At 42.8% G+C, this 288,358-nt stretch overlaps 4 protein-coding genes, 1 long non-coding RNA gene, 1 other non-coding gene and 1 pseudogene across 23 annotated transcripts; 3 read left to right on the forward strand and 4 right to left on the reverse strand.

The window, feature by feature from the left end:
* The first annotated feature begins 320 nt into the window (after window positions 1–320).
* LOC129649844 (uncharacterized) lies at window positions 321–23,050 on the forward strand. Its single transcript, XR_008713309.1, has 3 exons — window positions 321–384; window positions 19,931–20,109; window positions 22,917–23,050. It is a non-coding gene; the product is annotated as an uncharacterized LOC129649844 (long non-coding RNA).
* On the reverse strand, window positions 6,013–102,178 carry FZD3 (frizzled class receptor 3). 6 transcript variants are annotated; one of them, XM_055577758.1, is made up of 8 exons: window positions 101,046–101,249; window positions 100,315–100,428; window positions 92,118–92,646; window positions 69,272–69,468; window positions 54,731–55,748; window positions 27,120–27,268; window positions 22,995–23,228; window positions 6,013–16,814 (listed from the first exon to the last, which is right to left on the reverse strand). In XM_055577758.1, exons 3-8 carry the CDS (start codon window positions 92,304–92,306, stop codon window positions 16,601–16,603), a joined length of 2,001 nt encoding a protein of 666 aa, XP_055433733.1. In that variant the 5' UTR covers window positions 92,307–92,646; window positions 100,315–100,428; window positions 101,046–101,249; the 3' UTR covers window positions 6,013–16,600. The 6 variants fall into 6 exon arrangements, with proteins under 6 accessions (XP_055433733.1, XP_055433734.1, XP_055433732.1 ...); XM_055577759.1 differs by lacking the exons at window positions 100,315–100,428; window positions 101,046–101,249 and adding an exon at window positions 101,278–102,178; XM_055577757.1 differs by lacking the exon at window positions 100,315–100,428.
* A 3,592-nt stretch (window positions 102,179–105,770) lies between these two features.
* Window positions 105,771–146,641, forward strand: FBXO16 (F-box protein 16). Of its 2 annotated transcripts, XM_055580180.1 has the most exons (8): window positions 105,771–105,953; window positions 111,288–111,423; window positions 121,294–121,329; window positions 134,503–134,709; window positions 139,310–139,474; window positions 143,498–143,730; window positions 145,570–145,672; window positions 146,624–146,641. In XM_055580180.1, exons 2-8 carry the CDS (start codon window positions 111,325–111,327, stop codon window positions 146,639–146,641), a joined length of 861 nt encoding a protein of 286 aa, XP_055436155.1. In that variant the 5' UTR covers window positions 105,771–105,953; window positions 111,288–111,324. The 2 variants fall into 2 exon arrangements, 1 of the variants encoding a protein (XP_055436155.1); XR_008714166.1 differs by lacking the exons at window positions 105,771–105,953; window positions 134,503–134,709; window positions 139,310–139,474; ... (1 more) ...; window positions 145,570–145,672; window positions 146,624–146,641 and adding an exon at window positions 125,886–126,315 and having other exon boundaries at window positions 111,323–111,423.
* Window positions 146,642–152,022: 5,381 nt separating this feature from the next.
* On the reverse strand, window positions 152,023–152,129 carry LOC129651858 (U6 spliceosomal RNA). The gene has a single exon (XR_008714365.1). It is a non-coding gene; the product is annotated as a U6 spliceosomal RNA (small nuclear RNA).
* Window positions 152,130–201,390: 49,261 nt separating this feature from the next.
* ZNF395 (zinc finger protein 395) lies at window positions 201,391–249,127 on the forward strand. Of its 3 annotated transcripts, none has more exons than XM_055577765.1 (10): window positions 201,391–201,427; window positions 230,060–230,306; window positions 232,250–232,482; window positions 235,756–235,865; window positions 240,858–241,093; window positions 241,717–241,817; window positions 242,491–242,773; window positions 244,333–244,425; window positions 245,389–245,492; window positions 245,683–249,127. In XM_055577765.1, the coding sequence occupies exons 2-10, from the start codon at window positions 230,073–230,075 to the stop codon at window positions 245,792–245,794; spliced, it is 1,506 nt and encodes a 501-aa protein (XP_055433740.1). In that variant the 5' UTR covers window positions 201,391–201,427; window positions 230,060–230,072; the 3' UTR covers window positions 245,795–249,127. The 3 variants fall into 3 exon arrangements, with proteins under 3 accessions (XP_055433740.1, XP_055433741.1, XP_055433739.1); XM_055577766.1 differs by lacking the exon at window positions 201,391–201,427 and adding an exon at window positions 201,434–201,591; XM_055577764.1 differs by lacking the exon at window positions 201,391–201,427 and adding an exon at window positions 209,681–209,928.
* Window positions 249,128–250,650: 1,523 nt separating this feature from the next.
* PNOC (prepronociceptin) lies at window positions 250,651–266,538 on the reverse strand. Of its 10 annotated transcripts, none has more exons than XM_055577776.1 (3): window positions 266,384–266,538; window positions 255,571–256,022; window positions 250,651–251,074 (listed from the first exon to the last, which is right to left on the reverse strand). In XM_055577776.1, the coding sequence occupies exons 1-2, from the start codon at window positions 266,507–266,509 to the stop codon at window positions 255,618–255,620; spliced, it is 531 nt and encodes a 176-aa protein (XP_055433751.1). In that variant the 5' UTR covers window positions 266,510–266,538; the 3' UTR covers window positions 250,651–251,074; window positions 255,571–255,617. The 10 variants fall into 10 exon arrangements, with proteins under 10 accessions (XP_055433751.1, XP_055433748.1, XP_055433747.1 ...); XM_055577773.1 differs by lacking the exon at window positions 266,384–266,538 and adding an exon at window positions 260,258–261,539 and having other exon boundaries at window positions 255,629–256,022; XM_055577772.1 differs by lacking the exon at window positions 266,384–266,538 and adding an exon at window positions 259,247–259,810 and having other exon boundaries at window positions 255,629–256,022.
* A 17,225-nt stretch (window positions 266,539–283,763) lies between these two features.
* LOC129651474 (60S ribosomal protein L10a-like) lies at window positions 283,764–285,614 on the reverse strand (annotated as a pseudogene).
* Between the last annotated feature and the right edge of the window lie 2,744 nt (window positions 285,615–288,358).

Consider the following 288,358-nt stretch of genomic DNA (forward strand, 5'->3'; position numbering starts at 1 on the left):
ATGATTATTGTCTTTCAACAATTCTAAAGATTTCCTAGCAATTAATACTTCAAATATTTCTTTGTTTCCATTATTCTTTCTGGAATGTTGATTAATCTCATTTCATGTTTTCTATCGCTTTCTATCCCTGTGCTGCCTTTAGGCTAATTTCTTCAAATTAATCTTGTATTACTTATTTATTGCTGTATAATACACTACCCACAAACCTAGCTGCCGAAAGCAGCAAACATGTATTACTTCACACAGTTTCTGGGGGACAGGAATCCAGGAATGACTTAGTTGGGTGGTTTTGGCTCAGTGTCTTTCACAAGGTGAAGGTCAAGTGACCCTGGGGCTGTCATCAACGGAGGGCAGGACCAGGGCTGGAGAGAAAGTTGCTTCCAGGTTGGCTCACTTCCATTCCTCCCCACAGGGGCCTCTCCCAGGGCTGCCTGAATAGTCTCTGGACAGACCAGCTGGCTTCCCCAAGCTGAGGTATGAGAGAAGGAAGCAGCAGGAGGAAGCCACAGCATCCTTTATGACCCAGGCCCTGAATCACACACCTTCAGTTCCACATTATTCAGTTTGTTAGAAGCAAATGAAGAAGGCTGATCTATGCTTAAGGGAAGGAGAATGAAGCTCCACCTCCTGAAGAGGAGAATGTCAACGAATTCTAAACACTTAAAAACCACTACACAGGGCTTCCTTGGCAGTCCAGTGGTTAAGAATCCACACTTACACTGCAGGAGGCAGAGGTTCCACCCTTGGTTGGGGAACTAAGATCCCACATGCATAGCCAAAAAAATATGTTTTTAAAAATCACCACATAAATTTCTCCATGGACAGAGGAGCCTGGTGGGCTACAGTCCATAGCATTGCAAAGAGTCGGACTTGACTGAACAACTGAACATGCGTATTTCAGTTCAGTAGTCTCTCATCGGTTGTGTTTAATCTGTTGCTTATTTCAGTTACTAAAACATTCATATCTAGACATTCAGCTAGGCCTCTTTTTTTCAAACCTGGATAGTGATTTTTCACAGTATCGTGTTATACATCTAATACCTTCTTTGATTTCTTTAAACATGTTAAATTGTTATTTTATATTGTGTGCTAACTCTAAAAATCTTCAGTCTTTGGAGAATAGACTCTCACTCCTGATGTCTTGTTCTTTAGTGTGTATGTGGCTAGCTTTGACTATGATCTGCTCCTTTCCCTTGGAAATTTCTCTGTGGAAATTCTTTGGCACGTAAATTAACGTTGTTGTTACTCAGTCACTAAGTTATGTCCGACTCTTTTCAACCCCACAGACTGCAGCACGCCAGGCTTCCCTGTCCTTCACCATCTCTTGGAGTTTGCTCAAGTTCATGTCCATGCCCTCCAACCATCTCATCCTCTGTCGCTCCCTTCTCCTGCCCCCAGTCTTTCCCAACATTAGACTGCTTTCCTCCAAAGATGTGCATTTGCTTCTGACAGCTGCCTGGAGTAACAAGCAATTCAGGACACTTTGAGTTATATTCTTGGCTTAAGGTTCAGGTCACATTCAGCATATATTTGGACCAAAAAATGTATTGTCAGGGCCATTACACGTTCTCAGGGGGAAATTCCACCATACTTCTGCCAACCAGTGCTAAACTCGGATTCAGATTTCTTTGGTATCTCGTTCCGTGTGACTTCCTTTTTTTCCATCTCCTTTACATTGAAGGTATAACCCATTGAAGTCCCACCTTTCTAAAGAGATTTATCACAGTCTCCAATTGATATTGGAGCTTAATTTCTTAAGCTTAATTTCTTGACCCCCAAATATGGTACCGTCTCTAGGGTTTGGCAAAAAACTCAAGAGAAGCTGGTGTTGGTGCTACCTTATCACCAGTGTTTTTGCTTTCCCTGTTTTTGATCATGTCAGTTTAGCAATACAATCACAAAGATGATTTTTGACTGTTTACATTGGGAGGGTCATTGAAAATATCTAATCTTCCAACTGCTAAAAATGCAAGTTCCCAATTCTCTCTCCAGTCCACTCCAGGCTGCCTCCCCTCCCACTCCATTTGTTGTTGTTGGTGGTGGTGGTTTTTTGTTTTTGCCACACCACGTTAGTCCCTTGACCAGGAATTGAAACTGGGCCCCTGGCAGTGAAAACATGGAGCCCCAACCACTGGATGGCCTGGGAATTCCCCTTAAGTTGTTCTTTTCAGTATCCTCCACGTTGTCCAATCAAATGGTCCTCCTTAGTCATCATCTTATTTGACCTTTAAGCATCATTTGACTGGCTTTAAGGACTCCTTCCTTTATACAGCATTTCTTTCCTGCTTCTTCAACACATTCCCTGGATATTCCTGTATCACTGGTCTCTCCTTCTTAGTCTCCTTTCCTGACCTTTTGTCTTCTATACACCTTCTCTCTATCCAGTCTTCCCAAGGTGATCTCCTATAACCTGATGGCTTTATATCCTACCTACATCTCGATGATTCTCACATTTAGGTCTCAGGCCAAAATCTTGAACTGAGCTCTAGGCTTATATCCAGCTGCTTACTTGGCATCTTCACTTGGGTAACGGTCACTTTAAACCTGTCCAAAACAGAACTCTTGGTTTTCCCCTCCAGCGTCTATTCTTCCTCCAGTTTTCTCCACCACAGCAAATGGCCCTGACTCCACCTTGCCGCTCTAACCAAAGACCTAGGAGTCATCTTTCATTCACCCCCTTCCTGTCACTATCACATCCAGTATGTCAAGCTTACTGATTCTACTTTTATCTTGATTTATTTATAAAATTTTATTTATTCTTAACACCAAAAGCATTTTTTATTGGGATATAGACAATTAACAATGTTGTGATAGTTTCAAGTGAACAATGAAGGGACTCAGTCATACATATACATGTATCCATCCTCCCCCCAACCCCCTCCCATCCAGACCAGTACATAACATTGAGCAGAGTTCCATGCTGTATACAGTAGGTCCCTGTTGGTTATCCATTTAAAATATAGCAGTGTGTGCATGACATTCCCAAAGTCCTTAACTACCCCTTCCTTCTGGCAACCATGAGTTCATTTTCTAAGTGTGTGGTACTGACTCTACTTTTAAGGCATCCAGAATTTTCCCTTTCCTGTCCATCTCTACAACTGCCACCTGAGTCCTAGTCATTATTATCTCTCACCTGTACTAATGCAACTGCTTTTTTATTGGTTTCTCTGTGTGCATTCTTGATTTTCATAATCCATTTTCATAGAGCCAGCAGAATAATTTTTTAAAAAGGAAAATTAGTCATGTTAACCCCTTAATTAAAATGCTTCAATGGCACACCTTTGCACTTTGAATAAAATCTGTATTGTTTAACCAAGACCCTTAAGCCTTTCCCTACAGGATGCTTAGTTGTATCTCATAACTTATTACTATCTGAAACTAATCTGTTATTGTCTTTACTTATTGTCTGCTTCCTCTCTTTAGACTCAAAATTTCAACTATAGAACTACAACAGGACAACTGTCTATTTGTTCCCTACCATAACCCCAGCAATTATTAGGTGATTAATAAATTTCTATCGATTGGATCTTTCATATTCTAATAGTTCTCTGAACACCCAGTCTTCATGGCAGAAGTAACTACTTCCACATTTGTGCTCAAATAACACTCTGAACACACCACCATTATAGTACTCAGGTGTCTACAAGCTTATCTCCTTACTAGAGTGTGGATTTTGCAGGAATATAAATCATGACATTTTCTTCTTTGAATTTCTAGGGTCTTATTCACTACCTGATAAGGAGTAGGTAAACAAATGTATGATTGCTGAATAAATGAATGAATGCTAATGAACAGTCACAGAGACTTGAAAAATCATTTTCTAAAATTACTTTCATCAACAGACAAGAAAAACAATATGAACATAACCTTTGGTTCTGGAAAAACAACTAAAACTGTGACAACAAAAACAAGCCTCTAATTAAATATGTCATGCTTCTGCAAAAGTATTCCTAACAATGATTAGGACAGAAGAGAGGAAGAAAAGGACTTTCAGGTTAAATGACTTTGTTCTCCTCTGTATTTGCTCATCAATTTTAGTGCTGCTGCCATGGCTCTAGAAACAAGCCAATTTCTGACAGTCATATGGCCCACACAATTTTGGAATTTTCAGAAATGCTTATCATCACATTGGAAATGAAAGAGACTTCTCTCCTTGTCTTTGTGCTAAGGGTTCATTTGGAATCTATTGAATTGATGACTGAGGTAATACCTGTGCCCTTGGGATTATTACCAATAGTGCCCTTAAACTGGCTCCACCAAAGCCCAATCTGTTGCCAGAGAACAATGTCCTTTCTGCCCTTGTAGCCAGCAGGACATGTGGGCAATCAGAAGCTTGTACATAGATATTACTGCATGGATCTTAGTCATCATACTCAGCAAACACTTTCCTAAAAAATCTGGCACCAAACATTCTTAAAATAAAAATGTACATGCTTCATTGATTCACTTAAGTATGTAGATGCTTCTATTGTATTTACTATTGTTCAGCAGCTCATCTAATGTTACTTGAAGTTGATGAAAACCTTCCCTTGGCTCCTCAAGGCGGCCTTAATTTTGAGCTAACAGGTAGTGAAAAGGGCTCAACACAATTTTTCAGCAGCAAAATAGAAGACAGTCACTAATCAGTACCTTAGCAAAAATCTTTTATTCTTTTCAAAATACTTTTGAGTGCCTGCTTAGTTTTGATTTTTTTTCTAATAAATGGATTTGTATATAACCCTCATTTGTGAATTCATGTGCTGCACTGGAGTACTCAGAGACCAGGCAGTAAAGCTAAGTTCCTTACCTTTTTAAGTCTTGGCATGCTGGAAAATCTCAACCTTCTCTCAAGGCTCCTCTCATATTCTGCTCCTTATCTCCTTCCAACAAATTGGGTGGGTATGCTAGTGGGAGTGTGAGGTTGATAAAAACATACACTTGATAAGCAGAGAAAAATAAAGAGCATTGTTTTAAAAAGGAGGAAAGTACGATGGAGGAGAAGATAAAGAAGTGGGAATAAAAAGAAAACTAGACAATAATGGTGAAAAAAACCTGAAGGATAATATTGGAAGAAGGGCACCAGAGACTGATTGCTCTTATTAATCTCAGTACCTCCAACTTCTCCAAGCCACCTCAACAGTCTGTTTCATGGCAACAGGCCAGTTCTGTGCAATGTTTCTGGTCTTTAATGGATTCCTTGGCCCATTTTCCACTCCTCGCTTGTTCATTGCCCACGCTTTGCAGATGTGCAAGTGTGAGGCTGAATATTTTAGTTTTCTACTGCTGCTCTAATAAATTACCCTGAATTTATGGGCTTAAGCAACACTTAAGCAACTTATCACCTTCTGTAAGTTAGAAGTCTGACATGGGTCTCACGGGGCTGAAATGAAGATGCCAGCAGCTCCTTTATGAAGACTTTAGGAGAGTGTTAATTTCCTTGCTCACTTTGCTCATTTTGGTTGTCGGCTGACTTCAAAATGGAATGGAAGGCCTTAGAGTAGTAAGCTTCCTTTTACTGAAATCATTCAAGCAGAGGCTTATAAAAGCTGGTTTTGGAGGATGTTGGTACTGGGTTGGAAGTTGAACCTTATGATTTCTACGGTCCCTTCCAACTAAAGAATGCATGATCTCGGCAAAAAACACTCTAGTACCAGTTTAAGTCTTAATGGGCTGTCCTGTGTATGGAAAAAAAAAAAAAAAAAAAACTCATTTGCTTACATGGGTAGGACTTCCTATTGGGGAAATTGATATAGGTACTTGAATGCATTCACCTTTTTCTCCTGTTATGTACCTGGTAGTGGTATGCATGGGGATATAATAATGAATAGAGATAGGATAGCATTCAGAACGATGTATCTATATTCCAGAGATATGATACAGAATGATGTATCTATATTCCAGATTACTGTGGAGTCTATGCTATTGTGAATGAAAAAATTAGTAATTAGAAACACATAAAATATGAAACATAATTTAAAAATAGCAGTATAGATGATGTAGAAAATTACACTCAATCAGGTACTGATGACAAAATAGAGAACAAATCATTTAATTTTTATTACAAATTTCCAATTTATAACCAAAATATACAACCACTACATTTAAAATCAGTTTGTACACTCACAGTTAAAGTGCTAAGTAAAAAACATTTACAAAAACTTGAAATCAGTCTACTGTAAACAAAATAAATCTACAAGAGCAGAGTGCAAAGCACATCAGCTAATGTGAAAGTACAGTTCATGCTCTAATCAAGCACACTTGCCCTCTACATAGCTCAACAACGGTAAATTCTCCACTCGTTTGGAAATTAATAATCGATTTTAAATACATAAAAAAGAAACATGAAGAACCAATGCCACAAAATACAAATCTTCATCAGCACAGTTTCCAACCAGATGCTTATATGATAAAGCAAGATTAAAACTTTAGATCAATTTTAGGATCACCTCCATCAACTTAATTCAGATTCAGGTCTAAAAACTAAACTGCCAAGTGCCAGCAGTTCAAAAACAAAAGCTTTTAAAAATAACGGAAAAGGAATATCTCTTCTACCTTTATATTTCTTGAGAAAAGGAGAAGGTGGTGGTCATTTCTCATAACAGTAAAATGAGTAAAGACTTAAAAAAAAAAACAAACAAAAAAAACAAGAATGGAGAATGCCCACCTGTAAATTTAGTATGAGGGAGCAGAGCTGGAAGACAGGCTCAGCTGAAGGTAGGGTAGACTGAGCCTGAAATACAGACAGCCTTTGAACACTGTGGGTGAAGGAGATCTAAGATGTTCTGGACACAGTTTTTGAACTGAAAAGCATGAGATCAGCAAGGCCCCTACTTCTTACAACCCTTAAGAAGAAATGACTGGCTCCCTTCCTCAAGGTCACTGAAAACACACAGCACTTTCAGTCATCACATAGGCTCTTCGAAAGAGGAACAGATTCCCAACTTAAGTCACCTAAATGAAATCTCTTGTCTCAAAATAGTTTCAGCAACACTGATTGAACCATTTCCACTTTTGTTTAAAAGCTAAATATTTATTCTACTAATTGATAGTCATCTGTGCTAATAACAATGATTTGTTTTTTTAAAACAGGTGAAAGGGCTATAGTCACGAACACTTTATTCCAAACCAAGACCCCTAGGTTAATTTTGGAGAGTGTTAGGTCAGCTCTTTTTGGTTATCTGCTACCCTTATTATTTATAATATTATATATACGAGGAGATGTAGTCTGACTTTGGAACAACCCAATCCACAATCTTTCAAAACACAGTTCTATTTAAAATTGGGGATTTCCTATGTAGGAGCTTCTCATTTTTATATCCTTTTTTATACTCATACATTTTAATTCTTATAACTTGAAACACAGGTATAAAGAAAATCTTTAAAATGGCATGTTTAGGCAAATCTATTGGCTACATAACATAATATTATTATTTTAGAATGCATACTAAGAAGACAAAATTCTATAGCTGGCAAAATTGAGTCCATATTAGATATTGGCAGGGGGTAGTTATTTTGCCTTCAAATGATATTTACAGACTAATCCTTTGATATATGACAATATCTCAGTGAATGAAAGCTGAAAAACTATACACAGATTTAATGAAAAAACTTACTATAACTTAAGCATTCCCAAAAGATATTTGCTTCAATTACTGAAGTCATTTTGATTAAAAATACCTTTGAAAACTGGGCAATTTAACAGCAAAACAAAGCAGAATTTTCTTGATAGGCCTCTGGTTATCTGCAGTTTGAATCTTTATAAAGCCTCTGGTAGGTCGGTTAAAAGAGTTGAATTGGGAAGTTGAAATAGCTCTTCGAAAAGATCTTTTGTTTGGTTGTTTCTTGAATATGTATTATGAAACTGCTAACATTTGATCAACAAAACCAGCAACTTCACATAGCTCAGAATAATATTACCCAGCTATGGCCACGTAATATGAATCTCCTTGGGCTGATTCTCAAAAACAAACCATCTACTCAAGAGCTTTCTACTGAGATGACCATGATAACCTAACATATATAATAATGTACAACACTAAGAAAATAAAAGACAAAACAAAAAAAGGGGCTCAAAAAAAAACCCAACACCCACTCACATTAAATAAATGTGAGCTTCAGGTATCGTATATTACAGAAAGTGAAATAACTATTAACTATGATAAACTGTGGGATTCCCTGGTGGCTCAGACAGTAAAGCGTCTGCACGCAATGCAGGAGACCTGGGTTCGATCCCTGGGATGGGAAGATCCCCTGGAGAAGGAAATGGCAACCCACTCCAGAATTTTCTTGCCTAGAAAATTCCATGGATGGAGGAGCCTGGTGGGCTACCGTCCATGGGGTCGCAAAGAGTTGGACACGACTGAGAGACTTCACTTTTCACTTCACTATTATAAACTGCAGACATATATACTTATATAAATAATCCCAATTCACTATCAGATTAAAATACAGCAAAGTTGGCATTTTCTTAAAAAGTTTAAATGAGAAGAAACAGCTTCCATAGCTCCTTCAAATAAAAATAAGACAATTTAACAGCTTTTAAGTGTCAAACGAATTTTTCTTTCTGGTAATGGGAGAAAGCGATTATGGATGGTGTAGCTCTCTTTATCATGCCAAAGTAAATGTTTAAACTGCAGTCACTCCTTCACATATGTAATATGTTTAAACTTCAATGAAAAAATAAAACTTAAAAACAGAGTCTGGTGTTTGAAAATAAAAGCAGAAAAGTTGTTTGAAGTTGGTATTAAAGATTTGTGGAAAAAAAAATTTTTGTGAAATGGGATCATTCTAGAGGCATTAACTTTTTTAAAAAGATGAATGATAAAGAATTCAGATTTATTATGATAATTCACAGCTAAGGTAGAAATAGCACCTGATAACAAGAGAACTTCCAAACTAATGTTTTCAAATCAGAGAGTCCTTTTCATGATTAAAAAAATTAATTTTAAGTTCACATATAAAGAAACTGCAACAATTTCAAACACATGTTCACCTCAGCTCAATGTAAAGAACTACTGTGTTGATCTTGTCTTAGAAACACAGAATTATTTCATATTAAACCTTTCTGCCAACAAGAGTAGTTCAAAGAAAAATTATCTGAGGCAGGGCTAAAGGAGAGATGGAAGATATTTATAAACTTATTTTTCAAAACTGAGGAGGGGTCAGTTAGAAAAACAGAAAAATGGTGGATGGATAAATATAAATTAAACCACCCTAGGATTATCTGTTTTACCTTATAGAATATTCCATTATCAAAACCCAGAAAGTACTCAATGAAATGTTTAGACCTCAGACTCAAGGTTTAACAAATATAATAGCAAAACACACAGAGTCAGAGAACTGAAAAGAAAGTTGCGGTGGTAGTTCTTAACAGGTGGTTAATATAACACTGTAATATAGCAATGTGTGAATGAGAGACGCTGGGCATCTAATTGAACTTTGGGATGTCAGGAGAGCTGCCTGAACCAGTGAACTGACCAAAGACAAGGAATCAAGTACAGCCAAACAAATTACATCAGAAACCAGTGCACCTTCCTGTATCAATTTCCATTTTTCTTTTCTACCCACCAGACACCAAACCCAGTACCGAGATTGTAAATTTACAGACCAAGGGTTCAAGAGATTGATAGGAGTTAAGGAAGACAATTAGAACAAAGACAATGATCTTTAAGTGTAACAGGAACCTCTATGGCCTGGTTCTCAGACAATGTAATTATCAATAAATCTACAAGAGAACTCTGTGGAGAGACGGAAGTAATAGAATCTCTACATTTTATTACAGAAGGAGGCTTTACAGAAACATCTTCTGCAGAGCTGAAAAAAATAAACAAAGAAACCACATTTATCTCTAAGGATATTTTAAAGCAGGACATTCACTTGCTCGTGGCAATCTGGCAACTGTAGTTATGCAAAGAATCTAAGGTTTCAGCTTACGGGTAATTACTGAACAGACAAATTTCAATCCAGTCCTCAATTATTTTTATATTTTATAAATATTTTCATCTCAGCAAACCTAATAGCTTTTTAATTAGTTATATGGGCCATATAACTGTTATATGCTTTGTTTACTAATTTTACCTTAATACATTTTGTTTAAAAGTTTAGCCTAAGTAGCTATGCTCATATTTAAGAGAACAAAGACCACAAAATTTTAGATGTTATTTTTTCTGTACATCAGTTTTAAGGTGCTTATATTGGTTCCTTAGGAGATTTTTCCCTTGGGAGGAAAAGAGGTCATGTCGATTATTTGTAACCTTTTTTTTAACTTTTACAATCTGTAATATAATTTTTTCCTCCTTTAAAATTACCTAAAATCAAGAAAACAAAAACAAAATCAGCAACATAGCTGAATCCTATCAATTTAAGTGCAACTTGCATTAACATTGCAGGCTGATCTAGTATATAGAGTTCATGGGAGGAATAACAAGAATAAGATAATGATTATAAAATAGTCAAGGGATAACCAAACCAGAGACAGGTGGAATCTGAGACACGACCTGGTCTAATCCCCTTTTTCTTTCATTTACAGGTGGTTAAACTGAGGTCCCAAGAGATAAAATTGCAAAGTTCCACAGCTCATTGAAAACAGATGCAACACTACAAATCAGACCTCTGACACAAAGTTCTGTCAGATTTAAAAACTAACATAATGTATTTTTACTAAGCATTCAAAAATCTGCCAATTTAGAAAAAAAAACTATTAAGCTCCAAAGTTCTTTCTTTTATGTCAATAGCATGTCAACACAATTAAAGTAATATTTGCAAGTTAGCAATACAAACAAGCTGACTTATGTAACAAAAACCCCAGGGCTATAATAAAAATACAGCTCACCGTACTGCAGGAAATATGATAAAAAGCTTGAAAAAATCACTTATAAAAATTAATGTTATTAATGAACAATAATTATGAAAATAACAAAACACTGAATTTTCAAGATCTGAATTACTCTAAGGTAAATACTTGCTTCTCTTGATCAGGGAAAACTGCTGACAGTGACCAATGAAATGATAAAAAAGAATTATAAACAATGCTATCACACCAGTGAAAATGTCCAAGAAAGGACATAACAGATTTCCTGAGAAAAGTGATTATTAAAAACAAAAAAAATTCTGAAGGAAACCATTCTTAATACATTTAAGTAGACTAAACTACTCTCTTTTATAGGAGGTAATGTTGTACTGGCATGGGATTTGACTAAAATGTAAGTGAAAATTTACTTTTTTTTATCTTTATGGCAACAAAAATGTTACTTTCTAATTAGAGATCACAGAATAAGAAATATGCTTATTAACTTACTGTATTAAATCTTTATAAATCAACCAAATAGGAATGTCTACAAAAATGGCTGGTTCTGGATAAACCTTAATATTCTCTTTCCCAGAAGACTTCAGATCTTGAGAGAAATTATTATAATCCTATCAATTTGGCTATTAAGGAAGTATAGAATTTAAATTAGGAAAAAATCCAGGAGAGTAATTACAATAAGATGGCAGGTAAAGGTTGCTTAGTTTTCCCACTCCTTTCTCAAAAATCATACCATTGGAGCAAAACAGAATTGAAGTGAATTAAAGTATGAAGAGATGTCAACATAATTTTTTCATAAAAAACATAAAAATGACACAAGAATAATGTATAAAATCATACAGCTACTAAGAAACATAGCTGAATTAAACATGAACACCTTTCCCTACTCAGTTGTAAAAAGGCATAAAAATAGTTTAAAAGAATCGTGAGTTCCTTTGTACATCTAGGTTCTATGAAAATGCCCTTTTGTGTGTTTATGTGTGGAAAAGAATGGAAAAACCCTTACTTTATGCAGGTTAAAAAATTACATATACAAATATAATAGTATCACCTAAAATTTAAAGTTTTGCCATGATGAAAACCAAAAAGTTACAGTAATCACTAATAAAAAAGAAGTGTTCCTAATTGGAAGTAATTAGGCATATGAAAGACCTCAAAGGAAAAAAAGTAACAGGGCCTACACTTCTCTTTATATTTTTCTTGCCAAACTAATGTAGTTACATCATTCCATATCAAAGCAGACATATAATGGATATCCCCAAATTTCTGTTGAAAGTGACCTATAAATTCAACCATATAAATTTTCAGAGCATATTCTGGTATAACATTTAATAAAGGGCCAATACAATCTAAGGGCACAGTCGTTCTCGAAAAAGAATCTCATTTTTAAAGGGTCAATTGGACTGCTGATTTGAAGACTGTGTCAAATGAATACTGGCCTAACCGCCTGTTCTGTTTTTACTGCTCAATACCACTATGCTTGCTTTCTGTAACCCCCAAATTCTAACAAAAACAAATACTATCAGTGTTTTTTAAAGAGCACTATAATTCTTGTTAGCTCATTTGATCCTCACAATGTCCTGTAAAGCAGGTCTCAAAGCTCCAAATTACCTTATCCTCATTTTACATCAAAGAAATTGAGACAAAGAGAAATTAAATGACCTGTTCAGTTTACATCATTATTATGGGTCTTCTGAATTCCAAGCCCAGGGCAATTTTCATTACACTAGACTATGTTAGTCACCCAAGTATGATAATATATAAACATACCTTTGGCATGTCAAAAGCAATATAAATATCATCATAGTGAAAATTTGGTATGTTAACATTTTCTAAGCTCCAGCCAATGATCCACTATTTTATCAAACAGTTTTAAGTAGTTCCTTTTATTTCATGGGGATATAGTCTACACCAATAAAGTTACAACTTCAGTTATTTCCAGCTATTATCACAAAGAAACTAATGAGGTAGGTTAAAATGTAGTTAATTTTCCTCAATTGAAGAGATTCTTAGAATTTTCTTAAATCTGCTCCAAGAAACAGTTTTAGAAAAAGAAAATCATCATTAATAAAGGTTTACTTGAATATTCATTCACCCAACTAGTATACAAAGATCTAATTTCACATTAAACCAACAAGAACCTACTTACTTCTAAAAACTGCTGTTCATCTTCTAAAATTAATATAAAGTGTTAGCATAAGTTTGTATATATATTTAATTAACATAGTAATATGCACTGTTACTCTAGAAGAAATAAACTTTATTTGGTACAATTCATTGATTATTATATAGCCATGTCGCTCAGTCGTGTCGGACTTTTTGCAACCCCATGGACTGTTGCCTACCAGGCTACTCGGTCCATGGGATTTTCCAGGCAATAGTACTGGAGTGGATTGCCATTTCCTTCTCCAGGGGATCTTCCCAACCCAGGGATCGAACCCGGGTCTCCCGCATTGTAGACAGACACTTTACCATCTGAGCCACCAGGGAAATCCCTCATTGATTATTACTTGCCACATATTATTCCGGTAAAGCAGAGGCTCATTTCACTTAGCTCAAATTTAGACTCTTCAAATTTCTTTGAACTGAGACTATCATGACTAAAGTGAGTTGCATAACATTCATTTATTTAAATACTTTAATTGAAAACCTACCATGCCCTCTTCTAGTTGCTGAGTTATTAACTGTTCTTTGAAACTAATTATTGTTTCGAGCTTAATATTGTTTTGAATTGTTTGCTTTAATCACTGAAAAAATTCAATACAATATTGCTGATATCAGAGTACTTTTCGAAAACTTTTTGGTTATATGTTAACATTTTAGAGAGAACTATTATTTTATCAGTTGTCAACTGAACAAATAAAATACTAAACATTATCATCTGCCAATCACAACACAAATTAAACATATGGTAAGAAAGCTGTCCGGACTTGTTCAAGTTGTTTTAAGCTAGTTGAGACTTGAAACTGTTATTTTGCTATAGTTCTTCAATTGTCTCTTTAATGAAAAAAGTCTTAATTCGGAGCACTAGTTTGATAAATAACACAACCCAAACTAAATACTGTTATTTAAAATGACAGATTAACAATATTAAGTAAATTCTGTGAAGCAAAACTAAGATAGTGAAAGTAACTGAAAGGCCAATAAAGCATTTACAAATATATCAACAGTTTAATAGAGAAGATACAAATGAATATTTAAAAATCAGGAAGCACAGGGTTAAGCTTTTCATATTGATGTTCACTTAACTGTCTATACTTGGCCCACAAAGAAACCAATTAACATTTTGGCAATTGATGATATAATGCAGATGGCAATGAACGACAGCATCTTTGAGCTCAAACTGGTACCTTCTATGTTAACTTATTTTTGTGTCTGAATGTTTGTTTTGGTCTTTCATGCTGTTCTCAGGAGAAATTCTCAGACAAAAGCCTCATGAACTACTGATTTATTTATAAATGGGTTGTTACCAATTTGATCTTCAGAGTAAAGGTCTACTGTCAGATGTGAGGGAATTCAGACTCTGCTTGTCCTGAGTATTAACTCCAGTTTCAAGGAAAAAGACAATGAAGATGGAGGAAAAAGTAAAGCATTTGAGCCAAATATTCAAATATCTCATGAAGAATTAGTAATAAATATTAAGAAATGTGTACTTTGAAAGAAAAAAACATGACAGGCAAACAAATTATTATCAGAAAACTGACTTCTGTGCCTGATGAAAGCTTTTCCAACCCCAAATTTCTTGGTACATTTTGTTTTAAAGAAGGAGAGGAAAAAGTCCACATGAATTCAAACACATATCAAAGCCTGTACTATGGTAGCCCTCAAACAAATATCTTAAGTCCTCAGTAATCTTAATCCCTTCTAGTTCATACACTAAAGTTTTCAGAGCTTTCAGCTTTCATATGATTTTTCGTCTGATACCTATTGACAACTTTGTGAGGTAGGTATTTATTTTCTATCTTCATTCAAAAACAAGGGAACTGAGGCTCAGAGAAATTAACTTGTAAAAGGTCAAAAACTAGCACATGGCAAAGCCAGACCTCTCCGGAGTCTAGAATATTTTTTAAAGTCTGATTCTTGGATATCTGTATAAGAATCACCTATGATATTAATATTTTTATGATGACAGATTTTTAAAGTCCTACCATCACCTTTGACTTACTGAGTACTAATTTTTAGGAGTGGGGTCCATAATTCCAGTTGTAATCAATCGGGTAATAGATATAAAAGCCTAACATTGAGTGCAGCTAGGTTTCCACACGATATAATATGATGCCATCACATTATCAGCAGGAGCAAGTTAGTTTCAAACAGCCTGCAGTCAGGCCTGCAGCAGATTAGAATCACTGGGGAAGCTTTTTATAAAACTACCAGTCCTCATCTCAATGAGAGGAAGGTGTTGGGCATTGCCCGAGTGATTCTTATCTGTAGTCAGGGTTGAGGATGGCTTGTTTAAATATGCTTGTCTATATAACACATCCAGCACTTTCCAGAATTTTTCTTTCCCTTCCGATCATTATCATGCCTAATAAAGTTTAAAATTTTTACTATAAGTTATTTAAATATTACAAGACAAAATGTCAAAGATTTTTGAGTTGATATTTTTAAAATTAAAAGATACTTCACAGCAGGACTAATCATGCTTCATTAAGCTACAAATGAATTTCAAATATCCCAAATTAATCACCACTGTGGACTCGGGTTATATATATATTTCAGCTGTAAACAAGAATGACCCAGAACCTGAAGATAAAGGTGTGGGGCAAAAGCTGTAGCTTACTGGCTACTGGGCAATGCGAGTGCGAACAAGTCCACTGATAGGAGGGGCCTGGATACCAACATCTGGCGGCTTTGGCAAGATTACATTTCACTGCAAAAAACACAATAACAGATACAGAGGAAACACTTTGCTGTTTTGTAACTATGGTTACTACAAAAAGGTTTACAGTGTGTGATGCTTATCTTATTACATGCTCCCATAGAACATATCTGAACATGAAGTTCTCTACAAATCAATACTACTACATGGGGAAAAAATGGCTAAAAGTAAAAATTTTCCATCATGCATATGGATAAGTTATCAATATAAAAACACAGCCAGTAAAAGTAATATTTACAAAAGTAATAAAAACAGCACAATTACTGAGAAAAAAATGCCCATCTCCGCTTTTACTTTGTTGCTAATCCTACTCCTGTATTTCTCTGGATAAAGACTATTTTGACAGAATTTCAAAAGAGTCTTCAGTAGACTAATCAGATTCTTCAGTTGACTTTATATTCTATTAGCTAAAATTCCCTTGCTGATTTATCAAATTCTCCTATAGTTTAAAAACACAGTTCTTTTTCACTTAGTGGAAAGAAAACTACAAAGTCCTACTATTCATCTGAGAAATAAACCTTGCATAGAAAATTTCTTTAATTCTGAAATTTTGTTTTATTAATAGAACTACCAGAATGTTACATCACAACCAGTTGATATTATATGAAAGTTCACTATAAAGCAGTCATCATACATTTTAGGATTTTTCCAAATATAAAACAAGTGGGTTTATAAAAATGCTTACCAGACAAATAATTATTTCTTCATAACCTAGAAATAAGAATTATTTATGTGATGATATCATTCTTAGCATTTTGGATGCCTTGAGGTTCCAAGTTTGATGCAATATAAAAAGCAAAAATTTACTTTTCAATGGACACAATCTGCACCTGACTGAAAGCATCATAACTGAGTTATAGCAATCAGTCATGCAAAGGCAAAGAATAAAATCTGCTTTTTAAACAGCACAAAATTTCCACCTTAGACAGGACAATTTAAGCACTGGTTCCATCTTCTTCAATAACCCGATTCATGCTGGTACCATGTGTGATGTGAGTCATAGGATTATTACTGAGATCTCTGATGCTGCTATGTCGTGACTGTTCATTGAGCCGATGGGAACTACTGTGCCTGGAGTGATCTGTAAGTCGTGACATGCTGCCATGAGGTAGTCTCTCCTCCATTCCTCTGTAACTGCAGGGAGTGTACCTAATGTGGGAGGTAACAGAACACACTAGAAAATATCACTAAAGTTTTTCATGAAAATAACACTGATTTACAAAATAATTTCATGATTTACATTGTTGAATTATTCAAGTGGCCAAACAAAAGGGAGAAAAAATCTACTAATTAGGCTCAGAATTAAGAGCTGCCTTGCAAAAAGAGACAGAAGCTGAAGTTAAGCAGAGCCAACTGATCTAGAACTACGCTAAGTAAGGATACTTTTCTCATTCAAATAAGTTTTGGGTTGTGAGGTGGGTCCCAGGAGAGGAAGAACAAGAACAGAAGAAATATGGCATTGTCCAAGGCAATCTAGAAGAATGGTGATAGTCATGGTACAGCAAACTCCAATTTCACTACAACCCTGGGAGTGGAAAAGGGAGCATATGAAATTAGAGGAAATTAGTGGAACCTTAAAAAAGTGAGGGAGTTGGCAAGCAATGATGATGCTAAGTGTGGACAGCTTCCTTCCAGAGAGCCCAGTTAATAGCTCAATTAAATGTAAATGGTCTTACTTTTCATTAGGGCTTGAGGCTGTCAGGATGCTAGTTCATAAAAGCTACATCGACTTAAACACAATAACCTCCTAACACTTTGTAACCCATGTTCCCTCAGAAGCAAATTCTCTCCTTATCCCTTCCTCAAGATGCAGCTTTTGAGTGTGTCAACTGGGCTCCATTGCTCATCACAGACTGTCCTCTCCATCATTCTATTTATCTTGAAAGGCAGCAGGGAGACCTGTTAAAATTTTCTTTTGTTGCAATTCTGATTCACTGAGTCCCCATTAGAGCTAAGAAAACTCCCAGTCATATATACTATATGTGTGTGTGTGCTAGGTCACTCAGTCATGTCCAGCTCTTTGTGTGACCCTATGGACTGTAGCCCTCCAGGCTGCTCTGTCCATGGGATTCTCTAAGCAAGAATACTGGAGTGTTGCTATGCCCTCCTCCAGTGGATCTTCTTGACCCAGAGACTGAACCCGTGTTTCCCGTGGCACCTGCATTGCAGGTGGATTATTAACCACTGAGCCACTGGGAAAGCCCCCGTATAACTATACACAGTTTTGTAAAAAGTATTTAATTTAGAATAACAACAATCAAAGAAAACAACCAAATATAATTAATATTAAATTTTAGTAGTATTTCTAAAAATAAAAAGGAGGTAGCAGGTTTTTCCTTTCTTAAAGTCATCAAAAGAACTAGTCATGAACAGGTGAAGACCTACTGGATGTCAGAAAATACCAATTTATCATTCCCCTCAGTTAATGATTATAACAAATTTCATGACTCATTATGAATCATTTGTAAAATTTAAAGATTTTAAAGACTTATTCATATACTACTGAAGTGATCTAGTCTTATATAGCAGTGCTTATCAAACAATGTTTTCATTAGATCACAAAGTTTAAAAATTAAGTCCTTTTAAAATGAAAGCATGTCTTTCTTCTCCTGATTGAGTAAAGCAGAAAAGAAAATTTAAGAATGAAAAACTACCTTTAGAATATTTTTTAAATTCCTCAAGTTAATGGATAAAAGAGCATTTAATTTTTATTTATTAAAAGACTTCACATTCAGAACATAAAGGTTTTAAATTTGATTTTTAAGTTTTGATTAAATAATTACAATGTTGCAAATTAAAATAATGAAAATAGAATAAGCATGTTATTCTAGTTAATAATTATTTTACATAATGATTATTTCCCTAAACTGAAAATTTTTCTATGACTTGCTAGATAATTTGGAGAACTTTCACCTCTCGATGACTTCATAAGTATCTAATTCATGTAAATATGGCAAATAAAAAAAGCAAAATATGATGATATCAAAGTAATTAAAAATATGAATTACATTTTCTAAAACTGAAACCTAAATCTTTAAGCTTAATTTAGTGAATAACACTCAAAGAATACCTTTTTCATAGAAAAAATTCAGTTATGTCTATTTAAGTGAAATATATGGTTATTCACAAAATTCTAGTATATGAACCACCTGCCCATGGATAATCAAGACTCAACTACACAGTAAAATGTCACCCACTTACCAAACTAACCACTTATTCTCAAACTCCACCCAGCTACTCATCCATTTCCTTTTCTATATCTTCTCATCTAACTACCAATTATTCTTTGAAGTCGATATATATGTATGGTATATTTACCTAAGTCTATTTTATTTTACATAGCACTGAGATCAGTAATTATCCATCAAGGAATCTGGACTAGAGTGAGTACTGAGAAGCAGATACGTATGCATATGTGTAATCTCACAGCCAAGATAACATGAGATGATGAGAAAACCATGGCCAAAATATAGTGCTAACGTGTAAACTTAAAAACTGACTGATGCAGAAAGAAATATCCATGAGATGGCATGCCCAAATTATTTCTAAAGTTGTTTGACAGATTTATTTGTTTCCTCCCTTGTAGCTCAGTGATAAAAAATCTGCCTGCCAATGCAGGAGACATGGGTTCGATCCCCAGGTTGGGAAGATTCTCTGGAGAAGGAAATGGCAACCCACTCCAGTATTCTTGCCTGGGAAATCCCATAGACAGAGGAGCCTCTCAGGCTATACAGTCCATGGGGTCGCAAAGAGTTGGACATGACTTAGCAACTAAAGAACAACACAGGGCTAGATACTGTCAAGGGATATACAGATATCTGTCAGCAAGTTCACATTCTCCAGAAACTGCAAACTTAGCTGAGGAAAAAAAAACTGTACTGAAAATAGGTCATACTCAAAGAATGTTTAAAAAGCAATTAATTAGCTGCCATGGTATGGGAATTAAGCAGAACTTAAAGGATGAGAGTGATTTTAATTAAGCAGAGAGATAAGAAAGGCCATCACAGGAGGTTATACGCTATCCCCTAGTTTCCATGACACTAAACTTTCACAGAGACCTTCATGTGTTTAGAAGCGTTTTCTCTGAATCACATGCTAGGCTATTCTTTTCTTTTCTTTTTTTTTTTTTTTACAACGAAGAGTATTTTAATTCTTGTCCTCTCTGAATCGCGTGCAGTTGCTTGGTCGAGTAGGTCAGGACCCTGTCATGAGATAGGCTATTCTTATTGTGTTGTTTTCATTACTGTGTCATGTTCTTCTCCTAGAAGGGGACGAGAGAGGATGAGATGGTTGGATGGCATCACCTACTCAATGGACATGAGTTTGAGCAAGCTCTGGGAGTGGTGATGGACAGGGAAGCCTGGCATGCTACAGTCCATGGGGTCGTAAAAAGTCGGACACGATTGAGAGACTGAACTGACGATGACTGGTGATCTTGTTCTTGGTATGTCCTTTTTTATTAAGCTTCAAGGAATTCCATCTCAGAGCTTTTTAATTACCACTACCTTATATTAAAGATTATAAGCTTTCTTACCTAAACTTTAATTTCATTTAGATCACAGAAACTAAAATTCTCCTATATTTAACTCCCTTCAGAAATTCTCTGCTCAATATGAACTCATTACTTGTATTACCATTTGCTCCGCTGAGATACTTTCAGAGAGGCCAATGTGATCATTTGAAGTTCTATAACACTGACACTAACACTCTAACACTCACTGTTTTAATTATATGCTAGCTTGAACTATTTTTAATTGGTTATTATGTATATGTCCTACCTTTCCTGTAAGGTTCTATCCTCCTGGAAAGCAGAAATTATACTTAAGTTTTCTTCTATATATCTCTTAATACACAGAATGCCACATGCATAAGAGCTGTAGTATAACTGCTCATTCCTTATTGAAAAGGATGAGGCTAATAATGTCCAATATCAAATACTGCTGAAAGTCAGTTCATGGAGCCATGCTATCACGTCAGTCATGTCCAATTCTCTGCGACCCCATGACAGGCTCCTCTGTCCATGGGATTCTCCAGGCAAGAATGCATTGCCATTTCCTCTTCCAGGGAATCTTCTCAACCCAGGGATCAAACTCATGTCTCTTATGTCTCCTGCATTGGCAGGTGGGTTCTTTACCACTAGCGCCAACTGGAGCTAGCAGTTCATGGAGGCAGATATTCTTAAAAGATTCTCTGGTTTCCTCTCTTTCTATGAGTGTTTTAAGTTAAGAGCTCTAATTTTACTCTAGAAACTTCCCAACTGGGCTTACGTACAACCTCTTCTCCTATGCTGTTGTCAAAGTGATCTTCCTAAAACACAAATCTGATTTTATCACCCCAATGCTCAAAGTCTTTTAATAGTTTCTCATTGCTCTTGGGGAAAAACCCCCAAACTCCTCAGCATGTTTCATCTCCTACGGTGGCCCTGCTACCTAAATGCCTTTTCGTCCTCCTTGCCTCTGCACGTGCTGTTTCCTTGTCTGAGATTTCCAACTGCCTCCTCTGTACCCTAGTCAAACTACAGAACCACCTTGTTTGTGAACAAGACTTTCCACAGTGACTTAAAAGGCTTTCTTCTCTGGAATCCCAAAGCACACTGTGTATGATTTTATCATACCTACTACTCCTTTGTCTTCCATCTCTATGTTCCTAGCACCTAGAAGAATACTTTTCACTTAGGAGTGCTGAATGAAAGGAAAAGGCAGGAAAGAGAAAGGATCTTAGATGGTGGTTTAAAAACAGGTCATTGGTTATGTTAGACGTTGGGTAAGAAGGTGAAAAAGACCAGAAATACAAGGAATGAAGGATGGGATTGGTAGAAAGGAAATATTCAAAATATTTCAAAAATCTGGCAAGGAAAATAAAAAGAAGTGGATACAAGATACAAAACATGTCAAAGTTAAAGAAAGGCTGTTCCTTTTCAAAACCTAAGTAGCTGACCAAGTTAGACGGCAAAAGAAAGCAAGTTGAGAAGACAACAAGAAGGTCTAAAAAGAGAGTACGTCTAGCAATCACATCCTACGTGACAAGGACAGGGAAGACTGAAAGAAAGGCTGGAATGAGCCTGGAAGGATACAGGACAGCCACGGAGACACAGAACAGAGAATTTCAGGCATCATAATTTTCATTCTTTCAGTTTCCCAAGCTTAGAAATCTTAAAAAAAGTTTCTTTTGGCACATTCCTTCTCTCCAACTGCTTTCAATCCATCACCAACTCCTATCATTTCTCCTTTTTAAATATCTTTCAGATCAGCTATTACTCTCTTGGCACTGTCACTGTTCTTTCATAAATCTCCATCATCTCTTAACTGAATTACTGCAGAGCTCCTAAGAGGTTTCTAATTCTAGTGTCTCTACCATCCAATATAACAAGAAAGCACATCCTGCCCACTCTCAGACATTCTCTGTGAAGCTCTCTCCCACCTCCTCCCCACCAGATTTAATCACCCCCTTGTCCATGCTACCAAACAGGGGCTGCCAACTGTGGCCTGCTGGTCAAATCAGGCCCCTTCCTATTTTTGTAAACAGTTTTTCTGGAACACAGCCACTCCTATTTTGACTGCATACTGTCTATGGCTGCTTTCATGGTATTAACAGCAGAAATGAATGGTGGTAACAAAGACCATGTGACCCACAAAGCCTAAAGTTATTTATATGTTATTTCATTTATAATACAATATTTATTATATCAGTTATTTTTCTCCTCATAGAAAAATCTGACAACCTCTGGACTATACCATTATATTTGCATTTTACTTTAATTATTACCTTATCATATTGATAATAAAAGTTGATAACAGGCACTTACTGAGATGGGCACTGTTCTGAGCAATTAGGTATATTACCTCATTTATTTTTTACAACATTGCTAAAGGGACAGATATTATTACTATTTCCATTTTACAGATGAGGAAACTGAGGCTTATTATTCTAGACCCCATGCTTTCAACTACAACACAAATATTGACTACCCTATTTTTCTTGATCTTATTAAGAACAAAGATCATACCTAAATCAGTTTTGTATTCCCAGAGACTCACACAATGTCTGACATAGTAGGTATTCCATAATTGTTTGCTAAATTAATCTTACTAAAATAACCACTTTTACTCTGCCTTCTCTCTGATGAGCAATGACTCCACATTGCTCACTGCATCGCGTCTAAACTCCTCTGGCATTAAGTCTGACCATAATCTGGGACAACTAAACCTAGCAAAGTTCAGAAAGGTTAATCATGATCAACTTCTGTTTCAGAATTGGCTACTCTTCCTTCAGATGCCATGTGACTCTAACTCAGCACATGAAATAAACTAAGCTGCCGATAAAACTCACCTGCCATCCCGGGACCTGTGGAGGCTGCCGTGGTAGCTGCTCACTTTGCTGTGGACACTCCCTGCTTTGCTCCTCTGGTCATCCACCATGGCCAGCTGCGTTGAAGAAGCATGTGTGGATGTCCCTTGAGTGGAAGTTCCTCTTGATTTCCTTATGATAGGAGTATTTGGATCCCTCAGGAGGGACTGAGCAAAATCAGGTTCCTGGAGTACCTGTCGGCTCTCGTTCACTATCCTAGATAACAAAATACCAAGTGTAAGATAACCCTACAGACCAAAAACAATACTTTGACAGACTGCTGTTATTCTTCAGAAAAAAAGCTCTCCAAACAATGTCTTTAGGACATATGTAAGGCAACACTGTTGAGAGAAGAGAGACTAAAACAAAAATCTGTGTCAATCTGTCTCCTAAACTGGTATGATGGAAAGAGGTTCGTCTTAGAATAATGCAATCAGGATTTTAGTTCCAACTCTATCAATAAATATGTAATCTTGGGCAAGTCACTATCCCCTTTTCTTAATTTCCCTCATCTATAAAATGAAGGCATACAATTTCATCATTTTTAAAAAGTCCCTTTCGGCTAAAGAAATTTATCATTCTCGAGGTCACTGAAACATTGCAAAGGTACTACTATAAAGTAAAAATATTATTTTCTTGCATGGTTTATAGAAGTAGTGGAGGCCTCATCATGGCATAGACTCATTTTTTTAATTTGTAAGAGCAGTTGTTTTTAGGTTTCAAGTTGATTTTACGACAGAAGCTGTTGTCTAGTGCTTGAATAAAACATGAATGACCGTAACTAGAACAAAATGTATGAAAAATTAATTTGAGCAAACATACAATGAAGTCCCAGACATACTAAAGGCTTAGGAAAAAAATAATTAAGGGGATGAATTATGTCCAGAGCTAATGTTTTTAACTGCTATGAAAGGGCTAAAAGCAGATGGGTGTTTACGTTGATGAACAAAATGGTAATTAAAGAGCCAATTAAACAGGAGCAAAGGTTAGTGTATCAGTTTGCGTAAATAAGTGACTGTAAGAATCATAAAGTTAAAATTAGACAATATTATTTAAAAAAAAAGTTCCAACGTGAAGATTAGATCATAAATTGACAAAGTGCATATATTCTAAGTTTTCAAATTAGAAAAGAATCACTGCTGTTACTGCCATTGTTATTTTTAGTGCTGGGGTAGAAGGACGCAAAGAAGACTAGTATTTGTTGAATACCTGCATAGTGCCAGGCGTTTTACATATATTCTCTGCTAATCTTTTTTAATAATGTTTTTATTATGGAGATTAACTCCTAAACAGACACTTCTATGGGGGAGATATCCATCAAGAGTGAATACTGTGATCCCCATTTTATAGATGAAGAAACTGAGGTCACAAGGGATTAAAGAACTTTTCAAAAGTCGTACAGCAAAACAACAGTTGGGGATCAAACTTAAATGTTTCAAAGTGAATCATAAAGTAATGATAAAACATAATGTTTACATATATCCTGAGAGTTTCAAAAACTAGATAGAAGAAAGAACAACTCAAACATAGTTATTACAACATTTATTCTTCTGTCATCAATGGCCCTGTGCACATCCAAAGTTGCTCTGGACTGCTGAATTTATTTTCTAAACTTATTTTTAAAAATTGGTTCAAACTGACTTCTGGTCATTTCAAAAATTTAATCCACCTTCAAATGGTGAAGGTCTGTCTCCTCATTTTACAAATAAGAAACCAGGGGTCCAGAAAAATTAAGTGATGTGACCCAGATAACTCCAAAACAAGATTTCTAAAAATATTTCAACCAGTGTCAGAATTATTAGCATAAGCAATCTTAAATGTGACTTCACTGAGAGAAAGAACACTAATTTGACTGGCATAATTTTAGAAGCCAGTCTTTCGACAGCACAGTATAACAGAGGGGTTAACAGCAAAGACTAGAGGCTAGAATCAGACTGCTTGGGTTTGAATCTCAGTTCTGCCACTCACTAGCTATTGAACCTTGGTTCCGTGTTCTGATCTGTAAAATGACAATCTTCCTCACAAGGTTGTCTAGAGGATTAAATGATTTAATGCTTAGAACAGTGCTTGGAGTATTTAAGTGCTCAACTGATTGGAAACCATTATTATGGTTTCCATATATATGGTATATGTCATATCTCAAAGGCTCAACCAGACAAACGCTAGAAATGACTGTAGGCTGCTCACATTCTGGAGGAGTGATTCTAGCCCAGAGCACAGTCCCAGCTGGGAGGGTCGCAGTGACTTAGCTGAGTCAGGGAAGTGGGTGGTTCATGGTTCCAGAAAACCAAATGGAAGGGTTTTGGGGAGGTCTAACCAGTTTCAAAAGCATTCTGGCCCAGTCAGGATCCCCCAAATAACTGGATGAGTCCCCAGAAGGGCAGCGTTGGTTTAGCTTAGCCCCATCTGGAGTTTCTAACACAACAGAATTGCTGTGTGACAGAACGGCTTGTGTGTGGCTCAGAGGTGACCAAGAATGCTAACCCTCTCCTTAGAATTATGTTTTACTGTGATTCAAATACATTTAAAAATTTCAAAGAATACACAGATAAATATCCCAAGTAAGGCTGTTCCACAGAAATCAAGGACTTAGTCTGTTTTTTGGCTACTGAACCTGTGGCATCACCGAATAGTTCATGGCACATAGTAACTACTCATTAACGTCTTTCTCAAAGGATGAATTCCCAGAAAATACATTTTTGTCATTGTTGAATTAACCTTTCCCCTTCTTTCCTTCTCTACCCAATGAAATTGCATTTAAAGGAGAAATGCATTGTTTGATATCACTAGCAGTAGTCTCAGATATGGTAATAAGGAATGTATATTTTAAAATTGTGATTTTTATAAATTTCAAGTCGCTTCAGTCGTGTCCGACTCTGTGTGATCCCACAGACAGCAGCCCACTAGGCTCCTCTGTCCCTGGGATTCTCCAGGCAAGAACACTGGAGTGGGCTGCCATTTCCTTCTTCAATGCATGAAAGTGAAAAGTGAAAGTGAAGTCGCTCAGTCGTGCTGGACTCTTAGCGACCCCATGGACTGCAGCCTACCAGGCTCCTCCATCCGTGGGATTTTCCAGGCAAGAGTACCGGAGTGGGGTGCCATTGCCTTCTCTGAATCTGTATAACAGAAGCTGCTAATTACTGATAATTGAGAAAACACAAGATTCTGATAATGTGGTAATTTAAGATGTATTTTAAAAGTACATTAACCCATACAAAACACAATAACATTTTACATATAATCTTAAGACTTTTATAGAAATTCATTTTCCCAAAATTTATTTTCCATGTAACTTAGGTTAAATAAAATCATAAGAATATGGATTCCACTAACTTAGAGTTTGTGACAATCCAAATACAGTATAAATATTAACTTTATACTTAGTAAAAAGTTTGAAGTCATCTATTCCTTTGTGAATACTGCAGGGTCTTATTTTGTTCTATTAATTAAGGGGTCAAAAAATGAAAGAGTCCTCAAATATGCCCAAATCTTATATTTTACCATGACTCTCTAATATGCAATTTGGCCAACTATGAATTAAAATAACATATTTCACTTTATATGCTAATATAATTTTATTATTTTGGCTTTAATGTGTATAACTAAAATAACATGCTATCCTTTTAAATAATTTATGGTGTAACTTGGAAGAACAATGGACAATTGGAAATGGAAGTCTAATACTGTGTGACTTTAGCCAAGGCACTAGCCTCTCTGTGCATCAGTTTTCATATCTTTTACACAGAGATGATAACACTAGTCGTCACAGAAATGTCAAAAAGATCAAATAAGAATATACATATATAAGCATTCATTTGTTTTTAATTTTAAGAAGATTATAATTTGGAGCTTTTTTAAAAAAAAAAGATTGGCTTTCCCTCAAATATTCCGAATTAGTAAGGAACAGGCCTTAAGCCTGGTTCTACTTGGCTATCTTTTCTAAGTTTTTAGGTTTAAGATTTAATCATACCTGGTGGCAGCTGAGGTTATCATCTTATTGGAATATTTCCTCCAAATCCAAATTGTTTCAACACAGTAAACACACACACACACACAATTATGTAAATGTGAAGCCTGTAAACACCATGATAATTTACTTCAACTTACTCTTTTTTCCTACGACCGTGGAAAAAACTGGCCCATTCAAAGCAAGTCTTTTTGCTTCCAACCCAAAAAATGGAAGGAATACCAACTATAAGAGCCATCAGGTATTTCATTAGAAAGAGAATCAGATCTGGACGACTCATCTGAGTAACCTACAAGAAGGGAAAGAAGAATATCATAAATATATAAATAGAAATTTCTCTTAAAGACCACTGTAAAATCTTTTAAATAAATAGTAAAATTATACAAGTCTGATGTTTGCACTTACTCAGTCCTGTAATTTTCTCATTATATGGAAAAGATACACTGCTGAAAATTTGACAATGACTATATATTCTATAGCCTGAGTTCTATAATTTTCTTGCTAGCCCATATTAGTCTAAAGAAAAAGATTACTAATATAGAAAATAGACCATGAATAGGAATAGAGGCTCAAATAATACCTATATTCTTCTCAGCCAATTTTGCTCATCCTATCATTGGTAATCACAATATACAATTAGGGAAGTGTTAATCATTTTCCCCCATTTATTAGTTTCTGTTCTTTTATTTAATATGCTCCTCCTTTCATGTCTGCTTTGCTGGCTGTTTTCAAGCTTCCTCTTTAACCTATGAGTTATTTATTAAGTACATTTTTTAGTTTCTATTCAGGTGAATTTTTTTTAAGATTTCTTTTTATTGTTGATTTCAAGTTAAATTATTATAGTCACAGAATGTAGTCTATTTGATTCTGGTTATCTTATATTTTGGAAACTTCTTCTGTGATTTAGGACATAGTCCATTTTTTAAAGTACTCCTTGTGTGCTCAGAAATAACGCTTACTCTCTGTTAGGTACAAAATTTTCTTTATGTATTAGACCAACTTTATCAGTTGTGTTGTTCAAATCTTCTATATAGGAATTCTCAAAGATATTGTAAGTCTGGTTCCATACCACCACAATAATGTGAGTCATGGGGATTATTTTGTTTCCCAGTACATATAAAACTTATGTTTATATTACAATGTAGAATGTACTATCTACTCATAAGAGTCTAAATAACAATGCTCATATCTAAATTAAAAAATATTTTATTGCTAAAAAGTGCTAACCATCACTTGAGCCTTCAAGTGAGTCACACTCTTCTGTTGTGGAGGCTCTTGCCTCAATGTTGAAGGCTGCTGACTGACCGGGGTGGTTTCTGTAGGATAGGATGACTGTGGCAATTTCTTTAAATAAGATAATAATGAAGTTTGCCGCATCCATTGACTCTTCATGAAAAATGTCTCTGTAGCATGAATTACTGTTTGGTAACACTTTACCCAGAGTAGAACGTCTTTCAAAACTGAAGTCAATCCTCTCAAACCCTGCTTCTGCTTTATCAACTAAGTTTATGTAATATTCTAAACCCTCTGTTGTCATTTCATCAATCCTCACAGCATCTTCACCAGGAGTAGATTCCATGTCAAAAAATCATTTTCTTAATGCTCACCCATAAGAAGCAACTCCTCATCCATTAAAGTTCTATCATGGGATTGAAGCAATTTAGTCACATCTTCAGGTTCCACTTCTAATTCTAGTTCTCTTGCTATTCTTCTACCACACTGGGTGTTATTTCCTCCACCAAAGTCTTAAAGCCCCGCAAGGCACCATGAGGGTTGGAATTAACTTATTTCAAACTCCTGCTAATATTTATATTTTGACCTCTTCTTTTGAATCATGAATATTCTCAATGGTATCTAGAATGGTAAACCCTTTCCAGGTTTTCATTTAACCACCCAAATCCATCAGAGGAATCACTATGGTAGTTATAGCCTAAAAATGTATTTCTTATGGGACTGCTCTGGCAGTCCAGTGGATGAAATTTGGCACTTTCACTGTGGTGGCCTAGGTTCAATCCCTGATCAGGAAACTAAGATCCTGAAAGCTGTGAGGTATGCCACTCTCAAAATATATTTCTTAAATAACGAAGCCTTGAAAGTTGAAATTACTCCTTGATCTGTGGACTGCAGAATGGATGTTGAGAAGGTAGACATTAAACAACATTAACCTTGTACATCTCCATCAGAGCGCTTGGGTGACCAAATGCATTGTCAATGAGCAGTAATATTTTCAAAGGACTCTCTTTTTTCTGAGCAGTAGATCTCAATAGTGGGCTTCAAATATTTAGTAAACCATGTTGTAAGCAGATGTGCTGTCCCCCATGCTTTGCTGTTCCATTTACAGAGCACAGGAAGAGAAGATTTAGCATAATTCAGAATGGCAAATGAGCCTTCATTTTGTTGCTGTTCAGTCGCCAAGTCGTATCCTACTCTTTTGAAACCCCATGGACTATAGCCCACCAGGCTCGTCTGTCCATGGAATTTCCCAGCAAGAATACTGGAGTGGGTTGCCATTTCCTTCTCCAGGGGATTTTCCCGACTCAGGGATCAAACCCATATCTCCTGGATTGGCAGGTAGATTCTTTACCACTGAGCCACCAGACCAGCTGCATTAGCCCCTAACAAGAGAGTCATCCTGCCCTGTGAAGCTCTCAAGCCAGGCAGTGACCTCTCCTCTCTAGCTACGAAAGTCCTAATGACATCTTCTTCCAATAGAAGACTGTTCTGTCTCCAATGAAAATCTGTTGTTTAGAACAACCACCTTCATGAATGATCTTAGCTAGATCTTCTGGATAACTTGCTGCAGCTTCTATATCAGCATTTGCTGCTCTGCCATGAACTCTGATGCTACAGAGATGACTTCTTTCCTAAAACTTCAAGAAATCGACCCCTGGTAGCTTCAAACCTTTCTTCTGCAGCTTCTTCATCTCTCTCAGCCCTCACAGAATTAGAGTTAGGGCCTTGTCTTACATTAGGCTTGGACTTAAGGGAATGCCATGACTGGCTGATCTATGCAGATCCCAAAACCTTCTCCATATCAGTAATAAAGCTGTTTTGTTTTCTTATCATTCATGAATTCACTGGAGTATCATTTTCAATTTACTTTAAAAACCTTCCCTTTGGATTTGCAACTTGGCTGCTGGGCTCAAAAAGCCTAACTTTTGGCCTGTTTCAACTTTCAACATGCCTTTCTCACTAAGCTTAATCATTTCTAGCCTTTGATTTAAAGTGAGAGGTATGCAACTCCTTTCACTTGAACCCTTAGCAGCCACTGTGAGGTTAGTTGGCCTGATTTCAATACCGTTGTGTCTAAGTGAACAGGGAGGCCCATGGAGAGCCTTTTATACGTAAACCCACCCCCAAAAATTGTGTGACTTGCTTTATTGTGATGTTTGCTTTACTGTAGTGGTCTGGAACCAAACCTGCAACATCTCAGAGAAATGCCTGTTATGCAAGTGTTACCAAAATGTGACACAGGGATATGAAGTGAGCAAATGCTTTTGGGAAAAAAGGCACCAACAGATTTGCTCAACACAGTGTTGCCATGAACCTTCAATTTGTAAAAACTGTGGTGTCTGCAAAACAAGAGTCTGAAATGAAGTACATGGATGCAATCTCAAAAATGACAGAATGATCTGTTCGTTTCCAAGGCAACCCATTCAATATCACATTAATCCAAGTCTATGCCCCAACCAGTAATGCTGAAGAAGCTGAACAGTTCTAGGAAGACCTACAAGACCTTCTAGAACTAACACCCATAAAAGATGTCCTTTTCATTATAGAAGACTGGAATGCAGAATTAGGAAGTCAAGAAACACCTGGAATAACAGGCAAATTTGACCTTGGAGTCCAGAATGAAGCAGGGCAAAAGCTAATAGTTTTGCAAGAGAATGCACTGGTCATAGCAAACACCCTCCTCCAACGACACAAGAGAAGACTCTACACATGGACATCACCATATGGTCCATACCAAAATCAGATTGATTATATTCTTTGCAGCCTAAGATGGAGAACCTCTATACAGTCAGCAAAAACAAGACTGGGAGCTGACTGTGGCTCAGATCATGAATTCCTTATTGCCAAATTCAGACTTAAATTGAAGAAAGTAGGGAAAACCACTAGACCATTCAGGTATGACCTAAATCAAATCCCTTACGATTATACAGTGGAAGTGACAAATAGATTCAAGGGATTAGATCTGATAGAGTGCCTGATGCAATAAACTATCAATGGAGGTTCGTGACACTATACAGGAGACAGGGATCAAGACCATCCAAAAGAAAAAGAAATGCAAAAAAGCAAAATGGCTGTCTGAGGAGGCTTTACAAATAGTTGTGAAAAGAAGAGAAGCGAAAAGCAAAGGAGAAAAGGAAAGATATAAACATCTGAATGCAGAGTTCCAAAGAACAGCAAGAAGAGATAAGAAAGCCTTCCTCAGTGATCAGTGCAAAGAAATAGAGGAAAACAATAGGATAGAAAAGACTAGAGATCTCTTCAAGAAAATTAGAGATACCAAGGGAACTTTTCATGCAAAGATGGGCTCAATAAAGGACAGAAATGGTATGTCCTAACAGAAGCAGAAGATATTAAGAAGAGGTGGCAAGAATACACAGAAGAACTGTACAAAAAAGATCTTCATGACCCAGATAATCATGATGGTGTGATCACTCACCTAGAGCCAGACATCCTGAAATCTGAAGACAAGTGGGCCTTAGGAAGCATCACTATGAACAAAGCTGGTGGAGGTGATGGAACTCCAGTGGAGCAATTTCAAATTCTAAAAGATGATGTTGTGAAAGTGCTGCATTCAATATGCCAGCAAATTTGGAAAACTCAGCAGTGGCCCCAGGACTGGAAAAGGTCAGTTTTCATTCCAATCCCAAAGAAAGGCAATGCCAAAGAATGCTCAAACTACTGCACAGCTGCACTCATCTCACACACTAGTAAAGTAATGCTCAAAATTCTCCAAGCCAGGCTTCAACAGTACTTGAACTGAGAACTCCCATATTCTCAAGCTGGATTTAGAAAAGGTAGAGGAACCAGAGATCAAATTGCCAACATCTGTTGGATCACTGAAAAAGCAAGCGAGTTCCATAAAAACATCTATTCCTACTTTACTAATTATGCCAAAGCCTTTGTGTGGATCACCACAAACTGTGGAAAATTCTTAAAAGAGATAGGAATACCAGACCATCTGACCTGCCTGTTGAGAAACCTGTATGCAGTCAGGAAGCAACAGTTAAAACTGAACATGGAACAACAGACTGGTTCCAAATAGGAAAAGGAGTTCATCAAGGCTGTATATTGTCACCCTGCTTACTTAACTTATATGCAGAGTATATCATGAGAAACGCTGGGCTGGAAGAAACACAAGTTGGAATCAAGATTGCCGGGAGAAATATCAATAACTTCAGATATGCAGATGACACCAACTTTATGGCAGAAAGCAAAGAACTAAAGAGCCTCTTGATGAAAGTGAAACAGGAGAATGAAAAAGTTGGCTTAAAGTTCAACATTCAGAAAATTAAGATCACGACATCTGGTCCCATCACTTCACGGCAAATATAGATGGGGAAACAGTGGAAACAGTGACAGACTTTATTTTTTTGGACTCCAAAATCACTGCAGATGGTGACTGCAGCCATGAAATTAAAAATACTTACTCCTTGGAAGAAAAGTTATGACCAACCTAGACAGCATATTAAAAAGCAGAGACATTACTTTGCCAACAAAGGTCCATCTAGACAAGGGTATGGTTTTTCCAGTGGTCATGCGTGGATGTTAGAATTGGACTACAAAGAAAGCTAAGCATTGAAGAATTGATGCTTTTTAACTGTGGTGTTGGAGAAGACTCTTGAGAGTCCCTTGGAATGCAAGGAGATCAAATCAATCCATCCTAAAGGAAATCAGTCCTGAATATTCATTGGAAGGACTGATGCTGAAGCTGAAACTCCAATACTTTGGCCACCTGATGCAAAGAACTGACTCATTGGAAAAGACCCTGATGCTGGGAAATATTGAAGGCGGGAGGAGAAGGGGACGACAAAGGATGAATTGGTTGGATGGCATCACCAAGTCAATGGACATGAGTTTGAGTAAACTCCGGGAGTTGGTGATGGACAGGGAGGTGTGGTGTGCTGCAGTCCATGGGGTCACAGAGAGTCAGACACGACTGAGTGACTGAAGTGACTGAACTGTCATGTCTGCAAAGCACAATAAAGGGAAGTGCAATAAAACCAGGTATATGTGTTTTCCTGACTACTTTTCTGTTTGCCTATTTTTTTTTTTTTTTTAAGGATATGTATTTATTTGGCTCCATCGAGTCTTAGCTGTGGTGTGTGGACTTGGTTGCTCCGCGGCACGTGGAATCTTAGTGCCCTGACCAAGGATCAAACTCATGTCCTCTGCACTGCAAGGGGATTCCTAACCACTGGACCGCCAGGTAAGTCCCTACCTATCTGTTTTAATAGAGATACGCTAAACTGTGGGCTCATCAGTTTTCCTTCTAATCCTGTCATCTTTCACTTTTAAGTCTATGTTAGGTGTTATATAAATGCTCTAGCTGCCCAATATACTTTAGTGCTCACTTTAAACAGTATTTTATGACTTTAATATTGCCACACCAGTTTTTCTTCTTCATCATACCATCACCTTTTTCAAGTGTATCTTTTCCTATTTACCAATGTATTTCTTTCAAGCTTGTTTGTGCTATACTACTGTTTTTAAACAATATATAGTTTCCTCCTACCAAAGTATAAACTCAATGAGGAGTTTTGTCCCCCAGTGGTCTTATTCCCAGAGCCTAGATCAGTGTCTGGCACGTAGCAGGTGCTCAAAAAATACATGCATACATTTACAATATATACTTCTACTTGGCTTTATGAGAAAAAGTTATAGTTAAAAGTATTCAGCACTTCCATCTTCTTGAACAAGACTATGCTCCTAGCACACTTTAGCTACCTAATACTCCTTGTTATCATTTTCCAGAGACTCAGAATAACCTTTACAAAAGTAATTGGTCTTGTTATTATCATTGTTAAGTGACTTTGCCAAAAAGTACACCCTCATCCTATCTTGGGGTTCTCTTTTCTTTCTGCTAAAGGATGCTCTTTAGAAATTCTTATAGATAGGGTATGCTAAATTATTTTAGTCTGCCCCAAAATGTCTTTCTCTTGTCCTCAATCTTCAGTGGTATTTTAGATGGATAAAGTTATCATTACTCAGCATTTTAAAGACATTAGTTCATTATCTTCTAGCTGTCCCTGTTGCTGTTGAGAAGCCTGCACAGTTGATAATCTTTTGGAGATTTCTTCTCTATGGTAGCTTTTAAATGTCTCTAGCCTTCTGTCTTATAGTTGCAAAGAATGTTTCTCATTGTGATTGGTTTTTACTTGTCCTGCTTAGTATGCAGAGTGTAATTTTAATGTGCGGTTTCAAGTTTTCAGTTCTGAAAACTTCAGGATGTAGTTCTTTAGTTATCATTTCTTAGTCATTCTTACAGCTCCTTGTTCTAGAACTCTCATTAGATGTAAACTGAAGTTTTTCAACCTATTTTTAATATCTCTTAATGGCATAATTATATAATTCTGAGTATTTTAAGTCTCTATTATGCATTCTGGGTGATCTAAACAGTTAGAACAATTTTCCACTTTGCTAGTTCTCTCTTTAATCATGTCTACTTTAGAATCCATTCCATCTATCGACTTAATTCCTGTAACTACATTTCTAGGCAAATTGGCTTTTATGTTTGTCTATTCTTATTTCACGTCTGCTAATTTATCATAAGTTCTTATTCTTTTAAAGTGCTTTTTATTATTTATCTATTGAAGAATCCTAAACATACATATTTTTAAAATAAGTCTTTAGAAAATTATTACTTTCTATTTATTGCTTTTATTACATTTGGGAGTGAATCGGTCTCCTGTTGATTTTATTGAATGACTTTTTAGGTTTAGCTTTTTTTCTTTCATTATGCTTTGGAATTTCTGTTTACAGATCTTGAGTAAGAGAGTTTTCTCTCTCTCTTGTTCTCTCTCCTTCACTCCCCCTATTTATCCACCACGTTTCATTCATTTTTGTCTTTACCAATACCCATGGGGCCCTGGACTTTCCTGGTGGCTCAGATGGTAAAGTGACTACCTACAATGTGGGAGACCCAGGTTTGATCCCTGGGTCGGGAAGATACTCTGGAGAAGGAAATGGCAATCCACTCCAGTACCCTTGCCTGGAAAATCCCATGGAGGGAGGATCCTGGTGGGCTACAGTCCATAGGGTCGCAGAGTCGGACATGACTGAGCAAATTCACTTTACTTTATGGGGCCCTAGTTAAAAACCAGGTCTAATATTATGACTGCACACTCCAGCCATTATCAGCTACCATAGACTCAGCTACTGAGTCATTACAGTTTGGCCCTCTCACATCTTTAGACAAATATTTTAAGTATTTTTAATGCTAAATGCAGCTTCAGGAAAGAGTTGGTTGCACATTTTATATAAACTTTCTTTTAGGAGCAGTAGAGTCCCATTTCCAACTCCTACTTTTAACTGGTAAGTCTAGTTCTAGTCCTCTGACTCCCATGTAACACTTTTACTTCTGTATACCCAAAGAAACTGAATGTCCTAGCCACCCCAGCCACTTCAGACCTGGATTCTGGTAGTCCACGTTTTTATCTCCAATCATTTTGCATTTCTATTCTACAAATTAGCTTATTTTGTGTTTTAGGCTGACTTTGTTTAAAAATTCCCTTATTACACTTTAGCTCTAACTGGCACATGATTATAGCTGTATTGGTTCATACAGTCAAAGATATGGTCTTTCCAGTACTCGTGTACAGCTGTGAGAGCTGGACCATACAGAAGCCTGAGTGCTGAAGAAGTGATGCTTTAGTTCATTGTGGTGGTGAAGAAGACCAGAGTCCCTTGGACTACAAGGACATCAAACCAGTAAATCCTAAAGGAAATCAATCCTGAGTATTCATTGGAAGGACTGATGCTGAAGCTGAAGCTCCAATACTTTGGACACTTGATGTAAAGAACTGACTCACTGGAAAAGACGCTGATGCTGAAAAAGACTGAAGAGAAAAGGAGAAGCGGGTGGCAGAGGATGAGATGATTAGATAGCATCACTGACTTAATGGACATGAAGTTGAGCAAACTCTATGACATAGTGGAGGACGGGGAGCCTGGTGTGCTGCAGTCCATGGGGTTGCAAAGAGCCAGACATGACTTAGCAAATGAACAACAACTACTCACAGATGACAATACCATTTACTGAATGGAAAGAATTGGGGATGGAAAGCAGGAACAGGGTTTAAGAAGAAAAATTAAGAATTGTATTTTAGACATGTTAAGTTGGAAATGTCATATAAACAGATACATGTCTGGAGTTCAGAAGAAAAGTTGACCTATATAATCCAAAATATGGGACTGAATAAGTTAACCCAGAAAAGGAGGAGAGGAGAAAAAGGGAACCTGGGAGAGAAACCGCATCTGATGACTCCTACAGTACTTTAAACCGCATTGTATTATCTTTCATAAACTAGAAATACTGTCTGTATATCACAAATGCTTGAATTAAAGGAGTGCTAAAAATAAAATCAGTAATAACAGCAACAACCAAAACCTTCAATTAGGCAAGACAGTAAGAGGAGAATTGGAGGACAGAGGGTTGTAACATGGGACATTTTGTATTATAAGGCTCTGATTAAAGACAAATCCCCAGGGAAGACAAGTCAGTACCTGCCATGATAACGATACAGTGAGAAAGCAACTCAAGCTAAACAGAAACAGACTCATTGACTTTGAAAACACAGTTACAAAAGGGGAAAGGTGGAAAGGAGGGATAAATTGGGTTTGGGATTAACATATACACTTTACTATATATAAAACAGGTAATCAACAAGGACCTACTGTACAGGGAACTGTACTCAATATTCTGTAATAACCTATATGGAAAAAGAATATGAAAAAAAATGGATGTATGTATATGGATAACTGAATAGCCTTGCTGTACACCTGAAACTAACACAATATTATAAATCAACATTACTCCAATTTGTATAAAATAAAGTTAAATTTAAAAAAACACCACCTTATCAGTTGAAAAGCCTCATCTGATATATTTCTTTGGTCTTTTTACTGGGAACTGAAGGAGAATCCCCAGCAGAAAAGGCAGACAATCAGCCTCCACTGCTATCCTTATATCTTGGTCACTGTCCTTTTTCTACAACTGCCTGCCTCGCTGTGAATAGCCTACTTTTACTATCTTGTCAACAACCAATCTCCATTAACACCACTCTAATTTCAATCAACAAAATTTTGCAATGTGACTTTATTTGATCAAAATATGGAAAATATTTTCCCAATTTAGATCCATCATCTACCAAAGACCCTGGAGCTTAAATTCTTTTTAATTAAATAGAAAAAATTATTCATGCTAAAGGGGGGAAAATAGCCTCACAGAAGAAGAAAAACACCAAGGACATATGTATGGTTATTGTGGTGACCTAAATTCAAGTATTGTTTCTGAGACTTTGGCTTTGAATCAGGTAGGCAGAGCCTTTGGCATCCTTCCCAATCAAGTGGAATCTATTCTTTACTAATGAGACCTACACTGTATTAGATTTGCTTTCATTAAAAAAAATTCATTACAAAATGTTGGTTTATGGTCATCGAAAGCCCACATAAAAATAAACTTCTGACCAGGCTCATCCATGTTGATAACTGACTACAGTTCTGGAATTAAGTCTTCTGATTTCAAATTTTGTGCCCTACTACACTGCATAGCTTTGTCTGCCTTTGCTTTTATTCTGCCTTGAAAACTCACTTACTCGCCCTATCAGATATAAAGACCTATCAGAATTAGGACAATGGCAGAGGATCAAGACAAGGATAGAAAATGGACCGCAGAATAGAATAGCAAAATAAGTTGCACAAGTGAAAAGTAGATACTGTATGACACAGGTAGCATCACAAATCAGTGGAGAAAGGATGGACTAGTCATAACGGTGCTAGCTAGACATCTACGTAGTTTTAAAATGATACCACCTCCGCATTCCAGATCTAAAAATAAACTATAGATAAAAAAATCCAAATCTGAGAAGCAAAACTTTAAAACTGTCTAAAGAAAACAAAGGAGAATATTATTTGCAATCTTTGAGTAGAGATTTCTTAAACAACTTAAAAAAAAAAGAAAAATAATAATACATATTAAAATTTTAAACTTCTGCTCGTCATAGGACACCATTTAAACAATGAAAAACCAAAGTTAGACTTTATCTGTAATGCATAAAACTGATTAAGAAATTATACCAGAATATATTTACCAGAATATACTGTGTATATACACAAGTACTTCACAGAAGAGGATATCTAAATAATAAGTTATTTAGCTATTATAAGTTATATATGTAAGAAAAAGGAAGTTCAATTTCACTAGTAATCAGGGAAATACAAATTAAAATAGCAATGAGGATTGTCAATAAGATTGGGAAAACTTTAAATGTGATGGTGAGCTCGTAGAACAGTAAGAACTCTCTGCACTTCCATATGAGGTTCTAAATTGTACAGCAACTTTGGAAAACAATTTGGCAACATCTGGTAATGCTGAAGATTCACAAGATCTAACAGTTCCATTTTTAGTTATATATTCTAGACAAGTTCACATAGATGCACAATATTCATAGTAGCATTATTTATAACAGAGTAAAAACAATGTGTAACCTAAATATCCATTAACAGTAAAACACATAAACAAATTTGATATATTCATACAATAGAATGCTGAACAGCAAAGACAGCAAATAAACACACAATGTACATATTACCATAGATAAATATCATAAAAATGAATGACAAAAGCACACTGCAAAAATACATGCAGTTTTGACACTGCAAAGTTTTAAAAGACTTCAACTAATACAATATATTGTTTAGGTAAATACATATAAGTGTAAATACACAATAACACCAAGTTCTGGATAATGATAGTTTACAAAGGAGATTCAATCAGGGAGGGGGATCTGGTGTTTTGTGTTTCATTTATTAAATGAGTGATAAATCTATTGTTGTTCAATGTATTATTCTTTATAATATACATGTATATGTATATGACATATTGGGTTGGCCAAAAATTTGTTTAGATTTTTCAGTTCAGTTCAGTTGCTCAGTCGGGTCTGACTCTTTGCGACCTCATGGACTGCAGCACGCCAGGCCTCCCTGTCCATCACCAACTCCCAGAGTTTACTCAAACGCATGTCCATTGAGTTGGTGATGCCATCCAACCATCTCATCCTCTGTCATCCCCTTTTCCTCCTGCCTTCAATCTTTCCCAGCATCAGGGTCTTTTCCAATGAGTCAGTTCTTCGCATCAGGTGGCCGAAGTATTGGAGCTTCAGTTTCAGCATCAGTCCTTCCAATGAATATTCAGGACTGATTTCCTTTAGGATGGACTGGTTTGATCTCTTTGCTGTCCAAGGGACTCTCAAGTGTTTTCTCTAACACCACGGTTCAAAAGCATCAATTCTTCAATGCTTAGCATTCTTTCTAGTCCAACTCTCACATCCATACATGACTACTGGAAAAAACCATAGCTTTGACTAGATGGACCTTTGTTGGCAAAGTAATGTCTGCTTTCTAATACGCCATCTAGGATGGTCATAACTTTTCTTCCAAGGAGCAAGAGTGTTTTAATTTCATGGTTGCAGTCACCATCTGCAGTGATTCTGGAGCCCCCCAAAATAAAGTCTCCCACTGTTTTCTTTGTTTCTCCATCTATTTGCCATGAAGTGATGGGGCCAGATACCATGATCTTAGTTTTTTGAATGTTGAGCCTCAAGCCAACTTTTTCACTCTCCTGTTTCACTTTCATCAAGAGGCTCTTCAGTTTTTTGCTTTCTGCCATAAGGATGGCATCATCTACATATCTATCTGAGGTTATTGCTATTTCTCCTGGCAATCTTGATTCCAGCTTGTGCTTCATCCAGCCCAGCGTTTCTCATGATGTACTCTGCATATAAGTTAAACAAACAGGGTGACAATATACAGCCTGATGTACTCCTTTCCTGATTTGGAACTAGTCTGTTGTTTCATGTCCAGTTCTAACTGTTGCTTCTTGACCTGCATACAGATGTTTCAAGAGGCAGGTCAGGTGATCTGGTATTCCCATCTCTTTCAGAATTTTCCAGAGTTTGTTGTGATCTACATAGTCAAAGGCTTTGGCATAGTTAATAAAGCAAAAATGGATGTTTTTCTAGAACTCTCTTGCTTTTTTTGTGATCCAGCGAATATTGGCAATTTGATATCTGGTTCCTCTACATTTTCTAAATTCAGCTTGAACATCTGGAAGTTCATGGTTCATGTATTGTTGAAGCCTGGCTTGGAGAATTTTGAGCATTACTTTACGGGTGTGTGAGATGAGTGCAGCTGTGCAGTAGTTTGAGCATTCTTTGGCATTGCCTTTCTTTGGGATTGGAATGAAAACTGATCTTTTCCAGACCTGGGACCACCGCTGAGTTTTCCAAATTTGCTGGCATACTGAGTGGAGCACTTTCACAGCATCACCTTTTAGGATTTGAAATAGTTCAAATGGAATTCCATCACTTCTACTAGCTTTGTTCATAGTGATGCTTCCTAAGGCCCACTTGACTTCGCATTCCAGGATGTCTGGGTCTAGGCTGGTGATCACACCATCGTGATTATCTGGGTCAGATTTTTCAGTAACTTTTCAGGGAAAATTCAAATGAACTTTATGATCAACCCAATATATACATGCATATAAATGTGTATGTGTGTGTGTGTTTGTATAAATACCTGTATGTCAGAAACTGTTATAATTAAAAAAATATATATAGGACAAAAAGGCGGTCAAGGCTCCTATAATTTCAATATACCTTGCTACTTTCAGAGAGGCAGTAGTTTTGAAATTAAGCATCACTAGGTAAGGTAAATAGAGAACTAATTAGTAATTCACCTCTTTAACAAGATCTGTATCTATCAATCTATCTTCCTTTTATTCTAAGTTTACCTTCTCCCATTATTGGACCACCAATTTATTTTTAACCCAGTGAAAAATAGTAAGCTGGGATTTCAATTTTCAAGCTTTCTTTCGATCAATAGAGGAAATGACAAAATATAAACTCCACACTACAGATATTTTGCAAATAATCTCATTTTCTTTTCCAAGCGCTGAGACTACCTTAAAAGAATGTTGTCTTCTAAATTCAAGAATGGCTAATGGCAATGAGGAAAGTTAATTTAGATCCTTATTGACTTTACCAGTGACTGCTGTAAACTGTGGGTGATGTCAACTTTTAGATAAATAAAAGATAAAATTTAATGATTAAAGAATAAATTTTTATTCCCATTATCTAAGGAAGAGACAACTTTCCAAGTAAAAGACTAGCCAGGGAAAAAGATGAGAAAATGGTTTCAGTAAACCGGAAGGGGGAGAGCATGACTGATTAGGAAGGAACTGACTGGTACAGAGCATACATTCTCAGAGTCACCACAGAATAGTAACATTGCAAAGATTTATTATGACATCTGGATATACTATGCCTATTATTTAATGAACCTCATGGAAAACTCACAAATTAGGTAAGAAAAGGCTTAAAGCCAAAATTCACTCAAGAAGTTAAAATGAAAACAAAAATAATAATTACCTCAATTCTATTCCCTTGCTTTGATGACATTATGAGATAGAAAATATTACTTCTTCAGAAGTTACATTTGATTAAGCAAAGGACAACATCTTGAGCTTTCATCCTAATTACAGTGAGGGGAAAATGATCATCACTCTTATGTCACTTTAATCTTATGAACTAGAAATAACTAGAAAACAGAACAGTATTCTGTACATATATACTTTACAACAATGGATGCAATAACTGGGAAACAAATAATTAAAAACTGAAGAATTTACACTTAATCTTGATGTACATAAAGAACTATTAATCGGAATTCACAGTATAATAATGCTCATTCATCAAGTGAAAAGCATAACCTTTCTTTTTTGGATTAAAGTAATAACCTGTTATTTTCTCAAAACAAATCAAACTGAAGGTGAATAATTTTGAAAATTTCCATTCTCTTTTCTAAATATGAACTGAAAATTAACCAGGAAAAAATTTAAATTAGCTTGTTATTAAGTATAGAATAATGAAACAGAAAACATAGCTTAGACTTTCCTAAACATTACAATAATAGATCAACGTCCTCAGCCCTGAAAAAACTATGGAAAGATTATGTTAGAGGGAAGACTATGTTCAGAAATGAGTTCTTGGAAACTCCACAAAACTGTCCTACAATCTCATGATTTACAATAAGAAAATAAGGCATTAGTGGAAAAAAACTGAAGACAAATAAATGGAAAGATTTCCATTCTTAAAGACAGAAAAAAATCAATATTGTTAAAATATCTGTACTACCCAAACCAATCTACAAATTCTTTGCACTGCTATCAAAATTCCAACAGCATTTTTCACAGAAATAGGACAAATCCTAAAATTTATATGGAACAACAAAAGATCCAAATAACCAAAGCAATCTTGAGAAAAAAGAACAAAGCTGGCAGTATCATTCATGCTCCTTGATTTCAAACTGTATTACAAAGCTATAGTAATCAAACAACATGAGAGTCCAAAAATAAACACATGCATATATGTCAATTAATTTCTGATAAAAGAGCCAAGAATACACAATAAGGAAAGAACAGTCTTTTCAATAAATGATGTTGGAAAAGTTGGACACCACATGTCAAAGAATGAAACTGGACTACCATACACAAAAATTAATTCAAAATGGATTAAAGACTTGAACACCCAGAAGAAAACAAATAGCAAGCTCCTTGACATGAGTCCTGGTAATGATTTAAAAAAATTTTTTTGGATACAAAAAGTAAAGGTGACAAAAGTAAAAATAAACAAGTGGGACTATATCAAACCAAAAAGCTTCTGCACAGCAAAGGAAATCATCAACCCAATGAAAAGGCAACTAACTGATTGGGAGAAAATATCTGCAAATCATATATATGTTAAGGAGTTATTTTCAAAAGATATAAAGAACTCATACAATTTCAATGTAAAAAACCCAAACAATCCAACTTAAAAATGGGCATAAGTTCTGAATAGACATTTTTCCAAAGACGACACACAGATGGTCAACACATACCTGAAAAGGTGCTCAGTATCTCTAACCTTCAGGGAAACACAAATCAAAACCACAGTATCACCTCACAACTGACAGAATGGCTATTACCAAAAAGATAAGCCATAACAAGCATTGATGAGGATGTGGGAAAAAGTGAACCACTGTACACTGCTGGTGGGAATGAAGAGTGGTATAGCCACTATGGAAAAAGAGAATGGCGATTCCTCAAATAATAACAAATAGAACCACCATATGACCCAACAATTCCACTTTGGGGTATTCAAGAAAACAAAAACACAAACTTGAAAAGATATCCGCACCTCATGTTCACTGCAGCATTAGTCACAACAGCCAAGACATGGAATCAACCTAAGTGTCCACTGATGGCTGAACAGATAAAGAAAATGTGGTATACATATACAATGGAATACTATTCAGCTGTAAAAGATGTCATTTTGCCATTTTGTGACAATATGGATTGACCCTGAAGGTTTGTGCTAAGGGAAAATAAGCCAGAGAAAAGCACATACCTTATGATCTCATTTATATAATCTTAAAAAAGAAAAACCCACCCACCTCAAAAAACCCACCAAACTTACAAAGGGAACAGATTGGTGGTTGCCAGAGGCAAAGGGTAGGCAATGGACGAAATGGGTGAAGGTGGTCAAAAGGTACATATTTCAAGTCATAAGACAAATGAGGTATAAGAATGTAATGTACAGCTTGGTGTCTGTAGTTAATAATACTGTACTATAGTTTTGAAAGTTGCTAAGAGTAGATTTTAAAAGTTCTTATCACAAGAAAAAAAAGTTTTAACTATGTATGATGATGGATGTTAAGATTTATTACGGTGATCACTTGCAATATATACAAATATCAAATCATTATGCTGCATACCTGAAACTAGTAATATGTAAATTACACCTCAATCAAAAAAACAAAACTAATCTCCAGAGAGTGGGGCATAGTTCTTGGGGGATTAGCCTACTGTGTTCTCTCTTTGCCTGGCAAAGTAATAAAGCCACTCTTTCCTCTTCCTCCATAAAAAGAAAAAAATCTAATCTCACATTTTATAATACTTGAAATAATAAACAATTTGCATCTTGGAAAAAATAGGCACAACTAAACTTTCTAGTTTTATGATATCATATTGTGGAACACCAGAATCACTTTCCAGAAAACATGCAAGGTTCTATTAATCATATTCACATCTTTAAAACATACTTTGCCTTTTCAATTAGTTCTAGGCCAAGGCTAGGAAAGCTCCATGAACTTTTTAAGAATATGACATGCATGAAACATGGTTTTATGGTTCCAATTTATGTTATAAAGCAAAAAATACGATATTCAGTAGCAAAATTATGGAAAATTATTCTTTCTGGGTCTTAAGGTCCTAAGAAGGTTATGGAGAGAAGGGAACTAAATTTTGTGACCTCTTAGTGTGTGACAGGCTCTTATAATTATGACTTACTTTTCAAAACCACCATGTGGAAAAAGAAACTCTGGAAATACATTCAAGAAATTATTGATATATATGGTGGTTACTGGTAGAGATGGAGAGGGGGCAAAAATTGAGAACATGAGAAACAAGAGTAGGAACAATGCTTCTCAATATATGTTTACTATTTTTAATGTTATAAACATTACAAATCACCTATCCAAAAAATTAAAAAAAAACATCAAAAAATTTTAAAACCCTTAAGAACAAGAGGCCTATGAGAAGAGAAAAAAAAAAAAAGAGGATGGGGAGCAGGCATTTGTCAGGGGTCCTAGATCATCTGATACAGCTGATTACAGCATCAACCCAATTCTGGTCTATGTATGTATTTTTTTTTTTGGTGTATTTTTTTTCTCTATAGGTCTTTAGATGTTTTTTAAAACCCCAAAGTACACACTGTTGTTGGTATTTTATAGAAACATTTATTTAGCTTTACATATATGTTTACAACTTTACTTCATTTCTTCTTGCATCTCCTACTATCTATGAGATTATTTTCATTCTTCTTGAAATATAACCTTTAGTAGTTCATACAAATCTTTTGGAGATAAACTCAGAGTTTCTGTTTATATGTAAATGGCTTTATTTCATCTCTATTCTTGAGAACAAATCGGTGTTTTCCAGAACATGCAGAGATGAAGTTTGGGGTGTGAGATATTTATTCAGGAACAGTATCTACAATTGGACAGAAGTAAGTGACCTGCAATGCATTCTCAGAAAAGCCTCAGCCAAGCTGGTAGGGAGTTCCAGAGCAAATAAGGACCATCAGAGGGTCCTATGCTGGGCCAACGGCCAAGCCTTTTTAGCCCACCAAAGAATTGCTGGTTGCAGGCCCACCTCAGATAAGGCAGCTTTCCACCTGAAGGATGTCTACCGACCCCACTCCCTGCAGCTAAGAGGCTCGTCCTTCTGTGAAGGCGATCTGGCCACGCATCCCCACAAGAGTTTTACATGGTACAAAATTCTGGTCGAAAAGTTTTTTTTCTCTCAACATTTAGAAGATACCGTTTTCTGGCTTTTGTTATTGTTAAGGACTCTGCTGTCATTCTAACTGTTGGTCTTCTTTAGAAGATCCCTTTTCTGAGACTGTTTTTTATGACTCCTCTCTTTGGAGTTCTGCAGTTTCACTGAAGTGTGGATTTCTTTTTACTTATCCTGCTAGTGGTGTACAGTTCCTCCTTGGTCTGTGAATTCACGTGTTTAGCAGTTGTGGAAAATTTGTAGTCATTATCTCTTTAAACATTGTCTCTCCTAGACTCTCTCAATTCCCTCCCTCCTGGAAATCTAATTATTGGGTTGGCCAAAAAGTTCATTCACATACAGAAAGCCCATATCATCTTGTGGCCAACCTCATACACTCCTATTCGACCTTCTCATTCTGCCCTCCATTTCTCTTAACATCACTTTCACATTTTCCTTGTCTCTCTTACGGCTTTCTGGATAGTTTTATTTTCACCTACTACCAGTTCATTACATTTCTCTTCAAACAGCAGCCTAAATTGCTGTTTCATATTAAATATTTCAGGAATTCTATCAAATAAGTTTCCATTTCAAAATTTATGTTTTTAGATTTTTTAAAAATCTATTATTTCAAGTAATTTCTTGTAGATTGGTAACCTGTGACTGTATTTCCTATTTCTATAAACATTACATACTTACATATTCTATCATTCAGTAATTGACAATTTCAGTATCTGCAGTTCTATTGATTCTGTGACTCACAGTCATAGTGGCTTGTTTTCTCATGTGTTTGGTAGCTTTATATTTTGAGCTCTTTGGTGAATCAATCAGTAGGAATCCTGGAAAAAGTATTGTTCTAGCTGATTGATAGGAGGCACAACTAACCTGCCAACACTTCAGCCTATGGCCCTGGTGATTTAGGCTAGCAAGGGAGTTCTTGGCTCCCTTTCTCAACTTACCAACTGGCCCAAGGTTCACCTTTCACCAATAAATAGCAACCACACTTGTGTGACCTTTCCCATCTCATCTACCTAAGAGCCCCTGCTTGATGAGCCAGCCCTATAGCTCCTTATTGGGCTGGTCCCAATTCATAATAATTTTTGAAGTGGGGGACTCTTTGGAGATCTCTCCTCAATCAGGCTAGATCTATGATATCTCATATAGTGAGTTCTTTCCAGATTTAACTAGTTCAGACTTTGCTGATGTTCCTACTCAGACATATTGTCAGAAGTCATACTGTCTGAGGAAACCTGAGTATATTTAATTATTTTCCTAATGTTCTACTTTAAGACAAACTTCTTAGCTCTTTAACAAACTTAACAGTATTAATGAACTCAATGACCTTAACCAGTTACAGTGTGCATAGTCATGTCAAACTCTTTGCCACCCCACAGACTGTAGCCTGTCAGGCTCCTCTGTCCATGGAATTTTTCAGCAAAGAATACTGGAGTGAGTTGCCATTTCCTCCTCCAGGGAATCTTCCCGACCCAGGAAGATTAAACCCATATCTCTTGCATCTCCTGCACTGCAGGTGGATTCTTTACTACTAGTGCCACTTGGGAAGCCAAATTACCTTAACACATTTTATAAAATCACTGATAAAATATATGTGATTCGCTAGAGGGGTTACCCCAGTGGCTCAGCAGTAAAGAATCTGCCTGCAGTGAAGAAGATGCAGGAGACCCAGGTTCAATCCCTGGTTTGGGAAGATCCCCAACCCACTCCAGCTTTCTTGCCTGAAGACTCCCATGGACAGAGGAGCCTGGCGGGCTGCAGTTCATGGGGTTGCAAAGAGTCAGATGTAACTGAAGCGACTGAGCAGGCAGGCAGGCAGAGGAAATAAAATGGAAGACTTCATATTCGACATGATCAGGTAGGTGGTTAGTAGTCTGTGGAATCAGAAATACAATTCACACCTTAGCTTTATCACTTACTTTAAGAATCTAGATAAGTTGTATTTAATTATAAGACTCAGTTCCTCATTTGTAAAGCAGAATACAATCTTAGTGTGCTACTGTGAGAATTAAAGGAGATAATGTGTATAAATTCACTGAGTACAGAACCTGATGCACAGTACATACTTAGAAACTAGAAGCTTCTATGACCATTACATTATGTTGTTTCTATTTTACTATTCCCATAAACTACTCAAATTTTTCCTTGACTCAAATTTTTCTGGTGTGGTATGATTTCAAAGACAACTGGAAATAAGATTTATTGGCATATCTTTATTATAGTGATGTACTAGAATTTTATTGAGTATTTTTAATACCATTATGTAATAGAGTAAAATGATGATCCTCAAAAGCAGTAACGAGAATGAAACAGTTACAATTTCCATGGGACAGCAAAGTGCCATAGGTCACCAACCACTGTAATAAGAGAATTATCAAAGGTGATAGAGAATAATGCTTGCTGTAGTTCAGAAGCTGGCAAACTACAACCTACAGAGCAAATCTGCCCCAATTATGTCACTGTAAACAGAGTCTTACTGAAACACTTGCAGTTGTTCATGTATTGTCTATGGCTGCTTTTCTGTGATTGCGGTTTCCATTATGTCCAGCCTCTGACAGATAAGAGTAAGAGGCTTATGGAAGCTTCCTGATGGGAGAGACTGACTGTGGGGGAAACTGTGTCTTGTTCTTGATTGGTGGGGCTATACTCAGTAAATCTTTAATCCAATTTTCTGTCGATGGGTGGGGCTGTGTTCCTGCCGTGTTGTTTCACCTGAGACCAAACCATGTTGGAGGTAATGAAGATAATGGCGACCTCCTTCAAAAGGTCTCGTACATGCACTGGCACACTCAGTGCCCCCCCAATCCTGCAGCAGGCCACTGCCAACCCACACCTCCGCCAAAGACTCCTGGACAATCACAGGCAAGTCTGAGTCAACTCTCTTGTGGGGTCACTGCTCAAAGCTATGGTTTTCCCTGTAGTCATGTATGGGTGTGCAAGTTGGACTATACAGAAAGCTGAGCACCGAAGAATGCTTTTGAACTGTGGTGTTGGAGAAGACTCTTGAGAGTCCCTTGGACTGCAAGGAGATCAAACCAGTCAATCCTAAAGGAAATCAGTCCTGAATATTCATTGGAAGGACTGATGCTGAAGCTCCAATACTTTGGGCACCTGATGAGAAGACCTGACTCATTGGGAAAGACCCTGATGCTGGGCAAGATTGAAGGCGGGAGAAGGGGACGACAGAGGATGAGATGGCTGGATGGCATCACTGACGCGACAGACATAAGTTTGAGCAAGCTCTGGGGGTTGGTGACGGACAGGGAAGCCTGGTGTGCTGCAGTCCATGGGGTTGCAAAGAGTCGGACCCGACTGAGCGACTGAACTGACTGATAGCTGCCTTTGCACTACACCAACAGAGCTGAGTTGTTGCAACAAAAAGCAAATGGCTGGCAAAGCCTAAAATATCTACTATATGACCTTACAGAGAAAGTTTGCTGTGCCCTGCTGTAGACTGTGGCAAGAACACTGAATTTTTCCTAAACACATATAAATCATTTGTACACTAGATAGTATACATCGGAAGATAGTGAAGGACAGGGAAGCCTGGCATGCTGCAGTTTATTTGGGGTCACAAAGAGTCGGACACAACTTAACGAATGAACACGACCACCACCACCACCACCACCACCAGATATATCTGCAGTTAAGACTAAAATGGAACTCACGGCTTAGGCTATTTAGTCTGTTTAGCAGTGGCCAAAATAACTTGTATATTTTAAAGTGTTTATCCAAAAGTGCCCCTTGATAGCATTTTACAGCCTGTACATAACAGTATGACTACTTTAAAAATAAATTTAATATTCTATACTTCTAAAATATAATATTTCAAAATATTTTCCTATTAAGAGACTTAGAATATTTGTTCAGTAACTCTCCATCTTTCCCTCTATTACAGGCACTGAACAACTTTGAGGAAAAAGCAGTTTGGTGCTAGGAAGTTACAGGCAGTATACTCACCACTTTAAAGATTAGTAGCAGGAAAAAAGAAAAGATTAGTAGTACGTATTATGTATTTATTGAGAATTATTTGCTGTCACTAATGTTGGAAGGGCGAAACATACCCATTTCCTTATGGTCCTTTCATAAACAATGTTGATTATTTTTGGTATTGTCTGGTAAAGGGGAAACACTCTTATCAGAAAATGAAGCTAAAATCTTAAGTTAGATATTATGTTATCTTCTATTTTTGTATGTTTCTGAATCAAGATTAGATAAACAACAGACGGGCTGCCTTCTGTGGCTGAAAATAGAAATAATGGGTTTTTTGTTTGTTTTCTACACAAATAATTTTTTTTTAAATTCTACAAACGGCTCTAATGTGAACTTGACAGTCTTAGCTAAGCTGCTTCTATCACAGTAACACATTTCTATTATTGAAACACAGGTTCTAGTATCAAAATTCCTTGAGACTTACGTCATTGGATTAGATGGATGAAAGAGAAAAAAATGAAGGGAGAAACCTTAGGAAAGGAAAGTTTCTTTTGAAAATCAGTGTTTAAAAGACAAAATGATGATTCTAATACAGAATATAAGAACAATTCTTTTTTAAACTTCAGGAATTATGTACTTGCAACCACAGAATAATGAAATTTTTCTTTGTGCAAGGCATTCTAGTAAGAGGCTTAACTTTATTTTCTCATTTAATCTTCACAGCCACCTATGAGGTAGATGTTACTATATTTAACATATTATTCCTTGTATTTTACATGAGGAAACTGAGACTCAGTGTTACAGACAGGACTTTAAACCTCAAGTTTTTAATAAATATGTTACATGTGAATGGCTTTCTAGAAATATCAACAACTTTGAAATGTGTAACTCTTTCATAAAATGCTTTGAGCCTCTTAGAAGCCCCTAAATAAATACAAGGAAATACTTTAAAAGAAAAAAAACAACAACACTAAGTACCTGGAAAATTACTGTGCTGTTTAAATAATACATAAGATGAAACATATTCTAGGAATAAACTTTACTGATTTTAAACTGTAAAATATACATAATTCTGAAAACTCAAGCTATATTTCATGACCAACTCTTTTCAGGTATTACTTTTCCAAATTAGTTAATACGCATGTTTTAAAAAGTGTTCTTGCAAAAAACAGTTGGTGTAAAGTATTTTAAAAGCCAAGCAGTGAATTCCTGTTTTCAGCAAGGACGTTCATTTTAAATATTTTAAAATACTTTACACAAGCCCACTTTTCTTCAAATCATGGACTTAAATACATGCAATTTACTTTAAACCCAACTGGGTACTTTGAAACAATGTGATCAACTACCTCATATTCTGATTTTTCAAATGTTTGAAAGTTTCATTAATTTGAGAAATGACTACAAAGCAACCACACTGATATTCATGTGAACATATATTCAAATATTACGTTCTCCAAGACAAGTGCAGAGGCTACCTCAAGGATAACATCATTGCTTAATACATTTAAAAAACCTCTCACTAGGAATTATCATCAAAACTTAACAAGCATTCTTTTAGGCATGCTCAGTAATAGTAAATCTTATTCAATTATGTATGGATATTACTTCAAATAGGAATTCAATAGCTCTAGTGCTCAATTTACAAGTCTGTATAAAATTCCTCTGAAGTAAAATCCTGAATGAAAACTAATATTAAAATTCTAGTGTTTGAGTTTCATTAATACAAGGTGCCCAGAGCAGTCAAATTCATGGAGAAATAAAGTAGAACAATGGTTGCCAAAGGCCAGGAGACAGGGAGAAATGGGGAATTGCAGAATTTCAGTTTGGAAAGATGAAATTTCTCTCTCTTTACTTCAAAGATACCATGACAGGATTTTACAGGATGATATACTGACTCTTCCAAAGAGCAGGCAGTCCCTATTCATTGTAAAAACTGTTTCAAAGAACAGGAGGAAAAGACCTCACTTTATGAAGCTATTACATCCTTGACACCAAAAAGGAAAAATACATGGCAAGAAAAGAAAAACTATTAATATCACAGTCTGTATCTCTCATGAGTATAGACACAAAAATCTTAAATAAAACATAAGAACTGGAATGTGAGATATGAACTTGGCCTTACTTGCAGCAACAGGATTTCTACAAAGAATATATAAGAGAATTTACACACAATTAGAGCCAACAGAAGAGTTCAGCAGGGATGCTCAATATAAGGTCAATATATAAAAATCAGTGGCATTCTTGTAGACCAGCAATAACCAACTGAAAAATGTAACAGAGAAAAGATCTCATTCACAACTGAAACAAAAACTGTTAAGGTACCTAGGAACAAATTAATGAATACATACATAAAGAAACAAAACGATACTAAAACTCAGTATCACAAAGATAGCAATTTTCCCTGGATTCATTTAAAACCTGAAACAATTTCAACAAAATACAAACTGTTTCTCCTGAAGAAATTATTCTAAAATTCAAACACAAGAGTGCCAGGAACAGTTAAAATAATTTTGAAGAAGCATAAGGTAGAGGAAATGTGGGATTGAAACAAGGTTATTCAAACAGAGCAGTAAATGAGAGAACCTCAAAACGGAACTTGTGTATTACAGCAATGCATTACCATTCAGATGGGCTATTTGATAAATGGTGCAAGAAGCACCATTCATATGAAAAACTAAAATTGTTACTCATAACATAGATAAAAATGAATTTCAAAAGATTAGAGCTGTGAATTAAAAAATCAAATTTAAAAAATTGCTGGAAAAAAACAGCAGACCATTTTTATGATTTTTAGAGGTAGGGAGGGATTTCTTAAAACACAAGAGGCAAAGAAAACACAAAGTGAAAAGACTAGCTACAGAGCAGGATAAGATACCTGCAGTGTATCTGTAACTGACAAAGAATTATAACAAGAATAACAACAAAGGGCAAATAACCTGACAGAGCGGTGGACAGAGGCAACAAACAGGCGAATCACAGAAGAGAAACCCCAAACAGCCAATAAACATGAAAACACCGAGGCATAAGGGAAATAAAAACAAAAATCAAGACAGGCTTGAGATATTGTTTCAAAGGTTGACAAAAACCTAAAAGCCTGAGAACACCAAGACAGTGCGAAATGGGGAATTCCAACTCCATACTGTGAGTGTAAATTAAAATAACCACTTGAAATGCCATGACTACACTTTTGGGCACACACCCCATGAACATTCTTGGTCATGTACAAGGAAGATAGGTATTACAATAGTAAAACGCTTGGAAACTCTATGTCCATCAGCAAAATAATGAGTAAATGAATTAAAGTGTAATTGTACATTAAATCTCTCTACTGCAGTTAAAATGAACAAGTTAGTGGTACACATACTGTCATGTATATTCTCAATAACTTAAACATGGCATTTGCTAAAGTTTGGTACTGGACGGTTTAAAAAAAAAAGTTTATGTACGTAAGTGTGTGTGTAAATAACAGTAACAGCAGCAACAATAAATGAAAAAATGAATAAGAGAACTAACATTTGAGCACTTATTATACAGAAGATACACTTCTAACTGCATGTAGATGCCTAAAGACAGTCCTAGGAGACAGATTCTACTGTTTCTATCTAACACGATTACTCTTCTATTTCTATGAGATTCCATTACTCATTCTACAGATGAGGAATTGAAGTGGAAAGAGATGAAGTTGATCCAAAAGCTATAAAACTAGTAAATAATAAGAGTTAGATACGAAGCCAGGATTCCTGACCCAGACTTTATAGCTTAATAACTATGTTAGTTATTATACCATTTTCTATTCTTTTTAGGATGTTGGAAATCCAACATTATTTCTGTAAGTTGGAAATAAAAAACACTTATAGAACCTATGACTGTAAAGAAATGAACACACACACACATTTTTGTATAGCTCAAACTGGTTCTAAAGATGCTAAAAGATTCTTAGGAATGTCTTGAAAATAGTGGCGTCCCAACTACTCTAATTTATTAATTTACATGTTTGAGGGCTGGTATTTTTCAGATCACTATTTCAGAGCCAAACATTATTTCTTTTATAGTCCTAAGATAATATATATTTGGAATCCTAGAAACCTTACATAAAGAAGCATATGATGTAATTCAATCATCTCTTTCTCTCTCATTAGAGGCAAAATTTGATTACTTAGCTTCAGGCCTAAAAAATTAAATTAAGAGTTTTTAATAAGCAGTTCTATCAAGAAATGTAATAAAATTTCAATTATTCATTTTTTCTGGTCTCTCAATTATAGGTTGTTTTAAAAGCCAGTAGCTAATATTTATACAATAAAAATGTAATTTTGTGTAGAATTATTTATACTACAAAATAAAAAAGGAAATGGCATTTTCAGTCATCAAGTATTTATGAGAATTGACTATGTGCTAATCACACACTCCTTGTTTCCAGTAAAACTGGAACATTTCTTAAAAATGTCTTTTCTTCTCAATCTACACATTCCCATTCTCAATGCCATCATCCACTAACCTATAGAACGTGCTTTCAAAAAATATGAAAAAGATGTTCTTGCGTTTAAAGAGTTCACTGTCTATGAGGGGAAAAAGACAAGTAAACGGAAGTAATCTATAATGCATAAGTACTTTAATAAAGTGAGAAGTCATTTAACATTTCTAAGCCTCAAATGAGATAGATGTTTAAGAACTCTAAATTATAGAGGGAACTTGAATAAATCATCTCTAAGGTCCTTTCTAGATCTAAAATTCTATGATTATCCGATCTCTTTAAATTAAAAGGTAAATCACAAAATATTCAGTATGCAAAAAAGAAAAACTAGGACTAACTAAAAGAAACTGTTTGTACAAATGCATTCTAATTTTTTTCAAAACTGTTAAACTCCCATTCTAAGTATCAGAAAAATTTCCACAGACACTTTTAATCAACATCTTCCCCTCAAACCTGCAGACTTCTAAATAATCAACAAGCAACTATTTTGTGATAACAGAAGTAAAGTGCTTATAAGCCCATGGCCTGGACTCACGAAAGTGATCTTTTAAAAGGAAGATGTTAACAGAAATGTGTGTATGACATTCTTACTACAATAAATTTGTTCATTAACTTCACTTCAAAATTTTAATGTTCAGGTTTTTCATGAAGAGTTAAAAAAAAAAAAACCAACTAAGATTAGCTCTTTACACTGTTAAATATTCTGAAATTTAGAACAAGGTTTCCCTTACCTGATATGGACATGGAATGTGATATTCTCTGCAGCGTTCTTGTATCCACGTTGTTTCCCAGATGCTGCGGTAAGCTTGCTCATAAAAGTAGCATCCAATTACAACCAAGAGTGGTACGAGATACAGAATGCTGAAAACACCAATCCGGATCATAAACTTCACCAGTTTATCCTGGTTCTCCTTTTCTAATGGAATCTCAATTCGCACTCTGTTTAGGGATATAATGCCGGCTAAAAGGAGTGAAACCCCAACTACCACATACAGGCAGAGGGGTGCAAGAACAAAATACCTCAAGGCATCAACATCGTAGAGGCCAACAAAACACACGCCACTTATATTGTCACCTTCAATTTTATTCATCGCTAAAAGGATGATGGTCAGAGTTCCAGGGATGCCCCACGCACTGGCGTGAAACAGCAAGGCTTTCTTCTCAATAGCTTCACTACCCCACTTTGGCACAGCTGCCAAGAACCATGTGATGGTAAGAATCACCCACCAAACGCTGCCAGCCATAGTAAAAAAGTAGAGTACCATAAAAAGCATGGTACAGGCTTTGTTATGAGATCCTTGGGTCACTGTGGAAGCCTTATACTGTGCAGGGCTGGATGCATTGCAGGCAACTCGGTCCTCAAGCAAAAACCCAATAAAGAAAATTAATGACACCATCATGTAGCAGACGGCATAAAATATAATGGGTCTTTCAGGATAACGGAATCTTGTCACATCAATCAAAAAAGTTAAAAAAGTAAATAACGTGGCAGAGAGGCAAATGATTGAAATCAATCCTATGAAATACCGAGCAAATGAAAGCTCTTCTCTCCTAAAGTACATATTTGGACAAGGAGGTGAACAATCACGCACGTGCAAAAAGGAATAGCCAAGATCAGGATCAATTTTCAACTCTCGAGGACACCAAAAGCCATAGTCCCTCTGCACTGCCACTGAGGCTCCTTCAGTGGGATCGCCAGCTAAATTCAGGTCCACCAGCCGAGGATACGGCTCATCACAATCTGGGAACCTAAAAACACAAGACAAGAATCATTTACTTATTGGGAACCTAATGATTTGGATTTCCACATTTAGCAGTTGTGGCTTATTTATGCTTATGTCCTTGGAGAACATTACGATATGTCGAAGAAATAATGCAAATATCTTGCTTGTGGGTCATATACTGAGATATTCCACAGTTGGCAAAAAAATGAAAAATGTATACTTAATTTTGTTTTGGCTTCAAAAATATTACTCTTTATTAAAACAGGCATAGCCAATAATAAATAGTGTAATTAATACTATTTATTTAGGACACACAGTTTACAGTAAGATTTCAAACTATAAATAAGTATATATATAAAATAAACATACATAAATAAAAAGCACCAGAGGAATAGTAGCTAAAAGTTATTTTTTTTAATGTTTAATTACAAGATAGTCCTCAATTTACCCTAGACTCAAATAGAACTTTCTTAAAAATAAGAGGTAAAAATCTTCCCTAGGAGAACAAGATGGCGGAGGAGTCGGTGGACATGGAGTACATCTCTCTCCAAGGATACATCAGGAATACACCTTCAGACACAGAAGTTCATGTAGAACACCAGCTAACAGAGGGCAAGAGTACCTGACCAGTGGAAAAGAATATATAGAACCACGCAAAACTCGGTAGGATGAAGGAACTACAGGGAAAAACAGGAGTGTTAGTAGGACTGGACCTGCCCTTGCTGGTGGGGGAACTGAAGCAGGGGTCTGATCCTCACATGGGGGCAATTGTCTGAGTCAGAGGAGAAATATCTAAGGCCGAGAGTGAAACGGCTGATCTGTGGCAGCCTAAATGGAATGAGAATCAGACAGTCCTTGCAGCAGCTACACGTACCCTGGACAGGAACACTGGTCCCCTGGAAGGCGGAGCAGCTGGGAGCTGGAGTTTAGGGACTGTGGAGCAACCCCAGGGCGAAAGCTGCTGTTGACTGAGGAGAGATGGATTGAGGGGATGTGAGGGAGAAGAGACAGACTGAGGAGATATGAGGGAGGAGATCGTGGTGGGAAATGCCTGTGGGGAAAAGCTAGGCAGCCATGGAAGCAAGGCGATACTGCTGAGTCACGGGTAGGGGATGGACCCAGCACCACAGCCTCTCTCTCTCCCCACACGCCAGCATCAGCAGCTGAACAACAGAGAGGCTGGCCCATCAAACGCCTGCCACACTGAACTACAGAGTAGGACCCCACCCAGGGTGCCACTTTAAGTGCCAGAGGCGCCAACCTACAGACTAGGATCCCAGCCCAGGGGCCCCCTCTATGTGCCTGACACACCAAACAACAGAGAAGGACAAGGTAGCCCTCTAAGTGCCTGAACAGGAGGAGCTACAGAGATAGACTGGCCAAAGAGGCCTTTTGATCGCCAGCTACAAGAGGCTCGAAAAAAGACTCTGATAGGGACATAACTCCCGCAGGGAAGGCACTCCGTGTCCTTGCATACTTGGCGCTGCCAGGGTCCCTGTAAGCCAAGCAGCTGCGCCACCTTCACACTCAACTCGCACTAGAGCAGAGCTGCCACAGGCAAAAAAAGTCTTGCGTCTATGCACGCAGGGGCACTTCGGTTATGTCCAACTCTTTGCTGCCCTGTAGACTGTGGCCTGCCAGGCTTCTGTGTCAGGGAGGGGGCTCCCCAGGCAAGAATACTGGAGCGTATTGGCCAATACTGGTTGCCATGCCCTTCTAGAGCATTGTATTTCCTGCTGCCCTAGCCACCAACTCCCCTGAGTACCTGGTGCTGCCAGAACCCCTGCGACCCAAGCAGCTGAACCACCTCCACACCTGGCCCTCACGGGGGTAAACCCAAGCCCTCCAGGGCAGCCGCAGGAGCAAACCCCAGTGGTGGACCCACACATACAGGTGGAAATAAAACCACAGTTGAAACCCAGGGGCAGTGTGGCTAAGGAAGAAGACCTAAAACCTTCCCACCAGCTGTACAAGCTGTAGATTAAATCCACACGATCAACCAGGCAGACTCTGTGTCTATGGAATATATAAAAGGACACTGAGCACTCCCACAAAAGAAAATGCACTAGCTCTGATAGCTGTGGACACTGGAAGTAAGAACACACAGGAGTAGGACCAGATTAGAATCTGAGCTGCCCCCACAGCAGGTCCAGAGGCCAGCACAGTGTCGGAGGGCATCCTAGGAGGTGAGGGGGACTGAGACTCCCAGCGAGGGAAGGATGCTGACAGCAGTGACTCAAGAGAAACAGGTATTACTCTTATGTTTTGACTTGTTCTGTAGATTCTTTTGGATTTTTTTTCCTCCCCGCCCCACCTTTTTTTCCCCTCTGTTGTAGCTCTCGATTTAACTGGCACTATGAAATCCAAATAAGCTTCTGAGCTTTATTTTTTTCTTTAGTTACATTTTTTCTTGTTGTTATAAACCTCTGCCTTTGCATTGGGCTTTTGCAGTTCTATGGAGTTTTCCTCTTTTTTTAATTTTAATTTTTTAAATCTATTTTTATTTTTTCTACATTTATTCCTTTGTTTTTCCTACGGTTCTTTTCCCCTTGCAGTTAATCTTTAACATATATAAATCTTCTTTATCTACCTTTATCTAACTTTGCATATCTATTCTTTCTTTTGTTTCTTTCTCTCCTTTCCTCTCAACATATCTGTTAGCTTTATTTTCAATGCTTTATTCCCCAGTTGGCACCTTGCTTTAGTTTTGTCTTCCAGTTTATGCTTTGGCTAGTTTTGTTCTGGTAGATATAATTTTTGGTTTCTTTTGTTCACTGGATCAATCTATTGTACTTTATTTTTGTTGGACTTTTTTGATTTTGCCTATGGGTGTATATGTATATGTGTATATTCAGTCACACTTTTTAATGTTGTTATAAACCTCTGCCTCTACATTGGGCTTTTGCAGTTCTGTGTAGTTTTCCTTTTTTCTTTCTTCTTCTGTTTTCTTTTTTTTTCACTTTTTTATAATTTTAATTTTTTTAAACCTACTGTATTTTTTGTACATTTATCCCTTTCTTTGCCTTTCCTGATTTTTCCCCTTGCAGTTAATCTTTAATGTATATAAATCTTCATTTATCTCTATTTAAATTTGTATATCCATTATTTCCTTTCTTTCCTCTCAACATATTTATTATTGTTTTCATTTGTTTCAATTTGTTTTCATTGCTTTATTCCCCACTTGGCACCTTGCTTTAGTTTTGTTTTCCAGTTTGTGCTTTAGTTAGTTTTCTTCTTAACTGGTAAATATAATTTTTGATTTCCTTTGTTTGCCAGATAAATCTATTGTATTTTTGTTGGACTGTTTTGACTTTGCTCATGGGTGTATATGTATATGTGTATATTCCATTATTTTAATTATTATTTGCGTGATTTTGTAACTGCCATTTGTCTGGGGTTCATCTTTTGTTTCTCATTTTTGGATATCTGTTTTAATCTCACTTAATGCCATTAACAAACCACTTGTGGAATCTTTGTTTCTGACCAGAGATCAAGCAAGCCCTGAACCTTTGGAGTGGGAGCACTGACTCTAAGATCTTAGACTACCAGAGAACTAACTGTAGGGAGTATCAAATAGTGAGAACTCACACAAATGAAACCACTTGAACACAAGACCCAGCGTCACCCAACCACCAGGAGCACCCTGTGCAGGACACCTCATCTAAACAACAAACAAAACAAAAATAAAAAATCAATCATCAGCAGATAGGATTACCACCTCACTCAGCTTTACCCATCAGAGGAAAAACAAACAAACAAAAACTCAGCACAAATCACACTCTACCTGAAGCTTACACAAACCACTGGACCAGCCTTCAGTTCAGTTCAGTCCCTCAGTCATGTCCGACTCTTTGTGACCCCATGAATCGCAGCACACCCAGCCTCCCTGTCCATCACCAACTCCCGGAGTTCACTCAGATTCACATCCATCGAGTCAGTAATACCATCCAGTCATCTCATCCTCTGTCGTCCCCTTCTCCTCCTGCCCCCAATCCCTCCCAGCATCAGGGTCTTTTCCAATGAGTCAACTCTTCACATGAGGTGGCCAAAGTATTGGAGTTTCAGCTTTAGCATCAGTCCTTCAGAGGGCAGAAACCAAAAGAAAGAATTCAACCTTCTTCAAGGAAAGAATTCCAACTTTGCCTGAAGTCTGGGAAAAGGAGACTTCAAACACAACAAGTTAAAAAAAATTATAAAAAGGCAGAGAAATACTACACAAATGAAGAAGCAAACTAGAAACACAGAATTCCAAATAAATGATGAGGAAACAGACAAACTACCTGAAAAATAATTCAGAATAATGATAGTAAAGATGATCAAAAACCTTGAAAACAAAATGGAGAAAATGCAAGAATCAATTAACAGAGACCTAGAAGAATTAAAGGAGAAGGAAATGGCACCCCACTCTAGTACTCTTGCCTGGAAAACCCGATGGACAGAGGAGCCTGGTAGGCTGCAGTCCATGGGGTCACAAAGAGTCTGACACGACTGAGCGACTTCACTTTCACTTGTCACTTTCATGCATTGGAGGAGGAAATGGCAACCCACTCCAGTGTTCTTGCCTGGAGAATCCCAGGGACGGTGGGGCCTGGTGGGCTGCCGTCTATGGGGCTGCACAGAGTCGGACACGACTGAAGCGACTTAGCAGCAGCAGAAGAAGAATTAAAAGAATGAAAAAAACTGAGGATAGTCTCAGAGACCTCTGGGACAATAGCAAATGCACCAACATTCAAATTATAGGGGCCCCAGAAGAATAAGAGAAAAAGAAAGGGTATGAGAAAATTTTTGAAGAGATTATAGTTGAAAACTTCCCCAACATGGAAAAGGAAATAGTCAATCAAGTCCAAGAGGCTCAAAGAGTCCCATACAGGATAAACCCAAGGAAACACGCCAAGACACACACTAATCAAAGTAACAAAGACTAAACACAAAGAAAGAATATTAAAAGCAGCAAGGCAGAAGCAACGAGTAACACACAAGGGAAACCCCATACATTTAACAGCTGATCTTTCAGCAGAAACTTTGCAAGCCAGAAGGAAATGGCAGGATATATTTAAAGTACTGAAAGGGAAAAATCTGCAACCAAGATTACTGTATGCAAGGATCTCATTCAAAATTGATGGAGAAGTAAAAAGCTTTTCAGACAAGCAAAAGTTAAGAGAATTCAGTACCACCAAACCAGCTTTACAACAAATGTTAAAGGGACTTATACAGTCAAGAAATACAACAGAAGAAAAAAGATCTAAAAAATCAACCCCAAACAACTAAGAAAATGGCAATAGGAAAATATATATCAATAATTACTTTAAATGTAAATGGATTAAATGCTCCAACCAAAAGACACAGACTGGCTGAATGGATACAAAAGCAAGACCCATATATATGCTGTCTACAAGAAACCCACTTCAGACCTAAAGACACATAGAAAGTGAGAGGATGGAAAAATATATTGCATGAAAATGGGAAGCAAAAGAAAGCTGGAGTAGCAATCCTCATAACAAAGCAGATCTTAAAATAAAGAAAATTACAAGAGATAAGGAAGGACACTACATAATGATCAAGGGATTAGTCCAAGAGGAAGTTATAACAATTATAAATATCTATGCACCCAAAATAGAAGCACCTCAATACATAAGACAAACACTAACAGACATAAAAGGAGAAATTGACAGTAACACAAGAATAGTAGGAGACTTTAACTCCCCACTCACACCAATGGACAGATCATCAAAGCAGAAAATTAATAAGGAAACACAAGTCTTAAATGAAACATTAGATGAGATGGACCTCATTGATATCTTCAGGACATTCCATCCAAATGCAGGAGAATACACCTTCCTTTCAAGGGTACATGGAACATTCTCCAGGCAAGACCACATCTTAGGTCACAAATCAAACCTTAGTAAATTTAAGAAAATTGAAATCGTATCAAGCATCTTCTCCGACCACAATGCTATGAGACTAGGTATCAATTACAAGAAAAAAATTGTAAGAAACACAAACACCTGGAGATTAAACAACATGTTTCTAAATAACCAACAGGTTACTGAAGAAGTTAAAAGGGAAATTAAAAAATTCCTAGAAACAAATGACAATGAAAACACAACAACTCAAAACCTATGGGATGCAGCAAAAGCAGCTCTAAGAGGGAAGTTTATGAAAATACAACCTTACTTCAAGAAACAAGAAAAACATCGAATAGACAACCTAACTTTACACCTAAAACAACTGAAGAAAAAAGAACAAAAACCCCCAAAATTAGTAGAAGGAAAGAAATCATAAAGATCCAAGCAGAAATAAATGAAAAAGAAATGAAAGAAACAATAGTAAAGATTAATAGAACTAAAAGCTGGTTCTTTGAGAAGATAAACAAAATTGACAAACCTTTAGCCAGAGTCATCAAGAAAGAAAGAGAGAAGAATCAAATCAACAAAATTAGAAATGAAAAGGAGAGGTTAAAACAGACAATGCAGAAATACAAACAATTATGAGACTATTATGAACAACTATATGGTAATAAAATGGATAACCTGGAAGAAATTGACAGATTCTTAGAAAAGTTCAATCTTCCAAGACTGAACAAGGAAGAAATAGAAATTATGAACAACTCAATTGCAAGCACTGAAATTGAAGCTGTGATCAAAAATCTCCCAAAAAACAAAGCCCAGGACCATATGGCTTCAAAGGAGAATTCTATCAATCACTTCAGTCCAGTTCAGTTCAGTCGCTCAGTCGTGTCTGACTCTTTCGTGTCCGTGCTGGGAAGACTGGACAGCTACATGTAAAAGAATGAAATTAGAACATTTCCTAACACCATACACATAGATAAACTCAAAAAGGATTAAAGGCCTAAATGTAAGACCAGAAACTATAAAATTCTTAGAGGAAAACATAGGCAGAACACTCGGTGACATAAATCAAAGCAAGATCCTCTATGACCCACCTCCTAGAATAATGCAAAGAAAAACAAAAGTAAACAAGTGGGACCTGATTAAACATGAAAGCTTTTGCACAGCAAAGGAAACGATAAGCAAGGTGAAAAGACAGGCCTCAGAATGGGAGAAAATAATAGCAAATGAAACAACTGACAAAGGATTAATTTCCAAAATATTCAAGCAGGTCATACAACTCAATGCCAGAAAAACAAACAACCCAACCAAAAAGTGGGAAAAAGACCTAAACAGACATTTCTCCAAGGAAGACATACAGATGGCTAACAAACACATGAAAAGATGCTCAACACTGCTCATTATTAGAGAAATGCAAATCAAAACTACAATGAGATATCACCTCACACCAGTCAGAATGGCCATCATCAAAAAATCTACAAACAACAAATGCTGGAGAGGGTGTGGAGGAAAGGGAATGCTCTTGCACTGTGAGTGGGAATGTAAATTGATACAGCCACTACAGAAGATGGTATGGAGATTCCTTAAAAAACTAGGAATAAAACCACCATATGACCCAGCAATCCCACTCCTAGGCATATACCCTGAGGAAACCAAAGTTGAAAAAGACCCATGTATCCCATTGTTCACAGCAGCACTATTTACAATAGCTAGAACATGGAAGCAACCTAGATGTCCACTGACAGATGAATAGATAAAGAAGATGTGGTACATATACACAATGGAATATTACTCAGCCATCAAAAGAAAGGCATCTGAGTCAGCTCTGATGAGGTGGATGAACCTAGAACCAATTATACAGAGTGAAGTGAGTCAGAAAGAGAAAGATCAATATTGTATTCTAATGCATATGTGTGGAATCTAGAAAAACAGTACTGAAGAATTTATTTATAGGGCAACAATGGAGAAACAGACATAGAGAATAAACTTATGGACATGGGGCAAGGGTAGGAGAGGATGAGACATTCTTCACCACCTCAAATTCTATTTTATTATGCCTGTGTTAGGGCCCAAGAAATCTGCATTTTGACAATTTTCCAGACTTGAGAAAGTATCACAGGCACAGTACAGAAAAAAACAGGGATGTGCTGCAGACATTCTCACATGATTGGAAGTACTGTTCTCATGAACTTCCTGTGTTTTCAGTTTTCTTGGCAGCATCAGTTTCTAAGGCTTCAGACTCCCATCAACGAGATATTCAGTAGTTACATAGATCAAATAGTTTCCAAGAAACTGTCACTGATATTAAGTTTGCCAAATACCTGTATAAGCTTATACTGAAGCTGATTAATCTCAATAAACTATCACTGATATTAAGTTTGCCAAATACATGTATAATCTTATATTGAAGCTAATTAATACAAACCATTTTCCTTACAAGGCTTGGATTATAAAACCAAATGACAGAAACTTATTGCACAGAGGCATTTATTAGAATTCTGCAGTAAGCCAGGGCTTTAAGAGAAAAACACCTAAAAAACACTCTATCCTTGAGTCCAAAAGAAGGCACAAACTTGTAAACACAATACAAGATACAGCAGCATGACTTTATGAACCAATCAAAATTATGAAAGACTTCATGTCAATCCCTCAACACAGGATTTTTCAATCAGTATTTGCCAGTACTGGCAGTATGGCAATCAGTATTCTAACAAAAAATGAGAGCAAAGGCACAGAGGTTTGCACAGGGTGTGTTTAGTACTGCTGGGGCACGAAGAGTGCATGAACTGTAAGCACAAGAGGTAAGCACTTTCAGAAATATGTGTGTGCATGTGTGTGTATAAACACTGATATAAACATATGAATGGATATATCTGTACATCCAACTGCCAATTCACCATATACATCCTCCTTACTTTTTAATCCTTCCAAAACCAAACTCTTGATGTCCACTCGTTAGTTTCTCCATTTTCACAAATGGTAATCCCATTCTAGTTGCTCAGGCCAAAACCCTTGGGGTCCTCCTTGAAACTGCTTCTGTCATATCCACTTCACAACCTACCAGCACTTCCTGTCATTCGACTTCACAACATATCTAGCATCAGACCACTTTCCACGTCCTCCACAGCGTCCACCCAGTTTGAGCTATTAGTACCTCATCCTTGGATTTCTGGAGTGGCTTCTAGTTCATCTCCATTTGTACATAAGAACCAGAGTGATCCTTTAAAGACATGCTACCCCCGTGCTCATGATCATGTCTCTTCTGCTCAAAATCTTCTAACTCACTCAGAATCAAATCCAAATTCCATAAAGGAGCTCTAAAGACACCCCCCACCCCAGTGCTTTCTGATCGTATTTCCTTCCCTTCTCCCTTACTCACATGGCTGTGGTAAGGGTGGTGTCCCTGCTGTTCTGTGAATATAACCAGCATGCTTCCACTTCAGAGCCTCTGCACTTGTTGCTCTGCTTCTTCTGCCTGGACTCATCTTCCTTAGATATCTGTATCATTCGTTCTCTCATTTCATTCACGTCCCTGTTCCACTGTCTCCTTATTAAAAAGGACTTCCCTAATGTCTCCATATTGTATCACTATCACCTAGTTCTATTCTTTCTTATTGGCATTCACTGCTATCTGACATTATCTATTTATTTATATCCTACCATTACAACCATCACTAGAACTGCAGCTCCATAAGAACAGACCATGTTTTGTTCACTACTCAGCTTCACTATCTTGAATAGTGTCTAGCACATGGAAGACATCCAATTAATATTTGCTGAATGGATGACTGTTGACTAAATATTTACTGAATTGATGACTGCTGACTAAATATATTCATATAGCCCTTACCCAAGTTAACAGCTTCCCTGGTGGCTCAACTGGTTAAGAACCTGCCTGCTAATGCAGGAGATGCAAGAGACGTGAGTTTGATCCTGGGGTCGGAAAGATCCCCTAGAGAAGGAAATGGCAACCCACTCCAATATTCTTGCCTGGAAAGTTCCATGGACAGAGGAGCCTGGTGGGCTATATATATAGTCCATGCAGTCTCAATGAGTTGTACATGACTAAGCACTCACCACACATACAAGTTAATTAGAAAGATGACTAGAAGGAGTATGGAAGACATTTGAGCTGTACAAAATTGAGAGCAGAGATATCTGATGAGCCATAACTAAAACCAGATAAGGCAGTGAGAATGAGATAGCTATGAAATGAGCTAAATAAAAGCAACAGAATCTACAACTGACTGGATGTGGGAGCTTAGGTCAATGAAGGAGGATTATGCCTTCCAGGAATTTAAAAAAAAATGAGCAAGGAGTAAAATCAATTTTAGATATGTTGAAGTTGAGGTACTTGAGACAAATTCAGCTTAGGATATCCAATGGCTACTTGTTACGCAGATTTGGAACTTAACAGAAAGATGCCAAGGCTATAGATTTGGATTTAGGAGTCATCAGTATGTGAGTAACAGTTAAAATCAGTGAGATGAAATTATCCAGGGGAAGCATGTAGAATCAAAAAGAACAGAAACAGATTGCTAAGAAGCACCAGGAAGAAGATGCAAGAAAGGAAACTGAGAAGGACTGGTCTGAGATGTAGCAGACCACAATAGTTTGCACAAAATGCCAAAGTGATTTTCAGGAAAGGACAGACTGAGGTTGAGGGGAGTAAGGGTCAAATATGGAATAAAGGTGAAATGAAACATAGGTTTGAAGTGAGTGACATGGATTTGGCATAAGTGCTGAGGAGAATGAACAGAAACTTTCCTATTAACCACATTGGAAATTGACTAAAGACAAAGAGCAAATAGAGAGGCTATGGTTTAAAATGTCTATCAATAGGAGAATGGATAAGCAAAATACAGTAATCTATACCATAGAAAACAAGAAAAAGGAAAGAACTATTAATGAACACAAAAACATTGAGTCTTGAAAACAGAGCAAGAAAGAGCAATCTTAACTCAAGCAAAATAAGAGTTATACAACTTATGACTTTATTTGTATGAAGTTCTAGAATATACAAAGTAATTATCTAGGAAGGATGCTAAACAATAGTTGCTTCCAGAGGATGGTATAGACATGGACTGACTAGCAAGGAACATGAGAGCATGAGGTAATGGTAATGATCCTATTCTATATCCTTCTAACGATTTGGCTTTCTAACCTGCATGTTTTTGTTAAAATTCAGGTGCTATCTTTAGATTTGTGCATTTCCTTGTAAAGTTTTAAATAGAAAAAAACCCACAGAACTATAGACAAACGTTTGGTGAAGGACCTGATAAAATATTTGTGAGGACAGTAACTGCTGTCTCTAATTTATTTTGAAATACACTCAAGAATAATGTAGATTAGTGGATCAGCAGAGGGATGGACAGATATGATAAAGCAAAAATAATAAAACAATGATAGAATCTGGACTGTAGTGAAAAAAAAAAGGAGTTGCTATGGTTTAAATAATTAAATATGCAGCATAATTAATTTGTAAGAAATTAGTTGAATTGGTCCAGCTAGAGATCTGAACAAGTACAGTAGAAGGAATAAGTTGAAATTGTTAGCAAAAGTTACATACTATTTTATGTAATGGACAACAAGCTTAACCTAAGTAAGAAAAGAAATGAGATCAGGAAGGGACCTATTAGGAAAGGTGGGGGAAAACCCCAAAACTTTGGGGTATCCATGAAACTGAAGAACAGATACAGTATGAACAAGGATATGAGAGATGTGGAACAATGAAACGTTATTATGAAAGATCAGTTTGTCAGAATTTAAGTAAGAATTCAGAGTTAGGCAATTTCAGGCAAAATAGTGAGGACATAAAATAGATTTAATACTATCAAAACAGAGATCATAATGACATTTCTACAACTGTACATAATCTATTAAAATAAAAAGACCACTAAACAATAGGAGCTAGACACAAAACATAAAATAGGATTCCTACTGAGGTAATTCATAACTGTTGTTATAAATACCAAGAAATTTAGATTTCTAAAAGAGGAACTATAAATGTTGTAAGGTTTTGGGGAGACAGTGGATGGTTTGATGGGGCCAGATAAGATAGTATGTCAAATAGGTGGAAAACAGCGTGGACAAAAAAGAGAAAGCAAATTCTCAGTGAACTGACTACAAGTAACTAATACATGTTTTAAGTTTTTCCATCTATCAAATGACAATAAAAACATGGGCTTTTTACCTATCTTCAAGGGCTATTGATAGATGATAAATAAAATTAATTTTAAACATGAAGGAGAAAAAAAGTGTTCTGTGCAGCACTGCCCATAATAGTAAACCCTTGGAAATAAGTTAAATGACCATCAGTAGAAGATGGCTAAATAACTATAGATCATATTAACACAATTGGCCATTACACAGCAATTAAGAGGAATGAACCAGACTAACAAAGATAAACACAGATACAGATATAAACACAGATACATAAGCAACATTATATATTTTTTTATATATATATATAAAATGTAAAAAAATATATAATGTTGCTTATGGATATATATGTAATGTATAGTAAGAATATAAAAACAAACTTAAGAAGAATTAACAACAAATTCAACATAATGATTATCTCATCTCTGGGGAGAAAAGAGCAAATGAAATCAAGATGAATACTAACAAAGGAATTTTCAACTCTACCTGTACTGTTTTATTTCTTTAAAAAAGAAATCTGGGGCATTCCCTGGTTGCCCAATGGTTAGGACTCAGTATTCTCACTGTTAGGGCCCCAGGTTCCATCCTTAGTTGGGGGAACTAGGATCCTGCAAGCCATGTGGATCTTGGGTGTGGCCAAGAAAAAAAACTGAAGCAAACACTGCAAAATACTATTGGACAAAGCTAGACAGTGAAAGTTTTATAGGTATTCATTTATGCTTTATCCTTGAAATATGTAAGAACACAAAAAGGTACAACATTATAGTATAAAAAATTCAATATTACTACCATACACGTATGTTCTCTTATACAAATCTATAAGACTGTCAGGTAAATATCCTCAAACCTTTAGGAAATGCTTACAATCTATATATTGGAAGTGATCTGAAAAGTATGACATTTTCTGGGTCTGAGTATGTTAATACATGACAGTAAAACAGAACCGAGGGACTTTCCTGGCAGTCTAGTGGTTAAGACTCCATGCTTCCAGTGCAGACGGCATGGGTTCTATCTCTGATCAGGGAACTAAGATCCCACATGTTGCATAGTCAAAACAACAAAATTGAAAAAATAAAAAAGAAAGAAAGGAAGAAAAACAGAAATGACAGAACTACTATAGTCATTAACACTGAAATTATAAAGATATTCAAGTCCCATTAAATCATCATTAAAGATATTTAATAATGAGGCAACAAATGATTATATTCTCTATATCTTCTAATCTTTTATAAATGGCATTACTTTTATAATCAGAAAAAAAAAACTGTAAGGGAAAGATATCAACAATCTATATCTTGATTATATTTTTCTTAATTATCTAAAAATTTTCTTCATAGAAATGTTTTTCTTTTTCTACCTTTTTCATTTCATTCCAAATTCCTAAGGAAATGAACAGCTCTGAGGCATGAAACTTCTGTTCAAAATTATAAGTAATATACACACTTTGAAAAGTTCTTAAAAACTGATGAACTAGAAAACAATTTTAAATATGCTGCAAAAGAAGCAATGGTCCATGAAAAATCTATGATTTTCGCACCTACTGCATTCCATATCTTCAGGCCAAGGAACACCAAACATCTCCATGAGCTTCGAACACTCACTGTAAGCCCGCTGACAGAGCCTACGGCAGGGAAGTGTGACACGTCCGTATTCCATACAGATAGGAGCATAGAGCGCACAGAGAAACGGCCGGAAATCCCGAGAGCAATCCAAATTCACCATAGGGTGGAATGGCTAGGAAAAAGTTCAAATCAAATCATTAGATGAAGAGTTGTATACACGTTAAAGTTTTCTTCATAGGTAATATGGCGATATTCTTGCTTTTTCTGTTTTAGAAGACTTCTGAAGGCAATTAAAATTTTCTGAAGGGAAGCTTTTCTTTTTTTCAACAAAACCCTCTTCACCCAGAATCACCTAGAGATTCTGATTTGGTTAAGTATGAGGTGTACTGCAGAATCTATATGGATATTTTAATTATTACAGGTGATATTAATGAAAAGGCCTGGCTGAGAACGACAAATAACAATACAGTCCATTTTACAAAGAAAAATCCACAAAAGATGCGTGTCAAATGCTCAGAAACCTAATCACTGCTTGGTAATGGGATTATAAGAGATTTCAATTTTCTTTTTCTTATGTACTTCAATTTCTGTATTTTTGTCAACTAACATATATCAAAAGGAGAGGAGGACAAAAAATGAAAGGAAAGGGTAGGAGAGGAAGTTCAGTTCAGTTGCTCAGTCGTATCCAACTCTTTGCGACCCCATGAACCATAGCAGGCCAGGCCTCCCTGTCCATCACCAACTCCCACAGTTTACCCAAACTCACGTCGATTGAGTCGGTGATGCCATCTAACCATCTGTCCCCTTCTCCTCCTGCCTTCAATCCTTCCCAACAGGAGAGGAAGAGTAGTCGTTATTATAAACAGTAGTACATGTTTTGAGGTGGGAGGTAAAGGAAGAGATATCACTTTGGTCTCGTATTTTCCTGTTCTTTTTACATTAAAAGAAAATTTTAAAAACATACACTAGAGTTCTTTGAACTCTATATGATGTAAACACAGCTAACACTGTAAGCTGGTACTAAGGGAACAAAAAGAAAAAATAGTGGCCCCAAACATAAAACCATACTAAAATTATCATCTTAACCACAGGAATAGATCAATTATCCCAAGAAATGTACATCTGGACTTTTAACTAACAAATATTTTTTTCACATGTTTATATAACCAGTTTCAGAGTCATTGCTGATTTTTAACTAATAACATATTCTCACCACAAGGCCTTTCCACCAAGACGCAATCAATTTATTTCTACACTGATATAAAGCATTATCCAGAAGCCTTCTATACACAATGCAGTCACAAAACCAAGAGTCACTTAAAGAAACTGTGTTAAAAGAAGTTAACTGTATAAGAGATGTGATAACTGATACATAACTGTATGTGATGATCACTTTATCACTTAATATCACTATCACTATATATAATATATATATTAATATATATAACACTATATATAATATTATATATACTATATATAATAAATTTAACATATATTTATATATAACATAAAACAAACTATATGCAATCAGCACTTCCAAGCAAGAAGAAATAATTTTAAATTAATAACTTTAAATTAAATCAATGTTTCCATCAAGAACAACGTCAAAATATAGGAAAAGCTTTAAAGTATCTATTGAAGGCTACTAGAGAACTACTAAAGGAAAAGAACTAGACAAACCAGGAATCAGAGAGCAGGGAAGCATGCAGAGGTGGCCTGATAAGTGCAGCCACTTCTCCAAGGAGGTATCTGTTGAACCTGGGTGTAAGGCAAGAGAATGAGAAGCAAGTTTTGCCCAGGCTGATGCTAGAGAACCAAGAAACCAGCAGGGCTCTGGTAGTCGTGCAAGACCATAGGCAGTACATGTATATATATAACTGAATCACCTTGCTGTACCCCCTAAAACTAATACAATACTGTTAATCGATGATGCTCCAATATAAAATAAAAATTAGAAAAAAAAAAGACTACAGACAAAATTCAAAACAAAAGTGACAGATGGGTGAACAGGGAAGTTCCTAGGTTTGGGCCTGACACAGAGCTAATTTTCCCTTCAAGATATTTGAAAATTCTGGAGATGCACAGGGCAGGAGGTTAAAAAGCTAAGCATGAAGCCTCTGAAAAGCAGAGTGGAGATTTTGGCAGTGTCATCAGTGTGAGGAAACATAAATTAGAGGCTCAAGTCCAACCAGGGGACCTGAGCATAACTCACTCACAGCTGGAAGCTCCTCCCCTGAGTGACCACACTTCAGCAGTGGGGGCAAACGACAGGGAGGCAGAGACCGATCAAAACTGAAACCCAGCCTCAACTCAGCTCAGTCCCAAGACTGTACATGAGAAATATGTTTGAGAAAATAAAAGATGAAGTATTCCAGAAAATTGGTATCGATCATAAGAGGGACCAAATGGAAATTCTCTAAGTGAAATACATAAATGATGAAATTAAGAGCTCATTAGATATATTAGAAGAAAGAAAAGGCAAAATGGAAAACAAGGCAATAGAAAATATCCAAACCAGAAGCACACAGACCAAAAACTACTGAAAAATACAGAAAAAAGCATAATAGATGTGTAAAACACATGAAAATGTTTAGGATATACATAACCGGAACCTCAAAAGAGGGAAGAAAGAATGAACAGAGGCAATATATAACAAGATGAGGGTCAAGAATTTGTCAAAACTGATTAAAGACAACCCATAGATTCAAAAAGTTATGCAAATCCCCAGAAGAATACATACAAAAAATACACCTAAGCATATCGCATTTAAACTGTGGAAAACCAAAGAAAAATATCATAAAAACAACCAATGGGGAAAAAAAGACACCTTACCTTCAACAGAACAACTACTGCTGGACTTTGGAATACTAGAAAACAACAGAATGATTTATTTAAAGAGCTAAGAGAAAACAACTGCTCACCATAATACTATGGTCAACAGAAATACCCTTTAATAAGTGAAAGCAAAGTAAAGATATTTTCAGATAGACAAAAACAGAAAAATGTCTGGCCCAAACCTACACTAAAAGATAAAAGTAATCTAAGATGAAAATTCAAAATGAATTAAAATCCACAAAAGAGGTGAATATGTGGGAAAACAGAAATGAATATTCTCTGTAAAAATAAAAAATAATGCCTTAAAAGACATATAAAATACAAAATAATTATGTGTGATAATAAAATTATAAAGATAGGGGTCAGAGGAACACTAATGGGAGAGTGATCAAAGTTATTATTTTTATTAAAATACTGTAAGTCAAGAGTACATATCATAATTTCTGGGGTAAGCAATAAAAGAACGCACAACTAACTAGGTAATAAAGAGAGAAATCGAATAATACAAAAGAAACAAGATAGGAGAGAGAAAAAGGCAAACAGTTTGGAAAAATTGAAATCAAATAATAAGGTGGTAGATATTAACCCAAGTACATCACCAATTGCATTATATATAAATGAACTACCAACTACATAAGAAAGTAAGACTGCTAGACTAGGTATAAAAAAAATTTGCTGATAGTAATGTAAAACAAGGCAACCACTATGGAAAAAGTTTGGCAACTACTCAAGCAGTTAAACATAAAACTGCCACATGATCCAGCAATTCCACTCCTAGGAATATACCCCCAAATAATTTTAAATCATGTTTAAGCAAAAATAATCCTGCTTGTTTAACTTATATGTAGAGTACATCATGGGAAATGACAGGCTGGACAAAACACAAGCCGGAATAAAGATTGCCAGGAGAAATATCAATGACCTCAGATACGCAGATTACACGACCCTTACAGGAGAAAGCAAAGAAGAACCAAAGAGCATCTGGATGAAAGTGAAACAGGGGAGTGAAAAAGTTGGCTTACAACTCAACATTCAGAAAACTAAGATCACGGCATCCAGTCCCATCACTTCATGGCAAATAGATAGGGAAACAATGGAAATAGTGTCAGACTTTTATTTTTTGGGGCTCCAAAATCACTGCAGATGGTGACTGTGGCCATGAAATTAAAAGGTGCTTACTCCTTGGAAGAAAACTTATGACCATCCTGGATAGCATATTAAAAAGCAGAGACATTCCTTTGCCAACAAAGGTCCGTCTAGTCAAAGCTATGGTTTTTCCAGTAGTCATGTATAGATGTGAGAGATGGACTGTGAAGAAAGCTGAGCGCCGAAGAATTGATGCTTTTGAACTTTGGTGGTGGAGGAGACTCTTGAGAGTCCCTTGGACAGCAAGGAGATCCAACCAGTCCATTCTAAAGGAAATCAGTCCTGAATATTCATTGGAAGGACTGATGCTGAAGCTGAAACTCCAATACTTTCACCACCTGATGGGAAGAACTGACTCACTGGGAAAGACCCTGATGCTGGGAAAGGTTGAGGGCAGGAGGAAAAGGGGATGACAGAGGATGAGATGGTTGGATGGCATCACCGACTAAATGGACAGGAGTTTGAGCAAGCTCCAGGAGTTGGTGATAGACAGGGAGGCCTGGCATGCTGCAGTCCATGGGGTCGCAAAGAGTCGGACATGACTGAGCAACTGAACTGAAGCAAAAATGTGCATATGAATGTTTATAACAGAGTAGTGTTATTCATAATAACCAAAAAGAGCAAAATAAAGCAAAAGCAAGCAAAGGAAAGGAAATAATAAAGAAGAGAAATCAATAACACTGAAATCAGAAAATCAACTTTGAAAAAAAATCACTCAACCCAAGAGCTGGTTCTTTGAAAACTTCAGTAAAATTGACAGGCTTCTAGTAAGAATGATTTAAAAAGACAGAGAGAAAAACAATATCAAGAATGAAAAAAAGGGTATCACTAGATACTCTACCGACATTAAAAATATAATAAGGAAGGACTTCCCTAGTGGCCCAGTGGTTAAGAATCCGCCTGCCAATGCAGGGGACAAAGCTTCGATCCCTGGTCCAGGAAGATCCCTCATGCTTCAGAGTGACATGCCCATGTGCCACAACTACTGAAGCCTACACACTCTAAAGCCCAGGCTCTGCAACAAGAGAAGCCACCACAATGAAAAGCCTAAAAGAGTAGCTCCCACACTCTGCAGCTAAAGAAAGACTACACGCAGCAATGAAAACCCATCACAGCCAAAACTATCACTTTCCAAAAAAATGTTAAAAATATATAAACAATATTACAAACAACTCTATGCATATAAACCAGACAATTTAGATGAAGTAGACCAATTCCTCTGAAGTCAGACTACCAAAACTCACCCAAGATGAAACTGATAAGCTGAACAGTCCTATAACTATTCAACAAATTATAGTTTAAAATCTCCTGAAAAAAGATATTCAGGCCTAATGCTTTCATTGGTAAAATCTAACAATTTTAAAAGAATACCAATTCTACACAATCTCTTCCAGAAAACAGCAGAGAACTAACCTGACCAAATTCTATGAAGTCCAGATTACATAACAATCAGTTCAGTTCAGTTGCTTAGTCATGTCCAACTCTTTGAGACCCTGTGGACTGCAGCAAGCCAGGTATCCCTGTCCATCGCCAACTCCTGGAGTTTACTCAAACACATATCCATTGAGTCGGTGATGCCATCCAACCATCTCATCCTCTGTCGTCCCCTTCTCCTCCTGCCCTCAACCTTTCCCGGCATCAAGAGTCTTTTCCAATGAGTCAGTTCGCATCAGGTGGCTGAAGTATTGGAGTTGCAGCTTCAACATCAGTCCTTCCAGTGAATATTCAGGACTGATTTCCTTTAGAATGGACTGGTTGGATCTCCTTGCAGTCCAAGGGACTCTCAAGAGCCTTCTCCAACACCACAGTTCAAAAGCATCAATTCTTCGGCGCTCAGCTTTCTTCATAGTCCAATTCTCACATCTCTACATGACCACTGGAAAAACCATAGCTTTGACTAGACGGACCTTTGTTGGCAAAGTAATGTCTCTGCTTTTTAATATGCTGTCTAGGTTGGTCATACTTTTCTTCCAAGGAGTAAGCGTCTTTTAATTTCATGGCCACAGTCACCATCTGCAGTGATTTTGAAGCCCCAAAAAATAAAGTCTGTCACTGTTCCCCCATCTTTTTGCCATGAAGTGATCACAGAGAGCAACTGAGCGGCTAACACTTTCACTTTTCAGGGGTACTCAAGTCAACCCATAACAACACTGTTTATGGTTTGGAGATTCAACATCTGATCTCTAGATTTAATAACATTTCTGTCAAAATCCAGTAACAATTTTAGTAGTTAAAGATAAGCTTATTCTAAATTTTATATGAAAAAAAAAAGAAGAATAAATGAAATAATTTTGGGGAAAAGAAGGGGGGGAAATCATACTATCCAATTTTAAGATTTACTGTATAGCTAACAAAAATCAAGACACTGTGGTATTGGTGGTGAAATAGACACAAAGATCAACAGGACAGAATAGAGAACCCAAATATAAATCTACACAAGGACAGATAACTGATTTTTGAGGAAGAAGCAAAAGCAGTTCAAATGGTGCAAGGATAGACAGCCTTTCCAACAAATGGTGCTGAAGCTAGCAGATATTCACAGGCCAAAAAATGAAACTTACTTTATACAAATTAACTCAAAATTGATCATAGATTTAAATGTGAGACATAAAGCTAATAAAACTTCAGGGAATGTGCAGACCCACTGAAGAGTTCTTATAAATGACACCAAAAACACAGTCCCTAAAAGAAAGAAAACTTGGTAAACTGGATTTTGTTAAAATTTAAGACTTCTATTCTACACTTTGTTAAAAGGATGAAAAAGCAAGCTATAGACTAAACTATTTACAAACTACATTTCAAACAGAAGATTTGTATCTAGAATATATAAAGAACTCTCAAAGCTCAAAAGTAAAAACCAATTCAATTGAAAATGAACAACAGACATGAACAGACATTTTATCAAAGAATATATATGAATGGCACATGAAAAGATGTTCAATATTATTAGCCATAAGGGAAAGGCAAATTAAAATCATGTAAGATATCACATCATATGAGAAAAGCTGAATGAAAAATAGTGAAAATACCAAATGGTGGTAAGAATGCTGAGAACATGCATCTCTCATACACTGCTGGTAGAATGTAAAATGGTAGAACTTCTATGGAAAATAGTTGAGTAGTTTCTTAAAAATTCAAATACATGCTTATCATATAACCCAGCAATCACACTCCTGGGCATTTATTCCCCCGAAAGGAAAATTTATGTCTGCACAAAAATCTGTATATCAATGTTCACAGCAGCTTTATTTGTAATAGCAAAAAGCTGGAAACAACTCAGTATCCTTCAGTGGATGATTAAACAAATTGCAGAACATCTCTATAACAGAATACTACTCAGCAATTCAAAACAGTCACTACTGGTACATGCAGCAACTTGGGTGGATATCAAGGGTATTATGCTAAATGAAAAAAGTCAATCTCAAAAGATTATATACTGTATGATTCTATTTATATAACATTCTTGAAATGACAAAATTATAGGGACAGAGAACAAATTAGTGGTTGCCTGGAAATAGGAAGGGTGGCAGGGAGAAAGGAAGCACAAGGGGGATGTGATGATAAAAACAGTTCTGTATAGTTTTGGTGTTGTGTTTTCTTTTTGCCACGCTGCGGGTCTTGTGGGATCTCAGTTCCCCAACCAGGGATCTGAACTCGTGCCCCCTGCAGTGGAAGCACAGAATCCTAACCACTGGACTGCCAGGGAATTTCCACAGTATCTTAACCAAAGTGATGGCTACATGAACTTATACATGTGATAAAAATGCAATGTGATAAAAATGCAAAGACAATAAACATACATGTACATGTGCATATACAGACACAAAAATGAGTACATGTAAAAACTGGTGAAATATGATAAAGGGCTATAGATTATACCAATGATAACTTCCCCCTTTTTTTTTTTTTTTAGATCACCTGTGACTTTAAAAAAATTTTATTTATGAATTTGGCTGTGCTGGGTTGTTGTTGCTGAGTGCAGGCTTTCTCTAGCTGCAGTGAGTGGGGGCTACTCTCTAGTTGTGGTGTGCAGGCTTCTCATTGCAGCGGCTTCTCTTGTTGCAGAACACAGGCTCTAGGGCATAGAGGCTTCAGTAGTTGTGGTACATGGGCTTAGTTGTCCCAAGGCATGTGAGATCTTCCTGGATCAGGGATCAAACTGGTGTCCCCTGCACTGGCAGGAGGATTCTTATCCACTTGACCACTAGGGAAGTCCAGCGTCCCGGTTTTGACACTAATAGCTACATAAGATAGCAAGACCCCAGGTAAAACTAGCTACAGTATATAGAATCTCTACACTACTTTAACTTCCTGTGAGTCTATAATTATTTTAAAGTTTAGGGCTTCCCTGGTGATCCAGTGGTTAAGAATCCACCTTGCAATGCAAGGGACACCAGTGCAATCCCTGGTTGGGAAGATCCCACATGCCACAGGGCAACTGAGCCAGTGGGCCACAACTGAGCCCGGGCTCTGGAGCCTGCAAGTTGCAACTATTAAGCCCACGTTCCATGACTACTGAAGCCCATACACTTCAGAGCCTTTGCCCTGAAACAAGAGAAGCCACTGCAATGGGGAAGCTCTTAAACCGCAACTAGACAAAGCCTGTGCACAACAATGAAAACCCAGTGCAACCAAAAGAAAAAAATTTAAAGCTTAAAAATGCATTATATTCACATACCGATGTATGTATAGACATACATACAAGCATATGTACGCCTGAAGTAAGTCTCACACTTGCTTAGTCCTCAACTACACAATACCAATCTGATACCATGTTAGTAAAACCTCCATTTGTGAGCCCCACCATGAATTATAAAATTGACCTGAGTCACTATTTTGTGCTCTTGCACTGAGTATAAGGCTTTAAGTGTACGCTTCTGTCACTCACTAGCTGTAAGTGTCTTGTGCTGTGGCTCAGCTAGCATTGATGGACACTCACTACAGGCTGGGCAGCGCTGTAAGTGCTTCACACACCTAACAATCTTCTCAACAATCCCATAAGGCAGGCACTATAATTAGTCACACCATTTTATAATAAATGTGAAGAAAATAAGACACAGAAAGTTAAGTAGCTCGCCAAAGATCACATAGCTACAAAGACAGTCCCAAGAGTTAAACCTTGGCATTCTTATCCAGAGCCCTTGAGCTTATTAACCAGTTTGTTCTCTGTAACCTCTCTAAATTTCAGTGTTTCCTCTATAAAATGGTGTTAATACATATAGGTGTATTAAGGAGATCAAAGCAGTCCAGTCAATCCTAAAGGGAATCAACCCTGAATATTCATTGCAAAGACTGATGCTGAAGCTGAAGAAGCTCCAATACTCTGGCCACCTGATGTGAACAGCCGACTCACTGGAAAAGACCCTGATGCTAGGAAAGACTGAGGGTAGGAAGAGAAGGAGGTGACAGAGGATGAGATGAGTGGATGGCATCACACACTCAACGGAGATGAGTGTGAGCAAATTCCGGGAGATGGTGAAGGACAGGGAAGCCTGGTGTGCTGCAGTCCATGGGGTTGCAAAGAGTCAGACACAACTTAGCAACTGAACAACAATATATACAAGTAAGAATATATAAAATAGGATACAGCACCTAGCACATGACAGCCTAAAAAGAGATTAGGATTGGCACAAGGAACCCTGCTCAATTCTCTGTGCTCAACTACCAAGTGAAAAAGTCAACTGGAATGGTGTTTTTAAAACGCAAAATAAAACATGCATCAATCTCTTAATCACGATTCTGGGTGAAAGAAACCAGACATAAAAAAGTAGATACTATACGTCCATTCATATAAAACTCTAGAAAATGAACACTAATCCACAGTGACAGAAAGCAGATCAGTGGTTGCTTCAGCAGGGAGTCAACTCAGAGGGGAGGACTACAAAGGGCACAAGGAAGCTTTCGTAGTGGAGCAGTGTCAGTCACTCAGCCGTTTCGGACTCTTTGCGACCCACGGACTGTGACCCACCAGGCTCCTCTGTCCATGGGATTCTCCAGGCAAGAATACTAGTGGATTGCCATTCCCTGATCCAGGGATCGAACCTGGGTCTCCTGCATTGCAGGCAGATTCTTTACTGTCTGAGCCACAGGGAAGATCCCTAGGAAGCTTTTGAGGTGATGGAAATGTACGACATCTTGATAGAGATGATGGTTTCACAGGTATACACTTCTGTCAAAACTCAAGCTGAACACTGTTAAATGGGTGCAGTTAACTGTATACAAATCATACCTCAATAGTTATGTAAAAACAAAAAACATTAATATTTTTCAAATAATCAAGCTGCCCTGATTATAACTCTAACAATTTTTAACTTCAGCAAAGTAAAAATTAAATGAGTTAGCCAGCATACTGCCAAGTTGAGAATATATATAAGGAACACAGACTATCAAAGCTCTATAAAAGCGGAAAAAAGAATCTTCGGCTGATTGAATTTTTAAAAGATTCCTACTGAGTACTCCCCTAAGCAGTAGTACTTTTATTCACTAAATTAAGACCAGGGTATATGAAGTTTACAATCTGAAAAATAACTTTCTAAAATTAAATTTCTGGTTTCTTTAACAAAGGTGGAAGACAGGGAACCTTCTATTCTTTGTTCAAATTCAAATCAACCAAGCCTTTGTGCTCCTATTCTCTTTCTTCTTTGAAATTTCCATTCCTGTTACCATAGGAACCTGCTAGCTGACAGGCCTTCAAGCATAGCAACAGCCAAAGCTTAGCAAGGAGTGTGAAAGGGGGACAGAGTCAAAGGCCAAAATTTGACTCATGAGAATCAGAATTCCAATCTTTGTCACCCTACAAAGGGTCTGATAACCATAGAAACTGTATCCTACTGGGTTTGGGAATATTATGACTAAATTCACTAAATGTGAAACCAAATGTGGAGTGGCCTTGAAAATTCAAAAATGGTATTTATTCTACTTTAGATCCAAATTAGAGGAAGAAATTATTTTTTAAAAACTTTTTAGAATAATTTTAAATGATGTAAAATAAGACCTTTAAAAACTTTTTTGTAAGAATAAAATTCTAAAAAGGTCTAAAACTTTAAGAATTATTTTATATATATATAAAAAATTTTATGTTTGTAAAATACCTTTAGTCCCATAGATTTGTTTTTATTTTACAAATTTATTTTGTTAATGTCTTATGACAGCATATTAAATACTTTCCAATATTAGTTCAGTGAGCTAGTTTGCAGAAATATGACTTTATCACAGGAGTATATTTATCCTAAGTCAAAGGGAAGCTCCTGGAGCAGCCCATAAAATTTGACTTTTCTTCAGGAAGTAAACTTTTAACATTTCAAGTATCATGAATGGTTGTGAATTACAGTCTGTCTCAAAAGATAAAACTTTACAAACCAAAGTCATCACACTTAATACTTTAATTTAAAATAAGCATTTTAAGGCATTCTTTTAAAGTGATCTATCATGCAAGAAAATCAATTAAAATTTTAAAAGCTTATTTTTTCCTAAAGTCAGAAATAACTAAATGCAATCAATTCTCCACTACTTGTGTATTTTTCACATTTTTCAATTTAGAAGTTTCCTAATTCCTGGCTGGTTTCCCTATCACACGATAGGCTCTTCAATCCACTTCACCAGGCTGTTGTTTGCTTAGGGAAAACCACCTTATTTATACTAACCTAAATAGAAGATAATAAGTCAGTCTGCTGGTTAATGCATGTATCCTAAAAATATAAGCCATGAATTTAAAGAATAAATACAATCACAGAAATTTCGTTTCCTCAAATGCCTATCCACAAAATGTTAATCACTGGTACAAAGGGGTATTAAATTATAGTATCCTCTTAAAAACAAAACAAAACAAAACCCTTCCTTTCAAGGTCAATTCAAACATCATCTGCAACTGATCCTTTCCACACATGATCCTTTTCTCTTTTGAATCCTCTCAGCACTATATGCCTATTTATGGCATTTACCAAGTTCTTCCTTTTAAGTTTCAGTCATTCAAATAAAAACATATTTAATAAATACTAAGTCTTAGACACTGCAACTGGGAGCTAGACAAAAAAGGACAGCTGGGATTTTAAAAAATAAAGTTTCTGTACTAATTTTACTTTCTAAATACACAATGTGTTTCTCACAGAAAAATCAGAAAACACAAACGTTAAATGAAAAACATAGAAAACACAAATAAATTGTGCAATCACTGTGGGTCTTGACAAAAATCCTTCCAGATCACTTACTCTACATGAACATGAATATACTTCTTTTCTTCAACAAAAACAGGATGATACCACATATATTTTATTACCTATTCCTATTTTTGTCATATTAATTAATGTATCAAGTTTGGCTTCCCTGGTGGCTCAGTAGTAAAGAATCCACCTGCCAAGCAGGAGGCACTGATTCAATCCCTGGGTTGGGGAGATTCCCTGGAGGAAGAAATGGCAAATCCACTCCAGAATTCTTGCCTGGGAAATCCCATGGACAGAGAAGCCTGGAGGAATACATCAAGTACAACCATTAGAATTTGACAGGCAAAGATGGAAATGAGATTATTTAGGCAGAAAGAGAATGAGAGGTCTAGAGACAAGAAAGCTGGTTTCTTTTATTCCTTTACTTTATTATACCACTTACAAGTGTAAACACACAATGTTGAAAGCTTCAAGTCACTTTGACCTTCCCCCTCTCCCAAAAAAAAGAGCAAAGTAAAACACTAGTGTTTAGGTATCTTTGGTACTCCTGTCAGGACTACCATTACCAACCCCAACAAACCCACAACTATTTATAATTCTAGGAGATCATGTGCTTAGGTACAGCTCTATAACCACAACCATGACGACTATCACCTCTTCCAGAATTCACAGTTTATAAAGTTCATTAACTCACTCAAACAGCCATGAAATTAAAAGACGCTTACTTCTTGGAAGGAAAGTTATGTCCAACCTAGATAGCATATTCAAAAGCAGAGACATTACTTTGCCAACAAAGGTTCGTCTAGTCAAGGCTATGGTTTTTCCTGTGGTCATGTATGGATGTGAGAGTTGGACTGTGAAGAAAGCTGAGCGCCGAAGAATTGATGCTTTTGAACTATGGTGTTGGAGGAGACTCTTGACAGTCCCTTGGACTGCAAGGAGATCCAATCAGTCCATCCTAAAGGAGATCAGTCCTGGGATTTCTTTGGGAGGAATGATGCTAAAGCTGAAACTCCAGTACTTTGGCCACCTCATGCGAAGAGTTGACTCATTGGAAAAGACTCTGATGCTGGGAGGGATTGGGGGCAGGAGGAGAAGGGGACGACAGAGGATGAGATGGCTGGATGGCATCACTGACTCAATGGACATAAGTCTGAGTGAACAACGGGAGTTGGTGATGGATAGGGAGGCCTGGCGTGCTGCGATTCATGGGGTCGCAAAGAGTAGGACACGACTGAGCAACTGATCTGATCTGATCTGATGTGTTAGGTACTATGTTAGCTGCTGGCCCTACAAAAATGAATAAGGACCTCAATAGCAAGTTCTGCTTTCAAAAGCATATGTCCTTCAGTAGGACCTGAACTAAAAAATGAGGACAAGTTCATACCCATTACAATGGCTATTATTCCAAAACAAAAACCCAGAAAATAGTGTTGGTGAGGATACAGAGATACTGGAACCCTTGTGCATCGCTAGCAAAAATGTAAAATGGAGCAGTTCGGCAGTTCCTCAAAAAATTAAACAGAATTATCATGCTATCCTAAAATTTCACTTCTGGGAATACCCCCAAAAAATTTAAAGCAAAGACTGGAACAAATATTTATACATCTGTATTCACAGCAGCTATATTCATAATAGCCAAAAAGTGGAAGGAACTCAAGTGTCTGATGAATGAATGATTAAACTAAATACTGGGCATAAACATACATTGAAATATTATTCAGTCTTAAAAAGGAAGGAAATTCTGACATTTGTTACAACATGGATGAATCTTGAAGACATTGTGCTAAGTGAAATAAGCCAATCACAAAAGGACAAATATTTTATGATTTCACTTAAAAGAGGTACTGGAGTAGTCAAATTCAGAGAGAAAGAAAAAAAGTAGAATGGTGGTTGCCAAAGGTTGAAGGGAGGGGAGAACAGGGAATTATTGTTTAATAGGTATAGTGTTTCAGTTTCAGAAGCTGAAAAAGTAAAGGATAGTGGTAATGACATACCAAGGTAACTGCACTTAATGCCACTGAACTGCACACTTAAAAATGACTGGAATGGGGGAATTCCTTGGTGGGCTCATGGTTAGGACTCCGAACTTTCACTGCTGGGGACTGGGTTCAATCCCAGGTTGAGGAACTAAGATCCCCCAAGCTGCATGGTATGCAAAAAAACAAACAAGAAAAGGTTCAAATGGTAAATTTTATGTTATATATATTTTGCGTACATGCATGCTAAGTCACTTCAGTCATGTCCAACTCTTTGCAACACTATTGATTGTAGCCTGTCACACTCCTCTGTCCATTGGATTCTTCAGGCAAGAATACTTGATTGGGAAGCCATGTGCTCCTCCAGGGGATCTCCCTGACCCTAGGATCGAACCCACATCTCTTGCATTGGCAGGCGGTTTCTTTACCACTAGTGCAACATGTATATTTTGCCACAATTAAAAAAATAAATCTGAGGAATATTATCTATAAGTGATACTATGAAATAGCCAGGATATATTAAGTAAAAAAACAAGGTAGAGAAAACAAACAGTATGACACTATATCAAAAGAGCGTGAAAGAATATATAGCTATAGACAGATATTATATAGACATTTTCTATAATTACTATAATTTTTAATGGAAAGATAAACAAAAAGCTTTAAAAAAACAACTACCCTCAAGGGAAGAAAAGAATAAGGTTAGGATTCAGCTGGTAAAGAATCCACCTGCAATGCAGAAGACTCCAGTTCAATTCCTGGGTCGGGAAGATCCCCTGGAGAAGGGATAGGCTACCCACTCCAGTATTCATGGGCTTCCCTGGTGGCTCAGATGGTTAAATAATTTGCCTGAAATTCGGGAAACCTGAGTTCGATCCCTGGATTGCAAAGATCCCCTGAAAGAGGGCATGACTTCTCACTCCAGTACTCTTGCCTAGAGAATCCCTGTGGACAGAGGAGTCTAACAGGCTACAGTCCACTGGGTCTCAAAGAGTCAGACATGAATGAGTGACTAAGCACAAACACAGTCCAGAAACTAGACTCCTCTGAATGTACCTTGTCATATATATATCAAGTTTCTAAACACGATTATAAAATAAATTTAAACAAAAAAAAATTTAAGTCATTCCTCAAAATCAAAATGAAAGACAAACCTAAACTGTGTATTGAGTTAAACCAAATAGAGGAGTACTTAACTCTAAAACACAGTAATCTGACTGGACATCCTTGGTGAAATACATCCTACTGCTAAGTCGCTTCAGTCGTATCTGACTCTGTGAGAACCCCTAGACGGCAGCCCACCAGGCTCCCCCGTCCCTGGGATTCTCCAGGCAAGAACACTGGAGTGGGTTGTCATTTCCTTCTCCAATGCATGAAAATGAAAAGTGAAAGGGAAGTCGCTCAGTCGTGCCTGACTCTTCGCGACCCTGTGGACTGCAGCCTACCAGGCTCCTCCTGGGATTTTCCAGGCAAGAATACTGGAGTGGGGTGCCACTGCCTTCTCCGGAAATACATCCTAAGGACATAAGAAATACAAAGAAAAAAAAAAAAGAAATACAAAAAAATCTTACAGTGCTTTCAGTAATGTTACTGCTAGTAGTAATACTGATATTATTCAGGAATTATATAATGTCTGTATATCATAAGGTTTCAGTATGAGAAGAAACAAAAATTCAAAAATATTAAATAAAAACTCTCCAATATTGTTTAACTACAAGTTATCAGTATAAACTCATGCTGAACTTTCTTTTTTTAAAAAAGTTATTTCCTAGCTCCATCTTTGAAGAGACCTATAAATTACTAACCTAGTATCAATAAGCATAGCACCCAGAGAGCAGTCTGTGAAAACCAGTGAAAATTCTTTCCAACTAAAAGGAACCAGCGCTCCCTAAAGAAAGTGATAATTCAAGTTCTGAGGCAGAATTTTACGAAATGAGGTTGGATCATACTAGAAAGCAAGGAAGCTATCAGAAACCACTAGAGTAGTATCAAAAACACTTAGGAACTATCTTGAAGAGGCGCTCACTACTAAAGACAGAACAGACTGAGCCACAGCAAAATAGTAACTGCAATGGACTGGAACACATAAAGTATGGAAAAAATCCATGAGTTCATAATGATACTTGAAAGGAGAACAGTGATATTTAAAAGGAGAAAGATCTCATTAGTTACTTTTGAAAGATTCTTGTGAATCAATTTATTATCCTAAAAACTAACAAAGGAGAACAGTTGCATATTTTCTGTCTTTTTTATATAAACTGAACATAAGAGTAACTCAACAGTCCAGTAATCAAAATAAGGAAGTTTCTGTTTATAAAGTATTCTAGCTGAGAAATGAAGAATGACAGAATATCAACATTTTACAAACCCCTCATAAAATTCTTGACCTAGGGAATGATCGATGGCTGCTAAAATTATACAGAGTAACAAGCAGATGTTACAGTGCCTTGGAAGTATTCTTTCAAAACAAAAACAGAGGACCATGGTGAGTAACACCACAGGGATGCAAACAGCAAAATAAAATTTGAGAAAATCTGTAAGGCAAGTGTATTACAAGAAAAAAGGAAGAGGGGAAACAGAAGGAGAAACTATAAATTAAGAGACATATCAACTGAGTAATGCATGAACCCTGATTTGAAAAGCCAACTATTAAAAAACTGAAATTCTAAGCATAATTTGGGCTTCCCTGGTGGCTCAGATGGTAAAGAATCTGCCTGCAATTTGGGAGACCTGGGTTCAATCCCTGGGTTGGGAAGATCCCCTGGAGGAGGGCATAGCAATCCACTCCAGCGTTCCTGCCTAGAGAATCCCATGGACAGAAGAGCCTGGTGGGCTACAGTCCATGGAGTCGCAAAGAGTTGGACATGACTGAGAGACTAAGAATAGCACAAGGGTAATTTGAACATTAATATGAAACATATATTTGAAAATATATTTGAACATATATTTGAAAATATATTTGAGCATATATTTGAAAATACTGAGGAAGTGATATGTTTACATATTTTGAAAGAGTCCTTACTTTATAGAGATATATATGGAAATATTTATGGATGAAATTATGGTGTGTGGCATTTGCTTCAAAGTAACCCAGCTGGGTGTGCAGTCATAAATGAAACAAGACTAGTATGAGTTGATAATTTTTGCAGCTGGATGATGGGTATATGGTGTTCCATATATGTCCACATAATTGAAATCTTCCATAATAAAAAGTTGCAGGGAGAAAAGGCTAAAATTTGAGCTTGGATAACTGGGAAACTAGTTCAAACATGCTTTGTTCTTAATGAGCCATAAAGGATACCAAAAATGTTCAGGCTTTGAAGATCTCTGTTTCCACTAGGATCTATGCACCTGCCAGTTCCTCATGCTGTAAGAAAATCTTTAATGAGAATTACAAAAGAAAACAGGAAATGGAGGCAAGTAGGAACCTTTCCAGATGCTTTTTCCTCTGATTATCCTATACAGGTTTAGTTTAAAAAAAAAGCCATCAACCTCCCAAAGAAATTAAAGACTGCTTATTCCACAATCTAACTAAAATTAAACAGACTGACGGGCAGCAAAGAATGATGCTCTGTATTTGAAGAGCACTTTAACTTTCTAAAGTTCTTTAAAATACACATAAATTGTACCATTTGATCTTAACAAAAACTTTGTAAAAGGGACAGGGAAAATACTTCCTAGAAGAAACGGACACAAGGGAGTCACAAGACTAGGCAGTGGCAGAATACAAGCGTTCTATTCCTGTTTTAGTGCTTCTTCCAATAAACTGTACCCGTCCAATTCAACGGGGCTTAATTATTCAATATTCAATATAGAAAAAAAAACTGTTCAGATCTCTTTCATTACCAATAAAGTCATAAATACCTGGTAACATGTAGGTTTCTAAAAATAGTTACTGACAATTTGTTGTCCATGTTGAACAGCTCCTAAAAATTTACTTGGCAATTCAGACAGTTCAAAATGGTGTGGGAAACTCAGGAATGAGCAATCTTTTTTCTATCAAAAGCCACAATACTTGGGGAAAAGACAGACATCAAGTTAAGAACTTAAGAAAAATTTAATGTGTGTGTTTGTGTATAAACGCACCTTTTGTAAAGTAAGAGAAATAAACATACTAACGAGGATCTAGTAAATGGACATTCACCCCATTTATTTGAACATGTTCCAATTTCAATGGAAGTACTGAGGAGGAATTCTCTATACACAATGAAAGAACACCCAACTTGTTGACTGTGAACAATAATAAGCAAATTAGAAATACCCCAAATTCTGCAATTTCTCTCCTGGCATCCTTAGCTCAATATCATATATTATTTCATTCAAAGCACTCATTTTGATTTCACCAAACATCAGTACAGGAATGAACCCGAGGCAGGCTTGAAGCCTGGGTCTGCTGAAACATACCATACCTAGGAAATGTCTTTCAACTCATCCAGTCCCACAAAGAACCCTCAAGAATGTGCTAAGGTTCAGTTCAGTTTAGTTGCTCAGTCGTGTCCGACTCTTTGCGACCCCATGAATCGCAGCACGCCAGACCTCCCTGTCCATCACCAACTTCTGGAGTTCGCTCAAACTCATGTCCATCCAGTCAGTGATGCCATCCAGCCATCTCATCCTCTGTCGTCCCCTTCTCCTCCTGCCCCCAATCCCTTCCACCATCAGGGTCTTTTCCAATGAGTCAACTCTTCGCATGAGGTGGCCAAAGTATTGGAGTTTCAGCCTCAGCATCAGTCCTTCCAATGAACACCCAGGACTGATCTCCTTTAGGATGGACTGGTTGGATCTCCTTGCAATCCAAGGGACTCTCAAGAGTCTTCTCCAGCACCACAGTTCAAAAGCATCAATTCTTCGGCACTCAGCTTTCTTCACAGTCCAACTCTCACATCCATACATGACCACTGGAAAACCATAGCCTTGACTAGACGGACCTTTGTTGGCAAAGTAATGTCTCTGCTTTTGAATATGCTATCTAGGTTGGACATAACTTTCCTTCCAAGGAGTAAGTGTCTTTTAATTTCGTGGCTGCAGTCACCATCTGCAGTGATTTTGGAGCCCAGAAAAATAAATCTGACACTATTTCCACTGTTTCCCCATCTATTTCCCATGAAGTGATGGGACCGGATGCCATGATCTTCGTTTTCTGAATGTTGAGCTTTAAGCCAACTCTCTCACTCTCCTCTTTCACGTTCATCAAGAGGGTCTTCAGTTCCTCTTCACTTTCTGCCATAAGGGCGGTGTCATCTGCATATCTGAGGTTATTGATATTTCTCCTGGCAATCTTGATTGCAGCTTGTGCTTCTTCCAGCCCAGCGTTTCTCATCATGTATTCTGCATATAAGTTAAATAAGCAGGGTGACAATATACAGCCTTGATGTACTCCTTTTCCTCTTTGGAACCAGTCTGTTGTTCCATGTCCAGTTCTAACTGTTGCTTCCTGACCTGCATATAGGTTTCTCAAGAGGCAGGTCAGGTGGTCTGGTATTCCCATCTCTTTCAGAATTTTCCACAGTTTATTGTGATCCACACAAAGGCTTTGGTATAGTCAATAAAGTAGAAATAGATGTTTTTCTGGAACTCTTTGCTTTTTCCATGATCTAGCGCATGTTGGCCATTTGATCTCTGGTTCCTCTGCCTTTCCTAAAACCAGCTTGAGCATCTGGAAGTTCACGGTACACGTATTGCTGAAACCTGGCTTGGAGAATTTTGAGCATTACTTTACTAGCGTGTGAGATGAGTGCAATTGTGCGGTAGTTTGAGCATTCTTTGGCATTGCCTTTCTTTGGGACTGGAATGAAAACTGACCTTTTCCAGGCCTGTGGCCACTGCTGAGTTTTTCAAATTTGCTGGTATATTGAGTGCAACACTTTCATAGCATCATCTTTCAGGATTTGAAATAGCTCCACTGGAATTCCATCACCTCCACTAGCTTTGTTCATAGTGATGCTTTCTAAGGCCCACTTGACTTCACATTCCAGGATGTCTGGCTCTAGGTGAGTGATCACACCATCGTGATTATCTGGGTCATGAAGATCTTTTTTGTACAGTTCTTCTGTGTATTCTTGCCATCTCTTCTTAATATCTTCTGCTTCTGTTAGGTCCATACCATTTCTGTCCTTTATTGAGCCCATCTTTGGATGAAATGTGCTAGGGTTACCTGTTCCAATTATTTGCTCCTGCTAAAAGCTGGCAAGCTGATCCAAAGTTCCTGGATCAGAGACAGGAGGGTGTCATCAGCAGACAAGTCCTTGTAAGGATCTAAGAATCCTTACTTCTATTTGCAAGTGTGCAAGTGTGCTGTGTTGACTGCTGAATTTCCATATCCTTTGCTATTACAGAAACTTTACACTCTCAGACTATCAGGAGACTTTGTCAGTGACATCACTGTCCTGATATGACAACCAAGCCAACTATCCCCAACATCACTTCATATCACTAGAGCTTTCTCTTACTCATCTAGGTGCTCTCCCTAGAATGAGTGAAATTCAGAAAGATGCAGTCTCACTGCCAACAAAATGTCTAGCCTATATGGGCATGTTTGAAGAGAGGACAGAGGCAGCTCACCATGCCACCATTATGAAAGCCCCAGGAGCCCACAATGAGAGATGCAAGTTCACGTGAAACAAATACATCGTCTTTCTAGTACTTTCTCTAGGGTCACTTAGAAATGAAATCTGGAATAGCATTAACACTTGTGGATCATCTATTCTGCATCATGCATTGTACTAGCTATTTAAATCTGTCATTTAATCCTAATAGCCATTCAAAGTGTTTTTGTTATTAGTGCCATTTCACAAATGATTTTCACAGAGATGTTGAAGTGAAGTGAAGTCACTCAGTCATGTCCGACTTTTTGCGACCCCATAGACTGTACCCTACTGGGCTCCTCCATCCATGGGATTTTCCAGACAAGAATACTGGAGTGGGTTGTCATTTCCTTCTCCAGATCACAGAGATGTTAGGTGACTTAATTTCAAAGTCTGAAAGCTGCTACATGAAAGAGGCAAAAGTTAAACCCAAATCAGTACATAAATCTTTATGACTTATTTCTTACAACTCTATTTGCTTTCCAAAGGAGTTATACTGACTTAAAATAATAGCAGAACCAAAGATATTCCTACTTCTTCATTTTTTTGGTGAGAGAACTGGGTAGTTTTAATACCCAACAGGGACTACCATGCCTGGAATCAAGTTCCTATATTAAACCAATATCCATTTTCATATACCCAATTTAACAGTCTATACCAAATCTCTCCTTACTGGTTAGACTTTGTATAGTCAGTGGAAGAGCAGAAATATTTTATTCAACCTCTACAATATTTCCAAGTATTTGGACTATACAAGTTGCCCTCTACGTTTCAAAATCTATGAATAATAATCTTCTTACAAAATTTCCCAGACAGATTTATGTTAGTTTATTTGGAAGTACTAAACCTTTGAATTTTACTATAAAATGAAGATTCCAAAACACGTAGTATTCAATTTGCTGAAAGCACTGTAACAAAGGATTAAAGACTAAAATTAAAAAAAAAAACAAACTGTAAATTCTATGTACTATGTAGCTACATTAATATTAGAATATGGGAAAATGGTAAAAACTATCACTTTAAGAGAACTAATTCCAAAAGTACTGTGCCAAATACTTTATAAACAATTCATTTTGTACCTTCCAACATGTTAACTCTATTTTACAAGCAAAGTGACAATGGTAAGAAAGTTCAAATAACTTGCCCAAAGTAATACAGACAGAAAGTGGTAGCTGCTGCTGCAGTTTATACAACTCCAAAGCTTTTACCTCTTACTGTCAGTTTAGAAAGTAAAGTGAAGTCACTCAGTCGTGTCCGACTCTTTGCAACCCCGTGGACTGCAGCCCACCAGGCTCCTCCGTCCATGGGATTCTCCAGGCAAGAATACTGGAGTGCGTTGCCATTTCCTTCTCCAACTGCCTCCTAATTCCTATCTGGTAAACATATCTTTGTCCACAATTCTAAAACCATTATTAAAACACATACAAAATTATTTAAACCTATTACTAACTATAGCCATTAATTTGTCATAGCTTCTAAAGTAAAATAATCAAAAAGTGCCTAAAGAATTATCATTAGAAAAATTCAAGTAAGGCAACAGATTTTCATGAAGTCCTAAGAGGTCAAGAACAGATAATTCACACAACAAAACCTTTATCACTGCTTGGGAGTTACTGTTCTTAAATTGATGTGAAGATAGTAAGACCAGGATACCATCGTCAGTATTTAAGACAATGTAAATACTGTAAACCCATCAGCCTAAAGGCTGAACCAAAGAACCCATTTTCAAAATCATGTTACCTTCAATATTTACTAAGTGAATTATGAATATTATTATTATAGTCTGCTCTTCAAAGTCTTATTATCAAATAACAGAAAAGATGTAACCATAACATGGACAATTTAAACTTCTGAAAGGCTATTACTTCCCCAGTTCCAATGTTTCAAATTTCTTCATAAAAGAATAATTGAAAACTAAGATGAGTAACATTCCCCAGACATGAAATCTTTAATCTATCAGAGGCTGAACCTAAATACATAACTTCTTAATGTACAAGATGCAGTTAAAAATAACATATTAGTTTTTCCTATTGTTTATCAGAGACATTCATTAGACTGATTAAAAGGGCAATACAGAGTAATTTTCTATGACATGCCAAATAATAGATGAAGTCTTACCTCCATTGCCAATGCTGCCGTCTGTTGGTCATAATGATTCAGAAGATTGGGCATGAAGGTAGTGTTATAAGGCAAATCTTGACACATCCTCAAGGTAATAGGCTCACAAGAAAACAAACTGTGCCCACCTATATGGCCCACAAACATAGTCAAGGGCCACAGACAGAAGACGATCCTACTCATAGCCATGCTTTCTTGATTGAATGAGATTCAGATGATCAGGCCTACTCAATATGTATTTTAGATCTTTGTACACCTGCAGGTCTCAGCTTGAAAGTACTTCTTCTATCTTACTGTTAAGTTCTTCAAACAGAAATACTCTTTGCACCGTCAGAGGTTTGTTAGCTTGGTCTCACAAAAGGCATTTGTTTTTGGTTTCACAATATGGGAAAATGACATCATCTTGCCTCTTCTTTTCATTTTATTACATCGGGCACCATTTGGCCAACGTGTCAAGTTGATCAACCACATTCCCAAACAACAGATTCCATCTTAGGAGAAGAGCTATTTCTTCCTTTGATTGAAATATCTGAAAAATAATTTTTTAAAAAAATGGGAGAAATTAGCAATTTCCTCTTAAAATATTATAGGCTTGATATTAAAACTTTGATTAGCTCAGTAAAGCTGCAGAATACAAAATCAGTATACAAAAATCAGTTGCGCTTCTACACACTAACAATCAACTACTAGAAAGAGAAATTTTAAAATACTGCCTTTGGGACTTTCTGGTGGTCCAGTGATTAAAACTGCACACATCCACTGCTGGGGCACCAGGGCACTCCCTGGTGGAGAACTAAAATTCCAAATGCCGGGCATGTGGCTAACAACAATCACAAACTTTGATGAGAGATACAATACTGCCTTACAGATAAAATACATGGGTATTTCATAAAAAAATACTATAGCTTTTCTACCTTATCATTCTTGCTATAGATATACCAGAGAATCCATAAATAGCACTTACAGGCACTATTTCCTCCCTCAGTTGTTTATATAACATATAGTTTAATTTCCCATCTATAATGGTAGTTTTTCATTTGTCACAAGACATAATTAATTCATTTTGAAAAACTTGCAAGCTGTTGTCCTAAATTTTATTTAAATATCTGCCACACTTAATACCAAGTTATTTAAATTTTATTATATATGTTTTAATCACTACATGATTCAGCAGATGGTATCTGTGAAAGGTGTAAAATATAAAGAAATCAAAAGATATGGATTGAAGCCTCTTCCCAACTATGTGAATCACTTAACTTCTCTGAGCTCAGAATTTTCCTTTCTAAAAATTGCACCTCCCTATCAAAGATGTATGAGTGAATTATAAAATAATGTACTCTATAAAAGGTAAAGCAACATCAAACTTTAGGTAGTTTTATTACTGAATGACAGTGGATACAAAGACTTACTTCTATCAACCAATACCGAACTGGGCAACAGAAGATTCTAAAACTAGTATCAGGACATTTTGCCAACAGTGCTTCATCCTTTTAGATAGTACAAAAATTTAGCAAATAGATAGATAAAACGTTTGACCAACAAATGCTTCATTACACACAGTCAGGCTGCAAAGAAAAGTCAACCCTAGAAAGTTACAGTGTGGGATATCAATGATTTCCAGTTAAGAGTTTCTACCAAGTTTCAGAGTCTGATTTGACACTGCCTTTCCTGGGGGCTTTCCTGGTGTCTCAGAGGGTAAAGAATCTGCCTGCAATGCTGGAAACATGGGTTCGATCCCTGGGTTGGGAAGATTCCCTGGAGGAGGAAATGGCAACCCACTCCAGTATACTTTGCCTGGAGAATTCCAGGGACAGAGGAGCCTGGCAGGCTCCAGTCCATGAGGTTGCAGAGAGTTGGATGCACTTCCACTTTCCCTTTTTTTCTAGGGACAAAACTATGCATCTCTTTTGGGGCTGGAAGGGTAGGTAGAGTGGAAGCTAGGTTTGGTAGGAAAAAAGTATATTCTAAAAATATCATACTTCCATTTGGTTTTGTAATCAAGTTAAGTCTGCTTTTACTTTGTTTTCATTTCACAGATGTCAAATATTTCTGTTTGAAGTACACCACCTCGGCTGGGAAAACATGAGAAAGTCAGGTTCAGAAATTCTCAGAGACCCAGGTTAACAGGACAACTCAAATAGATATTAGAGCCCATGACAGCTTAGACCTTGAGATCCTGAACCGGCTTGGCTAAAGCAGAGAAAGAAACTGTCCTTTGCGCACTACCAATGACAGGGACCTCTGCACCCCAAGCTTTCATTACTGGGCAGAAAAAACTATTTGGAGAAAGTAAAGCCATGGCTGAATCTTCCCAATTTCTTCCCCAATCATATGGTCTTGAGTAGGAGAAGGGAAAAGGAAAGTCTACAACCTTAGGAATTAGGAACACCAAAGTTACAAGCAACCTGTAGCACTGAAATCTTTAAATCAGAAATATTTGTTAAAGCTTCTTGGCCTGCCATATTTTTTCCTCCTTCAAGCTGGGCCCAGAAATGTGATGTTTGGCTATGGAAAAGTGATATTAAACACAGTCATGTATATTTAAGCTTAATTACCATACAGCACGGTAACAATTATGCATATCATTAAATGTGTCAAATAAGCCCTGAAAGCTTTATTTGGCTACAGAATCAAAACATTCATATAAGTTCCATTTTTTGTAGTTTGCTGCTTATGCAGCATGTTCATCTGCTTGCAACTTAAAAAAAAATTAAAGGGAACATTGCTCCCTACTGAATATGTATCTAACAATAAAAATTTCATTTAGACTATTTTTCCGGCAGTACTGGTTCCAAATTTATGGTTCAAAGAAGATTACCATACAAAACTTGAGGAAGAAACAAAGTAACATTGAGTTTTTTAAACCAGATAAGAAACCCGCTTATACTTCTGTCTACCCTATTTTACTTGTTTTTCTCTCAGTTATTCCGTTTGCCTCATTTACAAACAACGCTTCTCACAAACTTACAAAAGTGCTTTCTTTTATGTACTTTGACATTCCAATTTCCATACATCAAAACATTTTTGTAAAATTATTATGTTAGGCTGGGGTAGGATAAAACCTTAATACATTAAGACTGTAGTTTATGATTATTAAGATAAATAAGAAAAAACAGTAGAATGCCATGAGACAAGAAGAAAAATAGGAACAGCAAAAATATTAAGGAATTTATATTTCTTCCAAATCAGAGGTTCTCTAATTTTAATGTGCAGCACATTCATAGAATCTTAGACCCATAGGTCTAAGAAATCTGAACCTCTGGAAAATGAATGATATACATGTATTCTAATGATTATCTCAGTACTGTTACAAGTGATCTATAAGTCATATTTTGAGAAATGCTATCCTAAAATAGAATAATTTAAAACAGTATAGGATATTTGCACATAATTACGTGCTTAGCAAAAGTAATATATAAAATGAATTTTTTAAAAAGCAGATAAAGAATACTACTTTAATAGAAAAATGGAAAAAAGACATAAATTTACAAAAGAAATACAAATGGTCAACAAACATGAAAAGATATTCAACTTTACTAATAAAAACATACAAACATGATATATAACATTTTTGCCAATCAGATGAGCAAAGTAACAATAACAGAACACAGTATAGAAGAGGGTGCAGAAAAAAGAATATATTTAACATTCCAACACTTGGAAATACTTTTTTTTTTTTGGCTGTTCCACACCACTTGCAGAATCTTAGTTCCCCAAACAAGGACTGAACCTGGGCCAGGGCAGTGAAGTGTCTAACCACTAGACTGCCAGGAAATTCTCCATTTTCAAATACTACTGGAGGAAAAGCAAACTAGTTGGCATCTCAAAAAAATAGCTATGGACATCAAAAGCCCTTAAAATGTATATAATTTGATTCAGCAAACCTATTCTACAATTTATTCTAAGAAAGTAAACACAAGTACACATGATGTATAACTGAAATGTTAGTACAATATTGTTTATAAAATAAAAACCCAGAGACAATCTAAAAGTCTACGGATAAGGAATTGGTTAAACCAGGGTACAACCAACACATAACACACTCACTAAAAATGATGAGCAGGATCTGTATATACTGACTTGAAAATAGAGTAACAATACAATAAGTGAAAAATAAAATTTTAAATGGTTTACAAAACAGCATACAGTCTCCCACTTTTGTCAAAAATACACATACATGGAACAGAATAAAACTACCTGAATTGTTTAAAAATACAATAGGGACTTCCCTGGCAATCCAGTGACTAGGGCTCCACTTCTACTTCAGGGAGCTAGAGTTTGATCCCTGGTCAAAGAATTAAGGTCCCACAAGCTGCACAGCGTGGTCAAAAAACAAAAACAAAAAAAAAATAAAAATAGTAAAGTATTATAAATGCTGAAATGTTATTTTAAAATCTATTGTATGTTATTTGTGTATGGGAAAATTAAGTCTGCTAAATCTATAAATGTGTGCTGACAATAATACTAGTTGAATGAATGATTTACGGCTGTTGAAAGTAACAAGCCAAGGGACACAAAAATGCCCTACTACAGGTAGCAAGAAAAGCAAAAAAATGATGATAAACTTAGAATGGGTCAAAAATTGATTTTCAATACTGAAAAAAAAATCAGATCACCTCTCAGCTGAATCAAATATTATGCACAGTTAAAAAAAAAACTTTTGGTATATATTCTAAATTGCTCTTCAATAACATGATGAAATAAATGCTTCTAATCAGGATCATGTGAGTATGGATAGCAACAGTCCTTTCTCCTAAGAGAACCATCCTTGAAGAAGCTGTAAGTTTCAGACAACAGGACACAGAAGATTGAGGAAACCAGGAAATACTGAAAAAATACAGCAACTGACTACATAAAGGTTAAAAGTTTTTTTTGCATTCTTTTTGATATTACATCTTTTACTATAGGAATCTGCAGAATCTCAGCTGAATAAAGGGAACTGCTGGATTAACTGGAGGCAACAGTCTCGGGCGCCAAGGACCAGTAAAAAATGAGGGGTCTGGCAACAGTTTTTCATGCCCTAACCCTGAGAAAAGAGACATTCACTTCTTTACAGAGCAATATAAGATATGTGGGAAACTAATTTCAGATTAAGTGACCTGATGATTATTTCAGCAGAAAACAAAAAGGACTAGATACATTTAACCCTACACTTTAATTTTTATCAATGTGTAACATCAGGAATCTGATATTCCCCAATTTACCAGTTCTCTTTTGATGATAAAAAGTAAAAGCCCCTAAAACAAGCTGAGTATCTGTCTTAAAGAACAGCAATAAAGGGGATGCAATCTTGGAAGACTGTCTTCAGAGGCTGGCTACAAAGCCAGACCCAAAGAACTCAGGTGGGAAAAGCAGGAGAGGCAACTGTGAGGAGGAAAGCAAGCAGGCAGAATCCCAGAAGAGACAATGACAAAAGTGGGCCCTGGGGGCTTGTCAGCAGGGCCCTGCAACAAAAGATGTTAGCAGTTCTAGTCCAATTCACACCTACTGTACAGAAAGCTTCCTTTCAGCTTTCTCAGCTTAGATTTACTTATCTTGACACACTGTAAATGTACCTAACATTTTGCGTTTCCAATTCAGAAATTAAAGGTTGCCTCAAACACACTGGCTACGGTGGGAACAGGAGGATATTCTTTTGTCTTCTTTCAGAGTTTTCCAAGACTGCATTATAAGGATTAGCAATCACTACCTCTGAAGCTTCTTCTCTCAAGGAAATTATCATCTTGTTAGAGAGCAAAGTACACACTGAAAGCGTATCACTGCTCAAAGTGCTAGATTCCTTTTCCTAAAACTCATGTGGGTTTTGGCCTTTTGTTTTCCATATCTTATTTAAAAAATAAATTCATTCTCAGGATACTGTTTTCTGGTTGCTAAAGTTTATATAGCTCCATATTTAATTCATAGGGCCTAGATTCTTACTAATCTCAAGGTATCACTTTGCTACTTTATCTAATTTTTAAAGTCCGTCTAGTCATCTACTGATTACAAAAGATAATCTAATCTTCCAGTGTGCTGAGTGATGGGGCTTAAAAAAAAAATACAGGAAAAACAAATACATTAAAGTTCAAAATTAAAATGAATAGTAGGCATCAAAATCCAGTCCATCTTACAAATTATACATTACATTTAAGACTAGAGAAAGCAGAAGCAGAAGATCTTTTAAAACTAAAAACAAAACTGGAAATTTAAAAGATGGCCAGAGTCTGGACTTTAAAAAAAAAAAAAAAAATCAGGTTGAAATTCCAGCCTGGTTTCCCTTTTCCATTAAAATGTGTTCAGAAAATGCTCTAATATCAAGCTCCTGATTTTATTTTTCCCCTTTAGCATGGCTGCATGTTTTGACTACAAAATTAGTTTAATGAGATAAACTTCGGGGACCAGGATTTTTTTTAGGCCTACTAGCCTAGTTGTTTTTTCTTAAATTTCATTCACAGCCACTCCTTGGATCCACCAACACTGTTGCTAGTTCTCAGCATAACAAATTGTAACTCAAAGATAGATTCACCATTTCTGATGCAACCGTCAGTTAAAACTGCTTTCTTGTCAAAGAGGAGTTGTTACTTTTCAAATATTCATTCCTAACCTTCTGGAAGTGCCACTATTAAAAACCTTCACTTCTTTCCTCAAGACGCTGTGACCCTTCTCCCAAATCTATACCGAACAATTCCTCTCATGCATATTTCAAAGTCTTGCTTTTCATTTGCACTACTGATCTTTTTGTGGGCAGCTGCAGCTTTAAACGTCTCTAACTCTAGAAATTTAGGAGTTAAAAAACACTTGAGGCCAACACTGCTCTTCCCTGTGAAAGAAGGTAAAGATGCAGTAAGAACTGTTTCCTATCACATGTCTCCTAAGAAAATAAAGTCAACAGCAGTCTGACATCAACAAACTAACATTCTCTGAATAAGTTTTCAGTATGACATCTCATAGTTTTACTAACACACATGAAATTGAAGTTGGGGAGAGAGATTTTTTTCCTGTCAAGTCGGCAACAGAGGACTTACCATGACTTTAAAACCCCCTCTCTTTGCCCAATGAGGACACTCTCACAACACTGTGCTATACAAAGAAAGAATGTGCACTTTACTATTATCTTCACCTCAAGCCTCCCTATTTCAAATATCTCAATCATGGCTGGGGATCTCTCTAGAAAAATCCACCTAAATGTTCAAAGCACAAAATAATGCTCAGAGGAATACAGTACCTAAGATGAAAAAAGGGATGAAAGAACCTATAGTCCTTTCTTCTTCTATTAATAGGGCACTGGTAGATTTAGGAGAGATGTAGAGGCAGGGAATATTAGTGGATGAGGGAAAGAAAAAAAAAGGAGGAGGAGGAAAGAGAGGGTAGGACGGTAGGCTTTACTAATTACCTTATTTTCCTGACAGTTTCAGAGCACTTGGGGGGAGGAGGGTAGAGGAGGAACCTGTTATTTCACTAAATAAAAGGCAACACTGTAAGAAGAATTGCATCTCAATTATCTTTTATTTTCAGCTCTATCCTTGCAAGCCTGCCTACTTAAGCTTTTACATCACTTTCCTATCTTATTACCTCTATGTTGTGGTTTGGTACTTCTCTTTTTTTTTTTTTCTTCTTCTTCTTCTGGAGGAAAAAGAAAGTATTGATTTGCTTAAAAGTACGGATGGAAAGCATTATCTTGAGGAGAAAATGGTTCTTAATAACAGAACTACGGGTTTATCTAGCCCTTTGCCTGTCAGCACACCACTAAAGGCTAAAAGAAGGCTCAAGAGGGAGGGAGGTAGCATCCCCCTAGTCAACTCTTTGTTTCCTTGCCCCTGCGGTATTGGCTTTGCCAAGTAACCCAACTGCCGTAAATAAACATTACAAGTCTCTCCAAACTACTTCTATAAAATAAGATCTTGTTTGACCAATCTAGAGCAGTCATTTATTTCTATAGCTGCTGGTCTGCTCTGCTGCTCTGTCTGCCTACATTCAGAAGGGAACCAAAATTCAAATTTTCATTTATTCTGGGCCAAAAACCAGACCTTTTTTCCTCCTTCCTAGATATTTTGCAACTTCAAGTTGACTCCTCTGCCTAAATTAGTGGCATATGCTTTTGTTCTTTTAAAAAAGAAAGAAAGAAAGAACACCCTTTTTTCTCTTACTGAGGAAGGCACCTAACTCTGAAAACGGCCTCGAGGAAGATGCTAAAATGTCTTGAAACGTTTAACAGTACCTTATTTCAGAGGCTATGGATGAACCTCCCCGCGGTACCCCAGGGCAAACACACGGAGCGTCCAAGGGGGCAAGAGGGTGAAGCCTTGAGGAGGAATATGCAGACTTTGCAAAACTGACGGGAGGGAGGAGAGGGGACAACTTTCAGGAGTAGAAACAGGAGGCAGTCCAGATGCTGCGACGCCGCCCGGGACCCGGGAAGCCCCGAGGCGGGTCCCGGCGGCCCCCCGCACCCCCGCGCCCACAGCGCTCGGTGCATTGTCCTCCCCGCCAGCGGCCGCGTCCTCCACCCACAGCCCCCAGCGGCCCGGGAGCGCCACACGCCCCCGCGGCGCCGACCGAGCCCCAGGGCTGGGCCGGGGGCGGCGCGGAGGGAGCGCGGGCCACACTCGAACAGGTTGCTCGGCGCGGGCTCGGGACCGAGAGGGTTAATCCTGTCGGCGGGCATCGGTCCGCCTCAGCCCCCAGCCCGAAACTCGGGCTCCCCCGCGCCCCGCCGCCCACCCCGAGAAAGCCCCGAGACACCCCTCCACAGCGCGGCGCCCAAGGCTTTTGTTTTGGCGGCGACGAGAATAACGATCCCTGAGGAGGAGGTGCCGCGGCTGCTGGTGGCTCTTCGGCACAGGGTTAGACCGAGCAGCGGGCAGCCGCGGCGGCACCTCCTCAGTCCCCACTCCTGAGTCCTTTTCCCGCTGAGCCGGACGGGAAAGGGCCTGCACGACCCGCGCTCACCTCACACCTCGGGGACAGGCTCCCGGGGGGCTGCAGCGCCGGCCGGAGGCGGCCGCAGGTCCCTCAGGTAAACGGAGCCACCGAGGACCGCCGGCGCGCGCCTCTGAGCGACCGCGAGCTTTCGCGATCGCCGGGGCGCGCGGCCCGGCGGGGGCGGGAGGGGGGATGCGCGCGCACGTACGGCGCAGGCGCGCTGCGCACGCTCGGCCGAGCGCTCCCATTTTGAGCGCACCTTCTGGATACCCGTCCGCGGGTTTCGTTGTTCTTTACGTCGCGCCGAGGCTGATGCCTGGCCCTGTCCGGCCCTCGCGGAGCCGTTCCGCGCTCTGGAAGCTTTTCTTAAATGCCCTCAGTCCCCTTTGCAAAGCTCTCCCTCCCTTCCCTGCTGAGACAGTGCTGCGACTCTCATCCCTCAAGCCTGGAACGCTATTATTGCGAGACCACCAAAACCTGTTTCGAGAACCAGCGTGCCCCCTGGGGACCCGGGGATTGGAGATGGTTAAGAGGCGGGTGCTGAGGGTGGTACTGGGTGCAGATGGAGGTAGTCAGCTTTCATATTGCAGAGCTCCAGGCTGAAGCAGCAGAGCAGATACCCTCTTTATCAACACCCACTTTAGTGAGCAGGAGGGGCTTGAGGTTATTGGTGGCATTCCCCATCTTCTGTTCTTTGGGAAATGTTTCTTCTCTCTTTTTCTTCATATGTGATTTTATTTTATTTTTTCTACATAAGCTCTTTCAGAACTTAAAGATTCCTTAGAAATCATCTAAACCTAACCTCTAATTATTCAGACGCAGAAAAGAGCGGCCCCGAAAGGTTAAAAAGACTTACCCAAAGCCAGGCAGCCTTTTAAGGGCTGAGTCTGGATTCATTCATTCCAAGCCAAAGCTGTTACCTTTGCCTCCATCATTTTACCTACCTTCCTCCTTTTCCTCCCTTTTCAACCTAGACTTCACAGGCATCATTTTGTTCTCTGGTAGCACAAAGGACTTAAAGAAATACTTTGATCTTGTAGAATAGTATGACTGTACTTAACGTTATTCAACTATACACTTAGTTAAGATAGTATATTTGAATACAATTTTCTGTCTGAATCTTTGCCACCCCATGTTAGGAGACTGACCAAAAACAGCTATATAATCTGTGGTTTATCCAAACCCTTGGGACACATCTCTGTGGCATCTTTAATTATAGGCAACTATTTTATACAAAGAAAAGTGGAAGTGTTGGTCCCTCAGTCCTGTCTTTTTGTGATCCAATGGACTGTAGCCCACCAGGCTCCTCTGTCCATGGACTTCTCCAGGCAAGAATACTGGAGTGGATTGCCATTCCCTTCTCCAGAGGATCTTCCCGACCCAGGGATGGAACCCAGGTCTCCTGCATTGCAGGCAGATTCTTTACTGTTCGACCACCAGTGAAACAGTCTTTTTTAAAGGTGCTCCCTCAGTTCAGTTCAGTTCAGTTCAGTCGCTCAGTCCTGTCCGACTCTTTGCGACCCCATGAACCGCGGCACTCCAGGCCTCCCTGTCCATCACCAATTCCTGGAGTTTACCCAAACCCATGTCCATTGAGTCTGTGATGCCATCCAACCATCTCATCCTCTGTCGTCCCCTTCTCCTCTTGCCCTCAATCTTTGCCAGCATCAAGGTCTTTTCAAATGAGTCAGCTCTTCGCATCAGGTGGCCAAAGTATTGGAGTTTCAGCTTCATCATCAGTCCTTCCAATGAAAACCCAGGACTGATCTCCTTTAGGATGGACTGGTTGGATCTCCTTGCAGTCCAAGGGACTCTCAGGAGTCTTCTCCAACACCACAGTTCAAAAGCATCAATTCTTCGGCACTCAGCTTTCTTTATAGTCCAACTCGCACATTCATACATGACCACTGGAAAAACCATAGCCTTGACTAGATGGACCTTTGTTGGCAAAGTAATGTCTCTGACTTGTAATATGCTGTCTAGGTTGATCATAGCTTTCCTTCCAAGGAGTAAGCGTCTTTTCATTTCATGGCTGCAATCACCATCTGCAGTGATTTTGGAGCCCAGAAAATAAAGTAAGCCACTGTTTCCCCATCCATTTGCCATGAAGTCATGGGACCGGATGCCATAATCTTTGTTTTCTGAATGTTGAGCTTTAAGCCAACTTTTTCACTCTCCTCTTTCACTTTCATCAAGAGGCTCTTTAGTTAAATGATAATAAATACTGAGCTTAGTCATAAATATAGTTTAACATCAGAAGATGAGCTATGGGAAATGCATCGTAAAAGAGATATGAAATGATATTTTCAATATCATTAATAAATACTAATGAAGTAATACTTTTTTAAAAAAAAGTAATGTTGATCCTTAAGCTGATTCTTATCAAGTCATTGTGTCCTGTGGAGCCAACACTTGACTCTACTAAGAGTGAGTGAAGCATCTAAGCGTTAATGAAAATCATTAACCTGCTTCAGGTGCTTCTAGATCCCTTGTACCTTCAGATCCTCTAGAGATGTGCTGCTGTCACATTTTTATGCAATTTACACATGGTCTTGTGAAAACTGTCAGGCATAGAACATATCTTGGCTCCTAGTGGGAGGTGGGAATGATGTAGAAATTATCACTGAATGTATCAACATGATCACATCTCAGAAATAGACCACTGACTGAAAGAAGCAAACTACAAAGTATGTAAATTATGATAGCTCTTTAAAACAGTCACACTGTTTATGAGGCCAAACATGTATATATAATAAGGATAAAAAGTGGACAAGTGGGCAGCACACTAATTTCATGACAGTGGATGCCTCTAGGCAGGCAGGGTGGAAAATGACATCTGGGCAGCATGTAAAAGAGGCTTCAACTGTTAATCACACACAGGAAGCAAAATGTTAACATTTTTAAAAATCTCTGCAGGGAGAAAAGGGTGTTTCTTAGGCAAGTCTGTAAATGTTTCTTTATGATTGAAATGTTTCCTTTAAAAATAATGTTGAGGGACTTCCCTGGTGGTCCAGTAACTAAGATTCCACCCTCCCAATGCAGAGGGCCTAGGTTTAATCCCTGGTCTGGGAACTAGTGAAAGACAGGGAAGCCTGGCATGCTGCAGTTCATGGGGTTGCAGAGTCAAACACGACTTAGCAACTGAAGAATAACTGGGAATTAGATCCCATATACTGCAACTAAAGATCAAAGATCCTCTGTGCTGCAACTAAGATCCAGTGCAGCCAAATAGGTACATATTTTTTAAAGGAATTGTTTAAAATTTTAAATAAAAGCAATGTTAAATTTTCAAGTACACTGAGCCAATGTGCTCACTGTGAACACAATGTGAATGGTGTTGTTCAGATTTGGGGCATCAGCAGTCAGACTGATGAAGGGCTGAACAAGGCAAGGTCCAGAGGATGCTAGTTGAGAGGATCGATGAAAGGGACCTTATTTTCAGGGATAAAAATATTCAGATCTAACAGGGATAAAGTGTCAGGCTCTCTTTAATCCCATCTTTCTTTCATTCAATGTTATAACCACCAATAGAAAGTCTTTAATGAGCAGGAACTTTACTGAGACCCAACACTCTCCCAGCGAGTTGTTAAAACTGGTCTCTTTCTGGATGAACCCGTTTTGAAACCATCTATGTTAACTGGTAATACATGGTAATTTAATATTGCATCTACTTACCTCCCCCAGGCCTCCACCCCTGCAAAAGTCTTTGTTTATTCATCTTACATACAACCTGATCATAAAACATACAACCATACATAAAACCACTAGGCTGGAATTCAGACAACATAAGTTCTGATTTCAATTTGGCCACTTACTGATCCTTTGTCAACTCGAAAGAAAGCAGCAACCTCTGTGAGCTTTACTTTTCATTTTCTTTTTAAATGGGAGATATACGAATGCTGCCTATTTCAAACCAATGAAACAATATAAACATAGGGTTTACATTTATTTACCTTGGAAGAGAGTACATTTTTATTTATTTTAGGAAACATGAGATAATGAGAAAAGTCTTCTTTTTTTAAATTTGGTTAGCTGCTGCCCATAAGAAATGTTTTACACTTCCCAGAGGTCCCTTTCGAAATGTTGTTTTTCTCCAGCATTAGTTTATAGTTCTATCCCAGTAGTTATTTCTGCATTGCATTTTCAAATCCTCCTCATTAGATTTCTTTTTTTATTCTTGTATTCTCACTCTGCCTCTCATTACATGGTAGATGCTCCATAAATATAATTAATTAAATTAAACCAGATCGTAAAATTTCCCAAATTTGGAGTTATCCTTATTCAGGCATGCCATCTGCTGGTTCCCTGGTGTATCTGTTGGTCGGCCTGAATTCCTTAATCCAATAAATTAAAATTCATGTTGAAGCATTGCTGAGTTTGTGTGTTGGGCAGTTTTCCCACGTTCTTCCACTTCCTGCGTGCAGGTGCTATTCTTTCATTGAACCTCTCCAGAATTGTTTTTCCTGCAACCTTCTTTTACCTGTTGGCCACTCTAAAAACCCGGAGAAACGGAGTTGACGTTTCAGAACCCTGGAGTGACCAGAACGATATAACTGGGCATGCTCAGTAGGTTGGCCTGATTTGGAACACACTTATGGCTTGAATGGGGGCATTTAATGCTGTTTGTTTCAGGACTGGCTGCATCTTCGTCCTAGCATTATATTGAGAGATGACAGCCTTTCCCACCCTCTCGGCGCTCACACTTTTCCATTTTGTCCGTGTGCCCAATTTTGGAACCAGCCCTCTAGGATCTCCCGGCCAATCAAGAGACCACACATTGTTGCCTAAGAGACCCCGGATGCCCACGGAAAGATTTATAGGTAGTGATTGGCCTACTGGAAGGGGGGTGCTAGACGGAGTCACAGAAACAGGAGCTATGGCAACACCAGCGCTAGAGGCTTGAGGAGAAAGACTTGAAGAGAAAGACTTAAAGAGGTGAGAGCAGTGATCACTGCATGAAAAAGATGGAGACTTTTTTGAGAGCTCTTCTCTCAGGTCCTCCTGGGCTTCTCACGAGCCTTGGCAGTGACCCCGGGAATTACATTTTGCTCTGTGTTGTCAGTTAAATTACCAGATGCATCATATATATGAAATTAACAACCAACAAATAATTATTTCTATGCCTATCAGAGCACTAGCTCTTTGCATTGTCTTATAGTTTCTCTTTGTTTCCACCTAGTTGAATATAAGATGAATTCATATTTAAATCTAACCGTACCCTATTTCCTGATCATTTCCTGGTAATCTCTTATTTCCTCCTCTGATGATACTGCAGTGTACAATGGGTGAGCTGTGTGTTAGTGGAGAAACTCAACCCTGTTCTGCTCTGTAAACGCCAAATAAAAACCCAATTATCCTGAGTCTAACCCGAAAGCTCAGTTCCTAATGTTGAGTTTTACCTTCTTTGCCACTAGCTTTAATCCTTAAACCACCTCACCTCCACTATTGTGTTCATTGGTTCGGCTGATTTAGACAAGTATTTATTGAGCACCTACTGTGTACTACTGAGATTAGGATTCAGGTGAGCACATTCAGAAAACCACATTAGCAAAGACGCACCAATTTTTGTACCACATTCTCTGATCTGAAGTTCAGTGTGTCTGTACAGATAGAGCATGAAGGGAGAGAGAGGAAGATGAGCCGAAAAGGTAGGTGCGGGTAAACTCATGGTGTAACTAGATTAGCGTGCTAAGGATTCTGTAGCCATTATCGAGTCTCTGAAGGTTTTCGAGCTGAAAAATGACTAACGGACCTTTTAAAAAATACTTCCCTGAGTAGAGTAGTGGTTAGCCAAAGCTGGGGAGTAGGGAAATATGGAGATATTGATCAAAGGGTACAAACCTTCAGTTATAAAATGAGTAAGTTCTAGAGACCTCATGTACAGCAGAGTGACTATGTGGTGATGGTGGTGGTAGTTTAGCCGCTAAGTTGTGTCCCACTCTTGCAGGCCCATGGACTGTGGCCCACCAGGTTCCTCTGTCCAAGGGATTCTCCAGGCAAGAACACTGGAGTGGGTTGCCATTTCTTTCTCCAGGGGATCTTCCTGCCCAGGGATCATGGCGACTATAGTTAATAATAATATATTAAATACTTGAAATTTTCTAGAAGAGTAGATCTCAAGAGTAATCACACACACAGAAGCACACACATGCACACACACGCACACATACACACACACACAAGTAACTATGGGAGGTGATGGATATGTTACATAGTTTGATTGTGGTAAGCATTCCATGATGTGTACATATATTAAAACATCACCTTAAATATATACATTTTTATTTGTTTAAAAAAAAATCCTCTTGCAGTAGACTATAACCTCCATTATAGTCAAGACTTGTCTTTATAGCTCTAATACAGACCTAATAGGTCTTTAGTGAAGTTGTGCAATGGTGACGGTGTGAAGAATGGCTTTGAAGATGGGATTGGAGGTGTGTTACCACTGGAACTTTACCAGAGGACCTAGCCTTGCCTTTAAACATGACACTAGAAGCACACACTGGGGGTAAGGGCCACAAGCCCTTTTTCTTCCCCTTTATCCAAAGAAAAATTTAAGAGGAACATGCAAGGACATCCATTAAGGGGGAAAGAGGTCATGAAAAAACAACAGCAAGGTTTGTATGTAGAAGGAGGGAAGGCAACTTGCTTTGTTTGTTATTTTTTTGTATGTTGTATGAAAGCATCTGAGTGGTCTGTTCTGTGAACCAGTGTGGGCATGCAGATATGCACACTGCCCGTCTTCTACAATGGACAGAGGAAAAAACTGTAAAAGGATAATGACAAAACCCAGGGCAAGATACCTCCATTTGCCTGCTTCAGTAAGACTATTATCAAGAGGGCTCTTTTTCTCAGCCAGGCCCATCTCCTGAAAACCAAACTTTATTCAAGTTGATTTGAAAAAAGCCTATTTCAAATAATTTCTAGCTCTGAAGAACCAGGAAGAAAAAAAAAAACAATGCAAAACCTTAGGGAGGCCCTGGAAAAGCTATTTTGTCCTAATCAGAAATCGTGCTTAGAATCAGATTGTTTTCTACTCAAACTGGGAAGAGAGTTTCTCAGCTTACAGCTGGAGAAGGCAATGGCAACCCACTCCAGTACTCTTGCCTGGAAACTCCCGTGGATGGAGGAGCCTGATAGGCTGCAGTCCATGGGTTCTTGAAGAGTTACACACAACTGAGCGACTTCACTTTCTCTTTTCATTTTCACACATTGGAGAAGGAAATGACAACCCACTCAAGCGTTCTTGCCTGGAGAATCCCAGGGATGGAGGAGCCTGGTGGGTTGCTGTCTATGCGGTTGCACAGAGTCGGACACAACTGAAGCAACTTAGCAGCAGCAGCTTACAACAGAAGTTTTTAACCTGGTGTAAGCAAAATGTAATGTTAATATGCATTTTTCTAGGGAGAAGACTCATAGTTTTCATCATATCCTGAAAGAGGTTTATGGCCCTGAAAAAAAAATAAAAGATTAAAAACAATTGGTTTAAGGAATTCCCTGGCCGTCCAGGGGTTAGGACTCTAAGTTTCATTACCAAAGGCCAGGGTCAATCCCTGGTTGCGGAACTAAGATTCTGCAAGCCGAGTGGCTCAGCCTAAACAAATAAATAAAATTAAAAAAAATAAAAACACAAAACTTCAATCAGTTTAAATAGAAGAAAGATCAAACATGCATAAATAGCAATAAAAAAGGAAATATGTGATTTTTAACTGTGCAGATCAAGACTCAGTGATCGTGCTTTAGGTATTTGCCTGCTCATGTGTATTTTTATAGCAGCCAATTAATAATACTGTAATGAAATCATTTCTTATACCTTTGCAACTTAGCTGTTAGGAGCTAAGAATGTGAGGGCTCATCTGAACCTCCTTAATTCCCCCTTATTCCAGTGGAATGGTATCAGCAGGCAACTGCAGGAAGATATTATCTATGGTTTAAAACCCTGAGGTTTTAAAACATTGGCTTTATCTTCAGCTCTGATTTAAGCCTGAGAGGGAATATTACATGTTAAGTGAGAGTCACAGAATTTCAGATCTAGCATTTGGGGGAATTGTCTGTAAGTCAAAAACTAATGGTTTTTTAATTTAAAAAATATTTATTTTTATTTATTTATTTGGCTGTGCCAGGTTAGTTGTGGCATGTGGGATCAAAAAATTGTCCAAGTGAATTCTCTGGTGGTCCAGGGGACCTGGGTTCTATCCCTGGTCAGGGAACTAGATCCCGCATGCCCTAACGAAGACCTGGCTCAGCCAGATAAATAAATATTTTTTATTTAAAATATTTTATTTAAAATAAAAAAATAAATATTTTTAAAAAGTTGTCTTATATTTGCTGCTATAATTTTTGGAGCCCTGGGTGGGCAGGCAAATCCTGTGCAGTCCCCAACTCAGCACCACTGCTTTGGATATGAAACTTACCTTCAGAGAGGAAGAAGGCACAAAAAACAGAAACACTGAGGATATATAGTGAAAATGCCATCAATCTGCTTTCAATATTTTTCACCTTAAAATATTTTGTTGGGCCCCCTTCAAGGACAGGCTTTGAAGAACTCTGTAACAAGAAGTTCTAAGAAAGTCTATGGTAATGCTATTTATTTATTTATTTTTAACTTTTAATTTTGTATTGGAGTATAACCAATTAACAGTGTTGTGGTCGTTTCACATAAACAATGAAGGGTCTCACCCATACATATACATGTGTCCATTCTCCCCCAGACTCTGCTCTAGGCAGACTACCATTGAGCACGGTTCCCTGTGCTATATCGTGGATCCCTATAGGTTATCCATTTTAAATATAGCAGTGTGTACCTGTCCAAGTCAATCCTAAAGGAAATCAGTCCTGAATATTCATTGGAAGGACTGATACTGAAGCTCCAATACTTTGGCCACTTGCAGGAAGCCCCTACAAGAGGAGTCTAAGAACAGCTTAACAGTCTACTACTCAGAGCATCTATGGTACTTTGAATGATCACCTTGGCTGTAAAGCAAGGCTAAGCCAGCATCAGTTACCTGGCCTAGCTTAGTCTCATGACTGGGCAAGGGGAGGCCACCTTGATTAACCAACCCAGCAGACCCTGAACACTGAGGGAAAAGTAATCCCTCATGGAAATTAGAGTGCTTTAATCCAATGAAGGCAGACATAGGGACTTCCCTGGCTGTCCAGTGGTTAGAACTGGATCATAAAGAAGGTTGAGCATTGAAGAATTGATGCTTTTTAATTGTGGTACTGGAGACCTTTGAGACTCCCTTGGACAGCATGGAGATCAAATGAGTCAATCCTAAAGGAAATCAACCCTGAATATTTATTGGAAGGACTGATGCTGCAGCTGAAGCTCCAATACTTTGGCCACCTGATGTGAAGAGCCGACTCCTTGGAAAAGACCTTGATGCTGGGAAAGACTGAGGGCGAGAGGAGAAGGGAGGCAACAGAGGATGAGATGGTTGGATGGTATCACCAACTCAATGGACATGAGTTTGAGCAAACTCTGGGAGATAGTGAAAGACAGGGAAGCCTGGTGTACTTCAGTCCATGGAGTTGCAAAGAGCTGGACACAACTTAGTGACTGAACAGCAATAGTCATGACTCAATGTTTTCAATACAAGGGATGTGAGTTCCATCTCTGATTGGGGAACTAAGATCCCACATGCCGTGAGACCACAAAAATGAAGGCAAATATATACAGTACTGGGCATCGAAAACCAGTGTATTTTCCCCAATAAACCCAAATCTGTCCATATGTAAATTCTTGGCCTTGTCCATTGTACCATTCTACTTCTTAAATATGGTAGCAAGCTAGAGCCCTTGTTAGCTAGATGTCAGAAAGTTAAGAGAGGAAGAAGGAGGTCACAAGGGACAAAAGATGGAGTAGTTCAGATTGCACTGTGATTTTATAAATACTCCTCTCTGACAAATATGGTATGTTCTTAGCTAAGAGTGATTCTGATTTTTCCCCCTTGATCCAATGAAAATCAAACAGAGTTAAACAGACCTGGGTCTGATTCCGTGTTTCACCACCTACTGTCTGTATAACTCTGGGCAAAGCGTGTAACTTAAGTGAGCCTCATTTTCTTCATCTGTAAAATAATCTAAAACCCACCACTTTACCATATTGTTATGGGTTTTAATTGAGCAAACCTGTTAAGTGCCTGACATATAAGATGCTCCCAGTAAATGTTACTCTCCCCCTGGTCCCTGTCCCAGTGTACTAAAAAAGATTATATGGTATTAGTATTTTTAGTATTCTGAAGATCGTATGATTCATTTCTTCTGCAGGTGTAGTTTTTCTTACAGAAGAATATCCAGTTGTTTCATGATGGCATTTGCACCTCCTAAAAACACAGATGGTCCCAAAATGCAGACAAAGATGAGTACCTGGACACCCCTAAACCATCAGCTTTTGAATGACCGAGTAAGTAATAAGAACTGTTTTATTAGTTGAAATCATGCTTTAAAGGGAAAAAAAGCATTAAAAATTTGGTAATCAAAACATGAACAGGAATTGCTTAGGATTGTGTAGTGGATAAAAAAAAAATGAAGGATTTCTTCAAAATTTTAATTGAAATAAATTTAGAACAAAAAGAAAACTTTAATTGAGCCCCAGTTACATGGCCAGAGTTGGCAAGAGATACAGAGTTCCTGCTTAGAAAGAAAGATCTTACGGACTTCCCTGGTGGTCTAGGGGCTAAGACTCTGCTCCCAGGGCTGGGGCCCAGGTTCGCTCACTGGCCAGGGAATTCAGTCCCACATACTGCAACTAAAGACCTTGTGTGCTGCAACTAAGACCCAGGGCAGCCAAATAAATAAATAAATAGTTTTTAAAAGATTTAGGAGATGAGAAGGCCAGGAAGGAGTGTCTACCAGTTCCCCTTCACCTCCATATCCACTGGTTTTCAGGTTCTGAGTCTTCCTCCTAGGTCTCTTCATCCAGACCCCTCTTCTCCTTTGACTTGTGCACATCCAGTTCCATGTTCTCAGTTCACACACTTACCCTCCTTCGCCTGGCACATTGCAGTAACCCCTCAGCTGGTTTCACTGTCTCTAATCCATCCTCTATTCTGGTCCCAGAACGATCTTTCTAAAATACCAAACTAATCCTATGAAGCAAAACCGATAACAGACTGCTCCCAAGGATAAATTCCACCCTACCCCCCATGCACAGCACTGAGGACCCTTCATGTGTGTTAGTCACTGAGTCGTGTCCGACTCTTGGAGACCCCATGGACTATAGCTGGCCAGGCTCCTCTGTCTGTGAGATTCTCTGGGCAAGAATCCTGGAGTAGGTTGCCATGACCTCCTCCAAGGTATCTTCATGAACCCACAGATAGATCCTTGGGTCGATTTATATCGACCTTTATATGCAGGTCCTTTATATCACCTGCATTAGCAGGTGAGTTTTCTTTTTAAAATTTATTTGGCTGCAATTTTTGTTGAAGCATGTGAATCCTTAGTTGCAGCATGTGGGATCTAGTTCCCAGACCAGAAATCAAACCCAGGCCCCCTGCATTGGGAGCATGGAATGGAGTCTTAGCCCCTGGACCACCAGGAAGTCCCAGCAGGTGAGTTCCTTAACACTGGCACCACCTGGGAAGCCTGAACAGCTTTTGTCAAATTTTATGAGAATTTCTAGGGAATTCCCTGGTGGCCCAGTGGCTCAGGGTCTGTGCTCCCAGTGCAGGGGCCTGGGTTCCATCTGTGTTCAGGAAACTAGATCCCACATGCTGCAAGAGTTTGCATGCTGCAGCTAAAGAACCCACATGGCACAACTAAGACCCAGTACAGTCAAATAAATAAAAATGTTTAAAAATTTCATGATAATTTCTAGATGAGCAATGATAAGAGAAATAACCATTTCTATTAGAAATGATATTTATTTTGTGGTTCAGAACTCGCATATTATTCCCTCCCTCATTTTTATTTTGGTTTAGTTAGGTTCTAGTTTGGAGTAAAAGTATTTTCAAAAATCTTAGCCTGCCATATATAAAATAGATAGGCAATGGGAATTTGCTGTATGGCTCAGGAAACTCAAACAGGGGCTCTGTATCAACCTAGAGGGGTGGGATGGGGAGGGAGATGGGAGGGAGGTTCAAAAGAGAGTGGGTATATGTATACCTGTGGCTGATTCATGTTGAGATTTGACAGAAAACAACAAAATTCTGTAAAGCACAATCCTTCAATAAAAAAATAATTAAAATTTAAAAAACTGTCAGATCACTATGTTGTACACCTGAAACTACCATTATATTATATGTCAATTATAATTCAATAAAAATTAAATATAATATCCAAAAAAATCTTGGCCTGTGTATATACCCATAAGTATGTGAATGAATGTATCAATACTTAGACACACACATGGAATTTGCATATGTATACAGCAAACTGTTAATAGTGTGTGCACATGTGCTCAGTCTTGTCCGACTGTTTGCAACTCCATAGACTGTAGCCCTCCAGGCTCCTCTGTCCATGGAATTTTCCAGGCAAGAATATTTAGAGTGGGTTGCCATGCCCTCTTCCAGGGAATCTTCCCATCCTAGGGATTAAACCCATGTCTCTTTGTGTCTCCTGAATTGGCAGGTGGGTTCTTTATCAGTTGAGCCACCAGAGAAGCCCAACTATCAATAGTGGTTTCCCCTAAAAAATTGGACGACATGGAAGAGTAGGAGGGAAGTCTGCTAGAAGAGAGACTGTTTGTTTTTTACTGTATACAGTGCAATGATATTTAACAATTAAAAAAAATATATAAGTAAAAGCGAGCAAAGAACAATAATGTTGAGAATTAAAAAACACAGGTTCCAGATCAGCTGCGCTAAATAATCTCCTGCTTGACTTCAGCAAGTCTCTTATGCCTCTGTCTTTACTACCTACCTTTGGAAATTGAGTGGCTTGGATCAGTTCAGATCAGTTCAGTTCATTTCAGTTCAGTCATTCAGTCGTGTCCGACTCTTTGTGACCCCATGAATCGCAGCACGCCAGGCCTCCCTGTCCATCACCAACTCCCAGAATTCACTGAAACTCACATCCATCGAGTCGGTGATGCCATCCAGCCATCTCATCCTCTGTCGTCCCCTTCTCCTCCTGCCCCCAATCCCTCCCAGCATCAGAGTCTTTTCCAGTGAGTCAACTCTTCGCATGAGGTGGCCAAAGTACTGGAGTTTCAGCTTCAGCATCATTCCTTCCAAAGAACACCCAGGACTGATCTCCTTTAGGATGGACTGGTTGGCTCTCCTTGCAGTCCAAGGGACTCTCAAGAGTCTTCTCCAACACCACAGTTCAAAAGCATCAGTTCTTCGGCACTCAGCTTTCTTCACAGTCCAACTCTCACATCCATACATGACTTCTGGAAAAACCATAGCCTTGACTAGACGGACCTTTTTTGGCAAAGTAATATCTCTGCTTTTCAATATGCTATCTAGGTTGGTCATAACTTTCCTTCCAAGGAGGAAGTGTCTTTTAGTTTCATGGCTGCAATCACCATCTGCCGTGATTTTGGAGCCCCCAGAAATAAAGTCTGACACTGTTTCCACTGTTTCCCCATCTATTTCCCATGAAGTGATGGGACCAGATGCCATGATCTTCGTTTTCTGAATGTTGAGCTTTAAGCCAACTTCTTTCACTTTCATCAAGAGGCTTTTTAGTTCCTCTCCACTTTCTGCCATAAGGGTGCTGTCATCTGCATATCTGAGGTTATTGATATTTCTCCTGGCAATCTTGATTCCAGCTTGTGTTTCTTCCAGCCCAGCATTTCTCATGACGTATTCTGCATATAAGTTAAAATAGCAGGGTGACAATATACAGCCTTGATGTACTCCTTTTCCTATTTGGAACCAGTCTGTTGTTCCATGTCCAGTTCTAACTGTTGCTTCCTGACCTGCATATAGGTTTCTCAAGAGGCAGGTCAGGTGGTCTGGTATTCCCATCTCTTTCAGAATTTTCCACAGTTTATTGTGATCCACACAGTCAAAGGCTTTGGCATAGTCAATAAAGCAGAAATAGATGTTTTTCTGGAGCTCTCTTGCTTTTTCGATGATCCAGCGGATGTTGGCAATTTGATATCTGGTTCTTCTGCCTTTCCTAAAACCAGCTTGAACATCTGGAAGTTCATGGTTCACGTATTGCTGAAGCCTGGCTTGGAGAACTTTGAGCATTACTTTACTAGTGTGTGAGATGAGTGCAATTGTGCATTAGTTTGAGCATTCTTTGGCATTGCCTTTCTTTGGGATTGGAATGAAAACTGACCTTTTCCAGTCCTGTGGCCACTGCTGAGTTTTCCAAATTTGCTGGTATATTGAATGCAGCACTTTCACAGCATCATTTTTTTTTTTTTTAAACTTTACATAAGTGTATTAGTTTTGCAGTATTTGAAATAGCTCCACTGGAATTCCATCACCTCCTCTAGCTTTTTTCGTAGTGATGCTTTCTAAGGCCCACTTGACTTCACATTCCAGGATGTCTGGCCCTAGGTGAGTGATCACACCATCGTGATTATCTGGGTTGTGAAGATCTTTTTTGTACAGTTCTTCTGTGTATTCTTGCCACCTCTTCTTAATATCTTCTGCTTCTGTTAGGTCCATACCATTTCTGTCCTTTATCGAGCCCATCTTTGCATGAAATGTTCCCTTGGTATCTCTAATTTTCTTGAAGAGATCTCTAGTCTTTCCCATTCTGTTGTTTTCCACTATTTCTTTGCATTGATCACTGAGGAAGGCCTTCTTATCTCTTCTTGCTATTCTTTGGAACTCAGCATTCAGATGCTTATATCTTTCCTTTTCTCCTTTGCTTTTCGCTTCTCTTCTTTTCACAGCTATTTGTAAGGCCTCCCCAGACAGCCATTTTGCTTTTTTTGCTTTTTTGCTTCTTTTCCATAGGGATGGTCTTGATCCCTGTCTCCTGTACAATGTCACGAACCTTCGTCCATAGTTCATCAGGCACTCTATCTATCAGATCTAGTCCCTTAAATCTATTTCTCACTTCCATTGTATAATCATAAGGGATTTGATTTAGGTCATACCTGAGATGACCTCAGAGGTCCCTTCCAGGTCTCACATTCTGACTGTGTGAAAGGGGTTAAAAATAGATGCCCAAGTTCACAGTTGAGCAGACCGTGCCTATACGATAACTTCAAGGGCTTTTCTACACTTCTACAGCAGGGCATTGGCCAATGATCAGCGTAATTTTAAGGTCCTCTTTTTTTGTTTTGGCCACACTGCACAGCATATGGGATTTTAGTTTGCTGGTCAGGGATAGAACCCAGGCACCCTGCATTGCAAGCGCAGAGTCTTAAACACTGTAACACTAGGGAAGTCCCTGGTTTTTGTTTTAATTTTGCCTTTTTTCTATTCTGTAGTAAAATGAGAAATATGAAACTGTTTCAGTCTAAAATAAACCTCATAGGAGTTTAACTTCACAAGAGGCTTTAAGCAGAGAGATTGAATTCAAATGTAGATGCCAAAATGATAGCATCATCAGATTACAAGATAATTCAGGCCTTGTGAAAACTTTGAGAGGAGGAATGTTTTATAAGTATGTATTTCTTTGCTGTCTAGTGTAGGTTTTTTTTTCCATCTAGTGTTTTAATTGAAAGTGGTCAACATTTTTTTTTTTAATATGGTTCACACATGTAGTACAGTACACATGTAGTTAAAAGGGTGTTCTGAGAAAAAGCACCTAACCACCATCCATCAGTCATCATTTAGGAGCCCCAAAATGTCTTACTCCTCCATGGTAATGATGTCACATGGTGAAATATGCAACCGCAATGTCGACAGACTAAAATAACAACCATGGGATTTTGACTTAACAGCAGGCTCTGAGTAAACTGTGATGTAAACAAACTGCAGCATTCTGCAAGGAAAGACGATTCTCTCTAATGTTTTCCACTTGAAGTGATACTGTTTCCGGGCTCTTTTTTAATTTTAATCGAAGTATGGCTGATTTACAATGTTGTGTTAGTTTCAAGTGTACAGCAAAGGGATTCAGTTATACATATCTATTCTTTTTCAGATTCTTTCCCTTACGGGTGATTACACAATATTGAGTAGTGTATGTACTATAAGTAGGTCCTTGTTGGTTATTTATTTTATATATAGCAGTTTGTATATGTTAATCCCAAACTCCCAATTTATCCCTTCAACCCTCTTCCAACTTTGTAAGATCAAAAATCTGATTGCAAATCCTTGGAATGAAGACTTGCTCCCAACCAGAGACTAAAATTCTGAGTCTGCCTGAGGACCTGACAGTTAAATAATTTGTTCCAAATTATACTTCTTGTCAAGGGTAGAGTCAGAACCAGATCTGAGTTTGTCTAGTGTTTGTCTTTCTGCCCCTCATGCCTATCAGTTCCTGCTGCTGCTGCTGCTGCTGCTAAGTCGCTTCAGTCATGTCCAACTCTGTGCGACCCCATAGACGGCAGCCCACTAGGCTCCTCTGTCCCTGGGATTCTCCAGGCAAGAACACTTGAGTGGGTTGCCATTTCCTTCTCCAATGCATGAAAGTGAAAAGTGAAAGTGAAGTTGCCCAGTCCTGTCCGACTCTTAGCTACCCCATGGACTGCAGCCTACCAGGCTCCTCCATCCATGGGATTTTCCAGGCAAGAGTACTAGAGTCCGGTGCCATTGCCTTCTCCTACCTGACTCTAATCACCTTTTGGTGAAGAACTGGATTTGCTTGGACTTTGCTTAGACTTCGTCATTGGCCCTCTAAAGACCCTACCTCCCACCCTCTTTATTTTATTTTATTATCAATGACTGACTTTATTTATTATTTATTTATTTAAATATTCATTTTATTTATTTATTTGACTGCACTGGGTCTTCATTACGGCATGCAGGATCTCTAGATGTGGTGTGCGGAATCTTTTTAGTTGCAGCATGGGGAATCTAGTTCCCTGACCAGAGATGGAACTCGGGCCCCCTACATAGGGAGTTTGGAGTCTTAACCACTAGACCACCAGGGAAGTCCACCTGCTACATTCTTGCTGTCCCCACCCCTTCAAGTCAGTGCCCCTTTCTTTCTGATGCCTTCTGTTGTCATTGGACACCACGATGGTCCTCCCATCCTCCTTTGGAAAGGGGGTTGTCATCCTGGGACCTAATTGTTTTTTTTTTCCCACTCTCAGGTCAAACCCTGGGCAGCAATTCATTGAGAATGTAGGGCTTGAGGTCAGAATAGGGAAGATCAAGTTTGGGGTCAGAATGGAAAGACCGTGGTTCTAGCAGGGTTTCTTAGGTGTTAGTGATAAAGAATCTGCCTGTCAATGCAGGACATGAAAGAGACGTGGGTTTGATCCCTGGGTCAGGGAGAGTCCCCTAGAGTGGGAAATGGCAACCCAGTCCAGTATTCTTGCCTGGGAAATCCCATGGACAGAGGAGCCTGACAGGCTACAGTCCATGGGGTCTCCAAGAGTCAGACATGACTAAGCACGCTTGCACCACATGGCTTTCTAGTGAGGAGCCAAGTATATTATTCAGCTGAACATACAGTCTGGAACCAATGATTTTTTTTTTTAATCTATAAAGGTAACCCTTTGGGCCTCTGCTTATCCTCTCTAAAACAGAAAAATTGAACAAAAAGATCTTAAGATTCCTTTTAGCCCTAAAATTCTATGACATCTGAATCTCTTGTTGTTCCATCAGCAGGTGTTTTGTTGAGGGCCTCCCCTGGAACCTGTGGATCATATAAGGGAAAGTAGCTGTAATCTACCTGGGAAGGGAAAATGAACAGAATCACCTGGTGGGCAATAGCAAATCCTAGAAAGGCCAGGTGGAGCATGGGCTGCAAGTGGAGGAGGAGTTGAGAAGAGTGAGACCAGTGGGTACCAGAAAAATGCTGGTGCCCGAGACTTGGGAGGGGAATTAGATGCTTGATAGGATTTTGTTAGACACAAGAGAAGGGTTCAAGAAATGTGTGAATCCTGATTTTTCTCTTTTTTTGGTTATTTTTTATTTTTTCTTGGCTGCACTGAGTCTTCGTTGGTGCACGAGGGCTTTCTCTAGTTGCAGCGAGTGGTGGCTACTCGCTAGTTACCGCACGTGGACTCTAGGGCATGCGGGATCAATAGCTGTGGATCACTGGCTTAGTTGTCCCAAGGCACGTGGAATCTTCCCTGACCAGGAATGGAACCCGTATGTCCTGCACTTGCAGGCAGATTCTTAACCCCTGGACCACCATGAAAGCCCTGAATCCTGATTTTTCAGTCCTGAAAATGTCTATAGGTTTTTTTTTTTATTAATTTTATAGGTTCTCTTCTATTTTCTTTTTCTTTGTTTGCTTGTTGTGACCACAACATTGGCCTGTGGAACCTTAATTGCCCAACCAGGTATCAAACCCTCACTTTCTGCAGTGGAAACACAGAGTCTTAACCACTGGACCACCAGGGAAATCCCCTCTTCTATTTTCATCTAGAAATTCTGAGATTATCTGTCACTGTTATTTGAGGGTCCTAGTAGCCCAGGGGGCAGTTAATTAGGAGGGAGGAGAAAATGGTATTCTTTTTCTTCTTCTCTAAAGTATAAAGAGTGTCTACCTGTGATATATGATATTCCCTGGTTAGTAGCAAAGATGGCATTTTACAGGCCTTGAGGTTGTTGTTGAATCAATTATTTCAGTCTCCATTTTGCCTGCCCTTTGAAAGCAGAATTTGAGAGTCTAAAAAAAGGAAGGAAAACAGATCTGTTGGAAGCATGAAACCAGCTCCTCATCCTCCTCCACAAAAGGGAAGAAATAGGCCTGAGCTAGTTTCTAAATAGGAATGTTCTGACAGGGTGAGAGAATTTAGAAAGTGCCAAGAGGAAGGGAAAAACATGGAGCCCAATTTTGAAAGCCGACAGAGTGCAGGGTGGGTGTGAGAGAGACAGTCACACCTGTTTCCTGCTGTCTCTTGCTTCCTGGCTCCAGATCGCCCTCCTCTGCCAAACCTTCTCACTCTAGCTGTCCCTTCCTCACCCATTCAGATAGATACACAAATGACTGAGCCTCAGGAAAACGCCTCTCCACTAACGTGTAAATACACTCCCGTGGTAGCGATACAGCCAAAGGATATTCATTTGTCACAAGCATGTTCATTCCTTCCAGCAAGCTTGAGCACCTGTAATATGCCACGTACAGCACTCTGCAGTGGAGAAGTCAAGGTGAATAAGACATAGTTTCTGTCCTCAATGGTGTATAACAACAAACCTATACAGATAAACACTGAGCTGTAAGCCCAGAGGCGCACATATGCAAACATATAAGTAATGTACACCCACTGATATGTGAACTCATGAAATAAAAAAACAGAGCTACTCACTCATAAATTTCACAAGTTCTAATACTAGTAATGCTGAAATATTTGGAGGGAGGTTCTCCGTTTTCCTATTTTTTTCCTTTGTCAGTTTTGTCATCACCTTTCAAATTCCAAAAATGATTCCACTTTATAGTTCCATTCTTTTATTTCTTGCCTTTATTTATTTATTTTGTGTGTGTGTGTAATCAAGTTTTATTAAAGTATAAAGGAGATAAAGAAAGATTCTGACATAGACATCAGAAGGGGGCAGAAAGAGTGCCCCCGCCACCCCCCTGCTAGTCTTTAGCAGGAAGTTATATACCGACTATAGTGAAGAGTGAATAGGGAAGTCGCTCAGTCGTGTCCAACTCTTTGCGACCCCGTGCACTGTAGTCTACCAGGCTGCTCCGTCCATGGGATTCTCCAGGCAAGAATACTGGAGTGGGTTACCATTTCCTTCTCCATATTTCTTGCCTTTAAAAAATTATTTATTCTCTAAGATGAATTGATTCACATGGAGAAACTGAGAAAAAAGAAAGTTTGCCCAAGTTGTAAATAAAGTTACCCTTTCAGGTACAAAATCTATCTCTTTATACTCAGTTGATAAAATGGAAAAGACAGTCAATATTTAGTGATTGATCCTTTAATGATGTCTTTTTTAAATTTATTTATTTTATTTTTGACTGTGCTGGGTTTTCATTGCTGTGCACGGGCTTTCTTTAGTTTTGGCAAGCAGGGGCCACTCTGTCTGCAGTGAGCAGACTTCTCATTATGGTGGCTTCTCTTGTTGGGGAGCAGGGGCTCTAGGGCATGCAGGCTTCAGTACTTGTAGCACGTGTGCTCAGTTGCACCAAGGCACGTGGAATCTTTTGGAACCAGGGATTGAACCCGTGTCCCCTGCATAGGCAGACAGATTCTTAACCACTGGACCACCAGGGAAGTCCTAATCATGTCTTTTTAATGGGTATTTTGAACCATGAAATATGAAATCATTCCATGTTGTTTTTTTTTTAATTGTAGGTATTTGAAGAAAGAAGAGCTCTGCTTGGAAAATGGGTAACTATTTAAAGTATACTTGATTCTAAGTCAGAAAGAGAAAGACAAACACCATATGAATATCACTTATATGTGGAATCTAAACTGTGGCACCAATGAACCTACCGTCAGAACAGAAACAGACTCACAGACGTAGAGATCAGACTTGTGGTTGCCAAGTGGGAGGAGAGGAGGGAGCAGGACAGACCGGGAGTTTGGGGTTGGTAGATGCAAGCTATTACATTTAGAATGGCTAAGCAACAAGGTCCTCCCGTATAGCACAGGGAACTATATCTAGTATCTTGGAATAAGCCATAATAAAAAAGAACATTAACAAAGGAGTGTATATAAATCTATATATCTATATATCCACATCTAAGTTACTTTCACACTTCCTTAAAGGAAACACAGTCTCAAGGACCATTGTCCATGATCAAATTACAGTAAGTCCACTATGTATGAATGAGTTATGTTCCGAAAGTGAATTCATAGGTCCAATTTGATCATAAATCCAACAAAGTTAGCCTTGCTGCTACTCCTAAGTCGCTTCAGTCATGTCCGACTCTGTGTGACCCCATAGACGGCAGCCCACCAGGCTCCCCCATCCCTGGGATTCTCCAGGCAAGAACACTGGAGTGGGTTGCCATTTCCTTCTCCAATGCATGAAAGTGAAAAGTGAAAGTGAAGTCGCTCAGTCGTGTCTGACTCTTCGCGACCCCATGGACTTCAGCCTACCAGGCTCCTCCGTCCATGGGATTTTCTAGGCAAGAGTACTGGAGTGGGGTGCCATCGCCTTCTCTAATCAAAGTTAGCCTTGGTACCCAACTAACACAATTGACTACATCCCGCTATATGTAAGCTTGCTTCTAGACATCCTGGGCTTGAAATTAAAAAACTGTTCTACTGTACTCTACACAGTACTGTAATGTACACAAAAACACAGCCACCTGTAGAGGATGGACACACATGACCGAGCACGCCAGACACATGAACTAATGTGATTGGACGTGCGAACACACATTCGCATCTTTGAAAGTTCGAAACTCAAATGTTTGTATGAGGGGACTTAATCTATCCATCTCTAGCCAATGTGTATTACTCATCAGATTCCTCTACAGTCTCATTGAGAGTCTCTTCCACCCAAGAGAACTGGAAACATGGTCATACAAAAACATGTACACTGATGTTCACAGTGGCATTATTCATAATTGTCAAAAATATAAACACCCAAACGTCCATTCGGTGAGAAATGGATAAACAAAACGGGGTCTAGCCAAACAATGGAATAGTTTTCAGCCTTAAAATGAAAGGCAGTTCTGTTTCAAGCTACTCACAGGAATGAACTTTGAAGACATTGTGCTACGTGAAATAAACCAGACACAAAAGGACCAATATTGTTTGATTCCACGTTTATGAACTTCTTAGAATAGGCAAATTCACAGAGAAAGAAAATAAAATAGAGGTTACGAAGGAATCGGGACGTTATTTAACGGGTACAGAGTTTCTGCTTGAGTTTTAAAAACAGTTCTGCAGACGGACGGGGGGGATGTTGCACAACAGTGTGAGTGTGCTTCATGTCACTCAACTGTACACTTAAAAATGGTTAAGATGATCAATTTTGTAATATATAAATTTTTCCATAAATTTTAAAAAGCAAGGGTAAGAAAAAAGAAAGAAGTACTATGCTACAACATAAACTTTGAACATAGTGTGTGAGTGAAAGAAACCAGACACCGAAGCCACCTAGTATATGATTTCATTTATATGAAATATTCAAGATAGACAAATCCATAGAGGCAGAAAATAGATGAGTGGTTTCTAGGGGCCAGGGAGCAGGGGAGGAGTGACTGACTGTAATGGGTATGGAATTTATTGGGGGTAATGGAAACGTTCTGAAATTAGACAGCAGTGCTGGCTTTACAGCCTTGTGAATATACGAAAATGCTCTGGTGGTGTGGCGTATGAATTGTACCTTAGTTAAAAAAAAAATGAATCAGGATCCCTTTAAAAATTTTTTTTTAAATTTTATTTTATTTTTAAACTTTACATAATTGTATTAGTTTTGCCAGATATCAAAATGAATCCGCCACAGGTATACATGTGTTCCCCATCCTGAACCCTCCTCCCTCCTCCCTCCCCATACCATCCCTCTGGGTCGTCCCAGGGCACCAGCCCCAAGCATCCAGTATCGTGCATCGAACCTGGACTGGCAACTCGTTTCATACATGATATTTTACATGTTTCAATGCCATTCTCCCAAATCTTCCCACCTTCTCCCTCTCCCACAGAGTCCATAAGACTGTTCTATACATCAGTGTCTCTTTTGCTGTCTCGTACACAGGGTTATTGTTACCATCTTTCTAAATTCCATATATATGCGTTAGTATACTGTATTGGTGTTTTTCTTTCTGGCTTACTTCACTCTGTATAATAGGCTCCAGTTTCATCCACCTCATTAGAACTGATTCAAATGTATTCTTTTTAATGGCTGAGTCATACTCCATTGTGTATATGTACCACAGCTTTCTTATCCATTCATCTGCTGATGGACATCTAGGTTGCTTCCATGTCCTGGCTATTAGAAACAGTGCTGCAATGAACATTGGGGTACACGTCTCTTTCCCTTCTGGTTTCCTCAGTGTGTATGCCCAGCAGTGGGATTGCTGGATCATAAGGCAGGTCTATTTCCAGTTTTTTAAGGAATCTCCACACTGTTCTCCATAGTGGCTGTACTAGTTTGCATTCCCACCAACAGTGTAAGAGGGTTCCCTTTTCTCCACACCCTCTCCAGCATTTATTACTTGTAGACTTTTGGATCGCAGCCATTCTGACTGGTGTGAAATGGTACCTCATAGTGGTTTTGATTTGCATTTCTCTGATAATGAGTGATGTTGAGCATCTTTTCATGTGTTTGTTAGCCATCTGTATGTCTTCTTTGGAGAAATGTCTATTTAGTTCTTTGGCCCATTTTTTGATTGGGTCATTTATTTTTCTGGAGTTGAGCTGTAGGAGTTGCTTGTATATTCTCGAGATTAGTTGTTTGTCAGTTGCTTCATTTGCTATTATCTTCTCCCATTCTGAAGGCTGTCTTTTCACCTTGCTAATAGTTTCCTTTGATGTGCAGAAGCTTTTAAGGTTAATTAGGTCCCATTTGTTTATTTTTGCTTTTATTTCCAATATTCTGGGAGGTGGGTCATAGAGGATCCTGCTGTGATGTATGTCAGAGAGTGTTTTGCCTATGTTCTCCTCTAGGAGTTTTATAGTTTCTGGTCTTACGTTGAGATCTTTAATCCATTTTGAGTTTATTTTTGTGTATGGTGTTAGAAAGTGTTCTAGTTTCATTCTTTTACAAGTGGTTGACCAGATTTCCCAGCACCACTTGTTAAAGAGATCGTCTTTAATCCATTGTATATTCTTGCCTCCTTTGTCAAAGATAAGGTGTCCATATGTGCGTGGATTTATCTCTGGGCTTTCTATTTTGTTCCATTGATCTATATTTCTGTCTTTGTGCCAGTACCATACTGTCTTGATAACTGTGGCTTTGTAATAGAGCCTGAAGTCAGGTAGGTTGATTCCTCCAGTTCCATTCTTCTTTCTCAAGATCGCTTTGGCTATTCGAGGTTTTTTGTATTTCCATACAAATTGTGAAATTATTTGTTCTAGCTCTGTGTAGAATACTGTTGGTTGCTTGATAGGGATTGCATTGAATCTATAGATTGCTTTGGGTAGTATACTTTATACTTGGATTTCTTTAACTCTGCTGCTGCTGCTAACTTGAAATAGTCCATCTTTAAAGCATACAGTCAAAGCCTTCTTTCCTTTGAAGGGAGCATCTTTGCCCCAGAATATAGTAGTAGACAGAATATCCTACCCTGTGAGTTACTGAGATTCATTTTCCCATATGTCTTAGTCCATTCCGGGTGCTATAACAAAACACTGGTGGGTGTGGGGGCTTATAAACAGCAGAAAATTTATTTCTCATAGTTCTAGAGGCTGGAAAGTCCAAGATCAAGGTGCTGGCAGACTCGGTGTGTGGTGGGAATCTGCTTTCTGGCTCAGAGACTCTCCATGTGTCTTCACATGACAAAAGGGCTAACAGGTCACTCTGTAGTCTCTTTAATAAAGGACACTAAACCCATTCATGAGGGCTTCCCTGGTGGCTCAGTGGTAAAGAATCCACCTGCCAATCAGGAAACTCTGGTTCGCTCTCTGGGTCAGGAAGATCCCCTGGAGTAGGAAGTGGCAACCCACTCCAGTATTCTTGCCTGGGAAATCCCATCGACAGAGGAACCTGGCGGGCTACAGTCTACAGGGTTGCAAAGAGCCAGACACAACTGAGTGACTGAGCATGCATGCTCCCAATCCCATATATGAATGCGCTCCCTCATGACCTAATCCTCTCAAAGGCCCCACCCACCTCCCTGGGTCATTACCATAGGGTTAGGGTTTCAATTTAGGAATTGGGGGTGACATAAACATTCAATCCATCCCACTGAGACTAAGATAAAAAGCATTGTATCTTACCGTTCTTATTTGTCTGATTTGGTCACCACTTCTTTTCTTTGCTGGTCTACAAGCTCCAGTCTAAGGAGATTTACTAACCTAAAGAAGAAAAAAAAAAGTCACGTACACAGTGTTTCTGGAAGACTTTACATATCCCCGGGAGAAGGAAATGGCAACCCATTCCAGTATTCTTGCCTGGAAAACCCCATGGACGGAGGAGCCTGGCAGGTTACAGTCCATGGGGTCACAAAGAGTTGGACAAGACTGGTCAACTTCACTTTACTTTTACAAGAAAAGGGGCAATATTGATTTCCTTCAGACAGGAAAACTGTCTAAAGGGTGGAAGAGATTCTTACCGGGAGAGCCTTTTGTGTCTTTTGAATTTTTAATCTTGTGAATGTTTTTAATCATGTGAAGGTAATACCTATTCAAAATAATAATAAAATTTTATAAAATAAATTCACTAAAAATGGCAAAATGAAAAATACCTGAAATTTAAAATCTAAGTTTTTCTCATATTGTTTGTGTTTTTAAACTAACTTTGTTACCAACAACTTAAAAAAGAGACTTATAAAAAAAGCAAATAGATAAAATAAAAAGAGATATATTTAAAATGGCTATGTTTGCTTTTCATTCTACTTACTATGAGTGGAAATCCCTAAATTAATATAACTAGGGCCAGTGTTCAGGCAGAATTCATTGGTATGGCTGACCTGCCTCTGTCGATTTTGATTGGTTGGTAGCATTGTCCAGGGGAGAAGGCAATGGCACCCCACTCCAGTACTCTTGCTTGGAAAATCCCATGGACGGAGGAGCCTGGTAGGCTGCAGTCCATGGGGTCGCTAAGAGTCAGACACAACTGAGCGACTTCACTTTCACTTTTCACTTTCATGCATTGGAGGAGGAAATAGCAACCCACTCCAGTGTTTTTGCCTGGAGAATCCCAGGGACGGGGGAGCCTGGTGGGCTGCGGTCTATGGGGTCACACAGAGTCGGACACGACTGAAGCGACTTAGCAGCAGCAGCAGCAGCAGCAGCATTGCCCAGAGAAGGCAATGGCACCCCACTCCAGTACTCTTGTCTTGCAAAATCCCATAGATGGAGGAGCCTGGTAGGCTGCAGTCCATGGGGTCGCTAAGAGTCAGACACGACTGAGCGACTTCACTTTCACTTTTCACTTTCATGCATTGGAGAAGGAAATGGCAACCCACTCCAGTGTTTTTGCCTGGAGAATCCCAGGGACGGGGGAGCCTGGTGGGCTGAGGTCTATGGGGTCACACAGAGTCGGACACGACTGAAGCGACTTAGCAGCAGCAGCAGCATTGCCAGTTGTTAAACATTTTTTAATATCACCCTGGATAAAATTCAAGGTCTTCAAACTTTTTAAAAGATCTTGTTGAGTCTTTTCTTTTCCCATAACTAATAGAAGCATATATTTGCAAAGGTCGTTGATATTTGCAAAGATCATTAATTATCTCTCTATTCCAATCAGCCAAACTGATCCAATCAGGCATGGCTTTACCATGCTCCTTGTTGTACATTGCTTGATGCTATCAGGCATTTAATAAATACTTTCTAAATGAATAAATGATACTGGTTTTTCTCTTTTGCCCAACAACAAACTTATTCCATAAATTCACTACATCATATGGTAATCTTTATACCTCCATGAAAGCCACATGAATTAAGTTTGAAGGGGATATTTCCAGTTTATTTTTATTCAGTTTTCTCTCTCCATTTTAGGTTTTAGGCTTTTTTTGTCTGTGTGTTTTATGAACAACATAACAGATGGATAGCATAAGGAATGCATTTTCAATAAAGAAGAAAGGAGAGAAGTAAAGATTCAGATTTTTAACATTTTTCCTTTGTTTATGGCTGTGCTGGGTCTTCCTCGATGTACAGACTTTTCTCTAGTTGTGGTGTGCAAGCTTCTCATTGCCATGGCTTCTCTTATTGCAGAGCATGGGCTCTAGAGCCTTCTCGTTTAAGTTGTGGCATGTAGGATCAACACAGGCTCAGTAGTTGTGGGACACGGGCTTAGTTGCTCCAATGCATATAGGATCTTCCCAGATCAGGGATCAAACCCATGTCACCTGCATTGGCAGGCAGATTCTTTACCACTGAGCCACCAGGGAAGCCTGAGGATACTGATTTTTAAACTTAGCATTACTTGGGATTTTCATTGTAGGACTCAAGTATTGGCTTTAAAGCTCAATCTCATATTAGAAGTAAAGTCACTTTTAAAAACAATCTGGATAGTAAGGGGCAAGATGTAATGTGAAACCTATTCAATGATAGACAGTCCAAAAAGTATTTTATATTTAGCCATGTGTGCATCCTCAGTCGTGTCTGACTCTTTTGCGACTCCATGAACTGTAGCCCGCCAAGTTCCTCTGTCCATGGGATTTTCCAAGCAAGAATATTGGAGTGGGTTGCCATTTCCTTCTCCAGGGGATCTTCTCAACCCAGGGATCAAACCCAGGTCTCCCTTTACCAGCTGAGCCACTAGGGAAGCCCAAGATATTATAACCAAAAAGCAAAAAATAACAACCTCTTCCTTCATCTTGACCTCACTGCCTGAGAACTTTCCTTCCCTTGGTGTGAGATGAGTGGTACTAATGCCCTAGCAATGGTCCTCACATCTTGAAAGTGCAACAAGAATCCTTGTAACAACTACTCTGAAAATGGGATTTTTACAATCCTATTGTCAAGAAATCCCTATACAAAAGCATTAAAAGTAACTATAAAATATAATTATGATATAATATAAGATAGTATTGTTGCTGTTTAGTCACTAAGACCCTGTGGACTGTAAGCCCACCAGGCTCCTCTGTCCATGTCATTTCCCAGGCAAGGATACTGGAGCCCGTTGCCATTTCCTTCTTCAAGGGATCTTCCTGACCCAGGGATTGACCCCCTTTCTCCTGCTTGGCAGGCGTATTCTTTTCCACTGAGTCACCAGTGATGGCCATATAGGATAGTATAGCATAAAATAATACAGCATAATGTCATATATTGATTATATATGATATTAATTTTAAAAAGGAACTAACTATAAAATGAGGTATCATACATGGTACCAGGATAAGAAAATGGTCCTAGCTGCTCCCCTGTCTCACACATTAGATCCCTGGCTATGATGTTTTGGCTCTTTTTTCTTGAAGAGCTGAAGCAAGAGATGTGGGATAGATATATATGCTATACTAAGTCATTTCAGTCGTGTCCGACTCTGTGCAACCCCATAGACGGCAGCCTACCAGGCTCCCCCGTCCCTGGGATTCTCCAGGCAAGAACACTGGAGTGGGTTGCCATTTCCTTTTCCAATGCATGAAAGTGAAAAATGAAAGTGAAGTCGCTCAGTCATGTCCAACTCTGAGCGACCCCATGGACTGCAGCCTTCCAGGCCGCTCCGTCCATGGGATTTTCCAGGCAAGAATACTGGAGTGGGGTGCCATTGCCTTCTCCAACTCAGTACCTGCTGCTGCTGCTAAATCGCTTCAGTCACGTCTGACTCTGTGCGACCCCTGAGACGGCAGCCCACCAGGCTCCCCCGTCCCTGGGATTCTCCAGGCAAGAATACTGGAATGCGTTGCCATTTCCTTCTCCAATGCATGAAAGTGAAAAGTGAAAGTGAAGTTGCTCAGTCGTGTCCGACTCTGAGCGACCCCATAGACTGCAGCTACCAGGCTCTTCGGTCCATGGGATTTTTTTTTTTTAATCTATTTTATATATAATAGATATATATACTACTATATATAAAATAGATTTAAAAAAAAACAAAACCAGGAACCTACTGTATAGCACAAGGAACTATATCCAATATCTTATAATATCCTACAGTGGAAAAGAATCTAAAACAATATATGTGTGTGTGTGTGTGTGTGCATATATATATATAGCTGAATCATATGCTATATACCTGAAACATTGTAAATTAACAATGCTTCAATTTAGAAATTTTTTTAAAAAAGAGAAAGATACTGGGCGATTACCAAATTCATGTACAGTTAATTCTTCCATGGATTATCTACTTTTTGGATTATTCCCAGCACCTTTTAAATTCCAAGGGGATTTTCCCCAGCCATTAAGCATTCTTCTCAGTCATCTACCCACCTTCAACTGGTAGAAGTTCAAGGAATGCAAATTCATTTTCTATTAGCCTAAATAAACACAATTAGAAAGGAGAAACCCCCGAGGCAAAGAACACCTATCAAAGCCAAATATAAATTATCTTTGACTGTTATAATCAGGGAAATAAATGAGAAACCAATGTAATTATCTTTTTAATCTCTAGAGGGAAAGGTTTGAATGTTTTCTTTTATAGATTTCTTCAGCACTTTATAATCCTAATGTTCTTTTATATTCATTCTAAATCACTGTTCTTCAATCTGAGCCTGTTCTCTTCTTGTGGGCACCCATGAAAATAATTGAGCTGAACTCAGTCCTTCCAAATGTGCTTCCTGTCCTTGTTAATGTACAAACATGGTAACTTTATGCTTTGCAATTTAATTATTTGCATATCTAATGATTTACCCCTCATGCTTATTATTTTTAACATCACTATGATATTTTATAACAGGGGTCCCCAACCTCTGGGCCACAGACCCGTTGGTACCTCTCATCAGATCAGCAGTGGCATTGCATTAGAAATAAAGTGCACAATAAATGTAATGCTGTAGTTTTTCCAGTAGTCATGTATGGATGCGAGAGTTGAACCATAAAGAAGGCTGAGTGATGAAGTATTGATGCTTTTGTACTGTGGTGTTGGAGAAGACTCTTGAGAGTCCCTTGAACTGCAAGGAAATCAAACCAGTCAATCCTAAAGGAAGTCAGTCCTGAATATTCACTGGAAGGACTGATGCTGAAGCTGAAACTCCAATACTTTGGCCACTTGATGCAAAGAACTGACTTAGTTTCTGGGAAAGATTGAAGGCAGGAGGAGAAGGGGACAACAGAGGACCAGATGGTAGGAAAACATCACTGACTCAGGACATGAGTTTGAGCCAGCTCCAGGAGATGGCGAAGGACAGGGAAGTCTGGCATGCTGCAGCCCATGGAGTTGCAAAGAGTTGGATGTGACTGAGCGACTGAACTGCAACAAAATGTAATGCTCTTGAATCACCCCGAAGCCATCCCTCTCTGCCTGTTCCCCGAGTCTGTGGAAAAAAAATTCTCTTCTATGAAACTGGTCCCTGGTGCCAAAAAGGTTGGGTACCACTGTTTATAATATTAGGAATTTTATACATATTTTCATTTATTTAATCTTCCAAGTAACTCTAAATTTAGATATAATTATTCTCAATGTATAAATGAAGAAATTAAGAGGTTCTTAGTGAGACTCTGAATGGCCTCATTCCCAAAGCCCCCATACATGCTTAATGCCATATTTTCTCTTATCATGTTGCTGAGCTGATCCACTATTGTGAGGCATTTGGGGTTATTTCTGATTTACTGTAGTGCTAATTATATCCCATAAAATTTTTTTTCGTAACCTTAATCATCCTGGGTCCCCATGTAACTCAGTTTCTACAGAGTAGCACGTAGCACCGCCCAAAGTAATTTTAAAGATGAATACCAATTTTCATGTTGTCTCTCAAAGAAAAGTCACAGGGGATCCAATTCAGAGCTCATAACAATACTTACCAGATTCCCTTTCTTCATTCCCCAGTTCTCTCACACTGTATAACTGCCGGAAAGGCAGTTACAGTCTGAACCGCCACAAACTGCCTTCAAGCCAAAACCCTGCAGCTCTCCTGTCTCCATATGCCCCCCACTGGCTCCTTGTTTTAGAGATCACCGCAGCGTCGTGGGCTGGTCCTTCCCCTGGCCCTCACCACTCTGGTCTGGCTTCTCTATCATTCTAATAATCCATCCCCAAAGGAAAGAAGTCTCATTTTATGTTAGTTGGACTGTGCAGAAACAGGCCGAGAGGAAATCTGGGAACATTTGTACATGAATACATTATATTCACTTATTTGTAAGTTAAGGTTTCTGATTTTTTTTTTTTCATTTCAGAGTCCCCCCCTCCCTCTTGAACGATAGTGTCCAAAGTGAGATTCATGAGCACTGAATAGATCTGGTAACAGTGAATAGTTTTTGTTTTATTTAAAATTCTTTGTTTTGGCTGCTCTGGGTCTTTGTTGCAACACACAGGCTTTCTCTAGTTGTGGCATGTGGGATCTTAGTTCCCCGAGCAGGTATCAACCCTAGTCCCTTGCGTTGGAAGGCAGATTGTTTTTATTTATTTGTTTATGGCTGAGCTGGGTCTTCGTTGCTGTGTGCGGGCTTTGTCTAGTTGTCGTGAGCACGGGATCACCCTTCTCTACTTGCAGTATGCAGTCTTCCTACTGCAGTGGCTTGTCTGGTTGCAGAGCACAGGCCCTAGGGTGCTTGGGCTTCAGTCGCCCTGGCGTGTGGGCTCAGCAGTTGTGACTCTCAGGCTTACTTGCCCTGCAGCACGTGGAATCATCCCAGAGCAGGGATGGAACCCATGTCCCCTGCACTGGCGGATTCTTAACCACTGGACTACCAAGGAAGTCCCACAGTGAATGGTTTTAATCAAGAGGCACTCCAACTAATTAAAAAAAAATCCTATGATTATAAAGCAGCTGACTTGTCATAAGGTATGTCAAAAATACATTTTTACTTTATATGCCTTTTAAGGTGGTCAATGTATTTTATGATCACAACTAAAGTATTATAAAATTCTGATTACTTTATAATAACTAGCAAATATCTATCAGTGAAATGCAATAACGTATAAAATACAAGTAGCCCCAAACTTCCCTGTTTTCTCTTCTCTAATGGACTAAAGAAGAAAAACAGAGATTTAGACTCTGATAACAGCTCCTTCAGCTGCTAGCTGTTCCCATAAGAACCTTTCTTTTGATTTTGGCCAGCTCTCACGTTCTCATCTTTGATCAGTCACTAATCTTGGGACTGGCTTGGGGTCATTACTGGGGAAAATTGTGAAGTAACGCAAGCGTTTGTTCGGCATGCCCCAGATTGCTTTGGCATGTACTTCCTGTCTCTGGCACTCTTTTTTTTTCCAGGTCCTGCTATCAACTTTTCCTCTCCAATCATATCAATCATTTACATATTAGTAGGACTTTAACTGGGGCTTCCCAGGTGGTGCTAGTGGTAAAGAATCCGCCTGCCAATGCAGGAGACCCAGAAGACGCAGGTTCAATCCCTGGGTTGGGAAGATCCCTTGGAATAGGAAATGGCACCCCATCCCAGTATTCTTGCCTGGAAAATTCCATGGACAGAGGACCCTAGCGGGCTCAGCAAAGACTCAGACAAGAGTGAGTGACTGAGAACACACACACACACACACACACACACACACACACACAGGTCTTTAACCCTATATACTCCCCCTTCTCAGAGATATTTGCTCGTATTGCCTTATCTCTAATTGTGAACGCAAAGGTTTGTTTCTGGTCCTGGAGTTTTAATCACTAATGAGCTGATAAAGAAACTGTGGGGGGAGACTTACTGCCCAGGTGTCTTCTCTTAAGGTTGTACTGGCTTAAGATACTTTGGCTTAGCAACTTTTTGGCTTTACAGTGATGCAAAAGTGATAGACGTTCAGTGGAAACCATATTTAAATTTTGTATTTGGGTTTTTTGGGAGGGGTGGCTAGCCATGTGCAGTAGGATACTCATTTATGGTGCTGGGCAGCCAGTGAGCCACAGCTCCCAGTCAGCCACTCGGTCACAAGAGTACAGGCCAAATACACTTAAAACCATCAGTACCCAGACAGCCATTCTGGTTTCACATTCAGTGTGCTTGTGTGCACGCTAAGTTGCGTGGGTTGTGTCCAACTCTGTGCAACCCCATGGACTGTAGCCCACCAGGCTCCTCTGTCCATGGAAATCTCCAGGCAAGAATACTGGAGTGGGTTGCCATTCCCTACTAAGTCAATAAATTACATGAACTAGTCAACACTTTATTATAAAATAGACTTTGTCGTAGATGATTTTGCCCAACTCTAGGTTCATGTGAGGGCTTTCCTGGTGTCTCAGTAATAAAGAATACCCCTGTCAATGCAGGAGACTCAGGTTTGATCCCTGGGTCAGGAAGATCCCATGGAGGAGGGCATGACAACCCACTCCAGTATTCTTGCCTGGAGAATCCCATGGACAGAGGAGCCTGGTGGTCAACAGTTCATAGAGTCGCAAAACAGTTGGACATGACTGGGTGACTAAACAACAGCAACAAGCATCAAGGTTCATTTAAGTGTTTTGAGCATATTAAAGTAGACTGGGCTAAGCTAGGATGTTTGGTAGATTAAGTGTATTACATGCATTTTTAATTTATGATATATTCAACTTGTGATGGATTAATTGGGATATAGCCCCATCAGAAGTTAAAGAAGATCTATATTTTACAAGTCTATATATATTCTCAGTTTATGACTATGACCAGCTCCCAAATTTTTCTGTAACTCCAAGTTTTGAGGTCAGGTGCACATCTGTGTCCACACCGGCCTTGCTTGGGCTCACACACACAAATGTGAGAAAGAACAGGTAGGTGGCAAAACGTGGGGTGTACTCGTTGGGGAAAGAAATGCATGCAATTCGTTAGGAATAAGTTACTAAACTTTCTATGCAGTTCTTTGTGTCTCTCTGGTGTCAGACTAAACCTGGAGCTTTTTTTTTTGTTCTGTTTTGCTTTTTTTTTTTCCAGTTTGACAAATGGACAGACACTCAGAGGAGAAGAATCCTGACAAGCCTGTTAGAACGCTGCTCCCTGTCACAGCAAAAGTTCTGCTGTCGAAAGCTTCAGGAGAAAATTCCAGCAGAAGCTCTGGATTTTACTACCAAGCTGCCAAGGGTGTTATCTTTATATATCTTTTCTTTCCTGGACCCTCGAAGCCTTTGTCGTTGTGCACAGGTACAGATAAAGAAGCAGTGTTCGGTGTTTTGTAAAGACAGCCTAGAAAACACTGAAACTTGAGGGAAAAAAAGAAAGCATGTATACAAAACCAAGCACTGACAAGATGCTCACTACGTTTAGTTTGTGCAGTTTGAATTAGCCCCATCTCTTTGTGTCTGGTTGTGCATTTAGAGCTCAAAGGGGAGAAAAAGTAAGCCATCACTAAGTGTCCATAAAATAGTATTAGCCAGTGGGGAAATGTATACACATGTATATAATGGTTCATCAGCAGAATAGTCTTATATTGCACAGCAGAGGACCATAGTAAACCTTAAAGTGTAGAGTGCAGGCCATTCATAAATAGAAAAGCATGAAATAAGATGCTAATGTGATAAATACCCAGAGAAGGCAATGGCACCGCACTCCAGTACTCTTGCCTGGAAAATCCCATGGATGGAGGAGTCTGGTAGGTTGCAGTTCATGGGGTCGTGAAGAGTTGGACATGACTGAGCGACTTCACTTTCACTTTTCACTTTCATGCATTGGAGAAGGAAATGGCAACCCACTCCAGTGTTCTTGCCTGGAGAATCCCAGGGATGGGGGAGCCTGGTGGCCTGCCGTCTACGGGGTTGCACAGAGTCAGACACGACTGAAGCGACTTAACAGCAGCAGCAGGGAAGGAAGGCTTTATGAGTAATCTATAATATTCAGAGCCTCGAAAGAAAATGTATAACTTAAAATCTTGCTTTATTTATTTTATATATTTTGTATATATATTATATATGCTGTATAAATAAAGAAAGCAAGATTTTAAGTTGTGATTATAAAAATTAAAATTTTCCCCATAGAGAAAAAAACTGTCAATAAATAGAAACAGTAAACAGGAGGGGATTCCCTGGTAGTGGCTAGGACTCAGTGCTTTCACTGATGAGGGCTCAGGTTCAACCCCTGTTCAGGAAGCTAAGAACCCACAAGCTGCTGCAGTGTGGCCCGCCCCCAAATTAAGATAAACGGGAAAAAACATATTGCCAGCAAAGGGGTAATTTTCTTATTTTTTAAAGAACGACTATAAATCTACATTAAGAAGAAAAAGAAATCAAAGCCTGGCAGAAAAATGAGTAAAGGAAGTGAACAAATAGTTCACAGAGAGAAAAGCAGATCTTTCTAAAATAGGTAAAATGCTTAGCTTCGTTTTCATGCCATCTTTTGTGACTCAGATGGATTGAGTTTCTTTGTTTCTTCTTTTAGTTTCTTTTTTAATGATCATATTTTATATTGTTGGGGGTGTGGGGAAACAAGCACCTTCATATGTTGTTGGCAGATAAATTGATGCAAACACCAAGGAGAGCAATTTGGTAGTGTTCAATTTTTAAATAAAGATTCCTGGACATTCCCTGGTGACCCACTGGTTAGAACTCTGTGCTTTCACTACCAAGGATGTGAGTTTGATCCCTAGTCGGGGAACGGAGATCCTGCATGCCATGCTGCTGCTGCTGCTGCTGCTGCTAAGTCACTTCAGTCGTGTCCGACTCTGTGTGACCCCATAGACGGATTCTCTAGGCAAGAATACTGGAGTGGGTTGCCATTTCCTTCTCCAATGCATGAAAGTGAAAAGTGAAAGTGAAGTCGCTCAGTTGTGTCCGACTCCCAGCGACCCCGTGGACTGCAGCCTTCCAGGCTCCTCTGTCCATGGGATTTTCCAGGCAAGAGTACTGGAGTGGGTTGCCATTGCCTTCTCCAGCATGCCATGAGACATGGCTAAAAACATAAGATTACCTTTGGCCAGTAGTTCCACTTCTTGGAATTTGTCAGATGCCTATACTTCAAACACATGCACAATTTATGTCTGGATAAGAATACTGCATCATTGTAGTAGCAAAAGGTTGGAAACAATGGAAATGTCTGCTAATAGCAGACTGGTTGCAACCATCTCCGCAATATATCATCAATAAAAAAACAAAGGTGCAGAATTGTCCTACCATTTTGGAAAGAACAAAAGAATGTACCCATATTTGTTAACCTTCTGGAACGGCACACAAGAAGCCAGTAACAATGGTTACATTCAGGAGGGAAATGAGTGGCTAGATGACTAGGATGAGAGAGGTTGTTTTTTTTTACTTTTTTTTTTACCACGTGCCCCTTGGTATCTTTGTATTTGGTATTGATGTACACATATTACTTATTCTAAAAATGAAACAATTTGCTTAAAAAATAAAAGCATAGTGTTTTAAATGCCCAGTAATAGAGTATCATTCAGCCATATAATGAATTATTAGGCAGTCATTAGAAAACATGTTTTGGAAGAACAGAGATGCTTATTATGTGTAAAATGAAGAAAGCATGATTTTAAATTGCATGCAGTTTCCCAATTTTGCTTTCATATATACCTGAAAAACAGAAAGGAAAATAACTCTACCAGCTTGTTAATAATGTTTGGTCATCTCTGATTGACAGGGTTCTTGGTATTGTTTTTCTTCAAGTTTCTCAGAATTTTCCATGTTTTTCACAATGAGAATGTTATCATTCCAGGGAGATGTGATACGAAATAGCTAGTCTTATCATCTATGTGTACCATATGTCAATCTTGGTAGATTTCAGCATCGTATTTTATTCCCAGAACTGACTGTGAAGCAATTGTTCTTTAGCTAGATTTAAAGTAAACAATAAAGTCATTGCACCAAGATGAGCTTTGAGCTGTTTAAAAATGTGGTGGGGGTTGTCTTACAATTTTGAAAGCTCTTACCTACCCTCAATTTTCCTCATTCCTGTTTAGTTTTAAACAAAAAAAAAGCAGCAAAAATCAAAAACAAAGCAAAAATTTATCTACCTCCAGTGCAGAGGGGGAACCCCAACTTAACTACCCAGGTCTAAACCAGATCTAAGTCAAAAGAGAAAAGGGGTGAGAATTAAGAAAAACTTTCTCCCCATCCCCTTCCTCCCAAACTCCACATCTTGATTGAATTAACTAACCGTATGAGGATTAAGGGCAGTGTAGTTTCATTCTGGGTTGCATAAAGTGGTTGTGATCTCCGTTTCTGCCTGCAGTGTTGTATCAGATCCTCTAAGCCTTTTCCTCCATCTAGATCCTGAACCTACTATTTCTCCTGATTGTGCCCGCTTCTGCTTCCCTCTCCCCTACATGTCTTATCTTCAGCCCATAAAATAATCCTGGATGTAATCAGAACTCCATACACAATGGATGGAAAGAGGGAGGAAGAGAGACAGATAGATAAACAGATGGATGGGTAGCAAGTTCCATTACAGAGTGTTCTGCTCCTTTTGGGGGCCCTGAAACATTATTTATTATTGAGTTAACCTTGAAAAAGAGGCCAGTTTCCAAGGATGAAATGAATGAAGATTAGCTGTCATCTCTGCAATTCCTGATAAGAGACATGGAATGCCTAGTCTCAACTTTATATATGGACTTGACTCTAGTTTCTACTAAGACTTATTTAAAACCTGGAATAAATTATTTTAAACACAACTACACATAATAGAGTCACCTCCACCGTTTGCTGGATGTGAAGGATTGACCATAATGCTATGAAAATGGAATGTACTGAATACTTTAAAAAAAAAAATGATTTATTTGGCTGCACCAGGTGTCAGTTGCAGCCCGTGGGATCCAGTTCCCTAACCAGGGATCAAACCCTGGCCCCCTGCACTGAAAGCATAGAATCTTAGCCACTAGACCACCAGGGAAGTCCCCAGGACAAATACTTCATGCTCTATTGAATCTTTAAGGCTATTTAGGACACACCAATATAGTATTAGTCATTGTGTTCCCTTTATAAAATTTATATTTAGTTAAATCATAAGAATGGAGGGAAAACAGAAGAATATCATGAAAAAAATAAGCAATGTACTGACCGGAGTTTCTGTAGCCTTCATATAACTTTCATATGCAGACTTCCAGAGATCTTTAGAAAGTTCCAAAGTCTTATCTGAAGCTTAGTTTCCCCATTTGCAAGGGGACAATATTAATTATACTGCCCTTCAGGTTGTGATGAGGATGGTTAATAGGTGTTCGATAAATATTAGTTGACTTGGATTCTGTCTGAATTAACATTTTAAAAAAAGAAAAGGGGGTACAGTGCTCTGTGAGAAGCTGGAGGGATGGGATGGGGAGGGAGGTGGAAGTGGTGTTCAGGTTAGAGGGGACACATGTATACCTATGGCCACTGTATGGCAAAACCATCATAATGTTGTAAAGTAATTATCCTCCTATTAAAATAAATAAATAAAAATTAAAAAAAAAATCCTCCTGCCTGGTTAGGAAGCACTTCAGGTAGGAGGTAACTTAGCTGTGATTTGGAGGAAAAGGACCAAAAAGAAACTAGTTGTGAATTCCAGGCCTGGTTTATCTAGTTAAAATTATGTTTGCTCTGATTCATTCATGGGCTTCCCCAGTGGCTCAGCGGTAGAGAACCTGCCTGCAATGCAGGAAACACAGAGAAGTGGGTTCGATCCCTGGGTCAGGAAGATCCCCCTGGAGGAGGGCACAGCAACCCACTCCAGAAAAAAAAAAAAAGACGTTCTCTCAGTACCAGGGTGACAGCTCAAAACCTAGAGAAAGTGGACATGTAAACTGAATAGTTTTTTAACATTGTTTTTCCAGGTGAGCTGGCACTGGAAGAACTTGACTGAACTGGATCAGCTCTGGATGCTAAAATGTTTACGGTTTAACTGGTACATCAATTTCTCCCCAACCCCCTATGAGCAGGGTGTATGGAAGAAGCATTATATTCAAATGGTGAAAGAACTCCATGTTACCAAGCCCAAGGTAAATTTGGGAAAAGAAGCAACAGAATTACTAACATCAGCTACTTAGGAATTCTGGAACTAAGTTGGGGAAGGCCTTTGGTTCAAAAGAAATATACCATGACTACAAAATTCCCTTGTTCTAAGAACTCAACAGCTCTTTTCAAGATACCCATGTTAGTTGAAAGTCATCTGACACAAACCACAGTTCCACCTAGGTTAGGACTTGGAGCTCCTCATTCTCTCCGGATTCCTGGATTTCTGTGTCTCTAATGCCTACAGAACACAATTCTGACACAATTCTGCACATTCTGTGGGTACTGTGCAGTATTTATTACCTATGGGTCATCAAATTTTACTTAACCAATTCAAGTTTTCTGTGATTCTACCAGGCAAACTGAAGTTTATGTTTCTATCACTTATAAAGAAAAGTTTTGCAATAAGTTAGTAATTAGGAAAGGGCATAATGGGCATATTAAAATTCTTTTTACTTTAGAAACTAGCAATGTAAAGTCCTTACATAGAATCATAAACAGTAAATAATATGAGCATAAAATTTTCTAATGGTTTTCTATGCATTGTAACCAATGTTTATGTTCATTCTTATAGTCACAGTTAATTACATAACTTACGGGAAATTTTTATGAGCTTTTTCTTTCTGGCATGATCTATATACATGCAGAGTTGTGCATCATTTTGTATAATAGAAGAGTTCCTGAAAATTATGTGTAAATTAAAATTTTTTAATTATTTTTAAAACCACAGGGATTTTTTTTTTTTACAGAAAAGCTGCAGTGAGTCCTTTTTGAATTGAAGAATCCTTTTGAAATACGAATAGTTGGTTCTTAATATGCTCATTTACGTTTCCTGTTATTGTGTTTACTTGAAGTAGAAACCCTCTACATTTAATATAGTAATAAACTGCATAATTAATACTGTTATAATTACAATGATAAAAGCAGCCTTTCTGATTTCAATGATGGCTGTTCTCCATGAGAATTTCTTTTAAAAAGAAAAATTTTCAGTGCAGTGGTGGAAGAGTTATTTTAAAAATTATAATAGCTATGACTCCTTTTATCACAAGGCTTTCCGTAACTCTCATTCAAAGTCACTCATAGGCAGGGAAAGGCTTCATTGCTGAAGCTTGGGCTGTTCTGGGGCAGAGGAGAGAAAAGTGATTAACCAGGTTGTAGAATGAAAAAAGGTTTTGAGTATTGTATGTTATACTGATTTTAATACTTGGTCTTCAACAATAACTCTTTTTCCAGAAACTATTTATGCACTTCCCTGGTGGCTCAGATGGTAAGGAATCCACCTGCAAGGCAGAAGGTGCTGGTTTGAGCCCTGGGTCCGGAAGATCCCCTGGAGAAGAGAATGGCAACCCACTCCAGTATTCTTGCCTGGAGAATCTCCATGGTTGGAGGAGCCTGGTGGGCTACAGTCCATAGGATTATAAAGAGTCGGACATGACTGAGCAACTAACACACACATATTTTAAAATAATGAATAGTTCTGATATAAGAAAATTGACACTTTGTTGCTTAGTATTTAATTTCTTTAGGGAGTACTTTGTTATAGTAAATTTCAGTTTCTCTATCAAAGAAAAAATTGGCAAATTAAACCCAGTAATATATAAAAAAAGAATAATATATGATGACCAAGTGGGATGTATCCAAGGAGAGTAAGGTTGGCATAATATTCAAAAATCAGTCCATGTAATTCACAGAATAAAAGAGAAAAGATATATGGTCATTTCAATATATGCAAACAAAAGCATTTAAAATTTTTTCAACATTTGCGATTTTAAAAAGTCTCAAAAGGCTTTGAGTAAAGGGAACAAATTTTTTGTTTACTTAACAGAAAAGTCATCAGTGTTCATTATCTATTTTGTTAATGGGTCAATATTTTGTACTTTTCAAAATTAATGATGTTTATTTATATATATAGTTACTAGCATTCATCCCTAAATTTTATCCCCTGAAACTGCTTTTTTATTATCATGTATTCTTTATTACCAGTGGTGTTAAACAAGACCTCTTCCAGCAAAAATAGATTTCATTCAATATGAACTCAGAAAAATGAAATGAATGTCCATCTTAATTTTTTTATTTTTTGGCCACCTTGTGGATTGTGGCTTGGGATCTTAGTTCCCTGACCAGGGATTGAACTCCTGTTCTCGGTAGTGAAAGTGTAGAATCCTAACCACTGGACCACCAGGGAATTCCTTGAATGTCCATTTTAAGTCAGATCCGCACTGTGCTGTGCTTAGTTGCTCAGTCGTGTCTGACTCTTTTCAACCCCATGGACTGTAGCCCACCAGGCTCCTCTGTCCATGGGGATTCTCCAGGCAAGAATACTGGAGTGGGTTGCCATGCCCTCCTCCAGGATTCGCATAAAACTTTAAATACTAATCTAGTAATGAGCCATTAATTATATAAAAGTAAAATTTTTACTCTACTTTTTACTCTACTACTTACAACCACTCACTAAATCAGTAAATATTTATTAAATACTGTTATGTGCCAGATGCTAAGAGTACAATGGTCTTAACCCCACTTTCTGGGAGCCTAGTCTATGGAGAAGGAAACAGCAACGCACTCCAGTGTTCTTGCCTGGAGAATCCCAGGGACAGGGGAGCTGGTGGGCTGCCATCTATGGGGTCGCACAGAGTCGGACACGACTGAAGCGACTTAGCAGCAGTCTATGGCCAAGGACACGGACCGATAGTTACCACGTTGAATGCGAAGTACTATCCTGTAATAGAAATATGTACAAAGAGCAGTTGAAACAAGGATAAGAAACTAACTGATTCTGCTTGCAGGAACTTGGGGAATTTTTAAATTTTCACAAACAATTTAAGCAAACCAATTTACTGAGCAAAGCTTCCCTAATTTCTTAAAGAACAAAAATTTAGGCTTTAATGGCTTCTTAACATAGCAATACCTCTTCCCTTAGGCTGCAACCGCATAAAAACCCTTACAAATTTTATACACACAAAAAAGAGACTTTCATTTTGGGCAATTAAAAAATAGACTTTCAAAAAAAAATAGACCTTCATTTCCCAATTCTTTGGAAATGGCTGAAGTTTTGATAATTGATAAAATCTATAGTTTACCCCTGCGTAACAGAAATTGTCTCTGTGTTTTAGATAGGTAGGACAGGGTACTGTTTTTAAGAATGTATATGTTTATGAACAAATTAACTGCAGTTGTGGAATAACTGTATAATGATATGGTAGGAGAGGTGTCAATACAGGATAGAGAAGTTCATTGTGTGGGCTTGAAGCTGGAGAGTCCTGGATTCAAATTCTAAACCTGTGTCTTACTACTTATGTCTTAATAGTAGTGGTGGAAAAATTAATCAGTTTATCCTACCTTCAGTTTTCTCTTCTGTAAAATGAAAGTAGTTATGATCACCTTTTAAAGTTATTATGAAGGTTAAATAAAGTAATGTAGGAACAGGAATTTCCTGGTGGTCCAGTGGTTAAGACTCCATGCTTCCAACGCAAGGGGTGCAGGTTTGATCCCTGGTAGGGGGAACTAAGATCCCACATGCCTCAGTGTATAACCCCCCTCAAAAAATAATAATAATGCAGAAATGCTTCCTGAGACAGTGCCTGGCACATACAAGTACCTCTGGGTTGGTGGCTGCTGTAATCATTGCTACCATTATCAGTGCCATCATGGTGATGATGATAATGCTGATTTTCTTAAAGCATTTATTTATTATTCATTTTTGGTTGCAAAGGGTCTTCATTACTTGGGCATTCACTAGTTGCAGAGAGCAGGGGCTATTCTCTACCTTCCATGCTCAGGATTCTTATTGCGATGGCTTCTCTTGTTGCAGAGCACAGACTCTAGAGCTCTGGCTCAGTGGTTGTGGCACACGGGCAGGTGGAATCTTCTTGGAACAGGGATTGAACCAGTGTCCCCTGCGTTGGCAGGCAGATTCTTAATGACTAGACCACCAGGGAAGTCCATGTTCTTTGTTTTACTTTTGTTTTTATTATAGTGTTTTGAGAACAGAAATTATTTTCTCCTTCTAGACACCTCCAAAAGATGGGTTTGTGATCGCGGATGTTCAACCCATTAGAAGCAGTTCTCCAGGGGGAAAGCTGTCTCCTTCATCCGCTTTCCGATCCTCTTCCTCTTTAAGAAAGAAGACCCACCCAGGGGAGAAAGAACTCCCACCTTGGAGGTCTTCTGACAAGCATCCAACTGATATCATTCGCTTCAATTACCTGGACAACTGTGACCCCATTGAACACAGCTGGCAAGGGTAAGAACTGTGCCCTTCTCCACTTCTTTCCTATTAGAAACAAGTTACTGGCACTTTGGTCTACGAAAAGATGAAGACAGAAGCTACTGTGAAATACAAATACTTTTCACTGATGGTGGTGGTTTAGTCACTGAGTCATGTCAGACTCTGTGCAACCCCATGGACTGTAGCCCACCAGGCTCCTCTGTCCATGGGAACTCTCCAGGCAAGAATACTGGAGTGGTTTGCCATTCTCTTCTCCAGGGGATCTTCCCAACCCAGGGATCAAAACTGCATCTGCTGCATTGCAGGTGGATTCTTTACTGCTGAGCCACCAGGGAAGCCCCAAGAAGCAAAAAGTGATTGAAAGTAAATGAACCTTTATTGGTAAATTTGACCTTTTCTTTAGGATTTGTTTGCATTTTGTAGCTGTAATGCTTTCTTTATAGCTTCTTTTAATATTTTAATACCTCAGATTCCAATCCAGCATCCTAGGGTTCATTACAGTCTTTTCCTTTTCCATATTTGTGCCTCCCTTCTGTGACATTGATATACATACATATATTTGATTATATATATTATATGATTATATATAATATATATGATTATATTATGTATATTATATATGATTATATTATATGTATGGTTATGATTATATTTATGATTATATATGTACATACATAATTTTGTATGGGCTTCCCTTGGTGGCTCAGAACCCACCTACAGTGTGGGAGACCTGGGTTCCATCCCTGGGTTGAGAAGATTCCCTGGAGGAGGGCATGGTAACCCACTCCAGTATTCTTGCCTGGAGAATCCCCATGGACAGAGGAGCCTGGTGGGCTACAGTCCATGGGGTCGCAAAGAGTTGGACACAACTGAGCGACTAATCACAGTACAGCATAATTTTGTATAAAAAATATATTATATGAAGTATACACATAGAGAATATATTTACTTAACAAATTCTGGAAGTAATTTCTGAATTGCTAACTCATATCATTGTCAAAACAAATTTGCTAACTAGAATTCAATGTTTGTTTCTGGTTCATTTTGCCTTTAGCCTGAGGGTATATACTCATAATAATAATAATGTGGATCTATACTTTATCCTATTATATGCAAGCATTTTAAAAAACATATTAATGTTAATACAAACAATAAGATTACTGAAAACAGTTTAAGATGTCTTTGCCTGTGTTTTTGTCCTTAGGATATGTTCTACTAAGGCTATTCAGACAAATGACTGTGTTAAAGTCCCATGAAGTTATTCCTTTGTGTGGAGTAACACCATCAGCTGTTTTTAGATTTTTGGAATTTTTTTTTCTTTTATTTCATAATTTTGAGATGGTTCCAAAGTCAAATATAGAAAACAAAGTGTATCTGGAGAAGTCTCCAATACTGTTCCCTGTTCCTAATTGGATCACAGGGGAATCCTACGGATAGGTAACTATTTTTTAAAATGTCCTTACATTTAAAAAATCATAAAGGAGGGGAGTGGGGCGGATGAAAATAATATAAACAAATACAGACACATGCACCCCTTTCTGAAAGAAATGGTGTCACACAATACATACCACTTTATCCCACTTCTTTCTTCCTGTAACAATATATCCAGGAGCTCACTCCACAGGTAAAGAAATACTCTGGCCTCCTTTTTACAGCCCACAGTCCTCCATTGTGTGGATGTGTCAGAGTTTATTCAACCCCTTCTCTATTGATAGACACTTGGCTTGTTTCCAGCTGAGTGAAGATAATCTTTTAAACCGCAGGAACAACAAAATCAAATAGACAAACAGCTGTGCCAACCACCAAAGCTTTAAAATGGTATTTATAATTTTCCCAATGCTTTCCAATTAACAGAAGAAGGAAAAGACATGAAATGACCCCAGCTTTCAACCGACAGTCACATGATAAGAAAAATAAATCACAGGACAGATCTAAACTAAGAAAAGCACAGTCGCTGGTAAGTATTGCTTACAAAACATCCCCCCCCACCCCCGCATAATGTTAATGAAAAATGCTGGATCTCTATAGTCCTATTCTTGAGATTGATTTTTTTTTTTAATGGGAATCATCAAGTAATGGTTTAAATTCTGGTCTCTGACACTGACTGGCTAGCTGTGTGACCTTGAAGATGCCCTTTATTTAATCTCTCTGAGCCTCGGTTTTTTTAAAAGCTTGGATGGATTGATGTGTGTGAATCTGCTTTGAAAACTATACAATATAAAGGAAGTATTATTATCATTGTTTCTTTCTTTTTCTGTGAGTCCTTTGGGGTCAGAGAGGGGAGCCTATAGAAATTTCTCTGTAGAAATTACTTATCTGTAGAATGTAAGTTCCACTGACCTAAGAAAAAGGTATTGTGCTGTGCTCAGTCGCTCAGTTGTGTCCAACTCTCTGCGGTCCCATGGACTGTAGCCCACCAGGCTCCTCTGTCCACAGAATTTTCCAGTCTAGAATACTGGAAGGGATTGCCTTTTTCTATTCCAGGGGATCTTCCTGACCCAGGGATCAAGCCCACATTCTCTTGCATCTCCTGCATTGGCAGGAGAATTCTTTACCACTCGCACCACCTGGCGAGCCCAAGAAAAAGATATTGAGTTGGCCAAAAACTTCATTCTGGTTTTTCCTTAACATCTTATGGAAAAACCCAAATGTTTTGGCCAGCCCAATACGTGTTCCACAGCTGTTCTGTCAGCAGTGGAACATGATGATAAAACTGCATTCTAAATAGCTTCAGGGAAAAAAATGAATTAAGAACCTTTCTTCCCCTAATTAAAAAATAGCTAATTGACAACCTAATAAAAGTCAGTGGTTGTGACTAGGGAGCATTATTATTTCAGAGCAGAATTTCCCAAATTGTGGTTCTGTACCCCCAGTGGATCCCTTTCAGCACATATGAGAGTCTTTGGAGCCAAGTAGAAGGGAATAAGGGTGGAATAAAAAGTTTCCATTAGTAGTAAAGATTTAGAAAAAGGCTGCAGATACACACTAAAGGAAAATTAATATCAAATGGGTGTCAGTTGGGAGAAGGATAAGTGTGTGCTCATGAATAAATCACTTTTATAGCTCTCCTTTAAAGCTTAATTACTTTCTGTTTCAATGCATTTTCAAGTGTTATGTTCCAAAAAGAGAGAGAGAGGGATGAGCTTTTTGGAATAGGTTAGTCTATATTCTGAGGAGACAATCTGGTTGGACGGGATGAGACTTATCACAGACATATGTACGGAGGCCCAAGGGAATGAGGAAGCTTAAAATAGAGCAGTAAAATTGTCAGTGAAAACCATTAATTGGGAAAAATAACTATGAGGTTTATCACCCGAGCCACTCAGGCATGCGGCCGCCTAGTTGCCGGCCCCTCCTCAGCCAGAAGTAGAAGAGAAATCTGGAGGAGAACAGGGAATTTGCAGGAAGATAAAAGTTGGTGACGTATGCTTACAAACTATGAGCACAGTCGGACATTTCTCTGGCTTAAAAAAACAAAACAAAAATCAAAGGCTAAACAGAAACCCTCCCTCTGGGTTTTTGACATTCACCATCTGTCACCCTCTAGCAGGGCTTGCTTAAGTTAAAATAGTCATAAATTAAAGACTTCAAAAGTTGTGCTCATTCAAGCTGAAAGGGAAACCAGGGCAAAGTAAACAAGAATGGAACACCATTAAGCTACGAGTAAGTGAAGTGTGCGATTATATGGACCTACTTGTGTGTGTTATTTGCTCAGTCATGTCTGACTCTTTGCAACCCCATGGACTGTAGCCCACCGGGCTTCTCTGTCCATGGAATTCTCCAGGCAAGAATACTGCAGTGTGTTGCCATTTCCTCCTCCAGGGGATCCTCCCCACCCAGGGATCGAACCTGGGTCTCTTGCATTGCAGGTGGGTTCTTTATCATCTGAGCCACCAGGGAAGCATACTTGTGTGGTTTCTGTAAATGTGCTAATTAAAATCACTATTTCTGCTTAATTATGATAGGGAGCATTACGACATAATTAAACCCTCCAAAAGTGTTTGACTCCACATTGGTGTCTGTGATGTGCGTGCGTGCTCAGTCTTGTCTGACTCTTTGCGACCCCATGAACTGTAGCCTGCCAGGCTCCTCCTTTCCATGGAATTTTCCAGACGAGAATACTGCAGTGGGTTGCCATTTCCTATTCCAGGAGATCTTTCAGACCCAGGGATCGAACCTGAGTCTGCTGCATCTCCTGCCTTGGCAGGCAAAGTCTGTACCGCTCTGCCACTGGGGGAGCCTTGTGGCTGTTCAGGCCACAGGCTGCAGGTGGCTAAGGCCCCCTCCTTCCACTGCGCCAGTTTCCCCCACCGCCCACCACATTCCTCCCTTGGAGGAAAGGGGCAGCCTCCTACAGGAGGCAAGGTGATTGTGAAAATGAAATACTAGCTATGGGGCCTGAGACGAGAGGAACTGGGTTTTGAGGAAATTCATTTAGGGGACATAAAGAAAGTAAGGAGTAAATAAAATCTGACAATAAAATGGATAATGAAGGACCTACTGTACAGCACAGGGAACTCTGCTTAATGTTATGTGGCAGCCTGGATGGGAGAGGGGTTTGGGGGAGAATGGACACATGAATACGTATGTCCGAGTCCCTTTGCTGTCCACCTGAAGCCATCACAACATTGTGAATCGGCTGTGCTCCAGTGTAAAACAGAAAGCTGAAAACGAAACAGAAATGACAAGTGCAGCTGTGGAGACAGTGTGGTGGACACAGCCCAGGTGTGATTAGAGTGGAGAAAATCACAGGTTCATTAGATAGAAAGTTCTTGCATCATTTAGACAGGTTTATCTAGGAAGATTCAGGAGGAACTAGAGAGACAGGGGAGCAGGGAAAACTTAGGGGAGCGCCTTACAAAGCCAGGATGAGAAGGACAGATCACCAGCACCCAGGGAGGACCTGAGGCCTGAGCACTGGCGTGCACCCTGCCCCTCAAAGTGGGAAGAGGCATGTGACGCTAGGAGAGGTCAAAGCTTTGTGAGATGGGGCGGTTAGAAGACAAACAGCGCGGGTGTGAAGGACAAAGAACATTCCTTTGAATATCCCCAAACTTTTTGGCACCAGGGACCAGTTTCATGAAAGAGAATTTTTTCCATGAATTGGGGAAGGGGGGATGGTTTCAGGATTTTTCAAGTGCATTACATTTATTGTGTACTTTATTTCTATTATTATTACATCAGCTCCACCTCAGATCGTCAGGTATTAGATCCCGGAGGTTGGGGACCCCTCTCTCGGCTATCTCTCCAGGGCGTGGCTATCAGGTCACTAGGCATCATCACTGTTTGCCTGTCATTACTTAGAATGAGTTATTAGAGTTCTCCCTCCAAACAAAAACATTCTCAAGGAAAGTTTCAAATCTGTGTATATTGCTGTGAGTGGGTGATGTTTTCTACTATTAGTAGGTTTGAGTTTCAAGGGTACCTGATTCCCCTTTTAATTCCAGCACTGCCTCATCATAGCTGCTTCACTGAACCACTTTTTGGTGTGAATCATTGATAGAAGCTAGGCTTCCCATGTGGCTCAGTGGTAAAGAATCCACCTGCCAATACTGGAGACACAGGTTTGATTCCTGGGTCGGGAAGATTCCCCTGGGAGAGGAAATGACAACCCACTCCAATATTCTTGCCTGGGAAAACCCTGTGGACAGAGGAGCCTGGCGGGCTGCAGCCCGTGGGGTCCCAAAGAGTTGGACACGACTCAGCGACTCTCTGTCTATTCGATCACTGATGCTTTATCATTTTGAAGGTGATTTATTAAAATTATATAAACATCAAGGTATGTTCATTACCATTAGTTTTTTGTTGTGGTGGTTGTTTGTTTGTTTTGCTTTTTGGCCACACCATGTGGCATATGGGATCTTAATTCCCTGACTAGGGATTGAACCTCTGACCCCTTGTATTGGACGCCCAGAATCTTAACCACTGGACCATTAAGGAAGTCCCATCATTAGTTATAATAAAATTCCAGACAGAACAAAGCCATGAAAAAATATAAGCACCATGGGACAGCCAGGTGCCACCTTAAACTTCAGAGATTTTCCCATTTTGAGTAAAGACATGAAAAAAATACTTAAAAAAAATCTTAACAGCTGGCCCCATGATTCCTTTTTGGGAAGAAGAAGGAGGGAGCTGTCTCCTTGGGGGAAAGCCACTAAGGAGCAAATGCTACAAGCACCTGGACTCCAGGGGAGGAAAAACCTGCCAGGCTGGAGATTAGACGGGAAGGGGGGCAGAGGGCGGAGAGGAAAGAAAAAAGACCAGGAAAGAAAAGCCAGCCGGATGGAGGGAAGCTAAGCCCAGGCAGGGGAAAATGGCAGTGTTAGATGGTAACCCAGCCATTCCCAATCAAATTTGTTCCCTATTACTGGGATGTAAAAAGCCTGCCTTCCATCTCTTTAGGAAATTATACTCAATTTACACATGGAAGCAAGATCTCAGTAGTCTAGAAACCAAGAAAGCCCCTCAGGACTATTTACAAAAACCAAGGTGGGGAGGGCGGGACTTCCCTGGCAGTCCAGTGGTTAAGACTTCACGCTTCCAAGGGGTGAAGGTTTGATCCTTGGTAAGGGAACTAAGATCCCACACACTGAGCTTGGCCAAGGGAGGGGGGGCGCGGAATGCTATCCTTAAAAATAAAACCAAGGGGGTGGGGGGGCTTTGGGCTTCCCAGCGCTGGAATTGGGACCCAGCTGAGCTGACATCTTGTTTTTTGTTTTTCTTTTTTCCTACCAAGATAGGTATAAAAACAAATACCTTTTTGTCTCATGCTCAACTTCTTTTCTTGAAGGTTAGAAGTCCTCCCTTTCCAGGTTTTGAATTAGCCAAGGATTTCAAAAAGCTTTCTGTTCACAGTGTTCAGTTAAATACAAGTAACAAAAGCTTCTAATTGCCTGCTTACTCTAATTGCTTTAGATAAGACTTTATCTTGCCTGGTGCTCCTCCCCTTCACTCCAGCCTCTGTGGTTACCATCTTGACCTCCTTCCAGGATAACTTGATTCTTAATGTCCTGATTGTTTTTTAATAGTCTTTAAGCTTTCTCCCTTTTTTTTCCCCCTATCTGGATTAAGAGAAGAGGAGAAAGGACTATTCTCTAAAGCAATTCATGGTTCACATCTAAAAAAGAACAATGGTTTAAGCATTGGGAAACCCCAGGTTCTGGCCTTAGCTCTGCTGTTGACTGGCAGACACTCAAGCTATTTCTAAAATAAGTTAAAATTGCATCTTTTTTTTTTAAATAACAGGTTTCTTTTAAATACTTATCTTATTTATTAAGTATTTATTTCACTGCACCGGCTCTTAGTTGCAGCACATAGGATCTTCAATCTTCCTTGTAGCGTGTGGGCTCTAGTTCCCTGACCAGGGATTGAATCCACACCTACTGCATTGGGGCACAGAGTCTTAGCCACTGGACCACCAGGGAAATCCCTAAAATACCTCTTTAATGTCTCTTCCAGGCTAAAGTCTGAATCTCTGGACCCTCATAGTTTCCCACCACATTTACTCTCTGCTTTCCCCTAATACCAAAAAAGAATCCAGTGTATTCATGAATCTTAATTCTAAATCATTAAAAACTGGTTTCTGTCTCCTTTTTTTTTTTCTTCGAACTTTAGAAAACCTGATTAATTAAAACAGAAGAATTTATAAAACATAGTTTATACAGTGGTTTTCTTGCAAGCAGTCTTCAATAGACTTCTTTCAAATTCTGACATATCTGTCAGATAGGTGTTTGGTTTGGATGTGCAGAGCTAAAAATATCTAAAGTAGAGATTTTTAATTACGTAGTTCAATCTGTGAAATTCCTGAGAATTCCATTTGGAAGAAAGAATAAGAAAGAATATGGGGGACTTCCCTGGTGGTCCAGTGGCTAAGACACTCTACTCCCAATGTAGGGGGCCTGGGTTTAATCCCTGGTCAGGGAACTAGATTCCATATGCCACAGTGAAGACCGGAAGCAGCCAAATAAATAAATAAAATTTAGGAGCAAAACAACAATTTTTTTTTTTTTTAATGGAATATGGGCTTTGCAGTCTGAGAGACCTGGCCTTTTTTTTTTTTTTTTTTCATGGTAGCAAGCAAACAGGATTTATTTCAGAGAGAAAGTACAAAACTCTCAGCATAGACACTGAGAAGGGGTGACATGCCCCAGACCGGGGCTTTTTTACTAAGCACTGCAACTTTAGATAAGTTACTTAACCTCTCTGAGCCCCAATTTTTAAAAAATTTTCCCTGTTTTATTCATACTTTTTAAACTTTATTTTTTAATTGGAGGAAAATGCTTTACAGTGTTGTGATGTTTCTGCTATAAAAACATGAAATGCTTCACCAGTTTTCATGTCATCCTTGAGCAGGGGCCATGCTAATCTTCTTTGTATTATTCCAATTGAGATATATGTGCTGCTGAAGTGAGCACTGAGCCTCAATTTCTTCATCTATAAAATAGGAATAATGATACCTCCCTTGCAGGACTGTTGTGAGGATCACATGCCAGGTATATATTAAGTACTCAATACATGTTCACGTTCTCCTCCATTAAACACCTTATTTTTCACTTTGCTGACCAAGAGCACACGCTTGGGCCTGAAACAGCCTAGGTTCAATGCCTGATCCCACAGTTTCAGCAACTCAGTGATTTGGGACAAGTTGTTGACAATCTCGGAAGCACTGTTTTCTCATCTGGAAAATGGAGTTAGCAACAACAAGACCCAGCTCCAGGAAGCATTCATGAACTAGTCACATCCATCAGAATCACATCAGATCACCATGGAGACAGCAGGGATGCTGAGAGAGTGCTGTTACTGAGTGGCTGCTGAGTTGCTGACAAGGGGTCAGCCAGGTGGCCAGGATGAGGCTCCAACCTTCTCTTTCTCAATTTTACCTTTACTTTCCCCCACTTTTCTTTTTTTAAATATTTTTAATTGGTTATTTTTTGGCTGTGGTGGGTCTTAATTGCAGCATGTGGGATCTTTCATTGTGGGGCGCGGGCTTCTCTAGATGTGACTCCCGGGCTCAGTAGTTGTGACTTGCAAACTTAATTGCCCTGTGGCTTGTGGGATCTTAGTTCCCCCACCAGAGATCAAACCCTCGTCCCCTGCATTGGAAGGCAGATTCTTAACCACTGGACCACCAGGGACAGCCCCTCCCCACTTTTCTTTGTCTTTCTCCTTTGTCTTCTCTCTCACAGTTTCTGCTGTGTGAAAAATGGTTGCATCCAGAGCGGACATATTTTCTTTCCCTGCATGGCCTCCATAAATCTTGTGTCTGTGCATGACTCCTTCTCAGTGCTGGGTTTTTGATTCCACGCCCCCAGGTAGAATACTGTGTGTTGAACTCTGTGCCATGGATTTGGTGCTGTGCGCCCTCCTCTGCCTCTGATACCTCCAAGATGAAAAGACCTAATTGCTAAGAATCCTGGGGGCAAAATTAATTCTCAGGGAGGACCACAACTTAGCATCTTTGCATTTCTCCTTTGCCTCTGAAAGAGCATAGTCTGCTTGTTCTGTCTTGTGGCCTCTTGTTTGATCATGCTATGCATAATAAATTAATGTGGCATTTCCAACAGGAGTAATTCTCCTTGCTTCTCTTTCCCTGAATATTTAGAGTGGGGCTAAATGGCTTCTTGTTTTTACTTAAGAGTTAAACAAAAGGGATTTCCCTTGTGGTGCCGTGGTTAAGACTGTGCCTTCCAATGCAGGGGCTGCAGGTTCAATCCCTGATGGGGGTACCAAGATCCCACATGCCTCACTGCTCAAAAACCAAAACAAAAAACAGAAGCGATATTGTTACAAATTCAATAAACAACTTTAAAAATGGTCCACATCAAAAAAATCTTTTTTTTTTTTTTTTGGGATGAGTACTTGGGCCCCCACGGAGTAGACGTGGTTTATTCAGTGTGTGAGACAGGAAGCTGCAATACTTTGGCCACCTGATGCAAAAGAGCCAATTCATTGGAAAAGGCCCTGATGCTGGGAAAGACCGAAGGCAAAAGGAGAAGGAGGCAGCAGAGGATGAGTTGGTTAAGATAGCATCACCGACTTAATGGACATGAATTTGAGCAAACTCTGGGAGATAGTGGAGGGACAGAGGAGCCTGGCATGCTGCAGTCCATGGAGTCGCGAAAAAAATCTTTGAAAAATATATATGTGTGCGTATGTAGTCTATATGTATGTGCATGTGTATAACCCTTTGTACTAAATAGTTTAGCTTTTTACAGCAAACTACATTAGAAGCCAATTTTCTCAGACATGGATGCTTTGAAATGTAAATTCATAGTCTCTACTAAGAAACAACCATAGGAATTCTATGTCCTGTACACATTTGGCGGCACATCCCGACTTTATGTCACCTACTTGGGAGGCTGAATGGTGCCATCCCATAATCTTGGACTAAAATTTCAAAACCCTGGCTAGTATCTTCTGCTTAGCCTTTCCCCCACAACTGATGGTTTTACCCCATAGCTAAAGACAAATGAAGAACAAAAACAGGCCTGTTGCTGTGTTAATTATTTCTTGCTCACCTCTATTTCTCTATTTAAAAAAAATTTTAAGGTATATATATTTTTAATGTGGACCAATTTTTTTTTAATGGCCACATCATACAGCATGCAGGATCTTTAGTTGGGTCGTGCAAACTCTTAGTTGTGGCATGCGGGATCTAGTTCCCTGACCAGGGATGGAACCCCAGCCCCTTTGCATTGGGAGCTCGGAGTCTTAGCCACTGGACCACCAGGTGAATCATAGACCCAATGTTTCTTGACTGCTTTCCTTTCATTCCTGCAGTCCTTTCCTCCCTTAAGATCATTAATTACTGAGACCTGTTGAAGGGCAAGCATTGTGGCCAGGCTTAGATCACAAAATGTCTTGGACCAAAATGGGACAAATGTCTTGGACCAAATGTCTTGGACAAAGATATCATGCCTGGTTCTCTTTCTTCAGGGACCCACTCCCCTATCTGCTTACAACACCCAACGTTGACATAAAAGAAATTTGCAGTTATTTCAACCAGATCATCAGATGCTCTGGACCAAACTCAAGATTGTCAGATTTATACCCTTTGGATGCCGGGTGGCTCAAGTGGCAAAGAATCCACCTACCAATGCAGGAGATGCAGGCAGGAGATACAGATTTGATCCCTGGGTCGGGAAGATCCCCTGGAGGAGGAAATGACAGCCCACTCCAGTATTCTTGTCTGGAAAGTTCCGTGGACAGAGGAGCCTGGCGGGCTACAATCCACGGGGTTGCAAAGAGTGAGACACAACTTAGCCACTGGACACACACACACGCATAGAATTCCCCATATTTTGTCTTTCCTCCTTAGATTTTGTCTTTCCTCTTGTCATGATGGGCATTAAAGTCTTAAAATGAAGAGGGTCTATAAGCTTGTTTTCAGGGACAACCAGGAAGGGTGGTGGCTGACCAGCCCACTCAAGATGGCTGTTCCCTTGCTCTCTGTCCGTCCCTTGCCCGACCAGTGCCTGCTTCACTTACACTGACTCTGGCCTTCCTACATACTTGTCTTGGGCGCCCGCTAGTGATTGTTCTTATCAAAGGGGCGGTGAGGTGTGTGCCCTTCTGTTGGTTTCCCTGGTAATTGATGAGCCCATCTGACATCAACTCCCCTGTAACTGGCAATCTCCCCCTCCACCAGGAGCAAAGACTGCTGCCACGTCCTGAAGGTGTGTGCTGCACAGGGTGGGGGGTCGCTCCAGGACTTTGCTTCAGACACAGAAGCTCCCCATCTGTCAAACCACTGATGTCTCTGTTGCCTGATGCATGTGTGCGTGTTAAGGCACTTCAGTCAGGCCTGACTCTTTGCAACGTTATGAGTTATAGCCCGGCAGGCTCCTCTGTTCATGGGATTCTCCGGTCAAGAACACTGGAGAGGGTTTGCCGTTCCCTTCTCCAGGGGATCTTCCTGGTGCAGGGATCGAACCCCCATCTCCTGTGTCTCCTGCATTGCTAGTGGATTCTTCACCGCTGAGCTGCCGGGGAAGCCCTCTGTTGCCCAATCCAGGCTTTCGTCAGTCTTGAAGCTGGGCAAATGCAGGCTTTGTAGGCCTGTGAGGTGCAGTCCAACAGGTGGGCATAAAGAGACCAGCTTCCAGAGCCCCTCAGGAAGGGGTGAGACACTTGACAGCTTGGGGAGGTGGTGACAGTTACCAAGAGGAGAGGTGGTGGGGCGGGGGAGTCCCTGGGACCTGCTAGGGTGGAATAGGAGAGCTTGCGAGGAGCCTGCCTGGGCCTGTGGATCTCCCCCTGGGGGGACTTAGGAGAAAGCGTTCCTCAAATACAGTGATAAATACACTCTGCACTGTAATAGGATTCCACTTGAAACTGTTACAGCCGAGGTGTTACGAGCCCATTCTTGTGTCACAGAAAGCTAGGCTGTTCCTCCATTTGGAAGGTATTATTTTATTTTCCTTGTTCCTAAAATAGCACAAAGGAAGGCTTCTGTTTGTTCTCTTACCTTGTGCTAATCTTAGAGCAACATGAAAATGCTGGCTGTACGCGGATCTTGAAACAACACCAAAAACTTCCAACACGGGAAGACAATTAACTCCCACTCCTTCCCCCTTTCCTCTTGGATTCCAATGACTGGCTGTGTTTAACCCTAGTTTTGCCTACTCTTTCCCAGAAAAGTCACAGCTAACATGCATGGATCTACTAGCAGGAGCATAGATTCAGTAGGGTGTGGGATTCCAGCTTGATTTTCTGGGGGCTGACGTCTCATCAGAGAACTAGTCCTGAAGAGCATATGTTCAGTGCTCAGAGTTTGGGGTCTGCATGATAATGGCTTCAGGAATGCCACTGAGACAAAAATCCCTGAGGGTTGAAACACTCAAGCTTCTTGGAGAAGGTGGCCCTCCAAGGATAGATGTAGAGAAGGAGTAAAGAGAGCAGGTGAGTAAGTCAGAAAGAGAAAAACAAATATTGTATATTAACGCATGTATGATATGCATTATGGCAGGCTACAGTCCATGGGGTCTTTATGACCAAAGTCATGACCAAAGTGACTTAGCATGCACACACCACACATATATACAGAATCTAGGAAAACAGTACTGATGAACCTATTTACAGAGAAGAAATGGAGATGCAGATGCAGGGAATGGACTTGTGGACACAGCGGGGGGAGGAGAGGCTAGGACAAATTGAGAAAGTAGCATTGATGTATATACACTCACTTACTCTCAAAGTCACTCAGTCGTGTCTGACTCTTTGAGACCCCATGGACTGCAGCCCACCAGGCTCCTCTGTCCATGGGATTTCCCAGGCAAAAATACTGGAGTGGGTTGCCATTCCCTTCTCCAGGAGATATTCCCAACCTAGGGATCAAATCTGAGTCTACTGCATTGCAGGCAGATTCTTTACCATTTGAACCACCAAGGAAGCCCCATGTATGCTCATAACTTGTGGGAGCCTGCTATATAGCACAGGGAGCCCAACCTGGAGCTCTGTGATGACCTAGAAGGGTGGGATGAGGGGGGAGGGAGGCTCCAGAGGGTAGGGATATATATATATATATATATATAAAATTATGACTGATTAACATGGATGTATGGCAGAGACCACCACAACATTGTAAGGCAATTATCCTCCAATTTAAAAAAGAGAGAGAGAGAGACGGCAGGTGGAGGGTGCAGGCGAGACCAGTCTGTGTGGGGCATCTCTGTGGAGGAAGAGGGACCCAGTTCACTGGAAACAGCAGTCATGGCTGCAGCAATTTCTGATTCAGTGAAAGCCTAAAGTAGGATTTTCCCCAGATTAATGGAAACCCTGTGTGTTGCAAACACACCCATCAGAGCATTAGAGGGAGGTAACGGATGACCTGACTCCTGGGACCTGCCAGCTGAATATGGAGTCGGGAGGGGGACCGTGTTCGGAGAGGCTCAGCCTCTGTCCATCTGCTTGCTCTCCTGTGTTGCTCTGCCCAGTTGGGGCTGAGATAAGGGAGCATGTGCCCCCTCCTGTTCCCTGTAAACTCAGTTTGTATTATGTCTTTCTCTCACTCTCTCCCTTCCTCTGCCTTTTCTGCTCACGGCCAGATGTTGAGAAGTTCTTCCTCGCTGTGAGTTTTGGATGGAATGTCCATGGGTGACATCAGTCTTTTGTGCGCATGCCCAGATTAGCAGGGAGGGTAAACGATGGGAACTCTATCAATACCCACCTGGTCTCAGGATCACGAGTCTCCAGATCCAGCTCTAACACCTTTTAGCTCCTTGAACGCTGGCATTTCAACTACCTGCTCTTCGATTTCATTTATTTGTAAAATGGAGACGTTAATACCTCCCTATTTACCTCACACAATTTCCTTGAGGCTCAAATGAAATGTGGTTGTGAAAGTGCTTTGGAGACAAAGAAATGTATTTATTAGGAGTAACTCAATGCTTGAGGGGTTGCATGAGGGGAAGGTAGTGAAACTGGGACGTCTCAATAAATCCCATCCCGTCCTACAATTTTATAAAATTGTTTCATACTACTTTGTCGTTGGTTAAGTAACTAGGTGTGTCCGACTCTTTTGCAACCCTGAGGACTGTAGCCCACCAGGCTCTTCTGTCCATGGAATTCTCCGGGCAAGAACACTGGAGTGGGTTGCCATTCCTTTCTCCTGGGGATCTTCCGGACCCAGGAATTTAACCCACATCTCCTGCTTAGCAGGTGGATGCTTTACCACTGAGCCTCTAGGGAAGCCCTTTATATTCCTTAAATAAGTTGAATTAGATAGCTTTTTCTGCTGTTCTAACAACTCTCACTCTAGCTGTATCTTTTTTCCTCCCTAGAGCTCCTTAAATGCAGAACCCAGGGCCTCCCTACACGTTCCAGCTCACCTTGCTTGGCTTCCTCACCAGCCACTGGGCCTCCCAGCCACTGAAGCACCAACAAAAACTCTCACATGGCATCTCCAGAGGCTCTCTGGACTTCAGTCATCACCCCAGGCCTTCCAGCAGCAGCTGATGTGAAAAAACGCGAAAAGATTTTTCCAAAAACGACAAGATGCTCTACACAGAGACTTGGATGTCACGTGGATCCTTGCTTAGAAACGGCTTAGGAACCTTATTGTGAAAGCGAGTCCTGCCGTGTTTCAGGAACAGGTATTCATTGCACAAACATTGACATATTTATAAACTTAGGAATGTGATGATAGATACCGTGGAGTGGATAAAGGGACATATGATAGGGTCCTTGGTGAGGTTGGCTGTGTGAGACCAGGTCCGAGAAGGATATAACCAGCACATCCCCAAGGCTCCACAAGCGGTTTAGTGATGGGACGATTGGCCGTGGTGTCAGTTTGCTGGGGCTGCTGTAACAGAACCTTAGCCCGTTTAGGCTGCTGTGACAAGCGTACCATTGATAAGTGGGCCTCGCTGATGTCTCAGAGGTAAAGAAACAGCATGCAATGCAGGAGACTTGGGTGTGATCCCTGGGTTGGGAAGATGCCCTGGAGAAGGAAATGGCAACCCACTCCAGTATTCTTGCCTGGGAAATCCCATGGACAGAGGAGCCTGGTGGGCTACAGCCCACAGGGTCACAAAGAGTTGGACACGACTGAGTGACTAAGCCACCACCACCATTGATGAGTGGTTTAAAAACAACAGACATGTATTTTCTGGAGGCTGGGAAGTCCAAGATTAAGATGTGGGCAGGGTTGGTTTCTTCGGAGGCCTCTGTCCTTGGCTTGCAGACGGCTGCCTTCTCCCTGTGTCCCCACAGACTGTCTTCCTTTTCTGCATGCCGATGTCCTCATCTTCTCTTACTGTGTATATGCTAAGTTGCTCAGTTGTGGCCTACTCTTTGCCACCCCATGGACTGTAGTCCACTAGGCTCCTCTGTCCATGGGATTCTCCAGGCAAGAATAATGGAGTGGGTTGCCATGCCCTCCTCCAAGGTGATCTTCCAGACCCAAGGATCGAACCCACATCTCTTATGTCTCCTGCATTGGCGGGCGGGTTCTTTCCCACTAGTGCCACCTGGGCCTCTTATTATATGGACACAAGTCAGGTTGGATTAGGGTCCACCTGTACGACTTTGTTTAACTTTAATTACCTTTTTGAAGACACTCTCCTAAGACAGTCACATTCTGAGATCTTGGGGGTTAGAACTTCAACATAGGAATGCGGGGCAGGGGTTACAACTCAACCCTTAGCTCACACTGTGGGCAAGGTAAAGAGAATCAAGACGAATGGAGAAGCCACTGGGAACTATTAACAGCAGAAGCCTCTATCATCCTCGGGCCTGGAGAAACAAAAGAGAAAGGGCATGCTATTCCTAGAACCCATCCAGAGCTGTGGTCATAGGAGGGGGGCTGCCCAGAGAAGGTGCTATATGACAGAGGAAGGCACCCATGGTGGAGACCAGGCTGTGGCAGAGAGGGAAGGAGAAGACCCACCCCTCTCTCTCCCTGCCCTTCACACGCCTCCCTTCACACTCTGATAGTGCTTCCCTTGGTCAAGAGCCGAGAAAGAGGAGCTGAGAACAGCGAAGCCTGGGGGCTACAGCTTGTAGACAGCAGGCTTTGAGGCAGGGAACGGGCTGACAAATGTGGCCAGGGGTGGGAGGGGAGCAGTGGGATTTGAGTGGGACGATGAAGAATCACCAGCTCAGTGGAGAAAACAAAGTCATTTCCAAAGGAGGAATTAATTATGCATACTCAGGTAACATAAATGGGCTTTAAAGTGTCATCGGAAAACAGAAAATGCTACTTAGCTGCAAAAAATATTAGTCATACATTCGAAACTGAACCACATATTCATGTAACCATTTCCAGTCCCAGAAGTTACTATTCTAAGATACTTGTTTGCAGAAGTAAAGCAGAATGAGAGAAAAATAAGTTTGTCAATCTTGTCATGTTAAACACTTATGTTCTTAAAATAGGATGGGAAGTATTACTGGAACTATTTTGGAATAGAAAGCAGCTCTCTGCCTCAGGAGGGTGCCTGTGTGACCGCACCCATCAACGGTCACAGCATGGTTATATGAACTGGGTACGTCCCCTGTGTTATCATGCCAGGGCTGCCATAACAAAATACCATAGGCTGGTGGCTTCAACAACAGAAATTTGTTTTCTCACCATTCTGGAGGCTGGAAGCCTGAGACCCAGTGTTGACAGGGTGGATGTCTGCTGAGAGCTCCCTTTGGGTTGCCTTTTCAATGTGTGCTCCCATGGTCTTTCCCGGGTGACTTTGCAGGGGGAAAAAGCAAGGGGATGGAGGGAGGGGGAGAGAGAGCGATCTCTTGGTGTCTCTTCTTCTTTTTTTTCCTAAGTTCAAATCATCCTGATTTTATGATCACAGAAATACTACAAATATCCACAATTGGTGAACACCATTATAACAAATACAGATAGAAGGATGGATAGAGAGCTACACAGATAGAGTGACTGTAACAGGAATAGGCTCAATCTGCACGTGCTGTTTTTAAAGTGTAGTGTTGAATTTAGCGTTACTTTAATTTTTAAAAAAATTTATTTGACCACACCAGGGCTTAGTTGCGGCATGTGGGATCTTTAGTTGAAGCATGTAGGATCTAGTTTGCTGACCACGGATCAAACCCAGGCCCCCTGCATTGGGATACCGGCTTGATCCCTGGGTCAGGAAGATCCCCTGGAGGAGGAAATGGCAAGCCACTCCATTATTCTTGCCTGGAAAATCCCATGGACAGAGGAGCCTGGCAGGCTGCAGTCCATGGGGTCGCAGAGTTGGAGATGACTGAGCGACTTAGCACACACTCATGCATTTCCTTAAAGGCCCCACGTCCCAATACAGCCCCTCTGGGGGTTAAGACTTCAACATATGAGTTTTGGAGGGGACCCAAACTTTCAGTCCATAACATCCCACGTAGTGATATGAAATAGATGACACTTAATACCTTGATACTGATAGTCATCAAATCAAGAAAACTTCATTGTGCACCTACTGTGTGCCAGAATCTCCGCTAGGCTCTGAGATTATAGGTGGAAGGAAAAAAAAAAAGCCTCATTGTTTAATGAGTTTATAACTTGAAGAGAGACAGAGTCGCTCTTCAAACACAGTGGTCGCTGCCAGGAGAGCTTGCGCATTTGTGCTGTCACTGGGTCATGTTCGGCTCTTTGAGACCCCATGGACTGTAGCCCGCCGGGCTCCTCTATCCATGGGATTCTCCAGGCAGGAATACTGGAGTGGGTTGCCATTTCCTTTTCCAGACCCAGGGATCTCTTGGGTCTCCTGAATTGGCAGCGGGTTCTTTACCACTAGCACCCTTGGTTGCTCAGATGGTAAAGATTTCCCCTACAATGCGGGAGACCTGGGTTCTATCCCCAGGTCAGGAAGATCTCCTGGAGGAGGGCATGGGTACCAGTGTTCTTGCCTGGGATTTCCATGGAGAGAGGAGCCTGGCGGGCTACAGTCCATGGGGTCACAAAAGAGTCAGGACACGACTGAGTGACTAACACTGTCACTTTCTGTTCAGTGCCTCCTGGGAAGCCCCAGAGCGCCTAGATAGGACGAATAAACCACTCCCTGGGGGCTGCACAAGTGATGTGGAAGCAGAAACAGAGGTGAGGAGTTGGATAGTAAACATGGGGTGGGACAGAAAAGGGGGAGCATTCAGGATTGAGGAAGACGATACACAGAACTAGGGTGACCAGGATCCTGGTTTGCCCGGGGCCGTCCTGGTTTTAGCACTAAAAATCCCACACCCGGGAAAGCTCGGGGTCGCTGAGCCTTATATGTCGAGGTGTAAATAGTGCAGTAGAGCTGGTGCATGGAGGAGGAGGGTTGCAGCAGGACTGATGGGGAAAACGCTGGAAAAATAGGCAGGAGCCCAAACAGGAACCGAGCCATGCTCAGGAGGTAAGGCTTTCTTTTGGAGCTAGCTGAGTACTCAGTGCTGCTGTGCTGTGCTTCCTCGATCAGTCATGTCTGACTCTTTGGACCCCATGGACTACACAGTCCATGGGGATTCTCCAGGCAAGAATACTTGAGTGGGTTGCCATGCCCTCCTCCAGGGGATCTTCCCAACCCAGGGACTGAACCCAGGTCTCCTGCGTTGCAGGCAGATTCTTTACCACCTGAGCCACCAGGAAAGCCCAAGAATACTGGAGTGGGTAGCCTATCCCTTCTCCAGGGAATCTTCCCCACCCAGGAATCCAACCAGGGTCTCCTGCATTGCAGGCGGATTCATTACCAACTGAGCTGCCAGGGAAGCAAGTAATCAGTAAGCGATCTTAAGTAGGGGAGCAACTTGCTGAGACCAGATTTTTTTTTCTATAGCAAATTATTGTAATATTTATTTATTTATTTTCTGTAGTCTGCAATGTGACTTTATTTATTTTTAAATTTTTATCAGAGTGTAGCTGCTTTACAACGTTCTGTTAGTTTCTGCTATATACTTTGTTGTACATATTATTGTTCAGTTGTGTCTGACTCTTTGCAACCCCATGGACTGAAGCACACCAGGCTTCCTAGTCTTTGATCATCTCCTGGAGTTTGCTGAAACTCATGTCCATTGAGTCAGTGATGCCATCCAACCATCTCATTCTCTGTTGTCCCCTTCGCCTCCTGCCTTCAGTCTTTCCCAGCATCAGGGTCTTTTCCAGTGAGTTTGGCTTTTCAGGTAGCCAAAGTATTGGAGCTTCAGCATCAGTCCTTCCAATGAATATTCAGGGTTGATGTCCTTTAGGATTAATTAGTTTGGATCTCCTTGCTGTCTTTTTTTGGATGTCCTTCCCATCTAGGTCACCACAGGGCACTGAGTAGAGTTCCCTGTGCTCTATAGCAGATTCTCAATAGTTATCTATTTTATATATAGTATCAATAGTGTGGGGCTTCCCAGGTGGTGCTGGTGGTAAAGAACCTGCCTGCCAATGCAGGAGACTAAGAGACACAGGTTCAATCCCTGGTTCAGGAAGATCCCCTGAAGGAGGGCGTGACAATCCACTCTCGTATTCTTGCCTGGAGAATCCCACAGACAGACAAGCCTGGTGGGCTACAGTTCATGGGGTTGCAAACAGTCGGTCACGACTGAAGGGGCTTAGCAGGCATGCATGCAAAGCAGTAGTGTATATGTGTCAGTCCCAATCTCCCACCTTCTCCCATCATCCCCAGAGACTTGCATTTAGAAAGAGCTCTATCTGCTGGGTGATGAGGAAGAGGGACGATATTGAGGGCCATTCAGGAAGCAGTGGTGGTTTTCCAGGGAACAGCGATGGAGAGCGAAAGTAAAACGACGGGGGGAGATGGAGAGACCCGGAGGATTTGCAATGTCTTAAGGAGGAGTAACAGGCCTTAGAAATACACGTTTGGGAGGTGAGAGAGAAGGAGTAATCAAGGATGACTCCCAGGTTGCTGGCTTGGGCAACTGGAAAAAGTCTTGGGAAGTAATTAAGACAGTTTGGAAATACCTTCCCCACTGCACCCTGCATGAGAATACAAAACAAAGCAGCCTTTCTTCTGCTTTCCAGACAGCTCTTGGTGACCTAAAATCTCAGTTATTGTGCAACTGCCCCAGAGGTCTCGGGCCCATGCAGCCAGGAGACTTTCGGCACGCTCAGGTTGGAGAGGAGGTTTGTGGTGAGAGGGGGAAGCAGAGAGACATTTATGACGCTAGATACTTCCTCAAGGTCTGTGTACTCTGTCTTGTTTAAGCTTCACGAAAATCTTACCAGAGAGGGAGGTGGGGACTGTTATTCCCATCTCAGAGCTGCTGAATGGGGATAAACTAACATGCCCTGGGGGGCTACGGACACAGAGCAGCAGAGCTGAGCTTTAAACCCAGCTGTGGGGACTTCCCTGGTGGTCCAGTGGTTAGGAGTCCGCCTGCCATTGCAGGGGACATGGGTTCGATCCTTGGTCGGCAAAGATTCCACAAGCCACAGAACGCAACTACTGAAGCCCGTGCTCCCTAGAGCCTATGCTTCCCAACTGGAAAACCCACCGCAGTAAGAAGCGTGTGCACCACAACTAGCGAGTAGCCCCCACTCACCACAACTAGAGAAAAGCCTACGCAGTAGTGAAAACCCAGTGCAGCCAAAATAAATAAAAAGACCCCACCTCCCAGTGCAGGAGGTGTGGGCTCAATCCCTGGTCAGGAAACTAAGATCACACATGCTACAGGGTATGGCCCAAAATTATTAAATAAGTAAATTTTAAAAAAATATATATTAAAAAAAATTAAAAACCCACCTGTGTCTGACTCTGAAGAACAGCTCTTTCCACCAGTGAGTTCCCTAGTTTCTACCCAGTTGGATATGTGTTCCGTGTACTGCCATGCCTTGATTCTGTCTTTATTCAGCAGTCCAGCAGGATGCAGATAAGGTAAGGACTGTCTCCTTCAGGGCCCTAAGAGGCCAGTTGAAGGCTGCTTGCCTGATGGAGCAAGGTTTGCAAGAGAGCATCTTCATGCTCTGTAACTGGTCCCCACGCTGATGAAACCTGCAAAACTCTGAAAGCTGTACTTTCTATATAATTATCTTTGTGAGCATCAAGGCTATGGAGACAGTGTGCCCATCAACAGCCTATTTAGGGAGGTTGGGATTGTGTGTTAGTTGCTAAGTCATGTCTGACTCTTTGCAAGCCCACCAGGCTCCTCTGTCCACGGAATTCTCCAGGCAAGAATACTGGAGCGGGTTGCCATTTCCTTCTCCAGAGGATCTTCTCCACCCAGGGATCGAACCTGGGTCTCTTTCATTGCAGGCAGATTCTTTACCATCTGAGCCACCAGGGAAGCCCAGAGGGTTGGGGGAAGGAGATGAAACTCAAGAGACAGGTAGGCATGAGCAGGATACTACAGGGAAGAAAGGACCACAGAAGGAGTCTCCAGGGCCTCCCTCCCAAAGATGGGAGTGTACAGCAAGCTTGTCTAAACCTCCGAAGCGACTCTGGAAAACTGACAGCCATGAAAGGGGTCCCAACAGGGAGGCTGCCCTCCTAGGTCAGGAACCTTCTAGAACTGGAGCCTTAAAAGAAACCCGAGAGCCAACCCGAGCTCCTTTGTAACCAGCCACACTTGTATTTTGATGTGACTCTGGACCGAATTCCTGCAGTCTTAATAGATAATCCATCCATTTTGCATATGTCTTCTATTGTTATTTCTGCATGTATGTTGTTCCTCTACCCCTTCTAGATTGGGATTTCTTTAAAGACCCTAGTTTCACTCTGTCCATGTTTTCTCAAGTTCTTTTACCCAGTAGACACGCGACTGGCGTTTGTTGTCCTTGGAGTGAAATGGTCCTTTCTCGACTACCTTCTTTAGTCACTGACACTGGCAGAGAAAGGACACAAGAGGGAGCTCCTTCCCCACTGATCTGAGTTCGGGCCTTGGACCCTGAGACAGGACAGACATTGATAGAAACGTTTTTAAACTAATTTGGGGGAGTTTTAACTATTTACACCCCCACACTTAGGAAAATCTTTCAGCTCAAGCCTTCAATTCCATTTGAATCAAACTAATATTCACATAATTTTTGAAGAATTTATAATCTAAGGAAGAAGCATCTATTTAAAAAACCAACCAACCACTGTATATCCATTAGTATGGTTCTTATTAAAAACACAAAATAGCGAGTGTTGGCAAGGATGTGGAGAAATTGGAAGTTTCCTGTGTTGCTGGGGGGGAGGTAAAACGACCACTGCTATGGAAAACAGTATGGTGGTTCCTCAAAAAAATCAAACATAGAATTACCATACGATCCAAGCAATTTCGCTTCTGGGTATATTCCCAAAAGAATTGAAAGTGGCCACTCAGAGAGCTATGTGTACACCCATGTTCATAGCAGTATTATTTGCAATAACCAAAGGGTGGAAGCAACCCAAGTATCCACTGACAGATGAATGGATAAACAAAATGCAGTGCAACATATGTGCAGCCATGTCCGACTCTGCGACCCCATGGACTGTAGCCCGCCAGGCTCCGTCCATGGGATTCTCCAGGCAAGAATACTGGAGTGGGTTGCCATTGCCTTCCCCAGGGGATCTTCCCGACCCAGCAATTGAACCTGAGTCTCCTGCATTGGCAAGCAGATTCTTTACCACCGAGCCACCAGGGAAGCCCATAACATACGAGGGAACAGTATCAAGCCTTAAAAAGGAAAGCACTTCTGACACATGCTGTAATGTGGATAGCAAAGGACAGCGTGTGGTTCCACGTATTGGAGGTCCCTAGAGTAGTCAGATTCATAGAGACAGAAAGTAGAATGGGGGTACCAAGCATTTATTTTATTTTTAAAACCAAGACTGTATCGTTTAAGTTATTTGTTTATTTGGCTGTGTCAGGTCTTAGTTGCGACATGTGCGATCTGCATGGTGTCACGCAGGATCTTTCGATTTGGTGCACAGACTCTAATTGCGGTGCATGGGCTTAGTTGATCCGCAGAATGGGGGACCTTAGTTCCCCAACCAGGGATTGAACCTGCGTCCCTTGCATTGCAAGGCAGATTCTTTACAGCTGGGCCACCATGGAAGTCCCACCAAGCACTTAATAGACACAGAATTTTGCTTTGGGAAGATGAAAAAGTTCTGGAGATGGATGATGTTGGAAGTTGCACAACAATATGAATCTACTTATTCTACTAAAACATAACATTTAAAAATGGAAGAATTAATTTTAAAAAGGGACAGAGAGATGTGTCTTTAAGCCCAGTTTCACGTACAGCCTTATCTCTTGCCAAGGTGCCTTGGAGTAGTGAAGACCCTCGTGACCGTGCATCATGCATGTTGGTGAGGGAGAGAGCCAAAGTTTCTGAGCATGGCCCCTGCTATGACCAGTGTCCCACCCATCTGGGCTCCTGGTTCCATCCACTTTGGTGCTGGGACCACACTATCTCAGTTTAGCGTCTTTCAGTTGCCTTACATGCTTCACCCCACACGTAACCACTCGTCTTTACACCGTTATCACTGGACTCAGCCCTATTCCTCTCCTTCATTTCACTAAACACTTTCTTGCAAGTTCCATGTGTATCTCTCTTTTGTTCTTTAATACCTCCCTCCTCTCCTTAAACCAGGAAACCTGGTCTCAGCCCTCACCTCGTGGCAATTTTACTCTCATGGTGTCTCAGTCCACTCTGGGCTACCAAAGCAAAATACTGTGGATCAAGGGGCTTAAAATCCACAGACATTTATTCCTCCCAGTTCTGGTGGCTGGAGTTCGAGATCAAAGTGCCGCAGATTCCGCGTCTGGTCAGACCCCATACCTCCCTCCTGTGTCCTCACCTCTGGGGTCTCCTTTATAAGGGTGCTCATTCCACTCATGGGACTTCCCGGGTGGCTCAGCGGTAAAGTATTCGCCTGCCAGTGCAGGAGAAGCAGGAGGCTCAGGTTTGATCCCTGAGTTGGGAAGATCCCTTGTAGGAGGGCATGGCAACCCAGGAGTATTTTTGCCTGGAAAATCCCATGGACAGAGGAGCCTGGCAGGCTACAGTCCATGGGGTCCGTGCCTTAATCGTGGTCTGTTCCTTGAATCTGCAGCAACCTTCTGTTTACTCCGTGGACATTCTTGCAGTCTTGCCTGAGAGGTGCTCAGCTCTGTCAGCTTCACCCGATTATGATGACGACTCCCAAATCTCTCTCCTAGAGGACAGCCACCGTCCCTCACGTCATCTTCTCTTTCCCCCGATTTATAGGGTGTTTGTGCTTTGGGTGTTCTGCCAGCACCTCACACTCAGCCGCTGAGGCTGTCTCATTTATTTCCTAAACACGAGATGGGGCAGGAGGGGTCTTAGGCACTTCTGATAGGGTTGCTCCACTTGGCTTTATGGTTGTGGGTGGGTGGGGGGATCATTTAATTTCTCAGTTTCCTTACAGAGGAAGAGATTTACTTCCCCAAAAATCCTACCTGTGAGGAATAAAAAAAAAAAATAATCTGGGGACTGCCCTGGGAGCCCATGGTTAAGACTCCGCGCTTCTAATGAAGGGGACATGGCTTCAGTGATCAGGAAACTAGGATCCTGAGTGCTGTAACTGAGACCCAGTGCAGCCATGCTGAGCAGTATGGCCAAAAAAACAAAAAAAAAAGTGTGTGTACTGTAAGGAAAAATACACAGGTGCCATTGAGTGGCAGAAGCTGGGAATGAGAAGCTCTGCCTTCTCCTGAGTGCACCATCGCACATAAGTGGAAGCTCAGGTGGTCTAGAAATGCTTGTGCAAGAGCGGGTGAGCTGTCGGGGTGGTCTGCCCTGCCTGCTGACGTGGAGACACAGGTTAACTCCTAGACCTGGCATATTCTACCCCACTTTGTCTAGCAGACTCCCTTACTCGTCAGTTGTCAAAGAACTAAGAAGTTATATACTCTCAGAAAGGTGCAGTTCTAACCCAGTAGGACTGAAATAACCTTATCTTAACAAATACCACCAACTCCTTCAATTCCTGTTATGATGGTTCTCAACCCCAATAGGGGGATATGACGCTCCTATGACTCTGTGCTGATGATTCTGGGAGAGTGCATAAAAATCGGGGTGCATAAGGTGATCTAGAATTTTGGGAGGGCATGCACCCCGAGTTGAGAATGATGACTCTATTACAAGATCGTCTTGTGGAAAAGCCCAACTTATTTATTTATTCACTCCCTTGCTAAATCATTGAAACACTAATAACTGAGTTTTTCATGAGCCCCCATCCACTTGTCATCAGTGTATTTAACAAAGATACCATCCTTTTGTACTTAAAAAAGTTGTTTCTCTTTGAGACTCCATAAAGGATTCTAAAGGCGAACAGGATCCTTGCAATTAAGGGAACTATAATGTAACAGGAAGGTTTCTTAGAGAAAAGAAACAATTGGAGGGACTTCCCTGGTGGTCCAGTGGCTAAGACTCCCTGCTCCCAATGCCGGGGGGGCCCGAGTTAGATCCCTGGTCAGGGAAGTAGATCCCACATGCCACAACTAAAGATCCCTTTACGGGGATCCCTTTTTAAGATGCTGCATCTTAAAAAAAAAAAAAAAAAAAAATCCCACATGCGGCAACTAAGGCTCAGTGTAGCCAAATAGATAAATAATTTTAATTAAAAAGATTCCCGGATATTTCTTATGTTCTTTTATGTTTGAAGAACACTGTTGTATACCATTCTGGCTTTTTCCCGTGCACTTTTCATAGCAACATACAATTGTGAGTTAGAACAAGAGATTATTATGATTTTAGAGGTTTTCACCAAGTAGAGAGTTGATTTGTTCCTTTAAGGCTGGATGGGATTTGTATGCAAGGCGTGGGCCAGGACAGAGTTCCAGGGAGATAAAATTGTTTATGCAAAGGGGGAAAGAAAAAAGCAAATGTGAACAGAGATTAGAAAACTTTTTCTGAAGTCAAGGATTCATGAAGGGGAGTAGCAGTGATAAGGTTGAATAAACTCTGAAGAAGAGGCCAAAGTATTTACTTGGGAGGGCGGTGTTTTCTCTAATGTGCTATGATGAAATTTTGATATATTTCATTCCATCATCCCAAAGAGAAACAATTTTTAAGAAAGAAAAAGACCATATCTTTAACATTGTAATGATCGCAACTACCAGCCTGAGTGCCTGGGAGAAAACCAAGCTGTTAAAATAAATATGACCTGCAATTGCCAAATCTTTTATTATTTACTTGCTGTTTGTTATCCATTAATTCGAGCAGATGGGCTTCCCTGGTGGCTCAGACAGTAAAGAATCTGCCTGCCAATGCAGGAGACACCAGTTCGATCCCTGGGTCTTCTTCAGGGGTTAGACCCCCCCCTGGAGAAGGGAATGGCTACCCACTCCAGTACTCTTGCCTGGAGAATTGCAGAGGAGCCTGGCGGGCTACAGTCCATGGGGCCGCAAAGAGTCAGACATGACTGAGCGACCAACACTTCAATGCTAGCAGATAAGAGTTTGGATCCTTACTATAGAAAAACAAATGGGGCGGGGGGGACTTACAAGTTGAGGAAATTCTACCCATTAAATGTTCTTTTCTCTATGAATTGGGGAAGGGTCACAAGGGCAGACCACCTTGGTTCAGCTCATGGCACATCAGACTTCCCAGAGAAAATGGATTAAGCCCCACTGTCAGCTGTGGGAAGTAAGGCCCGGAAAGGATAAAGGTGTGCTTTTAGGCAGATTACTTTGGTAACCATATACACACTGGGTTGTTGAAGGGAGCAACCAAAGACAAGAAGACCAGTTAGGAGATTACAGCAATAATCCAGACTGGAGATGAAGTAATAGGACCTTCTATCTAATCTACCCTGCTTTACATTATACACATTCTTTTCACAGGCACTCCCTAAAACAATTATGTGAGGAAAGAAATGTCATTCAAACAAACAAACAAAAATGGAAGTTTAATTTAAAAGGTGGCTATGTGAGCAATATTCTTTTGTTTTCATTTTTATTTATTTATTTGACTGCACCAAATCGTAGTTGCAGCACTCAGGATTTTCAGTCTTTTAGTTGCTACAAACGGGTTTGTTTTTTTTTAAGTTGTGTCATGGGAACTCTTAGTTGCAACATGTGGGATCCAGTTCGCTGACCAAGGATGGAACCCTGGCACCCTACATTGGGAGCACGGAGTCTTAGCCACTGGACCACCAGGGAAGTCCTGTGAGCAATATTTTTTTAAAAAATTGACAGCACTTAGTGCCTGGAAAATCCCATGGACGGAGGAGCCTGGTAGGCTGCAGTCCATGGGGTCGCTGAGAGTCGGACACGACTGAGCGACTTCACTTTCACGTTTCACTTTCATGCATTGGAGAAGGAAATGGCAACCCACTCCAGTGTTCTTGCCTGGAGAATCCCAGGGACAGGGGAACCTGGTGGGCTGCCGTCTTCGGGGTTGCACAGAGTCGGACACGACTGACGTGACTTAGCAGCAGCAGTGAGTGGTTGGTTGGTGGGGTAAAGAGCAGCAGGGGAGAGGAATCCACGGTGATCTCAAAGTTTTTGAACTCGGGCACTTGGGAGACGGTTGCTGCTATTAACAGATGCCTAGAGGAGAAGCTAATCTGGAGGCGGGTGTGTAATGGCAAGTTTTTTTTAATCTTTTGCAATAATTTCAAAGTTAGAGAAAAGTTATACCAAAAGAGGGACTTCTCTGCTGGTCCAGTGGCTAAGAATCTACCTTCCCATGCAGGGGACACGGGTTCGATCCTGACCCCTGCTCTGGGAACTAAGATCCCATGTGCTGCAGAGCAACTAAGCCCATGCACTGCAGCTACTGAGCGTGAGCACTGCAACTAGAGAAGCCAAAGCTCAGCAATGAAGATCCAGTGCAGCCCTCCCCCGCCAAAAAAAAGATAAGAAAAAAAGTTTATACGGAAAGAATAGTACAAGATATTCGAGATAAGACTTTCACCCTTGTCTCAATATAATGCCCTTCTTAAGCAAAGGGCACAGTATAGGGCCACGCAGTGCACTCAGCTATTACATCTCTCAAATCTCCTTCCATCTAAAAAAGCTCTGTGATTTTCCTTTACTTTCACGGCTGTGACATTTTTTAATATTACAGGCCATTCTGTAGGCTTGTCCTCCCATTTGGGTTTGTGCACGGTTTCCTCCGTTTTAGACCCCGGCGATACGTCTCTGATCGGACTGTCACAGAAGTGACCGTGTTCTCACTGCATCAACAAAGTGATTTATGTCATTGCTTGTCATGTTGACTTCATGGTTTGATCTTAATCTGTATCTGCCAGTTTCCTATCTTAATGACTAAAATGCATTGTGAAGAGAGTCTTTGAAAGGGTGCTTCTTTTGTGGTAGTGCCGCTGTGTAATTGTATCGGGCCCTGCACTTAGACGGGTCCCAGGTTTGGTTTATTTTTGTTCATTTCTTACAAAGAAAGAAAGAGAGAAAGAAGGGGCAAAGAAGAATATATTCAACTTAAAAATTTTTTTTAATTATTATTTTAAAAAATATGTATGTATTTGGCTACACGGGGTCTTAATTGAGGTATGTATGATCTTCAGTCTTCACTTGCAGCACTAGAACTCTTAGCTGTGGCATGTGGGATCTAGTTCCCTGACCAGGCGACCCAGGACCCCTGCATGGGGGAGCATGGCGTCTTAGCCACTGGACCACTAGGGAAATCCCTCCCAATTTTTTATTGTTTATTTATTGATCCTGCTGCGCTGCTTGGAGATCTTATTTCCCCAACCAGAAATTAAACCCACTGCCCTTGGCAGTGAGAGCTCAGAGTCCTAACCACTGGTGCATGCTAAGTCCCTTCAGTCCTGTCCAGCTCTTTTTGAGCCTATGGACTGAGCCTGCCAGGCTCCTCTGTCCATGAGACTCTCCAGGCAAGAATACTGAAGTGGGTTGCCATGCCTTTCTCCAGGGAATCTTCTCGACCCAGGGATTGAACCCGAGTCTCTTAGGTGTCCTATACTGGCAGGCAGATTCTTTACCACTAGTGACACCTGGGAAGCCCTCTAACCACCTGACAGGGAATTCCCAACATTCAAGTTTTGACTTGTGACATTTGAGTTGCCAGGATACCTAAGAGTTAGAAGAGCAAGACTAGGGCTTGGGAGGGAAATCTGGGCTGGAGATTAAGGCTGGGGAGTTACATGCACAAAAGTGATGATTGAAATGGTAAGTTCTCCAAGGGAATCAGAAAAGAGGAACTGGGGAACTAACCTTTAGGAACGTGCACAGATGCAGTATAGAAGGAGAAGGGGAGCCTGCAAAGCACCTAAAGGAATGCATTAGAGAGGGAGGGGAACCCAACGGGGCGGCATCACAGAAACCAAAGGAAAGGGGGTTTCATAAGGAAAAGAGACATCAGCCACGGGAGTACTGCAAAGAAGTTAAAGGAGATGGCTGACCAAGGAAGGAACCCTAGTTCTGATTACTAGCCACAATGAACACATTGTCTGTTCTTTCTTGTATGCATTGGACAAACATGGCGGGGAGGGGTAGTTAGGATGGTGAGGATGGGGGCGGGGAGTGGTTAGGGCATAGTCTTGAGGATGGAAAGGGTACTGCCAAGGCCAACATCCTGGGTCTATAACCTGTGTGCGTGCGTGCATGTTGTCATGCCCGACTGTTTGTGACCCCATGGACTGTAGCAGACAGGCTCCTCTGTCCATGGGATTTCCCAGGCAAGAATACTGGAGTGGGGTGCCATTTCCTACTCCAGGGGGTCTTCCCGACCCAAGGATCAAACCCACGTTTTCTGCATCTCCTGAATTAAAAGGCAGAGTCTTTACCACTGAGCCACCTGGGAAGCCCTTTAGAAGAGTCAAAGGCGTGGTTTAATGCTGTTGAAATTCTTTTTTTTTTTTAATTTCATTTATTTTTAATTGAAGGATAATTGCTTTACCGAATTGGTTTGGTTTCTGCCAAACCTGGAGGAGGGCATGGCAACCCCCTCCTGTCGCAAGGGGTTCATGGGGTCGCAAGGGGTTGGACACGAGTGAGCAACTAAGGCTGCCAAACATCAACATGAATCAGCCATAGGTTTACCTATGTCTTCTTCCTCGTGAACTTCCCTCCCATCTGAAATTCTAAGCATGAGGTCCCTCATAAGTGAAAGTGAAAGTGAAGTCGCTCAGTCGTGTCTGACTCTTGGTGACCCCATGGACACCAGGCTCCTCTGTCCATGGGATTTTCCAGGCAAGAGTACTGGAGTGGGTTGCCATTTCCTTCTCCAGGGAATTCCTGACCCAGGGATTGAACCCAGGTCTCCCACATTGTAGACAGACGCTTTACCATCTGAGCCACCAGGGACCCTGCAAATTTATGTAGCTGCTTCTGAGTGACCCCCAAGTGTAAACTGTTCTTTCCTTTGGGAATATTTGTAAGTAGCAGGCATAGTGAACTGTGGTGTTGGAGAAGACTCTTGAGAGTCCCTTGGACTGCAAGGAGATCCAACCAGTCCATTCTGAAGGAGATCAGCCCTGGGATTTCTTTGGAAGGAATGATCCTGAAGCTGAAGCTCCAGTACTTTGACCACCTCATGCGAAGAGTTGACTCATTGGAAAAGACTCTGATGCTGGGAGGGATTGGGGGCAGGAGAAGGGGACGACAGAGGATGAGATGGCTGGATGGCATCACTGACTCGATGGACGTGAGTCTCAGTGAACTCCGGGAGTTGGTGATGCGTGCTGTGATTCATGGGGTCGCAAAGAGTCGGACACGACTGAGCGACTGATCTGATCTGATCTGAGCAGGCATAGAGCGGTACTTGTCCCAGGAGCAAGGCACAGGTGAAATTTCACTTAGCCTTGGACACCTGTGTTGGCAGAGGGTCGTGTATGGTGGAAGGAGATTACCGAAGCTGGGGAGGAAGGATGGATTTACAGACAGGGCCAAATTCAAGGCCCTTGGGGAGGTAGAATTAGCCTTGGACAGACAGCGGGACAGGAGCAAAGTCGATGAAAAGACAGCTAAGGCCGCGAAGGTGAGGGAACTGGCTGAGGACAAGCCAAGTGCCTACTGAAATTCTTGTCTGGAGTCTAGGACTTAGCAGACCTTAACGATTGATCTGGTTGGTAGAGTCCGCAGAACTAGACGCGAGTCCCATCCGCCGGCCGAGCACGACTCGGGAACAAAGAGGCCTCGCAGGCCGCGGGGAAGGCAGCGCGTCCGGGCTGCGGGGCTGCCTGGCCTCGCGTTCCCTCCCCGCGTCTCCTCCGCTCTCCCCGCCCGCGGGCCGCGCGCCTGGGGCGGCGCAGGGAGGCCTCCGTGGGGCCGGGCACGTCCGCGCCGCCGCCCCCGCCGCCCCGCGCGCCTGGAGGCTGAGCTGGCGGGGAGGGGCCTCGCGCTGCCTCTGGGCCCGGGCGCTTCCGCCGGCCGTGGCCGGGGCTTGGGCGCCGGGCCTGGGGCGAGGCGGAGCGGGGCCGTCGGGCCGCCCAGGGTCTTGGCAGCCGTGGCCCCGCGCGGTCTGGGGGCGTCCTGGGTGCAAACGAGTCGGGACGCGCCGGGCAGGACCGCCGGGCGGCGCTGATGGCGGGGCAGGAATGCGCGGAAGCCCGCCTTCCTCGCTGCGCCTCACCCTTTCGAATCTTCTTTCCAGCCTCCCTGAGCTCCTCTGAAGGGCCTGCGGAGGCTTCCACACTTTTAAAAGGGGGAAATTAACCAGGAGGAAATTAACCTGATTCAAAGAATTGGGAAGGAACCCAAGGTGATTTGAGGTCGGCTTCAACCTCCGCCTGCCACCACATAATCAAAGTAAAATGTACTTAGTGTATAAACTGGGCCCAGTACAGAAGTGTAACTAATCAGACCAAAAAGAAAGAGGGAAAAAGAAAAAGTACCCATCATTCCACTAACCGCAAGCAAACAATCGACATTTGGGGATATTTCTTCACATGAGGTTATGTATTTTTTTCTTTTTACATAATTAATAATTCTCTGTAAATTATTTGGGGTATCTTGATTTTTGTGTTTAATAGCTTGAAAATATTTCCCATATCCATGAACACGTCTTTTCTATGGTTCTGTGCTAACATTGTCCAGCTGTAGCAAAATGTAACCGTATTTTTTAAAGATTCAAAGGATAAAAATATTTTTAAAGTTCCTGATTCTTAATATTAAATTGTTCTCCACAAAGACTGTGCTAATTTATATTTCCAGTCGCACTGAATGAATGGCCAGATTTACTACACCCATGCATACTGATCAGAGAAAGACTCCGAGGTCTTGAATAGGTAACCCGGTCTCTCCTAGGCACCAAACCTCTGCTCCACGTGCCTCCTTTCATTAAAAACGTGAAGAAAATTTCAGAGCCTTTTGGACTCAGACATTCAGACTACTTGGGGACTTTGGCCAGTTCTTGATTCTCAGTTTCCTGGCCATTTTCTGTTCCCCTGAAGTTTTGAAAGGATACCACCCAATGGGTTATCTTAAAGATGAAAGAGGAATCAGCCGGAATTCTCTCTTTCAGACCTCTGCTGCCCTCCTCCCTCCAGGTAAGCTTCCTTCACAGTATGTTGAAATACTCAGGATGCAGCCTGCTAATAGATGCAGAGACTCCCCTGGGATCAGGCCTCAAAGTGCAGGTGTTAAGTAATTATTCCTATTAAGAATTCGGGGTGGTGGGTGGGAGGGGGGAATTCCCTGGCCATCCAGTTCATAGGACTTGGAACTTTCACTGCCAAGGGCCTGGGTTCCAGCCAGACTACTGGGGACTTTGTTCATTTCCTGGTGGGGGAACTAAGATCTCACAAGCCCTGTGGCAAAGGTAGGGAGGTGGGGGGAAGAAAAGAAATCTCTGCTTCCTAAGTACAGGTAGAAGGATGAATGGCTAAAGAAGATACCAGATATACATAATTCAGTCTTTAGGGCATTATGCTAGGTGGGATAAACCAGACAGAGAAAGACAAATACCGCAAGATATCGTGGAATCTAAAAAAACTGGTAAAAATGGAATGGTGGTTACCAGGGTCTGGGGGGTGGCAGATTAGGGGAGGTATTGTTTAAGGGTGTGTGTGTGTGTGCGCACTCAGTCATGTCTTGATTCTTTGGAACCTCACAGACTAGCCCACCAGGCTCGTCTGTCCATGGAATCTCCCAGGAAAGAATACTGGAGCGTGGTGCCATTTTCTACTCCAGGGGATCTTCCCCACCCAGGGACTGAACCCACATCTCTTGAGTCTCTTGCATCTCCTGCATTGTGAGGCGGATTCTTTACCATTGGTCCACCGTAATGATACATACATGCTTGCAACTATAGATGAATAAGTCCTGGAGATCTAGGGCTCAGTACAGGGATTATGGACAACCATATTGTTTTATGAACAAACTTGTCAAGAAACTAGATCTTAATTCTTCCCACCACAAAAATTCAGTAGTTTTATGATGTGATCAAAGTACTAGCTAATGCTCCGATGGTAATCACATTGTAAATGTATCAGTCCGACTTACACAATGTTATATGTCAGATACATTTCAATTTTTTAAAAAGTCCCATATAGGGACTTCCTTGGTGGTTGAGTGGTTAAGAGTCTGCCTTCCAATGTGGGAGATGTAGGTTCAATCCCTGGTCTGGGAACTAAGATCCCACATGCCCCGGGGTGACTAAGCCTGTGCTCCGTGACAGCTCCAGCGCCCCACGGAAGAGACTGCATCGTGCCGCAAGGAGAGGTCCCGCATGCCACAACTAGGACCAGACACAGCCAAAAATAAAATAAATACATACATAATTTTTTAATAAGTCCCATATTGCTGGAACCTTCGAGAATAAACCTTAGAGAATAAAATAGAAAACAAACAACACTGTGCATACAAGTGACTTCACTCTCACCTCATCCCACAAAATATTAACATTTAAATGGATAAGAGCTATAATAAAGGTGAATTCAAAATGCCAAGAGGAAAAAAAAAAAAAAATCCCTTCTTCTCCAAAACTGGAGTGCCTCTCCAAGCAGGACTTGCTTGGCAAGTCACAATACTAGATTCCCCAAATCTGAGTGGCTAAAGGGACTCTGAGTGACTTTCTGGAGCTTCATCGTAGGGTAGTAAGTAATACGGCTCAGTGGTAAAGAATCTGCCTGCCAGTGCAAGAGATGAGGGTTTGATCCCTGGGTTGGGAAGATCCCCTGGAGAAGGAAATGGCAACCCACTCCAGTATTCTTGCCTGGGAAATCCTACGGACAGAGGAACCTGGTCGGCTGCAGTCCTTGAGGGTCACAAAGAGTCAACAGGACTTAAGGATTTAGCAACAACAAATAATAGGATAAGTAATACTAGTCACTCTATTGAGCAGGAGCTTGCATGCTCTGAGAGGTAGATCATAATCACCCTTTGAGGAAGTTTTATTATGCATGGCCCTCATTTTACAGTTGAGGACACTGAAGTCAGAGTGGTTTGTCTGATTCCTTGACACTCTGTAACAGATAGAATCTGTCGCTCTCTCCTTTACCCCTTTGCACCACCAGAGAGTGTGAATATGAACAAGATCTGCACTTTCCCTGAAATTCTAAACCCTTGTGTAAAAGGTCTTCCCAATCATAGCACAGCGCTGATGGAATCGAAAAGCAGCAGCAACCCACTTTGCATGTTTACTTCTATCTGGGTGCGCATGTGTCATCACGTGTTTTTCCCGTGTCCTGTTCATAAAGCTGGCCTGCATTTCCAGCCCCATAATTTCAGCTCACTCCTGCTGCTGCTGGTGGAGCCTCGTGTTCTGGCCTTATCTCTGATGTTCAGTTCAATTCAGTCGCTCAGTGGTGTCTGATTCTTTGCAACCCCATGGACTGCCGCATGCCAGGCTTCCCTGTCCATCACCAACTCCCAGAGCCTGCTCAAACTCATCTTTGACGTTAGTTATATACATATATTTGCCTTGCATCGCCCATTTGGGCCCCTGGCCTTGTGATGTTTTTAAAAACTGCTTTCACTATTCTTTCCGGAGTGGATGTGTTGTTTACTTCTTTGCAGTTTCGTTAAGACAACGAACGCTTCTCTTAGCATCACTAAATCACAAAATGACTGAATTATCAAGCCAGAAGAGACCTTTGCCAGTGTCTGCTGCTGCTACTGCTAAGTCGCTTCAGTCGTGTCCGACTCTGTGCGACCCCAGAGATGACAGCCCACCAGGCTCCCCCGTCCCTGGGATTCTCCAGGCAAGAACACTGGAGTGGGTTGCCATTTCTTTCTCCAGTGCATGAAAGTGAAAAGTGAAAGTGAAGTCGCTCAGTCGTGTCCGACTCTTAGCGACCCCATGGACTGCAGCCTACCAGGCTCCTCTGTCCATGCGATCTTCCAGGCAAGAGTACTGGAGTGGGGTGCCATTGCCTTCTCCTTGCCAGTGTCTACTCATCATTTTTTAAAATCATTTAATTTATTTTTTTATGGTTGTGCTGCCTTGTTGCTTCTCAAGCTTTTCTCGAGTTGTGAGGCACAGGCAGTGGCTTCTCTTGTTGCAGAGCATGGACTCTGCTCTACGGTGGGTGCGCTTCAGTAATTGCGGCTCCCAGGCCCTAGAGCGCAGGCTCAACAGTTGTGGCTCATTGGTTTAGTTGCTGTGCGATACATGTGGGATCTTCCCTGATCAGGAATTGAACCCGTGCCTCCTGCATTGGCAGGCAGATTCTTTACCACTGAGCCACCAGGGAAGCCCTCTACTCATCATTTTAAAGAAGAGGTGTTCTGGTCACTCAGCTACTTGAGTCACTGAGGCTAGGCAAAGGCTAGGACGCGGGTGGCCAGTGCTCTTTCCTGCAGCCCCTGGAGACTGGTTGCTTCCTTGACCCCAAGCTCTGGAGATGAGCACGGGTAATCCACCAGTGCCCTGAGATGAGCAGAAACTTCTGTCTCCTGGCTTTTCAGGATGATTGCTTAGCTAATCCTGGATTCTTGAGCAATGTGAATTTTGCTTGTACTAATTCTGCAGAATATCCTAATAAACTGTCTCTCTCTCTCTTTTTTTTTTTTTTTTGGCCAGGCTGCCCAGCTTATAGGATCTTAGTTCCCCAGCCAGGAATTGAAACCCAGGCCCTCAGCAGTGAAAGCACAGAGTCCTAACCAGTGGACTGCCAGGGAGTTCCCATAATGGGCCTGCGCTGGCTCAGCATCTGACCCTCAGTAGTATGACAGGGAGAAGAGCAGGGACAAAGGAGGACCTTTCAAAAATCCTATGATTTCATGCAGAAGGAACAGAGCCTCCCTCTTCCTGGCCCAAGTCTTAAAGCTTCCTGGGAGCTGGCAAGAGGTTTATTTTATTTCTTCTTTCAAATGATTTAAAATTTATTTTACAACCTTATCACAGGACTTCCCTAGTGATCCAGTGGTAAAGAATCTGCCTGCCAGTGCAGGGGACATGGGTTTGATCCCTGGCCCAGGAAGATTCCACATGCTGCAGAGCAACTAAGCCTGTGTCCCACAACTACTGCATCCATGTGCCACAGCTGCTGAAGCCTGTGCTCCCAACAGGAGAGTAGCCCCTGCTCACCGCAACTAGATAAAGACTGCTCAAAGCAATGAAAACCCAGTGTAGCCCAAAAAATTAATTAAAAACAGAACAAAACAAAAACTATTCTGCATTTGTACTATATGGAATACTATGTACCGGAGAAGGCAATGGCACCCCACTCCAGTACTCTTGCCTGGAGAATCCTGGTAGGCTGCAGTCCATGGGGTAGCTAGGAGTCGGACACGACTGAGTGACTTCACTTTCACTTTTCACTTTCATGCGTTGGAGAAGGAAATGGCAACCCACTCCGTTGTTCTTGCCTGGAGAATCCCAGGGACGGGGGAGCCTGGTGGGCTGCTGTCTATGGGGTCGCACAGAGTTGGACACGACTGAAGCGACTTAGCAGCAGCAGCATACTATGTACCATTAAGAAAAAAACCAAACAAACCCTATCACAAACAACACAGGAACATCTTTACAGTTTATTGTCAGGATTTTTTGGTTTTTATTTTTAATTTTAAAAACACTGTTATATTTTTATGTAATTTATATATTGCTTCAGTTCTGCAATTTGCTTTCCTCCCTTTTGGTAAAGTGTTACACACACACACACACACACACACATAGAGATGCAAATACCAAAAGTGTACAGTGTAATGAATTTTCCTGAACTGAACACACCCAGTTACTTGTTTTCAGATCAAGAAACAACATTTCCATCACCCTAAAAGCCCCCCGGAAAGACTTTTTGTTATTTTTTTCTTCCCTCTTTTCATAAATTTGCCTGATGTGAAATGGGATTTTTTAAAAATTGTTTATTTTTAATTGGAGGATAATTGCTTTACAATATTGTGTTGGTTTCTGCCATACATCAACATGAATCAGCCATAGGTACATATATGTCCCCTCCTTCTTGAACCTCCCTCCCCCGCCCCCCGTCCCACCCCATCCCACCCCTCTTGGCTGTCACAGAGCATTGGGTTGGAGTTCCTTGCATCATACAGAAGATTCCCACTGGCTATCTATTTTACACATGGTAATGCATAGGTTTCAGTGCTACTGTCTCAATTTGTCTCACCCTCTCCTTCCCTCAAAATGGGATTTTTATTTGACTTGAAGATGGCACACTCTGCAGCTTCCTAGCATCCAACATATGTACAACAGAAGAAATATTTCCCCTTTTCATTGGAAAAAACCCTGATGCTGGGAAAGACTGAGGGCAGGAGGAGAAGGGGACGACTGAGGACGAGATGGTTGGATGGTATCAACGACTCAGCAGACATGAGTTTGAGCAAGCTCCGGGAGATGGTGAAGGACAGGTGAGCCTCGTATGCTGCAGTTCATGGGGTCACAAAGAGTTGGACACAACTGAGCAACTGAACAACAGCAGTCTTCTAAGGCCAACTGAAAGTCAAGTTCATTAAAAAACTCTGGTTGCTCAGGAGAAAGATTGAGTGTAGATCCGTACATATTTAAAGCTAGAAGGAATTTTGGAAAGAGAAACTTATGGTCAAGGCATTGGAGCTCTCAGACAGATCTAGAACTGGAGCCCTGGCCTTCCAACAAACCACCATTATTCCTCGTATTGTTAATGTCACGTAAATAGCCATGACCCAGATTGGAGAGACAGCAGGAAGGGCAACGTCAGGAAGATTTCCTGTAAATGGTTGAGTGACAAGGGCTTCCCAGATGGCACAGTGGTAAAGAATCTGCATGCCAGTGCAGGAGATGCAAGAGATGTTGGTTCAATCCTTGGGTTGGGAAGATCCCCTGGAGAAGGAAATGTCAACCCACTCTAGTATTCTTGCCTTGGACATCCCATGGACAGAGCAGCCTGGTGAGCTACAGTCCATGGGGTTGCAAAGAGTTGGACACAACTGAGGGACTGAGAACAGGCACATAGCTGAATAATAATGCTGTGGCAAACCTTGAACAAGGATTTAGGTGGGGACTTCTTTGGTGGTCCAGTGGTTAAGGATTCACTTGCCAATGCAGGGAACACAGGTTCAATTCCTGGTCCAGGAGGATCCCACATGCCATGGAGCAACCAAGCTGGTATGCCACAACTGCTGAGTCTGCATGCCCTAGAGTCTGTGCTTCAAAGCAAGAGAAGCCATCACAATGAAAAGCCTCGGCACCCCAACTAGAGGGTAGCCCACACTAGAGAAAGCCACCCCTCCGCGACCCCGCAGCAACAAAGACCCAGTATGGCTAAAATTTAAAAAAAAAAATTGTTTGAACCTAACTGCTTGATTAATAGATCCATTAGGTTTTTTTGTTTTTATAATTGCTTTACATAATTTTGTTTTCTGTCAAACCTCAACATGAATCAGCCATAGATATACATATATCCCCTCCCTTTTGAACTCCCCTCCTGTCTCCTTCCTCATCCCACCCCTCTTGGTTGATACAGAGCCCCTATTTGAGTTTCCCAAGCCATACAGCAAATTCTCGTTGGCTATCTATTTTACATATGGTAATGTAAGTTTCCATGTTACTCTTTCCATACATCTCACCCTCTCCTCCCCCTCCGCATGTCCATAAGTCTATTTGCTATGTCTGTTTCTTAATTGCTGCCCTGTAAATAAATTCTTCAGAATTCCATATATGTGCATTGGAATACGATATTTATCGTTCTCTTTCTGACTCACTTCAGTCTGTATAACAGGTTCTAGGTTCATCCACCTCATTAGAACTAACTCAAATGCATTCCTTTATATGGCTGAGTAATATTCCATTGTGTATATGTACCACAACTTCTTTATCCATTCATCTGTTGATGGGCATCTAGGTTGCTTCCATGTTCTAGCTATTGTAAATACTGCTGCAATGAACAATGGGATACATGTGTCTTTTGGGATCCACTAGGGCTTTTTTTTTTTTTTTTTTTAATTCCTAAGGTGAGGAAAGATTGGGCTCTTTAAGTTACTTCAGTATCTTTAGTCCTATGTGTCAACAGATGTTCAGCTGGTACACCAGAGTCTAGGATGTTTTTTACACAGACAAGGAAATTAAGTCTCAGACAGTAACTTGAGTTACTTTAAATAACCGAGTTAAGTCATCCAGATGAGGCTGACCCAGGTTTTATCTGGCCTGAAGCTTATATGACTGTTGGAGCCCTCTGTACATACAATAATGCACAATTAGGTCAAGGGCTAAATTGGGTCGAGGGCTTGTCAAGCCTATTCAAAAAGGAGTTCTGATCTTAAAAATAAGACTAGAAAAGGTAAGAATAGATAAGCATTTTGTTGTTGCTTAGTCGCTCAGTCATGTCTGACTCTTTTGCAACCCCGTGGACTGTAGCCTGCCAGGCTCCTCTGTGCATGGGATTCTCCAGGCAAGAATCCTGGAGTGGGTAGCATTCCTTGCTCCAGGGGAGCTTCCTGAACCAGGGACTGAATCCGAGTCTACTGCACTGCAGGCGGATTCTTTACCTCTGAACCACTGGGGAAGCCTGGAAAGATAAAAATAGAAAACGGGATGAGAAAGCACTCCTAGAAATGTGAGTCTAGCTGGGTCATCTGCACACTTGACCTCTCTAAGCAGGAAACTGAGAGTGGGAACACAGCTCCTGCGCCTTCTCAGGGGACTGGAAAGGGCTTCGGCATCAAAGTTGAGTTTGACTTCTGGCTCCACCACTTCCTAGCTCTGTGATCTGGGTAACTCACTTACCACTTACCGTCTCTGGTGTTACGGCAGCAGTAAAACTCACACCCCACAAGATTGTGAGGGTTACACACAGGGATGTCTGAGATATCAACAGATGAAAGTGTCTGCTCGACAGCAGGCACGCACACTCTCTGAATCTCCCTCTCTTTCCTCTGTTCCCACACAGATATCATGTACATTTGGAGACGAAACAAATATAGACGAACTGGTGAGTGGAGTTTCCTTCTTGTGTGGGTATAAATAAATGCGCATATATGGCAAGCAACTGTCTACGAAAGATGCAAATTAGACCAAGTTGGCAGATATCTGGTTGGTGTCTCGTCTTGGTGCAGCACCTAGCTCGGTGTCTATTTTCAGGGGTTCCCAATTATCCACAGACCAAAGTCGAAACTCCTTATCCTTGTATTTGAAATTTCCTGAAATCTCAGCTTATCCTTCTGGGACTTCCCTGCAGGTCCAGTGGTTGCTGCTACTGCTAAGTCACTTCAGTCGTGTCCGACTCTGTGCGACCCCATAGATAGCAGCCCACCATGCTCCCCTGTCCCTGGGATTCTCCAGGCAAGAACACTGGAGCGGGTTGCCATTTCCTTCTCCAATGCATGAAAGTGAAAAGTGAAAGTGAAGTCGCTCAGTTGTGTCCGACCCTCAGCGACCCCGTGGACTGCAGCCTTCCAGGCTCCTCCGTCCATGGGATTTTCCAGGCAAGAGTACTGGAGTGGGGTGCCATTGCCTTCTCCTGGTCCAGTGGTTAGAACTCTGCTTTCACTGCTGAGGGCCCAGGTTCAATGCCTGGTTGGGAAACTAAGATCCTGCAAGCAGTGTGTCCAAAAGAAAAAAAAAAAGGATTCAACTTAACCTTCTGACACCCTCCTCGCTCCCCAGGACCCAACCCAAACCAGTCTTCTAACCAGACTGGTTTCTTCACTGATCTTTAAATACCACCAGGGCCTCAGGGAAAGCCAGGAATTGTCTCTTCTCTTCACAGTCCTGGATCCTATCCATCTTTTAAGACTGGTGCCCTCTCCTGCAGGGAGCATTTTCCGACTGATCCCAGGCCCTGGGGATTGCAGCCCTCCCATTTGAACCATGTAGTCAGGAATTAACCATGCACTACCTTATTTTGTTTTATAGCTTTTAGGGAGTTTGTTTTTCCTTCCAATTGCGTTGTAAGTTCAGTGCAGTGTCATGGAAATAACATCAGACCGAAAGCAGAGACTTGGCTTCTGTTTCTAACTTTCTGTGTAACCCCAGTGCAAATTAACTCAGAAGTCAGGGTACTGGATAGGGAAACTCTTAACCCCTTTTCTTAAAAATTAAGACCTTCTCCTCAAGCCCCCAACTCAGTGATATGCAAGTTATAATTTCATTAAAAAAAAAAAAAAATCCAAGCATTTGTTGATGACTTATGTCCACAGTACTAAGCTAGGATGAGAAAACGAGACCAAAACACAGAGCTTGCTCTCAAGAAATTTGCAAGGGAGGATTAGATGCACATACTCACTTGCGGAATTAACTGAAAGAAGGGTCAGGAGCTAAAAGGTCAGAAACTAGTGGAGTATTTGACATTCTATCTAGCAGTGGCCTTTGTCTCCCCACTGCACTGAATCCCAGCTTTCCCCCTACTCAAGGACCCCACCTTGGGCACTCCTCCAAAGCTGAGCCTGGCCCAATAAATTAATCCGGCTGCAATACCCAGAGGGGAAGCAGCAGGAGAGGATAGGGCATTAAGAAACCCGGCACAATGACTAGCCCAGAGTAATTTCTTTGATGGCTTTATTATATGCAAAGCGCCAGTTCTACCTCTTTCCATATTAACTTGGTTCATTCTCACATTATCTTCCATCTACACTTGAGGGGCTAGAGGCAGACAGAAGTCACATGGCTTGCCCAAGACACCTAGTAGGAGGAAGGGCTCGGCCTGGAATTGAGGCTGTCTGCCTCCAAGTCTTCTCTTCCAACCTCTGGCCCAAACTCTCTCGATAAAGGTTTTCTATTCTGCCAGCTCTGATCTATTTCCTCAGCTACCCTGAGACAGACAGGAGGTAGAGGACAGATACATTTTCCCTGGGGGAGAGGAAGATCTAAAGGGTATTAACTGATAACCGAGGCTGGAACTACCGGTTCAGGGTAGTCAATCTGACCCTGAATAGCAGGCAAGGATCAGGGCAGACAGAAAGGCCCTGGCCACCCGGAGGTCTGGTCTTGGCTCCGGCTCTAGGAAATCTTTTCACCTTTTGAACCTCAGGTTTCCCCCCACCTTCAGAGTAAGAGAAAGGGAAGGGAGGTGGGCTGGGTGAGCTAGCTAGCGGATCCCTCTCATGTTCGGGTTACGGAGCGGTGATGAATGGAGAAGTGTGCGAAGACTGTACAATCAGGTCTGTGTGTGCAGGAGGGCGTCTCCGCTAGTGGAGGCAGGAAGGCGGTGTGTCCGTGCAGGCTTGTGAGTACGCAGGGCTGCAGACGGGGCAGGAAACTTGAGAGGCTCTGCCGAGTGGGGACTTGGGGGCGAGGAGTCGGGGGCGAGCCCAGCGGCCGGGCTGCGCCGGGAGGCTGAGCGAGGAGGAGCAGCCACAGTGGCAAAGTCACTGGGAGGCCTAGCGCAGCGATCTCTGGGCTCGGGGCCAAAGCGGGGCCCCAGCCGGGCCCGAGGAGGCGCGGGCGCGGGCCGCGGCCCAGGCGGGTTGGAGGGAGTGAGGGAGGCGAGGCCGGGTCCGCCCTCCCCGCCGCCCCCGCCCTCGCCGCCCAGACCCGCGCAGGCTCCGCCCACAACACTAGTCACGTGTGCGCCACGCACCCTCCCTCAGCCTGGGCTGGGGGCGCGCGGGCAGGCTGGCAGGCCGCGGGGTCCCCAGGGAGGAGGCTCCGGGGGCGGACTGGGGACTGGGCCCGCCGCCCGGACCCGGCTAGGGCCGGCGGACGCCGCGAGGGGAAGGGCCGATGGCCTGGGGCGTGGCCTGTCGCTAAGGGCGGGGCCTGTTGCTGAGGCTGGCGCAGGAAACGGGGCGAGGGGGCCGGTCCTACCGGCTGCCAGTCGGAGACTTGTTTACTCCTGGCGGGGGAGCTTTAACCCGAAGGGCGGGAGGGCGGCCGGGAAAACGCGGAGCTGGATCTACGAGCCGCCGGAGCGGGTGTGGGGCGGAGGAGGGGCGGACGGCGGGATTGTCTGCGGCGAAGGTGCCAAGGCTGCAGCGTTCCTGGAAGGGTCTAGCCAAAGACGCCCAGTACAGCTTTGTTTTTGTTGTTGGTTTGGGAAGGGTGTGTTTTTCTAATATCCTAGCCCATACAGTTCTCCTCCTCTCCCCACCGCCCCCTCTACACACACACACACACACACACACACACACACACACACACACTCACATACACACTCACTCGCCGGCAGTCCTTTCGGCCCTGAAATTCCTTAAACCTAGACTGGGCTCCCCTCCCCGGAGGAGAGGCTGTGCGGACGTGCTCCTAGGGATCGCTGCCTTAAGAGGTGGATGCCTGCGTGCGTTTTGTCCCGGAGCGGGTCTCTGCCACTTCTCAGTCCAGGAAATGATTCAGTTGCAGGATCGTCATGTATTTTGTGGGTCTGCGTGGGGCCTCAGTTACACAAATAAGTTAATTTTGGCTTATAGTCTAGGCATTGCAGCCTCTTGAACTTCATTTTTGCAATTTGTACGGTAGGTGAAAAAAGCCTTTGGTAAAATGTGCTCTATAAATGTATCCATATAAAATTAAGAGGACCGAGGGCACCGTTTCAATGCCTTCCTCAACTAAGTCAGTTTTCCATTATCTGAAAGATCACCTGGTACCATACAGAGACACTGTAACATATTATTTAATATTGTAACTAGTAACTACCATGTAACCATTTTATACTTGAGGAACTGAGGCTCAGAAAGAAGTGGCAAGTCAAAAATCACCCAACTGATGAACGGGCGGAGGAACATGAGTCCTTTGACTCCCAAATGCTATCTTCCCCTCCCTCCCTCCCGTTTCTGTAGTGGAGACATGTAACGTCTCTCTCCAGCATTTATTCCTCTGGGGAAGTCAGTCCTCTATTGCTTGTGGTTTGATTTAGCCTCGAAAGCCTAGTAAACCATCCCTCTGGCAGCAGTAGTCCAAAGTGGGGCATTTTAACTAAGCAGAATCAATTAGAAGCTCTCCCTGGAACGATTATGTGAATACTGAGTTTTGTTTTCTGCTGGTATTGCTGAATGGGGATGTCATAGTTGGTAGCTGCCAGCAACAGGATTCCCAAGTATATGAAGGAAGCTGTTTTTATTGGGGGTGGGGGGCTATTTTGAGATAGGAAAGAAGGGGACGCCTAAGAAGAGGCAAGCAGAAAGGAGAAACTTAGAGTACACACCCTGACAATTTTGTTTAAACCTAAGGTCTGGCTGTGCCTGTGGCCAGTCCAAACTCCTGGATTTCCCAGTTCAGTGAGCCAACAAATTCTCTCTCTCTCTCTCTCTCTTTTTTTTTTTTGCTTAAGTTAGCATGAATTGAGTTCCTGTCACTTGCCTCCAAAGAGAGGCTTGACTAATAAGTTTGGCACATTATTATTTCTTTATCCTTCAGAAAATAATGGAAGTTGGGTGCTGGCCACAACTATCACTTCTTCAGCATTCTAGTTCCCATGAGTCATACCCAATGTGAGTCCCATGGATATGGGTAAACAAAAGAAAATAGAATTCTTCCTCAATATTATTGTATGGTGAACAGGACACCAGCCAACAAACCTGAATTCAGAGTTGGGTAGATAACATTTAACCTTGGGCTAGTGTGACAGTCTGAATCGTGGAGAGGATAAGATTGAGGGTTTTTTTTTAATATCTATATATTTATTTGGCTGCACCAGGTCTTAGTTGTGGCACTTGGGGTCATCAGTCTTCCTTGCAGCATGCCATTCTTTTTTCAGTCGTGGGTTCCATGTGGGATATCTTTTAGTTGTGGCATTCAAACTCTTACCTGTGACATGTGGGATCTAGTTCCTTGATCAGGTATCAAACCTGGGCTCCCCGCATTGGGAGCACATAGTCTTAGCCACTGGACCACCAGGGAAGTCCCAAGATTGAGATTTTTGAGATGAGATTATTAGAAGGATTTTAGTGAAATGGTAAAGAAAGCGAGTGGGTCCGATAACAAGTACTGTATTAGTGGGTTCAAGCTGAAGTTTTGGAAGGGTAGTGGTCAGTTTTTGAGGAGCAACATAAAAGCTGGTCAGTGGTCCAAGGACAGCAGGGAAGAATCCTCCTTCCCATCCTTTGTCAGCTGCTCTAAGGATATGGGGATAAAACTGTGGAGGCCCCAGAAAGCCTGGAACTGATCTGATACTAATCCTGCTGTCATGAGATGAAGAAAAGAGAAACATTAAAATTTCAATGTATACAGTACCAATCCCTTGCCACTCCCTAATTTCAAGGGAGAAGATTCTTGGCTGGCTCAGTCAGCTGCCAGATCTCTGACAAAGTTAAGAGACCAAACTCAGGAGCAGCCTCTTTCTTCACTTGAGGAAGAAGAAGAAAGAGGAGAAAGGGGTAATAAGGAGACAAGAGAACAAGGGGAGGACAGTGGAAGACAGAAGGAGGATAAATTGAAGGACAGAAGCTTGGAAAGAGGATTTTGGAAAGTTTCATTGTGCATGATGAGATGAAATTCCTCCTTGGCTTCCTCCTAAAGAAAATGTCAGCAAAGACTTGCATTGTTTTTAAGGCTTTTTTGAACTGAATTGGTTTTTCTTCTGGCTGTGTCACCCAGGTTTCATGACTGTCCTCCACATTTCATCACCTCTCTGGCTCACTGAGAGTAATATCGCGTCTCACCTTCTGCACCTTTCCCAGTAGCAAATCAGAGTGACAGTGAGGACTATCATTTATCAAGGGGTGGGTTAGCATGTCGGCCATGAGGTCAGCGGATGCTAAAGTACATCATAGTAATGATTTCCCAGTCATTTTTGGCTCTTAGTACTCATGTCAAAGAAGCTGAGCAGATTATCAGCTAGTAAATTTCCAAACTTCTCTTGGGGTGCTTGGTTTGGATCAGGAGATCAGCCATAAAGGAAGAAGAGAAATACCAGAGGGATGGCACTAGCTGGTTCAGAATCCAGTGGTTAAGAATCCAGGGGACATCGTTTCGATCCCTGCTCTGGAAAGGTTCCACATGCGGTGAAGCAACTAAGCTCGAGCATCACAACTGTTGAGCCTGTGCTCTAGGGCCCATGCACCACGATTACTGAGACCGCATGCTGCAGCTACTGAAATCTACGCATCCCGGAGTCCGTGCTGCACAAGAGAGGCTACTGCAATGAGAAGTCAGCACAGCACGACTAGAGAGTAGCCCCAGTTCACCGCAGCTACAGAAAAGTCCACGCACAGCAACGAAGACCCAGGGCAGCCCAAAATTTAATTAATTAATTAGTTAAAAAAATAAAACAAAAACCCTAAGATGGTCTGGGAGTGGATAGAAGTCTGGTTCCTATATATGGCAGATCTTCACTCCCACATTTGGATGCTAAATGGCTGAAAACCTAGGTGCTAGCCATTTCTCTTGCCTTCGGGAATCATTTCAGGCTTGTCAGGGGTGATCTGAGAGGCAATCAATTACACTGTCAGATGGAGAAGGTTGAGATTTGGTGGTTCAACAATTCATAAATGAGAAGATTGTGAATGGCCATGTTGAAAACAAGTATTGGCAAACTGGAGTGCTCCTAGGTGGATAACGCAAAAGGGTAATTGAACAGGATTTTGTTAACTCACAGGATTTCTACTCTAATATATTAGGATTATTAAGGCAGGATGTGGCCTAAAGCTAGATGAATTGTAGGTTAAGAGAATCCCTATGGTGATTATATGCATATATTATCAAGGTAAGATTCTGGGTTTCACAGGCAAGTATTGGCTTGACTTTCTTCAGAAAACCAAAGATCAGGAAGGTTCACTCCTTTCATCTAAATTAGTTTAGGCAGGTCTATGGAAAGAGGTCTATGATGAGAATTGGACCACAAAGAAGGCTGATGCTTTCAATTTATGGTGTTGGAGAAGACTCTTGAGAGGCCCTTGGACAACAAGGAGATCTCCTAAAGGAAATCAATCCTGAAAGGACTGATGCTGAAGCTGAAGGTCCAATACTTCGGCCACCTGATGCAAAGAACTGACTCATTGGAAGAGCCCTTGATGCTGGGAAAGATTGATGGCGGGAGGAGAAAGAGACCTCAGAGGATGAGATGGTTGGATGGCATCACCAACTCAATGGACGTGAATTTGAGCAAACTCCCGGAGATAGACGAGGACAGGGGAGCCTGGCGTGCTGCAGTCCAGGGGGTTGGAAAAAGTCAGACACAACTGAGTGACGACAACAACAACATGGAAAGAGTAGAAACTTTCTGTCCATAAATGATTTCAACGTGAAAAAATTAAATTTGGAGGAGAATCTAAGTTTCAGATCTTGCAATCTATGCTGAAAACAAGCGGGAATTCAATAGTGTCTGTCAATCTCCTTTAGCCTCTAAAGATTTAGAAACTGGTCTTATGAAGTTGAACATCCCACCAGGTCGTGATAGAGGCCAACCTGTGAAGGATGTACAAAACTGTGCTGACTGCAAATACAGTAAGATGTCTGGTACAAATAGGGAACAGGGTCTGCTGTTTAATTCAGAAGAGCCAGAAATTGTCATCCAATGACTGGCAGCCTTTTAATTGCTTTTTAAAACTGGGCTTTTATAGTTGGGGTTTTTGTCTAAATGGTATATGGATTTACAGACTAAAACAAACAAAAATCTTCTTTTTTTCATTTTTGTTTGTTAAGAAGTCATTCAGTTCATCACCCCCAGTCCTGGGCAATGGTTAGTTAGCACATCAGTGGTGTGACCTTGTGCAGGTTGTTAGCCTGACCCAGCGCTCTGTGGTGCTGGCATCCCATGGTGTGTATGTTGGGTTCAGATCTTCCTGTGCCCTTTGCGTGTCATTTGTCCAAAACTGTGGTATTCCCAGATGATCATTCCGCCTTGGAGGAGGTAGCCAGGCTCTGAGTCATTCTCTCTCTCTTTTTTTAATATTTATTTTAATTAATTTATTTAGCTGAGCTCAGTCTTAGTGGCAGCATTCAAACTCTCAGTCTCGGCATGTGGGATCTGGGTTCCTGACTGGGGATCAAACCTGGGTCCATTGGGAGTTCAGAGTCTTAGCCACTGAACCACCAGGGAAATCCCTGAGCCATTCTTAACCATCTGGGTAGTCTGGGTTGCGGCAGACACACCTGTCTTGGGCGGGAGTTTGGTCTCACAGAAGAATAAGGAAGAGGGGCAGAATACTTATGTGGGGCTAGTGAAGAGAATGGTTGGTATTTGAGGAGATGAAGGTTAACAGCTTAACAAAATGAAACTCTGGTGAACTCTCCAGAGAAAAGGCCACTAACCCCTTCTCTGGAGAAGGCAATGGCACCCAACTCCAGTACTCTTGCTTGGAAAATCCCATGGATAGAGGAGCCTGGTAGGCTGCAGTCCATGGGGTCACGAAGAGTCGGACACGACTGAGCGACTTCACTTTCACTTTTCACTTTCATGCTTTGGAGAAGGAAATGGCAACCCACTCCAATGTTCCTGCCTGGAGAATCCCAGGGACCGGGGAGCCTGGTGGGCTGCCATCTTCGGGGTCGCACAGAGTCGGACACGACTGAAGCGACTTAGCAGCAGCAGCAGCAGCAGCAGCAGCAGCAACCCCTTCTCTGGGAGGCTGGAGAGGGGATGGAGTACTACTGCCATGGGAAGGAAAATAAAAGTAGAAGGCTTGGGACTTCCCTGGTGGTCCAGTGGTTAAGACTCCAGGCATCCGCTGCAGGGGACACAGGTTGGGTCTCTGGTCAGGGACCTTGCCGCCTGGCACAGAAAAAACTAACAAACAAAAGTCTTCAGAGCAACATGGGGCAAAAAAGTAACAACTGTTTTTTTTGTTTGTTTTTTCTTTTAATTTTAACCGCATCTGGCAGCTTGTGGAATCTTAGTTCTGCAACCAGGGATCGAACCCATGCCCCCTGCTGTGGAAGCTCAGAGTCCTGGACTGGGGAATTTCCGAAAAGTAATTATCATTGATTGGAACCTAAGAAACTAAAATAAGGAGGTGGCCTGGGTGTGCATTCACAGTACACAATTTTTTGGCACTTCTTGGCTTCTTACTGCTTGTTGGGCCTTTGCTTGATCTCTCTTTTCTCCCAATCTGTTTTTCTAGTCATGTTTGTTATCGAGGGCATGGGATAACTTCACCCCTAACCCCCACTGGGGTGGGACCCAGTCCTCTTTCTCCCTTTTGGAGTCTAAGTTTTCCTGTCCTTTCCCACCTGATTTAATGTTGCTCCTCTCTTAAACAGCTCTGTGTTGTCTCATAGAGTGAGAAAGCTGGCTGCTTCTGCCCACTTTAAGGACTTTTATGAGAAGACTCTCTTTTTTTACAAAGGTTACACTGTGAAAGCCAAATGGAGAAGGGCTCCCAGTGAGACTGAGAGTAGTTCCAACAGTATTAATGCTGGTTGAGTTGACTGAACTGCTTTTTTCACCACGTGGTATTTTCCTGTACTTGGTCTGCTTCAGAGTGAGAGCCATGCCTAGATAATCTTAAGTCTATGCAGAATTTTTTTGCTTGGCCTCTCATTCCTCTGGTCTCAGTTACTTAGCATCTCCCCTGGGGCACAGTGGAGAATGAAGCCAGAGTTGGTCCACCCCCAAATCGGTACTGTTCTGGATTTTATCTTCCTGCCCTCAACAGTGAGATAAACAGACTTTTAATCCTCATTTTTTATGTACTCACTAGAAAGCAGACAGGGTTGTTCCAGAGTGGATTTCCTGTGTCATAGAAATCACAGAAGCATAAAAGGGAAAACCAGATGTGCACAGAGAGCCTGCCTGGGCTTACACATTCTTTCATACCCAGAGTCACAGGGCTTTCTGGTCTGTGTTCCCAAAGCCAGCTCATTTCTTCCCCGCTTTGAATATGTACTCCTGCTCATATTCCTAGTTTCAGAGCTGGGAAGAGATAAGCAGGGATCTGGGTGTTTATGGACTGGGGTGTGTCTGTGGGTAGCTTCACACATGCGGGGGCTTGTTTGCTCAAAAATATGGCTGTGCAGGGGTTTCCCAGGTGGTTCAGTGGTAAGGAACACATCTGTCAATGTGGGAGACGCAAGAGACATGATTTGATCCCTGGGAAGACCCCTGGAGAAGGAAATGAGAACCCACTCCAGTATTCTGGTCTGGAGAATCCCATGGACAGAGGAGCCTGGTGGGCTACAGTCCATGAGGTCGCAGAGAGTTGGACACGGCTCAGCTACTCAACAACAACGTGGCTGTGTAGCTCTAAGCAACTACTCCAGGTGTATCCTTAAACTTTGAACAGCCTACTTGCAACCTATCAATCCTTTCTGTTTAATGAAATACAAAGCCCAGCTTCTCCAGGAAAGCCTTACGAATTGGGTAGATTAGAGAGAAGATGCCAATTGCCACAGGCCTCCCTACAAGTGACTTTCTCTTTAGAGTTCCTAAGTCTTATACATTTTAACCTGAAAAGCTTAAAATAGGAGTTTTTGTCACTAGGAAACATTGTGACATTTTCTCAACCAAAAGAAAAGGATCAAGTCTGCTACATTCGCAAAATCTGCAGTATTACCCTTTTCATTTGAAACTCATAGCTAGTTTGAGGTTGAGGTATGGAAGCCCAGTTTCAAACTGTGTAGCATAGAGGTGACAGAGGTCCCTGGTCTAAGTGGGTGAGAAGCAGGGTGGCAGAGCAGTTGAGCAGCTGGTATCCTGATGATATATAGCTGGTATTCCCAAGAGACTCAGTTCAGGTCAGTCGCTCAGTTGTGTCCGACTCTTTGCAATCCCATGGACTGCAGCACGCCAGGCCTCCCTGTCCATCACCAACTCCTGGAGTTGACTCAAACTTAAGTCCATTGACTCGGTGATGCCATCCAGCCATCTCATCCTCTGTCGTCCCCTTCTCCTCCTGTCCTCAATCTTTCCCAGCATCAGGGTCTTTTCAAATGAGTCAGATTAAAGTAGTGAATACCTGTCCTTGATTCATGATTCTTTCTTTCTTTTTTTAAACAAGTCATTTATTCATTTGTCTTATTTTTGGTTCTGCTGGCTCTTTGTTGCTGCGCTTGGACTTTCTCTAGTTGTGGTGAGCAGGGGCTACTCTCTAGTTGCTGAGCATGGGCTTCTCATTGTGGTGAGTGCTCTTGTTGCACAGGCTCTAGGGTGCACAGCTTCAGTAGTTCTGGCACAGGGTCTCATTAGCTGTGGCTCTCAGGCCCTGGAGCATGCAGACTTCAGTGATTGCAGCATGCAGGCTCAGCAGCCACAGCTTGAGAACTTTAGAGCACGGGCTCAGTAGTTGTGACTCATGGGCTTAACTGCTCCTCAGTATGTGGAATTTTCTTGGATGTGGCTTAACTGCTTCTCAGTATGTGGAATCTTCTCGGATCACGGACCAAACCTATGTCCCCTGCACTGGCAGACGGATTCTTTACCACTGTGCCACCAGGGAGGTCCTGTGATTATCTCCTGAATGCCTACAATATGATGGACACTGTTCTAGAAGCTGGGGACACATAAACAAAACGACAGTCTCTACTATCCTTGAACTTACAGTCGATGAATGGAGACAGCCTGTCAGGTGGTGATAAGTGCTAAGGAGGAAAATAAAGCTAGGCCAAGGGATGGTTGGGTGGTGCTACTTTAGATAGGTGAGGGAGGGAATGTCTTTCCCATTAGAGTGCTTTTGAGTAGGGACCTGAGTCAAGTGACAGAGCTGCCCATGTGGATACCTGGAGGAAGATCTGTCCAGCCCAAAGGAATAGCTTTGAAAAGGCTGAGTTGGAAGTGGGTCTCATGAAGGGCAAGGGGGCTAGTGTGGCTGGCATTGGGAGAGCCAGGGAAGAGTGGTAGGTTTGGGGGCCAGAGTGTTGACTGGAGACCTTGTAGTGAGGGAAGTGGGAAGCAGTTGAAGGTTCCGAGCAGAATAGTAATATGATCGGACTTAGGTTTTCAAAGGATCACTTTGGTTGCTGTGGTGTTGAGTATAGTGTAGAGAGGCAACCAAAAAAGCCAGGAGAGGACTTCCCTGGTGGTCCAGTGGTTGGGAATCCGCCTGCCAATGTGGATAGGAGTCTATTTTGGAAATCCAACTCAGGGAGATGGTGGTCCAGCTAGAGAAAGAGGGAAATGGAGAAATGTAATTGATTCTGGATATATTTCAGCGTTGATGTGGAGTATAAGAAAATAAAAGGAGTTAAGGATTAAAGAAAGGACTCCAAGGTTTTGCTTGTCTCTTTGTTTCCTGAGCAACTAGAAGGATGGAATTGCCACTTACTGGAATGAGGAGAAGCCGATTGGGAGGGAAATTAGAAGTCTAACTTTGGACATGGACCTTTGAGATACAATCTGACATCCAAGCGGAGGTGTCAAGTTGATCACTGTTGTTCAAGAAGCCAGGTTAAGTATCAAATGGGCTCTGGTGGAACCCCAAAACTGAGTTCATTCTATAGGCTGCATCCTGTTCCAAATATTAATAAATGGTTAGAAAGTCTTCACCAGTCCTGACATCTTCTGGGCATCTGAGGCATGCTTCCAACTAGGAATTGCCCGGACTATGGATGGAAAAGCTCTAGTCACTCCCCAAAGTTCAACAAGCAACTCATTATTCACCAGTGTTTATCAGGTGCCCACCTCATGCCAGGTACTCTGCCAAATGCTGGGTGTTGCGTGGAGACAAGACACACTCCTTGTCTGCATAGAATGTTCGGTACTTAAAAAAAATATATTTTAATTTATTTGGCTGTGCTGGGTCTTAGTTACGGTACATGGAACCTTCAATCTTTGTTGCAGCATGCGAACCCTTAGTCATGGCATGTGGGATCTAGTTCCCTGACCAGGGATCAAACTCAGGCTCCCTGCATTGGGAACATGGAGTCTTAGCCGCTGCCAGAGAAGTCCCTAGAATGTTCAGACTTATGGGAGATTAGGACAAGGGAATGGAGATTTCGGAATGATGCAGTGTTGAGGGTAAGGTGGGGTGAGTAGAGGTGCCACTGGACTTAAAGGAGAGGCAGGTAATCCAGCCTTGGGGAGGCCAGAGAAAGTGCTATATAAGCTGACTCCTGAAGAATGGGCAGGAATAGTAAGATAAAGAAATGAGAGAGATGGATGGAGAGTATTCGAGGTGGAGAAAACAGCTTGGGTCAAGCAACGAGAAAGTCTGTTCCGGCAAAGGACAGAAGTTCAGTTTAGTGTGTATAGAGTGCAGAGTGAAGGGGGTGGAGGCAGAGAGAGGCAAGTAGTGGCTGGAGAACTAATTAAGAGCCCCACCAGGAAGGATCTTAATGAGCAATGCTGGGACTTTACTATAAAAGCTACAGGAAGCCTTTGAGGAGTCTGGAGCAGAGGAAAGAGGCTGGTGTAAAAGCATGGACTGGAGGGAGGCAAGCCTGGAAACAGTCATCAGGTGATGGGAGACAGTGGCAATTTCAGATTCACCCTGAAAATCTCCTATGAATGTGTCCATATAATATGAGAAATAAGAGACAAGTCCTGAGTCTGCTTTGCTGAACCTCAGTTTAATGAGTGGTAAAGAATCCACTTGTCAATGCAGGAGACTTGGGTTCGATCCCTGGGTCAGAAAGATCCCCTGGAGGAGGAAATGGCAACCGACTCCAGTATTCTTGACTGGGAAATCCCATGGACAGAGGAGCCTGGTGGGCTTACAGTTCATGGGGTCACAAAGAGTAGGACATGATTAAGCACAAGCACAGCTCTAACAGCTCTGAGAAGCTAATGACTTTGAAGGGGAGGAGGTACCAGATGACTACTTTTTTTTTTTAATGTTTGCTTGTTGTATTTGTTTAGTTTTGACTGCACTGGGTCTTTGTTGCTGTGAGTGGCTTTTCTCTAGTTGTGGTGAGTGGGACTACTCTCCAGCTGCGGTGCTTGGGCTTCTCATTGTGGTGGCTTCTGATGTAGAGTACAGGCCGTAGACCAGAGTTCAGTAGTTGTGGTGCTTGGGCTTAGTTGCCCCAAGGCATGTGGAAACGTCCCGGACCAGGTTCAAGGAATCAAGCCATGTCCCCTGTATTGGCAGGTGGGTTCTGAACCAATGGAGCACCAGGGAAGTCCCCAGGTGCCTACATTTTCACAGGGGGCCAGGCTGTGGGACAAAGCAAGAGCAAGGGCAGTTCTCGGATGGGACAGCCTCCAGGGAGGGTAAGCTCTACTTTGGGGGTACCGCTGGTGGTTGGGGTTAGGGGAGGGAGCCGAGATTGGAAATCAACCAGTATAATCTTTCTAAGCACATCCTGCTTTGTGTCTGGTGTGCTATGGGGTGTGTTCAGGACAGGGCCAGGAGACCGAGTGCTGGGTATGTGTTTGGGAACGGATGTTTGTGAGGGAAAGTTCAGAGTCTGTATTAATGTGCAAAACTCTGGAATGCATACTGACAAGTACATACCTGCAGTCAAAGGGGATATTCATTCAATATATGCAGTAAGAGAGCACATGCCTTTGGACAGCCTGTCTCAAACAGAACAAGCTCTGGGTTCTGTGCAAATTTAGAGACCAGTGGCTCACACTGCACACAGCAGGCACTGACATAGCTGTCAAATGAATGATTGTTTCCGTTTTACTAAAATTCAACCATTTTCAGAAATATATAGGTTGGGTTACAAGTTTGAACTGGATGTTTTAAGAAAAATAAACTCACAGCCAGGCACCGGAATCCCTTTACAAAGGGTAGCAGTTTAAAAAGACTGGAATAGAATTTACCTGGAGTCCTATCTGGTGTCAAAAGTGTTCACTATTCTCATTTCATTCAACAAACATTGGCAGAACACCTCAGCCAGGGAGCACCTGGTGTTGCTGGACTCAGTTTCCTCACTACCTTGGTCTGGGTGCTGCAATTAAAGCTTAATTATATGCTGTCTTGTATTGTTCCTTAATTATTGCGAGTGCATTCATTTACTTCCAACTAGGCTGGATGTCCCTTGGGGGCAGGGACTATTTTATAAATGTCAGGATCGGTGAGGGACTTGGCAGAGAGGTGAATCTGCAGAAGTCAGTAAGCACCTATGGTTTGAAGAGAAACAAAAACAGAACCGAAAGCTATTCATGAACTGTGTGTGTGTGCTAAGTCGCTTCGTGTCCAACTCTGTGTGACCCTATGAACTGTAGCCCGCCAGGCTCCTCTATCCAAGGGATTCTCCAGGCAAGAATACTGGAGTGGGTTGCCCTGCCCTCCTCCAGGGGATCTTCCCGACCCAGGAATCGAACCTGAGTCTCCCACATTAGTAGGCGGGTTCTTTACCACAGGTGCCACCTGGGAAGTACATTCGTGAACTGTAGTGATACATAATACATCATAAGATACCTTAATAATAAGGGTGCACATATTGGTTGTTAATGAAGTAGAATATTCCTTTAATAATAAAAAGTAAAATTCAAATCTGCATTTTCCCATTAAGGGGAGGTTTTGCATATTCATATCATTGTTGTGATCCCCCAAATGCTTTGCTTTCTGTTCTTCTTTTGAACGCAAAAGAAGAATGTTTCCTTGAGGATAAGAAGGAAAAGGGGGAACCAGTCTTCGGTGAATTGTTTGATGGCCGAATTAGCCTTTAGCAGGATTTTTCAACAGTGTCAGTATTGACAATTCAGACCAGGTAATTCTTTGTGGTGTGGGGCCGTCCTACGCCTTGCAGGACATTTAGCAGTATCATTGCCCTATACCTGTTTAGATGCTGGGAGCACCACTACCCCCAGTTGTGACAAGCAAAAATACTTCCAGACATTGCCAAAATGTCTCTTGGGGGCAAAAGTCACCCCTAGTTGAGCACTGATATCCTTTAGGGACTTTGGAGTTTTTTAAAGGAGATTTTTCTTATGTTAACAAATGGTGGACCACGAGGGAAGGGAAAGAGTATTTAGTGTTTCTTTGGTGTGACCTAGGCACTGTACCCATGTTTTTTATTTCATCTTACAGATAAAGAAACTGAGGTTCAGATAGAGAAAAGAACCTGCTGAAAAGCCTAAAACTAGTTCGACAGTAAAATCAGGATTGCAAACCAGGCTTGTCTGACTGCAAAGCCTGCTGTCCTTTCCTGCACACTCCCCCCCGTCTCACTGCAAGAAAAACAGTACACTTCAAATTGAAGGTGAACTGACTGCAAACTCAACAAGTAAGTCCAAAAATATTTAAAAACTTTTGGGGGGAGGGGATTGGTTTCTTCTATCCTTTAAATTTATTTGAATATGAATCTATATGCCCACGTATACAGGCACTAGGGCCCTTCACTACCGTTGTGGCTCTTGGTCTTATCTCTGAAAAACACAGAGCAACACAATGGAACAGCTTCAATTCTCCTCGTTACAAATTATACAAAAGCCAGAGCCTAACGGTGCCAAAAGCAACTGGTATTGTTTACATAAGGGCTGAAAGCTAATAGTTAACTTTCTCTCCTGTTAATTCTAGAAACAGCAAATAACGCCTCACTTTACAACTACAAACGAGTGAGCTCGAGTAAAATGTCATAAAATGGAGAAGAAAACATTAAAGCAAAGGAAGATGGAAAGGTTGGTTGCAACCTTCACTCCCTCCGGCCTTTCGTTCTCGCTCGGCGGGCCGGGGCTGCGCGGCCTGGGTCTCCATTGCCCTCGCCCAGCGTCCGTCGGTGGCGCTCGGAGCCTGCTGGCGGCCTTTCCCGCCTTGGGGGAGCTCGGCCTGTCTCGGTGAAGCCGGTCCCAGAGCTCGGCCTGGAAAAACAACAGCGAGAAACTTTGGCTCGGTTGGCGGTTCAAGTGAAAACAGGCAAACATTCAAGTTTCATTCGGGGATGCAGCCGCCGGGTCGGATTTGGGGGTGGTGGTGGGGGGAGGCGGGGGCGTCACCACTCGGTCAGGTTCAAGTGCGCATGTGCGCGAGGAGTCGCTCGGGCACTTATTGAGCGCCCACTGTCTACTGGCGGCCGGGGTGTGCACGCCGGGCGCGCGGCGGGGGTGTGGGGGCGGGGGGCGGGGGGTGGCGCGCGGGCGCGTGTGGCCGGCGAGAGGCGCGCGAGCGGCGGGCGCGCGCGGCGCCGGGGGGCGGGGGGCGCGCGCGGGGAGGGCGGCTAGGGGGTGTGTCTCCAGCCTGGCCCCGGCGCTCGCTGGCTGGTGCGCGCCTCCGCTCCCTTCCCGGGCTGGGAATCCGGGCCGGGTTGTGGCCGCGGCCGCGTACGTGAGCGCAGTGTCCCGGAGAGGGAGGGCAGGCCGGCCAGGTGGGCGCGAACGGAGCCTCGGCGGGCGGGCGGCCGCAGCGGAGCGGAGCGGGGCGGTGGGCCGCGCCGGGCGGGCGGGGGCCGCGGCAGCCGCAGCCCCGAACCGAGCCGAGCTGTCCGAGGGGGAGCTGCCCGGCCCGTGCCGCCACTCGTGGCGGGGCGAGGTGAGCTGCGCGAGGACCTCGCGGCGTTGCAGCCCGGGGACGGGGGGCGGCCCGGGAACTTCCCACGCTCTGCACGCCCGCGGGGGCCGGGCCGGAGGGCAGGGAGGCGGGCGCCGCCGGGCAGCGGCCGGTCGGGGCGCGGGGGCGCTGCGGCAGTGGCCGCGCCGGCCGGGAGGGGGGTGGTTGCGCGCCCTCCCTCCCTCGCGTGCGCCGCCTTGTTTATCACGCTCGCCGAGGAATCCCCTCCCCAACTTTGAGCGCCGGTCCGGAGTCGCCTCTCCGCCGGAGGGTGACCTGCCCCCTCCCTGACCCTTTCCGGCTGGGCGGCTGGCCCAGTCGTTCCGGCGCCCCGCGCGTTCCTGCCTGCTCCGCCGAGCGGCCAGGCGGGCGAGTGCCGGGCTCTGGGACGCGCGGCGCGACACACCCTCCACCTCGGGGGCTGGCCCCCACCCTCCCGGTCCACTTCTGCCCTTCTGTCCACCCCCCTGCTTCCTTTTGCGCGCCTTCACCCTGCCTCTCCTCGCCGGCAGCCCCGGGCGCAGGCACTGTGGACTTGTGGGGTGCCCGGGTGGGGGCCTGGACGGGGAGTTTGTCATGTGCAAACAATTTCCAAGGCAGCGTGTTCTTCCCTGCCTGGGAGTTCGGAGCTCAGCGCCTTCACTTTAGGACTGACTCAGAAATCTAAAGACGCCCACCTGCCAGGGGAGGAGGGGGTTCCGTTGCCTCTTGGTTTCAGACGGCCTTGGCCAATGCCCGGTGACTTTGGAGAGCTTCCCGCAGGCGAGTGTTCTCCAGATGTCAGGCAGCCAGGTGCAGGGGTTACCTGCAGGCCACCGATCCGTTCTTTACACCCCATATGGTGCACTTTGCCTGCAAGTGAGTGATCAACAGGTATCCAAGGCCTTTTTGACATCCTCCTAAGGTTTTGTGTAAACAGAGATTCCGGGTCTCAGGACACTGGAAACACCAAAAAACAGCAATTAAGTTCAATTCCACAGGTACCTTTGGGGGACTGCAGGCCTTCTCAGCACCATGCCAGGCTGTCTGGCAGACAGCACCCAAGGAAAGGTGGAAGTGATTTGAGAGCTCAAGTTCAAATTAATGTACTCTGACTGCCTGAGTGACTAAATGCTGGGGGACAGGGGAACTGTCAAAGGCAAGGTCAGAGCTGGGACTGGACTTAGAGTCCTAAGTTATGAAATCAGTTATGCACATGGAAAATAACTCTGGCAAAGGCCAGAGGTAGGGGAGGAAGAAGTAACAGGTGTGAGAGGTCAGAAAGGGATTGCATATGGGAGGAGAAGAGATTCAGACAGCTATTCAGTGAGGAGGATGTAAAAGATACAGGAGATGATTTCTTCCAGGGTTTATCATTCGGGGGGAGACAGAAAGACTTGAGCATGGGAAATAAGGCCTCAAGATAGGGCACGATTACCTGTCAAGCTGCAAAGTATAGAATAGGTGCTGTTGGAGTTCAGAGAAGGAATAGGGTAGGAATCACAGAACTGTTTTCCAAGAGACCCTTGAGGTGGGCCACAAGGTGCAAACGGACATGACTTTCCTAAGAGACAGGAGATGTCTTGGTCAGACCAGGGGATGTTTCTTGAGCAATAGGAGTAAAGATGGGGAAGGACGATGATTGAGGTTGTGAACATCCTAGAAGGCCAGGTTGAGGGATTGCACTTTACTCTGTGTGTACTGGGGGGACAGTCAAGGTTTCTGAGCCAGAGAGTGATGTCACGAGAGGGTCTTTGGAAAAGACTTTGAAAAGTAATGTTGTTTAGCCTGACTCTTTGGGATCCTGTGGACTGTAGCCCTCCAGGCTCCTGGGTCTATGAGATTTTCCAGGCTAGGATACTGGAGTAGGTTGCCATTTCCTCCTCCAGGGGACCTTCCTGACCCAGGGATCAAACCCGTGTTAACCCGAGTCGCCTGCATTGGCAGGCGGATTCTCTGCTGCTGAGCCACCAGGGAAGCCCTTTGAAAAGTTATGTTAGGAGACAAATCAGTAGGATGTTACAGTTGTGGAATGCCCAGGATTTGGACTGGGATAACTGGAAATGCAAAAGTGGATGAGTTTTAGAAGCATTATGGTTTAAATAATCTGTTGACAGGGGCAGGGTGAAGGAGGAGATGAATGCAAATTAATTCTTTGTGGAAATTGATTACACGCCAGGGCCTTGGAACTGCTGTGCTTGGTAACTGGAGAAATCGGAAATGTGTGTTTTGGAGAGAAGTAATTGATACTCGGGCTGCGGAGAAGTTTCTTTTGTTTGCTAAGAAGTTGAAACATAGGTGTTCTGCTAGCAACTGCAGCCCTGAGATTGGTGGGAAACCAGGGTGTATAGGGTGGGAAAGGCTGCTGGAGCTGGGGGACGGAAGGCACTCTGATGAGTGTCTTCGTGGTCATGGGGGGGTGCAGTAGAGGATGTTGGTGAGGGGATCTAGGGTCTGAGTTGGAAGGCTTTGCTATTCAGATGACATCACCTGGTCCTGAACCTGAAGTTAGCAAAGCAGCTCGGAGGAATTGAGGCTCCAAGGAATATGGGACACTTTTTCTTCTAACTGGGAGAGAGGGAGTGGAGAATGGCGGGAACTAGAATGGAATTCACTAAGCACATAAATTGCTGGACTTTGAAACATGTTGAGTTTTGCTCTCCACAGAGACCTTCAGTCTAGTCCTGGTGTCCCACTGCAGGTGTGCATGGGGGAAGCAACAAGACGAGGGGACAGCCAGATGATCTAAAAGAGGAAGGAGGAAATTTTGGACCCAAATTTCGGATAGTGCCTTTTCCAGGGACAGGTTCCTCCTCCTAACCAGAGCCCTAGCCAGGTCCCAGGAAGCCAGCCACCTGCCTGTCTGTCTGCAGAGGGTGCTTCTCCTGAGCTCTGAACTCTGCTTTCCTGTTGCAAGGCTGAGCAAGGGTGATTTACTGAACAAATTCCCCAAGCCTCAACTTGCAACATCCCAGGGCTGGTGAATTTGAAGGATATGATTGCACAGAGTTGCAGAATGAGTGACAATGTAATTGCAGCTACTTAGTCTCCCTCTTCTTCTGAGATGCAGGATCAATGAATTAGCAGGGCAAACTGGCTCATATGGGGAGAGGTGGCCATCGGATATTTTTTTTCTTTTTAGGGAATATATGACTATCAAAAAAAAAAGGTTGCATGGAGCACTGGTGGAACTAATCTACTGATTACAGAACAGTGTTTTCTACACTGTTTCAACCATGACCTACATTAAGAAAAAAAATTTACATCATGAACCAGTACACCCAATCATGTATGTAAAAACCTAATTTAAGTTCATGAGTACTACCTCTTTTGCTTGGTGCAGTCGCCTCTGATATTTTTATTTAATGAATTTTATTGGAATATAGTTGATTTACAATGTTGTGTTAGTTTCAGGTGTACAGCAGAGTGAATCAGATATTCATATACATACATCCACTCTTTTTTAGATCCTTTTCCCATATAGATCGTTACAGTGTTGCATAGAGGTCCCTGTGCTATATGGTAGCTCCTTGTTAGTTCCTAATGGCTCAGTGGCTAAAGAATACGCCTGCAACATAGGAGACACAGGAAACACGAGTTTGATCCCTGGCTTGGGAAGATTCCCTGGAGGAGGAAATGGCAACCCACTCCAGTATTCTTGCCTGGGAAATCCCATGGACAGTGGAGCCTGGTGGGCTACAGTCCACGGGGTCGCAGAGAGTTGGACACGACTCAGCACAGCACAGCACAGTGTGCACATGTCAATCTCAATCCTGATATTTTTATTTTCTATTCTATTGTTTTTCATTTACAAATGTTTATTGTCTTCCACCAAGTCAACTTAACGAGTCTGTAATGGATCATAACCCACAGTTAGGAAAACAGTTAAAGAGCATTTTCACATCGAAGAAGTATTGAGTAAACTGCTTCTGTGCAGAGCGCCCCGGATTAGTGCTGAAGGTGGAAGGAAGCATGAGGAAGGGACTGAACGTTTACAGACTCCATGAGAGATAAGGTCCGCCTGTGATTAAGGAGCAAGGCAAGGTGATGAAATGCCAAGATGAAAAATAAGTAGCCACAGGGGGCAAGGGAAGGAGCTATGCTTGTGTGACTTGGAAAAAACTTCTGAAATAGGGAAGGAAGTCTGGGGTGATTCCTTTGTGGTGTCTCATGGTGCCTCACAGGTGGGGGGTTTATCACTATGATGCTGCGCAGGTGGGGGCCCATGGCCAGGGGTTAGGGGTGTATACAGTGTGCAGAAGAGGTCCTTGTGAGAGAGGAGGGAGCAGTCAGACTGGAAAGGTTGGTTAGGATCAAAGGGTAGTGGAGGGGTTGTAAACAGGAGGCCCAAAGAATGTGTTCAGTTTGCAGACTGGGGTTGTCCCTGGGAGGTTTTCAAAAATCAGGAGCAGTCCAGAAAAACCTCTGAAGTTGGAACTCTCGTAAAAAGTCAGATCAGGCCAGCCTGTGCAACTGAGTGGTGGCTGGCCCCTGGAGATGGGAGACAGCACCACCCTGGCGGGGTGGGCCAACAGACATTGGGGTTTCCCTGCTCTCCGCTGCTTTAATCCAGTTGATGTCAGTTCCTGCTCAGCTCTGCAGGCCTTTGGGTTTGTGATCTGAGTTTCCAAGAGACGCAGAGGCCAAGGAGGGAATTTGGGATCGCTGTCGGAGGGTTCAGGTAGGAGTGTGACACTGAATTTGAGAGCTTTGTGTGCAGATGACTTGTTTGAGGCTTGTCAGTAGTCTTTTCTGAGTTGCTGCTGGCTGGCACTTTGAAATATCTTCCTGATGATTGGAATGATACTAATCGGAGATGGCCTTGGACTATATTCTCTGGTGAGGCTGGTTTCTAGTGACCCCCCCAGGATCTTTCAGTCCTCCGCCTTTCCACTTCTGGCTGGCCTGGTTAGATGGTGACTCCTGGCACGTACTTTCTGGGAACCATGTTGAGGTAATAATTTGGTGAGATGTGAGTCACAACTGCCAAGTGCCATTTGACATTAGGTTCTCAGGAGCTTTGGTTCTGTGAGTGAATAATAAAGGAATGGTAAGGAGACGGTGTCATTTCTTCTCTTAAATCCTTCCTAGGATGGTCTCGGAGGTGGGCTTCCGGGATCCAGAGACTGATAACCCAGGATGGGTAATGACCCTGTAATAATTGGTTCAAGACCAGGTATGAATGCAAATGATTCCTAGAAAACTAGTGGGTCCATAACCACCCGTGATTGATAGTCCTTCCCCGGGAGAAGCTGCAGGTGACAGGGACTGAACAAGAACCGCTCTGCTTTTTATAGATGTGCGGCTTGACTATTTTAAAATACAGTTTTGTTTTTTTTTAATTTATTTATTTATTGAGGACTGTATTGAGTCTTTGTTGCTGTGTGGGCTTTTCTCTAGTTTCAGTGAGTGGGGGCCACTCTCTAATTGTGGTGCTCAGGCTTCTCACTGTGGTGGCTTCTCTTGCTGGGGAGCAGGGCTGTAGGAAGAGTGGGGTTCGGTAGTTGCCGCGTGTGGTCTCAGCAGTCGAGGCTCCCAGGCTCTAGAGCACAGGCTCAGTAGCTGTGGTGCAAGGGCTTAGCTGCTCCGCCCCCATGTGGGATCTTCCAGACCCAGGGATTGAACCCGTGTCTCCTGCATTAGCAGGTGGATTCTTTACCACTGAGCCACCAGGGAAGCCCCTAAAATATAGTCTTTGTTAAAAAAAAAAGTCAAAACTGACATATTTTTTACCAAATTGCTTAAAAATATGTGACCATAGGATGCAAGGATAACCAGAAGTCAGCCGAATCATATCAAATTAAAACCCGTTTCCTGCTTTTTTAAAAATAAGTGTCCAGTGCCCCTCTTTCACTTTATATCTTCATTTTATTTATTTACTGGGCACGTTAGATCTCAGTTGCAACACGGAGTCTTTCATTGCATTGTGTGGGCTCCAGAACAGCCGTGGGCTCAGCAGTTGCAGTGCGAGGGCTTCTGTAGTTACGGCACGTGGGATCTTAGCTCCCTGAGCAGGGTTGGAACCCGAATTCCCTGCGTCGGAAGATGGATTCTTAACCACTGGGCCACCAGGGAAGTCCCCCATTTCCTGTTTTATATAACGGTTTGGTTACTACATCAGAGAAGCCATGCAAGTATTTATCAGTTTCTTTAGGTAGGATGGTCCATATTAAATAAGTGGTGGAATGTGGGCTGGGTGGTGGTATTAATTTAATTTGACAGTTGTATGCAAAAACTGTTAATTAGTGGCTCTGAGTCAGCCTGGAAAGGGGTCCAAAAATGAGTGCCATAGGGTTCTATTCTTGGCGTTGAGCTGTTCAACATTTTTTTTCCATCGTTGTGGGTGAAGATACAGAAGGTGTGTTTGTCAACATTGTTGACAGTGTAGAGGTGGGAGGAATTGCTTATTTAGTAGATAGACCAAGATTCAGAGATATACAGAATGAGGGCTCAAATTTAGAAAAGAAATTCCGTGAGGGATAAATGTAAAGCCTGATTTAGTTTTTAAAATTTGAATTGTAATATTTATACATTCTGGTAAGATAATCCCCCTCCTGGAGACCACATTGCAGGTGTACAGGATGCTTTGTACACAGAGATTATTTAGAGTTTGTTTTTTTTTTTTCCTTAAACTGTAATGAAAAATTGGAAACAACGTAAATATCCAGTAGTGTAACTGGGCAGAAAGTAATCCATAAGTGATTCTGATGGATGTGTCTTCATAGTGGAATATTATGCCATTAAAAATCATGGTTAGGAATATTTTAAAATAACATGGGCAGATGTTTCTGCGAAAAGTTAAGGAGCATCTACAGTATGATTTCAAATCTTAAGTTTTTGAAAATAGTTTTATTTATTCTGGGTGTACTGGGTCTTTGTTGCTGCTCATGGGCTTTTCTCTCATTGCGACGAGCGGGGGCTCCTCTAGCTGTGTGTGGCGTGCGGGCTTCTCATTGTGGTGGCTTCTTGTGTAGCATGGGCTCTAGGGCACGCAGGCTTCAGCAGTTGCAGCACGTGGGCTCAATAGTTGTGGCACACGGGTTTAGTTGCTGCAAGGCATGTGGGGTCCTCCCAGATCAGGGATCGAACCTGTGTTTCTGGCATTGGCAGGCGGATTCTTTGCCACTGAGCCACCCAGGAAGTCCCTATGATTTCAAATCTTAAAATAAAAAAGTGCATAGAAAATGACTGGAAGGAAATATTCCAATAATTCTAATACCAAAATACTAATATTGGTTACTTCTAGATAGACAAGTTGAGTGACTTTTTTTTTAACATTTTAAGTTTGCTATTTATATTTTTTATAGGGTGTATGTATGTCACAGTGGGAAAAACACTACCATATATTTTTTTAAAAATATACTTCATTTTCTTGAGCAGTTTTATATTCACAGCGAAATTGAGAGAAAGATACAGAAATTTCCCACATTCTCCCTGCCCCTCGCATGCACAGCCTCTCTAGCCATCAACATCCCCTATCAGATGGTACATTTGTTGTAACTGATGAACCTATGCTGACAATTACTAATCACCCAAAATCCATAGTTTATATTAGGATATTCTGATTTTGGACAAATGTATCCACTGTTAAAGTATCACATAGAGTATTTTCACTGCCCTAAATCCTCTGTGCTCTGCCTATTCATCTGTCCCTCTCCCTAACTCCAGGTAGCCCCTTTTATTTTTACTGGCTCCACGGTTTTGCTTTTTCTGGAATGTTATATCATCAGAATTGTACAGTGTGCTGCTTTTCAGATTGGCTTATGTCACTCAATAATATGCATCTAATCTTCCTCCATGTCCTTTCCTGGCTTGGTAGTATAATTCTTTTCAGCATTTCTTTTTAGCACTGAATGCTACTGCTAAGTCACTTCAGTCGTGTCCGACTCTGTGCGACCCCATAGACGGCAGCCCACCAGGCTTCCCCGTCCCTGGGATTCTCCAGGCAAGAACACTGGAGTGGGTTGCCATTTTCCTTCTCCAATGCATGAATAGCACTGAATAGTATCCCATTACCTGGATGTAGCACAGTGTATGTATCCGTTCACCTTGGTTGCTTCCAAGTATGGGCAGTCATTATGAATGAAGCCGCTGTAAACATCTGTGTGCAGGTTTTTATGTGAATGTAATTTTTCAGCTCCTTTGGATAAATACCAAGGAATGCAACTGCTGTATCATATGGTAAGAGAGTGTTCAGTTTTGGAAGAAACCACCAAAATGTTTTCCAAAGTGGCTGCACGACTTTGCATTCCCACCGGCAATAAATGAGAGTTCCTGTTGCTCTATATCCTCACCAGCATTTGGCGTGGTCAGTTATCTGGATTTTGGCCATTCTCATCGGTGGGTAGTGGTATCATTTTAATTTGCATTTCCCTAATGACTTGTGATCACATCTTTTCATGTGCTTTTTTGGTTATCTGCATGTCTTCTTTGGTAAGGTATCTGTTAAGGTTTTTCGCTCACTTTTTAAAATGTTTGCTTTCTCACTGTTGAGTTTTAAGAGTTCTTTGTATGCTATGGATAATAGTCCTTTATCAGTTGTGTCTTTTGCAAATATTTTCTCCCAGCCTGTGGTTTGTCTCTTCACTCTCCTGAACACTATTTTTAAAAAACATTTTATCGTTCAGGGACAGGATGGGGTAAAAGTAGATGATTCATTCAGTGACTAATCTTGAGTTATTTACCTGCTATGTGTCAAGCACTGACTGGAGACACAAAAGAAGACTCAGTCCCTGACCTGAATTTGATGATCTAATTGAAAGCGGGAGACCAGAAGTCAAACAGACAAGCACAGTGTAGCCCCAGTGGTCCTCCAGGTGCCAAGGAGGGGACAGGTCATGTGGGAAAAAGTTTGAGATTGTTCTGTTGTTCACAAGTTGAATGGGAGCCCTGAGTGACATGAGGTTTTTTTAGAAGTTAGTGTTAGCTGCTCAGTCACGTCTGACTCTTTGAGACCCCATGGACTGTAGCCTGCAAGGCTCCTCTATCCATGGAATTCTCCAGGCAAGAATACTGGCATGGGTAGCCATTCCCTTCTCCAGGGGATCTTCCCAACCCAGGAATCGAACCCTGGTCTGCTGCCTTGGCAGGCAAGATTCTTTACCATCTGAGCCACTGGGCAAGCCCTATTTTAGAATTCAAATCCCATTAATAACTGGATCAGAAATTTATCAGTCCAATCCCAGGGTCTGGTGTTGATGGCCTCTGCTGGTCTTGTGACATTTGGACCACTGTGGGGCTATGATTTAAAAAAAACATGAACAGAGAAGACGTCACCCACAGGAAGGGGCCTGGGATGGTGTGGGATTAGGAATGACAGGAGTATGCTCAGGGCCGTGGGCACCCAGTAGTGCTTTCAGATATTTTCATGGTTATTGACTTCTTCATCTCTCTTCCTGGTGTTAGAATATGACCAATGGACGGAACAATTACTTTATCCTCTCTAGCTTCAGATTCTTCCTCTGTAGAATGATTGCTTTACATGATTCCTTACCTGTTGAATGATTACATGGAAGGTGATGAGCTTTAAGGTTCCTTTAAACCATAAAGACTGGGAGACCAGATTTCCGTTCTGTCAGAAAAGGAATTTTTTTTTTTAATTTGATTTTTTTGTTTAGCTGTGCCAGATCTCAGTTGTGGCACACAGACTCTTTGATCTTTGTTGCCATGAGGGGTCTTTAGTTCCGACATTTGAACTCTTAGGTGCAGCATGTGGGGTCTAGTTCCCTGACCAGGAATGAAACCCCTGCACTGGGAGTGTGGAGTCTTAGCCACTGGACCACCAGAGGAGTCCTGGAAAAGGAATTTTCTAGCTGGCAGGTCTGACCAACAGTGGAAATGTCTTCCCATGGAGTAGTGAGCTCCCCATCATTGAAGGTATTCAACGTGGGCTGAATGCTGTGGATTAAGGGTGCCGTGGAAGAGAACAAGGATTAGGCTGACTTCCAAAGTCCTTTCCAATTCTTAGGTTATTGTGCGACCTGTCAAAGCTGAAAGATAATGTGAAATATGGGATATACCTCTAATTGTACAGTACTACGGTCAGCATCATCGTTGTAAGCTTTTTAGAAAATGTTAAGTGGGTCCCAACATTTTCAAGAAATCTGCTGGGGTCATTTTAGAAAGGAGGAAGAGAACTATTCAGTGGTGGCTCAGGAGTCAGTTTGTGGCCAGGACTGCCGAAAATTGAATTTTGTCTTTAGGAAAAGCAAGAAGTCAGAGGTGGAGTGGAGATGGCAAATAACGATAAACAAAGCAGGTTGACATTTGGAAGACTAACATGTTTATTGGGCAGTTGTATTCAGTATAATGAATGAATCAAGCTGGGGACCTTTAATTGACTCCTGGGGTCCTCTGCTTGGCTGTGGAGGACCTGAAAGTGTCCTTGACTCCCTCCTTCCTCATGTTTTCCAGGCAGGTTTCTATGACCAGGTTATTGTTGTTACTGAGCTCAGTCACTCAGTCGTATCCGACTCTTTGTGACCCCATGGACTATAGCCTGCCAGGCTCTTCTGTCCATGGGAATTCTCCAAGGAAGAACACTGGAGTGGGTTGCCATTTCCTTCTCCTGGGGATCTTCTGGACCCAGAGGTCAAACCTCGAACCCAAGTCGCCTGCATTGCAGGTTCATTCTTTACCATCTGAGTCAGCTGGGGGGCCCTCAGCACATTAAATGCCATCCTGACACCAGGGATGAGTCTGAACCTTGTGGCTGCTTTGTGGATCTAGTGACAGTGACGACAAGGAACAGATAAAGACACTTTTGGGTGGGATTTTCCAGAAATGCATATGTTAATGTTATTTTATATTACACAGTAAATTTGTGATTTGAATAAAAATGTTTTTGTTTTCACATTTTTATTATTTGTTGCTTCCGTGTGGAAGTTTAATTTTGCCTAAATTTTACTTAAATATGTGGTTTATTTAGAATCCACTCTGGTTAAACATTTTCGATTTTCTTGCTGATATTTTTGGATTCCTGCTTTTGTTGGGAGCACTCTCAGGGCTAACTCACATAGCAAATGTTTCTCAGAAATTCCGCAAGGAGAATAGAGGTTTATCTCATCTTTTGGAGAAGAATGCAAGATTTATGTCACCAGGCCATTCATGCCGGCCTTTTGGCATTTGAAAGAATCAGTATTAGGCAAGAAAGTGTGTTTTTTTGTGTGTTTTTTTTTTTAATTTTTTGGCTGGACTGGGTCTTTGTGGCTGTGCAGGCTTTTCCCTTGTTGAGACGAGAAGGGGCGCTCTCCAGTTGAGGTCCGCGGGCTTCTCATCACAGCAACTTCTTTTGTTGCAGAGCATGGGCTCTGTGGTTCAGGGGCTTCAGCAGTTGCGGCTCCCAGGCTCTAGAGCACAGGCTCTGTAGTTGTGGTGCCTGGGCTTAGTTGCTCCCAGGCATGTGGAATCCTCCTGGACCAGGGATTGAACCTGTGTCCCCTGCATTGGCAGGCAAACGCTTTACCTTTGAGTTGCCAGGGAAGCCCAAAAGTGCTTTTCTTCATGTGGAGCAATTTCGGGGTGCTTACCTAGGGGGCGTCAGTTTTAGGTGTATGTAAAAAGTACAGACAGAACTCTGTAATTGAGAGCTAAAGTGGGAAATCTTTGTGCCTTTGATGATGAAGGGCTCAGGCCGCCTTTATCTCAGCATCATTTGGATCTCACACAGTATATGGCACATCAGCTGTGCTTGTTGAGCTGCTCGGAATCAGTTCCCTGGGCTACATAACAGTGAGTATGGGAAAAACTTAGGCTATCAGATTTTTTTTTTTAAGGCAAAAACACGATAAGAAATAACAGCTCTCAGCCGTTTTTGTCCTTTGAGTATTAGGAAGCCATAAAACTCTTAGTAAAAACAACCACACTGGGTGGCTGTTTTTCAAAGTGCAAGGGGGCGGGGGAGTTGGTGGTGGTGGCGGAGGAATGAAAACCTCCCTGTCCTCTTTCTATTTTTCTTCTTCAGCCGAACACGAATTGCTCCTGGTGTGCCGCTCTTAAATTCCTGTGTCCTCTATCCATTTTAATCTTGTTATCTATTTTTATGGCGACTGTCGCCATGGTACTTGTGCACTTTACATAGCACAACAGAGATTTCAGATATCTCATAGGACAGCTCGAAGTTCTGCTGCAGCCAGGGAGAACCGGTGCTGGGGTAGTTTTCTTTTTAAATTGAGGTGTAATTTGCATACAGAGGAATGCTCAGATCTGAACGGTGCCGTTTGATCAGTTTTGACAAAGGCATCCCGAGACAGAACCTTTCTATCACCTCCGAAGTGTTCCTGTGACCTTTTTGAGTGAATCCTTACCGCAACCAGAAGGACCACAACTCTGATTTCTAAGACCCTAGGCTAGTTTTGGTGACCCTGGGTCCTTAATAATAGACTTTTGTGTTTCTATGGGCTTTTCACATGGCGTTTTGAAGAGGTGGAGAATGTGTGTGTGTGTTTAAAAGATCAGTGTTTTGTGTGATTAGGTGGCCCCCAGGAGTAAATGAGATTTTGGAGCTTGTCTGATGTGGTGGTCAGCTTCTTCCTTCTCATGAACCCATGGGATCGGAATTGATGTTAAAAATCCTGATTCCCAGATGGAAGGGTCTGAAGCACAGCTGGTTGGCTAGGGGCCCTGGTGTGGATTACGTGTGGTTGGGTGAGAGCTGCCATTATGGGCGAGTCTGTGTGTGTGTGTGTGAGTGTGTGTGATGTTGAACAGCTGGAATGCTCAACTCGAACAACTGAAATCTTTCCTAGGACATCCCTTTATATTACCCAGAAGCCCTCTGACATGCCTTTCTCGTTTTTTTCTTGTCTCTTCCCTGAACTGGCATATAAATTGAACCATCCACAGAGTCACAGAGCTGGGATTCTAATACTTAAAGTAAGATCTGTGTTGCAAAGCCCACTGCTTTGCACCACTCTGCTTTCAGCCTCCTAGGGAATTGTATGGCAGATTCAGTTAGAAATTGCCCCCAAACATAGGACTGAGATGTACGGAACAAGGTCGGTTTCTTTTTAAAAAATCACATGGTGAAATGCAATTTTCTTTACACTAGTACATGAACACATTCTCTGTAGGAAAAAAAAAAATGCAAACCTTCCAGAGCAAAACCAAATCTTCCTTAACACCCACTTGTAATCCCAGTCCTTCCCCAGAGGTTAACCACTGTTACGAGTTTGTTGGTGTTCTCAGATGCTTAACATACTTGCAGTTATACCTGAAGAACTAAAAAAAAAGTGCACTGCAAGATGTGTTGTGCTCCCCCCACCGCCTTACATCTTGGTGATAGCTTTCTGTCACTGTGGATAGGTCTTACTGATTTTACCTCCTGCATAACCTTCCTTAGAAGGCTAAACCGTTGTTTGTGGGTTTCCCAGGTGGCGCTAGTGGGAAAGAACCTGCCTGCCAATGGGGAAGACATAAGAGATGTGGGCTTGATCCCTGGGTGGAGAAGATCCCCTGGAGAAGGGAATGGCAACCCACTCCAGTATTCTTGCCTGGAGAATCCCATGGACAGAGGAGCCTGGTGGGCTACAGTCTGTGGGGTTGCAAAGAGTTGGACATGACTGAAGCGACTTAGCACACACACAAACAGTTGTTTAATTTAGCCTAGTTGATGGCCATTGAAGTTATTTCCAAATCCCCTACTGATACAAATGCTGTTACAGTAAACATGGCCAGACATGCCTGCTTGTCACACATGTGACCAAGGATAGATACTGAGAAAGGGGATTTGCTGGTTAACAGGGTACTTTAATTTTTTTTTTTTTTGTATTTATTTATTTGGCTGCGCTGGGTCTCAGTTGTGGCATGTGGAATCTTTAGTTGAGGCGCATGGGATCTAGTTCCCTGACCAGTGATGGAACCCAGGCCCCCTGCATTGCGGAATGTGGAGTCTCAGCCACTGGACCACCAGGGAAGTCCTGATACTTTAATTAAAAAAAAAAAATAAAGACCCATTACAGGGTCAGTTCTGAGCTTAGGCTTGATGTAGGCCAGAAGTTCTTCGGGTGGGCTCAGACACAAAGCAGTTGTTTTCTGAGAATGGGGCAGGCCCCAGGGTGTGCGAGTATGCAGTTTGGCTGGGAGGCTGGGTGTTGGGGAGAGTCCGTTGAACCCCATAGTCAGTTGGGTCTAGTTCCCCGAGGACTTTGACCTGTGTGTTGGAGAAGAATCACTGGCTGGATGAGCAGCCGTGGTGGCCCCTAGATGCTGAATTCTAAATCTAGTTCACTCCCTAGCTGGACACCTTCAACCCATCTGTGATGGTTCTCTGTCCATCTTTAGAATACAAAGTGTGGCTTCAACACGCAAGCCAAGGGTCAGGCCTCTGGAAGCATTTTTGTGTTCTTTAAAAAAAAAAGGAAAACCTAGAACACCGTCTGTGTTACTCCTGTTGGCAGTTCCATTGTGCTTGGAGAAGGACGGAGTGTATCTCTCTGTGTTTACCCTTCTTCCCATCATCTCTAGATCTCTGAGAACTCCTGGAAGACAGGAAAAGTCATCGTCAGGCCAAACCCATGCCTTTAGGAGGGTGTGTGGCAAGGAAGGGCTTGGCTCTGTCCCTTTTGAACGGAGCATGCTGATGCTACTGGTCACCCAGCTGGTGAGGGCAAGGTCCCGTTGCCACCTTAATCATCCTACGTGCGTTCGCCTTCAGATTTCTTACGCAGAGGTTAGAAAAGAGTTCTGGTTCTGAATCCAGGGGCCCCCAACTGATTGCACTCACACAGTTGTCCAAACCCAGTAAGGCAATTTATGTTGCCTTCTTTGGGGGTGTTGACCCGCTTCGGTCAAGGTTGGCACCCTATTTTATCTCTCTGACTTGCTAGACTCTCCCAGGGCTCACTGGCCTTAATCTTTCTGGTCCTTTGAGTGTGCCCTCCCCGTGACAGCCCAGTGAGCTGACTGTCCTGGGGTTTCACAAGTTCTTTCTCCATGGGCAGCCACCTGTGTCCCCAGTGTGTGGATGATTCTCTTAAGTTTATAGGTGGCGGTGGGTAGCGTGTTTCCTTTTGGTTTAGTACTTTTGCATCGGTGCTGGACAAAACGATTTGTTTGTTTTTTTTTTTACTTTGTGATCACGGTAGGATGACAATCCAGTCTACACAGACAGAGGTCCCTATGTCAGAGCTCTTGCATGATTTCTGTTTCCCCTCCCCGCTTAAATGTATTACACTGCCCTTGTCAGTGTTCAGCTTTACTGTCAGCTTTTCCCTCCTTGAGCGAAGTTTTCCCTGTAGTCTTGTCTCATCACCACCCAGAGCTTGGTGCCTTTTTTAAGGCTAACGTTTATTGAACTTAGCCCTGGAGGTTTCTTTTCCCATTCCTTCCTGGGATTTTCCTCTCAGACCTGGGGGATCAGACTCTCTAGGAAGGGGATCTTGGTGACTCTCTCCTTCTTTTTTTTAAATTATTTTTTAAAATTTACTTGGTTGTCCTGGGTCTTAATTGTGTCATGCGGGATCTTTGTTCCCTGACCAGGGATCAAACCTGGCCCCCCTGCATTGGCAGGTGGATTCTTATCCACTGTGCCACCAGGGAACACTTTCTTTTTAAAAAAGTTGTATTGGAGTATAGTTAATTTCCAGCGTTGTGTTATTTCTGTTGTCCAGCAGAGTGACTCAGTTATACATGGTTCTGTCACTTCCTAGCTCTGTGGCCTTGGGAATGTTGCTCAACCTTCCCACGTCTCAGTTTCCTCATCTGTCAAGTGGAGGAGGTGATACTGCTTCTCTCGTGGGGCTATCGTGAGGAATGAAGTGAGACACAGTCTGTGAAATACATAGCCAGTGGCCAGCCCTTCTGTCTTTGAGTAATGATAGCTCTCGGAACATTCCTGAACAACTATAGTCTTCGAAAGGCTGCAGGATGGACAGAATGCTGGGTTTCTCTTGCCCTTGATTCTAACAGTTCTAATGAAGCAGATAGACGCGATCTGGGGGAAACAGACCGGGCCTTTCCTCTCAAAAGAGTCTAGTTGTCAGCATGGCCTTAAGTTCAGCCTCCCTGCCTGACCTGGGGTGGGATTCCATGTGGTCCCAGGGGCCAGCAGTGGCTTACCAGTGCTGGGCAGCCACTGTGGCGACCCACCACATGCCAGGGTCGTTCTTCTCTTTTCTCAGAGTGCATGTGTGTGGGCCCGTTGGTCCTTCCGTTTGGTCCACATTAACTTTGTTACTTTGGCTCAGTCACTAGTGAATGTGCTCTCATCCTCTGTCCATTTCAGGAAAAACATCCAAGAGTGGATGCCTGGATATCCTGAGCTCAGACAGGCATGCCCACTCATTTAGCCTGTTTCTCCATCTTTCTGCAGCCTTTGAACTCATCCTCAGGCCCACAGTTATTGGGACATGTGTGTGTGTGTGCTCAGTCATGTCCGACTCTTTGTCGCCCCGTGGACGGTAGCCCAACAGACAGGCGGCTCTGTCCATGTGATTTCCCAGGCAAGAATACTGGAATGGGTTACCATTTCCTTCTCTAGGGGATCTTCCCGACCCTGGGATCAAATTGGCGGGTGGATTCTTTACCACTGAGCATCTCCCACATTGGCGGGTAGATTCTTTACCACTGAGCTACCTGGGAAGCTGAGAATTCCATAAATGGCCACTCCAGAGAAAGCCACTTCCTTGGTGGATTGGGCCTGGGGCAAGCCCCCTCCCTCACTGTGCCCATTTTCACAATGTATTTATTTAAACCATCTTCTATACTGTATTCACTTAGGTTGACTTTCTGTTTTCTGGAGGAAATGTGTTTGTCTCCCTCACCCTCTGGTCACTCAGCAGATTTTTTTTTTGTTCGACCCATAACATTTTATTTCGACTTAGCTGTGTCAAGCACTGAAAATATTAACGTGCATAGTCATCTGTGTTTATGAGCTTCATCCTAAAAACCATCTTTTTTAAAACTGGGCTTTGGTTTCAGATTGCTGAATTTTTTTTTTTTTTTTTGCCTTTTCCTGAAAGAAGCAGATTCTGATCCATTCATCTAATTGCACAGATCAATGACTGTCACTCATGAGCATATGAAGTGCTTTAATAAACAAGAGCTGGGTGTGAGATGCAAGTGGAGCTCAGTGAGGCCTAAAGTTCTCTGAAAGAGTCTGAAGCTGAGGCTCCTTTGTTATTCTGTTGAGTTCATGGGCAGGAACCTGGCACATATGTTTAGCACCAGCAGATTATTTTAGCTCGCAGGCGTTGGGGTCCTGTGGTGCCCCTTTCCCTGGGTTTCCGGTGAGCTGGCGCTGCCCTGTGTGCTGGGTGGGTCTGCACGGGTGAATGCATGTCCAGATCCAGGCAGCTGGGATCTGGGACCAAGGTGTCAGATTTGGGAGGGTTGCTCACAGAGGCTGGTCACGCTGGTCACGCTCCGCCTCGGGGAGGCTTGGCAGCGGGCCTTGAACCACCCCGGGCAGGCCACCAAGATGGAGATTTTGGCCGGGGGCGGGGGAGGAGAGCAGACTTGGAACTGTGTGCTGAGAGCCAGGTGAGGGGCCAGTCACATGGGCCCTGCCTTGGGCTCAGGGCAGAGCCGGCCAGCTGGGTGTTGAGCTCAAAGCTGGGAGCCCTGGCGTTGGTTCCCCATGGCCAGCTGGCCTCTAAGTGGAATATGTTGAATTTCTCAGTTCCCCTGCTTGCCGAAATCAGTTGTGTTGTGATTTCAGTTAATTAGTAACTCACTCATGGTCAACTTTTTTTTTAAAGTATTTTATTATTTTATAATAAATAATATTATATAATATAATAATATATAATTATATATTATATGTTATTTATAAATAACATATAATACAAATATATAAAATATATAATATTATATTATTATATATTAATATTGGCTGTGTCTTGCAGCATGTGAGATCTTAGTTCTGTGACCAGGGATTGAACCCATGCCCTCTGCCGTGGAAGCGAGGAGTCTTAACCACTGGACCACAAGGGAAGTCCCCATGGCCAGCTTCTTGATTCCCTTTAGAGTTAATAGCTGCATCACTGATTCTGGTTGAACACCCTTTCACAACCTCAGTTCCCAGGTGCCGGCTGGACTGCGGCTACTAAGCTGTCCGAGTGGCGGCCATGTCTGTTAGCTGCCCAGTGCCAGTCTGGGGTCAGGCAGCAGAGGAGGGGACACATCTGTGGAGACCCTTCCGGACGCTGGGAAGTGGCCTCAGTTTTCACGGTGAGGCAGGAAACTGAGGCTCTGAGGTGGTGGCTTGTTGCCAGACGTCACACCGGTCAGGGTCACGGGCTTGCCTGGAGCGCTTTAAGCGGTGCCCTTGGCAGTGTGCCCAGACTCAGCTTCTCTGGTTCCATTTTGAGCAGCCGGTTTCAGTTACTCAGGTGTATCCAACCTTTTTTTTCCCTCGGCCACAGAGCTCCTGGGGGATGGGAAGCATTCACGCGGCTCTTGGGGAAAATGCTCCAGTCCCAGGAGCGAAGGGTTGTCTCCCAGGAGAAGGTGCCAGAGTGACAGTGTGGGGGAACTGCCCCCATCCTGAAACAGGAAACTTGTATTGGGAAGCGGGGAGTCAGAGTGGAGGCAAAATTTAGATGAAAAATTGATCCGTGGAAGGACCTTCTTGATGATCCAGTGGTTAAGACTCCGAGCTCCCGATACAGGGGGCCAGGGTGCGATCCCTCCCCCCAAAAACAGTTGATCCGTGGAAGCGGGGTATGGTCCTTCTGACCAGACACGTCTTTTCCCTTGGCCAGTCAGCCATTCTGGTCTTGAAACTAGTTCTGTTCGTTATCCAGCTCTTATTGCAAGCTCCTAAGTGTCATCGGCCACTAGAATGTTCTGTCATTCCAACAGCACGTGTTCCTTGTCTCATTACCTGTAATTTCCAAGACTGCGCTTTATTTTGTCCTGGCTTACGTTTGGCTCTGGTGGCTCCTGGGTGGGACTTGGATTCCGGAGGGGTATTGGGGCTCTTCCCTTCCCTGTTGCTCTTTTCTGCTTGCTGCTGCTGCTGCTGCTGCTAAGTCACTTCAGTCGTGTCCGACTCTGTGCGACCCCATAGACGGCAGCCCACCAGGCTCCCCCGTCCCTGGGATTCTCCAGGCAAGAACACGGGAGTGGGTTGCCATTTCCTTCTCCAATGCATGAAAGTGAAAAGTGAAAGTGAAGTCGCTCAGTCATGTCTGACCCTCAGCGATCCCATGGACCGCAGCCTTCCAGGCTCCTCCGTCCATGGGATTTTCCAGGCAAGAGTACTGGAGTGGGGTGCCATTTCTGCTTGGCCCATTCTTATTTGCGTGTGGTGCTTTCTCATCCATAAATTTGGCTCCCCTCTCCTGGCCCAGCCCCTAGACCAGGTGGCTCCTTTCTTGGGTATCTGCAACCCTGTGTACTCTGATTGTCCACCCTGGGAGAGGGCTCCTGCCTTCTTATTACCTATTGATTCTGGCCAGGAAAGTCACCAGATGACTCTCACCTTCCCTACAACCCCCTTAGCACAACCTCCCCCCCCCACCCCCGGTCTGTTTATTTAGGATTGCCAGGGTAGGCGATTATTCATTCAAATGACTGCTGAGTTCCACATGGTTTTTCTGCTTTAACCACTTCAGAGAAGAAATAGAGCCTGCATATCTCTGCCTTCAGAGAGGCAGGAACACAAGGGGCCCCTGTGTCTCGGGATCGGCATTTCAGGCATCACAGTCACACAGCTTCCCTTTCTGGGGTGTGCACCACTCAGGGACTTACCTAAGGGGCCCCATATTGTTAGGCATTTTGTTTTTGAATTTTTATTTATTTTTAAAAAATATTTATTTATTCGGCCGTGCTGGGTCTTAGTTGCAGCAGGTGGGATCTAGTTCTCTGATGACCAGTGATCCAACCAGTGATCCCCTGCATTTGGGAGCTTGGAGTCTGAGCCACTGGACCACCAGGACAGTCCCTGTGAGGCATTTTAAATTCTTTCCTCTGTGCTTTAGATTTGGGAAGGTGGTTCTTAAGATGTCAGTTTTCCCTTTTCATAACTGTAAGTGCCTCTGATAGACTTCCCTGGTGACTCCGTGGTAAAGAACTTGCCTACCAGTGCAGGAAATGCAGGAGATACTGGTTCAACCCCTGGGTCAGGAAGATCCCCTGGAGAAGGGTATGGCAACCCACTCCAGTATTCTTGCCTAGAGAATCCCATGGACAGAGGAGCCTGGCGGGCTGCAGTCCATGGGGTCGCAAAGACTCAGACACAGCTGAGCGACTGAGCATGCATACACACAAGCGCCTCTGATAGATCCCTTCTTCCCAGTGAAGCTCACACTTCCTTCCTCACAGCACTGTGAGGATCAGACAAGGCAACACGAAGGCCCCAGGGAACTCCAAAGCCCTTCCATCTGAGCCCCTGTCCTGCTGCAGGGTCTCCACTTGCAGGGAAGAGAGAATGAGTCCAGGGATGAGAGAACGAGTCCAGGGATGAACTAGGAAAAGCTGCAGACAGCGCAGCTGACTAGGCCAGCAAAGCAGTGGCCTTCTGAAGGAGCCTCAGTTTTCTCAGCTATAAAATTGGGATTAAATTGTCCCTCCGTGTTTCCTTGAGTTGCTGGGAGGTCAGGGAAAACAGGAAGCCCCCAGATGTGTATATCAAAGTACATGGAATCCCGAGTGCTATTCAGGCATTCATGGGTGGTTTGGGTTAATGTGCAGGAGGGAAGCTTTCTCTGCAAACCGCTGGAGGGAACTGTCAGTGCTCTGAGGCCGGTTCTCCCCGCCTCCTGCGTGCTGGCTCTGGGTAGAATGCCGAGTCAGCAGTCAGGCATCTCCCTGCCTCCTACGGGAACTCTCACATAGTTTTGGTACGGCCGAATCAGGTTTAACCACAGTGCAGGCACCCACATGTACACACGTGCATGCGTGCCCCGTGCAGGTAGGAAAACAGTGCTGGCCCAGCCCTCCACCTCGCCTGGCATGTTTGTAGGCGTGCTTTTACTTATCCCTGGTTCCTTAAACAGCATGCTCTACCTGTTTTCAAGAACACACTGCGTAAGTCCCCTACACACGAACCTTCGAGACGCGAACTTTCAAAGATGCGAGTGTGTATTCTCATGTTTCACCTCATAAATTAGTTCACGTGTCTGGCATACATTGTCATGTGCATGTGTCCTCTACAAGTGGTTGTAGTTTTGTGTACTTTACAGAGTGCAGTGTCTTTATTTGAACCCCAGGATGTCCAAAAGCAGGGCTTCCCAGGCGATGCTACCGGTAAAGAACCAGCCTGCCAATGCAAGAGACGTTAAGAGACTTGGGTTTGATCCCTGGGTCAGGAAGATGCCCTGGAGGAGGGCATGGCAACCCACTCCAGTATTCTTGCCTGGAGAATCCCGTGGACAGAGGAGCCTTCAGGCTACAGTCCATGGGGTTGCACAGAGTCTGACATGACTGCAGCGATGTAGCATGCACACATCCGAAAGCAGGTGTAAGAGCAGCGGTGACGTCCCTGGTACTGTTAAGTGCCAGCCGTTGTACTGTACTAGTGACTTTGCAAGGTGCTGTCAGATTACAAACAGTTTTCTGTTTTTATGTGTGTTTGTTTTTTATGTGCTATTTGTGTGAAAAATATCATAAACCTATCACAGTACAGTACTATATAACTGATTGTGTTAGCTGGATACCTAGGCTAACTTTGTTAGACTTACGAACATGTTGGATTTACCAACACTCTTTCGGAACTTGTTTGTATACAGGGGACTTACTGTACTTTCTTAGAACCAAGTCTAAACGCTAAAATGCTACCCTTACTTTTGACAATCTGCCTATCATTTTAGGGTGAGTAGTAGGTCTTATTTCTTACATTATTTTTTTAACTGTATTTTATTTTTAAAATTTTTACTTATTTATCTTTGGCTGCACTGTCTCTTTGTTGCTACGTAAGGGCTTCTCATTGAGGTGGCTTCTCATCGTGGCGTACAGGCTGTCGACCACATGGGCTTTAGCAGTTGTGATGCATGGGCTTAGTTGCTCCATGGCGTGTGGAATCTTCCCAGACCAGGGATCGAACCCACATCTCCTGCGTTGGCAGGTGGATTCTTAACCACTGGAGCACCAGGGAAGTGCACAACATATTATTTTTTAATCTGGGGCTTTCCTTACCTATGGGAATAGCAACATCTGTTCAAAATCATGCATTTAATGGGATAAGCAGGGGCTTGCTGTCTTGGGGAGATGGAGTCCCTTGGAGCTTCAGGTCCCTGAGCCCTGTTTCATACAGAGTAGTGCATGCACGGCAGCCGTGAATAAGGGACACTGCTGGTTTTGTAAGCAGATGAGGAGGTAGGTGTGAAGGAAGAGGAAGTACAGTTGTTCCTGGGCTGAACTGTGAAAACCCTTTCCTTCCCTGTGGGCAGCACAAACAGAATGATCTCCTTTACTTGACTAGAACAGCTCTTGTGCAGTCACACCAACAAAAGTATTTGTGGATCGGGGTCATTTATTGTTTGCTGGAGAAAATTCAGTGTAACCAGATCAGGTGACCTGTTTCTGCAGCCTATATGCTGGAATATGAAAATAGCACCGCTATTTGGGGCCCTAATTTTCCCCTTCCATTTTGCTGTTACTTCTATTACTCAATGATGGGAAGGCTGGGCCCTCAGTTATAGGAGATCCTGTGGAGAAGATCCAGCCGTGAAGGGGAGATGGGCAGCCTTTAAGATCCTTGCCAGTCCTGATCACCTAATTTTAATTTTACTAGCAGTCTAAACTGTTACACATTGAGACAGTATAATCCGGTTTTTAAAAACCTTCAGATGAAGACAATGACTAAGATGACTTGAGAATCCAAATAGTCATTCTCTGAACAGCTGATTTAGAAATCTTGGCATTGAATCAGTTACTAATATACTCAATGCTATGATCTTAAGCTCATACCATGAAAAAACTAAAATGCACACTACACATTTAAAAAATGGTGTCATAGGGCCTGATGTGTAACTTGAGAGACCTAGATGTTTTAGCACAGGCCCTTGGCTACTCTTGGAGATTTTTCTGTCCAAAACCAGGCTGAGAAAAAGGTCCTCTGGGAAGAAATAATCAATATACGCTCAATGAAGTGAGGTGTTTTTTTTATTGTTTTTTTTTTTTTACTTTTCCTGGAGAAGGCACCCAGAAGAAAATAAAGCTTGAGAACCAGGTAGTATTTGGGCAGTGAGGACAAAGTATGACAACTTGCTTCTTTCTGCCAAACAAGGTTCAGATGGTGAGGACCACAGACATATTTGCATATAATCATCAGTATGCTGTGGACGCATGCGGCATCTCTCAACAGAGATCATCCCTGGTCAAGGATTGCTGAAAAATGAATTGTTTGGGACCAATGAATTGTCCTATTCTCCACTGAATTCCATTAGGCAATAAAAGATGTGGTGTGCTGCAGCATTTTTGACCTTTACGTGAGCTTAGAATGTCACATGGAAGGAAGACATTAAGTGAAAACTTTACAGGTTTAAAAGAACATAATAGCAACACTGATAAAAGATTAAGAACAATATGCAAAATATTAGCCAAAGATCTAAAAACTCAAATCGTTGCTCTTTTCAGTGGTTACTCAGGGGAGATCATAAAACAGAAAGCTGAGGTTTAGTGGGGAATCTCAGCAGAGGAGTAACGCCACTCACCTTGGTCCCCAAATTGTTCATTAGAGAAGCAGCAGTCTTCCACGCTTTGGCATATGGAAGTCTTACTCCAAGCCTCACCCTCTTTAATGACAAAAACAAACAGGAAAACAAAACAACCCCTCCCCCTAAAAAAAAACCCCTTTGGTTGTGTAATGAATCAGTTTGACTCTATGACCTATGTCCTGCATGTGCTACTCAGTGATGTCATAGCTTGTTGCCATGGGAGGCTAAAGAGAGCAATCATTGTGCATGAGGGCGTGCGCACACACACGTGGATGTGCTGAGATGAGGGGTTATCTGGCAACAGTCACATGTCAAATGGCAATTTGCAGCTTAGAACCACAGAGAGGGTTTGTTTTCTTCTTCTGTCTGTTCCAGTTATTAAACTGATGGCAGATGTCCTCATTAAGAGCTGTTAGCACATCAGAAGATGTTTGCTGAGCTTGGAAAAGGGCTCACCCCTTTTGGACATGGACCAAAATACATCTCCGGTAGCCAACCGCACCCTGGGGGCGGGGGGACAGCAGAGGGGATGAGAAGCAAAGAGAAGCAGCTTCTCTTAAAACTCGGCATCAGCCAGGAAGTCTTTTTTAGCATGAGTTTATGTTTTAGTCAAGGACTTCCCTAACTCGAGAATGTAGCATTGTAAAGTTGGATTTGCCTACTTGTTGAAACACTGTTATTGTTACCCTGAAATAGATGTTTCTTGATTTCTTTATGGTACCAGAACTCTGTGGCAAGTTAGGGACTGACTGGCTTACATGGAACATCTATAGCTCTGAAGAAAGAAACTAATAGGGAAGTGAGTAGAAAGTAGAGATCAGGGAAGGAAGATTTGAAGGAGGCAGTGGTTATATTGATAGAAACATACTGGAAGAGAGTTGGGACCCTAGATCTAAGGTATAAAGTGACAAGCAGTCCTGGAAAGCCCCTGGCAAATTCCATATTAACCTGGAACCTCTGCCTGTCTGCATGGCAGACCTTTGTACGTGTGTGCATGCTAAGTCACTTTGGTCATATCTGACCCTTGGACTGTAGCCCGCCAGGCTCCTCTGTCCATGGGATTCTCCAGGCAAGATTTCTTCAGAATGGGTTGCCACACCCTCCTTCAGGGGATCTTCCCGACCTTAGGGATCAGACATGCTTCTCTTACTCTCCTGTATTGGCAGACGGGTTCTTTACCACTAGCCCCTCCTGGGAAGACTGGCACACCTCTGTAGGTGTTTGAGTTCACTTCTGAATTCCTGAAGGAATTCAGGAATTGAGGGATGGTGTTATCTCCCAAGCTGTGTTCCTGATTCAGTGTTGGTCAACACACTTGGCCATCCCGCCCAGCCTACATTTAATCTAGAGTCATATTTTTTCACTTCCATACTATCAGTCCCTAGTGTAAATTTGGCAAAATTTTCCTTAACTTTTGGGATTGATTCCGTATCTCTCTGCACCCTCATGAGGGCAATATGTGTATAAAGTTCTTCCCAAACCACTAAATGATTAACAATGACCTGGACTGTTAAACAAGATCAGAGGAAAGCATTGACCTTTATTTTGTAGGTAGGAAGCTAAGGTGCAAGTGGAAAAGGGATTTTCAAGGAAAGAAAAAAGCACAGGAGATGGATGCAGAAACTTGCAGGATTGGGAGCTGGGTTTTATTTGGTTTTGCTTTATTTTTTTCCTATCGAGGTTCACTGACATAGGGAAAAAAATACCATGTAGGTCAGAAGCAACTTGAGTGTTTTCTTTTGAGACATCTCATACCTACTGGACTAATGGCAGTATCATGCCCTTTGACACCAACGAGGCAAGAGTTCAGTCCCTTGGGACTGCCTTTCATGGTTGTGTTGCCTTGGCAACCTAAGCTGGCAGTGGCTTAGTTTCCTCATCAGAAATAAAAGACCATATGTTTGTCTTAAGTTGTTCTGAGGATTAAATTAGATACAGTTTGTGAAAGCTCGTGCTATTGGGCATTTAATAAAGGCAGTTTCCCTTCCTTTTTTCTCTTCTGCTTTTAAAAATTAAGATTTGAGCGCACTATAAATAAAGCAAATCATAAAATGTATTTCAGGGTGGAATTCAGGCCAGGCAAAGGAGAAAGGCCAGAGAATGCATGTGGAAAGAAGCCGGAAGTGGGCATGTTCACCAGCTGTGCAAATCCAGCAGGCTTTGGAAGGTGCAGCTTCACAAACCAAATAAAAAGTGTTCTTTATGTTTAAAAAAAATAAAGACTTAGGAAAAAAAAAAAACATCATCAGAGACTGTGAGCCAAATATTTCAGGCTCCTTCTGAAGACTGGAAGCCCAGGAATTTTGGAAATACTACCCTTTCTTCATGTTCAGTGGTAGAAACCTCAAACTTCCTGCTGTGGAAAGTGGGGGTGGCCACTGTGTTTTGTGTGTGTGTTGTTTTTTTTTTTTTGGTCAAGAGCAGGGTTATTTCTTTCTCTGGATGGTTGCTGCCATCTGACGTCTCTAAGTGGCACTGTGGCTTTGCTTACAGCTCAGCGACATTAAACAGCGGGTTATGGGTATCCCTGGTGGCTCAGTGACAAAAAACCTGCCTACCAATGCAGGAGACTTGGGTTCCATCCCCGGGCCAGGAAGATCCCCGGAAAAGGGAATGGCAATCCACTGCAGTATTCTTGCCTAGGAAATCCCATGGGCAGAGGAGCCTGATGGACTGTTGTCCGTGGGATCACACAGATTTGGATGCAACTGAGTGACTAACTGTGTGTGTGTGTGTGTGTGTGTGTGCGCGCGCGCACGTGCTCCTGTGCACACGTGTGTGTTTGTGTGTGCATGCGTGCACGTGTGCGCTCAGTCACTCCGTCATGTCCGACTCTGCAACCTATGGACTGTAACCTGCTAGGCTCCTTTGTCCATAGGATTCTTCAGGCAAGTATACTGGAGTGGGTTGCCATTCGCTTCTCCAGGGGGTCTTCCCAGTCCAGGGATCCAGCCTGTGACCCTTGCATTGGTACCACTAGCGCCACCTGGCAGGTGCTTAAAGTGAGAGTTAGAGGTTCTTGTTTCTGGCTTGATGCATGAGGATGACCGAGTGGACACTTTTTTTTTGATAGTGGTGAAGAATTTACTCCTTATGTTTTTCTTCCTTTTGATGACATGCATAGTAAAGCTTTCCAATAGAGTGTTACTAAAGATAAAGTCACTAGACACCTAGAGAGGAATTCTGGTAGGGTGGTCTGATTTTGACCTTTTTCTTACCTCTTCTTTGCTTTCTAGGGAATTCATGATGGAGATACCATACTCCCTGATTCTAGCCTGTGAAGCTCTGAGTAAAACATTTATAAAAATGTGCCAAACCCTTTTCCATATTTGCAACTGTATTATTAGCAGACAGGCTGTGGAGCATGGGTGGGATTTCCCAAGAGCAACTTTGTTGACTGTTTTAATTCTCAGAGGCCCTAGAAGATTGACTTCCTCTTTTCTGGAATGGTATGGGCTCCTGAAGGTCAAGGGCTTCCCCCTCAACCATCCCTGTCCTGGGGCTTATATAGTGCCAGGTGGTTAGAACCCACCTCTCAGACAGTAGGATTTTGACCAAAGGAGCATCAGCAAGCATCTCGTCTTGTCACCTTTCTAGCCCTTCCGCCATAAAATGCAGAGGACAGGGCTCTGGTTTCTGGAGTATGATCCGTGGAGGGTGCGCTGACACCTCTGAGCAGGCAGAAATATGTCGGTTTTCGGAGCAGCTCCTGCCCATCATGGGGTGACTGCAGAGGCCTGGAGTGGTCTTCCAAGGGTCCATGCAGGCCTATGGTCCTGCATTTCTGTCAGCCCTGAATTCACAAGGGGGCAATGTACAGGCAATTGGGAGGCAGTGAGAAGATCTGGGTTTGGAGTCAGGACACCAGATCCCATTTATCTGGCACCAACAACCTTTATTGCCACGAATAAGTCTCTTAAGCTCCCAGGGTTAGTTTCCTTAAGTGTAAAACAAGGAGAGTTACCGTGGCTCATTTCTGTGGCTGTCTGCAGCTTTGAAGCCAGCTCAGTGTGGGATTCTGTGAGTATCTCACAGACACCCTCTTGTTCTAACTTAGTTGTTGTTCAGTCGCTAAGTCATGTCTGACTCTGTGACTCCATGGGCTATAGCCTGCCAGGCTCCTCTGTCCATGGGGATTCTCCAGGCAAGAATACTGGAGTGGGTTGCCATTTCCTTCTCCAGGAATCTTTCCAGATCAGGGATCAAACCCGTGTCTCCTGCATTGGCAGATGGATTTTTTTTACCACTAGCCACCCGGGGAGACCCCTGCTCTGACTTCGCACTATCTTAATAGGATCCTGACCTGGAAAGTGACCCTTGGTGTGTATGCTGAGGTGCTGCTAAGATGCTCGCTGTGGGCAGAGAAGTCTCGGTAACACAACCCAAGGGTACAGCCATTAGGCATAATGGCTTTGTTAAAGGGATTTGTTAAATTAGCAGTGATGCAGCAGCCTAAGAAAACACAGCCATGTCTCCCAAAAGAGTTTTTGTAGAATAACATTTAATGATACAGTACAGCTGACACAGGATAAGTGAAAATTACCCGTTTACCAATCCATGATCCTGTTTTTTGTAGAAATGCAAGTATGTAAACACTTGTGTAGAAGAAAGCCTGGAACTCTGTCCAGGAAACATGGGCGTTTCTCTGGGAAGTCTCTTCTTGAGTGATTTGTTTTTCTGCTTATCAGGATGTTTTCAATGTCCTACTCGAAACAGGTGTTTAGCTTTTGTAGAAAGAAAACCATTGTAAAAATTACTTTAAAATGTCTCATCGTTTTTCATGAACACTCATGGGCTCTGGCTGTGTGGGGGGCATCTTCCTGCTTCCCCAGATACTGGATAAAGGACCTGTGTCTCCTTTGTCTCCCCAGGAAAGGCAACAGCATGGCCAGCGTCCTGTCCCGGCGCCTTGGCAAGCGGTCCCTTCTGGGAGCCCGGGTGTTGGGACCACCTGGGGCTGCCCCACCCTCGGAGCCTCAGGCAGAGCTGCTGGAGGGAGCGGCTCCCCAGCCCTTTGTTGCCTCCAAGGATGCGTCCTGCCAGGAGCAGCCTAAGGAAGTCCTCAAGGCTCCGGGCACCTCAGGCCTCCAGCTGGTGGCCTTTCACCCCGGGCAGAAGGTAGGTTGATCCCCAAATAGACAAGTGTCTGCTGTCCCCATGCTGGGGTTCAGCAGCCCAGTGGTGTCCCAAATGACAGGCCAGAAACTCTCTGGGCACTGACTTGAGTGCAGACTTTTTCCCTGCAGCCATATGAGCCCCTTGGACAGCAGGCTTCCGAAGAGAATGAGCCATTGTTAGCAGATCCAGGGCTCCTTCATGACAGTGCTGGGCTCAAGCCTGCTCAGAACCTCAGTGCAAAGCATGGCCAGAGCTCAGTTTCTCTTAATCTGCCCCGGTTTACAACTTTACAAAAACAAGGGAAAGGAGCTCAGATTTATGAGAGAGAGAAGATTGCATCCCTCAGTCATGTATGGATTTGCAAGTTGGACCATAAAGAAGGCTGAGTGCCGAAGAATTGATGCCTTTGAATTGTGGTGCTGGAGAAGACTCTTGAGAGTCCCTTGGACAGTAAGGAGATTGAACCAGTCAATTCTAAAGGAATTCAACCCTTCATACTCATTGAAAGGACTGATGCTGAAGCTGAATTTCTAATACTTTGGCCATCTGATGTGAAGAGCCAACTCACTGGAAAAGACCCTGATGCTGGGAAAGACTGAGTGCAGGAGGAGAAGGGGACAACAGAGGATAAGATGGCTGGATGGCATCACCGACTCAATGGACATGAGTTTGAGCGAACTCCAGGAGATGGTGAAGGACAGGGAAGTCCATGGGGTTGCGAAGAGTTGGACACAACTTAGCGGCTGAACAACAACGAAGATTGCACCACTGAATTACCTTGAGACGTTTCAAGACGAAGGTGTCTGTTTAGTTGGAATGCCATTTGGATTCTCTTTTCCAGTGTCTGCTCCTCTGTGTTATCACTAGATCCGTTTGGTCTCTTGTTATCACTAGACCCGTTTGGCCTCATGTTATCGCTAGATTCAGATGAGTGGGCTTCTCTTTCATTGCCTTCCCAAGAGCTAAATAATAATAGAGGCTCTACCTTCTGCCTCTCTTTCAAGACCTGTGTGGTCCAGACCGCTTTTCCCACAAGGTGAGGAACTACCAACTGCTAGGCACCTCTGAAAGCAGTAAGTTTGCATTTTCATCACTACCATCTTGCTCCCAGGTAGACTCAGGATTTTTTGAAGGGAAAAATGCAGAGTGTGAGCAATTCAAGGCAATAGTTGGGAACCAGCCGATATGTAGAACTTTAGAGGCAAGTTAGGTTAAGAACTCAAGAGGATGGATATAGATTCCAAATTCATTTGATTTGAAAATTTAATCCATTTACATTTATTTTTAAATTTTTTTTAATGATTATTAATACTTTATTTTTTATTTTTTGGAGTTTTTATTCTTTTTATTCTTTTTTTTTTTAACTTTACAATATTGTATTGGTTTTGCCATATATCAACATGAATCCGCCAAATTCATTTACATTTAAAGTAATTAGTGATAGGTAAGGACTTGGTATTGCTATCCTGTTAATTTTTTTCCTGTTTTATAATTCCCTTGTTCCTTTCTTCTTCTCTTGCTGTCTTCCTTTGTGAGGTTTGTTTTTTTTTTTGGTAGTCCTGTGCTTTGATTTCTTTATCTTTTGTGTGTCTACTAATTTCTTTGTGGCTACCATGAAGCTTACAGAAAACGTAAGTCTATTTTAAGATGATAGCAACTTCAGGTGTATATAGACTCCACGTTTAAAAAAAGAAGTCTCAGAAATTGATACGTTTGCTGTCTCCATCTAAAGAATTTATAAAGATTTGTTTCAGTGAGAACTGATCCACTTTGGCCGGTCTGGATGTTCAGGTTGGAAGCAGGTACCTGGGAGCATCCGCATGAACTAAGGACGAGTCAGAGAATGCAGTTTGTGGCAGATAGCTCCTGGGTCCCAGAACCTAGAGCACATGGAGTGAGAACTCCCAAGCGCTGACCACTGGTTGCTGTCTTTCTCTCTCCAGGTTTGTGTGTGGTACGGGGGTCAAGAGTCTACAGGACTGGTGGAGCGGCATAGTTGGGCAGAGGATAAGGTGACTGTCTGGCTGTTGGACCAGAAGTTACAGATCTGCTGCAGAGCGGAGGAGGTGTGGCTGGCTGAGCCGCCGGGCCGCATCCCCCAGGTGCCACCTCCAGAGCAGGGAACCCAGGCGCCAGCCTACAGGCCTGTGTCCAGGAACATTGATGTCCCAAAGAGGTTTGTGTGGGAGAACCGTGGCTCTGAAAGATATGTGGGTGTTGACGTAGGGGCTTTGGGATGCCTGGGGTTGGGAAAGGAATGTAGAACTCCAGATGTCTGTCTACTGGTGAAGATACCAGCCGGATGAGATACAGTGAGAGGGCATCCTCTTGAAAAAAAACCTAGACGGGCATCTTTTCTTCCCCATAACTCTGTTATTGTTGTTTTAGTCGCACAGTCCTTGTCTGACTATTTTGCGATTCCATGGACTGTAGCCCACCAGGCTCCTCTGTCTATGGGATTCTCTGGGCAAGAATACTGGAGTGGGTTGCCATTTCCCTTCAGATCTTCCCAACCCAGGGACTGAACCTGAGTCTCCTGCATTAGCAGGTAGATTCTTTACCGCTGAGCCACCAGGGAAGCCCTGGTAACTCTGTTAAGAGTGATATATATAACTTCATCTGGCCGAGGGCTATTTTTTCCCCTTTCCTGCTTAAACTGAAATTAGTTCTTAGTTTTTCATGATGAGAGAGAAAAAAGTGGCTCAGATCAGGAGGCAGCAAACGTGTCCAGAGTGGGCCAGATAGTAAATATTCTGTGGGCTTTGTGGACACAAGGTCTGTGTCACAGCTGCTCTGCTTGGCTGTGACCTTGAGAAATCAGCTGCAGACAGAACTTAAACAGGCAGGCATGTTGGGCTCCAATTAAAACTTAACTTATGGACACTCAAATTTCAGTTTCATGTAATTTCCATGTGTCATATGTCAAGAAATAATATCCTTCTTTTGATTTGTAAAACCACCTAAAAACTGTTGAGCCAGGGACTTCCCTGGTGGTTCGGTGGTTCAGAATCCACCTGACAATGCAAGGGACACAGGTTCGATGCCTGGTCTGGGAGGATGCCACAGCTAAGCCTGGGAACTACAGCTACTGAGCCCGAGTGCCCTGGAGCCCTCACTCTGCAACCAGAGAAGTCACCGCAGTGAGAAGCCTGCGCCCGACAAACTAGAGAGTAGCCCCTAGCTTGCTGTAACTAGAGAAAGACCACACACAGCGAGGAAGATCCAGCAAGGCCAAAAACAAACAAATAAGTAAACTTTTAAAAAGTTATGCCATTCTTAACTTTCAAACCAGGCAAAAACAGACAGTAGACTCAGTCAGGAGATTACAGAGCCCCAGCTAGATATTTAAAACCATTGATTTTGAATGAAAAATGTATACCCTACTTTAGAAGTTTTAAAAAATTATTTTAATTTTTTTTTTTTTTTGGTCCCACTGCACAGTATGTGGGATCTTAGTTCCCCAATCAGGGATTGAACCTTTGCCCCCTGCCCTGGAAGCGTGGAGTCTTAACCACTGGACTGTTAGGAAAGTCCCTATTTTAGAACTTTATGACATGAATTTTTCCTCTGAGAATACAAACTATACTGTGTTAGTTGCTCTGTCATGTCCAACTCTGGTCCCCTTGGACCCACCAGGCTCCTCTGTCCATGGAGATTCTCCAGGCCAGAATACTGGAGTGGGTAGCCGTTCCCTTCTCCAGCAAATCTTTCCAACCCAGGGATTGAACCTGGGTGTCCTACACTGCAGACAGATTCTTTACCGTCTGAGCCACCAGGGAAGTTCTATGTTATATACTCTATGCACGTTGATCTTTTCAGATTAAAAAAGAAAATCTGCTAGTGAGATTCTTCTATGCTGTGCTCTGCTTAGTCACTCAGTTGTGTCTGATTCTGCAACTCCGTGGACTGTAGCCCATCAAGCTCCTCTGTCCATGGGATTCTCCAGGCAAGATGACTGGAGTGGGTTGCCATGCCCTCCTCCAGGGGATCTTCCCAACCCAGGGATCGAACCCAGGTCTCCCGTATTACAGGTGGATTCTTTACCGTCTGAGCTACCAGGGAAGCCCTAGAGTTCTGAAGTGGGTAGAGAATCCCTTCTCCAGGGGATCTTCCTGACCCAGGAATCAGACTGGGGTTTCCTGCATTGCAGGCGGATTCTTTACCAGCTGAGCTACTAGGGAAGCCCCGAGATTCTTCTATACAGGATGTGTAAGCAGCTGAACTCCCCGCCCCGCAATCTGTGTGTGTCTGTACATGTTACTGTTATTGACGGTATGTTCTGTGTCTTGAGACCAGACCAGAGCAATAAGTAACATTTGTGATTGTGAATTCAACGGAACACTGGCAAAGAATTTGTCTATAGAATAGATCTATAGAAATAAAAATACAGATAATTATTCAAAAAGGGGGCTGCTGACATGTCTAATACATTACTAGTCTCGGTTTAGCTGCTTCGTGTTGTATAATTTAGTGGATCTGAATTGTGACGAATAAATTGTATAATGCAGTCCTTTGAAATAGAGGTGCCACCTGGAAATTTATTTCAGACTGACTTTTCATACTTTAACATTACCTTGTTGATGGCTTTCATTTTATTTTCGAATAGTGTAACTTTATATGGATTAAGAAAATTATGTGTAAAATTTCATACATCTCTGCTGGATAAAGCATTGAGGTTTGTGGGGAGATTTATTTTAGTATTTCTGAAGTTTTTTTGCTCATTGGCTTATGTGCCAGATTCTGTTGACATTCAGAAGCTATCATATTATCTCATCACTAATACTGAGGGGAGGGAAAGGGGGTTGGTGAGTGGAATTGTTCTTCCTTAAATGTAAATATAGAGATTTCCTGGTGGTCCAGTGGCTAAGACTCTGTTCCTAATTCAGGGGGCCTGAGTTTGATCCCTGGTCAGGGAACTAGATCCCACATGCTACAGCTAAGATTGAAGATACTGTGTGCTGCCACTAAGACCCAGCACAGTCAAATACATTAAATAAGCAAATAAATATTAAAAAATTTAAATATAAAGCCAGAAAAGGAAGGTGATTATAGTGCCTTCAAATTCTAGCCAGGTGTCTTTTATGGCCTTGCTTTATTTCATTGCTTGGGCATGTCTTCCTTTCCCTCAAATAAAATTCCTAATTTTAAGCTGCAGAGTGAGAGTTAGGAAGTGAATTCCATGGAGAATGGAGCTGCCTCTTGGTGTCAGCAGTGGGATGGGGCCCAGCCTGCTTTCCCTGGGGTTGACTGGTATTATCAGTGACACTCAGAACTGAGTACTTTTCATGAAGAATGAGGAGAGGTCCGAACGCTTTATTTAACTCTATTACTTGACCACACACGGACTGATCGGAGTAGGGGGCTAGAAGGGACATTCCAGGAACGTAAGATGCTCACATGACCTGCTGTGTCAGGAAATAACCTCTGACTCTCACCCATCTGAATCCAGGAAGTCGGATGCAGTGGAAATGGACGAGATGATGGCGGCCATGGTGCTCACGTCCCTGTCCTGCAGCCCTGTCGTACAGAGTCCTCCCGGGGGTGAGGCCAACTTTTCTGGTGAGGAACAGGGCCGAATGGGTTCTGGGTGCGGCCGAGGCTTCTATTCTTTCGGAGTTCGATGCTTCCATTCTTTCTCCTCAGTTTCCTCCTCTGGGGAGAAGTTTCCTGGTGTGTTGTGAAGATGGTTGAGCGCGAGACTGAACCTCATGGCCACCCGAGTAAGTTCTTCCATGGGAGTAAGCGAGCAAGGCACTCAGGCTGCACGAGGCCAATAGAGGAACGTTTAGTTGTAAAGGTAGGAACGTACTAAATGATCCCCTCGTGGCCTCAGCCGATTCACGGCCCCCTTCCAGGTGCCTCATTCAGCCTCGTAAATTAGTGTGGAATAAACGATCTGAAGTCTGAAATAAATCTAATTGCTTAATGCAAACCAATAGAAAGACTTCATAACAAATTTATAAATTAAAAGAGAATGCTAGCACAACCCCCCAAATACATTATGAGTAATATGGGAGAAAGGTGGGTTGCTGGATATTAGTAGTTTGACAAGATTTGTGGTTAATCTGAACCTTTTTTTTTTTTAAATTTGTTATCTGGCTGGCCTAACTTACTCCCAGGGAATAACTTTCGTCGGTGAGATCTAACTGAATCGTGAGCTTCTCAAAAGCTTATAGGAAAATAATGGAGTCAGTTTTGAACATATGAGGTGGAAAGTGGCCTTTACAAAGCATCCCTCATAAGTAATCTCCCTACTTAGAAAATAAATTTAAGGAAGTGAAAAGATTTACTTATTTCACCCAAGGCCTGTCATCAATGGCTAGACTGCTAGAAGAAGCTATTGCAGTCTGAGAGCACCAGTCGAGGGGCAGAGCATCACACACCCGTTCTGTGAACACCTGGGGCCCACACCAGCAACACAGGAGGAAGAGGAGTCAGTTAAAAATTATTCATTTATTTGGTCGTGCTGAATTTTAGCTGTGGCGTGGGAACTCTTAGTTCTGGCATGAGGAATCTAGTTCCCTGACCAGAAATTGAACCTCGGCCCCTTGCATTGGGAACTCAGAGTCTTAGCCACTAGACCTCCAGGGACGTCCCATAGAGTCAGTTTTAAGTTCTCAGGAAACTCCACTAGTTTAGGAGATTGAGAAGGTTGGTCAACAGGAAGAAGATCCAGGAAAATACCATAAAGGGAAAGAAAATCATTGACTGAAATTCCCCTCAGCTTGTGTGTGTGTATGTGTGTGTGTATGTCTGTGTGTATAATCCATTCATATATGTTCACTCACACACCCCAACACTAGCATATACTCATCTAACTGATAATATGCTGTGATATCTTAAGTTCCCTTTGATAAACATTTTTTTATTGTCTGTTAAAGGTGTTTTCCCGTAACACCATATTTCTGGTCTTCTGTTGAAGTAAGTGGGAAGATAAGGCCCCCTTGGCAGCTAATTATGTTGACGTAGTCTGGAAGGTGAGGTCTCTACAACAACCAAAACCTTGCTCTAAGCATGGTTGCTTTTTGCAGAATCCACCCATTCCTCCTGGTGTCTGTATTGTTAGGATGGCTCTGCGTGGGCCTGTGGAGAGCAGAGGGCGTGAACAAGGATTTCTTAGAAGTTCAGGGTACATTGGCCAGGGGACACTTTGTTTTCCTGGTACAGAATCTCTGTTGACCCTGTCCTAGAAAATTGTATGATCTAAGGTGGAATGATTTATGTTCCTCTTATAAGGAATATGGGGCTTCCATAGTGGCTCAGATGGTAAAGAATCTGCCTGCAATGCAGGAGACCCGAGTTCGATCCCTGGGTCAAGAAATGGCAACCCACTCCAGTATTCTTGCCTGGAGAATCCCATGGACAGAGGAGCCTGGCGGGCTACAGTCCATGGGGTTGCAAAGAGTCGGACATGACTGAGCGACTAAAACTTTGTTTCACTTATAAGATACAGGTTAATTTATGAGTTTCACTTTTTAGCTCTGTTTTGTATTTTTCCTTATGTGCCAATTTGCCAGGGTTGGCGCTGAGCCACTTGAGTGGTTCCTCCGTGGAAGACTGCTGTACTGTGGGGCAGGCCTGGTCTCTCTCCTGATCTGATGCTAGATGTAGCATTCTTCCCCTTCGCCCAGCTCTCCCTGATAGGTTTCCTTAGTGGACTTATGAGAATCATTGGTGGCCCCTGATTTCTTTCCTGAAGGTCTACGCTATTTTTAGCCTCATGTGTAGATGTCATAAACTCTCAATTTCCAGGAAGTCATGCCTTTGAGACTTGACAGTGATGCTTAGGGATGGCAGAGTTCATTTGGCCCATTCTGTTTGGGCAGGCTTCTCCTAACATCTGAGACTTAAATAAGGAGAGCCTGCATTGGAAACATGGAATGCTGGGTATCTAGGTTAGCCTGAAAGTGGTTTGCAATATGGAGTAGGAGGAGAGGAAAGCAGTGGGATGCTTATCCTGGCCTCAGGGGATGTGGTAGATGGTCTCAGAATCCAGGGTAAGGAGGCCTTGTAGACCACTGCCCATGTGGAAGTTGGGGCTCGGGGACAAGGCTACCATACCTGAATGTGTCACAGGTTTTTCCCCTTTTCTTGCTATTTCTGTGTATCAAAATTTCAGGTTCTCCTCTAGTATAAATTGGGCTTCTCTAGTGGCTCATTGATAAAGAATTCACCTGCCAATGCCCACTAACCAATGCAGGGGATGCAGGTTCAATACCTGGGTCAGGAAGATCCCCTAGAGTAGGAAATGGCAACACTCCAGTATTCGTGCCTGGAAAATCCCACAGACATAGAAGCCTGGGGGGCTGTAGTCCGTGGGATAGAAAAAAGTCAAAAACAACTTAGAGACTGAACAACAACAACAAAATGGTATAAATTAGCACATTATTGACCAAAGAATTTTTGCAGAACCTAATGCCAGTGACCACCGATTTGTTGTGTCAGTGAATACTGAAACATCTGTGATCAATAATGTTTGGGTAACAAAAGACGTATTAATGGGTCTCTGGTCAATAAGTTGTCAGTACAGGTTTATGGCCCAGGCACGGAAGAGTCTGGGTTGGGCTTAAAGCAACCCAAAGGGAGGCAGTTTAAAAACTGAAAATTTCACAGGTCTGACTGTGGTCTTCCTGTTCAGACGCGTTGCTGGGAGCAGGGCAGCGAGTTCAGGCCCTGTTGGGCAAGCAGGCCTCCTGTCATCGTGTGATGAGTCTGAACTGTTCTCGGAGCTTGTCTTTCCTGCTCTAAACGTGTTCCCTGTAGATAAAAGCAGAAGCCAGCTCTGGTAAAGTCTTCACCTCCCGACAGCTATGAGAGCTGGCTGAATGGTTTCTTTTCTCACGCAGGTTTTGATGTACTTACCTGGGTTTAAATTATCAAAAGGCATCTTTTAAGAAAGCCTGGTTAATAAGCCCTTCTCCTGGCCTCTGCATCCTACTCCACTGCCGGGAAAGCTTCCCAAGTGGTACCCAGCCAGTTTGTCTGTGCGTGGGGGTGGGGTCGGGGCAGGAGAGGCTTTTCCTCTCCCCTCTCCCTGCTCTCCCCCTGCCTTTAAAGTGAGAGGTACATTTTGATTAGGTTATCTTTCCATTAATAATACAGGTGTCCCCTGCTATCAGAAAGTAGGGCATTTCTGTGAAAACTTTCAAAAACTGAAATGGTATAAGGCAAAGAAACCATTACCTTAGGATGCCTCTTGCTAACGGATGCACAAAGTACATTGTGATAAAGCACAGATACTCACAGGTTCAGTTCAAAGCTCTGGGGGCTGGTGCTGAGCTGCTGAGTGTGGTTCCTAGGAAGGGACTTGGTGGGGCCACTCTCACTGTTTGGGGCGCCCTGCCTCTTTAACAGCTCGCTGCAGAACCAGCGTTGAAGACTATTGTCACCTTTTTTCATAAAGTGAAAGTCCTCCTTAGATTTCTTTCAGTGAAAACAGGTCCTGATGTAAGGTTGTCACTCTGTATTCATGGGGGATTGGTTCTAGGACCCGTGCGGACACCCAAATCCATGGATACTCAAGTCCCTTGTGTAAAACAGCATTGTACTGGCATCTAAGCTGTGCACATTGTCCTGCATATTGTCAGTCATCTCTAGGTTACTTACAATACCTAACACAAGGCAAATGCTGTGTACAACGTTGTAAGTAGTTGGAAAGACAATGTAAGTGCCTTTTAAATATTGCTGTTTAAATGTTTCGTTGCTGTGTGGCAAATTCAAGTGTTGCTGTGGGGATCTTTCTGGAATTCTTTTTCCTAAATATTTTCAGTGCGGAAACTGGGGATTTGGAGGGGGGACTGCAGGTCTTGCATATGAAGGAAAAGGTATAAATTGAACTTTTGAAAACTGGGGGACACCTGCACACAAAATACAGCTACAGAGTGTGTCTGGCGGTCAGTGATGATCAGCACAGCTGTGGCAGGAAGGGTCCCTGAGAACAGAGCAGTCTGCCACCCGCAGACAGTGCTGCAATGAAGGGACCCAGTCCTCATTTTTACCGAAGCCCAGAAAGGGGAGGGGTTTGTTAGGGAAGGGGTACTTTGTCAGTTTTTTATTTTCCCCCTTGGAGTACAGAGCCAGGCAAGCAGAACCCGGCATTAGCTTCAGAAACCCAGCCTTTTTAAGAAAATAATTTTTATTTATGTATCTATTTTTGGCCGTGCTGGGTCTTTGTTGCTGCTCAGGCTTTTCTCTAGTTGTGGCAGCTGGGGGCTACACTCGAGCTGCAGTGAGCCAGCTTCTCCTGTTGCAGAGCACAGGCTCCAGGGTGCTCGGGCTTCAGTCATTACAGCTCCTAAGCTCTAGAGCACAGGCTCAGCAGTTGAGGCGCACAGGCTTAGTTCTTCCTTGGCCTGTGGGATCTTCCCAGACCAGGCATCAAACCCGTGTCTCCTGCATTGGCAGGTGGATTCTTTACCACTGTGCCACCAGGGAAGCCCAGGAACCCAGACTCTAAACTAGAGTGTCCTGCCCCCGACTTGGGCTGTCTGTGCAGAATCTGGCATGAGCAAAGGGACAGGCACCGAGCATCCTCTGTCTTCTCCCCTCCAGCCTCCCGCACGGCCTGCGACCCGTGGAAGGAGAGCGGCGACGTGTCGGACAGCGGCAGCAGCACCACCAGCGGGCACTGGAGTGGGAGCAGCGGCGTCTCCACCCCCTCGCCCCCCCACCCCCAGGCCAGCCCCAAGTACCTGGGGGACGCCTTCGGCTCTCCCCAGACTGATAATGGATTTGAGACCGACCCAGACGCTTTCCTGTTGGATGAACCAGCTCCCCGAAAAAGAAAGGTGAGTAGCCTGAGCTTTCAAGCTCAGCCGCAGAGGGGCCAGGCCTGATTTCCTGGGCCTTCTCGGGCTCCATCCTGTTTCAGTGATCCATTTTTTTAAAAATTAATTAATTAATTAGGCTGCAGCAGATCGTGGTTGTGGCATGTGGGATCTAGTTCCCCCCAACCAGGGATCGAACCCTGGCCCCCCTGCACTGGGAGCCGAGTCCCAGGCCCTGAACCATCATTTCAGCTCTCTTTTGCTGCTTCTCTTTCCTCTTGATATTCCCAGAAGCCCGCCCCTCATCTCCAATGCCACATCGTTGGCCTTTTCACCTCTGCCCAACCCAGCTTTCCTGTAGAGACCTCCGTCAGGTCTTCCCCTGTCCCCCAGCCCATCTCCCCTCCCCCAGCCCATCTCCTCTCCTCCATCCCCCTCCCCGCGGCCCACCCCCATCTCCGCTGCAGACCGATGCCGGCCCCTAGGACCAGCTCTCTGCCCCTGTTTGTCAGTCTTTCTGGTCTCTGGGAACCCGTTTACTCGATTGAGCCTTCTGCTGGGTCCTGTTGGATGTGACTGGAGCCCCACTGGGTGAGGCTGAGCGGGGGGACATGACCTCCTCATCCCTGTTCCTTTCCCTCCAGAACTCGGTGAAGGTGATGTACAAGTGCCTGTGGCCCAGCTGTGGCAAAGTCCTGCGCTCCACCGTGGGCATCAAACGACACGTGAAAGCCCTCCACCTGGGGTGGGTATGCGCGCAGAGCTCCTCTCCCTAGGGCGTTCTTCAGCCCTCCTCCACCCGCTGATTCCCCGAGACCCACACCCCCAAATGCTTCTGAGAAACTGGCTGGCTGAGGACCCCACCCATCCCTGATCCTGGGCCCCATGGAATAGCCCCTTTGCTGGGATCTTTGCTGGGAAGGAGGCCCTCCTGCGGTGGTGGGTGATGCTGTTGATGGGTATGTCTTCTCACCCCGGAAGGAAGATGGTTCAGTTCTGGGCACATAGAGGGTGGTTAGTTACTTAGAGCCTGTTGCTTCCCCTTGGGGAGCTGGGGCTCCCCTCGCACTGACAGCGGAGCCAGGGCTGCAGATGGCCAAGAGGACCGACTCATAGTCCTTCCCCTGCTGGAGAGAGTGGCCGCGAGTGAGTGGGGTCCAGAGAGGACCCAGGGCAAAGTGTGAAGCAGATCTGGCCAGAGGAGAAGCCTTCGGTGCTAGGGAAAATAATTCCCCTTGACGTGCCAGGGTGCAATCCTTGGGAGCCCGTGTCGGGACCTGGGCTCCCACCTGTCCTCTGGGCTTCTCCTGTGACCTGCTGGTGGCCCTGAGCAGGTGCTCCCCTCATGCCTCGCTGTCCCCTGTGTTTGGACCAGGGCAGCTTGTCGCTGGTTGTCATCGCATCTCCCTCCCCTGCAGGGACACCGTGGACTCCGACCAGTTCAAGCGGGAGGAAGATTTCTACTACACAGAGGTGCAGATGAAGGGGGAAGCTGCTGCGGCTGGCGGCCCCACCGCCGACCCGGCTCCGACCCCTAGCGTGACCAGCCCGCCCCTCACCATCCTGCCTCCACCGCCTCCTCCCAAAGCCCAGTCCTCAGGCCCGGATCACCCTGGCCTGGAGTCTTACCTGCCCTCCGGTGCTCTCAGCAAGTCAGCTCCTGGCTCTTTCTGGCACATTCAGGCCGACCATGCATACCAGGTATGGGGACCCCCTGGGACCTCAGCCTAGGGGCCATGAGGGATTCCGTGCCTGTCACTGGTCAGCCTGATCACAGGCCACTGACCACACTGATTGGAGGCTGAGTCCTCAGCTGAATTACCTATTTCTTGCTTCTATAAGGAAAATGACTTGACACTCAATAAACACAGGAATTCCAGAGTTGTACCTTGATGACTGTAATGAGTGGTTACTGAATCTGGCTGAATCCAGTGGTTAAGAAATCTGGCTGAATCCCTAAGTAACCGGGTTGATGGATTTGGACGGGGGAATTGGTCCATCGTTGGTTATTGGGGGGATAGACTAGTGTAGTAGGGTTTCCGAGAGCAAATCCCAGTTCTCAGAACTGTACAACATTAAATAATCTGGCCCTCAGTTTTTTGAATACCTACTGTGTGTCAAGCTGCAGGATAAGCTTTGCAGATAGAATAAGATACATAATTCTTGAGGTTGTGAAGTGTACGGTTTAGCTGGAGAGAGAAATCAATGTGTAACTATGATTAATTATAATAAGTAGTTAAAATATCTTATTGGAGGCACAAGCAATTGTTGTGGGTACAGGAAGGACCAGGCTTCCCTGGTGGCTCAGTGGTAAAGAATCCACCTGCCAATGTAGGCGATTTGGGTTCGATCCCTGGGTTGGGAAGATCCTCTGGAGAAGGAGGTGGCAACTGGCTCCAGTATTCTTACCTGGGAAATCCCATGGACAGAGGAGGCAGGGTACAGTTCACAAGTCGGACACAAGTTAGTGAGTAAGCAACAGTAGCTGTAAAGACCAAGGTATTATGCCCATTGGGTTGGGAAAGCGGTCATGGAGCGGGTGGCATTTAGGGTGGTTTTTACTGCATATAGTAGGTGCCGAAGACTCTGCTTGCCATGTGCAAGTTTTTCTTAAAATCCTTTGATGCCTACTGGTTGTTTTTTTCCGACTGTAGGCTTATTTGCAAGTTAGTAATTAAGAAACAGTGCTTTCCGTCGGAAAGCCTTTAGAGAGCAAGCCAGCTCTCCTCCTCATTAGAATGAGTGGTCATGAGTGGTCGCTCAGCTATTTCAACTCAGGTGGCCCTTCAGGCTGCCAGCTGTCCCTGTGACATGAGACCTGGAGAGGGCGGTTGGTGATTTTAGAAACAAACCTTGACCTGGAGAGTCGCTGCTTCCATGCGGTTGCCCCAGGGGTGGCAGGCACTTAGCGCGGTGCCTGTGCCCCAACTCACAAGGCTGAATTTCTGGGGGAGCTGCCCCGAGCATGTTCTTCGTAGGTGATCCCGCCAAGAAGTTAATCTGTGGAGATGATTAAGTCATGAGGCTGGCACGTAAACCAGCTCCAAGAGGAGAGCTCCAAAAAAAGACTTGAGCCCGAGACAGAGACGACTCCAGAGAGCCAGTGCTCTGCTGTTTCTCTCAGGAGGAGCATTTTGGGGTGTCCCAGGACTTTTTAGTGTGAGGTTGCTGTTGCTGCAGACCGCGAGGTCACTGGGGTGGGAAGAGGGCCCTGAGAGCTTCCTGAGCTGGGCCCTGGCCAACGTGCTCTGTCTCCACAGGCTCTGCCGCCTTTCCAGATCCCGGTCTCCCCGCACATCTACACCAGCATCAGCTGGGCTGCTGCCCCCTCCAGCACCTCCTCCCTGTCCCCGGTGAGTGCGCCAGCGCTCCAAGCCCCTCAGCCGTTCCAGGGGCCCTGGAACCAGCTGAGGGCTCAGCCACACACACCTCGTGCTGGAGGCCTTTCCCCCGAGCTCATTGCCTCCTGCACCCCAGCTTCTTGAAGGTCTTATACCCTTGCCCACCGCCCCCCACCCACCACCACCAAGAGTCATAGGTGCCCATAGAATGTGGGAGGGGCGTGCTGGCGAGGAGCACCAAGATCAAGTTTATTGCCAAGATCATGAGGCCAGGTGGGATCAGCGCTCTGTTTAGTTCTGAGCCCCTGGGGGTGCTTGGTAAGGTTTTGATGCCAAGAGACGGAGGGAGAGGACATGGGGAAGCTGGAGGGGAAGAGCGAGGGTGAGAAAGGAGAGAGGGGCGTGTGGGGGGCTGTGCAGGTGGATCAGAGCTCCCCAGGCCACCGCGGACCAGCGCCTTAGGTTGCTTGCCCCCAAACTGAAATAAATTGTAAGTTATTTTGAATCCCCATGGACAGAAGAGCCTGGCGGGCTACAGTCCATGGTGTTGTGAAGAGTTGGACACGACTGAGAGACCCTTAGGGTGTTGTAGTCTGAAACGCCTCCTGCAGGAAGGCATCACCACACACTGTAAAACCCACGTGCCCAAAGGTGCCGCTGAGGCTGTGCTGTCCCTCTTTCTGCCCCAGTATGGTAGCTTCTTCTAAATCTGCAGGTGGCAGCCCACGAGGGGGCCAGGCCAAGTGGCTCTCCTGCTTGGAGCCCCTTCCCCTAGCTGGAGTGTGCCTTTCAAGGCTGGCTCCTGCCTCTCCACCTCCACTCCCTCCTTGATCCCTGCTCGCCTCTCCCTGAAATCTCCTTCTAGAGAAGGCCTCCTGGCACAAGGTGGGGTGGGGGTAGCTGGCTGTCCCCCGGGATGGTCCTTTTGCCTTGCACTTCTGCCCTTGTGCTCACAGCCCCTCTCCTTGTCCCCAGGTCCGGAGCCGGTCGCTAAGCTTCAGCGAGCCCCAGCAGCCACCCCCTGCCATGAAGTCTCACCTGATCGTCACGTCTCCACCTCGGGCCCAGAGCACCACCAGGTGAGCCTGTCCTCTCCCGAGATCTCCTTGGGGGCTCCTGTTCCCACCCGCCCCTCGTCCCTAGGGTTGGTCCCAGGGAGCCAGTGGGGGACGTCTCAGATGCGAGGGAGGCAGTCGGTCTTCCGGCCCTGGTGGTTCCCCTTGCTGGCTGGCCAGCGGGTGACCATCCCCTCATTGACCCGTCTTGCAGGAAAGCCCGCGGGGAAGCTAAGAAGTGCCGCAAGGTGTACGGCATTGAGCACCGGGACCAGTGGTGTACCGCCTGCCGCTGGAAGAAGGCCTGCCAGCGCTTCCTGGACTGAACCATGGCCCCTCCCGGCGGCCTGGGACACAGGCAGATGGGTCCCAAGCCCACAGCAGAAGCCTAAAAGCTACAGAGTGGACACGGGGAGTTTGGGCTCTATTGGCTAAGGTTGAATACTCAAAACAAATGTTTTAGTTTTTTTTTTTTAAATAGAATCAAAAAAATTATTTTTTTTTTCCCCTAAAATAAGAGAGAGCCAAAACTGACCAAGGGTATTCTGCAGCAAACCAGAGACCAAAGAAATGACTCCCCCTCCTCTCCTCCCCACAGCCCATCTCCCTAGGGGATTAATGTGTACCGTAAGGAAGGAAGGGACAGCTCATTGTGTTTCCTGCTGAGCTGGTGGATTCTTTGCTTTCTCCACTCTTTCAGAAGGGACTGTGAGCAACATGGATTTACTTTTTTTTTTTTTTTTTTAGAAAAAAGATTTCTGGCTGATGACTCAGAGAACAGGACCTGCTGAGGCTGGGGTGGGAAGACGGGGCTGATGTGTGAGCTTTTTGAGGTGCAGCCGGCCCCCTTTCTCCACCCAGATCTAGGAGAAGGGAGAGATTGTCCTCACCCAGCAGCTTCCATCAGAATGCATGGAAAGCCCTTTTTCTGGTGCCAGCTGCTCCGATCTGGGGTCCCTCAGGTCAGGTTGCAGCCCAACAGATACGGTGTGGCCTCTTCTCCAAGCCCAGACGCGTAGGTTTGTAAAAAGACTGTCCCCAGGAAGCTGAGCCAAAAGGCTAAAAAGAATTCACGTCGTACAGTGTGGCAGATCGAGACTACCTTGCCCACTCTTTCCTTGAGAAGAGACCAGACGGTATAATACTCGGCGAGAGCTCTTCGCTGTTCCCCAAGTGAACCCACACCCACCCCTCCCCACCAGCTCTGGAAGACACCCCCTCAGAAACACTTTGTTTTCACTTACGGTGTATTCAGGAGCCTCTTTCTGATTAAAGATTCCCCCTTTGGCCGAGAGATCCTGCCCTGAGGTAGGTCCCTCTTCGTCTCATGGGAACCGGGGATTTTCCCGTGTTCCTCCAAGGCCATGGGGCCGGGCTCGTGAAGAGAACAGGCAGAAAGGTAGGTGGTAGCTCCTGCCACGGTGAGAGGGCACAGAGCTGTCCCGTGGCGCCACGGGCTCACCTGGCCCTGTGGGGACCGTCTGGTTTTCTTCCTAAGGTGACAGGCAGGACAGGACTCTTCAGGGGGCTTCTGTGGGGTCCAGTCAGTGTGATGGGGAGGGTCAGTTGGATGTGGTGTCGTGGTCCCAGACACCTGTTAGGCGTCTTTTCTGGGGAGGTTAGGGGGCCTGAGGAGGTCATGTGATGGGAACTGGGGTTGATTTAGCATCTACTGGAGACCTCAGGAATGGAGGGGACCCCGGACTGTGTGACCTGAGAGCTGAATACGTGAATCCATTTTTGTTGAGGAGGGACAAGTAGAGGCAGGGGGTTCTGTGCCTGGGCGAGCAGGGCTGGGGGAGGGCACGTTTTTGGCTCAAAGCCTCACCTTTCTGCCAAGTGGGACTGGTCTGGGGGACTCCTCAGGGCCTGCGTCCCAAATGTCAGGGGCTCAGGGAACTCTACCACGAGGCTAGCTCTCTGGGGCTTGCACAGTGGCATCCAGCCTTTGGCTGTGAGCAAGGCTGTCCTTCCCGTCCAGGTGGTCTCACCTGGCTGCAGGAACCCGATAGATGCCTTTCCATCTGTGACAGGCATGTTAGAAACTGGCAGATGGGAATAGGGGGTGTGATGGTGTGAACGGTGATGGTGACCTGGGTTTGGTGACAGAAGGGAAAGGCACTCTTACACATGAGTGTCTTTGGTGGTGATGGGGTATATTGTTATAACTTAGTAAAAAAAAAAAAAAAGTATGTGGAATTCTGTCCCTTGGTAAAGCTGGAAATCAGGCCAGCAAGAGGTGCTGGGTTCTTCCTCCCGCTCCTTCAAGCTCCCAGCTTCCCAAAGCTGACTCCCAGCTTCGCGCCCTGTGCACCTGTAGGTCCTACCCGTGTGAGGAGGGGGCCTTTGAGACGGGGGTGGGGGGAGCTCTGCCCAGCAGCGCCTCCCCTTTCCTCCTTACTCAAAGCCTTTGCTGGGTCTCCCCTTTGGAGACCCTATTTTCATTTCCTCCTCAGTTTGGACCATGTAGGTACAACTGGATATCAAGATTTTCTCTAAGTAAGGCAGGCTTGTCATGTCAGTGCTGCACAGGGCAGAAAAGGAAGAGAGAAGAAATTGATGCAACAATTTCAAAACTGAGGTGGTGTTTTTTTTTTTTTTTTTTTTAATGTTCTGGTGCGGCTTTCCCTGTCAGCCTTTGCTCCGGCCTCCTTCCCGGTGGTGGTGGCCTCCTCCAGCCTCTCTCCTCCCACTGCTCCGTCTGTGGCTGTCATGCGGGTTCTTGACGTGTGGTCTGTCCCGGGGTTGTCCCATTCGTCTCTTCTCAGAGGGCAGGGGGTGGTTTGTGAACTGACCCCACCATCACGCCTGTTTTCTTCATCTCTGTATTTCTCCCAACTTCCTGGCCCATCCTGGGAGGCAGAACCTGATGGAAGGTAAGAGGCGACAGGTGCGCTTTGGAAACTAACAGGACGGATTGGCAAAGCAAGCGTCTTGGGAAACTCTTTACTCCGGGGATGTTATGCTTATTCCCCATATTTTGGAAGTACCTTTGGAGTCCGTGGTGCCTGCTTTGAGCAGCCTTAATGATACTGAATCTGCACCCATGCTTGCGCTTCAGTGCGACGAGAGTCCAGTGAATAGTGGTGGTGTAGTGATGGAGTCACTGAGTCCTGTCTGACTCTTTGCAACCTCATGGTAGCCCTACAGGCTCTTCTTGTTCGTGGGATTTCCCGGGCAAGAAGACTGGAGTGACTTGCCATTTCCTGGTGGTCAAGTGAGGTCACAGGTGCAGAACACAAGGACCAATGGGTGAGTAAAATGGCTTAGATTTAATAATCTGACTTTGAAGCTGGCTGTGAGGGCAATCCTGTAATTTCAGAACACATTCTGAGCAACATCCACAATATTGCAGTTGGCCCGAGGCTAGATTCTTTGAAGGACATAATGGATTTGGATGTGGAAACTCTGACTTTTCGGAAGAAATCTGTCCTGTTACTTTCTGGTCCTCGCAGGTTCTGACTTTACCAGGGGCAAAAAGAAAAAAAAGGAGAGGGAGATAAATCCCATCTGTGAACTTGTCTTTATTGGCGCCTTTTCCCCCAGCTGTCTTCCAAGTATTATTTTTACTGTTAAAAATTTTTTTAAAAATGTGAAATATAATGTTTTTACAGCAATATGAAATATATTTTATAAGGAATAAAATGGTACATTGTCTGATTTGATGTGTGCCTGTCCCTCTGCCCTCTCGCCCTGCAAAGGATAAGATTATCATTGTCCTTGGTGTTAAGCAAGCAATAGCCCCGGGGGAGAAGTGTGTACACTCCTTTGCTTATAGTAACAGCAGGCAACATTATCAGGGACCTGGCCAAGCGCTTACATGGATAACCCACAAAGGAATTACTGTTGTCAGTCTCATTTTTATTTTATTTTTAAAATAAAAAAAAAATTTTTAAATTTATTAATTTATTTTCATTTCATCACTCCCATTTTACAGGTGAGGAAAGTGAGGCCCAGAGGCTAGAAAACTTGCCCAAAATCATCATCTGGAAAATAATAGCATTAGGATTGTAATCTAAGAGATAACCATTTTCTTTTTTTTTATTCCTAATCTCTAATTTTAATTTTTACAGCTTAATGGTTTATTTGGGTTGAAGGGGAGCTGGCACAGAAAGCTCTGTCTTGCCCTGGGAGGGGGTTCTAGGACACACAGCACCCAGCAGGGAGGTATGAAGCTGCTCAGAGAAGACCTAAGAACTAGATTTCTGCCAAAGTCAGTCTAGATCAGCAGCCTGTGGGAGAGGTTGTCCTTGGCCTTTCCCTCCCCTTGGTGTAGATTAGAAGGCCCCTTTCTCCCCCTTCCCCTGTCCTTGCCCCACTTGGTCTAAGAAAGACTAAGAATCGCTGTGATTTCCCGCTGCTGCCTGCCACCCCCACCCCACCTTCCTGCACCCCTCCTTTAAAGGGGTTTACTAGCCTTTGGGCTGGACATTGTCCATTTGCAGCTCTGGACCCTCCCAGATCCACCTTTGTGACTGCATCCAAAAGTTAGGCTGCACCCCTAAGTTTCTGGCTCCCAGTTGGGTCTGACCAACAGGAGATGCCAGGCTAGTTGGAAGGGAGAGAGTTGTTCAATCTTGCCACTGGGTACCACCCTCCACAGTGAGTGGCTGTTTCCCTCCTGACCACTAGAGGGAGCTACAGTCCTCACTGGGTTCCAGTAACCCCTCACCTCACCAGGCGCCCCCCCACCCCCCTGCCCTGAGTTCCCCAACAGAGCACCTTACCCTCCCTATTGATTTCCCACGGCCCCCTATCTGCCTGTATAGATGTTTGACCCACCTCAGTCACTCCATTTGGGTGGACCAGAGGTTTCTTGGCTGAACTGATACTACCCATCTTAACATGTTTTGAGTTAGTTTCGACCCCAGCCAGAGGGTCCAAAACCAGCAAATGCTACATCACCTGGAAATTGTTAAAGATGCAACTTTCTAGTGAGTCAGAAACTGAGGGTGGGGTGCAGTAGCCTGGCCCCTCCACCATCCTGCCCGCTGGGTCCAATCACACAGCAGCGGGCTTTGGACCTGGGGACCCAGCACAGTCGGGGTGTTCCTGCTCAACACACTTCACATAAAACAGAGTCACCTGCGTTTGGCCTCTGGCTCCCAGGAGAGGCAGCTCTGACTGTATATCTGGAGTCTGTGCTCTCAGTTAAAGAAGCAGCCAACCCATTTACTAACCATTTGCTCAGTAGAAGTTTAATGGAGAAATATCTGTTTAAAACAATCGGTCAAAAAGAACAGCTCTTTTACAAACAAGTTACGGCAGTGACGAGTCAAAACCCCAGGCTTGATTTCCTGTTCCTTGAACCCACCACCTCAAAGAGGGAAGAGGTGAGTGAGAAGGAGAGATGGGGCTGTTTAAATGTTAGCTGGAGGAATTACAAAAATACACTCTGATGTAGCAACAGGGTTGTCATGAAACATGCCATGAATGGGGAGGGGCCAGGAGGAGTCAGGGAGGGAAAGACAACCAGATGGGGCAGGACCCTGGGGTGGCGGCCTGGAGGCAAAGCTCGCCTCAGTGCCTTGGGGAGGGAGGCGTCCTGATGCCCAGCCGGCAGGTTTGGGGCTGGAGACATGCTGCTTTGGGGATCGCCTGGACACCTGGGGAGACAGAAATTAAAATGACAAATTAATGGCAGATTAAAATGGCAAATCTGACAGTTTTTCTGACCCTTCAATTCTATTTTCCCTAGTGCCTGAGAAATAGAAAGGAGGCAAAGAAAAACTATCATCTGGGACTTTCCTGGTAGTCCAGAGGTTAAGATTTCATGCTCTAAATGCAGGGGTGCTGTGCTGTGCTTAGTCGCTGTCGTGTCCAACTCTTTGCAACCCCATGCACTGTAGCCCACCAGGCACCTCTGTCCTTGGGGATTCTCCAGGCAAGTAAGAATACTGGAGTGGGTTGCCATGTGCTTCTCCAGGGGATCTTCCCAGCTCAGGAATCGAACCCGGGTCTCCTGCATTGCAGGTGGATTCTTTACCATCTGAGCTACCAGGGAAGCCCAGGAACACTGGAGTGGGTAGTTTATCCCATCTCCAGCGGATCTTCCCAACCCAGGAATCGAATGGGGGTCTCCTGCCTTGCAGGTAGATTGTTTACCAGCTGAACTACCAGGGAAGCCCTAAATGTAGAGGGCCGGGGTTCAATCTGGGGAACTAGGATCCCACATGTTGTACAGTGCGGCCAAGTAAATTATATTTTTTTTAAAAAAGCTTTATAATCCACATAATTAGCCCCAAAAGCAGCAAGAAGGGGTCCCTGACTCCTACACACCTGTTTCCCTGGCCCACAATCGAGCGTCAGAACCAACAGAACAAAGGGGAAGCCTCCTGCCCAGAAACAGTTCTCTTATCCCTGGTATCAGTATTTGGAATCTCTGTATAGTAATTCATTTCTTCAGGCTAAAAAGAGCCCTCATTTGTGGCTCTATTACAAGTGCTAACTTCACGGATTCCTCACCAGGAATGAATCTGCTCACTCTCCACCATCTAGAAAGTCAAAGTCCGGGGTAGCGGAAGAGAGGAGGGGAGCATAGGGCCAGGAAAACGGACGGTAGGTATCGGGATCAGTCGCGTACTCTTCACAGGTCTCTCTAGGACTGGTCCTGCACCCCAGTGTCCCTTTTTTTGTTGTTGTTCCATTTGTTATTTTTTTATTGGAGTGTCATTGCTTTATTATGTTGTTAGTGTCTGCTGTTGAACAAAGTGAGTCAGCTATAAGCATACATACATCTGCTCCTCCTGAACCTCTCTCCTTCCCATCTCGCCCCATCCCGCCCCTCTCGGTCATCACAGAGTGCTGAGCTGAGCTCCCTGTGCCATACAGCAGCTTCCCACTGGCTGTTTTACATGGCAGTGGGTATAGTCAATGCTGCTCTCTCAATCCATGCCGCCACTCGCCTCTCCCTGCTGTGTCCACAAGTCCATTCCCTACAGTCTGCGTCTATTCCCACCCTGCAAATAGGTTCCTCTGTACCATTTTTCTCGATTCCATATATACCAGTGTCCCTCCCTTCTAGGACATCATTACACTTTCTGAATAAGGGTTCTTTATCCCAAGTGTTTGCTTCCCCAGTGGCTCAGTGGTAAAGAACCTGCCTGCCAATACAGGAGACATGGGTCCTATCCCCTGGAGGAGGAAGTGGCAACCCACTCCAGTATTCTTGCCTGGGGAATCCCATGGATAGAGGAGCCTGGTGGGCTGCAGTCCATGAGGTCACAAAGAGTCAGACATGATTGAGCACGAACACGAACGTCCCATGTGTTGGGTGGCGCCGTTCCGTCCAGCATTCTAAATATAGGTTGGTGCTGGGTGTCTCAGGTGTCTAGAACAGCTCTGGCAATAGGAGTCCCCGAGCTGTGGAGAAATCTCAAGCATGTGTGGGGCTGGCTGGGGTGTGTACAGGCGAATAAAGACAGGCTTAAGGGACTCATAAATACACATCCACACGGGAACTCAGCAGCCATGAATGTGTGGAAAAAAGAATCAGCGAGATGGTCGCAGGAGGAGAGCAATCGATAATACCCAGATGAGCTGCTTAATATCACCAGCGTTTCCATCAAGAACTTTATATCTTGAGCAAAGCCACAGGCAGAAGCTGGTTACCCATTATGTTCCAGTGCCTCTCAGTTGGAGGCTTAATAGAAAACTAGAAAAACCAATTGCCTGAATAGGGGCTCAAATAGTTTTTCTAAAAACTAAATTGATTCCTGCTAACGTGACTGATTTGAAACTCTTTATAAGGTAAACGGTCATAGTTCAGACTTAGACGTGTCTTCAGGGTGCCTTGATGGTCCCTTTAAAGAAGAATGTCCCTAAAGTTGAGGAGGAAGGTTTGGTGGGGGCGGGGACGGGGCGGGAAACATACGTATACCTATGGCTGACTCATGTTGATGTGTGGCAGAAACCAACACAATATTGTAAAGCAATTATCCTCCAATTAAAAATTTAAAAAGAAGAAGAATTTCTTTAAGATTTGGAAGAATTCAGCCCATGCCATTTCTGAAAGATTTTTTATTACGTCCCGTGTAGATATGGCTTTGGAGAAATGAATGCTTATTAGGGATCCAAGAATATGACTTCAAAACCAGTGCAGGTTAATTCAGGGCCTTCAGAGATTAGTCATTCTGCTAAAATAAACACGGCAGCCTTTGGCTCACCACTGAATACATATATCCGTATTTGGCAATGGGCGTTTTGCAAGCAAGCCAGCCTACCTGCAACGTGTTATGTGGGCTGCCTTCCTGCTGCAGTGTGGGTGCTCAAGATTCACATGTGGATTAATATACACTGAAGGAAGGTCATTAACATCTGGCTACCTTTGACATATAGGAAGCAAAGTAAAAGAGCCCATGCCCAAACTTTTTGCTTTTATGCCTCTGTGTCAGGCAAAAGCCCCCACTTGGGTGATAATGTTTGTGGAAAGTTTCTGACCAACTGAATAGTTCATTCTGTTAGGGGAAGCTTCTCTCTTTAAGGAGAGATATGAGATACCACACGCGCGCCTGAGCCTGTCTGACTCTTTTCGACCTCATGAACTGCATGCAACCTGCCAGGCTCCTCTGTCCATGGGATTCTCCGGGCAAGAATACTGGAGTGGGTTGCCATTTCCTCCTCCTGGGGATCTTCCCAACCCAGGGATTGAACCCATGTCTCCTGCGTTGCCAGGCAGATTCTTTACCACTGAGCCACCAGGGAAGCTCAGATGAAATCCTGCAGATAATCATATTCCTACATATGAATTAAGGCACATATGCTTAATGCTTGGAATTCTCTTAGATTTTCAGAAAAGTTCATTGTGCTAGTTCCCTCTGCCACTCAGTTATGTATAGGTTAATGGAAAGCCGAGTTTGTAATGACTGGGAAATAAGTTAGGATCTCTGATATTTATGATCTGATCTGCATTGTAGGTACATGTATAAACAAGTGCCTGGGGGGGTAAGAACAGACAGGCAGGGAGGTAGGAGGAAGGGTTGCAAGCAAACAAACACAAAACAGAAATGGCACCTGCGTGCTTCCCTGGTGGTCCAGTGGTTAAGAATCTGCCTGCCAAGGAAGGGGACGTGGGTTAATCCCTGGTACAGGAAGATCCCACATGCTGTGTGGCAACTAAGTCTGTACACCACAACTACTGAAGCTCTCACACCCTAGAACCCGTGTCCTGCAACAAAAGACGCCGCCACAGTGAGAGCCTGTGCACTGCAGCTAGAGAGTAACCCTCGGTCGCTGCAACCAGAGAAAACCCATGAGCAGCAACGAAGACCCTGCGCAGCCAAAAATAATAAAAATTAAAACCAACCAACAAACAAAAAACCAGAAATGGCACCCGGAAAGAGGCAAAAAGTGAGGAAAAATGATGATCCTTTAGTCCCTTTCCTAAAAGTGACTGAGGTCATTAGACCCAGAGTCTCAAAACCTTGCTCAGGTGCCATCGGCTGCAAAGCACCAGCCCACCAGCCCAAAGTGATCAGGTGAACAAGTGATGTGTGGCAGAAAGAAATACAGAAAGTGTCCTAACAAGAACTGGTCCTAACCAGAGCTCCTTGACTGGGGGAGAGTGGGAAAGTTGAAAGGTTGCCATGGAAGCCAGTTACCTTGAGATAGAGGGAGGAGGGGAGGGGACAGCTAAGCCATCTTTGAAGGTGAAACAGCAACATCACAGACATAGATCAGACTCTGCAAATGGCTAAGTGCAGGTGCTCTGGGTCCTTAAAGTCTCCGGGGAAAGGTGAGTGAATGGTTTCTATGGCAACCAGATAGGAAGCTTGGTCCACTTCATTGTCCCCATAGTAACTAAGCTCCTGAAGAGCCATAGAGGAATTAGTTATCTTAACACACTACTATTATCCCCATGGTAACCAGTCTCTTCACCACAGTGGTGAGCTGTTGGGAGCAATCCCAGGACAATTTTTGCTCCCAGAAATAAAAAAAAAAAAGGTGGGCTGGAGCAGTCCTAGGAGCTGAACCCCTGAAGGAAGTGGTATGGCGTATGTATATGTGTTTTGGATGCCAACATGTTTCCCCCTGGCGGGGAGGAAGGTTAAGACAGGGTAGAGGATGTTTCTTCTTGCCCCCAGCTCATTGGGGCCCCACTCACTCATGGGTTGAAGTGGACGGTGCAGCCGGGAGGGGCTCCCCTTCCAGCTACGCATTACCATTCTGGTGCAGGGTGCGCCGACGCTGGCTGGACTGCATGCTCAGGACCAGGTACTGCCGCATAAACTCACTGAACCGCTTCTGGTTGGCCAACTTCCGGGCCGACTTCCGGGCCCCGGTGAAGCCCCCGAACCGCTTCTGCAGCTGCTTCTGCTTGATCTCCCCCGCCTCCTCCAGGCCGGGCTCTGTCCTCTTCTGCCTTTGAAAGAGGCTCCTGACCCGGGGCATTCGCTTCAGATGCTGCATCTCAGAGGGTCTGGGCTGGTCCAGAGCAGCTGCCACGTGGTCTGGGTCAGCAGGGCTGAGCTGCCAGGAGCCCCTGGCCATGACCTTGGTGCATGGAGTCCAGAGAGGGCTGGTGAAGACCTTCTCTTCACACTCGAGGATGCACATCTGCCAAGAAAGAGGTTGGAGGAAAGAGAAAGACCAGGGACATCTGTTAGTCCAAGGCAATGAGATCAAGTACTTTTGCTGTCTATTTTAGGGCTTCCCAGATTGCTCAGTGGTGAAGAATCCGCCTGACAGTACAGGAGAAGCAGGAGGTGCGGGTTGGATCCCTGGATCGGGAAGATTCCCTGGAGGAGGAAATGGCAACAGCTGCAGTATTCTTGCTGGGATAATCCCATGGACAGAGGAGCCTGGCAGGCTACAATCCATGGGGTTGCAAAGAGTCAAGACATGACTGAGCATGCATGCATGATCTATTTTGGTACCAATCAATGCAAGAGCTTCTGAAGCACCTCTTCAGTACCATGGAGCAGTTTTACATATAGTTACTTAAGTTCATAGAATTTCAGAGTTGGAAAGAAATAGAAAATGAACTGGCCCATCTCTGTCATTTCACAAAGAAAGTTGGGGCTCAGAGAGGTGAGGTTAAGTTACCCAGGTGACCCAGCAGGTTAACAAAATGCACAAACAGAGTTATAGTCTTTGTTGGGTTTTTGGAGCCAAACATAGCTCATCGGGATCATCCATAAAGAAACATTTTATTCCGTTCTCTTATCAGGCCTGGGAGAGGTCAGAGTGATTTAAGAAACTGGGGATGTTAAAGCATGTAGTCACGAAGTTAAATCTGCATGGTTATTCTAAGGTCACCTGGTAAAGATCAACCTTGGTGTGATTCATTCTTCACCTTGCATACATTCATCATCACTATCAGTGCATGAGTTATAGAAAATAGGGATCAAATAGAGAACAGACTTATGGTTGCCAAGGGTTAGGAGGGGGTGGAGGAAGGATGGACTGGGAGTTTAGGGTGAGTAGATGCAAGCTATTACATACAGAATGAATGGACAACGCGGTCCTACTGTATAGCATAGGGATCTAAATTCAATGTCCTAGGATAAACCATAATGGGAAAGAATATTTAAAAATTTGTATATATAATAACTGAGTCACCTTGCTGAAGAGCAGAAATTAATACAACATTGTAAATCATCTATATGCCAATAAAAAAGTAGAAAGGGGGGGTTAAGACCCTTTGGGATATAGACAGGTTGGATAATCTGGGACTGTCTGACACAATTCAGTGGACCTGCCAGCTCCCTAGGAACCCCTGCAGCTTCTGTCTCTCCTGGCATCTACCACCTCTCGTCCAGACCACCAGCCTGACCATTGATGTTCCTGTACCTTCTTGACTGGCCCCGGCCTTAACCCTGCCCTCCCACATTCCTATCTCTGATTGGAATCTCCTGGAAGCCTCTGCCTCCAAGTTTTTTTTTCCTATTGTTTTGGCCTCAGGCTTCCCGGATGGCTCAAGTGGTAAAGAATCCACCTGTAAAGCAGGAACCACAGGAGACACAGCTTCAGTCCCTGGTTTAGGAAGATTCCCTGGAGAAGGAAATGGGAACCTGCTCCAGTATTCTTGCCTGGAAAAGCCCATGGACAGAGGAGTCTGGCGGGCTACAGTCTGTGGGGCCGCAAAGAGTCGGAAACAACTGAGCACCCAAGCACACTTCACCCCGAACGCTCCTCTCAGTGTTTTTGGGGTCAGATGAAAACCCCACTTCAGCCTGACTTTGACATCATGGTGAGCAGGAAGTTGCAGAGCCCTTCATCAAAACTTGGAGTCTTTTTTTAATTTAATTTTTAATTTTTTTGGCTGCACCATGCAGCATGTGGGATCTTAGTTCCCGGACCAGGGATCAAACCTGCACCCACTGCATTGGAAGCTTGGAGTCTTAACCACTGGACTACCAAGAGAGCCCCAAACCAAGGAGTCTGTGCCTGGCTTACAGGGCATCAGGAGTTACTGCTCTGGTTGGACAGGTGCAGGATGTGAGAAGATGCGTGTGTGCCCCATTGGGGCTCTCTGGGGAGCAAACACTCCTACCCGGGCGTTCAGAGTGGTACATGTGCCTCTATGGGCAAGGTTTCCAACTTGATCTCTAACCAAGTAGTGAGATACGCATGCAGCTTAAATCACAGGCTTCAACAGCTGTTCCACCAAATCCTCAAAACGTGTCCTTCAGTCTGACTTTTCCTGCTTGCCTTTACCACTCTGACCCTGCCCTCCTTTTGTTGCTGCCAAGCATCTCCAAGATGTGGTCATGCTCATGCCTCCACTTGAGCATCTCCCACTTTCTCCTCCTGACTTCTGTGTGAGGAATCATCTCCATCTTTTGGTGGCGGGGGACACACAGCGCAGCTTGTGGGATCTCAGTTCCCCAACCAGGGACTGAACCCATGGCACAGCAGTGAAAGCCCGAATCCTACCGGTGGACCACCAGGTGCTGTTGTTTAGTTGCTAAGTTTCGTCCAACTCTTTTGCGACCCCACAGACTGTAGCCCAGCAGGCTCCTCTCTGTCCGCGGGATTTCCCAGGCAAGAACACTGCAGTGAGTTGCCTTTTCCTCCTCCAGGGGATCTTCCCGACTCAGGGATAGGACCTGAGTCTCCTACATTGGCAGGTGGATTCTTTACCACTGAGCCACCTGAGAACTCCTAAATCTCATCTTATTAGAGATGTCACTTCAGGTGTTTGTTACTAGCAGGTGACTTTAATTCTTTTCTGATACACTTTTTCAGTATGTGTGGAACAGGTTTGAATGAAGTACTGATTGTAGCATATATATCAGTACTTCACTCCTACTTTTTTCCACCCCAAGTCTATCTTTTTGCTCTGTCTCTCTCTCTGAACGTCACCTTACTCCCCAGCTGGTTCAGGTGTAGAGCCCTGGGCACCTCTCCAGAATCCCCTTTCTCAGGACCCCGTCTCTCCATCCGGTAAGCATGTGAGTCCGCCGTCTGCTTTCCACCCTCTCTGCCTGATTTCCTCTTGGGGTGCTGTGAAGCAAGGTGAACAGGTGACTCCTATTCAAAAGCCCCGAACTCCCTGATGGATTTCGGGGAGAAGTTTATATAGGCAAGATTTGGGGTGGAGGCTGCAGGGTGTGTGACTTTGTTCTGAATGGCTGGTGGTAACATGTTCCAGGAAACTTGTGCTCAGCCTGAAGTTACCATCATCCACCTGGGTGGGGGCCGTAGGTCCCACAGAGGAATTCAAAGGTCGTTGTCGTCATTCAGTCACTAAGTCGTGTCTGACTCTGCAACCCACAGACCGCAGCACGCCAGGTTTCCCTGTCCTTCACCACCTCCCGGAGTTTTCTCAAACTCACGTCCTTTCAGTCGGTGCGGCCATCCAATCATCTCATCCTCCATCATCCCCTTCTTTTCCTGCCTCCAACTTTTCCAGCATCCGGGTCTTTTCTAATGAGTCAGCTCTTTGAACACAAAGGTATTGTTATGTATATTCCTTGAGGGGAACCAAGAATGGCTGCACTATTGTTTGACTGCTCCTCCCTGCTCTTGGCATCCCCTACCTTCCCTGATTAGCAACTTCCCTTTGGAACTCAGGGCAGGTTCAGGAGACTGAAGGAGACCTATTTCCTACAAACAAGAATTGGGGGACACAGAAAGGACTTTTACTCAGGAGGACCCCCAGTGTCCTGCTCCATTCCACAAGAACACTGGCAAACAACCTGTAATGTATAGGACAGCCCACCTCCCACCCCAACAAATAATTATCCAGCTTAATACATCCACAGAGTCTGAGAAACCCTACTCCACAGAGTCAAGGAGGAAGCAGAAAGCATGGGTAACACCGGGAAAGCCAGTAGAAGTGAAATAGGAGGGAAGCGGGAAGGATAAAACCTCTAATCAAATGACATAGCCCTAGAGGATACGACATAAACTGGTGGTTAGTTTTTATGGGCTGGGTGATTTCATGGGCTAATGAGTAGATAAAAGATGGCGGAAGATTCGACTTCCAGTGAACCTTGAGCCTCTTCATATGCTCACTGTGATATTAGTGCTGTGATAAATGATACACCTACAGGCGCCATGAAAGTTCAGAGGCTGATCGTAAAAGGTCAAAAAGTGGGCGGCGGCCCAATTCCAGAAAATCTCTACCCCTTTTCCAAAATAACTGGAATAATTCTCCTACTCATTAGCCCATGAAATCACCCAGCCCATAAAAACTAACCACCCCATGTTCTGGGGCCTCTTGCCTTCTGAGATGGCCCACACTCTGTCTGTGAAATGTATTTCTTCCAGGACCATTCTCTCCTTTTGAGACAGACTGCATTCTGTCTATGGAATGTGTATCTCTAAATAAATCCACTTCTTACCTATCACTTTGTCTCTTACGGAATTCTTTGTGCAAGGAGACATAAAGAATCTAAGCTTCATTAAGTCCTGAGACCAGGTGTGCAATTTCAATTAAAAGACAGTGGCTTTCCTGGTGGTTCAGTGGTTAAGACTCTGCACTCCCAATGCAGGACACTTGGGTTCCATCCCTGGGCAGGAAATTAGATCCCTCATCCTGCTACTAAGGGCTTCCCAGATGGCTCCTTGGTAAAGAATCTGCCTGCCAATGAGGGAGGCACAGGAAACGTGGCTATTGATCCCTCTGTCAGGAAGATTCCCTGGAAGAGGAAATGGCAACCCACTCCAGTATTCTTGCCTAGAGAATCCCATGACCGAAGAGCCTGGAGGGCTACAGTCCATGGGGCCAAAAAGAGTCAGACTCGATTGAGTGACTGAGCACACACTCACTCCCACATGCCACAATGAAAATCTAGCATGTGAGAATGAAAACTCCAGTGCTGCAACTAAGACCTGGAGCAGTCACATAAAAAAAAAAAAAAAAAAAAAAAGGAGTGGGTTCAAGTTCCATCCTGGGGTTTTGCTGGGTTCAAGTCCCAACGTGACTTGTGCGGTCATAAGCGTAGACTTGTTGGACTCAAAAGGACTTTTGAACACACTTGGTTCAGTCCTCACATGGATAGGATCCTCAAAGTGCTCGTTGCCTTGTTCTGCTCTGTCCATTTACAGGAACAAGTGGAAACTGTTAAGCCTAGAGTCTCTCAGATCTTCTGCAAGCCCCTGGGTTTCTAAGCCCAGATGGTAATTATATTGCATGTCAATCAGAGGAAATGAAATTCTATGATCAAACCAGATGTATAGCCGTTACCGAGACTCAACATACTGTTAGATGATTAGGTACTAAAACACGGATCTTGATTTCTGATTTAGGAAAAGGTTTTGGGGCAAAAAAAATGAGGAATCCAAATTGACGGCAACATTTGTAGCACCAGATGGGCATATGAGCTTACTGACTCCACTCTCTGGTCTGAGGGACTCACCAGCCTGTTTGCAGAGATGGGTTAATGGCCCATTAAGTGAGCTGGACACATTTTCACAGCCCACTCTGATGACATTGCTATATTCAGACACAGCATGGAGGAGCATCTGGAAAGTCCCAGATTGGTGCCAAATTGATCTGCAAAGCTGGGCTTTGCATGGGGGAGGGAAGTCAATGAGCAAAGGGTCATCTGAATGTCTAGGATCAAAGATTAGTGAGCCCAATGGAAGAAAAATAAACAATTCATTCAGATTGTCATGTTTCTGCCTCTAAGGAATCCAGCTACTTCTGACCAAGAGACATTTGGGACCTATTTGCTTTAGGAGGTCTGCCAGTGTATCAGGGAGCCAACGCTAGCGGGCCAGCAGATGCACAGCACAAAAGAAAAATGTATTAGGAACTCCTAGGGCAAGTCAGGGGAGAAGGCAATGGCAGCCCACTCCAGTACTCTTGCCTGGAAAATCCCATGGATGGAGGAGCCTGGTAGGCTGCAGTCCATGGGGTTGCGAAGAGTCAGACACGACTGAGCAACTTCCCTTTCACTTTTCACTTTCATGCATTGGAGAAGGAAATGGCAACCCACTCCAGTGTTCTTGCCTGGAGAATCCCAGGGACGGGGGAGCCTGGTGGGCTGCCATCTATGGGGTCGCACAGAGTCGGACACGACTGAAGCGACACAGCAGCAGCAGCAGCAGGGCAAGTCAGCTACTAAGATTTTCTGTGTAATGAAGACAGAAACTACCAGAAGTAGTAACTCTTCTGCTGTTAATAGAGTTTTAGGGAATTTAAATAAGTTTCCCTAGATCTTTCTTGGCTTCCCTGGTGGCTCAGGGGTAAAGAATCTGCCTGCCAATGCAGGAGATAGGGTTTGATCCCTGGGTCTGGAAGATTGCCTGGAGAAGGAAATGGCAACCCACTCCAGTTTTTCTTGCCTGGGAAATCCCATGGACAGAGGAGCCTGTTGGGCTACAGTCTGTGAGGTCACAAAGAGTTGGACATGACTGAGTAACTAAACTATTACAACAACAAAACAGAACTTTCTTGGGAGTTACCTTCTTCTTGGTCACTAAAATAACTCGGTGAATCTAGTTTTTTTCTCCGTAAGCTGGTAGGGTAAGTATCATTCTCAATTAGCTGAAAGCCCAGGACTTTCCAATCATTTGGCTTGTGTACTAGTCATTTACTGACCAAAATGATAGTCTAACAAAAAGACAGGCATGCTTGGACCATTGCCCTGGAGGGAGAACAAATGAAATTCCTGATGAAGCCAAGGGTCCGGAAGGTCCTGGGAATAGATTAGGATCCCATCATTTGGTGGAAGGATTGGGGTGGGGGCAGACAGTGACCCTTGCCTAAATATCTGAGTTCTCCCATCTTTCACAGAGGGGACATAGTCAAGGGTTGCAAGATTTGGAAGTGAGATGTGGTTGTCTCGCTTCTAGGCATTTCATAAAACTTAAAAAAAATAGGTTAAAAGTGAATACAAGCTAGAAACACCCAGGCAACCAGGTCCTCTGGGGGTCAACAGGCACTTGCAGAGGTCATCCATCACTCTGAAGCGGGAACTGGCCATTTTCTTACAGTGTTTTCTGGACCCCAGAGATTTAAGATGCTACGGAGAAATAGAAACTAGCTCCAAATTCCTTCCTGGCTTTGAAAGACACCTGTGCAAAACCTCTACAGCATCTGCACCCATTAGGAGACTAAAAGGCCTTGCAATGTTACAGTTTCCCTGTGCTTGCGTGCGAAGTCATTTCCATCGTGTCCAACTCTTTGTGACTCCACGGACTGTAGCCCATCAGGCTCCTCTGTCCATGGGATTCTCTCGGCAAGAATATTGGAGGGGGTTGCCATTTCCTCCTCCAGGGAATATTCCAGACCCAGGGTTTGAACCTGTATCTCTTTCATCTCCTGCATTGGCAGGCAGGTTCCCACTAGCACCACCTGGGAAGCCCTCCAGTTTCCACGGGACCTGTGTATTGAGTACTGCCCTGTGCCACACTGTACTGTGTGCTGGAGAAGCCCAGATTAATTGGCAAAGAAGCACCTAAGAGATAGCCCAGCAGATGCAAGTAATTGTCAGAGAACAAAGGTGCTAGGAGCTGGCTCAACTGGGGACTGGTGGGGAATCAGCAAGGCATCCTCTCCTAAGAGTAGTATTGAAGGGTTTATTGGCTGGGGGAGGAGTCGGAGGTATGAGCAAGATGGCAGGACAGGTTCTTGGAGCTGTGGGGAGGAAAGGGAAGCATGGAAAGTGATGGGAGCCCAGCAGAGAGGAGGCAAAAAGTGTACCTGCTGCCTGGGGAAAGCAAACGCTGGGAAGGAGAAAGGACATGGAGGTAAGAACAAGGAATCTTGGCTATCTTGTGTTTAGAGGGGGGCAGGAAGAGAAATGGGGCTCTAACAGGAGGCAGAAAAGGAAGAGTCAGAGTGGAGAAGAGAGCGGGGTTCACCAGAGAGGACGAGGAGGGGAAGCTTGCACATTGGCGAAGGTTTCTGTGGTTAGGAACTGCTGGCGACCTTGGAGATTGGCTAAGGAGTTAAGGCGGGCTTCCCAGGTGGGGCCGTGTTAAAGAATCTGCCTGCAGTGCAGGAGATACGGGTTCGAGTCATGGGGTAGCAGAGGTCCCCTGGAGAAGGAAATGGCAACCCACACCAGTATTCTTGGCTGGAGAATCCCATGGACAGAGGAGCCTGGCGGGCTACAGTCCATGTGGGCTGATACCACTGAGCAACTGAGCTCGAGCACAGCAAAGGAGCGAGGCAACCGTGAAGGGGTCCAGGTTGCAGATGTGGATACTCTTCCAAAAACAGGACAACAAAGGGAAGGAAAGAGCAAGTGGGAGATGGGAAAAAAGAATTTCCAGCAGGAAAATCAGTGGTACACAGAAAGGGGGAAGAAGAAGGAGCAGAAGCACAGATCCTGAGGTGACAATAAGGAGGCTGGAGGGAACCTGCCCTGGTGGCCTCTGTCATCTCACAACTGGCACCCAAGGTCAAGGTGTCCCGGGAGTCGGAACATCACAGTGCTTCACAGTCAGGCATGATGTTTGCTCTCAACAAGTTACCTAAATTTGTGGGGGCGGGGGGGGAACTAGTGCAGACTCAGTGTTATCCTTACAGTTGAGCTCCAAATACTTTTTTTTTTCTATTGTAAAATCCAAATACCATCAAATTTACACTGGAACCATTTTTAAGAGTACAGCTCAGCGGCATTAAGTACATTCACTTTGTTGGGTTACCATCAACCCTTGCCCCCATCTCTAGAAATTTTTCATTCTCCCAAACTGAAACTTGGTATTTATAAAACCCTAACTCCCCTCTCCCTGTTTCCCCAGCTCTTGGCAGCCCCATTCTACTTTCTGTCTCTGAATCTTGAATGGTCTTGAACGCAGGTAAATGCAATCCTACAGTATTTGTCGTTTTGTGACAGCATACATCTTCAGGGCTCATCCATGATGTAGCCTGTATCACAATTCCCTTCCTTTTTAAAAGCTCTTAATATTCCATTGTCCGCATCGACCATGTTTTGTTTATCCATCCGTCTCTCGCCGGTCACTTGAGTCTTTTCTACCTTTTGACTATCGTGAGTAATGCTGCCATAAACATGGGTGTACACATGTCTTCATGCTTTTTGGAGTGGGAGATATAGGGTTGCAGTTAAAGCTTGTGATTCAGGAATTGTGCACAACTTTCAGTCTTTGTCAAGAGTGTGACAATGATGAGATTATTCCTTAATCAGCTCCTTCACTGGTTTACCTGTGAACTAGCGGTCTGCTCTGTTGACTGAGACCACGGGAAAGTATTTTGTTTTGGGTCAAATTTTAAGCCTCTCTGGCCTGCACAGAAAAGGCATGTGGGTCTTCTGTGTTCTAGCCAAATCCAGCTTGCCTCCGTTCCTTACATGCCACTCCCCTCCCCCCAAAAGGCATTTGCGCATGTGCGCTCCTCCCCCACTCTGTGCCTCCCTCATTACCTGGGCACCTGGGCTCACTCCCTGCCTCTTTGACCATCTTTAGGTCTCCTTAGAGGCTTCAGTTCCTCCCAAAGCCCCCTCCACCCCTCTAGACTAGGTTGGGGTCCACTGCTCTTGCTTCCCCATTGCTCAGTAATTACTCTCAGGAAAGGATGGTGGGTTCTTCTCTCCCATTATCTGTCTGCTCACCTTGGGGCCCTAGGTCTAGCCCAGTGCTTGGTGCATAGTAGGTGCTTGGTGCATAGTAGGTGCTTGGTGCATAGTAGGTGCTCAGAAGACCCACAATAACTGGAGGAGGAGAATGGATGGGTTTTTAATGGGTTCTCGGGATGCTTCTTCACGATTTCATGGTTATTACTGTTCAGAAAACAGGCTCGAAAGCCACTGAGGTGGCATGGGAGGAGTGTGGTGTTTTGGTGGGTCAGGGGGCTGTGTCTGTTCACGTTTGTGTGTCAGCCCAGTGTGAGTACTTGGTTTCTATATTTGTACACTTGCCTCAAGGGACAGGAGGGAAAAGGTGGCTCTTAAGGTTGAGGAGTTCCAAACATGACATCTTTTGAGAGGAGTTCTCTTGACTACAAAGAAAAAGTAATTGAGTTATATTGGATTTAGTAGGAGAGGAATAACTATTTAAACAGTAATGAAAGCAGTGTAGAAAGCAGCTGACTTAGTGAAATTTAGTGCTCAAATAAATACAAGACAGCACGTAGGTGTTCACTGTAGAATTGTCTATAATATCAAAACTGGAGGACAACTTACGTGCTCAGCAGGAGGGATTGGTTAAGCCAAGTATACTTAAATTAAAATAATGTTAATAACAGGAAACTTATCTTGGTATAACACAGCAAGATTTTTTTCTCTGACCAGTGAGATTAAAGGTGACTTTAATTTTTTCTTTTCATACTTCTTGGAATTTGCCAAATTCTCCAGAATGAGTGTGCATGCTTTTAATAATAGGAACAAAACAGCAGCCTGGGTGGGTCTTGACTCAAATGTGGAAACATGGGACGATGACAGGGTTTGCTTTCAGAAGCTGCTCGAGTCCCCATCTGTTTCTTAGGGACCATCTCACACTGGGAGAGTCATGTGACCTGGGCGGGGCGGGGAAGACAGGGTCCAAACTCCTGGACCTACCTCGAGGTTGAAGCTGTCAAGAGTGGGGCGGAGCTTCTCTCTGCAGACCAGACAGTCCTTCTGACAGCTGCTGGACACGCTGGAGAAGAGGCTGAGCAGCAGGAGGTCACAAAACAGGATTTTCATGGTGCAGGAGCCGGAAGCCAGATGCTAAAACACAAGTGAGGGCGGGCACTGTTAGCACAGCCCTTCTCTGGGGGCTGGTAGGGGCTGGAGACCCTCATCCAGGGCACAGTGCCCTGGATTCCACTTCCCAGGAGGGGCACAGGTGGCCCAGCCTGTCTGCCAGGGGTGATGTTCACGCACGGGCATGGGGTTTTGGGGTGGGGATAGGGAAGCAGGCACACCTGTTACTCCTGCCATCCAACTGGCCTCCATGTGCAGGAGAGCTTCCAGGGAGCTGAAGGCCCCACTTGCAAGGCCCACTTGTGGCCTTGAGACAGCCCCTCTCAGTCTCAGTTTTCACAGCTCTTAATGGGAAACACTGGTACCTGCCTTGGCCCGGGGCTGTTGCAAAAATGAGATCCATAAGAAATGTTTTGCAGAGTATGAGATGTGTAACATGGGAGATTTATGAATGACTCATCCTCCCCTGCCTTGGCCAGGAATGCCCTGCAGCCCCAAATTCACTCTTCTGGGAAGCATCTGCTAGGTTTCTTGTCTGTTTCTCCTCCTTGATGGGAGCCAGCTCTCTGCACACAGAGCTAATATGTTCACCTTGTTATTCTGTGCAAAGCACAGGGCCAGGCAGATGGAGTCATTTATTGAAAAACGACCAAAGAGACTATTCTAAGGTGATAGCGCCAATGATTATGAGTTAGATCAGTCATTTATATTCTTTATGTAGGATTGCCTCAAAGAAATGCAGTTCTTCCTGTTTCCCTTTAGACTTATCCTGTGATCAAGTCTCCTGCCTCGGAAAGCTATTTTCTTGGACCGCATCACTTTGGTCCCTGTAGAATCAACTTTATTTGGAGGGTTAAATGGAAAGGGGAATGGGGGGCCTTTCTGGAAATGTGAAATGTTCTTGATTGAGGTGTAGGTCACAGGGGTGTATACGTTTGCCAGAAATTCACTGAATTGTACATTTAGATTCTGTGTGTTTCCTTGTGTGTAAATTTTACCTTAAGTATTCAGCATAGAAAAACAAATAATGGCCTTTATTACTTTTTCATTAGACTACACTGAGACAACGTATAAGCCTTACTATTCAAATGCAGTTCTGCAGACCAGCAGCATCTCCTGGGATCTTGTAAGCAATACAGAATTTCGGTCCCTACCCCAGATCTACTGAATCTGGATCTGTCTTTTTAGTAAGATTCTCAGGTGATTTGTATACATGCTTGGAGTTTGAGAAGCAGAGGTAGAAAATGGGTGTGCGATGGCGCTAGTCAGTGGGAGGAGGAGGGGGGTGATCCGTGGCCACTGGCCATGCAGGGAAACCACGCCAGCTCTTCTTGGGCATCATCCAAGCTTTTCATACCAAGAGTATGGTGACTGAATCAATGGTCAATGCTTGTTAAGTTATTGAGGTGACATCTGAGATGGGTTTTGAATAATGAGTGAGGTTGCCACTAGCTGTCTATTTTTCACGTGGCAGTGTATATATTCAATCCTAGTCTCCCAATTCATCCCTCTTTCCCCTTCTCCCCTGTGTCCGCATGTCCACTCTATACATCCACATCTCTGTTTCTGCCCTGCAGACAGGTTCATCTGTACCATTTTTTTAGATTCCACATATATGCATTAATATACGATATTTGTTTTTCTCTTTCTGACTTCACTCTGTATGACAGACTCGAGATCCATCCACATCTTTACAAATGACCCAATTTTTGTAATGGCTGAGTAATATTCCATCATATATATGTACCACATCTCCTTTATCCATTCATCTGTTGATGGACATTCAGGTTGCTTCCATGTCCTGGCTCTTTTAAATGGTGCTGCAATGAACACTGGGGTACATGTGTCTTTTCTCAGGGCATATGCCCAGTACTGGGATTGCTAGGTAATGTGGTACCTGTGTATAGCACAGGGAGCTCAGGTCAGCGCTCTGAAGACCTAGAGGGGTGGGATGGGGGTGGGGTGGGAGGGAAGTTCAAGAGGGACGGAATATATGAATACCTATAGCTGATTCACTTCATTGTACAGCAGTGACTGACACAACATTGTAGAGCAATTGTACTCCAGTTATAACAAAAAGAGTTTGCCAAGAGGACAGAGAAGACACAGGGAATGACTTTCCAAAGGCACAGGGACTTCCACGGTGGTCCAGTGGTTAAGAGTCCATGCTGCCAATGGAGGGGGTACGGATTTGATACCTGGTCAGGGAACTAAGATCCCACCTGCCACACGGCACAGCTGAAAGATAAACAAACAAAAAGCAAAGACATAGAGGAAGGGAGAACACAGCACGGGTAGGGGGGGATGGTGAGCAGGCAGCCTTCCCAGGGCTGTCTTCCTAAGGGAAGCCCCTTCTGAGAGAGAGGCCCGTTCCAGGTGAAACAGGGTCATGTTTGCCATCTACAGGGTTCAACCTCTACCCTACCGGTTGGGAGGTCTGTGCTAATGAACTTGAACATGCATTCAAATGTTGTTGTTGCTTAGTTGCTAAGTCGTGTCCAACCCTCTTGTGACGCCATGGACTGTCTTTTCAAATGAATATGCCTCAAATGCATCTTTCTCCTATATCCCAGGGGCTAGTACCTTAGTTGAGATTTATCACCTTGGTTATTGTGATCACCCTCTAATTAGTCCACCCAATGATCCAGCCTCCCACCAAGCCATCTCCACGTCTGATGATTCCCTCATTCTTTAATTCTCTGATCCCCCATGGGACTCAGCCCCACTCCCACCCAACTCTCTGGCTTCAGCTCCTGTCATTCAACCTTGAATCTCCTCCAGTCCTCGTGAGTCACACATAATTTCCAAATCTATCAGGTCCCTTCATGCCTCTGTGTCTTGGTCCCTGCTCTTCCTTCTGCCCAGAATACCCGTCTCCAGCTCACACTTCATACAGGAGTTATCCCCTGGGGGAAGCCCTCCCTGGTCTGAGTTAGATGAGTCTCCTCTGTTTGTGTGGCATTGTGAGGTACATCAAGGAGAGAAGAAGTGAGCCCTGGGGACCTATCTGTCAAACAGGCACAACAGACCTATGAGATGGGGTTGCTAGGATTCCTGTTTTCTTTTTAAAAAAACTTTAATTTTAAAATTGATTAACAATGTTGTGATAGTTTCAGGTGAACAGCACAGTGATTCACTTATACATATTTTGGATTCTTTTCCCCATGTAGGTTATTACAGAATATTGAGTAGAGTCCCCTGTGCTATATAGTATAGTGTGTATATGTTAATCCCAGCCCCCTGATTTATCCTCCCGCCCCCGCCACAGCCTTTCCCCTTTGGTAACCGTAAGTTTGTTTTCTGTGTCTGTGAGTCTGTTTTGTAAATAAATTCATTTTGTATCCTTTTTTATTAGATTCCACATATTAGTGATATCATATAATTTGTCTTTCTCACTTAGTATGATAATCTATGTTGCTGCACATGGCACTATTTCATTCTTTATGATTAATATTCCATTTTATATATATGTATCGCTGCTTGTTTATCCATTCATTGTTCCGCGGACATTCAGGTTGCTTCCATGTCTTGGTCATTGTAAATAGTGCTGTATGAACATTGGGGTGCATGTATATTTTTGAATTATGCTTTTTTTCTGGATACATGCCCAGGAGTGGGATTGCAGGAGCATATGGTAGCTCTACTTTTGTTTGTTTGGGTTTTTTTTTAATGGAGGGATTTGTCTTTTCTCATCTTCTCATCACTGCAGACTGCCTGGGTCTGCAAAATCCCACATCTGCAACTCAACCTCTCAGGTTCTCATCTGTAAAACCGGGATAGTAAGAGTAACCATCTTATAGGATGATTAATGGGTTGATATCTTTAAAATATCAACCTGGCACAGTTAAAATAGCACCCAGCACAGAACAAGTATAATAAAAGTTTGTCAAAGAAGGAGCCCAGGACATAGCCTTCACTCGGTAATACTATTATTGTCTGCCGTTTGGCACTTAGCACTCTACACTGTAAGCTTGGACTTAAGTGTCTATTTCTCCCACTGGGCTGTGACTACCTGAAGGGCAGAAATCATGTTCTATGGTTATCTGAATTTCCAGCACCCAGCACAGGGCCGGGTGCTTAGAAGGTGCTCAAGAAAGTCTGATAGACGACAGTGGAGTGTCTCAGGAGTGCCTATTCTTCACCAATGAGAGTTGGGGAGTGTTTAGGAGGCTCCCCCACTTCCCTGGGAGCCTGGAATGCTCAGGCATAGAAGCCACTTCAGGACCTGCCTGACAAATCACTGTGCTGAGTCACTCAGTCATGTCCTACTCTTTGCGACCCCATGGACTATATAGCCTGCCAGGCTCCTCTGTACATGAGGATTCTCCAGGCAAGAATACTGGAGTGGGTTGTCATGCCTTCCTCCAGGGAATCTTCCCAACCCAGGGATCAAACCCAGGTCTCCCGCAGTGCAGGATTCTTTACCGTCTAAGCCACCAGGGAAGCCCATGGCCTGACAAGTTTCTGGTAGTTAATTGTTCCACTCCAGGTGGGAGGGCTGGGAACAAGTTTTGCTCCAGAACAAAGCCAGATGCCATCCAAAGCTGGAACCCCATGCATGTTCTGGAAAAAGACTAGTTGCCAGTGTCTGGGAGGCACGGTTGGGATGGTGCTATGTGCTAAGTCTGCAGTGGTGCAACCTGTTGGTAGACAAGCAATGAAGACTCATCACCACTTATAGGCTCTTTTGAAGAGAATATATCTTTTGAGTTCCAAACAGTCACCATATCAGCAAAGGTCTCAAACTGAGGACTGCTTGGTTACATCCTTTGTTTAATTTGGTAGTTGCCTTTAAGCTTCTCATTCTACTCAGTTTCATTCTGGGCGGAGAGACAGTTGTGTCTTCTTTGTTCAGCATGCTATGTTCTCTATGGCCACATGGTGGCAGTGTCCGTACGTCACAGAAGGAAGGGAAACGCCGGGAGAAAAGGGACCTTTGCCTTTCCTTCCTAATACAAAATTGCAATCCGTAATGTTTGCATAGGCTGAGCTGATAAGTTGTGACAGATGTTAATGAAATGCTCTCCTGCTGAGGTTTTTCATGAACTTCATTAAATGCGGCAACTTGCGCATTCAGCAAATGTCTGGCGGATGGACTGTTACTCCTTAACTCAAATTCTGGGTAAATGGGTTTTTAGGATGAGGTAAGGAAAGATGAGCCCCTGGGACATTGAGCATGTGTTCCATTCCTTACCTTTCTTGCATGGGAAACTGGCCCTTGGGGAAACCTTATCAAATCTACTTGTGGTTAGCCCAGTCCTCACTGCTGATCCTTGGTACACCAATCTCTCATGTGTCACCTCTGAGCTCCCTACTCAACCCTCCAAGTCCCATCCCTTGCTATTATTTATTTTAAATTTTAAATTTATTTTTCAGAAATAAGAAAATCGTTTTTTAAAATTCAGCCAGTTCTCTTATTCTACTCCTCCAGGCTAATCAAGGTATGTGATTAATAATATTATCTTAAAATTGCATCCTGGGTGTTTCACTTAAGTTTAATGAAAAACACTTGGTAGCAATTGAGTGCTGGGGAGGGGTGATTGGTTATTATCCTTGTTTATGAGTTAGCATTAGTTTAAAAAGTAGCTGATGCTGGAGGCTAAAGTTTTTATTTCTTTTTTGTAACAATGTTCCATCCAGGACTTCCTTGGTGGGCCAGTGGTTAAAGGCTCCATGCTCCCAAGGCAGGGGACGTAGGTTTGAGCCCTGGTCAGGGAAGTAAGGTCCTATAGGCTGTATGGTGTGGCAAAACAAAGTTCCATCCATAATGAAACAGAAAAATTGATGAATGTCGGTGGGCATTTAGCAGTAAAAGAAGCCGAAAGCCAGAGATTGCTACCCATTACTTTTAACAAGTGATGCCACTGTTTAATGAAAAATCTTTACTCAGTGCTATTCATTCTGCTCTGCAATTCAAAGAATCCTAAAAATTGGAATTACCACACAGTCCAAACTTACAGGTGGTTTCTGGTATTTAAATGAGATTAAAATAAATAAAAGCTCAAAATATATGTAATTATTCTCATAAAGGGTCTTGTTTCCTTGGTGGCTCAGATGGTAAAAAATCTGCCTGCAATGCGGGAGACCCAGGTTCGAGCCTTGGGTTGATCCCCTTGGGAAGATCCCCTGGAGAAGAGAATGGCTACCCACTCCAGCATCCTTGCCTAGAGAATTCTATGAACAGAGGAGCCTGGTGGGCTACAGCTCATGGAATTGCAAAAAGTCAGACACAACTGAGCGACTAGTGTATATTCTCATAAAGGGGACAACACTTTGTTGCTTTTGGTAATCCTCACAACCCTTGTACAACTGTGTTCTAGGTTAACACTTTTTTGAGAAATCTTAACATTTGTGTGCTTTCTTTGTAGCTGTGTGTCAGTTAATGCCAAGAGAAATGTAGACGAGTAATTGATTTATTTCTGAGTTACGTTTATATTTGATCTTTGCACTTTGTAATTGTGTGACTTTGGGCATGTTTCACCTTTGAGAGCCTCAGTCTTCTCACCTGCCAAATGGGGGGAACAACCGATTTGTTGTGATTGTTGTTTTTAATTGTGCAATAGAGACTGTCAGTAAATAAGATTTCCCTGAATGTGTCTAAATTTTACATGGTTTGTATTCACTTTGTGAACCAAACTCAGCTAACACTTTCTTGTGAGGATGGTATGCATCTGAACATCTTGTATTGAGTAAAGAAATGTTTAATTACCTTTTATTTCAGCCACAGCACTCTTTATAAAGATAAAATACCACTGTGTTTAGCTTTAATCTATTTAATCTATTTGTTTGTAATCATGCTTCCAAGGGCAATATAATTAGTTGCTTATCTGTTTGGAGGATTACGTATGAAGCTTTAGCGGAAGCTAAAAGCTAATTGAGTTTTGTCTTATGACCTATGAGAAAGCCTGTAATTTTAGTGCTTTTAGTGGAGAAGGCAAGAGGAACTAGGTTTTCTGCTAGAGGCGTATACCCCCCATCCTTCTCATCAGCCACATGTATGAATGTTGTCCTTGCTGGTAACAAAAGTTTTATATTCTTACACAGTCCCGTAAAGCATTAGTTGCTCAGTCGTGTCTGACTCCTTGCCACCCTATGGACTTTATAGCCCACCAGGCTTCTCTGTCCATGGGATTTCCCAGGCAAGAATACTGGAGTGGGTTGCCATTCCCTTTATCCAGGGGATCTTCCTGACCTAGGGATCGAACCTGGGTCTCCTGCATTGCAGGCATATTCTTGACCATCTGAGCCACCAGGGAAGCCCAATACAATCCTATAATCTAGGGTTAATATTATCTGCTCTTTGAGAGGAACGTATGTTTATAGAGGTTAACAACTTACTTAAGATAATCCAGCTTATAAAAAAGCCAGGACTTAAACTCAGGTGTTTTGACTCTAAAACATGTTCTGGGAAACCATAAACTCCACATGCTGGTCCTGCTTTGGAAAGGTTGACAAATTCTGGTGGCATCTTATTGGGATGGTCTCCATTTGTATTTAACAGTAATCATATTATTATTATTATATTTAGCACACTCCTCTGTGCCAGGCACTGTCTTGATGGCTTTGTAAGCATCCATCCTATGGGGTAAATGTTATTGCCCCCATTTTACAATTGAGAAGACTGAGGCTTGAAGAGGCGAAATAACTTGAAGTGGCAGAACTGAGACCCCAACCCATCTGATTTCCAAGCTCATCCTCTCATCAGACGTTTCAATGATCTTGGCAAGGGGACTTCCCTGGTGGTCCAGTGGTTAGGACACTGTGATTCCATTGCAAGGGCATGGGTTTGATCTCTAGTTGGGCGATTAAGATCTCACATGCTACACAAGTTGTGTGACCAAAATAAGAAAAGAAACAGGATTTTGGTGGTTTTCTGTCTATTCCTGCAGGTAAATTCGTTGCAAGGCACTCCATTTGTCCTGAACTCTGGGTGTCCCTCTCTCATGATACACCTTTTTTTTTTTTTCCCCCCTAATTGGAGGATAATTGCTTTAAATGTTACATTGGTTTCTGCGGCACACTCTAATCAGTCGTAATTATTTATATCTCCTCTCTCTCTTGAGTGTCTCTTCTGTTCTCCCCCACCCCGTCCCACCCCTCTATGTCGTCACCGAGCACCAGGCTGGGCTCCCTGTGCTATTCAGCAGCTTCCTACTAATTATCTATTTTACACATGGTAGTGTAAATATGTCATTGCCACTGACACCCTCTTTATTGCTGCCTGTCCCCAGTTCCTGAAGGGGCTTTTCATTGCCCACCAGCATGAGGGTTTGTCTTCTCATTTCTTTAACCCATAGCAACCCCGACTCCTACATTGAGCTTTTGCTTATTCACCAGTTATGACTGAATCCCTTTTATTTCTTTTCTTCCTCTAATAGACTTACATCCAAAAAGGTTCCTCCTCTGCTTCTAAATTCCCACCTGGAAAGAGGAGGGGAGATGGGTGTAGAGAAGGTGGAGGGCCAAGCATGTCCCCACCCCACACAGACCGGGTGTGCTGGGAGCTGGTGGGCAATGAATGAACAAGAGCCCTGTGCCTTGGGAGGAAGAGGCCTGGGTTCCAGCTCCAGCTCTGCACTCACCTTTGGGATCTTGAGCTTTGAGTGCTTAGTCATGTCTGACTCTTTGTGACCCCGCGGACTGTAGCCCACCAGACTCCTCTTATGGGATCTTGAGCAAGGCCCTTTCTTTCTCTGGGGCTCTGTTTACCCTTCTCCAAAAAGAGGCAGTTGGATTAGATGGTCAATATTAATATTTTTGATTTTGTAAGTGGCCAGATATTTGTTACAACAGCCCACCTGGGGCTCAGAGCAGAAATGGACCCATTTTCTTTTTTCTTTGTAAGTTTTGCTTGTTTATTTTTGGCTGTGCCGGGTCTTCATTGCTCTGAGGGCTTTTTTCTAGTTGCGGCCAGCAGGGGCTACTGCCTCGCTGTGATTGCGAGTTTCGTGTTGCAGTGGCTTCTGTTGCGAAGCTCGGGCTCTAGGGCTTGCAGGCTTCAGTAGCTGCGGCTCCCAGGCTCCAGAGCACAGGCTCAGCAGTTGCGGCACACTGGCTTAGTTGCTCTTTGACATGTGGGAACTTCCCTGATAAGGGATCGAACCTGTGTCTCCTGCATCGGCAAGTAGATTCTTTACCACCGAGCCACCAGGGAAGCCCCTCTTTTCTTTTTTTAAAGTTTTTTATTTTTTAAATTTAATTTTATTTATATTATTTTAAAATACTTTGGCTTCCCCCTGACCAGGGATTGAACCCAGGTCCCAGAAGTGAAAATGCCGAGTCCCAGTCACTGGGCCACTAGGGAATTCCTAAGAGGCGCATTTACTCTCAGCGCTGTCGCAAAGGTGGAAAGGTGTCATCACTCTTGTCTTGGATCTTCCTGATTCTGGCCTGTGGTTCCCTATATAAAAAATAAATGTTTCTTTTCCCCATCGCTTTTACAATAAAATCACTTAATGTTCCTTTCAAAAACATTAGAAAATACAGATCAGCAAAAGAACAATGGATACAGATCAGTGTGTGTGTGTGCCCACTTGTGTCTCTTTGTGACCCCATGGTCTGCAGCCCACCAGGCTCCTCTGTCCATGGGATTTTCCAGGCAAGAATACTGGAGTGGGTTGTCATTTCCTCCCCCAAGGTTTCTTCCCCATCCAGGAATCTAACCCCTGTCTCCTGCATCTCCTGAATTGCAGGTAGAGGTGGATTCTTTACCACTGAGCTACAGGGGAAGCCTAGTACCCTTTTTTTCCTTCCAGTATTTATTTATTTGACTGCACCAGGTCTTATTTGCAGCATGTAGACTTTTAGTTGTGGCATACATTCAGGATCTATTTCCCTGACCAGGGGTTGAACCCAGGCCCCCTGCATTGGGAGGGGGAGCCTGGAGTCTCAGCTACTAGACCACCAGGGAAGTCCCAAGACCAATAATCTTCAAATGTCTTTAACTTTATACCTCAAGCAATCAAACCGTTTTGAGCAAACCTTCCCAATTTATTTGTTACCTACATGATAATACCCACTAAAGTGCAAATTAAGAAAGATAAGATAGCCACATAAAAAAATTCAATGTGTTTCCCAAAGCCCGCTGGACTGTTGGGCACACACACCCTTTTCAGAGACCACCAGCCTGGACCCATTAATAGTGAGTGACATTGGCCGGGAGCTGAGGACAAGCTGCCTGGTCTGTTTTCCCGGGCACTCAGCACTGCGGGCTCGCATCAGGAATCCAGGCACGTTTCTCGGCTGAATGAATGAAAGGATGAATGGGGACTGGGTGGAGGGGTGGAGAGTGAGCTACGGGGAGGCTGGCTCCAAGCCTGGGTGGCTAGGCAGAGCCCTGGGTGTGTGTGGGTGATCCGCTGACATTTTCACCGAGACCCAGACTCCTTGGGGGCCAGCTCCACAGGTCACTCACCCAGTCAGTCCCATCAGAGTTGGCGATGCTGTGTATCTGCAACACTGAGGCATCATCCAGTATTTGAAAAATCTCGGGATTGTAGAAAATCAACACCGAACGTGATCACAGACTATCTAGGATGATGCCCAGAAAACTGGCTTGCCCCCCGAATAGGCGTGCCATAAATCTCACAGCTAGTTTGTGTTTAGAAGGAAAGTGGCATGTTGGTGACTAGGAGGACCTAAAGGCATTCAAATAGAAGTGTTTAGAACATCGAGGTTGCCTGATGAGCTCCCAGCCATTCAAGCCATGAAAGCTGTTGTTAGTCCTGTTCTCTAGCCAGATTCTTATCAGGTAGATTTCCTTCATGGGAGCTGGAGCTTGTGGGGTGTGTGTGGGTCTCGCTGAGTATGGATAAAAGTATAGAAAACTCATCCCAGATCTCCCATCCCTACTGTGTGTGTGTGTGCACATTAGCATGAAATAGACATATAGATAAGTTTAGCTCACTGTCTGGCATACAGTAGGTTTCAATACATGTACATTCATTTGCCCTCTTTTTGTGCCTTTGTCCTGGCGGCCACCTCCACCTCCCTCTCCCCTTGGGTCATCCGCGATTCTATCTCCTTCCCTGACCGGCTTGAAATCCTGGACTCTCTGAGCAAGCGCTCCTTCCTCCAAATTCCTACAGCGCTTGCTGTCTGGACTACGAAATTTAGGACTTAATTACACCCAGCCTTGCATCGTCCTCGAATTCTTTCACTGTGTGTTGCTCCATCCCCACCCCCTTAGTTTGTGAGCACCCCAGGTTCGTAGAGGGCCGTGCACTGGAGCCAGCAAGGCTGGCTCGGTCCTCTCTCGGCCACATCCTGAAATAGATTATTTAACCTCTCAGCTTCAGTTTCTTCGTCTGCGCCATGGAGATAATGACACCATCTCTCATTGCTGTTGCCGAGGATAATGGGTGTGAAAGCGCTAAGATGTAAATCGTTGTGTGAATGTAAAGGCTGTTATTATCTCCTCTGATGGATCGACCCCTGCTTGGTGGAGCATAATAAATACCTGATTGATTGAATACAGAATAGCTTTGCGACAGCTCCTGTCTTGGGCTCCAGAAATACCGCTTTGCACCGGATCCTGCAATTACTCCCTTTTTTTGATAATGCTAAATCTGCATCCTCTAAATCCCCTGTACCCTCAGCCTTCAGCTGATAAAGCCAGGGAGGACGCAACTGCACCCAAGGACCCTGCAGCTGCACCAGAGCGCCCTCAACAGGCAGCACATGGAACCGTGGAAGCTGTTCCTTCTACCAAGGTGATGGCTGGGGGGACAGTCTTTCCAGGGACCCTCCCCCACAGAAGACTCAGCTAGTCCAAAGGAACGCGAATGCTTTTTGTGAACGGTATTGCAGCATCATCGGTGGAAGGGTGCAGACCTTTTTCCCTGCCACACTTTATAATTGAGAAAGAGGAGCGTGCCTGCAGCAGCCACCCACAGGCAGGCAGAGAGCAGCAATTTCCTTGGGAGGTTTTGAGAAGAAGCCAGGCAGTCACCCGTTTCCCACCCCCCGCCCCCCAGCCCCAAACCTTCTATGTTGAAAACTCCAGTTTCGGCTTGCTGGCAAATGCCATGCAAAGCTCATCTTTTGTTAGTCTGCCGAACAATGTTATTGGTTATAATTGGGGCAATTATGGGCTGCTCGAGGAAGCGAAACACAGATGTTGAAACCCAGGATCAGGGTATTCAAGTCCAAAGCTGCTTGCTTTAAATAGTCCATTTCCCGAATCATCCTGACTTACTTGAAATTCCCCCAGAACTTGGCCATGTTCAGAATGAGATGCGGGAGGATAAAGATGGGTAGCGGTGGGAGGGGAAAGCCAGACCCGCAGCGAGAGACGCACAAAGAGAGAAAGAGGAAAAGGAGGCTGAGCGAGAGCCAGAGTTTGGATGACTTCTGAACGTCATTTTCGCAGGACCCCAGCAGAAACCTTTAGGTGGCAGAGATGGGTAGGAGGAAGAAAGATGTAAAAAAGAGAACAGACTTCCGAAAGAATGAGGGTCTGGAGACCAAGGTCAACCCTTCGGAAATACACGGCGGAATTCACACACAGCGACTGCGATCGGCTGGGTACCGGTCAAGCCCAGGGCAGGCTCCGACTCTTCCCCACATCACCACTAGCGATTTGTATTCGGTGCCGAGGGGAGCAGGGTTCCCTCGGGATGAAAAAGCCAAATCGCAATCGAGTTCAGTGATATGTTGAAAAGCAGCCTGCACTCACTGTGAAAGGAAGTCAGTCACAGAGAGAAACCCCTCCTAAAGTGTGCCTGGAGGGGTAGGTCGGGGGTGGGGGGCGCTTTCGAAGGGTTGTCTTGCAAGGCAAGCCCCCGCCCCCCCCCCCACCCAGTGCCTGCCACTCCCCTAACCTCACTTCTACAACCACCTCTTCGCCGCAGACAAGTGACAAAGTGAGGACCACACCTGGAGAATGGAAACTTTTCCAATCCTTTCCAAGTTCAGCTCTTCTTCTGCATCTCTCTTCAGAATAAAAGCGTAAGCCCTCCCCTCCACCGCTACCCACCGCCCTCACCCCCACGAGAGCACGGAAAAGATGAATGAATAATCTAAAGGGAGGCCAGCAGCATCTACACTGGACAAAGGAGAGGGGCTGGGGAGACAGCCTTGCCGCCCGTCCGCCACTTCCCCAGGCTCCCAACAGCGTGTCTTGGGGCGGAGGGCTTCGCGCGCAGTCGCCTACCTGCGAGCTGTCAGTAACCGGGCTCCTCCGGGTGTGAGGCTCCGCTGTGTCAGCCACACCGGCATATATATCCTCCCCCCACACGCACAGCCCTCCCCTTCCCTGCCCACCTCGATGACACATACACACGGCTGACCCCCTTAATCAAGCGAGCAGCAGAACCTACAGTCCTTCCTGGCTGTTCCCCGCCCGCCTTGGCTCTGTGCTCAGACCTGTGACATCTCAGGCTCCCCATCAGGCCACCCCCCAACTGCTTTACCTGGACGCTGCTCAGCCAGGATCCCACAGCTGCTTCTGCTCTGCTTCCAGAGGCGCTGGGAGGACTGACGGGGAGCTCTGGCAAGTCAGGAAGGAAAAAAAAAAAAGCCTCCTGGTGACAGTGACGAGGCAGACCCCAGTCCTGGAGTCTCCTTGAGCAACCTTTTCTCCTGAAGAATGAAGAAGCGGGAGTGGGCAGAAGTGGGGGGAGCTCCCACTGACAAAGACAAGCCCAGAGCTGAGTTCAGATGAGTCCCCTCCTGCTGTCACTGCCCCACAAGCAGCCACAACTAGGCCGCTGGAGGGAATGGCCACACCTGCTGTGGGGAGGGGGTGGGCAGGGGTGCCTCCCAGGTGCTCACAGTGGAAGGTGCTGAGATAGGAGACTCAGCACTTCATGTCTGAGATTCTGATTAGAGCGAGTTCTCTCTGTGAACCTCAGGTCTCCTCCTATGAAGGGGGAAAGTCAAATACCTCCCAGGATGGCTGTGCGGGTAGAAAAACACGATTCTCTTTGTATTCGGAATCTAAGACACCTTTAATAAAGGCGAGTTCTGCACACTCTTAATCTCTTTCCATGGAATCAGACCAACTGAATCTGAAACTCCCTCTGCCAACAGCTTACTCTCACAACAGAGTGCTTTTAAACCTGCTGCTGCACTTAAGGGTGTCGCCACCCGAGCACCTGCCCTGCAGCATGCAGCTTCTTTCCCTTCTCTGTGTGAAAAGAGCTCATGGTCAGCCCATGAGGGCTCCTCGAGCAAGAAGGAGGTCATGGTGTAATTCACCTGCTGCCAGGAAAGAAGATCGTGAAGGACAGGGGAGCCTGGTCTGCTGTAGTCCATGGGGTTGCAAAGAATTGGACAGTTACAGACTGAATGACAACAGCAGCCTAGGAAGGGAATGTTTCAATTCTGCTTGCCTGTGTGCAGCCCTCCTTTCCCAGCTGCAGGTGAATTACACCATGACTTCCTCCTCAGCTGTCCCAAGAAGATCCACAAATATTCCAGAGTCCCAGGGTTCGAGCCTAGTACTGCAAGGATCTTCAGCACTCTCTCATGTAGCGAGTCTGGGTCTTGCATCAACCTGAGACTGGATGCAGAAGCATTAAACAAAGCATCTGCTCTGACTGCTAATGGGTACAGGGTTTCTTCTGGGGGCGATGGAACTGTTCTGGAATTAGATAGGGCTGATGTTGCACAACATAGTGTATATACTAAAACCTCCACTGAATTGTGTGCCTTAAAACAGTGAACTTTATGTTATATGAATCATATTTCAATTTTTTAAAAAAACAGCCAGTAAGAGAACAAGCAAGCAAGCAACATCTGCCCCAGGTTACAAGCAACAAGTTCTAAGAATAAAGCATCCATTCATCTGTATAGAAAGGCCCAGGAGACTGGCATATGCAGTTTTCCACTTAGGTTTCTATTGCCCAAATCTTACACTTCGTTATGATAGGGCAAAGCCACCACTATGAGCTCTGAGAAATCAGCATGGCATGTGATCAGTTTTGCATCCTGATGTATGTTGGGGCCTGGAGCTTGATTTTACACACGCTGTGGTAGATGTTGCTGGTGGCCTACCCAATACCCATCTCCCTGTTCCTCCTTACTACACAGTACCCCTGGTTTTATTCTAGGTGCAAAGTGCTCAACTAAAAGCCTAGCTTTCCCAGCCTTCCTTGTGGCCAAGGGTAGCCAATGAGAATCAATCTGCCAGTCATTGGGTGGAGCTTCCAGGGAAAACTCTCTTAAGGGGAACAATTTACCTAGAAGAGGCCCCTTCTTTACCCTACTGCCTGCCTTCCTGGAACACAAATGTGATGAGTGGAGCTTCAGCAGCTATCTTGGATCATGAGATGACTTTGAGGATGAAAGCCATGAACTAAAGATGCTGCTGCTGCTGCTAAGTCGCTTCAGTCATGTCCGACTCTGTGTGACCCCATGGACGGCAGCCTACCAGGCTCCACTGTCCCTGGGATTCTCCAGGCAAGAACACTGGAGTGGGTTGCCATTTCCTTCTCCAGTGCATGAAAATGAAAAGTGAAAGTGAAGTCGCTCAGTTGTGTTGGACTCTCAGCGACCCCATGGACTGCAGCCTACCAGGCTCCTCCATCCATGGGATTTGCCAGGCAAGAGTACTGGAGTGGGGTGCCATTGCCTTCTCCGGAACTAAAGATGATGGAGCATCAAAACGGAAGGATTCTGGGTCCTATATGACTCTGGGCTGCCATATCAATCCTGGATTTCCAATTTCTAACTTTTTCTAAGAGAAAAAACTCAGATATTTATTTCAAATGTCAGGATTCGGTTTGCTCTTTGCTCCTAACAAGCCACACCAAAGTCAGAGAATTTGTTAAACAACAAACCACTTATTTGGTTCTCGATCCTGCAGATTGGTTACTTAGGCTGGGAGGAGCAGGGCAGTCTTGGTCTCAGGTGCCCTCACGGCTCTGCAGTCGGCTATAGATTGGCTGGTTCCTGGCTGGGGGCACCTTTGTTCTCTCCCAAGTGTCTTATCCTTCCTGTGTCTCTCTCATCCCCTGAGCAGGCTGGTCTGGCATGGTCTGGGGTGCAAGTTCAAGTAAGTATATCCCAGCCAGGCAAGCACAAAGCAGAAGCATGTAGAATTCCTGGGGGTTTACCTAAGCCTGATGCTGGCACTCTGTCTGCTTTGGCTGCATTTATGGGCTGTGTGTGCGTGCTCAGTCACATCTAACTCTTTGTGACCCCATGGACAGTAGCCCGCCAGGCTCTTCTGTCCATGAACTTTTGCAGAATACTAGAGTGGGTTGCCATCTCCTCCTACAGGGCATCTTCCTGACCTGGGGATCGAACTCGTGTCTCTTTTGTCTCCTGCATTAGCAGATGGATTCTTTATGGGACTGTCATAAGGCCAGTCCAGAGCCAGGTTGGGTGGAGACACCCAAGGTCAGAGGACAAAGTGGTCGCTATACAGAGGCCCTTCACTGGAACCATTGCTAACTTAAAACACTACGTTTTGTTTCAGCCACTTTCTTGGGTTTTCTGTTACCTGACGTTGAAAAACATCTTCCATGGTCTTCTTACTTTTGAGCATCTTCCTATTCCCTGGGTGTTGGGTGGCCAAACACTCTTCTTCCCTTGAAGTGGAGAGAAAGAAAAAGCAAGAGTGAAAAGTCACTTAACTTTTCTGCATTTTTCTTTGCTTCTTTACCAAATGGAAGAATTAAACTGAATGAACTGGAAGTTCCCCTTGGGTTGAATGAAGCTGCGTTTTGTGGGGGGCCGTTTCCTGTACCACCTGGAGGGGAGGGCAGGAATGAGCCCAGAGGAATTTGTGGTCACAGTTGTGTCTGTGTATGTGAGGGGAGTGTGGGAGTGTGTGTGTGTGAACCTTGCCTCTGGGAAGAGCAGGAGCCAAGTAGCAGGGATGCAAACTTTGTGGGTGCAACTTGGGTGCTCAGGGTCACTTACAGGGTTTCTCCTCTGCACTTGGTGGCTGGATCATGGCACCTTGAGGCCCATGGGCTTCCCTTGGAGGTGGGACTTGGTCTTGGAGCATCAAGCTGCCCTCTGCTCTTCTGAATGACAGCACCCACTTACTCAAATCATTGGAGCAGAAAGGTCATCTCTGCCTGTACCAGCTCCCCATCCTCTTGCAATCAAGGGGCCCAAGCCAGGTGGCTACAAGCTTTAGAGCCATTCAGTTCATTTTTTTTTAAATTTTAATTTCATATTGGAGTATGTGCTAAATTGCTTCAGTTGTGTTCAACTCTTCATGACCCCATGGACTGTAGCCCACCAGGCCCCTCTGTCTATAGGAATTTTTTTCCAGGCAAGAATACTGCGATCGGTTGCCATTTCCTCCTCCAGGGGATCTTCCTGCCCCAGGGATTGAACCCTACTCTCCTGCCTCGGCGGGTGGATCCTTTACTACAGCACCCCCTGGGAAGCCCACGTTGGAGTATAGTTGATTAAGAATGTTGTGTTAGTTTCTGGTGTACAGCAGTGATCCACGTATGCTGCTGCTGCTAAGTCACTTCAGTCGTGTCCAACTCTGTGCGACCCCATAGACGGCAGCCCACCAGGCTCCTCTGTTCACGGAATTCTCCAGGCAAGAATACTGAAGTGGGTTGCCGTTTCCTTCTCCATACATATACATATATCTAATCTTTTTTTCTTTTTGACAGTTGAGTATGGTTTATTAAGTTGTGTGTTAGTACAGACGCTGGGGCTTGCCCATGGTGCCCTTAATGTACAAGGCCCTGATGTTCTGCCAATTTTTCTTGAGCAATGACACCAGGGAGTTGACAGCTAAGTGGATGTTGTATACAAACTCATCATCTGTTATCTTCATGTGGCCAACAGCCACTGCCAGACATAGCATCTTCTTCATCTGGAACTTGATCGTGGACTTCATCAACTTTGGCCACCAAGTTCTCATTGTGGGTCAGCAAGGAAGGGAACTTGCCGGCCTTGTTCAGGCCTGGGCCCAGGATTCGTGGGACCTGCTTGATCAGAGACTCTGAAGCTAAAAAGGCATCATATTTCTTGGCCAGCTTCTTGATCAGCTTCTTCTTGTTGAGTTTCTTCAGTGCCTCGATGTCCATGTGGGGGATATCCACAGATTTGGCCTCATCACATTGCTGCTGGTCCCCCAGGACACACACGGAGAACTTGGGGCGGGGAGTGGACTTAAGCCTGACGGGGCCCGGGAAGCGTTTGTCCTTCGAGGGTCTGAGTTCTTCAGGCTGGTCTGAAGCTCCACCGTCTCCAAGAACTTCTGGCGCTTGTGCTGGTTCCCGTGCAGGACTTCCTGCACCACCTCGTAGAGGGTATCGGGGGAGACTTTGCTGCTCATGGTTCCCCACGCTGCAATAACTGGAAAAGAGCTCTATTCTTCATTTGGTTCTAACAGATAAGCCTGGAGGCAGATTTAGAAGCTCTTAAAACAATCACTGGCAAATCTCAGTCAAGGGAGCTGCAGGAGGAAGCAGGCAGGCAGGACTGGGCTCCCACCATGAACTCCTCGACCTTCCACCCACCCAGGACTTGTCTCTCTCAAAGGAAAGAGCCTCTCATCTCCAGGGATTTGGCTGCTGGGAATTTAGTGATTAATTACGGCACCTACTGCCTATTGGTCTCCTTAGTAACCACGCTAGCGGGGTCCCAGACAGAGAAGCTGTTTCCTATTTTCAAAGAGGGCAAACCCTCTCCACACTGTCAAACACCTTCAATCAAAACACAAATGGATTTTGAAAATCAAGAGACTCTCCTGTCTCTCTCCAGCCTCTTTTCCCCAGCAGTGGGATTTGAGGGTTTTGCAGGGAAGGCTGAGTGGTAGTGACTGTTTTAAATGAAGAGTTAGGGGACTTCCCTGGTGGTTCAGTGGCTACGGGGCTATGCTTCCAATGCAGGGGAGCCAGGGTTCCATCCCTGGTTGGGGAACTAGATCCCACCTGCCATAAAGAAGATCAGAGATCCTGCAGCTAAGACCTGGCACAATAAATAAAAATAAGAGTTAGGCAAATCCAGTTTCAAGGCAAAGTAGCCTGTTTTTGTGGTTTTACAATCCAGAGCATCCGGCCAAGTGCTGGGACTGGAGAGCCAAAAGGAGGTGAACTCAGGTGTCCTGCCCTCGAGAAGCTAGCCTTGGGGACAGGACACACTCTGGTGGCTTAGAAATGAGAGAATGAAGGAGTACATAATGTGGTGCGAACTGCAGATCTGCCCGGAAGTGAGAGAGCCGTTCGGGTGAGCAGGGAGAGATGGGATATATTTTCTTACTTTTTGAACGAAATGTTAAGATACTGAAGGTCAATAGTAGGTTCTGAGTGGGTAGAAAGGAGCAGCTGGGCTTCATTCTGGGCCAGTGTCAGGATTATGGGATATATAGGTCGACTTGAGCAGCTAAGACAAAGCACCACACCCCGAGAGGCTGAACAACAGACGTTCATTTTCTTACTGCTCCGGAGGCTGGCTGGCTGGGCTTTAGGGAATCCTCTAGAGGCCTCTCTCCTTCTGTCTTCTCCTCCCTGTGTCTTCATGTGGTCTGATCTCTCTGTGTTCTGTATCTTCATCCCTTCTTAGAAGGACACCTGTCATACGGGATCGGGGCCCACCCTGATCGTTTTATTTAACCTTAGTCACCTCCGGTAGACTCCATCTTCAGTCACATTCTGAGGTCCTGCGGATGAGCACTTGAACAGACAAATTTGGTGTGTGGGGGAGGGCATGTGTATTAATAACGGGGGGAAGTGATACTGTGCCCATCAGATAAGGGGGATGAAACCCCAGAAAGGGAACTAAGGGTCACTGTGGGCCACTGGGTGACTGCTGGGCACAGTGGGTTCCATCCTCCCCTGGGGTTACCCAGGCCCTGGTGAGCCCAGACACCAAGCTGCCAGCGCATCGGACAGTCTGCTCTGCTGTACCTTGGTGCGCCTGGTACCTGCGCAGTTCTCAGGGCCATGTCTTAGAGTCCCATCCCCATGAGGAGGTGTATCCTGGAATTTGGGATGCGGCGATCTTGCCATGCTCAGGAGGAAGAAGGCCTCCAGGCGCTTCACAGGCTCCAGATCATGGGTTAGCATATGAATACTGGGGGCAGGGGGCTCTCATATGCTTATGTTCCATCACTTTCTATAAATAAATGCTACAAAACTCCTCTGGAGCTGCTGCTCAGACTCAGTCGCATCCGACTCTCTGCAACCTCATGGACTGTAGCCCATCGGGCTCCTCTGCCTGTGGGATTTCCCAGGCAAGAGCACTGGAGTGGGTTGCCGTTTCCTTCTCCAGGTCTGGAGCTGGTCCCTCTGTTAAATTCGGCACAAGTTGTTTATTTATTTATTAATAAATAATAAAGATGGCTTTATTATCATTTAATATAATAATGTATTATTTATTATAATAATGAATAAGAAGATGGCTGTGCCGCAGTTTGTTACAGGCATGTGAACTCTTAGTTGTGACATGTGGCATCTAATTTCCCAGCCAGGGTTTGAACCCTGGCCCCCTGCTTTGGGAGTTCAGAGTCTCAGCCACTGGACTACCAAGGAAGTCCCAAACTAGGCACAAGGTGCGAAGGTAAGCTCATTGCCTTTACTCCCTGGGGAGGCCCTTAGGTCTCAGCCCGCTTGCCACGTTTTCACTGCCTTCAGGAATTCTCACTCACGTCACCTCAATGCCCACAGGGACGCTAATGCACCCCGCCCACACTGCCAGCGTCACAACCTCATCATCACAGCTGCTCAGCTCTGTAACCTGAGTATTTCCCTCCTCTCTCTTTCCCTATCCTCCGTATTCGGAGAGTTATCAAGTGTCATCATTTCATCTTTATTGCCATTTGTCAGAACGCCCAGCACCCCCACCCCTTCAATCTATCCTGTACACAGCCCCTTGCCCAATATTTTTAATTAATTTTAAAAATTAATTTCTTTAATTGAAGTGCAGTTGATTTACCATGTTGTGTTAATTTCTGCTGTACAGCAACATGATTCAGTTATACATATATATACATATGCATTCTTTTTTTAACCATTCTTTTCCATTATGATTTATCACAGGATATCAAATATAGTTCCCTGGGCTATACACTAGGACCTTGTCTGTTATCCATTCGACGTATAAAAGCTTACGTCTGCTCACCTCAACCCCCCACTCCATCCCTCCCCGAGCCCCCTCCTGCCTGGCAACCACCAGTCTGTTTTTCTTGTCCACGATTCTGGTTCTGTGCCCAACATTTCATTTACTTTTATACAGTAGGTCCTTAGTTATCCATTTAAAATAACTAAGTGTGTTACTTAGTGTGTCCATCCCAAACTCCCTAATTATCCCTTTACCCTGTCCTACCCTCTACCCGGTGTGCCCAATAATGCCATTTTCATTTTGCTTCATTATCTTACTCCAAAATCCTTTAAATCCAAATTTTAAAGGCAGTGGATGATAACAGTTTGAAGCAGTGGGGGCACTGCAAGGCCCATTGAATTTGAAATCCAAAGATTGGAGTTTGAGTCCCAGCTTTGCCCCTACCCTGCCATGTGACTGGCTGAATCTCTCCTGCTTCCAGGACCTTGTCCACTTATTCTTTAAAATGGGTCTAGTAATACCTAACATGGTATAACATTTATTCAGGCAGTATAATGGAAGGGGCTTTGAAAATGCTAAGGTATCACACAAATACTTGTTGTTTTAGTCGTGTCCAGCTCTTTTGCGACCCCACGGACTGTAGCCCACCAGGCTCCTCTCTCCATGGGATTTACCAGGCAAGAGTACTGGAATGGGTTGCCATTACCTTCTCTAGGGGATCTTTCTGACCCTGGGATTGAACCTGTGTCTCCTGCATTGTCAGGCAGATTCTTAACCACTGAGCCACCAGGGAAAGGAAAGTGAAAAAGGCTCAGTCGTGTATGACTCTTTGCGACCCCATGGACTATAACCTGCTAGGCCGTTCTG

Source organism: Bubalus kerabau, chromosome 4, assembly GCF_029407905.1.
Source record: "Bubalus kerabau isolate K-KA32 ecotype Philippines breed swamp buffalo chromosome 4, PCC_UOA_SB_1v2, whole genome shotgun sequence".
NCBI classification, from domain to species: domain Eukaryota; kingdom Metazoa; phylum Chordata; class Mammalia; order Artiodactyla; family Bovidae; genus Bubalus; species Bubalus kerabau.

Bases quoted from the DNA above. Each gene is read 5' to 3' on its own strand.
- FZD3 (XM_055577759.1), bottom strand. From the start codon at position 92,306: ATGGCTATGAGTAGGATCGTCTTCTGTCTGTGGCCCTTGACTATGTTT. The intron at 23,229-27,119 runs GTAAGTTGAAGT...TTTGTTATCTAG, and splicing joins CACGGTCGTAGGAAAAAAGA to GATAGTGAACGAGAGCCGAC. The intron at 16,815-22,994 runs GTGAGTTTTATC...CTCCCACATTAG, and splicing joins CACAGGTCCCGGGATGGCAG to GTACACTCCCTGCAGTTACA.
- FBXO16 (XM_055580180.1), top strand. From the start codon at position 111,325: ATGATGGCATTTGCACCTCCTAAAAACACAGATGGTCCCAAAATGCAG. The intron at 121,330-134,502 runs GTAACTATTTAA...TTTTTTTTCCAG, and splicing joins GAGCTCTGCTTGGAAAATGG to TTTGACAAATGGACAGACAC. The intron at 143,731-145,569 runs GTAAGAACTGTG...TCCAATTAACAG, and splicing joins ATTGAACACAGCTGGCAAGG to AAGAAGGAAAAGACATGAAA.
- ZNF395 (XM_055577765.1), top strand. From the start codon at position 230,073: ATGGCCAGCGTCCTGTCCCGGCGCCTTGGCAAGCGGTCCCTTCTGGGA. The intron at 232,483-235,755 runs GTTTGTGTGGGA...ATCTGAATCCAG, and splicing joins AACATTGATGTCCCAAAGAG to GAAGTCGGATGCAGTGGAAA. The intron at 245,493-245,682 runs GTGAGCCTGTCC...CCCGTCTTGCAG, and splicing joins CGGGCCCAGAGCACCACCAG to GAAAGCCCGCGGGGAAGCTA.
- PNOC (XM_055577776.1), bottom strand. From the start codon at position 266,509: ATGAAAATCCTGTTTTGTGACCTCCTGCTGCTCAGCCTCTTCTCCAGC. The intron at 256,023-266,383 runs GTAGGTCCAGGA...CTTTCTTGGCAG, and splicing joins TTGACAGCTTCAACCTCGAG to ATGTGCATCCTCGAGTGTGA.